This window comes from Bombina bombina, chromosome 5 (assembly GCF_027579735.1).
Source record: "Bombina bombina isolate aBomBom1 chromosome 5, aBomBom1.pri, whole genome shotgun sequence".
Classification (NCBI taxonomy): Eukaryota; Metazoa; Chordata; class Amphibia; order Anura; family Bombinatoridae; genus Bombina; species Bombina bombina.
Genome location: NC_069503.1, coordinates 902813903 through 903102260, shown reverse-complemented (window position 1 = coordinate 903102260; position 288358 = coordinate 902813903). Strand labels below are relative to the sequence as shown.

The following is a 288358-nucleotide window of genomic DNA, read 5'->3' as shown; positions in this document are numbered from 1 at the left end:
TAATTAGTTTAAAAATGTGTAATTATTTTTTTATTTTCTGTAATTTAGTGTTTTTTTTGTGTATTTTATTTTATTTTATTTAATTGTATTTAATTGTATTTAGTTTAGGGATTTAATTTAATTATAGTGTAGTGTTAGGTGTAATTGTAACTTAGGTTAGGTTTTATTTTACAGGTACTTTTGTATTTATTTTAGCTAGGTAGTTATTAAATATTTAATAACTATTTAATAACTATTGTACCTAGTTAAAATAAATACAAAGTAGCCTGTAAAATAAAAATAAACCCTAAGATAGATACAAATGTAACTATTAGTTATATTGTAGCTAGCTTAGGGTTTATTTTATAGCTAAGTATTTGGTTTTAAATAGGATTAATTTATTTAATTGTAGTAATTTTATTAAGATTATTTAAAATTATATTTAATTTGGGGGGGTGTTAAGGTTAGGGTTAGACTTAGGTTTAGGGGTTAATAACTTTATTATAGTGGCAGCGACGTTGGGGGCGGCAGATTAGTGGTTAATAAATGTAGGTAGGTTACGGCGACGTTGGGGGCGGCATAGTAGGGGTTAATAAATATAATGTAGGGTTCAGCGATGTTGGGGTCAGTAGATTATGGGTTCATAAGTATAATGTAGGTGGCGGTGGTGTCCGGAGCGGCAGATTAGGGGTTAATAATATAATGCAGTTGGCGACAATGTCGGGGGCGGCAGATTAGGGGTTAATAAGTGTAAGATTAGGGGTGTTTAGACTCAGGGTTAATGTTAGGGTGTTAGGTGTAGACGTAAAATGTATTTTCCCATAGGAAACAATGGGGCTGCGTTAGGAGCTGAACGCTGCTTTTTTGTAGGTGTTAGTTCTTTTTTTAAGCCGAATCTGCCCCATTGTTTCCTATGGGGAAATTGTGCACAAGCACATTTAGCCAGTTTACCGCTACCGTAAGCAGCGCTGGTATTGAGGTGAGATGTGGAGCTACATTTTGCTCTCCGCTCAATTTTTTGCGGCTAACACCGGGTTTAGAAAAGCCTGTAATACCAGCGTTGTCTTAAGTGAGTGGTGAGAAAAAAATTCTCGTTAGCACCACAAGCCTTACAGACAAAAACTCGTAATCTAGCCGAATGTCTTTCAAAAATATTTAGGCATCCAGAATTCTGCCGCCCAGGTTGAGAGTTATGGATGTACCATAATATACATTTATGGATAGTACCTGTTCTCTTCTGTTATCTGATATAAAGAATAAAATGGAAATCTCTTTTAAAAAAAATAACTTAGAAATAAAGCTAGAAGCTGAATATATTTAGTACTCTTCTCTTACGCAGTGAATGTGAAACACTTTTGCAATTAAACTAGCAAATGATTGCCTAGCAGATAAATAATACTTTTGGCCTTAGGCCAGCTGTAATAATCTCTGTGCAGTGACTTTAACACATTTCGAAGTACAAACCTGGCTTAATCAAATATTTGGGCATGTCAGGATAAAATCAGACAAACCATGCAGTTATTTAGGTTCATACATTAATCAGAATTATAACTTATTTATAGAGTACTAGTCCTAAAGCCCATGTACACAGGCCAATTTTAAGTACCGAGGTTCCAACCCTTGCTCCCTCTCTCCCCCCTCTCTTTTGCACTCTCTCTTTCCCTCCCCTCTTCTGCTCTCTCCCCCTCTTTTGCTCTCTCTCTCCCCCTCTTTTGCTCTCTCTCCCCTATTTTGCTCTCTCTCCCCCTCTTTTGCTCTCTCTCCCCCCTCTTTTGCGCTCTCTTCCCCTCTCTTTTGCCCTCTCTCCCCCTCTCTTTTGCACTCTTTCCCCTCTCTTTTGCTCTCTTTCCCCCCTCTTTTTCTCTCTCTCCCCCCTCTTTTGCGCTCTCTCCCCCCTCTTTTGCGCTCTCTCCTCCTTCTTTTGCGCTCTCTTCCCCCTCTTTTGCGCTCTCTCCCCCCTCTTTTGCTCTCCCCCCCTTTTGCGCTCTCTCCCCCCTCTTTTGCGCTCTCCCCCTCTTTTGCACTCTCCCCCTTCTCTTTTGCTCTCTCTCCCCCTCTCTTTAGCGCTCTCTCCCCCCTCTCTTTTGCGCTCTCTCCCCTTTCTCTTTTGTGCTCTCTCCCCCTTCTCTTTTGCGCTCTCTCCTCCCCCTTCTCTTTTGCGCTCTCTCTCTACCCCTCTCTTTTGAGCTCTATCTTTCCCCCTGTTTGACGCTCTCTCTCCCCCTCTCTTTTGAGCTCTCTCTCCCCCTCTTTTGTGCTCTCTGTCCCCCTCTTTAGTGCTCTCTCTCCCCCTCTTTTGTGCTCTCTCTCTCCCCCTCTTTTGTGCTCTCTCCCCCTCTTCTGCTCTCTCTCCCCTCTCTCTTTTGCTGTCTCTCTTCCTCTCTTTTGCTCTCTCCCCCCTCTCTTTTGCTGTCTCTCCGCCCTCTCTTTGCCCCCCTCTTCTACTCTCTCTATCCCCCTCTTTAAAACTCTCTATCTCTCAGCTCTCATGGCGCATCTGAGCCTGTGCCCCGCCCGGTCACATCCACTCCACACCAGATGCCAGGTGAGGTAGGCCAAGTGTGTTTGTCCTCGCGTGCAGTCTCTACTGCACATGACAGCTTCGGACAAACACACTTGGCCTTTGATATAATAGGATTTATTCTGTAGTTTCTGTAGAATACAGTAACACTGTTGTGTGTAAAACTCTATGGAAGGAATGCAGCTCTCAGGCAAGTGGCAAAATTAATTTATAATTAAAAAATCCTCCACTGGGACAAAAATTGCTGTTATCTTGCTGATCTTATTCCCTAAATCATGAAGGAGCACTATGAAAATAAAAAGTAGAGATATAAAATGTTTTATTATGCGTATTACTAATTTTGCTCCCTTTTTCTGTAAAAAAATAAGTTTTTTTCCAGTTCTGATAACGGAAAGAGCACATGGTAGGCTTCACAAACCTAATATTTTGCTAAAATAATGACCGTGGCTAGCCTTGTCTTCTCCACTAACAAGTCCTGATGGGTTCATCTAAATAAGGCAAGTGGAGAGTAGAGTTTGGCTTTTGTAAGTCAACTGCAACAAACAATGTGTTAATGTATTTAAAACATTTTAAAAGTCACAGAGTATGTTCATTTATTGCAACGCTGCGGAAAAACTAAATTGCAAGGTGTTTAATGTCCCTTTAATAAGGGGCCTAACTAGACCTCATTGGACTGCAGGTCTAGAGCAGTGACAGTGCCTCCCATTTCAACAGTGCCCATTCCAAAGCACTACAAACTCCTAATAGTATAATTCTTCAGCATACCTGAGCAGTCATACTTCTTGGTAAGTCCAGAGAATATGCACCCTTTCTGTAAAATGCAGTGGTGGCCATCTTGGAGATGCTGCCACCATATTTGTAATGGCAAATCCATACACTTTCCTTACACTCAGCTAGATTACGAGTCTTGAGCGCTAAAGCGAAATTAATGAACAAAATGACGTTATTTAATTCCCTATAGCGCTGCCATTACAAGTTTTGAAAAACACGGCTAAGCTCCATACCTCACCCAAAACCAAGCGCTGTGTTTGACGTGCTCGTGCACGCTTTCCCCATAGACATCAATGGGGAGAACCGGCAAAAAAAAAGTCTAACACCTGCGATCGCGGAAACAAAAGCTCCGTAACGCAGCCCCATTGATGTCTATGGGAAAAAAGAAAATACAGTTTAAACACCCTAACATAAACCCCACGTCTAAACACCCTAATCTGCTGCCCCCGACATCGCCGACACCTGCCTACAGTTATTAACCCCTAATCTGCCGCTCCCGATATCGTCGCCACTATACTAAAGTTATTAACCCCTATTCCGCCACACGCCAACATCGCTTACACTATAATAAATCTATTAACCCCTATTCCACCGCTCCCCGACATCACCCCACCTAAATAAAGCTATTGACCCCTAAACCTCTGGCCTCCCACATCACTACCACTAAATAAACCTATTAACCCCTAAACCGCCAGCCCCCCACATCGCAACATCCTAAATTAAACTATTAACCCCTAAACCTCACGTAACCCTAACACCCCCTAACTTTAACATAATTAAAATATAGCTAAATTAAACTTACAATTATTAACTAAATAATACCTATTTAAAACTAAATACAAACTTACATGTGAAATAAAACCTAAGCTAGCTAAAATATACTTAATAGTTATTATCTATTTAATAACTACCTAGTTAAAATACATACAACATTACCTGTCAAATAAAACCTAAGCTACCATACACTAAAACCAAAATTACAAAAAATTAAAAAAAAACTACCATTACAAAAAAAATATGAAATTATCCAAAAAAATTATTTTTTTCCCTATTCTAATACCCTTTAAAAAAAAAAAAAAAAAACACCCCAAAATAAAAAAAGCCTAATCTAAAATAAACTACCAAGGGCCCTTAAAGGGGCCTATTGGGGGTTCTTAAACAGCTCTTTTGTTACAAAAAACAAACACCCCCTAACAGTATACAGACCCCCACCCCCCAAACTACCAAGGGCACTTAAAAGGGCCTTTTGGGGGGCCCTTAAAAGGGCCTTTTGTATGGCATTGCCCTAAGTTAAACAGCTCTTTTCATACAAAAACAAACACCCCCTAACAGTATACAAACCCCCCCCAAACTACCAAGGGCACTTAAAAGGGCCTTTTGTAGGGCATTGCCCTAAGTTAAACAGCTCTTTTGCTACAAAAGAAAAATAAACCCCCCCTAAAAAAATAAATTACACAAAATAGCAAACAAATTATCAAAAATAATAAACAATATTCCTATTCTAATACCCATTATAAAAAACACCCCAAAGTAAAAAACCTAATCTAGAATAAACTACCAATGGCACTTAAAAGGGCCTTTTGTAGGTCATTGCCCCAAAGAAATCCGCTCTCTTTATGAAATAAAAATACAAATACCCACTAACATTACAGACCCCAACCCCCCCAAACCCACAAAATAAAAAAAAATATATCTAAAAAAACCTAAGCTACCAATTGCCCTGAAAAGGGCATTTGGATGGGCATTGCCCTTAAAAGGCCATTTAGCTCTTTTACTGCCCAAACCCTAATCTAAAAATAAAACCCACCCAAAAAACCCTTAAAAAAACCTAACACTAACCCCAAGGCAATCCACTTATACACCAGAAGTCCCGCTTGAACGATCTTCATCCCGGCGGCGAAGTCCTCATCCAAGCAGCGAGAAGTCTTCATCCACACGGCCTCTTCAATCTTCATCCAGGCGGCATCTTCTATCTTGATCCCAGTAGCACATAGCGGATCCATCCTGAAGACATCCGGCACGGAGCATCCTCTTCATAGGATTGCCACTGTACACTGAATCTTTAATGCAAGGTACGCAATCCAAGATGGTGTCCCTTGCATTCCTATTGGCTGAAAATTTTTAATCAGCCAATTGGAATTAGAGCTGCTAAAATCCTATTGGCTGATTTAAACAGCCAATAGGATTTTAGCAGCTCTAATTCCTATTGCATAATAGAAGAATTATGCATAACATTTACATTTAAAATACATGTTTTGAAAGTACATAAAACAGTAATTTTGATTAAAAAAAAGAATTGTTTTAGAAGGGTGGGACACAACCCTTAGCAAACCTTTTGAATGTTGCTTCTTTTGGTGTAGCCAATTAGGGGCATATTTAAACAAGTTTTGTTTTTATTATGCATAATTAAACATTTTAATTATAATGATATTTAGCGTTTTATGCCCCTTTAAGAAGCTATTGCTTTCTAAACTCTGCAGCATCTCAGAGGTGGTGAAATGAAATCCTCCCGGACTGATTAGTCCATGATGATGAAAAGCCGTGCTCTCCTGTGATTGGTTGTGGGACTGCTCCCTCATCCCAAACACAGGTAAACAAGGTCCCTAGCGGCGGATCTTGTCCACTTGGAGCATGATAAAACTCCCCATTAAGAATCTCAGCAATCACCATAGTTTTAATTTAGTGAATGTCTCATGTAGATTGACTGACAAGCAATATGATATAATCATCAAGCTTTGTTAGAAAGCTAAGCTATAAAGAGTAAGTTTTATGGCATTGTAAAACATAAAGATTAAAAGAGCTTAAGTTATTGCTCTACACAGCTAATTAAATGTGTATCTTTGTATATGTCTGTAAATACATATGTACTCATATAAATACATATTCAGGCACATTTAAACATATTACTATACATACATATCCATCTTTTGTATCTCAATGTTAAAGCCACCTGAGATCTCATAAAAGCGTATCATGTCCGCTGCACATCGATAAATGCCGACAGCATACCCTGTCGGCATTTATCATTGCAACAGCAGTTCTTGCGAACTGCTGGCGCAATGCAGCCCCCTGCAGATTCGCGGCCAATCGGCGGCTAGCAGGGGGTGTCAATCAACCTGATCGTATTCGATCAGGTTGATTTCCCTCCGCGACCTCAGAGCAGGCGGACCAGTTATGGAGCAGCGGTCTTTAGACCGCTGCTTCATAACTTCTGAAGGCTTGCGCAGAAACAGGGGCATCAAGATCCATACGGAGCTCGATAAATGTGCAATTTTTTTTTAAAATAATTTTTATTAGAATGTGTTATTATGAGTGTAACTGTAGATTATAATGTATTTTTGATGTGTTTTGTTCAACTTTTATGTTTTGTCAAACAGTTAACCAGAGATCTGAAATTGCAGTAATCATTCTAGCGTAAATAGCGATTGCAATCAAGTGATTGCTTTTACTTTCAACTTGTAATACAAGCAGTTAGCCCGGCGAGTGCAACACCCCGCAATAAACCCCTTATCACTCAGCGCCAACATTTGCGCTCTACTTGCAATCTAGCCCATGCTGTTGTGATCACTCGAGAAACTCGGCTCTTGGAAAACAAAAAGGGTTTTTCAGGAGCAAATTTTCTGATTGTAAACAAACCCCATGGAGTTTCCTTCAAGTTCACCAAATACATACATTTCTTTTCTATTTTTTTTTTAATACTCTAATAAACTCACAACTACACAGATTTAAAGAATGTATTAGAAAGTACAGAATCCTTGACAAGTTTGGAAGTGCACAAATTCTACAGCTATTTGAAACAGGAAGGGATACACCTGAAAGCTCACCAGCTGCACAATTTTTAAAAGTCCTTTGCAGCAGAATCAACTCTTGTAAACTCATAACTTACAAAATGTCTATCCTGATAGACCTGCAACCTCACAGGCCATGCATGGAGCAGAACCAATCACCTTGAAAAAGCAATTGACTAAACCTTTGCCCTTTCATATCTGCTTGTTTTATCTTTTGATTAAAATTGTTGCCTATAGTCTGTAAGACTTTTATCGTAAAGGGACATGAAACCCACATTTGTTCCTTCATCATTCAGACAGAGTATGCAAGTATAAACAACTTTCTAATTTATTTCTCTTATTTAATATATTTTGTGCTCTTTATATCCTTTGTTGAAAAGGATACCTAGGCAGTCTCAGAAGCTGCTAATTGGTGGCTGCAATGTATGCCTCTTGTTATTGACTTTAAGCTAGCTCCCAGTAGTGCCGTACTTCTCCTTCAACAAAGGATACAAAGAGATTGAAGCAAATTAGATAATAGAAGTAAATTGGACATTTGTTTAAAATGGTATGATCTATCTGAATTATGAAAGCCTCATGTGCACTAACATCTGGAAGTCTAATAGGGCAGCCATGCTTAAAGGGACATGAAACCCCCATTTTTTCTTTCATGATTCAGATAGAGTATGCAATTTTAAGCAACTTTCTAATTTACTCATATTTTCTTCAGTTTAGTGCACCTTCAGCCGACATGAGTTATTCAGCTTGCCCCCATAGAAGTCTATTATGTGAGGGATTTAGTGCTGCTATCCAATATCCAGATGTTAGTCTGTAGTAATGGCATCTTTATTTTAAACATAGTCCGTTTGTTAATTTATTTATATTGCAGCGAACGCGACCTGTAGCCTTTCTCTCATACTGCATTTCATTATCATTTTTGGAAATCCGTTCTTACGGCTACTTCAACTATCTTAAACAACTAACTTACAGCTAGATTACAAGTTGTGCGTTCGTCTTTTAACACTGAAAATATGGTAATTTCAGTGTTAAAACAGCAACGCAGCCATTACGAGTCTTGTCGGTATAGGTGTACCACAAGCCTTTTAGCCTGTAACGCAATGTCAGTCCGGCACTCGTAAAAATGACGTTTTTTCATGGGATTCCCATAGCGCTACCATTACGAGTTACTAAACTGCTACAAAGTACACCAAACACCCATAAACTACCAATTAACCCCTAAACCGTGGCCCTCCCGCATCACAAACACTATATTACATTTATCAACCCCTAATCTGCCGCTCCCGATATCGCCGCCACTTTAAAAAATATTAAACCCTATTCCGCTGCTCCCTGACATTGTCACCACTATAATAAACGTATTAACCCCTAAACCGCCACCCTCCCGCATCGCAAACACTATTTAAATATTATTAACCCCTAATCCTTTTGTCTGTTCAAATCAGCCAATAGGATTTAAGCAGCTCTCATTCTTTTGGCTGATTCATCATCCAATAGAATTAGAGCTGCCTAAATCCTATTGGCTGATTCAAATCTTTCAGCCAATAGGAATGCAAGGGACACCATCTTGAATCACGTACCTTGCATTGAAGATTCAGTGTACGGCGGCGACCGAATGAAGAGGATGCTCCGCGCCAAATGTCTTCAGGATGGACCCACTCCGCGCTACTGGGATCAAGATAGAAGATGCCGCCTGGATGAAGATTGAAGAGGCCGTCTGGATGAAGACTTCTCGCTGCTTGGTTGAGGACTTCGCCGCCGGGATGAAGATTGAAGAGGCCGTCTGGATGAAGACTTCTCACCGCCTGGATGAGGACTTCTCCGCTGGGATGAAGATCGTTCAAGCGGGACTTCAAAAACTGGTGTATAAGTGGATTGTCTTGGGGTTAGTGTTAGTTTTTTTTAAGGGTTTTTTGGGTGGGTTTTATTTTTAGATTAGGGTTTGGGCAGTAAAAGAGGTAAATGCCCTTTTAAGGGCAATGCCCATCCAAATGCCCTTTTCAGGGCAATTGGTAGCTTAGGTTTTTTAGATATTTTTTTTTATTTTGTGGGTTTGGGGGGGTGGGGGTTTGTAATGTTAGTGGGTATTTGTAGTTTTGTTTCAGAAAAAGAGCTGATACCTTTTAAGGGCAATTGGTAGTTTATTCTAGATTAGGTTTTTATATTTTGGGGTGTTTTTTTAATGGGTATTAGAATAGGAATAATTTTTATTATTTTTGATAATTTATTATTTTGTGTAATGTATTTTTTTAGGGGAGTGTTTGTTTTTTGTAGCAAAGGAGCTGTTTAACTTAGGGCAATGCCCTACAAAAGGCAGTTTTAAGGGCCTTGGTAGTTTGGGGGGTGGGGGTTTGTATACTATTGGGGGGTGATTTTTTTGTAGCAAAAGAGCTGTTTAACTTAGGGCAATGCTCTACAAAAGGCCCTTTTAAGGACCCCTCAAAAGGACCTTTTAAGGGTCCTTGGTAGTTTTTGGGGGTGGGGGTTTGTATGCTGTTAGGGGGTGTTTGTTATTTTTTGTAGCAAAAGAGCTGTTTCACTAAGGACAATGCCCTACAAAAGGCCCTTTAAAGGGCCCCCAAAAGGCCCTTTTAAGGGCCTTTGGTAGTTTCTTCTAGATTAGGCTTTTTTATGTTGGGGTGGTTGTTTTTTGTTTTTTAAAGGGTATTAGAATAGGAATAATTTTTATTTTTTGGATAATTTTGTTTGTTTTTTGTAATGGAAGTTTTTTTTATTTTTTTGTAATGTTAGTTTTTTTTTATTTTTTGCAAGTTTAGGTTTTAGTGTAAAGTATAAAGACAAAAGGGAACAGGGAGGCACAAACCCCTCTAAGTGCAGACTTATGTACTGGTAAAATATTTATTAAAAGTGACGATAACACACTCACACTCCAAACCCTCAAACATATGAGGTATGTGCAAAACACAGCAATAAAAAGCAGTCAGATGCTTCAAGTGACAATCAGCAACTTGCTTCCTCCCCAGAACGATCCGTATGTACAGAAAGCCACAGGAAAGTAGCAAAGTTCGTTCACAAAGTCACAAGTAAAGGTCTCTAAAAATACACGCCAAAAGCCAATACTGCACCAGACTTGTAAGGTAAAAAGCCGGCTCCCATACAATGCATTTGTCAATTTTTAGGCAGTCCGTTTTTCTTTGTAGGTTGAGACAAACAAAATAATGGTAGCGATTTTTACATGTTTATTCCCTGCTTAGATAACACTTTATAGCGTAGTGTATACATAGGGGTTTTCTTTCCTTAACCAGCTGTTCGCAGATATCCAATGAGGAGTGACATCTTGGAGCAGCAGCATGGACAAATAGACGGTTGAGACAGAGTGTGGGCAGCCTCTGACGAAGTAGGAAGACGTCCTACGAAACGCGTTAGGCCCCGCCCACCGTCTTCACGCCACGCTGCACACACCAGCTGTATGGGAGCCGGCTTTTTACCTTACAAGTCTGGTGCAGTATTGGCTTTTGGCGTGTACTTTTAGAGACCTTTACTTGTGACTTTGTGAACGAACTTTGCTACTTTCCTGTGGCTTTCTGTACATACGGATCGTTCTGGGGAGGAAGCAATTTGCTGATTGTCACTTGAAGCATCTGACTGCTTTTTATTGCTGTGTTTTGCACATACCTCATATGTTTGAGGGTTTGGAGTGTGAGTGTGTTATCGTCACTTTTAATAAATATTTTACCAGTACATAAGTCTGCACTTAGAGGGGTTTGTGCCTCCCTGTTCCCTTTTGTCTTTATTCGTTACTATCCAGCCTCCAGTGCTGTGTTATGGGGGAAGCTGCAACTTCAATCTGATACACTGAATCCTTAGGATCTCTGATGTAATATATCCTTTGGTTGATTGTTATTTATTGTATTTCATTTTAAATTTATCACATGTGTTATTGAATTATTGAATTGGTTCCTCTGCATAGAGGTTCAAGCAATATATTCTATTTACACACACAGGGCGCTCTCATATATACACACCTTTTTAGGTAGGTATTATTTAGTGTAAAGTAGCTTAGGTTTTATTTCACAGGTAATTTTGTATTTATTTTAACTAGGTAGTTAGTAAATAGTTAATAACTATTTACTAACTAGTCTACATAGTTAAAATAAATACAAACTTACCTGTGAAATAAAAATAAAACCTTAGCTAGCTACAATATAACTATTAGTTATATTGTAGCTAGCTTAGGTTTTATTTCACAGGTAAGTATGTATTTTGTTTTAAATAGGTATTATTTAGTTAATAATTGTAAATTTAATTTAGATGTATTTTAATTATGTTAAATTTAGGGGGTGTTAGGGTTAGGGTTACATTAGGGTTAGGTTTAGGGTTAGGGGTTAATTGTTTAATTTAGGTTGTTGCGATGTGGGGTGCTGACGGTTTAGGGGTTAATAGGTTTATTTAGTGGTAGTGATGTGGGAGGCCAGAGGTTTAGGGGTTAATAACTTTATTTAGTTGTGGCGATGTCGTGGAGCGGCGGAATTGGGGTTAATAACTTTAATATAGTGGCGGCGATGTTGGGGTGCGGTGGAATAGGGGTAAATAACTTTAGTATAGTGGCGGTGATATCCGGGGCGGCAGATTAGGGGTTATTGCCTGTATTTAAGTGGCGGCGATATCGGGAGCGGCAGATTAGGGGTTAATAACTGTAGGCAGGCATCGGCGATGTTGGTGGCGGGCAGATTAGGGGTGTTTAGACATAGGGTTTATGTTAGGGTGTTAGGTTTACGTTTTCTTTCCCCATAAACATCAATGGGGCTGCGTTACAGAGCTTTTCTTTCCGCAATCGCAGGTTTTAGACTTTTTTCTGACCCGCTCTCCCCATTGATGGGGAAAGCATGCACGAGCACGTCAAAACGCTTCTTGTTTTTGGTGTGGTATGGAGCTTGAAAACCCCATATCGCACGCACAAGCCGGGTTTTGAAAAACTTGTAATGGCTGCGCTATAGGGGGTTAAATAATACAAATTTAGTTGCGTTCGTTAATTTCCCTCTAGCGCTCAAAACTCGTAATCTAGCTGTTAGTTAAGTAGAGATCAGTCTAAGAATAGGACACTCCTATAATATCTCAAGGAAGGGATGACTTAAGAAATGTCACATTAGAAAGTAAGGAGGAAAGCACCTAACCTTAAACCTACAATAAGGGAAGATATTTATGATACAGGAGACTCTGTGGGTTAAAATAAAGAGTGGGGGGGGGGGAAATCCTAAAAAAATATTACTTGGAACATGCTACAAGCCCCCCAACATTAGTTACCTAGAGGAAACTCAACTACTAATGCAAATAGATAAGGCTGATAATAACAGTGTTGTAATTATGGGAGATTTTAAAGTGAATGTAAATTTTGATGCTAAAGTGCCCGGTGTTTAAAAATTTGATTTAAAACGGGGGCACTTTAATTGATCAAAATTTACATTTCACTCCTGTTGTGAAAAAAAACTTACCTTTTAAACTTGACAGCTGCTCCAGCTTCCTCCGGTCGTTGTCAGAAATGATGGATAGGTCATCCTCCAATTACGGCTTCCCCCCGGGGGAATCAGTGTCTGATTCAACGCTGTGATTGGAGGAAGCCGGATTCCTCATTTTAGACCCAGGAAGAGGTTTGCGACAGGTGGAGGAAGCTGGAGCTGCTGTCAAGAGTAAAAGGTAAGTCTTTTTTTACAGCAGGTGTTAAATGTAAATTCTGATGAATTAAAGTGCCCCCTGTTTTTAATCGAATTTTTAAAAACTGGGCACTTTAGCATCAAAATTTACATTCACTTTAATTATCCTGATATAAACTAGGCCAAAGAAACTGGTAATTCAGCTAAGGGGGAAAGATTTTTAAATGTTCTCAGGGATAACTTCTTGTCACAATTAATAGAGGAATCAACTTGGAGTAAAGCTTTTTTGGATTTAGTGCTATCAAACAATACAGATGTAATATCAAACATAGAAGTCAAAGAACATTTGGGTAACAGTGATCATAACATGATCACATTTAAAATCTCTTTTCATAAGCAGTGCCTTAACGGTTTAACTAAGACTTTTAATTTTAAGAAAGCAAAATTGAACGATTTAAGGAAATCATTAAATAACATAAATTGGGACAAAGTATTCTGTAATAAAAAACAGAGGATAAATGGATAACATTTAAAACTTTGTTAAATAAATATACATATTAACAAATACCATATGGTTATAAACATAAAAATAAAAAAATCCAAGCCAATGTGGCTAAATAAAAATGTGTTAAGAGAAATTAGGAAAAAACGTAGGGCATTTTAATTATTTAGTTAATTTATTTAATTATTACTCAACATACCATATTTATAAGGAATATAACAAAGCATGCAAAAAAGCAATCAAATTAACTAAAATTGAAAATGAAAAAATTAATTGCAAAGGATTCTAAGTCTAACCCTAAAAGGTTCTTTGAGTACATAAATAGCAAAAAAATCTAAGAAGGACAATATAGGTACATTACAATGCATGGAGGGTAGCATGGTTAACAGTGACAGGGAGAAGGCTGAGGTACTAAACCACTTTTTTTCTTCAGTATACACAAGAGAGGAACCAATGGACGATACTTTGGAACAAACTAGAACATGCCAGCCCATACCATTAACTGGGTTATGTATAGTATAACAGGAAAAAACTGGATAATATTAAGGTAAATACAACTCCAGATGGAATACACCCAAGGGTGTTAAGGGAACTTATCACTGTTATAGACAAACCTCTACTCTTAATTTTTCAAGACTCATTATCCTCAGGCATGGTACCCCAGGATTGGCATAAAGCTGATGTGGTGCCACTTTTCAAAAAGGGAAGCAGGGATAATCCAGGAAGCTATAGACCAGTTAGTCTGACATCCATAGTGGGGAAGATATTTGAAAGTTTTATAAGGGATTATATAGATAAGCACAATCGTGTAAACAAAAATTATGAGTTCAAATCAGCATGGTTTTATTAAAAATAGATCATGTCAAACTATTCTAATTAGATTCTATGAGGAAGTAAGTAAAAATATAGATAAAGGGGAATCAGTTGATGTGATATACTTAGATTTTGCAAAGGCATTTGATACAGTGCCACATGAGAGGTTAAGGGACTGGGAATAGCTGAAAATGTTAGCTCATGGATAAATAACTGGATAAAAGATAGGGAGCAACGAGTAGTAGTGAATGGATCATACTCAGATTGGACAAAAGTAATCAGTGGAGTCCCCCAGGGATCAGTACTGGGCCCTGTTCTTTTTAATATTTTTATAAATGACTTGGAGCAATGATTAAATAGCGACATCTCTATTTAGCAGATGATACTAAGTTAGGTAAGGTCATTACGTCAGAGCAGGATGAACTTTCATTACAAAGGGATCTGCAAAACTTAGAAGTATGGGCAGGTAAATGGAAAATGAGATTTAATATGGGAAAATGCAAGGGTCTACATTTAGGAAGTAAAAATAAGCAGGAAACGTATTATTTAAATGGGACAAGACTTAGCCAAACAGAGGAGGAAAGGGATTTGGGAGTAGTAATAGATAACACGCTAAAGATGGGTGCACAATGCAGGGCAGCCGCTACAAAGGGTAATAAGATACTAGCATGTATTAAAAGAGGCATTGATTCAAGGGAGGAAAGCATAATTCTGTCACTATATAAATCCCTGGTAAGACCTCACTTTGAGTATGGCGTGCAGTTCTGGGGACCGATAGCAAAAAAAGATATTACAGAACTAGAAAAAGTTCAAACAAGGGCCACAAAGCTAATAAGGGGATTTGGGAGTAGTAATAGATAACAAGCTAAAGATGGGTGCACAATGCAGAGCAGCAGCTATAGAGGCTAATACGATATTAGCATGTATTAAAATAGACATTGATTTAAGGGAGGAAATCATAATTCTGTCACTATATAAATCCCTGGTAGGACCTCACATTGAGTATGGAGTACAGTTCTGGGGACCAATCGCAAAAAAAGATATTGCAGAACTAGAAAAAGTTCAGAGAAGGGCCACAAGTAATGAGGTAGACTGCAGTTTTGTCAAAAAAGGAGATTTACAAGACAAAATATGAAGTTCTGATGATCTTTTTGTCAAGGAAGATGACAACAATATAATGACAACAGCATGCAGTGGCTGAAAGGAAAGGCCACACAGAGACACCCACAGAAAACACACAAAGAGATACACACACAGAGAGACATCCACAGAAAACACACAAAGACATACATACACACCCTCACTGAGGCATCCACAGAAAACACACAGACATACACACACCCTCAGACACCCACAGAAAATGCACAGACATACACACACAGGCACACCCTCACAGAGACACCCACAGAAACACACAGACATATGCACACACCCTCACAGAGCCACCCACAGAAAATACACAGACATATGCACACACCATCACAGAGACACCCACAGAAAATAGACATACACACACACCCTCACAGAGACACCCACAGGAAATGCACAAAGACATATGCACCCTCACAGAGACATCTACAGAAAACACAGACATACATACACATACATTCTGGTTAACTGTTGGTGCAATCCCGCCCCCTGCAGATTCGCAGCCAATTGGGGGTGTCAATCAACCTGATTGTATTCGATCAGGTTGATTTTTGGTGATGTCTGTCCGCCGCATCAGAGCAGGCCGACAGGTTATGGAGCAGCGGTCTTTAGATACGGAGCTTGATAAATATGCCCCTATAACATTTTATGCAGATGTAAAAATCTTAGATAAAATGCCTCCTGCCATCTGGAAAGTCCTTCCATAAAGAGGCAGTAAACTGAAATGATATATATATATATATATATATATATATATATATATATATATATATATAAATAAAAAACTCATATCTGCCAAAAGGGCACCTAGCATTTGTTTATTGAGGAGGAAACATTTCTACATGGTTTGAAATATAGAATTTCTACAGCATTGTCAAATAATCATAAATACACTGCTGCATATTGCTAAAAAATGTGTTTTATGGACCCCTGGCCCACCATACAACTACTACCACACTGAAGTTACAATCCGAAATTGCACAAAGAAATAAAAAACATGAAAGTGATCTGCCGTCTGACTCAGGCACACACTGTACAAACTGAAGTGCCAAGTCTGTCTCACACTGTGCATAGTGGTTTAGTGCACACTCAGAAATCCTCTCTATTGCTTTACTCCTTCTAATGACATTTCCCACGCTTAATAGCACTCTGCTTTTTTTTTTTTTTAATAATAGTTGTGCTTGCCTCAGTGGGCCCCTGACAGGAGTCACCCCTCTCACCCTCTGATGGCGGCCCTGATTATTCTTGTGATATTTTGTTTGCTACAGGCAAAGATTAACATTTACATATAATTGTCTGAGTGTACCATTCATAGATCTAAGAAAAGGTTTTTTACATTTAATAATTACAAAAATGATTGTTCTTATAATGCAATATTGTTTGCCTCTTATAATTTCAGGGGTTTTCCTATTCACTCATGAAATTTGGCTCATCTTGGCCTCGATCCGATATAAATCGTCGCCCGCAAAAGCCGGCAACACCAATATTTGCGCGGGTTTGGTATCCTATATACGGCGTAACTCAGAAGTTACGCGCGTATATTTCTGTCTTCGCCCATCGTTTTTTGGCCCATAGACTAACATACAAAAACGCACAGTTTGGTATCCAATATACGGCGTAAGTACTTACGCGCGCAGATTTCAGAAAATCTACTCCATTCTGATCTCGCCACCTCATATCATGAATTTCAATGTGTTAAGTAGCATTAAATGGACATTAAACCCATTTTTATTCTTTCATGATTCAGCTAGAGCATGCAATTTTAAACAACTTTGTAATTTACTTCCATTACCTAATCTGCTTCATTCTCTTGATATTCTTAGCTGAAAAGCATATCTAGATAGGCTCAGAAGCTGCTGATTGGTGGCTGCAAATCAATGCCTCATGTGATTGGCTCACCCATGTGCATTGATATTTAAAGGGCCACTGTAAGTAAATATTTTCTATGCCTGTTACTAACTAACTACCCCAAATACGCTTTTTATCAATAGCATTTCATTAACATATCTCTACCGTATATCAGAAATCTTGTCTGCAAATTTAATTGTTTTCCAAACCCACTCCGTGGGTATCCTTTGCTCTGTACCAATCTGTTTACAATACGTAGGTTTCAAAATGGCGCTTTAAACACAAAGTTATTGGTTTAAGTATTTTGAACACTCAGTGCTGAAAATAGTGGGCAGGATAACGTGACATCATCGGCGAATAAAATATATAACTTTTAGAACGTTATGAAACTTCCTTTTGGAGAAATTATAGGTCAGTAGGTTTTAATTAATGTTTATTAACTTCAATATGTTAGTTGTTTAGCTTAAAATTTATAACAAAAAGTAATCCTTTAATAAACAAAGAATAACAAAATAATGAAGCAAATTAGATAATAGAAATAAATTGGGATGTTGTTTAAAACTGTATTCTCTATCTGAAAAATGACATAAAAAGCTTTGGTTTAATGTCCCTTTAATGTGAAATCTAATTGTAGATGTTTTTGTTAGTAGGCCAAATACCATGCTCCTCATTGTGTACATGAATGTGTGACATTAAAGGATGTTATATCTCAAATACATATAATACTGGTGTGTGGGATGTTACTCACCAGCATGCTGTGCTGATGTTGCAGTCCCTGAGTCACGAGCCCCTGGAAGTCCACAAACTGCTGTGATGCTCAGGGACCTGCGAATGAGCTCCTGCCACTCATTATATTCCACCTAATGGTGAGGACCACCACCTGTTCCCCTCTGCTGCATGGCTTCTTGGCCCATTTTCTCCTTGACCCGCCTCTTGCAGTCATTCCACCTTTTCTTGAGCCCATCCACATTCCTCCTCTGCTGGGCCACGCCGTTGACTGCCTCCTCGACCTTCAGCCATGCATCTTTCCGCCTTCGGGCAACTCCTTTGCCCTTCTCTTGGCCAAAGAGGGCAGTGTGGTTCTCCAGGACGGCCTGGACTAGCGCAAGGTTTTCTGCAAAAGAGAAGTTGGGGCACCTCATGCACTCCTCGTCCTGGGCCGCCTGGCTCCCTCCCTGGGATGTCCCTGGTGTGGGTTCCTCCCTATCCTCTCCCTCCTCCCCCTTCTATCCCCATGTGCACCCTCTATCCCTCTTCTGAGTGTGCCTGGCCTTGGGGCAGCCCCACTCCCATCCTCCCTTCTAGCTCTCCCTCTCCCCACTCCACTCACTCCTTGACAGGGACCCTGCTGCTCCTCCTCTCCATAATCCTCTCCCTGCAACTCCCCTTCCCTCCTCCCCCCCGCCCTAGCTTTCCCTGTCATCCTCAAACTACACACACTCACACACTCACACTCACTCCCACTTCAATCACACACAATCACAACCAAACACTGTATCACACTGTAAAAGATAAATAAAATGTGTGAGGTGTTAGAAAAAAAAGTGTTGTGTATTTTGTATATGTGTGTATGCAAAATGTGTGCAATATGTAAAAAAAGTGTAAGTAAATGTACAGGCTTACCAATCCAACAATCCGACCTAACTAACTTAATGAAATGCTCCTCTCTCACTACTCTTACCACTAATCTCTCTACTCACTGTAGTGTGCTGTAGCTCCAAGAACCAACCAAACACATTAAAGAAAATGCCCGCTGCGCATGGGTTTATGTATGAATTTTGAATGGCGTAATTACGTGTCGCATCTTTTAGAATTGGCCATTGTTTTTTATGATTCGTAGGCTCATTTGCATAAAACTACACTTTATTGAGACTTTACGTGAACAAAATACTGGCGTCAGTACTTGCGACGACTAAAATATCTATATGCGCACATTTTAGTTGATCGCAGGTTTTTGCTACTTACGCCAGTTTAGCATCTGACGGCGCAGTATATTGGATAGGTCGAGTTGCGAGGTGAAATTACGGGCGGCGCGGGTTCCCTCGCTTGCGCCGAAAACTACGCCGTATATTGGATCGCGCCCCTTATGTATTAACAATTGTCCTGCTATTTGCAATACTAAATTACGAGACACAGTTTTGTTAATTTATATTGGGAACTATTATTCATGCAGTTTCTAAATTATTAAAAACTGTGATATTATTGGAGTGTTGCCTGAGATTTTTCTATCTGCTAAACTTGCTACTGTTTGCAAACACTATTCATTATGGGAAGGATTCTTTGAATCATTGTTTACAAATTAATTGGCACAATTTCTATCAGCCGCTCCTTACTTTGGGAGGACACTATCACAATGTAGTTCTCATGTTTTTTTTCTTCCACTTAACATGATGTCAGTCCAACTGTTGTGATTGAGGGTTAGAAAATATAAATTTTCAGTGGTCTTTATTAAATGTACATCATTGCAGTTTATTGAAGTCTTGGACAGTGAGGTCTTGGTTACTAAATAAGTGTTTTCCACAGTCCCAGGTAGAATTAATTTTATAAAACATGACATTATAACAGAGCCATGTAAAACAGTAACCTTATTGTACTATTATAATGAAAATGACATGCTCTAATTCGTAAGCGCATGTAATAAGCGGACACAGCCTCTGAGCCAAGCAGCAGCGGGAATCACACAACTGCCCCTTGAGAGTTGGATATTTTTGTCATTAAGTTAAACACTGCTTGAACTACAGGATAGTAAGAGACTGGAATATTGTGATAAATACTAACATATCATGCAGGTAGCCATGGATTAAGACTGTTTATTATTTTTGATCAACTTTGAAGTGCAACTTGAAAATAATAATGTATAACAATGTCATTGAATATAGAAATAGCATAATCAAATACATTTGACCATACAGCTCAACCTTGTTAGATGTTGTTAGGTATAATTTGGACTATTCATGAACTATTTGATAATCTTAAATGAATTGTGGTTTAGGGTCAGAGCACAGCAAAGAATATTATCATTAGACAAATTAGTATTTTAACAGTATTAACAATTATTCTGAGCATGTGAAAAAAAAACTGTATTTTACTGTCTTGGTGCTATTAAAGATTAAAGGCTAGATTACAAATGAAGCGTTAAATAACTAGCCATTAGAAGTGGCTGGTCAATGCTACCACGATTAACCCAAGGTAAGACCTCTGGTTAATTAATAAAATTGCCTCCCCCAAATAAAGTGTATAGTTCCTTTATGAGCATCTTTTAAAAAGAAATAAAAAAAATAACTACAAGAAGCAGTTATAAAAGGTTAAAGTGAGGGGATGTGGGGTGTTTAAAAAAAAAAAAACGGCACTGAAAAGTGCCTTTACATTGCGGTCTATGGGGACTGTGTTTATATTGTTAATATATATGTATATGCTTATATACATATATATATTTATATGTTATTATGTGTATATACACATATAAACACATAAATACATATGTATATATTCATATATATTTTTAATTTGCTGCCCAACGCTGCATGACTTAACCCCTGCGCTAGGTTCTTTGCCGTGTCTCACTGCATCAGAACGAGGCTTCCATTGAAGCCTATGGAAGCGAGCTCTCGTGAGTATTACTGAGTGGAGCGCAAATTTTGTGCTCCATTCGTAATCTAGGCATAATTATATTCTGCTCTTTTGGAATTGTAGTTTATATTTGAATAAATAAATAAAAAAAAGATTGTGATGATTATATCTGATTGTTAGGATGTTTAATAATTAAAGCCATGGAGAAATCACATGATACCATGTTTTCTAATGTTTTGGAATAGTCTTAGGGGACTATTTAACAATGCCTGGCGGACATGATACGCTGCAGCGTATCATGTCCTCCAGACATCGCTGAATGCGGACAGCATACTTTGTTGGCATTCAGCATTGCACAAGCAGTTCTAGTGAACTGCTTATGCAATGCTGCCCCCTGCAGATTCGCAGCCAATCGGCCACTAGAAGGGGGTGTCAATCAGCCGATCGTACACGATCAGGCGGATTGCTGTACGCCACCTTAGAGGTGGCATATGAATTATAAAACAGCGGTCTATAAGACCGCTGCGTCTTAACTCCTGTTTCCGGCGAGCCTGAAGGCTCACGCAGAAACAGGGAGAGTTGGCCCCATTCAGGGCATAGTAAATCGGCCCCTTAAAATTGCAAATCCTCTGAAAAGCCATGAAATGCAGTTCACATAGAACTTCTAATGGATTGGAAAGTCCATCTATATTTTTAAATTTTTTATATTGAGTTTAAAGATATGACTAGTTTTACTTTAGGATTTGGGAAAATACTAACTCTATAGTTATAATATCAACACACAGATCACATATTCTGAAACTGGAGAGCTTTAAGGCCAAGTTTACAGATAATTTGCATGTGTAAAACGGAAAAAAAAGTGATAAAAAACAAAAGTGCTTCTGTTAATCAAACAAACAAATCTTTTAAATGGCAATTCCATAAAAACGTCTTCCCACTCCCTCTGGTCCTCTCCTTTTGATGCTTCAAAAATGCCAACTCAAAAACAAAACAAAAAAACAAACAAACAAAGTTTATGCAATGGTGAAGTATGTCTTCTTTAACCCCTTGAGTGCTAATGACGGCGCTGAGCCGTCGCAGAGTTTCTCACTCAGGTGCTAACGACAGCTCAGAGCCGTCACTAGCACTCTCCCACCTTGAGGGAGATCTGGGGGCTCCCACCCGCACCTACCCTGGCGATCGTGCCTGTAGAGTGACAGGCATCGCCGGGGCTTTCCGTTTTGCGTGGTGACGTCACACGTAATGACGTGATGATGTCACTGCGCAACTTTATTTAAAAAAGACAATGGACAATATAGGGAAAGGGGGCATGCTGCTTAGAAGCCTGGATCTCAGGCATCTAAGCAGCTACAGACCCTCAAGACCCACCATTGGAAAGGTAATCGCCTAATGTAAAACTAAAAAACCCTCAAATGTGCTTAGCACCCAGGTGGGAAAGTGCTTAGCACTCAAAGGGTTAAATATCCAACCACATCAAACAGGGAATGATAACCATACATGCATGAACTGTGACTCAGCTCTTATAATGAATCCCTAGGTAAAATCTGAATACTGTTCTTTATTCTCTTTATTAACACCACTTCACAGAAAAGACTTTATATCAAGCAGATAATTCTGTGCTCAGAAAGGTACTACTACTTTTAACCAAGCTCTAGGAATAAAATAGCTTTGTAACAAATCCTTAACCTCAAAAGGAAACTTTATCTTCAAAGTATTTATTAAAAATGAACGCCTAGATTACGAGTCTTGCGTTAGCCTTAAAAAGCAGCGTTGAGAGGTCCCAGCGCTGCTTTTTAACGCCCGCTGATATTATGAGTCTGGCAGGTACAGGTGTACCGCTCACTTTTTTTCCGCGACTCGAGCATACCGCAAATCCACTTACGTAAATTGCGTATCCTATCTTTTCAATGGGACTTGAATAGCGCCGGTATTACGAGTCTTGGAAGAAGTGAGCGGTACACCCTCTCCTGTCAAGACTCCTACCGCATTTAAAAGCCAGTAGTTAAGAGTTTTATGGGCTAACGCTGTAACATAAAACTCTTAACTAAAGTGCTAAAAAGTACACTAACACCCATAAACTACCTATTAACCCCTAAACCAAGGCCCCTCCCCACATCGCAAACACTTAAATAAATTTTTAAACCCTAATCTGCCAACCGGACATCGCTGCCACTTCAATAAATATATTAACCCCTAAACCGCCGCACTCCCCCCTCGCAAACATTAGTTACATTTTATTAACCCTAATTTGACGTCCCTAACATTGCCGAAACCTACCTACATTTATTAACCCCTAATCTGCCGTCACTAACATGGCCGAAACCTACCTATATTTATTAACCCCTAATCTGCCTCCCCCAACGTCGTCGCAACTATATTAAAGTTATTAACCTCTAAACTTAAGTCTAACCCTAACCTTAACACCCCCCTAACTTAAATATAATTTAAAATAATCTAAATAAAATAACTACAATTAACTAAATGATTCCTATTTAAAACTAAATACAGGTATACCCCGCTCATACAGCGGGTTAGGGACTGGAGCCCCGCTGTAAAGTATAAACCGCCTTAAAGTGAAACAAGGCAGTTTTAGCTTTCTTTACAGTGTTCAAAATCCTGAAAACATGTTTGAACTAACATATATTAGGGGTGCAATAGTGTTATGTTTAGTTTAACACTAGCACAGCAAGTATTCATTAAATACTCTACCTGTAAAATAGTGACAATTACTGTAGTAAAATTTGCCAGACTATAGCACTGAGACACAGATTGCACTGCAATGCTATAAACAGAGTGAACTAAGCATAACAAAATGATGCCATTCACTTTTCTAGCAATCTCACAATGATTATAGCACTGTTTCAAAATCCTTGGAGGTTAAACTTCAGCTCCACAAAGCGCTGTATTAGCGAATCGCTGTAAAGTGAAGCGCTGTAAACTGAGGTATACCTGTACTTACCTATAAAATAAACCCTAAGCTAGCTACAATATAACTAATAGTTACATTGTAGCTATTTTAGGATTTATTTTTATTTTACAGGCAACTTTGTATTTATTTTAACTAGGTACAATAGTTATTAAATAGTTATTAACTATTTAATAACTTCATAGTTAAAATAGATACAAATATACCTGTAAAATAAATCCTAACCTAATTTACAATTACACCTAACACTACACTATCATTAAATAAATTAACTAAATTAACTACAATTAATTACAATTAAATTAAATAAACTAAAGTACGAAACCCCCCACTAAATTACAGAAAATAATAAAATAATTACAAGTTTTTTAAACTAATTACACCTAATCTAATCTCCCTAATAAAATAAAAAAGCCCCCCAAAATAAAAAAAATCCCTACCCTATACTAAATTACAAATAGCCCTTAAAAGTGCCTTTTGCGGGGCATTGCCCCAAAGTAATCATCTCTTTTACATGTAAAAACAAATACAATACCCCCCAACATTAAAACCCACCACCCACACACCCAACCCTACTCTAAAACCCACCCAATCCCCCCATAATAAAACCTAACACTAACCCCTTGAAGATCACCCTATCTTGAGAAGTCTTCCCCCAACCGGGCAGAAGTGGTCCTCCTGACGGTCCGAAGTCTTCATCCTATCCGGGCAGAAGTGGTCCTCCAGACGGGCAGAAGTCTTCATCCAGGCGGCATCTTCTATCTTCATCCATCCGGAGTGGAGCGGGTCCATCTTCAAGACATCCGATGTGGAACATCCTCTTCTTTCCGACGACTAACACTAAATGACGGTACCTTTAAGTGACGTCATCCAAGATGGCGTCCCTTCAATTCCGATTGGCTGATAGAATTCAATCAGCCAATCGGAATTAAGGTAGAAAAAATCCTATTGGCTGATCCAATCAGCCAATAGGACTGAGCTTGCATTATATTGGCTGATTGGAACAGCCAATAGAATGCAAGCTCAATCCTATTGGCTGATTGGATCAGCCAATAGGATTTTTTCTACCTTAATAGAATTCTATCAGCCAATCGGAATTGAAGGGATGCCATCTTGGATGATGTCACTTAAAGGTACCGTCATTTAGTGTTAGTCGTCGGAAAGAAGAGGATGCTGCGCATTGGATGTCTTGAAGATGGACCCGCTCCGGATGGATGAAGACTTCTGCCCGTCTGGAGGACCACTTCTGCCCGGATAGGATGACGACTTCGGACCGTCTGGAGGACCACTTCTGCCCGGTTGGGTGAAGACGTCTCAAGGTCGGGTGATTTTCAAGGGGCTAGTTTTAGATTTTATTAAGAGGGGATTGGGTGGGTTTTAGAGTAGGGTTGGGTGTGTGGGTGGTGGGTTTTAATGTTGGGGGGTATTGTATTTTTTTTTACAGGTAAAAGAGCTGATTAATTTGGGGCAATGCCCCACAAAAGGCCCTTTTAAGGGCTATTTGTAATTTAGTATAGGGTAGGAATTTTTTTATTTTGGTGGTTTTTTTTATTTTATTAGGGGGATTAGATTAGGTGTAATTAGTTTTAAAAAATTGTAATTATTTTATTATTTTCTGTAATTTAGTGGGGTTTTTTCCGTACTTTAGTTTATTTAATTTAATTATAATTAATTGTAGTTAATTTATTTAATGATAGTGTAGTGTTAGGTGTAATTGTAACTTAGGTTAAGTTTTATTTTACAGGTATATTTGTTTTTATTTTAACTAGGAAGTTATTAAATAGTTAACTATTTAATAACTATTGTACCTAGTTAAAATAAATACAAAGTTGCCTGTAAAATAAAAATAAACCCTAAGCTAGCTATAATGTAACTATTAGTTATATTGTAGCTATCTTAGGGTTTATTTTATAGGTAAGTATTTAGTTTTAAATAGGAATAATTTAGTTAATTGTAGTAATTTTATTTAGATTATTTAAAATTATATTTAAGTTAGGGGGTGTTAGGGTTAGGGTTAGACTTAGGTTTAGGGGTTAATATATTTATTATAGTGGCGGCGTCATTGTGGGCAGCAGATTAGGGTTTAATAAATGTAGGTAGGTTGCGGCGACATTGGGGGTGGCAGATTAGGGGTTAATAAATATAATGTAGGATAAATAATAATATATAATATATAAATATAATGTAGGGTTAGGCGATGTTGGGGGCATCAGATTAGGGGTTCATAAGTATATTGTAGGTGGCGGCGGTGTCCGGAGCGGCAGATTAGGGGTTAATAATATTATGCAGGTGGCGGCGATGTCGGGGTGGCAGATTAGGGGTTAAGTGTAAGGTTAGGGGTGTTTAGACTCGGGGTTCATGTTAGGTGTAGGCATAACTTTTATTTCCCCATAGGAAACAATGGGGCTGCGTTAGGAGCTGAACGCTGCTTTTTTGCAGGTGTTAGACTTTTTTTCAGCCGAATCTGCCCCATTGATTCCTATGGGGAAATCATGCACAAGCACGTTTTGCCAGCTACCGTAAGCAGTGCTGGTTTTGAGGTGAGATGTGGAGCTAAATTTTGCTCTACGCTCACTTTTTTGCATCTAAGCCGGGTTTAAAAAAACTTGTAATACCAGCCTTAATGTAGGTGAGCGGTGAGACAAAACTGCGCGTTAGCACCGCACCCCTGTTACCGCAAAACTCGTAATCTAGGTGGAAGTGATTGCCACTCATAGCTTATGAAATAACTTAATATTCACAACAGAGGTGTGACAAAATACAGTGTACTAAGTTAAAAAAAATAGAAGTTTTTAGCAAACAAACACCTAGATTACGAGTTTTGCGTTAGAGGCTGTGCAGTGCTAACGAGCAGTTTTCCCTCACCGCTCACTTACAGACAACGCTGGTATTACGGGTCTTTACAAACCCGGCGTTAGCCGCAAAAAAGTGAGCAAAGAGCAAACTTTTGCTCCACATCTCACCTCAATACCAGCGCTGCTTACATTAGCGTTGAGCTGCTAAAACATGCTCGTGCACGATTTCCCCATAGGAATCAATGGGGGAGAGCCGGCTGAAAAAAACCTAACACCTGCAAAAAAGCAGTGTAAAGCTCCTAACGCAGCCCCATTGATTCCTATGGGGAAATAAAATTTATGTCTACACCTAGCACCCTAACATGAACCCCGAGTCTAAACACCCCTAATCTTACACTTATTAACCCCTAATCTGCCGCCCCCGACATCGCTGCCACCTACATTATATTATTAACTCCTAATCTGCCGCTCCGGACACCGCCGCCACCTACATTATACTTATGAACCCCTAATCTGCTGCCCCCAACATCGCCGACACCTACATTATATTTATTAACCCCTAATCTGCCGCCCCCAATGTCGCCGCAACCTAACTACATTTATTAACCCCTAATCTGCCGCCCACAACGTCGCCACCACTATAATAAAGTTATTAACCCCTAAAGCTAAGTCTAACCCTAACCCCCCTAACTTAAATATAATTACAATAAATCTAAATAAAATTACTACAATTAACTAAATAATTCCTATTTAAAACTAAATACTTACCTGTAAAATAAACCCTACGATAGCTACAATATAACTAATAGTTACATTGTAGCTATCTTAGGGTTTATTATTATTTTACAGGCAACTTTGTATTTATTCTAACTAGGTACAATAGTTATTAAATAGTTATTAACTATTTAATAACTACCTAGTTAAACTAAAGACAATAATTTACCTGTAAAATAAAACCTAACCTATGTTACAATTACACCTAACACTACACTATAATTAAATTAATTCCCTAAACTAAATACAATTAATTACAATTTAAAAAAATTATCTAAAGTATGAAAACCTCCCCACTAAATTACAGAAAATAATAAAATAATTACAAGATTTTTAAACTAATTACACCTACTCTAATCCCCCTAACAAAATAAAAAAGCCTCCCAAAATAAAAAAGCCCTATCCTACACTAAATTACAAATAGCCCTTAAAAGGGCCTTTTGTTCCAATCAGCCAATAGAATGCGAGCTCAATCCTATTGGCTGATTGGATCAGTCAATAGGATTGAACTTCAATCCTATTGGCTGATTGCATCAGCCAATAGGATTTTTTCTACCTTAATTCCGATTGGCTGATAGAATTCTGATGGATGAAGATAGAAGATGCCGTCTGGATGAAGACTTCTGCCCGTCAGGAGGACCTCTTCTGCCCAGCTTGGATGAAGACTTCTGCCTGTCTGGAGGACCACTTCTGCCCGGCTTGGATGAAGACTTCTGCCCATCTGGAGGACCACTTCTGCCAGGTTGAAGAATTCTCATGGTAGGGTGATCTTCAAGGGGTTAGTGCAAGGTTTTTTTAAGGGGGGATTGGGTGGGTTTTAGAGTAGGGTTGGTTGTGTGCTTGGTGGGTTTTAATGTTGGGGGGTATTTGTACTTTTTTTTTCCAGGTAAAAGAGCTGATTACTTTGGGGCAATGCCCCGCAAAAGGCCCTTTTAAGGGCTATTTGTAATTTAGTATAGGGAAGGGATTTTTTTTGGGGGGGGGATTGGGTGGGTTTTAGAGTAGGGTTGGTTGTGTGGGTGATGGGTTTTAATGTTGGGGGGGTATTTGTACTTTTTTTTTTTACAGGTGAAAGAGCTGATTACTTTGAGGCAATGCCCCACAAAAGGCCCTTTTAAGGGCTATTTGTAATTTAGTGTAGGGTAGGGCTTTTTTTTATTTTGGGGGGCTTTTTTATTTTGTTGGGGGATTAGAGTAGGTGTAATTAGTTTAAAAATCTTGTAATTATTTTATTATTTTCTGTAATTTAGTGTTTTTTTTCCGTACTGTATTTAGTTTAGGGAATTAATTTAATTATAGTCTAGTGTTAGGTGTAATTGTAACTTCGGTTAGGTTTTATTTTACAGGTAAGTGTCTTTATTTTAACTAGGTAGTTATTAAATAGTTAATAACTATTTAATAACTATTGTACCTAGTTAAAATAAATACAAAGTTGCCTGTAAAATAAAAATAAACCCTTAGATAGCTACAATGTAACTATTAGTTATATTGTAGCTATCTTAGGCCTAGATTTAGAGTTGGGCGGTAGCCGTCAAAACCAGCGTTAGAGGCTCCTAACGCTGGTTTTAGGCTACCGCCGGTATTTGGAGTCAGTCAGGAAAGGATCTAACGCTCACTTTGCAGCCGCGACTTTTCCATACCGCAGATCCCCTTACGTCAATTGCGTATCCTATCTTTTCAATGGGATCTTTCTAACGCCGGTATTTAGAGTCGTGTCTGAAGTGAGCGTTAGAATTCTAACGACAAAACTCCAGCCGCAGAAAAAAATCAGTAGTTAAGAGCTTTCTGGGCTAACGCCGGTTTATAAAGCTCTTAACTACTGTGCTCTAAAGTACACTAACACCCATAAACTACCTATGTACCCCTAAACCGAGGTCCCCCCACATCGCCGCCACTCTATAAAAATGTTTTAACCCCTAATCTTCCACTCCGTACACTGCCGCCAACTACGTTATCCCTATGTACCCCTAATCTGCTGCCCCTAACACCGCCGACCCCTATATTATATTTATTAACCCCTAATCTGCCCCCCACAACATCGCCTCCACCTGCCTACACTTATTAACCCCTAATCTGCCGTCCGCACGCCGCCGCCAGTTACATTATAGCTATGTACCCCTAATCTGCTGCCCCTAACACCGCCGACCCCTATATTATATTTATTAACCCCTAATCTGCCCCCCACAACGTCGCCTCCACCTGCCTACACTTATTAACCCCTAATCTGCTGAGCGGACCGCACCGCTATTATAATAAAGTTATTAACCCCTAATCTGCCTCACTCCCGCCTCAATAACCCTATAATAAATAGTATTAATAAAAATTAATAAATTTTTTAACCCCTAAAGCTAATTTTAACCCTAACCCTAACACCCCCCTAAGTTAAATATAATTTTATTCTAACGAAATAAATTAACTCTTATTAAATAAATTATTCCTATTTAAATCTACTTACCTGTAAAATAAACCCTAATATAGCTACAATATAAATTATAATTATATTATAGCTATTTTAGGATTAATATTTATTTTATAGGCAACTTTGTATTTATTTTAACCAGGTACAATAGCTATTAAATAGTTAAGAACTATTTAATAGCTAAAATAGTTAAAATAATTACAAAATTACCTGTAAAATAAATCCTAACCTAAGTTACAATTAAACCTAACACTACACTATCAATAAATTAATTAAATACAATACCTACAATTATCTACAATTAAACCTAACACTACACTATCAATAAATTAATTAAATACAATATCTACAATTATCTACAATTAAACCTAACACTACACTATCAATACATTATTTAAATAAAATATCTATAAATAAATACAATGAAATAAACTAACTAAAGTACGAAAAATAAAAAAGAACTAAGTTACAAAAAAAAAAAAATATTTACAAACATTAGAAAAATATTACAACAATTTTAAACTAATTACACCTACTCTAAGCCCCCTAATAAAATAACAAAGCCCCCCAAAATAAAAAATGCCCTACCCTATTCTTAATTAAAAAAGTTCAAAGCTCTTTTACCTTACCAGCCGTGAACAGGGCCCTTTGCGGGTCATGCCCCAAAGAATTCAGCTCTTTTGCCTGTAAAAAAAACACATACAATACCCCCCCAACATTACAACCCACCACCCACATACCCCTAATCTAACCCAAACCCCCCTTAAATAAACCTAACACTAAGCCCCTGAAGATCTACCTACCTTGTCTTAACCTCACCGGGTCCCGATCTGTCCAGAAGAGCCTCCGATGTCTTGATCCAAGCCCAAGCGGGGGGCTGAAGAGTGACGTCCATCCTCGGGCTGAAGTCTGGATCCAAGCGGCGGCTGAAGAAATCCATCATCGGCTGAAGTCGGAAGTCCATCATCGGGATGAAGTCTTCTATCAAGCCGCATCTTCAATCTTCTTTCTTCTGGAGTGGAGCGAAGCCATCTTCTTTCCAACCGACACGGATCCAACCTCTTCAACCGACGCCTACTCGCCGAATGACGGTTCCTTTAAATGACGTCATCCAAGATCAGCCAATAGAATGCAAGCTCAATCTGATTGGCTGATTGGATCAGCCAATCGGATTGAACTTGATTCTGATTGGCTGATTCCATCAGCCAATCAGAATATTCCTACCTTAATTCCGATTGGCTGATAGAATCCTATCAGCCAATCGGAATTCGAGGGACGCCATCTTGGATGACGTCATTTAAAGGAACCGTCATTCGGCGAGTAGGCGTCGGTTGAAGAGGTTGGATCCGCGTCGGTTGGAAAGAAGATGGCTCCGCTCCAGAAGAAAAAAGATTGAAGATGCGGCTTGATAGAAGACTTCATCCCGATGATGGACTTCCGACTTCAGCCGATGATGGATTTCTTCAGCCGCCGCTTGGATCCAGACTTCAGCCCAAGGATGGACGTCATTCTTCAGCCCCCCGCTTGGGCTTGGATCAAGACATCGGAGGACATATCTTTGTATAGTCATTTATGAAGTTTTACATATCTTTGTATAGTCATTTATGAAGTTTTAAAATACATTTATTCATATTATTACATATTATGGTTTGAATATATTTTAGAACTGTATAATCCCCTTTTAGACTTTTCTATTTTCCCATTTAAAGGTTAATAGTCACAGGCGCAACCACGCTTTCTTTATTGTCTCCATAATCAAGACATCGGAGGCTCTTCTGGACAGATCAGGACCCGGTGAGGTGAAGACAAGGTAGGGAGATCTTCAGGGGCTTAGTGTTAGGTTTATTTAAGGGGGGTTTAGGTTAGATTAGGGGTATGTGGGTGGTGGGTTGTAATGTTGGGGGGGTATTGTATGTGTTTTTTTTACAGGGAAAAGAGCTGAATTCTTTGGGGCATGCCCCGCAAAGGGCCCTGTTCAGGGCTGGTAAGGTAAAAGAGCTTTGAACTTTTTTAATTTAGAATAGGGTAGGGCATTTTTTATTTTGGGGGGCTTTGTTATATTATTAGGGGGCTTAGAGTAGGTGTAATTAGTTTAAAATTGTTGTAATATTTTTCTAATGTTTGTAAATATTTTTTTATTTTTTGTAACTTAGTTCTTTTTTATTTTTCGTACTTTAGTTAGTTTATTTCATTGTATTTATTTGTAGATATTTTATTTAAATAATTTATTGATAGTGTAGTGTTAGGTTTAATTGTAGATAATTGTAGATATTGTATTTAATTAATTTATTGATAGTGTAGTGTTAGGTTTAATTGTAGATAATTGTAGGTATTGTATTTAATTAATTTATTGATAGTGTAGTGTTAGGTTTAATTGTAACTTAGGTTAGGATTTATTTTACAGGTAATTTTGTAATTATTTTAACTATTTTAGCTATTAAATAGTTCTTAACTATTTAATAGCTATTGTACCTGGTTAAAATAAATACAAAGTTGCCTGTAAAATAAATATTAATCCTAAAATAGCTATAATATAATTATAATTTATATTGTAGCTATATTACGGTTTATTTTACAGGTAAGTATTTAGCTTTAAATAGGAATAAGTTATTTAATAAGAGTTAATTTATTTCGTTAGATAAAAATTATATTTAACTTAGGGGGGTGTTAGGGTTAGAATTAGCTTTAGGGGTTAATACATTTATTAGAATAGCGGTGATCTCCAGTCGGCAGATTAGGGGTTAATGTTTGAAGTTAGGTGTCGGCGATGTTAGGGAGGGCAGATTAGGGGTTAATACTATTTATTATAGGGTTATTGAGGCGGGAGTGAGGCGGATTAGGGGTTAATAACTTTATTATAATAGCGGCGCGGTCCGGTCGACAGATTAGGGGTTAATAAGTGTAGGCAGGTGGAGGCGACGTTGTGGGGGGAAGATTAGGGGTTAATTAATATAATATAGGGGTCGGCGGTGTTAGGGGCAGCAGATTAGGGGTACATAGGGATAATGTAAGTAGCGGCGGTTTACGGAGCGGCAGATTAGGGGTTAAAATAAATATGCAGGTGTCAGCGATAGCGGGGCAGCAGAATAGGGGTTAATAAGTGTAAGGTTAGGGGTGTTTAGACTCGGGGTACATGTTAGAGTGTTAGGTGCAGACGTAGGAAGTGTTTCCCCATAGAAAACAATTGGGCTGCGTTAGGAGCTGAACGTGACTTTTTTGCAGGTGTTAGGTTTTTTTTCAGCTCAAATGGCCCCATTGTTTTCTATGGGGGAATCGTGCACGAGCACGTTTTTTAAGCTGGCCGCTTCCGTAAGCACCGCTGGTATCTAGAGTTGCAGTGGCGTTAAATTATACTCTACGCTCCCTTTTTGGAGCCTAACGCACTGAAAACCCAGCCATTCTGTGAACTCTAAATACCAGCGGTATTTAAAAGGTGCGTGGGGAAAAAAGCACGCGTAGCTAACGCACCCCTTTGGCCGCAGAACTCTAAATCTAGGCGTTAGGGTTTATTTTATAGGTAAGTATTTAGTTTTAAATAGGAATAATTTAGTGAATTGTAGTTATTTTATGTAGATTTATTGTAATTATATTTAAGTTAGTGGGGGTTAGGGTTAGACTTAGGTTTAGGGGTTAATACATTTAATATAGTGGCGGCAGCGTTGTGGGCGGCAGATTAGGGGTTAATAAATGTAGGTAGGTGTCGGCGATGTTAGGTACGGAAGATTAGGGGTTCATAATATTTAACTAGTGTTTGCTATGCGGGAGTGCAGCGGTTTAGGGGTTAATATGTTTATTATAGTGGCGGCGATGTCCGGTTCGGCAGATTAGGGGTTAAAAAATTTATTTTAGCGTTTGTGATGTGGGGGGGCCTCGGTTTAGGGGTTAATAGGTAGTTTATGGGTGTTAGTGTACTTTTTATCACTTTAGTTAAGAGTTTTATGCTACGGCGTTGTAGTGTAAAACTCTTAACTACTGACTTTTAAATGAGTCTTGACAGGAGAGGGTGTACCGCTCAATTTTGGTCTGACTGGTAATACTGGCGCTATGCAAGTCCCATTGAAAAAAGAGGATACGCAATTGACGTAAGTGGATTTGCAGTATTTTCGAGTCTGGCCAAAAAAGTGAGCGGTACACCTGTACCTTCAAGACTCGTAATACCAGCGGGCGTTAAAAAGCAGTGTTGGGACCTCTCAACGCTGCTTTTTAACCCTGATGCAAAACTCGTAATCTAGGTGAAAATTATGTGATAGTTATCTCAGCTTCCCAGTGACTTCTCAGCTACTAATCGATAAAAACTAAAAAAAATAATGATTACCGGCTGCAGATAATTCATTATCAACAACTATGTAAACAGTTGTTTATAAAAATTGACATTTAACTGCAAATCCCTTACAATTTCATGCATAAAAAAATACTTCAATAAATTCTCTGTTCAACAAAGCAGCATTATTATCTGATTAAAATCAGCAGCAATTACAATATAGAGTCCTTGACATAATCTTTAATTTAGTAGAGAGCAAAGCTCACAATGATTATCTTTGCCGAAGAAAAATGTATACAATATCTATTTTAGCTACAATAAAATTAACATTTTATTATCTGAATTTGTGCAGTAAATTTTATTGAATGTCTTATATTAATTTTTTTAGCCTTTGAAATTATTCTGTAAAAAATTTAAACTACGTTCATATTGTAACAAAGTAGAGGCAAAACAAGTACTGCCGCCACCCAAAGAAAGAAAGGTTGGGACTAATGGACTCTTACCATCATGAAATAAATAATTTATCAGTTAATCATATATTTTGTTTTCTTTCATCAGATGGTAAGAGTTCATGAGTCATTATGTATGAGAATCTATACCCAAGCAGTGAAGTCTGCAAGATCACAATGAAATTAGGGGAATGGGGGGGACACAAGCTCTGGACTGGAAAATCAGAGATGTTTGAAGACCGGCCACAGAAACCCCCTTCCATGCTCTCCATTTAAGTCTATGGGGAGAGAAAGTTAGCATGGTAGTGATATCCGAAGTCCTAAAGTTTGCGAGTGGTGGGTTTGCTCTTGCACGCAAAATTTCTACTTGTAATACACATGATAACCTGGGAGCACAAAAAAAATTACTTCTAGCTATGTTTACACTTGAGTGGGAGCTCTAAAAGCGCACACTTGTAATCTAGCCCATAATGATTAAGGGCTTGGTATAGATAGAAATATCACTTGTTTATAACACCTTAATAAAGGACTATGTGCTCTTTGCAGTTGTTTCTCCATTAAATAATTGCCTGAAGGAGGGGTGAACATTGAACCCATATAAGCTATGCATGCTCTGGAGAGATTGTTTTGCATTCATTTGAGTGCTCTGCTCAAATTGGACATTTTAAAACCCTTATCCAGACCCTCCAGCAGGAACTCAAGAACACTGGGAAATCTGAAAGAATCCCAGCGGTAACCTTTGTGAGCACACTATGCTAAATAGTTTTTTCAGATCCTTATGATAAATGCGCCTTATAACAGGTTACCTAGCCTGAATCAGGGTGTCAATAAACTTGTCAGCACTAAGCGTTCAATTACCATGATGTCAATGTCAGAGATTTGAGATCTTGATAAAAGAAAGAACCTTGAGAGAGAAGATCCATTCTTATAGGAAACCTCCAAGGCAAGCATGAGGACATTTGAACCAAATCCTACAAGACCATTTTGTTACAATCAAAATGGCTGAGGCTTGTTCCTGCTTGATTCTGGCTATCACTCTAGATGGCAGCACAAATGAAAGAAAGATAGAAATTAGGTTGAACGACCAGGGAATCAATAGGGTATCTATCAGACTCACCAGAGGGTCCCAAGACTTGGCACAATACTAGGGCAGTTTGTAAATCAAAGAAGAAGCCATGATATCTATCTCTGACAGACCCCTATATCTCACAATCTGATAAAAAAAAACTTGTGACTCAGAGTCTATTCTGCTGGGTAAGAAAAATGACGACTGAGAAAGTTTCTATAAGTAAAACAAAGAAGAGCACCTCATGGCACAGAAATCTTGATCCATTAGAAAATATGAATAGCAGAATGGATACTCACAAAAGGCTTGCACTGTGAGAAGAGGCGTAACTAGAAACCACAAGGCTCAGGTGCAAGAATCTAAGAAGGCCCCCCTCACCCCCCCAAAAAAGGTGAATTTGATACATATCTTTTTTTTTTACATTTAACACAGAAAAAAAAATGTGAATCAGATTACGTCTGCAAAAGGAGGTACCCTGTGCCCACAGTCTGTGAGATGGTCTGACCCCCTATTATTGTATATAGTGACACTGTTTAACCCACCAGTACTGTATATAGTGAGTTAGTGACACAGTCTGTAATCTGCTGGGGAGATGGCTGGCATGACCCTACCCGCCCCAGTACTTTATAAAGTGACCACAGTAGTCTGTGACATAGTCCAGCCCCCCGTACTGTATATAGTGGTACTGTATAGTGACACTGTTTACCCCCCATGCTGTAGTAACAAGGTCTGTAATGTGCTTGTTCCACAAGCATACAAACACATACATGCAAAAATATACACACCCATAAACACCAATGGGTAAAACAGAAACACTAACCCCTGTAGTCAGAGACACTAGTGAAGCATCATAACACTCACCTGATATCAGTGCAGGCAGTGGCAGGTCAATGTTTTTTATTGAAAGAAAAAAAATTTTTAAGCTGGGCCCCCACCCTCGGGGGCCCGGTTGCAGTTGCAACCTCTGCACCCCCTGTAGTTCTGCTCCTGACTGTGAGGTAGTGCAATCAAAGCAGGCTGGGCCTTTCAGACTCCAGCTGACTGTTATTAAAGCACCCTTCTTGGATATCAAACAGATTCAAAGATAAAGGTCTGGTCTCTTGAAAAGATAAAAAGAGAAAAACGGCCGATGGTGCAGGAAACTGTCCAGATACCAGAATATATAATTTGTGTATTTGTTACTCACATGTTAGTTTGTACTGTTAGATAGTGCAAATAAAGCAGGCTGGATGTTCTAGTCTCCAGCTAACTGTTCCTGTTTGGTCTCCCAGGATAAATGATCGATGCTAGTTTGGAACTTCAACAATGTAAAAAGATAAACTAGAGTGGTAGAAGGTGAATACTACTAAAACTGTTTAATAAATAAAAACAAATAAAAACATGCAACGCGTTTCTCAGCTGTTTAGCTGTTTTTTCTTAAGGCATGCAAGAACAGTTTTTGTTTTTATTTGTATTTTTTTAATCCAATATCACTGTTCTTACATGCCCGAAGAAACAGCTAGACAGCTGAGTATCTAGCAGAGTATATATTCTGCTATTCTTATTTTCTAATGAATCAAGATTTCTGCACCATGAGGCGCACTTCTTTGTTTTACTTATAGAAATTATCATGCAAGCCCAATCCGCCAGAAGAGGAGCAGACTTGTGGACTTTATAAACTTTTTCATTTTTCATTATTCATAATTTTTGTATTATATATTATTTTTAAAGTATTCACAATTTTTAATCATTTTTTATTAACTTTTTTATATTCTAATTTTCATCATTTTTTAATTTATTGTTTATTTTACAACTATTCGTTTTTTATATAAGATTGCATTTTACATTCCGTATATAAGTTATTCATTAGAGCATTTATTATATATAAGCGCCCTCTACTTTTCTTCTCTTTTTTTGAGGAAATTGGCTGTTCTATATATTGACTGAGAAAGTTGGCCTCCAAATTGCTCACACCCAGATTGTGGATGGCAGAAGTCATGCAATGATCATGTTCTGCCCATCTGATGATACGGGACACTTCCCTCAAAGCTAGGTAACTGAAAGTTTCTTCCTAATGATTGACATAGGCCACAGGTGTGACATTTGACTGACTGGAATAACAGAACATATTCCTGTCTGAGCATGAAGTTCAAGCATACTAATCTCCAGAGTAGACCAAACACCCTGCACTCTCAAAGACCCATAGACCTAAAAGGCTGGTATCTGTTGAAATTACTACTCACATTGGGCCACACAAAGAGGCCCCTTGAACCAAGGAATAGTGAGTCTGCCACCAAGTTAGGGACTGTCTTCTCCTGTGATTTAACAGGAGCCTCTGAGAAAGATGCTTATGGTCCCCATGCCATGATGCAGCATTTGCAACTGGAGAGTCTGAAGATGCAATCTGGCAAACTACATTTGAGGCAGCCACCATAAGACCCACAACTTCCATGAGCTGAGCTGCAGAAGGGCACAGGCTTGTTGCAGTTTCAGTTTGTGCTGATCTGTTAGAGAAAAATGCATAGCATAGTTACTAAATTGAGTATGAACCCCAGAAAAGACACACAGGTCTGAGGAGTTAAGATTTACTTTTAAACCATGATTCTGAAGCAAATGAAGCATCATCTGAGTGTGAGACACTCCAATGAAAAGGGGGAATCTAAACCACAAGGTCATTTAGAAGGTGACATGAAACTCAGATGAAACTGATATGACCCCTTAGAAATAGTTTCCCAAATCTCTGTATTAACAAAAGGGAGAGGAAACATAGGTTTAAACTTAGCAGACGGAACAAAATAAATACATGACTTCTGAAATTCCTTAGAAATTAGTTCAGAAACCGAGCCAGGCATGGGGAAAGAGGAAGGCTTTTTGTGAGCTGCCTTAAACAATTTATCAATTCTCTTAACTAGTTGCTTAAAGGGACACTGAACCCAATTTTTTTTCCTTTTTGATTCAGATAGAGCATGCAATTTTAAGCAACTTTCTAATTTACTCCTATTATCAACTTTTCTTCGTTCTCTTGCTTTCTTTATTTGAAAAAGAAGGCATCTAAGCTATTTTTTTAGTTCAGAACCATGGAAAGCACTTGTTTATTGGTGGGTAAATGTATCCACCAATCAGCAAGATCAACTAAGTGTGTTCACCAAAAATGGGCCGGCATCTAAACTTACATTCTTGCATTTCAAAGAAAGATACCAAGAGATTGAAGAGAATTTGATAATAGGAGTAAATGATAAAGTTGCTTAAAATCGCATGCTCTAGCGCTGAATCACGAAAAAAAAAATTGGGTTCAGTGTCTCTTTAACTGTGGAAGGACAATCCTCTACCTCTAAAGCAATTACAATTTCATGCAATAAAGCATGAATATTATCAAGCCTGAAATTAGACACATCCTCTGCCACAGCAGCAGTGTCTGTCCTCAGTCAGAAAAACCCCTATCATCAATGGGTAACTTAAAGTGGCCGCTCCTAATGAAAGACCAAAGGACCATCTTCAAATTCTTGCAAATGTCTGTGATTAACAGCTGGAGGCAAAACAGTTAACCCCTTAATGACCACAGCACTTTTCCATTTTCTGTCCGTTTGGGACCAAGGCTATTTTTACATTTTTGCGGTGTTTGTGTTTAGCTGTAATTTTCTTCTTACTCATTTACTGTACCCACACATATTATATACCGTTTTTCTCGCCACTAAATGGACTTTCTAAAGATACCATTATTTTCATCATATCTTATAATTTACTATAAAAAAAATATAAAATATGAGGAAAAATTGAAAAAAACACACTTTTTCTAACTTTGACCCCCAAAATCTGTTACATATCTACAACCACCAAAAAACACCCATGCTAAATAGTTTCAAAATTTTGTCCTGAGTTTAGAAATACCCAATGTTTACATGTTCTTTGCTTTTTTTGCAAGTTATAGGGCCATAAATACAAGTAGCACTTTGCTATTTCCAAACCACTTTTTTCCAAAATTAGCGCTAGTTACATTAGAACACTAATATCTTTCAGGAATCCCTGAATATCCCTTGACATGTATATATTTTTTTTTAGTAGACATCCCAAAGTATTGATCTAGGACAATTTTGGTATATTTCATACCACCATTTCACCGCCAAATGCGATCAAATACAAAAAATCGTTCACTTTTTCACAAATTTTTTCACAAACTTTTGGTTTCTCACTGAAATTATTTACAAACAACTTGTGCAATTATGGCATAAATGGTTGTAAATTCTTCTCTGGGATCCCCTTTGTTCAGAAATAGCAGACATATATGGCTTTGGCGTTGCTTTTTGGTAATTAGAAGGCCGCTAAATGCCACTGCGCACCACAAGTGTATTATGCCCAGCAGTTAAGGGGTTAATTAGGGAGCTTTTAGGGAGCTTGTAGGGTTAATTTTAGCTTTAGTGTAGTATAGTAGACAACCCCAAGTATTGATCTAGGCACATATTGGTATATTTCATGCCACCATTTCACCGCCAAATGCGATCAAATTGAAAAAAAAGTAAAATTTTTCACAATTTTAGGTTTCTCACTGAAATAATTTACAAACAGCTTGTGCAATTATGGCACAAATGGTTGTAAATACTTGTCTGGGATCCCCTTTGTTCAGAAATAGCAGACATATATGACTTTGGCGTTGCTTTCTGGTAATTAGAAGGCCGCTAAATCCTGCTGCGCCTCACACGTGTATTCTGGCTAGCAGTGAAGGGGTTAATTAGGGAGTTTGTAGGGAGCTTGCAGGATTAATTTTAGCTTTAGTGTAGAGATCAGCCTCCCACCTGACACATCCCACCCCCTGATCCCTCCCAAACAGCTCCCTTCCCTCCCCCACCCCACATTGTCCCCGCCATCTTAAGTACTGGCAGAAAGTCTGCCAGTACTAAAATAAAAGGGTTTTTTTAAAAATGTTTTTTTTTTTAGCATATTTACATATGCTAGGGTGTAGGATCCCCCCCCTTAGCCCCCAACCTCCCTGATCCCCCCCAAAACCGCTCACTGACCATCCCCTCTGCCTCATTGGGGGCCATCTTGGGTACTGGCAGCTGTCTGCCAGTACCCAGTTTGCAAAAAAAAAGTGCTTTTTTTATATTTATTTGGCTTTTTTCTGTAGTGTAGCTTCCCCCCCACACAGACAAACCCCCACCACCTTGCTGATCTTTTTTTTTTTAAAAAATATTAAGGCATTTAAACATTTTTTATTAACAAATTTTCTGTAGTGTAGCGGTTCCCACCCGCTCCCTCCCCGTGCACGCGCCCGCCCCCGCCCTCCCGTGCACGATCCCGCCCCCCCTGCACATAACCAGGGCCATCGATGGCCGCCACCCGCCTCCCGGTCCGGCTCCCACCCACCAACGCAGGGAGCCACCGATCTCCGGTGCAGAGAGGGCCACAGAGTGGCTCTCTCTGCACCGGATGGCTTAAAAAAGTTATTGCAGGATGCCTCCATATCGAGGCATCACTGCAATAACCGGAAAGCAGCTGGAAGCGAGCAGGATAGCTTCCAGCTGCTTTCCAAACCGAGGACGTGCAGGGTACGTTCTCAGACATTAACTGCCTTTTTTTTGAGGACGTACCCTGCACGTCCTCGGTCGTTAAGGGGTTAATACCTTATTAAAGGGACATAACACACTAAATAAATGCTAGATAGAATGATGCATTCAAATAAAAGATTAGTCTGAGGATAACACGTAGATGTATTTTTTAAAGATTCATTAGCTGTTTAAATATTGACAAAACAAGTGCAGTTTTAGTGTCTATAAAACAATCGAAGCTGCCATGTGGTAAACTAGGTTACCTTCTCTGCTATGGCCAATTAGGGCCAGTTATATTTAGGGCACTAGCGTGTGCAGCCAATGATTATGTGGAATATAACATATAACATGTTCTGCACTTCCATTCCTAACAGGAACTGAAAAGCTCACGATTTCCGAATGGCATTACATGAAAAGGGGGCAAAATAAATAATGAACGTATATTGCAGAGTTTTTTTTATATATACGATCATATAATTTTATATTACCATCTCAACGTGTTTAATGTCTCTTTAATAGCAGTTTCATGATAGGTTTTTGTCTAGTGATTTCGGTTCTTGGTACTGTACTGTACCTTTTAGAAGGCCTAGAAGATAAATTAGGCCCTAATTTTAGTAGTCTTGATAAGCAGTTTACTTCTTGGAAATGCTGGTTCACTTCTGGTTCCCTTACTACGCTTTGTATTAACCCCTTGTTTGGGACTGACTTGGTATTTGACTTTGACTTGTGTACACTGCATTTGTTTAATGATTTTGTGCTGCTTTTCCTTGTGAGGTCTGGTCCCATACTTTCTGACTTAGATTTCCTTACTCTGGAAAACAGTGGTTTGCTGTTTGTTACAATCAGAGTGAATTTAGGGATAGAAATACACTTAGCACATGAGGTACATAGCTGAGCATTGTGGGACACACCTGAGTATCTTTACAAACTTGAAGGGGTTAAAATATCAGAGGGTTTCTCTTTTAAAATGCCAGCTGATAGACCAGGGCTTGTGATGAGCTGAGACTCTCAGCCATTGTTTCCAGCTTGTTTCATTATGAAAAACAGCCCTCCACCTGACACTACATAATACACAAGCCAAAAAAAACAAAATTTATGCTATTGATTAATTTATTTCTTTCTTGACACGGTGAGTCCACGGATCATCATCAATTACTGTTGGGAATATCCCTCCTGGCCAGCAGGAGGAGGCAAAAAGCACCACAGCAAAGCTGTTACATATCACTCCCCTACCCACAATCCCCCAGTTATTCGACCAAAGGGAAAGGAGAGAAAAAAAGTAACACAAGGTACAGAGGTGCCTGAGGTTTATATAAAAAGAAACTGTCTGAATACACGGCGTGCCGTGGACTCACCATGTCAAGAAATAAATATATCAGGTAAGCATAAATTTTGTTTTCTTTCTAATGACAAGGTGAGTCCACGGATCATCATCAATTACTGTTGGGAACCAATACCCAAGCCAGAGGACACAGATGATAAGGGAGGGACAAGACAGGAACCTAAACAGAAGGCACCACTGCTTGAAGAACCTTTCTCCCAAAAGAAGCCTCAGCCGAGGCAAAAATATCGAATTTATAGAATTTAGAAAAAGTGTGCAAAGATGACCAAGTTGCAACCTTGCAAATCTGTTCCACAGAAGCTTCATTTTTTAAGGCCCAGGAAGAAGAAACAGCCCTTGTGGAATGAGCTGTGATTTTCTCAGGAGGTTGCTGTCCAGCAGTCTTATATGCCAAGTGAATAACGCTCTTCAGCCAAAGGGAAAATGAAGTAGCCGTAGCTTTCTGACCCTTGCGTTTCCCAGAAAAGCAAACAAACAATGCAGAAGACTAACGAAAGTCCTTAGTTGCTTGCAAATAAAATTTTAGCGCTCGCACAACATCCATATTATGTAACAAGCATTCTTTGTGAAAAGAAGGATTAGGACACAAAGAAGGTACAACAATTTCCTGATTAATATTCTTGACCGTAACAACCTTGGGCAGGAAACCAAACTTAGTACGCAGAACCACCTTATCAGAGTGAAATATAAGATAAGGGGAATCACACTATAAAGCAGAGAGTTCAGAAACTCTCCGAGCAGAGGAAATAGCAACAAGAAACAAAACTTTCCAAGATAACATCTTAATATCTAAAGAATGCATACGCTCAAACAGAGCCTGTTGTAAAACTTTAAGAACAAGGTTAAGACTCTATGGAGGAGTAACAGGTTTAAACACAGGCTAAATTCTAACCAAGGCCTGACAAAACGATTGAACATCTGGCACATCGGCCAAGCTCTTATGTAACAAAATAGACAATGCTGAAATCTAACCCTTTAGAGTACAAACCCTTCTCCAGACCATCCTGGATCCTTTGGATCACACCAATACAAGTATTTACTCCAGATCTTATGGTAAATCCTGCGAGTCACAGGCTTACGAGCCTGAATCAAGGTCTCAATGACCGACTCTGAAAATCCATGCTTAGATAAAACTAAGCGTTTAATCTCCAAGCAGTCAGTTTCAGAGAAACAAGATTTGGATGAAGGAAGGGACCCTGAAGTAGAGGGTCCTTCCTCAGAGGCAGTCTCCATGGTGGAAAGGATGACATTTCCACTAGGTCTGCATACCAAATCCCCAAATCCTGCGAGGCCACGCCGGGGCAATGAGAATTACAGACACCCTCTCCTGATTGATTTGAGCAATGACTCTTGGAAGGAGAGCGAACGGAGGAAACAGGTATGCTAGACTGAAGTTCCAAGGAACTGCCAGAGCAACAATCAGAAATGCTTGCGGATCTCTTGACCTCAAGCCGTATCTCGGAAGTTTGGCATTCTGACAAAAAGCCATGAGATCCAACTCCAGCTGCCCCCACTTGAGGGTCAAGCTGGAAAACACATCTGAATGAAGTTCCCACTCCCCGGGATGAAAAGTCTGTCTGCTCAGAAAATCCGCTTGCCAATTGTCCACTACTGGGATATGGATTGCAGAAAGACAGCAGTTGTGGGTCTCCGTCCACTGAATAATTTGGGCCACCTCTGTCATGGCCAAGCAACTCCAAGTTCCCCCCTGGTGGTTGATGTAGGCCACCAAGGTTATGTTGTCTGACTGGAATATGATAAACAAGGTTAAGGCTAACTGAGGCCAGGCCAGAAGACCATTGAAGATTGCTCTCAGCTCCAAGATGTTTATGGGCAGGACTGACTCCTCCTGGGTCCATAAGCCCTGAGCCTTCAATGAGCCCCATACTGCTCCCCAACCTAGAAGGCTGGCATCCGTGGTCACAATCACCCAGGAGGGTCTGCGGAAGCAAGTACCCTGGGAGAGATGATCCTGAGAAAGCCACTATGGAAGAGAGTCTATTGATGCCCAATCTAGATCTACACGTGGAGACAGGTCCGTATAGTCCCTGTTCCATTGGTTGAGCATGCATAACTGCAGAGGTCTGAGATGGAGCCAAGCAAATGGAATGATGTCCATGGAAGCCACGATCAGACCGATTACCTCCATACATTGAGCCACTGACAGCTGTGGAGAGGACTGAAGGGCAAAACAAGAGTCGAAAATCTTTCTTTTTCTGATCTCCGTCAGAAAAATATTCATTAACAGGGAGTCTATTATGATCCCCAAAAATACTACCCTTGTAGCTGGAACCAGAGAACTTTTTTCCTGATTCACCTTGCATCCGTGGGATTGAAGAAAAGACAACAAGATCTCCGTATGAGATTCTGCTTGTTTAAAAGATGGCACCTGCTTGTTTAAAAGATGGCACCTGAACCAGACTGTCGTCCAGATAAGGTGCCACTGCAATGCCCCGAGATCGAAGCACAGCTAAAAGAGCCCCCAGAACCTTTGAAAAAATTCTGGGAGCTGTGGCAAGGCTGAATGGAAGGGCCACGGACTGGAAATGATTGTCCAAAAATGCGAATCTCAGAAACTTGTGATGGTCCCTGTGAATGGAAACATCAAGGTATGCATCCTTTAGGTCTATGGTTGTCATGAACTGACCCTCTTGTACCAAGGGAAGAATGGAGCGTATACTCTCCATCTTGAAGGATGGCACTCTAAGAAACTTGTTTAAACATTTTAGATCTAGGATTGGTCAAAAAGTTCCCTACTTTTTGGGAACTACAAAGAGATTTGAGTAAAATCCCAGACCCCTTTCCTGAAAGGGAACTGGAACTATTACCCCTAGGGCAACAAGGTCCTTGACACAATGTAAGAACACCTCTCTTTTAATCTGGTCTACAGATAATCTGGAGAGGAGAAACCTGCCTCTGGGAGGAAAAGATTTTAAGTCTATTTTGTATCCCTGGGAGATAATGTCCACCACCCAGGGATCCGGTACATCTCTCATCCAAGCCTGGGAAAAGAGAGAGAGTCTGCCCCTACAAGATCCGCTCCTGGATCGGGGGTCAACCCTTCATGCTGACTTGGAATTGGCTTTTTAGATTGCTTTCCCTTACTCCAGGACTGGTTGGGCTTCCAGGAAGGCTTGGCTTGATCTTGCTTGTAGGAAGGGGAGGAAGACTTGCCTTTAAAGTTACAAAAGGAATTAAAATTAATCTGACGTCCCTTCTGCTTATTCTTTTTATCTTGAGGAAGACAAGAACCCTTCCCTCCAGTAATATCTGAGATAATCTCTGCCAAACCAGGTCCAAACAAGGTCTTACCCTTGTAAGGAATAGCCATGAGCTTGAATTTAAATGAAACATCCGCAGACCAGGACTTCAACCACAAGGCCCTGCGGGCTAGGACCGCAAAACCAAAAATTTTTTCTCCCAGTTTAATAACCTGTAAGGAAGCATCTGTAATGAAGGAATTGGCTTGAGAGCCTTAATCCTGTCCTAGATCTCATCGAAAGGGGTATCGGTCTGAAGAGATTCAGACAACGCATCAAACCAGTAAGCCGCAGTGCTGGTAACAGTGGCGATACACACCGCAGGTTGCCATTGTAAACCCTGGTGGACATACATCTTTTTTAGTAAAGCCTCCAATTTTTTATCCATTGGATCTTTAAAAGAACAACTACCCTCTATGGAAATAGAAGTCCTCTTGGCTAAAGTGGAGATCACTCCTTCTACCTTAGGAACCATCTGCCACGACTCCTTAATAGAATCTGCTATAGGAAACATCTTCTTAAAAATAGGAGATGGAGAAAAGGGAATACCAGGTCTTTCCCATTCTCGAGCATTAATCTCTGCAGCACGGTCAGGAACCGGAAAAACCTCCACCGCGGAGGGAACATCAAAGTATTTGTTCAATTTACTAGACTTTTTAGGATTGACTACGAAAATAAAAAATAAGTGGGTACTGTGTCTTTAACCTCTTAAGGACATATAACGGAATTTTTCCGTCATAAAACAATTGAGCAAACTGAAAGCTGTGTCCTTAAAGGGTTAAATAGAAATGTGTGTTAGTGCAACAAACCAAATAGACCTCAGGCTACCTATACACCTCAGTAGCTTTACTGAGGTGCCTACCTGTCCTGCAGTTCACAGAGTGACTTCCCTCACAGAAGATACAATCCCCTTTTCAAATACAGAGTGGTTACAGAGCCCTAACTGGTGAAAAAAATGGCTTACAACAGTAATCTCCATGACCAAAAGTTAAAGTATAAAAACTACTATAACAGATAGCTCCTGCCATATACGTTACTAAAAGAACTAAAAATCAAGATTATTGTACATAAAATCACCCCAGGTCACCCCTGTAGCTGACATATCAGTCAGACTATGAACCGGGAGTCAGCGGAGTGCAAGATTTATGACGTCTGAAGGATCTTGGTAACACACCAGCATTGGGCCCTTAGGCCGCGACTGCCAGAACGGACGTGATCTACCACCGCAATTGACCCTTCACTATCGGGGGGCAAGTGACATCAGCCTGGTGACACATAGGCCATAAAGGCCATCAACACCTAAGATACAGGCATATTTGCTGCCTGACAGTAACTGACCGCTACGCGGCATCGCACTGCGCTACCATCTGCGCTGCTCAGAGTCCTACAGCCTTTAGGATGGAGGATTTATACAGAGCAGTACAAACTATGCTTGCGGAGCGTGAGTCTGTGATGCTGGCCAGATTTGATCACCTTATATTAAAACTACAGGCTGTTAGTGCCCGGGATCATCCTGCTGAGGATACAGCAGTAAGGGAGATGGGCTCTGCTGAAAAACAAGAGAGTACGCCGTGCTTTGCTGGCCAGAAGTCGAAGCCCGGTGAGATCAGATATACTCACCCCATGCAAACCGGTATTGAGGAACCATACCCCTTGGCCCTGGCTGCTGCGTGGGGGGATACGGCCGCCCCTCCGGTGTGGAGAGCAGAAGCTGAGACTGGCTTTCTTAGCGAGAAGAGACGGCTGAGCATGCCCGCGGCAAAGTCCCTCAGGAGTGCACTACCTAGTAAGGTCAGAATTGCCCGCCCGGTGTCTGATGGGCCCCCTGGTTTTGTAGCTTACATTGTGGAGTCCGTGAGGCCCCATCACAGGATGGGATACAGCGCAGGTCGGCCATTTTGGATCTCACATAGGCCCCTCCATAGGAGACTAACAGTGCTTGCAGACGCTTTTGTGGGCTGTGTAAAGTCTGAGTGTATAGCCTTTTCACTAGCTCGTAGGAAAGGAGAGGGTTGAAGATTGCCACTGGATATGGATCTAAGTCTACTGGACATTGAGACTCTGTTACTGGTGATGTCTGGTGACTTTAATCCCACAACTTACTAGAGATGGGACATTGAATACTATCTAGTGTTTTTTATGAAGCCCCTGGGCTGATTTAGTATTGCAACCCCTGCTCTAGATAATAGGATAAGGCAACACTTTTTAGTAAATATGCTTGTGTTTAAAGCTTTTCCATAACAACACAGACCTGTCAGTTATTTATTCTATGTTTAGATGTTGAAAATGACCCATTATATGCAACAAGTTTTTTCCAGCACCTCTATAGAATGAGCATTGCTTAGCAGGGCCTCTCATATGAATAAATTTGTAAGTCGTTTGTACTATATACTATAATACTAGATGCAGCATGTGGGGTGATCCTGCTCTCATGAGAACACATGTTCTGAAACTACCCAGACCCCACACTTGTAGCATTCTTACTTAAGTTCCTGCACTTAGCTGAATATCTTGGTCTATAAGCCTACCAGAAATCTACATATGATGGTATATCAATATATATATGTGTGTACTTTTCACCATTCCGGATTATGGGGAGGTAGAGATTTTGCAAATGCCCTACTGATGGGATTAGATTTCAGCTCCCTGGGGCTCACTATACAGCTTACCTACCCCTAAACGGTCGGGTAACTTACTGTTAGGGGCACCTTTATAGAGACAAAATTATCTGCTACGCCTGTAGTACATACACAGATACACATAACTCCCCGCACCCCTAAGGAGTCCTTACTCACTGAAAGTTACTAGTAGCCACTAACCCAGAGAGACTTTTGGCACTCCCAGCCATATGTATTTTGTAAGGAGATTGTTACCTTAATACTGTCATTGTTTTAGTTAGAAGCTGGATATCAATTTGATAATAAGAGCATATACAACATATATAGGTCAGGCTGGGTACTATGTCTGATAAAGGGGGGCTATAGCACAAGCATTTTATCCGCCCCCCCCCACCCCCACTGTGTGGTAAGGGATAGATGGTTTATCCTCCACATCTATTTTGTTGGCAGAGTTTTGTAGTCTCTAAAAACTGAATACAGGCTTTGCTCCTGCTTACTGAGACTCATACATGTTTTTCCATATTTGCATATGTAGGGCCTATTGGGCCTTTATTTGCAGTGCTGACTTGATACCTATGCTCTCATTAATTCATGTCCTGTATATATGCGATGCCTACACTACAAATGATCTTATGTCTGTACGCATATTCTTACACCTAGAGTGAAGGTATTAGTATTGTTGCCTACACATTTTGATGACTTAAGCTTTCCAAAAAGTTGTCTAATTAGGCATTCCACATTATAAATGCAGCCTTTTTTTTATTTAAATTTTTATTTTATTGCTTTGGAGCTCTCTCTCCTTTAGTTGGGAAGTTGGAGTACTTAGTCTGCTGAAATGTGGGTCACTTGATAAGAGAGGAAGCTTTATTTGAATGTTAGACTGTTCATATGTTATCTTTAAATTGCTACATTAACCTGCTAATAGTGCCGTGGGTTCACTATATATATTTTTTTTCTTTTCCTCTTATTATTTATAATTATTATTATCATTTTAATATATGCGCTCAGATAATATACTGCCCTATAGTTTATTTATTTCAGCCCTGAATCCGCCCCACCCCCTCACTGTATGGTAAGGGATAACTGGCTTACCCTCCATACTCCCTATATGACAGAGTTATGTAGTCTCTGTCCTGTTCGTAGAGCCTCTGTTATGGTTTGTTCCTGCATGTTTATAAGAAAGGCTCTCCGGATTTTACTATTGAAAGATGTTTTATGACTATTATCATATGCTTCAAAGACTGCAAACTGTTTATCTCTGCAATTTTCTATATCGATGTTAGCCTAGGTATATGCTTACTGTATCTGATTGATTTGCTGGTAGGATGCTTTAGAGTTAAAGGGGTCGGGGTAACCAACCTAAGTGTTTCTCATGTTCTTCACAGAATGAGATCCTGATGAGATATATAAAAATGAAAAGTGGCATTGAGTATTTTAACTAGCATCTAGATGCATATGGTTACCTATGGGTGAAATATTTGCTCCTGTCCTAGCATAATATGATTGAACTTGACTATGATTGATTGTATTCTTTTACCTATTAATACCTAGCCTTATTGGGGTAACAGTTAAAGCAGCCCTATTTTTCTGATACAATATCCAGTATGTGCATTACCAATGTAGTTATGTTTAAGTTTGCCTTCTCCTTCAATTCTACTTCCAGTTTTCCGGACCTATCCATGGTCCTAGCAGACATATGAAGGAGTGAGTAAGTATAGGCCTTTAATGGGCCTGTATCATTTAAAAGCCCTCTGATTAGCGAATTAAATCTATTGGGGTCCAAAAGTGGCCTCAGGTGTCTTTGGGGGAAAAAGAGGGCGCTTGTAGGTTTGCTCCTCAATCCCTATTCATTTGAACTATGTTTCGCCTTGGACATGCAACTCCACCGTTATGATAAGAGATCTTTCCTTTATATGTTCTAGTGTATTTCTTATGTCCATGGTAATTGTTTGTATATTTATTATTTGTCATGAGCTTGATTGAGCAAGCGGTTTGCTGTCTCTGTAAATGTTATTCCCTCAATAAAAAACTTTAAAAAAAAAAAAACACTACTATAACACACTGAGCCACCATAAATCACCTCACAGTCTCAATGCCCAAACTGCCTAAAATAAACCCCAAACATGAATGTTTAATAAAGTTGCATATTAAATAAGACAGCTTTTAGCTGTAACAAGTGCCAGCAATCTCCTTGCAAAAGAAAATTAAAATGGCACTTACCTGAAAGTGCTTTCCGGCAGCAGGACAGCTCACCTGGTTGGAGAGGATGCAGCACCTCACATGGACCTGTGAAGAGAGAAAAACTGAGTAAACCTACTCAGGTTTTCTAGTTAGGGCAGCAGATTCTTTAGAAAACGCAGTGAGGATTGTACCTCACAAGTTCTCAAAAGCCACCACTGCCCTACTGAAGAGAATAATGTGGACTAGGCTAGACCCTAGAAGGGTACAGAGTAAACTTACTCTGCTAAAAAAAGAATAAAATCTTGATTGAAGAAAACTTCTCATCAGACACCTAAACTTCACCTCCTCCTTGCACTACAGGCAAAGAGATTGACTAGGGGATTGTGGGCAGGGGAGTGATATTTAACAGCTTTGCTGTGATGCTCTTTGCCTCCTCCTGCTGGCCAGGAGTGATATTCCCAACAGTAATTGAGTTTATTAAAGGAAACCTCTCTTGAGGGTTTTTCTGTTTCTAGTGAACCTAAGTCTAAAGTTAAATTTTCTATTGAGCCTTTTGAATCAGAATGTGAACCTATGCAAATAGGGTTATTAAAAGGATCATTATCCCTAGAATAATGGCAATGCCGTTTGCTGTCTAAACATTTATCTATTACTATTGTTTTTCGTTGGGCTGATAGACAGGTTAAACTCAGGGCTATCATTGATTCCAGTGATTGTGGTTGTTTTTTAGATTCTTCCTATGCTAAGCAGATGAAGACAAAGAAAGATCCAGCCATGCTGTTTGTGGTAGATGGTAGTCCCCTTAGTTCAGGCCCTATTATGTATGAGACGTACAGCGTTTACATTTGTATTGAAAATATTCACATGGAAATTTGATGTGGTTAAATATCCAAATTGTCCCATAATTTTTAGGTTACCTCGGCTTATGGAAACATAACCCTAGTGTTAATTGAGAGTCAGGGCAAGTCATGTTCTCTTCTTCTTTTTGTCTAAAAAGTGTTCCGAAAAAAGAACGAGCTATTCCGAAACTGAGTCTGTTCTCCCCTCCAATTTCATTGTTTTTATGGATATATTGTGTAGTGCCTCTCCCTCCTACTCACTACCTGACCTACTCAGTCTTAAAGTACAGTCCTTCTCTGCCCCCCACCTTTCACAAATGTAGTCTCCCCACCCATGCCCCTTCTCAACTCGGCTGTTATTGCGGCCTACCTCATGTTCCCATTTGTGTCCACCTTCAATTCCACAGAGCATCCTATGCCCCCCCTTCAGAGACCCTCTCTCGAAAAGGCACAATGTAAAATGTATTAACCCTGAAGATGGATACAGTTAAAATAAAAAAGGTCAAATAAGCTATGAAAAACTGTGCAAAATAGCAAAGACTTTAAATAGAGGGTTAAGTAAAAATGTATACCCAAATTTTGAAGCCAAGCTCTGTTGAACAGAGTATCTTACCGCCTCCACCGATCCTGAGAGCTTTCCTGACATGCTGAATAAGTGCCCAAAAGAGGCAAAAGAAAATGACTGAGGATCATGGGAAATGGGAGGGATTTAAAACACTGGTGTGCAATGTTCCCTTTAATGAGCGCGGCTGCACACCTGCGCAGTAATTTGTGAGGCCCCGAGCACATGTCAATTAAGGCCACGCATCACAGGGGACATTTTCAATCAGCGCACCAAAAAGCAGTACTGTTTGAAGAGGCAAATAAGGATGCACATGTGGCTCATACTGGAGGTGGAAGGAGCATCTCAATAGTAAGTTTGGTGACTTTATTTTAAAATACCCACTCGTTACAAACTGTAGAAGCAGACCGTTCCACACAGACTGCTAACTGCACTGATCACAGTGATTTCATCCTCTGTGTTCCTTCGAGCAATTGTTTGAAGCAACATCGAGGAGGAAACCACTGTGATCAATGCAGTTAGCAGGCTGTGTGGAATGGTCTGCTTCTACAGTTTACAATGAGTCAGGGGAGGACTGGACCTCCATCAGTAAAGGAATCAGGGCTGAAACAGGTCAGGACTCTCTGCTTGTGTCCAGGGCCAGATTAGTATACTGGTAGATTACAGCAATTAGCAGCTGTAAGGGAGCAACCTGCTTGAGAGTCTGCATTCAGAATAAGTGATCAGGAGGGAGCTGGAGGCTTACGTGATGCGAGGCCTGCAAAAAGTAAGTTACCAGCGCTGTTACGGTGGGGGCTGGCAATTTGAAATTGTCCTATAATGCTTGCACTTTTCTTCAACATATTTATAATGGTTTAAACCAAACATTGTGATCTACCTAATAAAAGTATTAACCCCTAAATCCGCCAACCCCAACATCACAAACTACCTATTAAAACGATTAACCCCTAATCCGCCATTAACCAACAACGCAATAAACCTATTAAACTATTAACCCCTAATCCGCCAAACCCACACAACGCAATAATGCTAATAAATCTATTAACCCCTAAATCGCCATACCCCACAATGCAAATAACTAATCACTAAGCCCCCTAACCTAACACCCCCTAAATTAACCCATTAGATAAATTAAAATTAAAATAAAACTAAATTACAATTAAAATAAGAAACCTAACATTACTTTAAAAATAAAAAAACAAAGTTTAAATTAAGCTAAAATTACAGAAAATAAAAAAAGCTAAAATTACAAAAAATAATGTAACTACGAAGTATTAAGGAAATAAAAAAATAACCGCCCACACGAAGTATTAAGAAAAAAACAAAAAACAACTACATAATAAAATTATTAACCCCTATATCCGCCTATCCCAACATTGCAAACTACCTAATACATCTATTAACCCCTAATCCGCTATTCCCCCATTGCAAATTAAATAATTAATTTATTAACCCCTAACCGCCATCCACCACCAACGCATTAAACCTTCCAAAAATGGCAGGGTGGTGAAACAATCCACTGCATTTTCGGAATCCACCGGGATGCAGCGAAGGCAGATGGAGTATTACAAAAAAAAACCTAACCGCCCGCATTAAGTGTTAGAAAAAAACCTAACCACCCGCAATAAGTGTTAAAAAAAAAACTAACCGCCTGCAATAAGTATTAAAAAAAAACAAAAAAAAACGCCCGCAATAAGTATTAAAAGAAAAACCTAACCACCCGTACGAAGTATTAAGAAAAAAAAAACTAACCGCCTGCACAAAATATTAAGAAAAAAAACAAAAAACAACTACATAATAAAATTATTAACCCCTAAATCCGCCAACCCCATCATCGCAAACTACCTTATACATCTATTAACCCCTAATATGCTATTCCCCCACATTGTAAATTAAATAATTAATTTATTAACCCCTAAACCGCCATCCACCACCAACGCATTAAACCTAATTTCCCTAATAACTCCTAAACCGCCAACCCCCACAATGCAAATAACTAATTTAATGACTAAGCCTCCTAACCTAACACCCCCTAAATTAACCCCTTAATTACAAAAATAATAAAATACTACATTACAATTAAAATAAAAAATCCTAACAGTACCTAAAAAGACATTAAATTAATCTAAAATTACACAAAATAAAAAAATCTAACATAAACCACATTATCCAAAATAAAAAAATAAACCTAATCCCTATGAAAATAAAAAGCCCCCCAAAATAAAAACACCCCCTAATCTAAGAATAAACTAACAATAGCCCTTAAAAGGGCCTTTTGTAGGGCATTGCACTAAGTTAAATAGCTCTTTTCCTTAAAAAATACTAAGTCCCCCCTCTAACAGTAAACCCCCCACCCACCAAACCCCTCAAAATAAAAAAAAAACCTAACACTAAAAAAAACTAAACTGTCCATTGCCCCTAAAGGGGCATTTGTATGGGCATTGCCCTTAAAAGGATATTCAGCTCTTTTTCAATTGCCCAAAAAACCCCAATCTAAAAAAAAACAAACCAAAACATAAAAAAGCCTAACACTAATGCCCATACAAATGCCCCTTTAGGTAGTTTAGTTTTTTTAGTGTTAGTTTTTTTTATTTTGGGGAGTTTGGTGGGTGGGGATTTTTTTTTACTGTTAGGAGGGACTTAGTAATTTTTAAAGGTAAAAAAGCTGTTTAACTTAGGGCAATGCCCTACAAAAGGCCCTTTTAAGGGCTATTGGTAGTTTAGTATTAGATTAGAGGGTGTTTTTATTTTGCGGGGGAATTTTTATTTTTATAGGGGTATTAGTTTAGGTTTAAATTTTATTTTTTTCTGTAATTTGTTTTGTAAATTTAGCTTGGGGGTTTGTATTTTTTTAACATAGACTGCCCTCTGGGCAGGCTTATCGCCTAGGGTATTCAATAATTATGAAAAAAAGGATCACAAAAAGGTTAAGCATGTATTCTGAATTAAAGGATTCAATTAGGGGGAACTCCTTTACCTTTTTCAGCTCTCAAAATAGACATAAGGTAGTGGGTGATATATTCTATAAATTTGAAGTAGTTTAAAAGCTGTTAACACAGCGCTCTCTGGGCTGAGGTTGTATTGCTGCAGAATAGCTCTTATGAGGAAGATGCTTATTGAATACATGTATGAGGTCACTGCCCATTATGTTGGCTATCTGCAGATACTGCTCCTTATTTGGGTCACTGATAGCAGACAACTGTCCATCTACAGACTCCTTCCATAGGGTGACCTTGTTATCACCACCTGACAGCAGGCAGAATGTTTGCAGTGATTAACCTGCTCCGTGCCAGACTACATCATTGCACTTGTGGAGTAGGTTTGAGTTTCAGCAGTTGGTGCCTGGAGTATCACAAGTCCATTTGTAAACCCTGCCATCCTGTGAATAATGATACAGATGGGAAGCCCAATAGAGGAAACCCAGACACATGCAACAACTAGTCCCTATAAGCTTCTAGATTCTGGTCCCATTTCTACAAATCTCTTGATGTAATTAGTTTTTTGCCTTATCAACAAGGCTGCCAGGAACCACCAATGGGGCCCAGCTTATGGTGTTGTATCTAATCATATACGCATTACTTATCTTAGTCACTTTCCGGGATTCTCAAGTATAAGTGAGCAAAGCAATTGCCCCATCTGAGCTGCCACACGCAGAATTCACTGAAGAGTCATGTCCTGTGTACTGATATATTTTCTCCCATGTCCCATTTTCTTCTTTCCAGATCAGCCTTTTCCGGTCATATAAACAGGAGGCTAGAATGATCCCATGTAGTATGCCACACAGGGGTCCTCGTCCTTGTTAGTCAGCTTTAAGAATCTGTCCTCCATTTTTCACATTGAAGATCTTCACTGATCTGTCTTAGAATCAGGTAGCAAGGAGTGTGCCATAATAATTAATCTGAGCATCATAAATCATGTCCTCATGGAAAGTATTTACTGTGTTTATTACGGACACCATGATATTGGATCTTGTTCACTCTCTCCACTCTCCCGGCTGTTCCTTGCTGATTCTCAGAAAAAACAAAAACATTTATTAAAGGAACAGTCAAGTCAAAATTAAACCTTCATGATTCAGATAGGGCATGCCATTATAAACAGCTTTCCAACTTGCGTTTATTTACTTTGTTCTCTTGGTAAGCTTTTTTAAAGCTAAACCTAGGTAGGCTCATATGCTAATTTCTAAGCCATTGAAAGCATTTTGACATTTTTTTTACAGTTAGACAGTGCTAGTTCATGTGTTCTATAGATAACATTGTGCTCACTCAAGTAGAGTTATTTATGAGTCAGCACGAGCACGGATTGGCTAAAATGCTGTCAAAAGAACTGATATAAAGGTGTTTACACCCAACACCCTAACATGAAACCTGAGTCTAAACACCCCTAATCTTACACTTTTTAACCCCTAATCTGCCGCTCCAGACATCGCCGACACCTACATTATATTTTTTAACCCCTAATCTACCGCTCCGGACAGCGCCACCACTATAATAAACATATTAACCCCTAAACCGCCACACGCATCACAAACATTAGTTAAATATTATTAACCCCTAATCTGACGCCCCTAACATCGCCACCACTATACTAAATGTATTAACCCCTAAACCTAACCCTAACACCCACTAACTTAAATATAATTTAAATAAATCTAAATAAAACCTACTATTACCACCTAAATAACTCCTATTTAAAACTAAATACTTACCTGTAAAATAAACCCTAAGATAGCTACAATATAACTAATAGTTACATTGCATCTAGCTTAGGGTTTATTTTTATTTTACAGGCAAGTTTGTATTTATTTTAACTAGGTAGAAAAGTTACTAAATAGTTATTAACTATTTAATAACTACCTAGCTAAAATAAATACAAATTTACCTGTAAAATAAAACCTAACCTAAGTTACACTAACACCTAACACTACACTACAATTAAATAAATTACCTAAATTAAATACAATTAAATAAATCAAATACAATTAGCTAAATTACAAAAAACAAACACTAAATTACAGAAAATAAAAAAACAAATTACAAGAAATTAAAACTAATTACACCTAATCTAATAGCCCTATCAAATTAAAAAAAGCCCCCCCCAAAATAAAAAACCCTAGCCTATAATAAACTACCAATGGCCCTTAAAAGGGCCTTTTGCGGGGCATTGCCCCAAAGAAATCAGCTCTTTTACCTGTAATTTTTTTTTTACATAGAACCCCCCAACAGTAAAACCCACCACCCACACAACCAACCCCCCAAATAAAATCCTAACTAAAAAAGCCTAAGCTCTACATTGCCCTGAAAAGGGCATTTGTATGGGCATTGCCCTTAAAAGGGCATTTAGCTCTATTGCAGCCCAAAGCCCTAACCTAAAAATAAAACCCACCCAATACACCCTTAAAAAATCCTAACACTAACCCCCGAAGATCCACTTACCGGTAGAAGTTTTCATCCAAGCGGCAAGATGTCCTCAACGAAGCCGGCAGAAGTGGTCCTCCAGACGGGCAGAAGTGGTCCTCCAGACGGGCAGAAGTCTTCATCCAGATAGCATCTTCTATCTTCATCCTTCCGACGCGGAGTGGGTCCATCTTCAAGACAACCGGCGCGGAGCATCCTCTTCCAACGACGACTACCCGACGAATGAAGGTACCTTTAAGTGACGTCATCCAAGATGGCGTCCCTTAGATTCTGATTGGCTGATAGAATTCTATCAGCAAATCGGAATTAAGGTTGAAAAAATCCTATTGGCTGATGCAATCAGCCAATAGGATTGAGCTCGCATTCTATTGGCTGTTCCAATCAGCCAATTGAATGTGAGCTCAATCTTATTGGCGGATTGGATCAGCCAATAGGATTGAAGTTCAACTATTATTTTATAGGTAAGTATTTCGTTTTAAATAGGAATAATTTAGGTAGACTTAGGTTTAAAGGGTTAATAAATTTAGAATAGTGGCGGTGACATTGGGGACGCAGATTAGGGGTAATAAATGTAGGTAGGTGGCGGCGATGTTGGGGGCAGCAGATTAGGGGTTAATAGGTATAATGTAGGTGGCGGCGATGTCCGGAGCGGCAGATTAAGGGTTAATAAGTATAATGTAGGTGGCAGCGATGTTAGGGGCGGCAGATTAGGGGTTAATAATATTTAACTAGTGTTTGCGAGACGGGAGTGTGGCGGTTCAGGGGTTAATATGTTTATTATAGTGGCGGCGATGTCGGGAGCGGCAGATTAGGGGTTAATCATTTTATTTTAGTGTTTGCAATGTGGGAGGTCCTCGGTTTAGGTGTTAATAGGTAGTTTATGGGTGTTAGTGTACTTTTTAGCACTTTAGTTATGAGTTTTATGCTACAGCTTTGTAGTGTAAAACTCATAACTACTGACTTTAAAATGCGTTAGGAATCTTGGCGGTAGAGGGTGTACTGTTCACTTTTTGGCCTCCCAGGAAAAATTCGTAATACCGGCGCTATGCAAGTCCCATTGAAAAAAGACTTTACGAAATTTACGTAAGTTGATTTGCGTTAAGGCCAAAAAAGTGTGCGGTGCCCCTAAACCTGCAAGACTCGTAAAAGCAGCGGGCGTAAAAAAGCAGCGTTAGGACCTGTTAACGCTGCTTTTTCAGCATACCGCAAAACTCGTAATCTAGCCGTAGGCAAACAGAAAAGTCCATCAGCTAGATGACGAGTTTTGCATTATAAGTGAAAAAGCTTCATAACGCTGCTTTTTCACTACCGCTGCTATTACTAGTCTTGCAGGTATATGTGTACCGCACACTTTTTTGGCCGTCACGCAACGCAACTACCGCACCTTTCAAAAAGTCCTTTTTCAATGGGATTTCCATAGCGCCGTTATTATGAGTTTGCCTGTCCGGCCAAAAAGTGAGCGGTACAGCCTATAACTACAAGATCTGTATCGCCACCTGAAAGTCAGTAGTTATGAGTTTTACGTTACAAAGCTGTAGCATAAAACTCATAACTAAAGTGTTACAAAGTACACTAACACCCATAAACTACCTATTAACCCCTAAACAGAGGCCCTCCTGCATTGCAAACACTAAAATAAAATTATTAACCCCTAATCTGCCGCTCCGGACATCGCCGCCACTATAATAAACATATTAACCCCTAAACCGTCGTACTCCCACATCGCAAACCCTAGTTAAATATTATTAACCCCTAATCTGCTGTCCCTAACATCGCCACAACCTACATAGAAACATAGAAACATAGATATTGACGGCAGATAAGAGCCATAGGCCCAGCAAGTCTGCCCCACCTTACCTAACAGTATAAACTTATCTAGTTCGTAGGATAGCCCTATGCTTGTCCCATGCATTTTTAAAGTCCCCCACAGTGTTTGTTGCTACTACCTCTTGAGGAAGTTTATTCCATAAATCAATCACTCTTTCTGTAAAGAAGTGCTTCCTCAAATTACTCCTGAATCTACTACCCTTTAGCTTGAGCTCATGACCCCTTGTTCTTGAATTTTCCATTTTATGTAAAATACCCACAGCCTCAGTTTTACTAAACCCTTTAATGTACTTGAAAGTTGCTATCATATCACCTCTTTCCCTTCTCTCCTCTAAGCTATACATATTTAGGTCATTGAGCCTATCCTGGTAAGTTTTATTTTTTAGACCATGTACCATTTTGGTAGCCCTCCTTTGCACAGATTCAAGTTTGTTAATATCCTTCTGAAGATATGGCCTCCAGAACTGCACACAATACTCAAGATGAGGCCTAACTAATGATCTATAAAGTGGCATAAGAACCTTACTATTTCTGCTGCAAATACCTCTACCAATACATCCAAGCATTCTGCTAGCCTTACTCGCTGCCTTACTACATTGTTTACTAAGTTTTAAATCATCTGAAATAATAATTCCCAAGTCCTGTTCCTCGTCTGTAACAGTCAGTAAAGTGTCATTGAGTCTGTAATTAACATTTGGATTTTTCTTCCCTAAATGCATTATTTTACACTACTGTTATTAACCCCTAATCTGCTGCCCCCAAAATCTCCGCCACCTAACTACACTTATTGACCATAATCTGCTGCCCCAATGTCGCCGCCACTATACTAAAGCTATTAACCCCTCAACCTAATCCTAAGTCTAACCCTAACCCTAACACCCACTAACTTTAACATAATTAAAATAATTCCAAATAAAAATTACAATTAATACCTAAATTATTCCTATTTAAAAATAAATAAATACTTACCTGTAAAATAAAACCTAAGCTAGCTACAATATAGAAAGTACACTAGTGTGGCGCTTACCGTTCCTGCGGGGGTTATGGTCCGTCACTGAGCAGCGTCGCTTCGGCGTGTCTGTGTGTAGTATCCGTGCTACTCCTCCATGCAGCCAGCAATGTTAGTTCCGGAAGTAGGGAGCCCAGCCTGTCACGCCTCTGTCAAGGGCGCAATAGTGATACAAAGAATGCGAGAGTTTGTTGCGGCTGCAGGGCTACAAACCTACTTAGTCCACGAGTCAAAAATGGGGGACAGTACAAAATAATAAAAGTAAAAAGGCTTTATTCAAAAACACTTAAAAACAAAAAAGAGCCGTAGCTCTAACAAAGGCTTACACTGACAGAAAAGGGGTAACAGTGCAGCACAGCAGACATGTTTCGTGTGTCTTAGCACACTTGTTCACTGCTAACTAATAGTTATATTGTAGCTAGCTAATGTTTTATTTTTATTTCACAGGTAAAGTTTGCATTTATTTTAACTAGGTTGATTAGTTAGTAAATAGATATTAACTATTTAATTTTGTCTGTGGAAAGGAATCACAAAGACAAAGGCGCCTCCTAGTGTAATACAGTTGGAGCAAGTGGAATAATGTGAATGCCAAATGGATACTCACAGATGTAGCAGCACTCCGTTTCTCAGCCTGCTGTCTGTTTCATGAGAAGCCTGATGAAACAGACAGCAGTCTGAGAAACGCGTTGCTTATTGTTCATTTTATATTAGTGTCATTTGTTTGACACTTTGTATTTTACTATACCATTAAATTGTGGTTTTTAACTTTTATTGAGTGTCTGAGCTTAATTGGTCCATATAGGACATTGGAGGGACCAGTAATCTTGTTGTTCCAGTGAGCTGGGACACTGTGAGTTCCCAGCCTGCCTCTATTAGCACAACGGAGTGCTGCTACATCTGTGAGTATCCATTTGGCATTCACATTATTCCACTTGCTCCAACTGTATTACACTAGGAGGCGCCTTTGTCTTTGTGATTCCTTTCCACAGAGAAAATTTGTATCCAGACCATCTATGTGACAAAGAGCAGACTGCAGTATTTGGGTACATAATCGACATCATCTGTATTAGATAGTAGGATCATCTCACACCAAAGAGACTGTGTTTTATTGAGGATATCCCTGAGGACTGAGTCCTATACAGCTAAGATCCAATAGGACTTTTATTTTATCCTTTTATATTCACATATCAATTTTATATGTGATTTATTCATATATATATATATATATTGTGTGTATTTGGCCATTGGTTTTTTTATTTTTATTATATTTTATTTTTTGTTGTATTCATTGTGCTCACTTTTTTACTATTACCAGATATGGGCAAATATCAGCATAGGCCCAGTCCCACAACACATTAGTGCTTAATTCATTCATTTATTCATATATAGTGTTTTAATTTGTGGGCTATACCAGAGATTATTTAATATCTTAGTTTTTTGGCTTTGCGCCCCCTAGAATTACCATCTAGTTTTGTGTAATAGGTTCATCCATTAACTATTTAATAACTACCTAGTTAAAATAAATACAAATTTACCTGTGAAATAAAACCTAACCTGTCTTGCAGTTAAACCTAACATTACACTAAAATTAAATAAATTACATTAATAGATAATGTTGAGGTTAGGGTCAGCACTCCTGGGTCATCCCCTCCATATGTAACACTGCAGGATTTGCAGGAAATAGGTGCTCAAACCTTCACAGACCCCCAACTAAGATCTGAAGGAATATAATAGGACAAAAAGATGAAGGTAGCACTGTTAGCAACAGGAAAACACCTTTAATAGGAGCAACGTTTCGAGGCTACTTGCCTCTTTCTCAAGCTTACACATACTGAAAGGTGAACAAGACTTTATTCACAGGGCAATAAGTGGAGGGCCAATCCCCAGGCTCACAAGGGGCGTTTGCAATATGACATCACACTTGCAAAGAAAAAATATCTTGCCTCTGTGTAATTGTTTTTAATTTATAACTGTATTTAGTTGTTGGATCAATCCTCCAGTTAGTCTCTAATGGGTTAACAATTGATTTTTTCTTTGCAAGTGTGATGTCATATTGCACACGCCCCTTGTGAGCCTGGGGATTGGCCTTCCACTTATTGCCCTGTGAATAAAGTCTTGTTCACCTTTCAGTATGTGTAAGCTTGAGAAAGAGGCAAGTAGCCTCGAAACGTTGCTCCTATTAAAGGTGTTTTCCTGTTGCTAAGAGTGCTACCTTCATCTTTTTGTCCTAATAAATTACATTAATGAAATACAATTAACTAAATTACAAAAAATAATAAACACTAAATTACACAAAATAAAAAAGAAATTATCAAATATTTAAACTAATTACACCTAATCTAATAGCCCTATCAAAATAAAAAAGCCCCCTCAAATAATAAAAACCCTAGCCAACACTAAACTGCCAATAGCGCTTAAAACAGCCTTTTGTGGTGCATTGCCCCAAAGAAATCAGCTCTTTTACCTGTAAAAAAAATATACAAACAATCCCCCAACAGTAAAACCCACCACCCACGCAACCGACCCCGCAAATATAATACTATCTAAATAAACCTAAGCTCCCCATTGCCCTGAAAAGAGCATTTGGAAGGGGATTTCCCTTTAAAGGGCATTTAGCTCTTTTACATTGCCCAAAACCCTAAGCTAAAAATAAAACCCACCCAATAAGCCCTTAAAAAAACCTAACACTAACCCCCAAAGATCCACTTACAGTTTTTGAAGACCGGACATCCATCCTCATCCAGCCGGGAGAAGTCTTCATCCAATCGGCAAGAAGTCCTCAACGAAGCCGGGAGAAGTCTTCATCCAAGTGGCAAGAAGTCGTCCTCCAGGCGGGCAGAAGTCTTCATCCAGACGGGATCTTATATCTTCATCCTTCCGATGCGGAGCGGCTCCATCTTCAAGACATCCAGCGCGGAGCATCCTCTTCATACGGTCCCAGCCATACACTGAAGATTCCCTTTAAGAGACGTCATCGAAGATGACGTCCCTTGAATTCTGATTGGCTGATAGAATTCTATCTATCAGTCAGAATTAAAGGGTAAAAAATCATATTGGCTGATGCAATCAGCCAATAGGATTAAGCTTTAATCCTATTGGCTGATTCAATCAGCCAATGGGATTGAGCTCGCATTCTATTGGCTGATTGGAACAGGCAATAGAATGCAAGTTCAATCCCATTGGTTGATTGTTTTCAGAGTTTTCAACAGGCACCAGTGGCTGTGGCAGTACTAGCTGTGCACAGTATATTGTGTTCACCATAGAAGGCAGTAGTTTTCAGTCTTATTTTAGCAGAAATAAGGAAACTTGATCTACCACCCTTTTTTCTTACATTTGTTTCTTGCTAGCATGTGAGTTTGTAGGGAACTCATTTTTCTGGTAGGTAGACCTTGGCAGCAATCTGCAGCTTTAGTTTTTGGGAACATTTCAGCTCCTACTTTCAGAACTCTCTCTATCTCTCTCTATATATATATAGAAGATAGATAGTTGGAGTCCAGCACCATAAATTTAGGTAATAGCTTTCAACCTGTGTGCCCGTCACTGTGGAGTATCAGTCACACTCCAAAAGATACAGTCCATATATACAAAGTGTGACAGCACCACAGTACAATCTTGCTTCTTAAAGGTGAAAAATTCCATGTAGGTCCGAAACGTCGCCTTTTTATGGTTGTTGTACCTAAATAAAAGAATTTTTCACCTTTAAGAAGCAAAATTGTACTGTGGTGCTGTCACACTTTGTATATATGGACTATATATATATATATATATATTACAAAAAATATACAGATATATATTGAAATATGTATTTTAAAGTAAAGAAACAAAATTTTCTTCTATGTGAAGAACTGTGGCCGGACTGTTAGCCGACGGACATTTGGCCGACGGATAATAGTCTGACAGTGGCTGTCAGATAACAGTCCGGCCATGAGATAGATTAGATAGATAAATAGATTTGATAGATAGATAAATAAATTCGATACATAGATTCGATAGATAGATTCGATAGATAGATAATTCCCAGACAGAGAATTACAAGACATGTGGGCTGCGACCCATGGTTAGGTTCCCAGAGGCAGTTGCGGCGCCCAAGGCTATGATTCAAACAAAGCACTCTGAAGCGTATCTGCCCTCGGCCGAACTCAGAACATGCTTCGTCATTTTGTCCATCGGCCAAATGTCCGTCGGCATTTTGTCAGAACACCGTGAAGAACATAGAAATGCACCTTCAACTTTAGCACGGTTGATCTAGCACATTATCCGGTTAGCGCACAAGCAAAAAGAAAGAGGAATTTCTTCAGCGTGCCCCATAGAAGTATATAGGGAGAAGCATATCCGAAGACCTGAAATTAGCAGGCCTGAGTCTTTTGCTCGTGCAATGCCTTTCTACTTTCAACTTATAATAGGTGCGCTAATGTGACTGCGCTATTTTGTTTTACTTAAAGCTCAGTTTGTGCTTGAGCAAATAACAATCTTATAACTTATAACAACATATTTTAAAGTCTAATATTTTTTTCTACAGATCTCAAAAAGAGCAATTTACTTCAAAGTTTCAGGGTTTGTACTGCTAAAACTATTTTCCGTATTGTTTTATGATCTTATCTCGTGTGTCTTATTATTTTCATAGTGATATTTTAAATTGAACTCTTTATTTTCATTACATAGTTCTTTTTTCACGTGTTTAAAAATTCCAAATCTGGGGGGCGGAGCCGGCCAGCGTCTATGATGGCCGCATAATTTTTTGCTCCGGGTGAAGGAGCACTTTCCATGGCAGTTATCTAAGGATGATTAAGCCACAGTTAGACAAAACAGATGGCGGATCGTCTCTAACCACCTGGGAGCATAATTTGAATGCCATAACAAGTCACGGGAAGAATATTTCCCATACTACACCAACGGATCAACAGGCCGCAAGCCTCAGCACGCATCGCATGAAATACTGACAACGCAGCACATGCGACACAGAAATGAAGCTGGGAGCGTGACATGCTGAGATTACATTCAGACCGGGTAGGCATGTAAAAGACCTGACACGAACATTACCCCTATCATTGCTCAAATAGACCCCTAAACCGGAACGTAACCTGGCCCCCCTGGGCCTAGCAGCCATAAACACTGAGCAGCAATCAGCTTATAATGGTCGCTCACACTAATAAAGACACAGGCAGCACACCTTAAAGCAACGGTATAAGGGCCTCATGTAAATACACAGCAGGCATTCTTTAAGCTAAATGAAGACCTCGCTGTTGTGAAAGAGACTGCAGCCCATATAGCTTAAAAGACACGATCACTTCAAACTCACAACAATGTTAAACTTGTCTACTGATAAATGAACATTTATGGAAAACCTTTACAGCACAAAATAACTAGCAAGATGGTGTTGAACTGAAGCACCACCAGCAATATATCTTTTAAAGCCTTTTACTATCTTTATAACTCTTGTGATTGCACCACTTCATTAAAAGAACTATACAGCTGGTTGAGACATCCTCGCCAATCTACTACACAGAAGTGCCAAGATGGCGTCGAGACGCACTCCTAGGCCTGATAAAGCCAACAAAAGCCTAGTACCTACCACCTCAAAAATGGACAATTTTTTTAAAGTGTTGGAAACTTCTATGTCAAGCACAAATGAGATAGCAGAAACTGAAAAAGATACATCAAGCACAGATATATCTGCCAGCCTCACAGATACACCTGCCCTCCTCACAAAAGCTGATATCCAAAATTTGCCTACCAAAGCAGATTTCGCCTCTTTCTTTACTCAAGTGGGCAAGCTTATCAAAGAGGGACTATCTGAAGTTAAAAGAGATCTCTCTGACTTGGGCGATAGGGTATTACAGATAGAAGAAGATATGGAGCAATGCAACAATGATACAGATATTCAAAACCGTACCCTGCAGATACACGATGACATGCTACATCAACTACAGAACCAAGTTGAGGACTTAGATAACAGAGGGAGACGGCAGAACCTCAGGGTCAGAGGTATCTCCGAAAAAGTAGTGCCCGCTCAACTCCAGCAACACCTCCAACTTTTATTTAAGCACCTCTTGCAAGAAGAAACACCAACCATTCCGCTTGACAGAGCTCACCGAGCCCTACGCCCAAAACCAACGGAAGACAAGCCACCCAGAGACATAATTATCCGATTCCAAAGTTTCAGAGATAAGGAGAGAATTATGCTGGCCTCAAGGAAAACACGCCAAATCCTGTTTGAGGGGGATACAGTTCAGATTTTCGCTGACCTAAGCACCATCACGCTGTCCAAACAGCGAGAGGCAAGGTACCTTACCACTCACTTACAAGATTTGAAGATACCCTACAGATGGGGTTTCCCATTCTGTCTTAAGGTTCTACACAACTCTCAAGTAATCACTTACAGCACGACAGATGACCTTGAACAATTCTGCAAAAGCTTAAATATTCCAGCTCCATCTGCACTCCTAACAAGGCCTTCTTCGCCATCCAGTGCTAATATAACAGCACAGATTCCAAGACAGCAAAGACCTTCCTGGACGAGAGTGTCTAGGAAACCAAATACACAACACCAAAAAGCAGTCTCTCCAAGAGATGAACTAACCTGACTCTTTCACCTCTGATGTTTGGGTTTCTAAGTATTTGTTACCTGGTGCAGTGCACCACCTTAATTATATTTAAGTACCCGTAAAGTCAGGAAAAATGTAACATGCCCCTAGTACTATATAGTCCCCTAGCGGTATCTAGCAAAATCCGCACTTCTTCCCTAGTCCTTAACTCATATTAATATATAAACCCACCCACAGTGGGAATTTGCTCCACCATAGTAACCATCTCTAGTTACTATGACTCCCCCCAATAGATTGAATAACTTGTTATATTCATGTTTGATCTTGTTTTTCTTGATGTTCTGTTATGGTTGTTGTTTATTTGTTATTTACTTTTCCTTTTCGATACTACAGAGCCTATCTCCAGGAGACTCTACTCCTTCTACTACCTCTCCTCTACCCCCCCCTCTCATATTGATGCCAGAGGCAAAGCTGGAATTCCTCGCGGGCGTGCCCTGGATCTCAGGTATGGTCATACACAAACAAAGTTCTCTAGGGACTACACCCTACTATTAAAGTGTACATCGATAGTAATAGTTGACCACTGCGCTAAAGCCCCTAGCGGCAGACCACATATATCGCATTCAGGTTGGCCTAAATACTTTATCCCACACTACACATGGCAGTACCTGAACTATTACTCATTTCCCAGAATGTTAAGGGCCTTAATTCCCCAACAAAAAGGTCAATTGCACTAAATTGGTTCCATAAACACAAAGGAGAAATCATTTTCTTGCAAGAGACCCATTTTTGCACGCAGGCAGAACCAAGATGCTCCTCCAAACACTTCCCAATGGGATTCTTTAACTCAGCCCCCACTAAACGAAATGGCGTAGGCATACTGTTCAGAAATAACATCCCTTTCCAACTCACCAGCAAATATACAGATAGTGAGGGACGATATCTAATACTAACAGGCACCCTGTATAATCACCAGGTCACACTAGTAAACATCTATGCCCCAAACACTGGCCAGGCCCGATTCTTCAAAAAAATAATTGGAGTCCTATTGGGGGTAGTACAGGGATCAGTGATACTCGCAGGAGATAGTAATGTAGCTTTGGAACCAGTTTTAGACTGTTCTACCAAAAAGAGCTCGATACCCAGAAGCTCTCTGGGAGCAATTATAAGAGTATTACGTGAGGCTACACTGCTTGATACTTGGAGAATCCAACACCCGTCACAAAAAACATACACGTTTTACTCCAACCCCCAAAGGTCCTACTCGAGAATAGACCATATATTTATTGACCAGAGGAGTATGCCCATGATGAAGTCCTCGGATATTCTTCCGACCCCATGGTCAGACCACTCGATGATGACACTATCCCTGGCTTTACCAGACAAACCCTTAACTGACCCACACTGGCGTCTTGATGAAACCCTCCTTTTACAGCCCCTAATAAGGGACAAAATCACACGTACACTTAAAGACTATTTCCATCACAACGCAACCCCCAACACATCCCCCACCCTGATATGGGAAGCACATAAAGTGGTAATACGAGGCGAATTTATGAAGCAGAAAGCGATACTCTTAAAAAATTATAATGCAAAATACAAGCAACTGCTCCAACAACTTCAACAGATAGAAACATTACATATGCAAGCACCAAACAATTTACAGCATATAGCACAACTATATAAAACAAGACAGGAGTTGAATGCCCTGCTTAACAAAGAGGCGCAAAGGAAGGCGATCTATTTAAAAAAACTCTACTTTACAGAAGGCAATAAGGCAGGCCCCCTACTGGCAAGAGCCCTCAAGGCTCGATCGAATAATAACTTCATCCGTAAACTAGCGCTTCCTAACACACCAGGAGACTACACTCATGACAGTAAATCGATAGCAAACATCTTCAGCGATTACTACAAAAAATTATATAACATCCCAATAACACCCCACTCCTCAGACCATGAGGCAATAGACCTCTATATCCAAGACTCAAATATTCCAACATTACCCGACCAAATAGCCAAGCAGATGGAGGACCCCATAACTTTGCAGGAAGTTATTACAGCCATAAACAGTTCACCCCTTCGTAAAAGCCCTGGCCCAGATGGGTTCACAGCGGCATACTACAAGCAATTCCAAGCACTACTAGCTCCACACTTAACCAATCTTTTCGCCTCCTTAGACAAAGATGGAATGCTCTCCCCCAACCTCTTAGAAGCACACATCTCAGTCATCCCTAAGCCCAATAAAGCCCCCACAGAACCAGGCAATTACCGCCCTATCTCCCTATTAAATGGGGACATCAAAATTTATGCTAAGATCCTTGCAAGCCGCATTAGTAAGGTACTTTCAACGCTTATACATGTAGACCAAGCTGGCTTCGTTCAGCTCAGGGAGGCCAGGGACAATACGATCCGGATTCTCCACTTGTTGGAATTTGCCAAAACGCAGCAAACCCCGGCTGTCCTGGTCTCCATTGATGCGGAGAAAGCCTTCGATAGGTTAAATTGGCCCTTCCTACGCAGCACACTAAAACATTTTGGCTTTGGGGACCTAATGATTAAGCGCATTTTTCAACTATACAATGGCCCCTCTGCTAAAGTCCGCACTAATGGAGTCCTCTCACAAAGCTTTAACATACACAACGGGACAAGGCAGGGCTGTCCTCTCTCCCCCATTTTATTCGTCCTCACAATGGAGGTCCTAGCTTGCCATGTCAGACAAAACCTAACATTCACGGGATTACCATCGGTCCAGATACCCACAAACTGGCCATGTTCGCCGATGATGTCCTACTCACCCTCACTTCCCCAGCACTCTCCCTACCCAGTCTAACCGCAGAATTTGACAAATTCAGTAGTTACTCACATTTCCTCATCAACTACACTAAATCAGAGCTTTTAAACATTACCATGACCCCCAAGAACTTCGCAAATCTCATTAAGACGTGCCCATTTAAAATTCAAAACTCACACTTGAAGTACTTAGGCATAGTATTAGCCTCTAACCCAGTGAGATGGTTTGCCCTCAACTACCAACCGCTCCTACACTCTATCCAGCACTCATTATCTACCTGGAAAGACAAATCACTATCGTGGTGGGGTAGAATACAATCAATTAAAATGACAATACTCCCCAAAATCCTATACATACTACAAGCTATGCCCATCACAATCCCGAAAGCTTTTATACAACAATTGCAAAAAGCCATCAACAGTTTTGTGTGGGGAAGACTCTGCCCGAGAATACCGAGAGGAACTATGTATAGATCCCTACAGAGTGGGGGGCTAGGTCTTCCAGACCTACGTCTATACTACCAAGCGGTTACCCTACAGAGAATTCTTGACTGGCACTGTAGAAGAGACTCTAAGGCCTGGGTGGCAGTTGACTCACAGCTGCTTAAAGCACCTAACCCCGGCCCCTTGTGCTGGCTCCCTAGGTCCAGACGCACCCCCCTATGCGCGACGTCCCCACTTTATAGGCACATCTTTAACACGTGGGACCAACTACTTAAGACAACCCCAGCTTTATCCACCCCAACATCTCCACTTACCCCGATCTTTCCCAACATAGAACTAATGGGAGGGTACGAACCTAGGAAAAAAGACACTATTGTCCACGAACTGTTAGATTCCATCCCCATCACCCGACTACTCACTCAAGGTAAACTTAAGACTAGAGAAGAGCTCACACAAATATTCCGGGGATTCTTCGCTCCATGGCTTAAATTTGCACAATTACAACATTTTATACAGACAACTCACAATAAGCAAGACCTCCTCAGATTCCCAACCCCATTTGAACAAATCTGCCTAACTGAGAAGATTGCTAAGGGCTCACTGTCGCTAGCCAAAATACTATTACAAAAAGCACAGACCCCTCCACTCCCCCCATATACAGCCCGATGGCAGCAGGAATTGGGCACGACCCTAGATACCACACAATGGTTACAAATCTTTCAGAATACACGCACCTCCTCCACATCCCCCAAAATCATAGAGCTTAACTACAAAGTATTACTAAGATGGTACTTAACGCCTTCCAGGCTGAATAACATTTATCCTACCGCTACGTCATTTTGTTGGAGGGGGTGTGGTGGACAGGGCACAATGTTGCACATGTGGTGGTCTTGTCCAAGATTGGGCCCCCTTTGGCATGGAGTAGAGTATACCTTGAAAAAATTAGTTGAGACAGACTTTTCCCTAAGCCCTAGGCTAGTCCTTTTAAATGAAACCCCGCCAATCAAATGCACAATTAGACAGACACTGATACGCATAGGCCTTAACTGTGCGAAATCCCTCATTGCCCTACACTGGAAGTCACCCTCAATTCCAACACCAGAACAGTGGATCAAAAAAACAAACGAGATGCTCTCATGCGAGGAATATGGCTACTACAAAAGAAACAAGTCTGCATTCTATGCAGATCTTAGGTTTTACTGGGACTCCATCACCCCTAATTAGAATCCCCCCCCCCCCATATTGCAAGACCCAATTGTTATACTGGTGGGCAAAGCTCAGCCAATACCATACACCAACTCCAGGGTTGTCTCTGCATCAATTCTCTTCCCTATCCCCTCTCCTCTTCTTCTCCCCTTTTCCATTCTTCTGTTTCTCTTCTCCTCCCCTCCTTCTCAGTTTATCTCTTTCTGTTATATTACATTCAGGTTTCGCAATGTTAGAAGGTTTTTATTTGTGAAATTGCAGTGCGCAGAGACTGTACACCAGATATCGTGAAAATGGACATATTTATTTATAATTTTTGTAATTTTTTTTTTTTTTCCTCTGAGATATCCCAGCAGAGGTATAGTTTTCTGTCTAGGGGCTTAGTGACCTCCGGAAGGTAAGATTTCTTGAACTGTTCCATAACTAGATCCGCCTACGGAGGTCCACCCACTCAGTCACGCAAAGTGTTGGTTTTACCCTAGTTTATATGTTGTTTATGAAGACCCCTTATCTCTCTGTTAACTACGTATTGATTGTGAAATTTTCACCTATGTAATAATTTACTGTACTATTTTCCATTGCAAAACCAATAAAAAACTATTGTTAAAAAAAAAAAAAAATTCCAAATCTGTCTCTCCCCAAGTTTAGGGAATAAATATCATGGGCTAGATTACAAGTGAAGCACTAATTTATTTGCGGGAGCACGTTAAATAACCAGCCATTACAAGTGGCTGGTTAATGCTACCGCAAGCTCGTGGTAGCACTTTTCGCTATGCGAAATGAACCCCTGGTTAATTAATAAAATGTGCCCCAATTGCCCCCCAAATAAAGTGGATAGTTTCTTTATTTAATTTAAAATATGAGCATCTTTTTTTTTTTTTTTTAAATAAACTGCACAAAGCAACCAACACTGCACGACTTACCTCCTGCTCTGCGCTAGGTTCTTTGCCGTGTCTATCGGCATCAGAAGAGGCTCCCATTGGAGACTATGGAAGTGCGCTAAGCTTCCATGCACTGTGAACACGAGGTCACGTTCGCATTGCGCTTTACATGTAATACCAGTGCACATTTGCGTGCACCGGTATTACTGAGTGGAGTGCAAATATCTCTTGAAAACAAAATTTTGCGCTACACTCGTAATCTAGGCCTACATCTGTTAATGATGCTTGAAAAAAATACTAAAATAGTTTTTAGCAAAGACAGATGTTTCTCTCAATACAGTAATCTTTTACTTTTAGCATTGAAACTATTATAACCCCTCATAAATACACTTAACACGTGTACATTATTGTAAAACATACACACCCGTAGTTAAACCAAGGACATCTGCAGTGTTGTAAAAGTAAACTGTTATGAAGTACAATCCTTGAGAAACAATCCAGTTATTCAAATGGTTATTTTAGTAATAAAATGACATTTGTCTCACACTGACAAAACTTGTATATTCATTGACTTTTCCTAAAACATGTTTACCAATCTACAAAAAGTACAAGGTCTTACAGGATCACTAAAGTCAAAATTAAACTTTCATGATTTTGCTATAGCTTGCAATTTAAAAAAAAAAAAAAAAAAAAAAACTCCCCAATTTACATCCATTACCAAATTGTGCAGTCTTTTTATCTCCACACTTTTGAAGGCGCCAGATCCTACGGCGCATGTGCAAAAGTACACAGTATGGGCCCCATGTACTAAGTGCTCAACCTAATGATCTGTCTGCACGGCTTAGTAGCATACGCGCAGCGGACACTTACCTCAGCTGCCCGTGGCCATGTGACAGAAGGGCTTGTCAATCACCCCGAGCAAGCGTGTTCGGTGTAATTTTTCTCTGCTAACTCAGAGGTGGTGGAGAGTGTAAGAAACAGTAGTCTGATAACGCATATGCAAACCTGCCTCGCAAGGTGACGCCAAAGCAGCTTGCGCTGCATAGTACATGGAGCCCTATATATGCATTTTGTTATTGGCTGATGGCTGTCATAAGATATAGGGGTAGGACATGTAAGCCAATTTTGTCTTGTTATTATGCATTTGTTAATTAGGCAATTTCACTGTATTTAATTATCCCTTACGAGCATAAAGCATTAAAAGTGGTTAATATGCAGCATTAGCACACTGTTGTGTAGGACCCCTCAGCACAAGCCCCTTAATTCCACTTCCTCCTGTATGACCTCACCCTTGCATGGCCCACCCCAGTCCCGATATTCAGTGTGTCCTTAAAGTAAGAATAACACAATGGGGCTGATTCATCAAATCATGTAGCGAATCAGCATTTATCATTGCACAAGCATTTCTGGTGAAATGCTTGTGCAATGCCGCCCCTTGCACCTCAGAGGTGGGGGATGAGTTAAGGAGCAGCGGTCTTAAGACCGCTGCTTCTTAACTCCTGCTTCCGGCAAGCCGCAAGGCTCGTGCGGAATAAGCAGCATTCGCTGCTTTATAAATCGGCCCCTATATATTACAACTCCTGATGCCATAAACAATTCTTCATAAACTAAATAAAGGATGTACACTCACACCTGACAGTACGGGTCCCCCTAATTTTAAATGTTGTTGTATTTTGCACAGAAATCAACTTCACCCAGCAGTGATTCAAACCTTCTCCCAGCTGATGAGTGGCAAACATTACGAAACAGTCTGTCCTGGGATAGTTCTGAATCACTGCACTAACCCTGGCTAAGCTTATAAGCTGTAGAGATAGGTGGAGATATGTATTTTACATGGACAGTATCAGATATATATATACATATATATTTAATAACAAAAAGTACATTTTCTCTTTGTGAAGAACATAGGAATGTAAAATATGCATTTTACGATTTAGATTTTAATGCAGGGTTACCACACATGAAAACTTAGTAATCCATAGGAGTTGATATATAGGTATATATAGAGATATATATAAATATGTATTTACAATAAAAGGACATTATTCTGTAAGTGAAGAACATTGGAATGTAATATATGTACAGTAAATATACAGTAAATCAAATACTTAAATACATTTGTACAAACATCTATACACATACAGTGGATATAAAAGGTCTACACGCCCCTGTTTAAAATGTCAGGTTTCTGTGATGTAAAAAAATGAGGCAAAGATAAATAATTTCAGAACTTTTTCCACCTTTAATGTGACCTATACTGTACATATCAATTGAACTGTACATATCAATTGAAAAACAAACTGAAATCTTTTAGGTGAAGGGAAGTAAATATAATATATTTTATTTTATATAGTTGCATAAGTGTGCACACCCTTACACTAATACTGTGTTGAAGCAACTTTTGATTTTATTACATCACTCAGTCTTCTTGGGTATGAGTCTATCAGCATGGCCCATCTTGACTTGGCAAGATTTGCCCACTTTTCTTTGCAAAAACACTCCAAATCTGTCAGATTGCGAGGGCATCTCCTGTGCACAGCCCTCTTCAGATCACCCCACAGATTTTGAATTGGATTCAGGTCTGGGCTCTGGCTGGGCCATTCCAAAACTTTAATCTTCTTCTGGTGAAGCCATTCCTTTGTTGATTTGGATGTATGCTTTGTGTTGTTGTTATGCTGTAAGATGAAGTTTCTCTTCATGTTCAGCTTTCTAGCAGAAGCCTGAAGGTTTTGTGCCAATATTGACTGGTATTTGGAACTGTTCATAATTCCCTCTACCTTGACTAAGGCCCCAGTTCCAGCTGAAGAAAAACAGCCCCAAAGCATGATGCTGCCACGCTTCACTGTGGGTATGGTGTTCTTTTGGTGATGTGCAGTGTTGTTGTTTTTTTGCGCCAAACATATCTTTTGGATTATGGCCAAAAAGTTCAACCTTGGTTTCATCAAACCATAACACCTTTTCCCACATGCTTTTGGGGGACTTCAGATGTGTTTTTGCTAAATTTAGCTGGGCTTGGATGTTTTTCTTCATAAGAAAAGGCTTCTGTCTTGCCACTCTACCCCATAGCCCAAAAATATGAAGAATACGGGAGATTGTTGTCACATGTACCACACAGCCAGTACTCGCCAGATATTCCTGCAGCTCCTTTAATGTTGCTGTAGGCCTCTTGGCAGCATCCCAGACCAGTTTTCTTCTTGTCTTTTTAACAATTTTGGAGGGACGTCTAGTTCTTGGTAATGTCACTGTTGTTCCATATTTTTTCCACTTGATGATGACCTTCTTCACTATGTTCCATGGTATATCTAATGCCTTGGAAAATCTTTTGTACCTTTCTCCTGACTGATACCTTTTAACAATGAGATCCCTCTGATGCTTTGGAAGGTCTCTGCAGACCATGGCTTTTCTGTAGGATGCGACTAAGAAAATGTCAGGAAAGATCTACTAGAACAGCTGAACTTTATTTGGTTTTAATCAGAGGCACTTTAAATTATGGCAGATGTGTGCTGACTCCTATTTAACATGATTTTGAATGTGATTGCTTCATTTCCGAACACAGCTACATCCCCGGTTATAAGAGGCTGTGCACACTTATGCAACCACATTATTTTAGTTTTTTTGTTTACTTCCCTCCACCTAAAAGATTTCAGTTTGTTTTTCAATTGAGTTGTATAGTTTATAGGTCACATTAAAGGTGGAAAAAGTTCTGAAATGATTTATCTTTGTCTCATATTTTTACATCACAGAAACCTGACATTTTAACAGGGGTGTGTAGACTTTTTATATCCACTGTATATACATACATACAGTACACATATTTAGACATGTGTATGTATCTCTATGTTAAAGCTCTTTGAATGCCTCATATCTGAGCCCTTATAACTTTTAATGCAATTTTTTATTATTAATTTTTATCCGACAGTTTTATTATGAGTGTAACCGTACTTTTAAATGTGTTTTTGATGTGTTTTTTGCAACTTTCTAGTCACTTGTAACAGTTGACCAGAGCACTGAAGTCATGCTAACCCAAAGCGCGCTAAATTTGATTGCGCTCAAGCATACACGTTTACTTTCATCTCGTAATACACGCTACTTCCGACGAGTGCAAGATCTGATAAAAAACACCTTATCTCTTGAACAACAATTAGTGTGCCACTTGTAATCTAGCCTTAAACCTGATGATCATTCAAGCATTTGATAGTAGGAACCTGATTCTCAAAATCACCAGCTTATTTTACTGAGCATTTTAGTATCTCTCTTTACACAAAGCATATCATCGAACTTCCCTTAATGAGATACACAGTTCCCAAAGGTGAAAATTGCCTTTAAAACAATCCCTAATGAGCCTTGTAATACTGACTAGGTATCTTTTTAGAATATCGCAAGACCAGAGAGCTATAGGGAATCTGACCCCAGATGTTAAATGAAATGCTGTGTTAGAGAATTGTCACATATATTTGTTATATTGCTAATGATAGGGATGTTTAACTATGTATGCTTCATATGCATTCAGGTTCCTACCTTATTCATCCTAAAGAGGCCCATTACAATATTTTGTTCATTTTTCCTTCTTTTTTGAGTTTAAAGAAGTTTTTCTTTAAAAAAAGAAAAATAACAACCAAGTATTCTAAGGTGATCATTTGAAAGCCTTTTACACATATGCTGCCTCAGTTTCAGCATTTGGGTAACGTGTCCCTTTAATAACTCAAAATGAAAAGCAGGGATGTCTAAGCTTTTCTGTATGGAGGATCCCTTATAACTGGAATTAGCTAGGGGACACAATTAATTACACTTATGTTTATGCCCAAGATAACACCTTAAAATATATTTAGATTATAATCACATTTTCAGCTACAAATTAGGTTACTATTCATTATATACTATTTCATTACCTAATGAGAAACTACTGTCTGGTTTTTTTTCTCAGTGGTGTTATATTGCACACATAAATCCTTGGAGGGCTGTATGTGGCTTCTTGGCTGCCCAGTGCTCATGTGAAATGAAAAGAAGGTATACAGATATTAAAGGGACATGAAACCCAACATTTTTCTTTCATGATTCAGATAGAGAGGCCTATTTTATCAAGCCGTCAACTATGCTGCATTCGCCGGCACCAACACACTCGCCTAACATCGAGGCCGCGGACCTGAATACGATCTCCATATTTATAAAAAAAAGCCGTCAAAAAGCCAGGCACCAAGTACGGGGCGATGAGCAGCGGACTGTTGTTAACTAGCAGTCATCGATCTCGCTGCTATTCGGCTTTTTACCAACTTTATGTATACCCTGTCAGTAAACACCGCCACTATACTAAAATGTTTAACCCCTATCCCACCGCTCCCGAACCCCGCCGCAACTTTAATAAAGCTATTAACCCATATCCCGCCGCTCCCGGACCCCACTGCAACTGTAATAAAATTATTAACCCCTAAACCCCTGGCCTCCCACATCACTACCACTTACTAAACCTATTAACCCATAAACCGCCAGCCCCCCACATCGCCATAAACTAAATGAATCTATTAACCCCTAAACCTAACAACCCGCTAACTTTACATTAAAATTACCTCATCTCTATCTTATAATTAAAACTTACCTTTAGAATTAAAATAAACTATATTAAACTATTAATTAACCTACCCTAACAATTATACTAAAATTACATTAAACTATATTAAACTATTAATTAACCTACCCTAACTATTATACTAAAATTACATTAAACTATATTAAACTATTAATTAACCCACCCTAACTATTATACTAAAATTACATTAAACTATATTAAACTATGAATTAACCTACCCTAACTATTATACTAAAATTACATTAAACTACCAATTAAATGAACTATATTACATATTTAAAAACTTAACCCTACTCAATTTAAATCTACAATTAAAAATGACTAAATTACAAAAAATAAACGCTGTTACAAAAAATAAAAAACTCCAAGTTACAAAAAAATAAAAAACAATAAGTTACAAAAACAAACAAACAACAGTATCAACAATAAAAAAACAATTACACCCAATCTAATAGCCCTATCAAAATAAAAAAGCCCCTCCAAATAAAAAACCCTAGCCTAAAAGGGCCTTTTGCAGGGCATTGCCCCAAAGAAATCAGCTCTTTTATCTGAACAAAAAAAATGCAAACACCCCCCAACAGTAAATCCCACCACCCACACAACCAACCCTCCCAAATAAAAACCCTATCTAAAACACCTAAGCTCCCCATTGCCCTGAAAAGGGCATTTAGCTCTTTTACTGCCCAAAGTCCCTACTCTAAAAATATAACCCACCAAATAAACCCTTAAAAAAAACCTAACACTAACCCCCGACGATCCACTTACAGTTTTCAAAGACCGGACATCCATCCTCATCCAAGTGGCAGAAGTCCTCATCGAAGCCGGCAGAAGTCTACATCCAAGCGGGCCGAAGTCCTCATCGAAGCCGGCAGAAGTCTTCATTCAGACGGCATCTTCTATCTTCATCCATCCGGCGCGGAGCAGATTCATCTTCAAGACATCCGGCGCGGAGCATCCTCCTCTTCCGATGGTCAACATAGAATGAAGTTTCCCTTTAAGGTATGTAATCCAAGATGGCATCCCTTACATTCCTATTGGCTGATAGAATTCTATCAGCCAATAGGAATTAAAGGGGAAAAAATCCTATTGGCTGTTGCAATCAGCCAATAGGATTGAGCTTTCATTCTATTGACTGATCCAATCAGCTAATAGGATTGAGCTTGCATTCTATTGGCTGATTGGAATAGCCAATAGAATGATGGCTCAATTCAATTTTCAGGGCAATGGGGAGCTTAGGTTTTTTAGATAGGTTTTTTATTTGGGCGGATTGGTTGTGTGGGTGGTGGGTTTTACTGTTGCGGGGTGTTTGTATTTTTTTTTTCAGGTAAAAGAGCTGATTTCTTTAGGGCAATGCCCCGCAAATGGCCTTTTTAAGGGCCATTGGTAGTGTATTGAAGGCTTGGGTTTTTTTTTTTATTGAGGTAAGGGGGGGGGTATTTTGATAGGGCTATTAGATTAGGTGTAATTCTTTTTTTATTTTTGATACTGTGTTTTTTTTTTGTAACTTAGTATTTTATATTTTTTGTAACTTAGTGTTTTTTATTTTTTTGTAACAGCGTTTATTTTTTTGTAATTTTTAATTGTAGATTTAAATAATTTGAGTAGGGTTAGGTTTTTAAATATGTAATATAGTCAATTTAATTGGTAGTTTAATGTAATTTTAGTATAATAGTTAGGGTAGGTTAATTAATAGTTTAATATAGTTTAAATGTAATTTTAGTAATAATTAGGGTAGGTTAATTAATAGTTTAACCCCTTAATGACAGAGGACGTACCAGGTACGTCATTGGAAAAACTCCCCTTAATGACAATTGACGTAACTGGTACGTCCTCTGTTGTTAGAAGTGCTTAAAGCGATCATGATCGCTTCCAGCTGCTTACAAGGGATTGTAGTGATGCCTCAATATTGAGGCTTCACTGCAATCCCCTATTTTACCCACCGATGCACAAAGGGCCACTCTGTTGCCCTCTCTGCATCGGCAATTGTTGTTCACACATTCGTTGGTGGGTGGGAGCAGCTTGTAGGAGGAGGGTATGCTCTAACTTCCTTATCGGTAAAATCCCAATGTCTCAAAGCTTTGTCAGCGGTTGCGGCCGGGGGGGCGGGTGCGCGCGTGTGCACGCAAAAAATGCCCGCAAGTAAAAAAAAAAAAAATACAGAGGCAGATGCAGGGGGATCTCTGTTGTTTAGTAAGGGATCTGGGAGGGGGAGGGAAGTAGATTATTTAGGGGGGCCAGCTACACTACAGAAAACAAATGTTTTATATAAAAAAGTTAATAAAAACTATTTTTGGGGGCAAATTGGGTACTGGCAGACAGCTGCCAGTACCCAAGATGGCGGCAAATAGGTAGAGGGGGAGGGTTAGAGAGATGTATGAGGGGGGATCAGGGAGGTTGTGGGGTAAGGGGGGATCCATCACTGCAGACTATATGAAAAAAAAAAAAACATTTTTATTTCAGTACTGGCAGACTTTATGCCAGTACTTAAGATGGCGGTGACAATTGTGAGGTGGGGGAGGGAAGAGAGCTGTTTGAGGGGGTTCAGGGGGTGGGATGTGTCAGGTGGGAGGCTGATCTCTACACTAAAGCTAAAAATTAACCCTACAAGCTACCTAATTAACCCCTTAACTGCTGGGCATATTACAAGTGTGGTGCGCAGCATTTAACGGCCTTATTATTACCAAAAAGCAACGCCAAAGTCATATATGTCTGCTATTTCTGAACAAAGGGGATCCCAGAGAAGCATTTACAACCATGTGTGCCATAATTGCAAAAGCTGTTTGTAAATTATTTCAGTGAGAAACCTAAAATTTTGAAAAATGTAACAGTTTTTTTTTATTTGATCGTATTTGGCGGTGAAATGGTGGCATGAAATATACCAAAATGGGCCTAGATCAATAATTTGGGTTGTCTACTACACTACACTAAAGCTAAAATTAAACCTAAAACAGTTTTGTGGCATGAAATATACCAAAATGGGCCTAGATCAATACTTTGGGATGTCTTCTAAATAAAAATATATACATGTCAATGGCTATTCAGGGATTCCTGACAGATATCAGTGTTCCAATGTAACTAGCGCTAATTTTGAAAAAAAGTGGTTTGGAAATAACAAAGTGCTACTTGTATTTATTGCCCTATAACTTGCAAAAAAAGCAAAGAACATGTAAACATTGGGTATTTCTAAACTCGGGACAAAATTTAGAAACTATTTAGAATGGGTGTTATTTAGTGGTTGTAGATGTGTAACAGATTTTGGGGGTCAAAGTTAGAAAAAGTGTTTTTTTTCAATTTTTTCCTCATATTTTTTTTTTTTTTTTATAGTAAATTATAAGATATGATGAAAATAATGGTATCTTTAGAAAGTCCATTTAATGGCGAGAAAAAAGGTATATAATATGTGTGGGTACAGTAAATGAGTAAGAGGAACATTACAGCTAAACACAAACACTGCAGAAATGTAAAAATAGCCATTGTCATTAAGGGTAAGAAAATTGAAAAATGGTCCGGTCATTAAGGGGTTAATATAGTTTATTTTTATTTTTTTTATTTTTTTTCCTCCATGTACATTTTTATTTGTGCATATAAAACCATTACTGTACAATGTCCTTCAGTGTGTCTTAAAGGGACAGTCTACACCAAAATTGTTATTGTATAAAGATAGATAAACCCTTTACTACCTATTCCCCAGCTAAATAGGATTATTAGAAACTGTAAGAGACTACTCTTGGGTCCCAATCTGTGAATCTTATTTTTTTACTTATAAGTATGTAGAACTTGCGCATATGTAATTAACTTCAAGTATATCATAACCAACATTGAGTCTAAATATAATATCAAGGAAGTAGTGCAGCAAAATAAAATCCTTTGTATCACATATGTGAGATAAGATGGGGAAAAATAACTAGGAGGCCATGTCAAATTAGGGCATATAATACCTTAGAGGTAACTTTGAAGGATGCTTGTACTCAGCTGTTTTTTTTTAAGGCCTGATGTTCAACTAGTATACGGCAATCAATTCCTTAAGAAAGTATCTAAGAGGGGTGTTAGGTGTCCGCACATTGACATGGTTAGTTAGACAAGGTTTAGGGCAAGGTAAACTCAATAGTATGTAAATACCTCATTAACCTGCAGGATAGCGCACTAATAGGCAATTATACATAAAAACAGAATTTATGTTTACCTGATAAATTACTTTCTCCAACGGTGTGTCCGGTCCACGGCGTCATCCTTACTTGTGGGATATTCTCTTCCCCAACAGGAAATGGCAAAGAGCCCAGCAAAGCTGGTCACATGATCCCTCCTAGGCTCCGCCTTCCCCAGTCATTCGACCGACGTAAAGGAGGAATATTTGCATAGGAGAAATCATATGATACCGTGGTGACTGTAGTTAGAGAAAATAAATCATCAGACCTGATTAAAAAACCAGGGCGGGCCGTGGACCGGACACTCCGTTGGAGAAAGTAATTTATCAGGTAAACATAAATTCTGTTTTCTCCAACATAGGTGTGTCCGGTCCACGGCGTCATCCTTACTTGTGGGAACCAATACCAAAGCTTTAGGACACGGATGATGGGAGGGAGCAAATCAGGTCACCTAGATGGAAGGCACCACGGCTTGCAAAACCTTTCTCCCAAAAATAGCCACAGAAGAAGCAAAAGTATCAAATTTGTAAAATTTGGTAAAAGTGTGCAGTGAAGACCAAGTCGCTGCCTTACATATCTGATCAACAGAAGCCTCGTTCTTGAAGGCCCATGTGGAAGCCACGGCCCTAGTGGAATGAGCTGTGATTCTTTCAGGAGGCTGCCGTCCGGCAGTCTCATAAGCCAATCTGATGATGCTTTTAAGCCAAAAAGAGAGAGAGGTAGAAGTTGCCTTTTGACCTCTCCTTTTACCAGAATAAACAACAAACAAGGAAGATGTTTGTCTGAAATCCTTTGTAGCCTCTAAATAGAATTTTAGAGCACGAACTACATCCAAATTGTGCAACAAACGTTCCTTCTTTGAAACTGGATTCGGACACAAAGAAGGCACGACTATCTCCTGGTTAATATTTTTGTTAGAAACAACTTTCGGAAGAAAACCAGGTTTAGTACGCAAAACCACCTTATCTGCATGGAACACCAGATAAGGAGGAGAACACTGCAGAGCAGATAACTCTGAAACTCTTCTAGCAGAAGAAATTGCAACCAAAAACAAAACTTTCCAAGATAATAACTTGATATCAACGGAATGTAGGGGTTCAAACGGAACCCCCTGAAGAACTGAAAGAACTAAATTGAGACTCCAAGGAAGAGTCAAAGGTTTGTAAAAAGGCTTGATTCTAACCAGAGCCTGAACAAAAGCTTGAACATCTGGCACAGCCGCCAGCTTTTTGTGAAGTAAAACAGATAAAGCAGAAATCTGTCCCTTCAAAGAACTTGCAGATAATCCTTTCTCCAAACCTTCTTGAAGAAAGGATAGAATCTTAGGAATTTTTATCTTGTTCCATGGGAATCCTTTAGATTCACACCAACAGATATATTTTTTCCATATTTTATGGTAGATTTTTCTAGTTACAGGCTTTCTAGCCTGAACAAGAGTATCAATGATAGAATCTGAGAACCCTCGCTTTGATAAAATCAAGCGTTCAATCTCCAAGCAGTCAGTTGGAGTGAGGCCAGATTCGGATGTTCGAACGGACCTTGAACAAGAAGGTCCTGTCTCAAAGGTAGCTTCCACGGTGGAGCCGATGACATATTCACCAGGTCTGCATACCAAGTTCTGCGTGGCCACGCAGGAGCTATCAAGATCACCGATACCCTCTCCTGTTTGATCCTGGCTACCAGCCTGGGAATGAGAGGAAACGGTGGGAACACATAAGCTAGGTTGAAGCTCCAAGGTGCTACTAGTGCATCCACTAGAGTCGCCTTGGGATCCCTGGATCTGGACCCGTAGCAAGGAACCTTGAAGTTCTGACGAGACGCCATCAGATCCATGTCTGGAATGCCCCACAATTGAATTATTTGGGCAAAGATTTCCGGATGGAGTTCCCACTCCCCCGGATGAAATGTCTGACGACTCAGAAAATCCGCTTCCCAATTTTCCACTCCTGGGATGTGGATTGCAGACAAGTGGCAGGAGTGAGTCTCCGCCCATTGAATTATTTTGGTCACTTCTTCCATCGCCAGGGAACTCCTTGTTCCCCCCTGATGGTTGATATACGCAACAGTCGTCATGTTGTCTGATTGAAACCGTATGAATTTGGCCTTTGCTAGCTGAGGCCAAGCCTTGAGAGCATTGAATATCGCTCTCAGTTCCAGAATATTTATCGGGAGAAGAGATTCTTCCCGAGACCAAAGACCCTGAGCTTTCAGGGGTTCCCAGACCGCGCCCCAGCCCACCAGACTGGCGTCGGTCGTGACAATGACCCACTCTGGTCTGCGGAAGCTCATCCCTTGTGACAGGTTGTCCAGGGTCAGCCACCAACGGAGTGAATCTCTGGTCCTCTGATCTACTTGTATCGTCGGAGACAAGTCTGTATAATCCCCATTCCACTGACTGAGCATGCACAGTTGTAATGGTCTTAGATGAATTCGCGCAAAAGGAACTATGTCCATTGCCGCGACCATCAAACCTATTACTTCCATGCACTGCGCTATGGAAGGAAGAAGAACAGAATGAAGTACTTGACAAGAGCTTAGAAGTTTTGATTTTCTGGCCTCTGTCAGAAAAATCCTCATTTCTAAGGAGTCTATAATTGTTCCCAAGAAGGGAACTCTTGTTGACGGAGATAGAGAACTTTTTTCTACTTTCACTTTCCACCCGTGAGATCTGAGAAAGGCCAGGACAATGTCCGTATGAGCCTTTGCTTGTGGTAGAGACGACGCTTGAATCAGTATGTCGTCCAAGTAAGGTACTACTGCAATGCCCCTTGGTCTTAGCACCGCTAGAAGGGACCCTAGTACCTTTGTGAAAATTCTTGGAGCAGTGGCTAATCCGAATGGAAGTGCCACAAACTGGTAATGCTTGTCCAGAAAGGCGAACCTTAGGAACCGATGATGTTCCTTGTGGATAGGAATATGTAGATACGCATCCTTTAAATCCACCGTGGTCATGAATTGACCTTCCTGGATGGTAGGAAGAATTGTCCGAATGGTTTCCATTTTGAACGATGGAACCTTGAGAAATTTGTTTAGGATCTTGAGATCTAAGATTGGTCTGAATGTTCCCTCTTTTTTGGGAACTATGAACAGATTGGAGTAGAATCCCATCCCTTGTTCTCCTAATGGAACAGGATGAATCACTCCCATTTTTAACAGGTCTTCTACACAATGTAAGAATGCCTGTCTTTTTATGTGGTCTGAAGACAATTGAGACCTGTGGAACCTTCCCCTTGGGGGTAGCTCCTTGAATTCCAGAAGATAACCTTGGGAGACTATTTCTAGCGCCCAAGGATCCAGAACATCTCTTGCCCAAGCCTGAGCGAAGAGAGAAAGTCTGCCCCCCACCAGATCCGGTCCCGGATCGGGGGCCAACATCTCATGCTGTCTTGGTAGCAGTGGCAGGTTTCTTGGCCTGCTTACCTTTGTTCCAGCCTTGCATTGGCCTCCAGGCTGGCTTGGTTTGAGAAGTATTACCCTCTTGCTTAGAGGATGTAGAACTTGAGGCTGGTCCGTTTCTGCGAAAGGGACGAAAATTTGGTTTATTTTTAGCCTTAAAAGACCTATCCTGAGGAAGGGCGTGGCCCTTACCCCCAGTGATATCTGAAATAATCTCTTTCAAGTCAGGGCCAAACAGCGTTTTCCCCTTGAAAGGTATGTTAAGCAATTTGTTCTTGGAGGACGCATCCGCTGACCAAGACTTTAGCCAAAGCGCTCTGCGCGCCACAATAGCAAACCCTGAATTTTTCGCCGCTAATCTAGCTAATTGCAAAGTGGCGTCTAAGGTAAAAGAGTTAGCCAACTTAAGTGCTTGAACTCTGCCCATAACCTCCTCATAAGAGGATGCTTGATTGAGCGACTTTTCTAGTTCCTCGAACCAGAAACACGCTGCTGTAGTGACAGGAACAATGCATGAAATTGGTTGTAGAAGGTAACCTTGCTGAACAAACATCTTTTTAAGCAAACCCTCTAATTTTTTGTCCATAGGATCTTTAAAAGCACAACTATCTTCTATAGGGATAGTGGTGCGTTTGTTTAGAGTAGAAACCGCCCCCTCGACCTTGGGGACTGTCTGCCATAAGTCCTTCCTGGGGTCGACCATAGGAAATAATTTCTTAAATATAGGGGGAGGGACAAAAGGTATGCCGGGCCTTTCCCATTCTTTATTTACAATGTCCGCCACCCGCTTGGGTATAGGAAAAGCTTCGGGGGGCACCGGGACCTCTAGGAACCTGTCCATTTTACATAATTTCTCTGGAATGACCAAATTGTCACAATCATCCAGAGTAGATAACACCTCCTTAAGCAGAGCGCGGAGATGTTCCAATTTAAATTTAAATGTAATAACATCAGGTTCAGCTTGTTGAGAAATTTTTCCTGAATCTGAAATTTCTCCCTCAGACAAAACCTCCCTAGCCCCTTCAGACTGGTGTAAGGGCATGTCAGAACCATTATCATCAGCGTCCTCATGCTCTTCAGTATCTAAAACAGAGCAGTTGCGCTTACGCTGATAAGTGGGCATTTTGGCTAAAATGTTTTTAATAGAATTATCCATTACAGCCGTTAATTGTTGCATAGTAAGGAGGATTGGGGCACTAGATGTACTAGGGGCCTCCTGAGTGGGCAAGACTGGTGTAGACATAGAAGGGGATGATGCAGTACCATGCTTACTCCCCTCACTTAAGGAATCGTTTTGGGCAACATTATTATCAGTGGTATCATTGTCCCTACTTTGTTTGTCACATTTATCACATATATTTAAATGGATAGGAACCTTGGCTTCCGAACATACAGAACATCGTCTATCTGATAGTTCAGACATGTTAATAGGCATAAACTTGGTAACAAAGCACAAAAAACGTTTTAAAATAAAACCGTTACTGTCTCTTTAAATTTTAAACTGAACACACTTTTTTACTGAATATACGCAAAAGTATGAAGGAAATGTTCAAAATTCACCAAAATTTCACCACAGTGTCATAAAGCCTTAAAAGTATTGCACACCAAATTTGAAAGCTTTAACTCTTAAAATAACGGAACCGGAGCCGTTTTTACATTTAACCCCTATACAGTCCCTGGTATCTGCTTTGCTGAGACCCAACCAAGCCCAGAGGGGAATACGATACCAAATGACGCCTTCAATAAGCTTTTTCAGTGGATCTGAGCTCCTCACACATGCATCTGCATGCCTTGCTTCTCAAAAACAACTGCGCATTAGTGGCGCGAAAATGAGGCTCTGCCTATGACTAGAAAAGGCCCCCAGTGAAAAAGGTGTCCAATACAGTGCCTGTCCGTTTTTTTAACAATTTGCCAAGATTAAAATAACTCTCCTAAGTTATAAACCATTAAACATGCTTATATAGTAATCGTTTTGGCCCAGAAAAATTTCTACCAGTCTTTAAAGCCCTTGTGAAGCCCTTGTATTCTTATATTGAAAATTAAGAAAATGGCTTACCGGATCCCATAGGGAAAATGACAGCTTCCAGCATTACCAAGTCTTGTTAGAAATGTGTCATATCTCAAGCAGCCAAAGTCTGCTCACTGTTTCCCCCAACTGAAGTTAATTCCTCTCAACAGTCCTGTGTGGAAACAGCCATCGATTTTAGTAACGGTTGCTAAAATCATTTTCCTCTTACAAACAGAAATCTTCATCTCTTTTCTGTTTCAGAGTAAATAGTACATACCAGCACTATTTTAAAATAACAAACTCTTGATAGAAGAATAAAAACTACATTTAAACACCAAAAAACTCTGAGCCATCTCCGTGGAGATGTTGCCTGTGCAACGGCAAAGAGAATGACTGGGGAAGGCGGAGCCTAGGAGGGATCATGTGACCAGCTTTGCTGGGCTCTTTGCCATTTCCTGTTGGGGAAGAGAATATCCCACAAGTAAGGATGACGCCGTGGACCGGACACACCTATGTTGGAGAAACTACTATAGATTAGCAACAAGGGTGATCTCTTTCTGCCCTATCAAAGAAAAATTGCGCTTTATGATACATTATCAATCCAAAGTTCCTATATATACTCCTCTGATTGTGTCTAGTAGGCGGGGTGATCATGGATCTAGTATTGCATGGTCTGGGTGAAGATTAACACAAACCTTTTAACTTACCATCTATAGCTACATAGGTAGAGAAGTTCAATAGTACTATACATTGGGCTGCGCCGTTTCGGCTGCTAGCAGCACAGCCTCAATACTCTATTCCAGTTGACCATCTGAGTAGCAGAGGGAAAAGGGATAAGGACCTAACCCCAATATGAGATCTTCTAAATATGTATATATAAATACCTAGATGTGTTGGCTACAAAATAAAGGTGAACACATACCCATAGTGAGGAGTATTAATAGCTCTTGCTAAATTTAAGGGTAGGTGACCATGTTCAGTGAGTACTAAGTAACTAAAATAAAAACTTCCGCCTGTACATAAAATTTGCTATATACAATGAAATCTTATGGAAGGAATATGCAATTCATTGTACAATACATAAATATTACATAATCCAGAATGGGAACATACAAGACACCCTAGAGAGCTGTCATTAGACGCAGAACAAAATGACTGGTTTATACTAGGGAGTCGCAGCTAAAACTATAATATACATTGTCATGACAGAATTATGTACAGCTTTTTGTCAGATACAATCTCAACATGCATATAATACAACTCAATTAATATAGTTTGGGCCAGAAAGAATAAGCACTAAATATGGGTTGATATTAAGGGCAGTAGTATCCAAAACATTAAACTTGTAGCAATAAGGGACAATAACTGCTAATCCCACAGAGGATGAAAGAGCCAAAGGGCATATTCCTCAATGTCATGCATCAGTCCAAGTAGACATCTAAAGAGTCCGTTTAATCATAGGGGTTATGACACATAGTTACCGGCTCCTGATAAGTGATAGGTAACTGAAAATAGCCCCATGAATGGAAAAATTAGCCCACTCCTACTCTACTGAGAGACATATCTGACCTCTGTAACAAGAGTCTATAGGATAGAACCAGCGTCTTGCAAAGTTCCAGGAGCTTACAGTAACAGGAGTATCCGTTCACCATCTTGAGAGTTCCGTGAGATGAAGAAGTCTGTGACTTCAAAATAGATCATCTGAGTGTCACTAGGACCCCACAACTACGATCAGAGAGCAGCTTACCGCCTTTCCGGTCTCTGTCTTCTGTCACAAACTGCTGAGTGTCAGGGATCTCCGGTATCGCTACTCCTGCAGGAGCCTCACTCTGGTTATCATGTCCTTCCGCTTGTGCCGATCGGGTGTCAAGAGGGAACTTTGTTGGTACTACTGGGGCAGCTGAATCCTCCATCTTTAATTCTGTCAAAATCCGCCTATAGCTATGTGCCCTTAATAGATCGCTCACCAAAGCCTCTTTGTCTGCCCAGTTCCTTTGGTCACACTCCCAGGCTGGTTCTGGCTCTATATGTATTCGCCAGTGACTTCCTTTTAGATTGTTAAGGTTAGAAGCCTTTGTGTTAACCAAGTCTGGAAGGTTTGTTGTCGCAATAATTTTCCCTTGGCGGGGCTGTCGTGATCGCAGGTCTAATAAAGAGCTCACATAAATCTTCCTCTAAGGTCCGAAGGTGATCACGTACAAGCTGCGTCATCTTGGTTTCCCACTTATCTATGGTCTCCATTTACGAAACGTTTTGTATGTAACTCACCTTCGAGCTTAGTCACAAGTAAAGAGTTATATCTTTCCGTAATTAGACTCTCAATCAATTGTTCAGAGAAATTGCAATCCAATAGGGAATGCCTTACCCGGGTGACCGGAGAGGGGGGGAGCTGAGTACTCACGAGAAGGCCACCGCCAGAGGCCCCAGCAGTCTAGATCATCACTCAAGGGTCATTATAACAGCAAATTTGAGATATTACCGTTCAGTAAGTTGCATTGCAGATACATATAATGTTTTCTCTCGAAAATGCTGCAAATATCTGCATATAATCGGCGGATTGTACAGATTCTCTCCTAGAGCTCCTGATAATACGTCCTATCATGGACGCCGCCTAGACACGCCAATATAGTTTATTTTAATTCTAAAGGTAAGTTTTAATTTATTATAAGATAGGGATGAGGTCATTTTAATGTAAAATTAGCGGGTTGTTAGGTTTAGGGGTTAATAGCTTAATTTAGTTTATGGCGATGTGGGGGCTGCTGGTTTAGGGGTTAATAGATTTAGTTAATGGTAGCGATGTGGGAGGCCAGGGGTTAATAATTTTATTACAGTGGGGTCGGGGAGCGGCGGGATAGGGGTTAATAACTTTATGTAGGTGGCGGCAATGTCGGGGCAGCAGATTAGGGGGGTTTAAACTCTGGGCTTATGCTAGGGTGTTAGGTGTAAACGTAATTTGTTTTCTACCATAGAAATCAATGGGATATCGGGCAGCAACGAACATAAGCTTTTGCTGCTTTCAGACTCCTATTGATTCCTATGGCATCCGCGGCCTCCAGGGTGGCGGATTAAAAACCAGGTACGCTGGGCCGGAATAGTGACAAGCATACCTGTTAGAAATTTGTTAACTTGGAAAAGGTGTCAAATAGTGCCAAATTTGTATTCGGAACATCTGTAATGACGTAAGCATCGATCTGTGTCAGATTGAGACTTGCCGATCGTATGTTACGTCAACTTTTGCCAGTCTGTAGGCTTTGATAACTAGGTCGAATCAAGCTCGCCACAATTACGCTGCGGAATTTCTGCGTATTTGCGGTTGATGGCTTGATAAATAGGCCTCAGAGCATACAATTTTAAACAACTTTCTAATTTACTTCTATTATCAACGTATGATTAGGAATCGTCCCATTTCTAGTGCACTATTTGGCAGCAGTTTTAGCAGCACTATTTGCTGCCATGTAGTGCTTCAGATGCCTACCTATGTATCTCTTTAAGGCAGAATATCATGGGAACAAAGAAAATTTGATAATAGAAGTAAATTGGAAACTTTTTTTAAAATGATATGCTCTGTCTGAATCACAAAAGAAAAATATTGTGTTTCATATCTATTCAAATAGAAAATACAAATAAAATCTAGTAACCCCAAATAAAGCATTAATAAGCTATCAAGATTTAGGCATTTAACAATTTATTTAAATATATAAAAAAAATCAACAAATCCCATGTAATGTTTTATTTGGCAGTAACAGTATCCCATCCAATGAAATCATACCACATTTATTTGTTGTCTAAAAATGGTTGTATAGGAAAACACACTTTGAAAGGAAACATTTTTTTTTTATATTTAAAATAAAAAATGGTATTTAGATCAATGTTAACAAATGATACAGTAAGAATACATATTAAACATTTAATACAATTTAATGTACAACATAAGGACAACACAACTGAACCTTAGTGCAATACCTAGACAGAGCATATAAGTCTTAAACTGTCATTATTTCAATATTTTAGGAAAGGTAGTGAGATATAACACTTGGGGGCTAATTTATCATATGTCTGGCGGACATCGATAAATGCCGACAGCATACACTGCTGGCATATATAATTGCACAAACAATCATCGTGCAATGCTACCCCCTGCAGATTTGCAGCCAATCGGCTGCTAGCAGGCGGTATCAATCAACCCGATCATATACGATAATGGTTAGACGGAGACCTGAAGAGGCCTACAAGCCACAGCATCTTGCACCCACTGTGAAATTTGTTGGAGGATCAGTGATGATCTGTGGGTGTTTTGAAGGCTGGAATCAGGCAGATTTATCTTTGTGAAAGAAGGCATGAACACATTTACGTACATGGTTATCCTGGAAGAAAACCTGCTTCCTTCTGCACTGACAATGTTCCCCAACTCTGAGGATTGTTTTTTCTAGCAAGACAATGCTCCATGCTACACAGCCAGGTCAATCAGGATGTGGATGGAAGACCACCAGATCAAGGCTCTGTCATGGCTAACCCAATCTCCAGACATGAACCCGATTGAAAACCTCTGGAATCTGATCAAGAGGAAGATGGATTTTCAGTAGCAATAAAAAAAAAAACAAGCTGGTTTAATTTTTGCACCAGGAGTAACATAAAGTCACCCAACAGCAATGTCAAAGACTGGTGGAGAGCATGCCAAGAAGCATGAAAGCTGTGATTGAAAACTAGGGTTAATCCACCAAATATTGATTTGTGAACTCTTGCTAAGTTAAAACATTAGTATTGTGTTGTTTAGAAATTAATATGAACTTTTCTTTGCATTATTTGAGGTCTGAAAACACTGCATTTTTTTGTTATTTTGACCAGTTGTCATTATCTGAAAATAAGTACTCTAAATGACAATATTTTTTATGTGAAATTTGGGAGAAATGTTCTCAGTAGTTTATAGAATAAAACAAAAATGTTAATTTTACTCAAGCACATACCTTTAAATAGTAAAACCAAAGAAACAGGTAATTTTGCAGTGGCCTCATAATTTGTTTAAGAGCCTAAGTATTCCCACCACACTGTAAAGAGACTTTAAAGTGACAGTACGTGCAAGGGCATGTGCAGCTGGCATGTTATTTTCCTATTCAGTTTAAGGAAATGTATTATGAAATCTCACAAGATTTCAGTGAAATCTCATGAGATCACAGCAAATCAATGCATGACATCAGCACTGTTGAGGCTGATTGGCTATTTTTTTTCCAACTTGCAGCTGGACAGCAGCTGAAGTATAACGGTTCACAGAGCACTTCCCTTTTACATAGAGATGTGTTTGTGACATTTTTATATTAGCTTTTTACACTTATGCAGCATCAAGTGATTTAACATATGAGTATTATGTCCCTTTGAGTACCTATTATACACTTTAACAATCTTTTTTCTGTCTTTTGTAAATTCTATGTTCACAATTGTTTTAAAGTGATATATTAGCCTTAATTTTAATGCATCACTTGCATTTCTACAAATATAATCTCATCTATATTTGCACAAAATTACTTTTTTTGCATACAACCCATAAAAGTCTTGGTTCTCAGATTCAGTCAGTAGGGCAAAGGTAACTTTACATATAAAATCTGCAGAAATGAAAAACAAACATTTAAAAAGTGAGCAAATAGTATATACATACTGGATGGGAAGGAATTCCTTAAATGTGCACGTCCTTTTAACATGTGTTACTTCTTATCAGTTTAACATCTTTCTGTTGTAATACAATAACATAATACTTGTAAAATAATTATGTACTAATCCATCATAAAAAGTCATCTTCACCTAGTTATACAATAACCCTGTGAGCTGTACTGTGTATGTTAAAGAAACAAATGTAGCATTATTAGTAGGAAAAGTCAGAAATAATCAGGGAGAGAGAAAAAATGGTGAGAAAGGGGGAAGGGGTGAAAAATGAAAATGATAAATGCAAAATGAAGAGGGAAAAAACAGAAATAAAAATAAAAGGAAAGTAACAGTCAGAAACTAATGGGGAGAGTAAAAAAACAGAACATAAGACAAATGAAACAGAGAGTGTTCTGGATTTGTCATTTTACAGGCAGACAAGGATTTGTGCAAGGATAGACTGCATTGATTCTCTATATCTGTACGTATATGGGATAACTGAATCCTGAATTCATTCACACAGCTTGGGACATATTTTTCTCTGAACTGATTCAGTCTACCTTGAGCGAACCATGAGGATTCATACTCACAGGAGCCCAAGGCATAAGACCACTTTAGTAACTCACGGCAGTATGATTTATTATTTGAACTGATTATTACATCATATATGTTACCTAATCTACAAACAAGCCATAAGGAATAATTGTAAAGATCTAACTATATCAATATATTATTGTCTATCTACAACATTTTTATAGACAAAAACAAGAGGGGATTGTAAAAACATGTTTGCCATTTAAAGCGGCAGAAAATGGTTAAATTACTAATTTACCTTGAAGAACCCTGTATATCAATTACCTAACAACAATAAATAATAGGTAACAACTCTATAATACAGGGAGTGCAGAATTATTAGGCAAATGAGTATTTTTACCACATCATCCTCTTTATGCATGTTGTCTTACTCCAAGCTGTATAGGCTTGAAAGCCTACTACCAATTAAGCATATTAGGTGATGTGCATCTCTGTAATGAGAAGGGGTGTGGTCTAATGACATCAACACCCTATATCAGGTGTGCATAATTATTAGGCAACTTCCTTTCCTTTGGCAAAATGGGTCAAAAGAAGGACTTGACAGGCTCAGAAAAGTCAAAAATAGTGAGATATCTTGCAGAGGGATGCAGCACTCTTAAAATTGCAAAGCTTCTGAAGCGTGATCATCGAACAATCAAGTGTTTCATTCAAAATAGTCAACAGGGTCGCAAGAAGCGTGTGGAAAAACCAAGGTGCAAAATAACTGACCATGAACTGAGAAAAGTCAAGCGTGCAGCTGCCAAGATGCCACCAGTTTGGCCATATTTCAGAGCTGCAACATCACTGGAGTGCCCAAAAGCACAAGGTGTGCAATACTCAGAGACATGGCCAAGGTAAGAAAGGCTGAAAGACGACCACCACTGAACAAGACACACAAGCTGAAACGTCAAGACTGGGCCAAGAAATATCTCAAGACTGATTTTTCTAAGGTTTTATGGACTGATGAAATGAGAGTGAGTCTTGATGGGCCAGATGGATGGGCCCATGGCTGGATTGGTAAAGGGCAGAGAGCTCCAGTCTGACTCAGACACCAGCAAGGTGGAGGTGGAGTACTGGTTTGGGCTGGTATCATCAAAGATGAGCTTGTGGGGCCTTTTCGGGTTGAGGATGGAGTCAAGCTCAACTCCCAGTCCTACTGCCAGCTTCTGGAAGACACCTTCTTCAAGCAGTGGTACAGGAAGAAGTCTGCATCCTTCAAGAAAAACATGATTTTCATGCAGGACAATGCTCCATCACACGCGTCCAAGTACTCCACAGCGTGGCTGGCAAGAAAGGGTATAAAAGAAGAAAATCTAATGACATGGCCTCCTTGTTCACCTGATCTGAACCCCATTGAGAACCTGTGGTCCATCATCAAATGTGAGATTTACAAGGAGGGAAAACAGTACACCTCTCTGAACAGTGTCTGGGAGGCTGTGGTTGCTGCTGCACGCAATGTTGATGGTGAACAGATCAAAACACTGACAGAATCCATGGATGGCAGGCTTTTGAGTGTCCTTGCAAAGAAAGGTGGCTATATTGGTCACTGATTTGTTTTTGTTTTGTTTTTGAATGTCAGAAATGTATATTTGTGAATGTTGAGATGTTATATTGGTTTCACTGGTAAAAATAAATAATTGAAATGGGTATATATTTGTTTTTTGTTAAGTTGCCTAATAATTATGCACAGTAATAGTCACCTGCACACACAGATATCCCCCTAAAATAGTTATAACTAAAAACAAACTAAAAACTACTTCCAAAACTATTCAGCTATGATATTAATGAGTTTTTTGGGTTCATTGAGAACATGGTTGTTGTTCAATAATAAAATTAATCCTCAAAAATACAACTTTCCTAATAATTCTGCACTCCCTGTATATAACAAAAACACAGTGTTAAAATGGCCAGTGTTTAAATCCGCAAAATTTGTATCTGAAATATGAGAGATTAGGACTTTTTTGCTTTCACAATTTACCAACTTATCCATGATTTAAAGTTTGAAAATTATTTACTTTGTAGAACCAAGAGGCTGATCACAATCTGTCAGCTATTTGCTCCCAAAATGATCAGCGTGTTTTCACTAGAAGAGTTCCCGAACAGGGGTTTTTGTATGTTTAGTTGTTATCAGGATAGAAAATGTGAAGTGACTTGAAACTGACATATACAATGGCCCTTTCACAACTCTTAAGGTTATAGTAAAGTTATTTTGAATTAACCCATTTATTCTGTGTGTTTGGGAAATACTCATTCACATGTGTATGATTAACCTTATGCAATCCAAATCCTGTATCCTGATTAATAATAAGCAATCTGAATCCAATTTGTATCCAGGCATGGTGGGCATTCTGGGCATGTTTTTCTCAATGACTATATTGTCACTTTTATATTTTAACAGTATTGTTTTTAGATTTCCTTTTATTGATTTGAAGGCGCCGTTTTCTCGTTTGTCCTGATCTACTTCTAAAAATAAGAAGACTACGGGTTTCTAATAAAAGGGCTTGTATTATCTTCTAAAACGGGATTTTAACAGTCTTGAAATTGTAAAACATGAAAATACTCCATTCCAACTTTATGAACAGGAGTTTAACAATTTAGGCGCAAAACCTAGAAAACGCACTGCTGTCAAAATGTTTGGACTTTACGCTCACTAAAGCACAATCCCGTTTGAAAGCTCGTTCACCATAGCAAGTTTCCTTTTAAAAATACGTTCACAAAGATACAATCTGGTCTGAAGTTTCAGTACGTATGTATTTACAGACATATATACACATATGTATACATATATATATATATATATATATATATATAAGTGCTTTGGAGCCCTTTGCTGTCAAGTAGATGAAAACATGCAAAAGCATATTTACACAATATTCATATTTGATAAAGGTTTTAACTATGTATTTACTGTAAATATTTCACATTTCAGTGTTCTGCACATAGCAGAATATGTTCTATGTAATTTTAAATAGATATTCCTATGTAAATATCTATACCTATATATAATCATCTAGAAATATATAGGTGTATATATATATTTTACCAAAATACCATCAGATATATGTAAAAATTTGTATTTATGAACACATAGAACATATTCTGCAATGTGAAGAACACTGGAATCTGAAAAATACATATTTTCATGTCGGTTTAGCGCATGTGATCATATAAGTTAGGGTTTGTGTGCGAGTCGGGTGTTTTTTCCCCCCACTTTATTTTGCTCATTTGACTTGAATGGGGGAATACGTTAACGTGCGCAAGATATTCTAACTTCGACTTTTCACGTGTATCGGGTTAGCGCGCAAGTGAAAATGTTTTACTTTCAACTTGTAATACAAAAGCACTACCCAACACGTGCAGAAAACTTACTTCTAGCGGAGTTAGAGCTAGAAGTCCACTTGTAATCTAGCCCAGATTGTGAACTCCCAAAATTTAAATTTCATCATAAAATAATGTATTCTGTTATTCAGTGTAATACCTAAATATAAATAACATTTAATAAATAATACTCTTAAATGAACATCCACATATCATACATTATTTGACAATACACATTTGTAATAACACATTTTGTGTAATAGTATAAAATGGGTTAGAGTTCAATAAAATGTTTTCTGAAACAGTATTTAGCGCACTAGTTTTGTCCTGAGATCTCAATTGACATAATATCGTTTTAAAGTATAGTGAGAATTGAAAACTTTGTGAACCTAAAATCATATTTAACAAATCAATATGAAAGTTTGTACCTATTTATATATAAAAAAGTCTATTCATATTTATTCAAGACGCATTCTTTGGATAAGATGCATTACTTTGTGTTCATATAACCAAAGGTCTTGAATACTGTGCTAAAATGCATGTAACAACACACAAAGAATAAAATAATTAGCATGTGTATAGGACACTATGTGCAAAGTGAAGTATGTTAGCTAACATTTTCAAGTATAATTTACAAGGGCAACATCCTTATCTGCAGCAAGATATTAGTCACATATAGACACTGCACAGTATTTTTACATCATACTTGATTTTCCAGCAAATTAACGAGGAACCACTGGGCCCCATGGTCAAATTTAAGACAGCGGGGGCTATTTATGATGGTGCAAGCGTACATGATCCGATATTGTGGATCATGTCCGCTGCACATCGATAAATGCCGACAGCATACACTCTCAGCATTTATAATTGCACCAGCAGTTCTTGTGAACTGCTGGTGCAATACTGCCCCCTGCAGATTTGCGGCCAATCGGCTGCTAGCAGGGGGTGTCAATCAACCCAATCGTATTGGATTGGGTTGATTTCCAGAGATGTCTGTCCGCCTCCTCAGAGCAGGTGGACAGGTTATGGAGCAGCGATCTCGCCAGAAACACGGGGCATCAAGCTCCATACGGAGCGTGATAAATAGGCCCCAGGGTCTCTCCCTGTACTTAGGTCTTTAGCAAAGTTAAATGTGACTTCATGTAGATACCTGTGTTCTTGCAAAGAAACTGGAGGGTGCAAGTCCAAATAAGCACAGCTAGTTAATAAAGTGTTAAAATAGTGTTAAACAAGGTGTTTAAAGTAAGTCCGTAAATACGTTTGATTGGCACTAGACATGTTTGAAACAGGCCACGTGAAAACAAAATTACTTCAGCCGTTGAAGAATCACAGTGTTCACAATATTAGCTTCTTCCAGTGTTTGGCTTTCATCTGTGATTTCTAGGTTTGGAAATGTAGTTACCAAAACAAAATCAGTCTGGGCAAATTCTGATCTGGATTGGATAATAAACTGCCGCACATCTGCAATCCTAATGGAGGAAAACACATGTAAATAATAAAATATAAATAAATGAATGCATAAATCATTAATTAAACAGTCAATGCATTCAAGCACAAAAGGATTGAGTAATCATTCCCTGTTGTCTCTTTAAATGTCTTCTGCTGTTGTGCTACACTCTGACACAAAACAATCGTAAAGCACAAAACCCAGTATTTTATATCTTATTCTTAATAAAAAAAAGTTACTGTAGGATAAAAATATGTGAATTGCTGTCTTATAAGGAGGTAGAATGTTCTACCAAACACTTCAGGCTAGAGGTTAAGGATGGGTAAGACGGCACAACTACAACAAAGGGACTGGTGCTGGAAAAGAGGAGACGTCTGGAGAAAGCCATCATCGCATCTCTGCTATCCACTGCTAGGCACAACAGAAGTGTATGTGTTTGGTAGACTCTGTAAGAGTGTGCTGCTGATTTCAATGTTAGTCACAAGTTGGCATTATAGAAGGAAGAAACATTAAAAAGCCATGTCATGCACCCATGCATTAATTCAGGCAACTGGACACTGTCATTTCTGTCATTTAGATTTTTTTGCCAAGTAACTTTTTTATTAAAAAAACAAAACACAGACACACAAACCTTGTGTGTTGTGTTTTTGCTTTCTATGGGGACAAATTTTCAAGCTGCATTTGCAATTTCTGACACATTGTGAAGGCTGCAATCACAAATTCACTAACCAATTCCAGATTCTTATCCAGGGCCGCCACTAGAAATTTTGGGGCCCCAGACTTAACCATTGATCAGCCCCCCTTTGAAAAGTGCAATTTTTGAAGAGGTGACTAAAACATATATGCACTTTATTCTTAAGTGTAGTCCAACTTAGAAATGTAGTAAAGGTAGTAACACACAAACACAGAAACACACAGACACACTCATACACTGAAACAGACATTCACACATAAGGATTCACATATAGACACTCTAGCAGACACGCAAAGAAACACACAAACAGACTCAACACTTGTGTACATTGACCTGACAAGTAATGAGGTAGACTACAGTTTTGTCAAAAAACATAAATTATGCTTACCTGATAATTTCCTTTTCTTCTGATGGAAAGAGTCCACAGCTTAATTCATTACTTTTGGGAATTAAGAACCTGGCCACCAGGAGGAGGCAAAGATAACCCAGCCAAAAGCTTAAATACTCCTCCCACTCCATTCATCCCCCAGTCATTCTGCCGAGGAACAAGGAACAGTAGAAGAAATATCAGGGTGAAAAGGTGCCAGAAGAATATAAGGACGCCCACATAAAATTACAGGTGGGGAGCTGTGGATTCTTTCCATCAGAAGAAAAGGAAATTATCAGGTAAGCATAATTTATGTTTTTCTTCTTAAATGGAAAGAGTCCACAGCTGCATTCATTACTTTTGGGTAACAAAACCCAAGCTATAGAGGACACTGAATGCCAAGACGGGAGGGTACAATAGGCGGCCCATACTGAGAGCACCAGTCCTGAGCCTCTACCCAATAAAAAATCCCGCTTCGATCATAGCCGAGAAAAAAATTCAAGGAAAAGCCCCAGTGACACTGACTCCCAGCCAGTCCAGAGCCAAACCAGAGACCGCAAAACGGACTCGACTGAGCCAACAGTCCACCAAGAGTCACCGTCGCCCAACAGACGGTCCCCCACCACTCACCCCTCACAAATGAAGGGTGAACCGGTCGAAATCCCTAAGGGGAACAAGACAAAGGAGGACCAAGGAAACCCTTAATACAAAAAACAGCACCTCCAAGAGTGGGCCCAGCACACAGAGACCCAAATGAACCCAAACAGGGAAAGAGGCCACGCCTATACCAGGCAAACCCGGGATAATACCGGGCACGGAGACCGAAAAGACATCTCACCAACAACCTGCAAGCATAGAACGCAACTAAAGAGGCAAAGTCCTCCCAGCAATTGAAACCAAATTAGAGGTGTTACCTCTAAAAAAAGTACATATGAGTAGCACTCAGATTCCCTTAATTAATGGTATCGACAGAGTATTGAGTGGCGGATAAACTAGGCTATTAAAATATAACTTTTATTGGGACTTTAAAAAGAATGGTAAGACAAAACATTTAAAATTACAGGAACTTAAATCACTTAAATTAGGGACAGTGTTGAAAATACTACTGGAGGTGGAATTATATATGGTAAGAGGTATTAGTATATCTAGTTGGTAACTCTAGGTTCTCCAACTACTGTATGAATCCATATATTAGTGGTGATACGAGGACAATCAAAAAATATAAGATATACTTCTTGTGTGGTGAGTAAATATACTGATTGTTTTATATCAACAAGTTGAAGTGGTTATGGTATATTGTGGTATACCATGTACAAATAAATCACTTAATCTGTGAAATATAAAGAAAGTTGTTAGGGATTCAGTAACTCGGTATAATAGCCTTGAAATTGTAACACTGTTAAGTAAGGATATTTACACTAAGTGCCTAGACTTCTACTAATTAAAGTTTGTCACAAATTTCAGTAACTAGATCTGATATTAATCAAAATGATGTCACTAATAAGTGTTTTTGCACTGGGTGACTAAGATACTGCTAGTCAGACCACTTCAGATGATTAAATATGCATCTGTATGTTGTACCAACTGTATTGTATAAGATGGTATATCATCTGTAATGAGCTGTGATCATTGACTAGTGTGCAGAGTATAGTCTAATAATTAGCAACTTAGTACCTTTGTCAAAAATTGTTTTAAGGTCATTCCAAAAAACATTTGACTATTTAGTGAAGTTTTTACACCAAGTACTAAAAATATTTTTTTTCCGATCAAACCACTCCACATGTATTGGCATTCATATGTATGTTGAACCATCACTATTATATGTTATGGTATAACCGATGTTTTAGACTGTGAGCATTCACATACTGTATAGAGTATAATCTAGTTGATGGCGATTAGGTAATTTAGTTAAAAAATGTATCTTATCACCACTGATTTGGGTTTGGCCACTAAATTAGCTCACTTCTAAAAAGTAAGGCTGTTCATATATATAGTTATGAAAGTCCATATATTGTATTCTCAATATAGAGAGATAGCAATATTATATATATTTGGACCGAATTAAAACGGTACCAATTTTACTAGTATCAATTAGCTATTTCCCCATTATTTGTAACTTAATGTATAATTCAATAACTATAGCCACTTATAATATTCCAAGTATAACAAAATGCACGAATTGTTTGTTTACTTCAGTTCAAAAAATTGGTTTAGCTAGCTGTCCCTGTATTATTAGGTAACATAATAAGTCTTAGCTGTTAGGATAGCGTTAACTATAAATATCCATATTGGCTGCTTATAAGCTGACAAATTAAGTTAAATTATCAAAGATTTGAGTTTAAGTTTCTGCTAGGTTAAAAACACATATAAACGGAGCCCATCAACTCCCAACCTCCCCTGACATGTTTCGCCGACAAACTCGGCTTTCTCAAAGGGTTTACCGAGGTTACGGTCTGGCGGGTATTTATGCCCAGTGGCTCCGCCTAATTAGAAAGATTGACCAATCCACGCGTCCGGGTGTGAATGTTTTGATGGTGACGTTCCAGCAGTCCTCCTCCAATCCTGACATATGGGTGTGAATGTTATGCTGGTAACGTTCCAGCTGACATCCTCGATCTGACAGGTGTAGTGTTTTACCAACAACAGCATGTCATGCCCGATCGCCAAGTCCTCCCAGTGCCTGCCCATAGAATACCCAAGTATTCGACAGTGAAAGAGCGTGTAATAGACCCAGGCAAAACCCCAAGTTCGAGAACACAGAGTCCATAACAGGACAACACAGAGGGAGCTTGCAAGGAAGAAGAAGCAGTCATCAAGAAACGTACCGCACAAAACAGCCCCTGACAGAGGGCACGCTCCAGGCAACCTAAGCCGCCGGATCTACTCACAGGTCCCTAAAAAGAGGAACACAAAGCCTCCATCAAGGCCCCCCGAAAAGGAGAGAATACCCTCAGAACCATCTCCTGTCAAAGCAAGGAGAAAGGAAAAACCATCTCCTAGCAGACTGAGCTAACAGAATAGACTCAGCAAGCTCACACATCCCAAAGGATACTGTGACCCATAGACCGCTCTGGAATCATGACCTGCAGACCTAGCTGGGCCACCAATACAAGGGAACAAAGATCCCAAAAATGGTACAGGAACAAGCGTAAAGATGGCAGAGCCATCCCCCCAGAGTAAAAATACAACCCAACTCTGAAAAACAGACAAGGCCATAGACCTAAGGATCTATCAAAACAAGGCCCCACAGTCTGACATGGAACCAGCAATTCAATCCAGTCCACCTTCCACTTCCCGACCAGGAGAATCCCCTAGTAAGTACTCAGTCTCCCTTGGAAGAGAATATCCCCTAAAGAAAAAGGGAAAGAGGTTGGAAGGGCAATAACCGTCTTCAAGGCCCGAAGCCACCGGCTAAACGGGAAGAATAAAAATCCCCCGTAAATGTCCTCGAAAGGACCCCCTCACAAGTAGTTCGCCCAACAGAGGCACAGCCAACCCATTCGCCTGCAGAGCAGAGAATCCACGGTTACACTGGCAAACTAACAGGGGAATGCCATCCCAAGGCGCACCAGAAACTGGAATCCAGCGCCAGCAGCTGGGTAGAAACCCACCAATCTTGAGGCGCAAGCCGCCCAGCTACCCCCAGATGACATGGGTTACTCTGTGGCAAAAAAATACTCCGATAACCTGGCCAACCATGACCAGGTTAGGTAGATGGAGCAAGGACATAGCCCAAGTTCCCACTACCGTGGAACACCCCGACTAGCCCTGAGATCCAAGATTCCAAAACCACCCAAGACTGGGTCAGGAAAAAAAGGCCAAGCGAAGCTTCAGCAAACCAGAAGTCTCAGGGGGAAAAACAGGTAGGGCACCTAATAGTTCAGGCAAACCTTACCCTAGAACTAAACACCCCAACTGGCCAAAAGGCCAGACACAAGGGTATGGATGCATATCCAGAGAATCCGGATAGCAAGAAGAACTCGAAAGCCCCGACCAAAGGAAGGAACTACCCCTAGCTAAAGTCCAACGCTCCAAAGAGCAAGGCTAGAAGTCATATGAAGATACTTCTCAGAGCCTCAGGACAACCAAGGGATACCTCAAGGTCAAAAAAATCCTACTAGCAGGACTAGTCACCCTATCACCTCCGCCCAAGCAAAGGACACAAGGAAGAGACAGGCACTAAGCCTACCCAGCTCCGGAAAACACTGAGCTAAACAAAGTCCCCGCAGGGAACAACCATCACCCGGAAACACAGATCCCTAAAAGGAGATCCACTCCCCCGGAAACAATGGAAGAAGACCCAAAGGTCTCTTATAACTCATACAGACAGTACACGTCAAAGAGTAAGAGCTGCATCTAGATACACTATAAACAGCTGAGCTGCAACTGGTTTCAAACTGCAAACCTTCTGCATGCTAGACAGCTATCCTGTACAAGCTGTTGGATGAAGCCCAAAAGGAGAAATCCGGAGGCCTAAAAAAAAAGAAGGCCAAACCGCTCAATTGCGGTAAGAGGTATTAAGCCCTCCAACCCTCCACCACATGGGGGGAGGAAAACTCTAACTTCTGATGAAATCAGATGTCAGATAGAGTGACGCAGCAGAAAACTCCCCTGCCCGGCCATCTATGACTGAAGGCTATAAGGACTGAAACAATCCTTTCCTGCCTCGCGACTCCACAGGTCCTCTCGAATGCTTAGTTGAACATAATAAAACAATGATAACTTGAGCACTCAGATGGCTCAGCAGTCCCCTGATTCCCCGAGCACGAGGAACCAGGCACTCTTATATGGCATACGGAACAAAACTGGTCGACGTGTCAATGAGGCCAAACCGGAGTCATCACCGGACACAGAATCTGAAATCAAAATAGTCTCGTTATCAGAATCCTCCGTAACTGAATCTGAAACGAGCACAGTCTCAGCATCAGAATCCTCAATAACTGGATAGAGGAAATATCAATATGGAAGTATGAAAACAAAAAACGGCACCTGACACCCACAATGACTGGGGCACTCACCACCTTGTATGATCAGACCCTTGGGGACTAGAATATCTCCTTCGCCACACGGTCAGGAATGCGGAAATGGGGAACAGAACGTAACCACGCCCGAACAAAAGGTGAACCGTACAGTCCAAAAAAAGCGCGCTCGACCAAAAGGCCGCGTCACTTCCAAAGGCATCAAAGTTCCAACCACGAGCCCATAAACATCACACATAAGCAGGTTGAATCACATAACAAATATGATTATAAACCCCCCTGTTCAATAAGCCCCCTCAGGAGATATTAACCCTTGATTCCAAGATACTAACAGAGTCTTATTGAGACCCTTATGTCATATAGTTATACCTGCAAAGGTGTGGTAGCCTCTCTGGAAAACATTCATATTACAGTACATTGACAATAAAGTAAAATTAAACGATCTTACCAAAATCTATGCTATGGAACAGGAACATGGCCTTTCAAGTGTGACGAATAGTGACATTGCCTCCGCCATGGACTCGAGAGAAGAAAGCAGGCAGCAGAGCGAAGCTCGACAACGCCGATTGCTTGAGGAGCTGTTAATATGAGTCAGGATCGTTTCGCAGAAACACTCTCCCTGCATCTCCGGACTCAAACTTTCATCCAAGCCCTCACTGAGAGACTGACAGGATTACTTAAAACTCCTGTCCCATGCCGAAGAGTACTACCCTCCATAAGAGACAAAAAAATAAATTTTAAAATTCTGATACGTCTCTGCAAACCTCATGGGACGAAAGGCAAAGAATGACTGGGGGATGAGGGGAGTGGGAGGAGTATTTAAGCCTTTGGCTGGGGTGTCTTTGTCTCCTCCTGGTGGCCAGGTTCTTAATTCCCAAAAGTAATGAATGTAGCTGTGGACGCTTTCCATTTAAGAGGAAAAAGAAGATTTATAAAACAAAATATGGAGTTCTGATTATATTTGTGTCAAAAAAGATGCCAACTAAATGATGACAACAGCATGCAGTGGCTGAAAGGAAGGGCCTGAACTGCCTAAACAATAATTTAAAGGTTAAATGGTGGATTGGTGACTTCCGGAAAGGTCTCAGTCTCAAAGACTGTAGAAAGATGTGAATAATCAGTAGTAAGGTCAAAATGTTCTAAAAAGGAACAGACAATGGACACACACACACACACACAAACTCAAACACAAACTTGCACATACACCCAAGGAAACACTGACAGAGACAGTCTCAGAAAACACACAAAGACATACACACACACACACACACAGAGACACCCACAGAAAACATACAAAGACATACACACACAGAGAGACAACCACATAAACACACAAAGACATACATACACACCCTCACTGAGACATCCACAGAAAACATACAAAGACATACACGCACACTCTCACAGAGACACCCACAGAAAACACAGACATACGCACACACCCTCACAGAGACATCCACAGAAAACACAGACATACACACACCCACCCTAAAAGAGACTTCCACAGAAAACACACAAAGACATACACACCCACCCTCACAGAGGCATCCAGAGAAAATACACAAAGACATACATAAACATGCCCTCACAGAGTAAACCCTTAGAAAAAGCACAAAGACATACGCACACACCCTCACAGACATCCACAGAAAATGCACAAAGACATACACACCAACCCTCACAGAAAGACCCACAGAAAAAAATACATACAGACTCATAGAGAAACAAACAAAAGAATAAAGACATACACACAGACACCCACAGAAACACTCACAGGAGGTAAAATTTCTGTGCATTGCATCCCTTAAATCAACAGTGTGTGACATGCATGATAAAAAAATTGCAGAAATTAAGAGATCACTTTTTAAAGAATCATATTAGTAAATGTGCAAACAAAAATAATTCTGTAAATTCAAAATTGTACATTAATGATCTGGGTAGATGGCTAGATGAAGAAAAGTACTATATATAATAAAAAAAACCTCATATCTGCCAAAAGGGCACCTACCATTTGTGTATTGAGGAGGAAACATTGCTGCATGGCTTTAAATATTGAAATTCTACAGCATTGTCAAATAATCATAAATACACTGCTGCATATTGCAAAAAAAAAAAAATGTGTTTTTATGGACCTCTGGCCCCACCATACAACTACTACCACACTCAAGTTACAATCCGAAACTGCACAAAGAAATAAAAAAACATTTACTAAGTAAGTGCTAACTCCTCTGCAAATGAAAGAGATCCGCCGTGTGACTCAGGCACACACTGTACAAACTTAAGTGCCAAGTCTGTCTCACACTGTGCATAGTGGTTTAGTGTACACTCAAAAATCCTCTCAAATGCTATCCTTGTAATAACATTTCCCACGCTCAATAGCACTCTGCTGTAGTAACCTCTGGTGGCTGCCAAAATTAAAAAATAATAGTTGTTCTTGCCTCATGGGGCCCCCTGGCCCATTGGGCCCCTGACAGGAGGCACCCCTGATGGCGGCCCTGTTCTTATCCTCTTAATTTGTTCATTCGGGTTGATTGACAGGCCCTGCTCTTGCAAGAACAGGGGCCAGGGATTTAACAAGAAAGCTTATGTGCAATCTTAAAGGGACAGTCTAGTCCAAAACAAACTTTCATTATTCAGATAGGGCATGTAAATTTAAACAATTTTCCAATTTATTTTTATCACCAATTTTGCTTTGTTCTCTTGGTATTCTTACTTGAAAGCTAAATCTAGGAGGTTCATAAGGTAATTTCTAAGCCCTTGAAGGCCATCTCTTAGGGCATTTTTACAGTTTTTCACCACTAACTAGTGTTAGTTCATGTGTTTCATATTGATAACACTGTGCTCATGCACATGGAGTTTCTAGGAGCCTGCACTGATTGGCTAAAATGCAAGTCTGTCAAAAGAACTAAAATAAGGGGCAGTTTGCAGAGGCTTAGATACAAGATAATCACAGAGGTAAAAAGTGTAATAATAAAACTGTGTTGGTTATGCAAAACTAGGGAATGGGTAATAACAAAATGTATGCTTACCTGATAAATTTCTTTCTTTCCGGGCATGAAAAGTCCACAACGTCATTCCAATTACTAGTGGGATATTCAACTCCTGGCCAGCAGGAGGAGGCAAAGAGCACCACAGCAAAGCTGTTAAGTGTAACTTCCCTTACCCATAATCCCCAGTCATTCAGCCGAAGGAAAATGGAAAAAGAAGAAACACAAGGGTATAGAGGTGCCTGAGGGTTACTAAAAAAAACAAAAAAAAACTGCCGAATCATAATTAAAAAAAGAGGGCGGGGTAGTGGACTCTCCATGCCCGGAAAGAAAGAAATTTATAAGGTAAGTATAAATTTTGTTTTCTTTCCTAAGGCATGGAGAGTCCACAACGTCATTCCAATTACTAGTGGCAACCAATACCCAAGCTAGAGGACACGGAATGAAAAGGGAGGGAGAAAAAGGCAGGAGGACCTAAACCACACAGGCACCACCGCTTGAAGAACCTGTCTCCCAAAAGAGGCCTCTGCCAAGGCAAAAGTATCAACTTTGTAGAATTTGGAAAATGTATACAAAGAGGACCATGTTGCCGCCTTGCAAATCTGTTCCACAGAAGCTTCATTTTTGAAAGCCCAAGAAGAGGAGACAGCCCTAGTGGAATGAGCTGTTATTCTCTCAGGAGGCTGTGAAACAAATCATACTCAACCAGAGGGAAAAGGTAGTAGAAGTGGCCTTCTGACCCTTACGCTTTCCAGAGAAAACAACAAACAGGGCAGAAGATTTTGCGAAAATCTTTAGTAGCTTGAAGGTAGAATTTTAGAGCACGCACAACATCCAGGTTATGCAAAAGACGTTCCTTATGGGAAGAAGGATTAGGACAAAAAGAAGGAACAACAATTTCCTGAATAATCTTTCGGTCCGACACCACCTTAGGGAGAAAACCCAATTTAGAACGAAGGACCGCCTTATCTGCATGAAAAATAAGGTACAGGGAAATCACACTGCAGAGCTGAAAGCTCAGAAACTCTGTGAGCGGAAGAAATAGCAAGGAAAAACAAACTTTCCAGGATAACAATTTTATATCAACAACATGCATCGGCTCAAACGGAGCCTGCTGCAAAACTTTGAGAACTAGGTTAAGGCTCCAAGGAGGTGTAACAGGTTTAAACACAGGTCTGATTCTGACCAGGACCTGAACAAAACTTTAACATCTGGCAAATCTGCTACACATTTGTGCAAAAGAATAGACAATGCAGAAATCTGACCCTTCAGAGTACTGACTGACAGACCTTTCTCCAGGCCATCCTGAAGTAAAACAAAATTTATGCTTACCTGATAAATTTCTTTCTTTTGCAATGTACAGAGTCCACGGTTTCATCCTTACTTGTGGGATATTATTCTTCCTAACAGGAAGTGGCAAAGAGAGCACCACAGCAGAGCTCTCTATATAGCTCCCCCCTTAACTCCACCCCCCAGTCATTCAACCGAAGGCCAAGGAAGAAAAAGGAGAAACTATAAGGTGCAGAGGAGACTGAAGTTTTCAATAAAAAATACTATCTGTCTTGAATAGACAGGGCGGGCCGTGGACTCGGTACATCGCAAAAGAAAGAAATTTATCAAGTAAGCATAAATTTTGTTTTCTTTTGCAAGATGTACTGAGTCCACGGTTTCATCCTTACTTGTGGGATACCAATACCAAAGCTTTAGGACACGGATGAAGGGAGGGACAAGACAGGAGCCTAAACGGAAGGCACCAACCTTTCTCCCAAAAATAGCCTCAGAAGAAGCAAAAGTATCAAATTTGGAAAATTTGGAAAAGGTATGAAGCGAAGACCAAGTCTCAGCCTTACAAATCTGTTCAACAGACGCATCATTTTTAAAAGCCCATGTGGAAGCCACCGCTCTAGTAGAGTGAGCAGTAATTATTTCAGGAGGCTGCGGTCCAGAAGTCTCGTAAGCCAAACGGATGATGCTTTTCAGCCAAAAGGAAAGAGAGGTAGCCGTAGCCTTTTGACCCCTATGTTTTCCAGAATAGACAACAAACAAAGAAGATGTTTGACGAAAATCTTTGGTTGCCTGCAAATAGAACTTCAAAGCACGAACCACGTCCAAGTTGTGCAATAAACGTTCCTTCTTAGAAGAAGGATTAGGACACAGAGAAGGAACAACAATCTCCTGATTGATATTCCTGTTAGTAACAACCTTAGGGAGGAACCCAGGTTTGGTACGCAAAACCACCTTATCAGCATGGAAAACAAGATAAGGCGAGTCGCATTACAATGCAGATAGTTCAGAAAATCTTCGAACCAAAGAGATAGAAACTAAAAACAGAACTTTCCAAGATAGAAGCTTAATATCTATGGAATGCATAGGTTCAAACGGAACCCCTTGAAGAACCTTAAGAACTAAATTCAAAATCCATGGCGGAGCAACAGGTTTAAACACAGGCTTGATTCTAACTAAAGCCTGACAGAACGACTGAACGTCTGGAATATCTGCCAGACGTTTGTGCAGTAGAATTGATAAAGCAGATATCTGTCCCTTTAAGGAACTAGCTGATAGCCCCTTCTCCAATCCTTCTTGGAGAAAGGACAAAATCCTAGGAATCCTTATCTTACTCCATGAGTAGCCTTTGGATTCGCACCAATAAAGATATTTACGCCATATCTTATGATAAATTTTCCTGGTGACAGGCTTTTGAGCCTGAATCAAGGTTTCTATGACCAACTCAGAGAACCCCCACTTGGATAAGATCAAGCGTTCAATCTCCAAGCAGTCAGTCGCAGAGAAGCTAGATTTGGATGCTGGAACGGACCTTGAATCAGAAGGTCCTTTCTCAGTGGCAGAGTCCATGGTGGAAGAGATGACATGTCCACCAGGTCTGCATACCAAGTCCTGTGTGGCCATGCAGGTGCTATCAAAATCACCAAAGCTTTCTCCTGTTTGATTCTGGCAATCAAACGAGGAAGGAGAGGAATGGTGGAAACACATAAGCCAGGTTGATTGACCAGGGTACTGCTAGAGCATCTATCAGTACTGCCTGAGGATCCCTTGACCTGGACCCGTATCGAGGAAGTTTGGCACTCTGACTCCGGATGGAGTTACCACTCCCCCGGATGAAAAGTCTGATGACTTAGAAAATCAGCTTCCCAGTTCTCCACTCCTGGGATATAGATTGCTGATAGATGGCAAGAGTGAGTTTCTGCCCATTGAATTATTTTGGTAACCTCTATCATCGCTAGAGAACTCTTTGTTCCCCCCTGATGATTGATATATGCTACAGTCGTGATATTGTCCGACTGGAACCTTATGAATCTGGCCGATGCCAGCTGAGGCCACGCCTGAAGCGCGTTGAATATCGCTCTCAGTTCTAGAATATTTATCGGGAGGAGAGCCTCCTCCTGAGTCCACAAACCCTGTGCTTTTAGGGAATTCCAGACTGCACCCCAGCCCAATAGGCTGGCGTCCGTCGTCACTATGACCCACGCTGGCCTGCGGAAACACATTCCCTTGGACAGATGATCCTGTGACAACCACCAAAGAAGAGTCTCTGGTCTCTTGGTCCACATTTATCTGAGGAGATAAATCTGCATAATCCCCATTCCACTGTTTGAGCATGCATAGTTGCAGTGGTCTGAGATGCAAGCGAGCAAACAGAACTATGTCCATTGCCGCTACCATTAAGCCGATTACCTCCATACACTGAGCCACTGACAGGCGAGGAATGGAATGAAGAGCTCGGCAGATGGATAAAATTTTTGATTTCCTGACCTCCGTCAGAAAAATTTTCATATCCACCGAATCTATCAGAGTTCCCAGGAAAAGAACTCGTGAGAGGGATAAGTGAACATTTTTGTACGTTCACCTTCCACCCGTGAGATCTTAGAAAAGTCACCATGATGTTCGTGTGAGACTTGGCTAGTTGGAAAGTTGACGCCTGGATTAAGATATCGTCCAGATAAGGCGCCACAGCTATGCCCTGTGTCCTTAGAACCGCCAGAAGGGACCCTAGCACCTTTGTGAAAATTCTGGGAGCTGTGGCAACCCGAAGGGAAGAGCCACAAACTGGTAATTCTTGTCCAGAAAGGCGAACCTGAGGAACTGGTGATGATTTTTGTGGATAGGAATGTGTAGATACGCATCCTTTAAGTCCACGGTGGTCATATATTGACCCTCCTGGATCATTGGCAAAATAGTCCGAATGGTCTCCATCTTGAAGGATGGGACCCTGAGAAATTTGTTTAGGATCTTGTGATCCAAAATTGGTCTGAAGGTTCCCTTATTTTTGGGAACCACAAACAGATTGGAGTAGAACCCCTGCCCCTGTTCTGTTTTTGGAACTGGGCAGATCACTCCCATGGTATATAGGTCTTCTACACAGCGTAATCTTTGAAATCCAGAAGATACCCCTAGGTTACTATTTCTAAAGCCCAGGAGTCCTGAACGTCTCTTGCCCAAGCCTGAGCAAAGAGAGAAGGTCTGCCCCCTACTAGATCTGGTCCTGGATCGGGGGCTACCCCTTCATACTGTCTTGGTGGCAGCAGCGGGCTTCTTGGCCTGTTTACCCTTGTTCCAAGTCTGGTTCGGTCTCCACACTGACTTGGACTGAGCAAAATTCCCCTCTTGCTTTGCGACAGGGGAAGAGGTAGAGGGACCACCTTTGAAGTTCCGAAAGGAACGAAAATTATTTTGTTTGATCCTCATCTTATTCGTCTTATCCTGAGGAAGGGCATGGCTTTTTCCTCCAGTGATGTCTGAAATTATCTCTTTCAGTTCAGGCCCGAATAGGGTCTTACCCTTGAAAGGGATGGCTAAAAGCTTAGCTTTTGATGACACATCAGCAGACCAGGACTTAAGCCATAATGCTCTACGCGCTAAAATGGCAAAACCTGAATTCTTTGCTGCTAATTTAGCCAATTGAAAAGCGGCATCTGTAATGAAATAATTAGCTAGATTGAGAGCCCTAATTCTATCCAGAATATCATCTAATGGGGTCTGAACCTGAAGAGCCTCTTCCAGAGCCTCGAACCAAAAGGACGCTGCAGTAGTTACAGGAACAATGCACGCTATAGTTTGGAGAAGAAAACCTTGGTGAACAAATATTTTCTTCAGAAGACCCTCTAATTTTTTATCCATAGGATCTTTGAAAGCACAACTGTCCTCGATAGGTATAGTTGTACGCTTAGCCAGGGTAGAAATAGCTCCCTCCACCTTAGGGACTGTCTGCCACGAGTCCCGCACGGCATCAGATATGGGAAACATTTTCTTAAAAGTAGGAGGGGGAGCGCAATGGAATACCTGGTCTATCCCACTCCTTAGTAACAATTTCCGAAATCCTCTTAGGGACCGGAAAAACATCAGTGTAGGCAGGAACCTCTAGGAATCTGCCCATTTTACACAATTTCTCTGGAACTACAATAGGGTCACAATCATCCAGAGTCGCTAAAACCTTCCTGAGCAATAAGCGGAGGTGTTCTAATTTAAATTTAAAAGCCGTCATATCTGAATCAGAATGAGGGAACATATTTCCTGAATCAGAAATCTCTCCCTCAGCCAGCAAATCCCTCACTTCAGAACATTGTGAGGGTACATCGGATATGGCTAATAAAGCATCAGAGGGCTCAGCGTTTGTTCTCACACCAGACCTACTGCGCTTCCCCTGCAACCCAGGCAGCTTAGATAAAATCTCTGTGAGGGTAGTATTCATAACTGCGTCCATATCTTGCAGGGTGAAAGAATTAGACGCTTGGCGTCACTTGTGCGGGCATTAACGGTTGTGACACTTGGGGAGAATTAGATGGCAAAACCTGATTCTCTTCTGACTGAGAATTATACTGCGACATACTTTTAGTAGCTAAAATATGTTCTTTACAATTTATTGACCTTTCAGTGCATGAGGGACACATTCTAAGTGGAGGTTCCACAATGGCTTCTAAACATATTGAACATTGACTTTCCTCAATGTCAGACATGTTGAACAGGCTAGTAATGACTATAAACAAGCATGAAAACACTTTATTTAGAGAAAAAAATAACAATCTTAAAAAACGGTACTGCGCCTTTAAGAGAAAAAAAGCATACACGTTCTGCAAAACAGCCTAAACATGCCCCACATTTTTCAAAATGTTTTATGTAGACAAAATATAGGTAGTTAAGATTGCACAGCAAAAAAATTTAACAATTAACTCCTTAATTTGAAAACCCGATCGAAAATAGGCCCAGATCTGGAAAAAAACCCTCTTAGCACCTTTCCACAGCCCTGCTGTGGCCCTACCTGCCCTCAGGGATTGAAAATGTGGGGTAAAAGCTTCGATTTGGCCCAAAACATACACCTGGGCCCTCAGGAGTTAGAGCTTGCTGCTTGCTGATCAAACTAACTGCGCATCTGAGGCGCGAAAATAGGCCCCGCCCATCTCACTCGATGTCTCCATAGCCTTACAGAACCGCACCAGAGCGGTTATAACTAGCCATGTGGGTTCTGAGACCCAAAAGTTAAGCCATGTGTGCCCTTAATAAAGCTGCCCAAAACGTTATTGCCCACAAAAACGTTAAAGCACTCCCAAGTCAAAAAACGTTTGCTCCCAAACAGTTGTAATTCAGTGTCAAACATATTAGTAATTGGCCCCATATGTAAGCTAAGTAATGCCCTTCTTTTAGCTCTAGGATTACTGCTTACCCTTACCCTCCTGGGTATAATGTCAGCCTTTCTGAAATACAAAGTCTCTCCAGAAAAATATGACTGAACATACCTCATTGCTGCATAGCATGAAACTGCTCCTCATACTGAAGTTTCCTGTACTCCTCAGCCACTGTGGGAACAGCAATGGACCTTAGTTACAAATGCTAAGATCATTATCCTCCAGGCAGCAGTCTTCATCCATCTGCTGCCTGAGAGCAAATAGTACACACCGGTACCATTTAAAATAACAAACTCTTGCTTGAAGAAAACAAAAACTAACATTTTATCACCTCTTTCACTTTACCCTTCCTAGTACTTAGAGTAGGCAAAGAGAATGACTGGGGGTGGAGCTAAGGGAGGAGCTATATAGACAGCTCTGCTGTGGTGCTCTTTGCCACTTCCTGTTAGCAGGAGGATAATATCCCACAAGTAAAGGAAGAATCCGTGGACTCGTCTTACCTTTATAGAAGAAATAATTTTAAAAAATGTAAACTAATTACACCTAATCTAATCCCCTTAATAAAATAAAAAGCCCCCCAAAATAATAAAAAGCCCTACCCTATACTAAATTACAAATAGCCCTTAAAAGGGCTTTTTGCGGGCGTTGCCCCAAAGTAATCAGATCTTTTACCTGTAAAACAAAATACAATACCCCCCCCAACATTAAAACCCACCACCCACACACCCAACCCTACTTTAAAACCCACCCAATCCCCCCTTAATAAAACCTAACACTAACCCCTTGAAGATCACCCTACCTTGAGACGTCTTCACCCAACCGGGCCGAAGTCCTCCACGAAGCGAAGTGGTCCTCCAGACAGGCAGAAGTCTTCATCCAAGCCGGGAAGAAGAGGTCCCCCAGACGGGCAGAAGTCTTCATCCAGACGGCATCTTCTATCTTAATCCATCCGGCGCAGAGCGGGTCCATCTTCAAGCCATCTGACGTGGAGCATTCATCTCAGCCAATAGGATTTTTCCTACCTTAATTCCGATTGGCTGATAGAATTCTATCAGCCAATCGGAATTCAAGGGACGCCATTTTTTATGATGTCATTTAAAGGAACCTTCATTCGTCATTAGTCGTCAGCCGAGATGGATGCTCCGCGTCGGATGGCTTGAAGATGGACCCGCTCCGCGCCGGATGGATGAAGATAGAAGATGCCGCCTGGATGAAGACTTCTGCCCGTCTGGAGGACCTCTTCTTCCTAGCTTGGATGAAGACTTCTGCCTGTCTGGAGGACCACTTCGCCCCGGCTTCCTGGAGGACTTTGGCCCAGTTGGGTGAAGACGTCTCAAGGTAGGGTGATCTTCAAGGGGTTAGTGTTAGGTTTTTTTAAGGGGGGATTGGGTGGGTTTTAGAGTAGGGTTGGGTATGTGGGTGGTGGGGTTTAATGTTGGGGGGGTATTGTACTTTTCTTTACAGGTAAAAGAGCTGATTACTTTGGGGCAATGCCCCGCAAAAGGCCCTTTTAAGGGCTATTTGTAATTTAGTGTAGGGTAGGGCTTTTTATTATTTTGGGGGGCTTTTTTATTTTATTAGGGGGATTAGATTAGGTGTAATTAGTTTAAAAAAAACTTGTAATTATTTTATTATTTTCTGTAATTTAGTGGGGTTTTTTTTGTACTTTAGATAATTTTATTTAATGTTATTTAATTGTATTTAGTTTAGGTAATTAATTAATTATAGTGTAGTGTTAGGTGTAATTGTAACTTAGGGTAGGTTTTATTTTACAGGTAAATTTGTATTTATTTTAGCTAGGAAGTTATTAAATAGTTAATAACTATGTATTTAATAACTATTCTACCTAGTTAAAATAAATACAAACTTGCCTGTAAAATAAAAATAAATCCTAAAATAGCTACAATGTAACTATTAGTTATATTGTAGCTATCTTAGGGTTTATTTTATAGGTAAGTATTTAGTTTTAAATAGGTATAATTTATTTAATGTTAGGAATATTTATTTAGATTAATTTAAATTATATTTAAGTTAGGGGGGGTGTTAGGGTTAGACTTAGGTTTAGGGGTTAATAAATGTAATATAGTGGTGGCGACGTTGGGGGCGGCAAATTAGGGGTTAATAAATATAATGTAGGTGGCGGCGGTGTAGGGGGGGCAGATTAGGGGTTAATAAATATAATGTAGGTGGCGGCGGGGGCCGTGAGCGGCAGTTTAGGGGTTAAACACTTTATTTAATTGCAGCGGAGTCTGGGAACGGCGGTTTAGGGGTTAAACACTTTATTTAGTTGTGGCGGGGTCCGGGAGTGGCGGTTTATGGGGTTAATACATATAATGTAGGCAGCAGTGGGCTCCGGGAGCGGCGGTTTAGGGGTTAAACACTTTATTAGTGTTGCGGTGGGCTCCGGGAGCGGCAGTTTAGGGGTAAATTAGAGTTGCGGTGGGCTCCAGGAGCGGAGGTTTAGGGGTTAATAACTTTATTTAGGTGCGGTGGGTTCAAGGAGCGGCAGTATAGGGGGGTAAAACAGTATAGTATAGTGTGGGTGCTTAGTGACAGGGTACCAAGAAAGCTGCGAAAAAACAAAATTTATGCTTACCTGATAAATTCATTTCTCCTGTAGTGTGGTCAGTCCACGGGTCATCATTACTTCTGGGATATTATCTCCTCCCCTACAGGAAGTGCAAGAGGATTCACCCAGCAGAGCTGCTATATAGCTCCTCCCCTCTACGTCACCTCCAGTCATTCGACCAAAGGACCAACGAGAAAGGAGAAGCCCAAGGGTGTAGTGGTGACTGGAGTATAATCCAAAAAATTTTTTAGCCTGCCATAAAAAACAGGGCGGGCCGTGGACTGACCACACTACAGGAGAAATGAATTTATCAGGTAAGCATAAATTTTGTTTTCTCCTGTTAAGTGTGGTCAGTCCACGGGTCATCATTACTTCTGGGATACCAATACCAAAGCAAAAGTACACGGATGACGGGAGGGACAGGCAGGCTCTTTATACGGAGGGAACCACTGCCTGAAGAACCTTTCTCCCAAAAACAGCCTCCGAAGAAGCAAAAGTGTCAAATTTGTAAAATTTGGAAAAAGTATGAAGAGAAGACCAAGTTGCAGCCTTGCAAATCTGTTCAACAGAAGCCTCATTCTTAAAGGCCCAAGTGGAAGCCACAGCTCTAGTAGAATGAGCTGTAATTCTTTCAGGAGGCTGCTGTCCAGCAGTCTCATAGGCTAATCGTATTATGCTACGAAGCCAAAAAGAGAGAGAGGTAGCCGAAGCTTTTTGACCTCTCCTCTGACCAGAATAAACGACAAACAGGGAAGACGTTTGACGAAAATCCTTAGTTGCCTGTAGATAAAATTTCAGGGCACGGACTACATCTAGATTGTGTAGCAGACGTTCCTTCTTCGAGGAAGGATTAGGACACAAAGATGGAACAACAATCTCTTGATTGATATTCCTGTTAGTGACCACCTTAGGTAGGAACCCAGGTTTAGTACGCAGAACTACCTTGTCTGAATGAAAAATCAGATAAGGAGAATCACAATGTAAGGCAGATAACTCAGAGACTCTTCGAGCCGAGGAAATAGCCATTAAAAACAGAACTTTCCAAGATAACAACTTGATATCAATGGAATGAAGGGGTTCAAACGGAACACCCTGTAAAACATTAAGAACTAAGTTCAAACTCCATGGCGGAGCAACAGTTTTAAACACAGGCTTGATCCTAGCTAAAGCCTGACAAAAAGCTTGAACGTCCGGAACTTCTGACAGACATTTGTGTAAAAGAATGGACAGAGCTGAAATCTGTCCCTTTAAAGAACTAGCGGATAACCCCTTTTCTAAACCTTCTTGTAGAAAAGACAATATCCTTGGAATCCTAACCTTACTCCATGAGTAACTCTTGGATTCGCACCAATATAAGTATTTACGCCATATTTTATAGTAAATCCTTCTGGTAACAGGCTTCCTAGCCTGTATTAAGGTATCAATAACTGGCTCAGAAAAACCACGTTTTGATAAAATCAAGCGTTCAATTTCCAAGCAGTCAGCTTCAGAGAAGTTAGATTTTGATGTTTGAATGGACCCTGGATCAGAAGGTCCTGTTTCAGAGGTAGAGACCAAGGCGGACAGGATGACATGTCCACTAGATCTGCATACCAAGTCCTGCGTGGCCATGCAGGTGCTATTAGAATCACTGATGCTCTCTCCTGTTTGATTCTGGCAATCAATCGAGGAAGCATCGGGAAGGGTGGAAACACATAAGCCATCCCGAAGGTCCAAGGTGCTGTCAGAGCATCTATCAGAACCGCTCCCGGATCCCTGGATCTGGACCCGTAGCGAGGAAGCTTGGCGTTCTGACGAGACGCCATGAGATCTATCTCTGGTTTGCCCCAACGTCGAAGTATCTGGGCAAAGACCTCCGGATGAAGTTCCCACTCCCCCGGATGAAAAGTCTGACGACTTAAGAAATCCGCCTCCCAGTTCTCCACTCCCGGGATGTGGATTGCAGACAGGTGGCAAGAGTGAGACTCTGCCCAGCGAATTATCTTTGATACTTCCATCATTGCTAGGGAGCTTCTTGTCCCTCCCTGATGGTTGATGTAAGCTACAGTCGTGATGTTGTCCGACTGAAACCTGATGAACCCCCGAGTTGTTAACTGGGGCCAAGCCAGAAGGGCATTGAGAACTGCTCTCAATTCCAGAATGTTTATTGGAAGGAGACTCTCCTCCTGATTCCATAGTCCCTGAGCCTTCAGAGAATTCCAGACAGCGCCCCAACCTAGTAGGCTGGCGTCTGTTGTTACAATTGTCCAGTCTGGCCTGCTGAATGGCATCCCCCTGGACAGGTGTGGCCGATAAAGCCACCATAGAAGAGAATTTCTGGTCTCTTGATTCAGATTCAGAGTGGGGGACAAATCTGAGTAATCCCCATTCCACTGACTTAGCATGCACAATTGCAGCGGTCTGAGATGTAGGCGTGCAAAAGGTACTATGTCCATTGCCGCTACCATTAAGCCGATCACCTCCATGCATTGAGCTACTGACGGGTGTTGAATGGAATGAAGGACACGGCATGCATTTTGAAGCTTTGTTAACCTGTCTTCTGTCAGGTAAATCTTCATTTCTACAGAATCTATCAGAGTCCCCAAGAAGGGAACCCTTGTGAGTGGAAAGAGAGAACTCTTCTTTTCGTTCACCTTCCATCCATGCGACCTTAGAAATGCCAGTACTAACTCTGTATGAGACTTGGCAGTTTGAAAGAATGTCGTCTAGGTACAGAGCTACCGAAATTCCTCGCGGTCTTAGTACCGCCAGAAGAGTACCCAGAACCTTTGTGAAGATTCTTGGAGCCGTAGCCAATCCGAATGGAAGAGCTACAAACTGGTAATGCCTGTCTAGAAAGGCAAACCTTAGATACCGGTAATGATTTCTGTGAATCGGTATGTGAAGGTAAGCATCCTTTAAATCCACTGTGGTCATGTACTGACCCTCTTGGATCATGGGCAAAATTGTTCGAATAGTTTCCATCTTGAACGATGGAACTCTTAGGAATTTGTTTAGGATCTTTAAATCCAAGATTGGCCTGAAAGTTCCCTCTTTTTTGGGAACTACAAACAGATTTGAGTAAAACCCTTGTCCTTGTTCCGACCGCGGAACTGGATGGATCACTCCCATTAATAAAAGATCTTGTACGCAGCGTAGGAACGCTTCTTTCTTTATTTGGTTTGTTGACAACCTTGACAGATGAAATCTCCCTCTTGGGGGAGAGGATTTGAAGTCCAGAAGGTATCCCTGAGATATGATCTCTAACGCCCAGGGATCCTGAACATCTCTTGCCCAAGCCTGGGGGAAGAGAGAAAGTCTGCCCCCTACTAGATCCGGTCCCGGATCGGGGGCCCTCGATTCATGCTGTCTTAGGGGCAGCAGCAGGTTTCCTGGCCTGCTTGCCCTTGTTCCAGGATTGGTTAGGTTTCCAGCCTTGTCTGTAGCGAGCAACAGCTCCTTCCTGTTTTGGTGCAGAGGAAGTTGATGCTCTTCCTGCTTTGAAATTACGAAAGGAACGAAAATTAGACTGTCTAGCCCTAGGTTTGGCTTTGTCCTGAGGCAGGGCATGGCCTTTACCTCCTGTAATGTCAGCGATAATCTCTTTCAACCCGGGCCCGAATAAGGTCTGCCCTTTGAAAGGTATATTAAGCAATTTAGATTTAGAAGTAACATCAGCTGACCAGGATTTTAGCCACAGTGCTCTGCGTGCCTGAATGGCAAATCCGGAATTCTTAGCCGTAAGTTTAGTTAAATGTACTACGGCATCTGAAATAAATGAGTTAGCTAACTTAAGGGCTTTAAGTTTGTGTGTAATCTCATCTAGTGTAGATGATTCAAGTGTCTCTTCCAGAGACTCAAACCAAAATGCTGCTGCAGCCGTGACAGGCGCAATACATGCAAGAGGTTGCAATATAAAACCTTGTTGAACAAACATTTTCTTAAGGTAACCCTCTAATTTTTTATCCATTGGATCTGAAAAAGCACAGCTATCCTCCACCGGGATAGTGGTACGCTTAGCTAAAGTAGAAACTGCTCCCTCCACCTTAGGGACTGTCTGCCATAAGTCCCGTGTGGTGGCGTCTATTGGAAACATTTTTCTAAATATCGGAGGAGGTGAGAACGGCACACCGGGCCTATCCCACTCCTTAGTAACAATTTCAGTAAGTCTCTTAGGTATAGGAAAAACATCAGTACTCGCCGGTACCGCAAAATATTTATCCAACCTACACATTTTCTCTGGTATTGCAACTGTGTTACAATCATTCAGAGCCGCTAACACCTCCCCTAGTAATACACGGAGGTTTTCCAGCTTAAATTTAAAATTTGAAATATCTGAATCCAGTTTGTTTGGATCAGAACCGTCACCCACAGAATGAAGTTCTCCGTCCTCATGTTCTGCCACCTGTGACGCAGTGTCTGACATGGCCCTAATATTATCAGCGCACTCTGTTCTCACCCCAGAGTGATCACGCTTGCCTCTAAGTTCTGGTAATTTAGCCAAAACTTCAGTCATAACAGTAGCCATATCCTGTAATGTGATTTGAAATGGCCGCCCAGATGTACTCGGCGCTACAATATCACGCACCTCCCGAGCGGGAGATGCAGGTACTGACTCGTGAGGCGAGTTAGTTGGCATAACTCTCCCCTCGTTGTTAGGTGAAATATGTTCAGTTTGTACAGACTTTTATTTAAAGTAACATCAATACAATTAGTACATAAATTTCTATTGGGCTCCACTTTGGCATTAGCACATATAGCACATGTATCTTCCTCTGAATCAGACATGTTTAACACACTAGCAATAAACTAGCAACTTGGAAATGCTTTTCAAGTAATTTACAATAATATGAAAACGAACTGTGCCTATAAGAAGCACAGAAAAAATTATGACAGTTGAAAATAAATAAGTTATAGCATCAAATCTTTGTAAGAAATATACAATTTTAGCAAAGGATTGTTCCCATTAGCAAAGGATAACTAACCCTGATAGCAGAAAAAATACACAAATAAACGTTTTTTATCACAGTCAACTACAATCTTCACAGCTCTGCTGTGAATGATTACCTCCCTCAAAACAAGCTTTGGAGATCCCTGAGTTCTGAAGAGATGAACCGGATCATGCAGGAAGAAAATTAACTTCTGACTGAGTTTTTTGATGCGTAGTAAAAGCGCCAAAAATGGCCCCTCCCCCTCACACATAACAGTGAGAGAGATCAGTAAACTGCTTTAATTTAAACAAAACTATTGCCAAGTGGAAAAAATAGTGCCCAAAACATTTTTTCACCCAGTACCTCAGAGAAATAAACGATTTTACATGCCAGCAAAAAAACGTTTAACCTCAATAAATTAATTATTATTTAAAACCTATTGCAAGTCCCTGCAAATTAGGTTAAGTCTATGCATACAGTATAAATCCAGTGAAGTACCATTCCCCAGAATACTGAAGTGTAAAATATACATACATGACAGCCTGATACCAGCTACATCTACTGCATTTAAGGCTGAGTTTATATTATAACGGTATGGCAGGATTTTCTCATCAATTCCATGTCAGAAAATAATAAACTGCTACATACCTCTTTGCAGATTAATCTGCCCGCTGTCCCCTGATCTGAAGTTTACCTCTCCTCAGATGGCCGAGAAACAGCAATATGATCTTAACTACTCCGGCTAAAATCATAGAAAAAACTCAGATAGATTCTTCTTCAAATTCTACCAGAGAATGAATAACACACTCCGGTGCTATTATAAAATAACAAACTGTTGATTGAAGGTAATAAACTAATTAAAATCACCACAGTCCTCTCACACATCCTATCTATTCGTTGGGTGCAAGAGAATGACTGGAGGTGACGTAGAGGGGAGGAGCTATATAGCAGCTCTGCTGGGTGAATCCTCTTGCACTTCCTGTAGGGGAGGAGATAATATCCCAGAAGTAATGATGACCCGTGGACTGACCACACTTAACAGGAGAAAGCCGAAGAGCAGCGAGATCGATGACTGTTAGTAAACAATAGTCCGCTGCTCATCGCCCCGTACTTGGTGCGCGGCTTTTTGACAGCTTTTTTGATAATTTTGGAGAACGTATTCAGGTCCGCGGCAGCGATGTTAGGCGATCTTAGGCGAGCATATTGGTGCCGGTGAATGCAGGTAAGTTGACAGGTTGATAAATAGAGGTCCAAGCATGTATCATCCTGGGTAATTTCCAGTCTTACAAAGAATAGATTCTTAAAAACTGCCCAGTTATGTGGGTGAATGTGCTCTGCAAAACTTCAAATGAAACGGTACTAGCCTCTAACTACATAAAATCAATGTAAATTTGAATGAATGAGTGCTCTTTTTTTAAATGCAGTGAACTGCTGGTGCAATGCCGCCTCCTGAAGATTTGCGGCTGCTAGCAGGGGGTGTCAATAAACCCGAACGTATTCGATCGAGTTGATTTCTGTCCACCGCCTCAGAGCAGGCGGACAGGTTATGAAGCAGCGGTCTTTAGACTTCTGTTTCCGGCGAGCCTGAAGGCTCGCTGGAAACACGGGGCATCAAGCTCTATACGGAGCTTGATAAATATGCCCCATGGGATTAATTTACTTTTGACATAGAGTGCAATAACACTTATAGTTTTACGATAAAAAATAAAATAAACAGAAGGAATATGTTTATACCTGTGAGTGAGGTTAAACCTTTGTATCAGACGGCTTCCATCACATAGTCTAATCTGTATTTTTGTTGTTGGCTCACATTCATCAAGTTCAACCACCAAATTAGGAAAGGCCTTATGTTCTTCTTCAGGCGATGACGGTGTGCTTATTATTTCAGGAGTAACACTGCTCATATGTAGGAAAGAACAAATAAAAAAAATCTAATTTATTGTCCAAATCAGCTATAAAACAATGAATAAAAAAATGTTCAAGTTATTTACTTTGAATACTATTACATATTTTGAAAGAAAATTAATATAAACTGCATTTCATACCTTCCAAGCTTTTGTCCTTCTCCACTAAAGGCTTTGAATTTTAACCTTGGTTTAACATATTCTTGGTCCTGGTGGTCTTCCATGTCTAAATTCACCTGGCCTCCATGAACTAGCCGCTGAAGTTCCACTGGAATTTCTCTACAGAAAATAAAAATGTACAATGTTAAATATTTTGTCATAACTTAAACATTTTCGAAATCAGGATGGCTGAAACAGAATACATGACACAAAATCACTCTTTTTAAACCTATGAATTAAATTATGACTCCACATTAAACAAAAAAATCACCTTCCAAACCACCAATATTTAAGATTCTACTTTTATGATTTTAGATAAAAAATAATTATTGAAACTTAAAAAGTAACAATTAGCTTGTCTTTCATTTTTCCAACTAGTGTATGCAAAAATAAGAAGGAATATAATACAAAATATATTTCAATCTTGCCACTAATTGTGCCTGATACTTAAACCAGTATTTCAGTCTTTGAATTAGATTAAAGATTCAGCCTGTTGCTAAAAGGAACATTCCTTAAAGGGACAAAATTTCAATGCACATAGATGAATTACATATTTTATTAGAAACATATTTGCAATATACAGGTATTGCCAAAAATGCTTCTAGTAAAAGTTATCACTGTTTTAGTGTTAACATTTTTCTATGCATGTGCAAGTGAATCATAGCTAGAAAGCCTGAGTGCAACAGCATTTTAAATACTGCAGCTGCTCAGAGAGCAAGTGGGGCTTGTAACATGTCAGCAATTAACAAACTGAGGCCTAGATTTGGAGTTCGGCGGTAAAAGGGCTGTTAACGCTCCGCGGGCTTTTTTCTGGCCGCACCATAAAATTAACTCTGGTATCGAGAGTTCAAACAAATGCTGCGTTAGGCTCCAAAAAAGGAGCGTAGAGCATTTTTACCGCAAATGCAACTCTCGATACCAGAGTTGCTTACGGACGCGGCCGGCCTCAAAAACGTGCTCGTGCACGATTCCCCCATAGGAAACAATGGGGCTGTTTGAGCTGAAAAAAAACCTAACACCTGCAAAAAAGCAGCGTTCAGCTCCTAACGCAGCCCCATTGTTTCCTATGGGGAAACACTTCCTACGTCTGCACCTAACACTCTAACATGTACCCCGAGTCTAAACACCCCTAGCCTTACACTTATTAACCCCTAATCTGCCGCCCCCGCTATCGCTGACCCCTGCATATTTTTTTAAACCCCTAATCTGCCGCTCCGTAAACCGCCGCCACCTACGTTATCCCTATGTCCCCCTAATCTGCTACCCCTAACACCGCCGACCCCTATATTATATTTATTAACCCCTAACCTGCCCCCCACAACGTCCCCGACACCTGCCTACACTTATTAACCCCTAATCTGCCGAGCGGACCTGAGCGCTACTATAATAAAGTTATTAACCCCTAATCCGCCTCACTAACCCTATCATAAATAGTATTAACCCCTAATCTGCCCTCCCTAACATCGCCGACACCTAACTTCAATTATTAACCCCTAATCTTCCGATCGGAGCTCACCGCTATTCTAATAAATGGATTAACCCCTAAAGCTAAGTCTAACCCTAACACTAACACCCCCCTAAGTTAAATATAATATTTATCTAACGAAATAAATTAACTCTTATTAAATAACTTATTCCTATTTAAAGCTAAATACTTACCTGTAAAATAAATCCTAATATAGCTACAATATAAATTATAATTATATTATAGCTATTTTAGGATTAATATTTATTTTACAGGCAACTTTGTAATTATTTTAACCAGGTAAAATAGCTATTAAATAGTTAATAACTATTTAATAGTTACCTAGTTAAAATAATAACAAATTTACCTGTAAAATAAATCCTAACCTAAGATATAATTAAACATAACACTACCCTATCAATAAAATAATTAAATAAACTACCTACAATTAACCTAACACTACACTATCAATAAATTAATTAAACACAATTCCTACAAATAAATACAATTAAATAAACTAGCTAAAGTACAAAAAATAAAAAAGAACTAAGTTACAGAAAATAAAAAAATATTTACAAACATAAGAAAAATATTACAACAATTTTAAACTAATTACACCTACTCTAAGCCCCCTAATAAAATAACAAAGCCCCCCAAAATAAAAAATTCCCTACCCTATTCTAAATTAAAAAAGTTACAAGCTCTTTTACCTTACCAGCCCTGAACAGGGCCCTTTGCGGGGCATGCCCCAAGAAGTTCAGCTCTTTTGCCTGTAAAAAAAAACATACAATACCCCCCCCCCCAACATTACAACCCACCACCCACATACCCCTAATCTAACCCAAACCCCCCTTAAATAAACCTAACACTAAGCCCCTGAAGATCTTCCTACCTTGTCTTCACCATCCAGGTATCACCGATCCGTCCTGGCTCCAAGATCTTCATCCAACCCAAGCGGGGGTTGGCGATCCATAATCCGGTCCAGAAGAGGCTCCAAAGTCTTCCTCCTATCCGGCAAGAAGAGGACATCCGGACCGGCAAACATCTTCTCCAAGCGGCATCTTCGATCTTCTTCCATCCGGAGCGAAGCGGCAGGATCCTGAAGACCTCCAGCGCGGAACATCCATCCGGACCGACGACTGAACGACGAATGACTGTTCCTTTAAGGGACGTCATCCAAATTGGCGTCCCTCGAATTCCGATTGGCTGATAGGATTCTATCAGCCAATCGGAATTAAGGTAGGAATTTTCTGATTGGCTGATGGAATCAGCCAATCAGAATCAAGTTCAATCCGATTGGCTGATCCAATCAGCCAATCAGATTGAGCTCGCATTCTATTGGCTGTTCCGATCAGCCAATAGAATGCGAGCTCAATCTGATTGGCTGATTGGATCGGCCAATCGGATTGAACTAGATTCTGATTGGCTGATTCCATCAGCCAATCAGAAAATTCCTACCTTAATTCCGATTGGCTGATAGAATCCTATCAGCCAATCGGAATTCGAGGGACGCCATCTTGGATGACGTCCCTTAAAGGAACAGTCATTCGTCGTTCAGTCGTCGGTCCGGATGGATGTTCCGCGCTGGAGGTCTTCAGGATCCTGCCGCTTCGCTCCGGATGGAAGAAGATCGAAGATGCCGCTTGGAGAAGATGTTTGCCGGTCCGGATGTCCTCTTCTTGCCGGATAGGAGGAAGACTTTGGAGCCTCTTCTGGACCGGATTATGGATCGCCAACCCCCGCTTGGGTTGGATGAAGATCTTGGAGCCAGGACGGATCGGTGATACCTGGATGGTGAAGACAAGGTAGGAAGATCTTCAGGGGCTTAGTGTTAGGTTTATTTAAGGGGGGTTTGGGTTAGATTAGGGGTATGTGGGTGGTGGGTTGTAATGTTGGGGGGGGGGGTATTGTATGTTTTTTTTTACAGGCAAAAGAGCTGAACTTCTTGGGGCATGCCCCGCAAAGGGCCCTGTTCAGGGCTGGTAAGGTAAAAGAGCTTGTAACTTTTTTAATTTAGAATAGGGTAGGGAATTTTTTATTTTGGGGGGCTTTGTTATTTTATTAGGGGGCTTAGAGTAGGTGTAATTAGTTTAAAATTGTTGTAATATTTTTCTTATGTTTGTAAATATTTTTTTATTTTCTGTAACTTAGTTCTTTTTTATTTTTTGTACTTTAGCTAGTTTATTTAATTGTATTTATTTGTAGCAATTGTGTTTAATTAATTTATTGATAGTGTAGTGTTAGGTTAATTGTAGGTAATTGTAGGTAGTTTATTTAATTAATTTATTGATAGGGTAGTGTTATGTTTAATTATATCTTAGGTTAGGATTTATTTTACAGGTAAATTTGTTATTATTTTAACTAGGTAACTATTAAATAGTTCTTAACTATTTAATAGCTATTTTACCTGGTTAAAATAATAACAAAGTTGCCTGTAAAATAAATATTAATCCTAAAATAGCTATAATATAATTATAATTTATATTGTAGCTATATTGGGATTTATTTTACAGGTAAATATTTAGCTTTAAATAGGAATAATTTATTTAATAAGAGTTAATTTATTTCGTTAGATAAAAATTATATTTAACTTAGGGGGGTGTTAGTGTTAGGGTTAGACTTAGCTTTAGGGGTTAATACATTTATTAGAATAGCGGTGAGCTCCGGTCGGCAGATTAGGGGTTAATAATTGAAGTTAGGTGTCGGCGATGTTAGGGAGGGCAGATTAGGGGTTAATACTATTTATGATAGGGTTAGTGAGGCGGATTAGGGGTTAATACATTTATTATAGTAGCGCTCAGGTCCGCTCGGCAGATTAGGGGTTAATAAGTGTAGGCAGGTGTCGGCGACGTTGAGGGGGGCAGATTAGGGGTTAATAAATATAATATAGGGGTCGGCGATGTTAGGGCAGCAGATTAGGGGTACATAGGGATAACGTAGGTGGCGGCGATTTGCGGTCGGAAGATTAGGGGTTAATTATTTTAAGTAGCTGGCGGCGACGTTGTGGGGGGCAAGTTAGGGGTTAATAAATGTAATACAGGGGTCGGCGGGGTTAGGGGCAGCAGATTAGGGGTACATAAGTATAACGTAGGTGGCGGTCGGCAGATTAGGGGTTAAAAATTTTAATCGAGTGGCGGCGGTGTGGGGGGACCTCGGTTTAGGGGTACATAGGTAGTTTATGGGTGTTAGTGTACTGTAGAGCACAGTAGTTAAGAGCTTTATAAACCGGCGTTAGCCAGAAAGCTCTTAACTCCTGCTATTTTCAGGCGGCTGGAATCTTGTCGTTAGAGCTCTAACGCTCACTTCAGAAACGACTCTAAATACCAGCGTTAGAAAGATCCCATTGAAAAGATAGGCTACGCAAATGGCGTAGGGGGATCTGCGGTATGGAAAAGTCGCGGCTGAAAAGTGAGCGTTAGACTCTTTAATCACTGACTCCAAATACCAGCGGGCGGCCAAAACCAGCGTTAGGAGCCTCTAACGCTGGTTTTGACGGCTACCGCCGAACTCCAAATCTAGGCCTGAGTCATTACCAGATGATACAAGCACCTAGGCTCTCTAAGAAAGTGCTGTGTTTAAAAAGCTGTTGCACGGTGCATACTTAAATACACTTTTGAAACATCTATAGCTTTTATTAGAAGCATTTTTGCTAATACATTTATATTACAAAATTCTATTCAAAACTAAAATGCATCCATGTGGATTCCAATTTTGGCTGGAATGTCCCTTTAACCCCTTAACGACCGAGGACGTACAGGGTACATCCTACAAAAAACGGTCGTTAACGACCAAGGACGTACCTTCTACGTCCTCAGGTAATCTAAGCGATGGAAGCGATAGAGATCGCTTTCAGCCACTCTAAGAGTATTGCAGCAATGCCTCAATGTCGAGGCATCCTGCAATACTGTTCCCGACTGCTGGGACCCAGATTGATCACTCCCCAAGAGTGATCACTTCCGTTTTCGCTCCACGTGGAGCCCGACAGTCTATCAGAACATCGGAAGAGATAGGACAGGCTTCCGATGCTCTGCTTGTGTGCTGAGTGCCTTGGTGGGTCAAAGCACTTAGGCCTAGATTTGGAGTTTGGCGGTAGCCGTGAAAACCAGCGTTAGAGGCTCATAACGCTGGTTTTAGGCTACCTCCGGTATTTGGAGTCACTCAAAAAAGGGTCTAACGCTCACTTTTCAGCCGCGACTTTTCCATACCGCAGATCCCCTTACATCAATTGCGTATGCTATCTTTTCAATGGGATTTTTCTAACTCCGGTATTTAGAGTCGTGTCTGAAGTGAGCGTTAGAAATCTAACGACAAAACTCCAGCCGCAGAAAAAAGTCAGTAGTTAAGAGCTTTCTGGGCTAACGCTGGTTCATAAAGCTCTTAACTACTGTACTCTAAAGTACACTAACACCCATAAACTACCTATGTACCCCTAAACCGAGGCCCCCCCCCACATCACCGCCACTCGATTTAATTTTTTTAACCCCTAATCTGCCGACCGCCACCTACGTTATCCTTATGTACCCCTAATCTGCTGCCCCTAACACCGCCGACCCCTATATTATATTTATTAACCCCTAACCTGCCCCCCACAACGTCGCAGCCAGCTACCTACAATAATTAACCCCTAATCTGCCGACCGCAAAGAGCCGCCACCTACATTATAGCTATGTACCCCTAATCTGCTGCCCCTAACACCGCCGACCCCTATATTATATTTATTAACCCCTAATCTGCCCCCCACAACGTCGCCTCCACCTGCCTACACTTATTAACCCCTAATCTGCCGAGCGGACCGCACCGCTATCATAATAAAGTTATTAACCCCTAATCCGCCTCCCTAACCCTATAATAAATAGTATTAACCCCTAATCTGCCCTCCCTAACATCGCCGACACCTAACTTCAAACATTAACCCCTAATCTGCCGACTGGAGCTCACCGCTATTCTAATAAATGTATTAACCCCTAAAGCTAAGTCTAACCCTAACACTAATACCCCCCTAACTTAAATATAATTTAAATCTAATGAAATAAATTAACTCTTATTAAATAAATTATTCCTATTTAAAGCTAAATACTTACCTGTAAAATAAATCCTAATATAGCTACAATATAAATTATAATTATATTATAGCTATTTTAGGATTAATATTTATTTTACAGGTAACTTTGTATTTATTTTAACCAGGTACAATAGCTATTAAATAGTTAAGAACTATTTAATAGCTAAAATAGTTAAAATAATTACAAAATTACCTGTAAAATAAATCCTAACCTAAGTTACAATTAAACCTAACACTATACTATCATTAAATTAATTAAATAAAATACCTACAATTACCTACAATTAAACCTAACACTACACTATCAATACATGAATTAAATACAATACCTACAAATAACTACAATGAAATAAACTAACTAAAGTACAAAAAATAAAAAAGAACTAAGTTACAAAAAATAAAAAATATTTACAAACATAAGAAAAATCTTACAACAATTTTAAACTAATTACACCTACTCTAAGCCCCCTAATAAAATAACAAAGCCCCCCAAAATAAAAAATGCCCTACCCTATTCTAAATTACTAAAGTTCAAAGCTCTTTTACCTTACCAGCCCTGAACAGGGCCCTTTGCGGGGCATGCCCCAAAGAATTCAGCTCTTTTGCCTGTAAAAAAAAACATACAATACCCCCCCCCCAACATTACAACCCACCACCCACATACCCCTAATCTAACCCAAACCCCCCTTAAATAAACCTAACACTAAGCCCCTGAAGATCATCCTACCTTGTCTTCACCATACCAGGTTCACCGATCGGTCCTGGCTCCAAAATCTTCATCCAACCCAAGCGGGGGCTGGCGATCCATCATCCGGCGGCTGAAGAGGCTCCAAAGTCTTCATCCTATCCGGGAAGAAGAGTAGATCCGGACCGGCAACCATCCAATCAGCCCATCAGATTGAGCTCGCATTCTATTGGCTGATCGGAACAGCCAATAGAATGCGAGCTCAATCTGATTGGCTGATTGGATCAGCCAATCGGATTGAACTTGATTCTGATTGGCTGATTCCATCAGCCAATCAGAATATTCCTACCTTAATTCCGATTGGCTGATAGAATCCTATCAGCCAATCGGAATTCGAGGGACGCCATCTTGGATGACGTCCCTTAAAGGAACCGTCATTCTTCAGTTGGACGTCGCCGGATGAAGATGGGTCCGCGGTGGAGGTCTTCAGGATGGAGCCGGTCCTCATCGGATGAAGATAGAAGATGCCGCTTGGAAGATGATGGTTGCCGGTCCGGATCTACTCTTCTTCCCGGATAGGATGAAGACTTTGGAGTCTCTTCTGGACCTCTTCAGCCGCCGGATGATGGATCGCCAGCCCCCGCTTGGGTTGGATGAAGATTTTGGAGCCAGGACCGATCGGTGAACCTGGTATGGTGAAGACAAGGTAGGATGATCTTCAGGGGCTTAGTGTTAGGTTTATTTAAGGGGGGTTTGGGTTAGATTAGGGGTATGTGGGTGGTGGGTTGTAATGTTGGGGGGGGGGTATTGTATGTTTTTTTTTACAGGCAAAAGAGCTGAATTCTTTGGGGCATGCCCCGCAAAGGGCCCTGTTCAGGGCTGGTAAGGTAAAAGAGCTTTGAACTTTAGTAATTTAGAATAGGGTAGGGCATTTTTTATTTTGGGGGGCTTTGTTATTTTATTAGGGGGCTTAGAGTAGGTGTAATTAGTTTAAAATTGTTGTAAGATTTTCCTTATGTTTGTAAATATTTTTTTATTTTTTGTAACTTAGTTCTTTTTTATTTTTTGTACTTTAGTTAGTTTATTTCATTGTAGTTATTTGTAGATATTGTATTTAATTAATGTATTGATAGTGTAGTGTTAGATTTAATTGTAGGTAATTGTAGATATTTTATTTAATTAATTTAATGATAGTGTAGTGTTAGGTTTAATTGTAACTTAGGTTAGGATTTATTTTACAGGTAATTTTGTAATTATTTTAACTAGTCGGCAGATTAGGGGTTAATAATTGAAGTTAGGTGTCGGCGATGTTAGGGAGGGCAGATTAGGGGTTAATACTATTTATTATAGGGTTAGTGAGGCAGATTAGGGGTTAATAACTTTATTATAGTAGCGCTCAGGTCCGCTCGGCAGATTAGGGGTTAATAACTTTATTATAGTAGCGCTCAGGTCCGCTCGGCAGATTAGGGGTTAATAAGTGTAGGCAGGTGGAGGCGACGTTGTGGGGGGGCAGATTAGGGGTTAATAAATATAATATAGGGGTCGGCGGTGTTAGGGGCAGCAGATTAGGGGTACATAGGGATAATGTAAGTAGCAGAGGTTTACGGAGCGGCAGATTAGGGGTTAATAATAATATGCAGGGGTCAGCGATAGCGGGGGCGGCAGATTAGGGGTTAATAAGTATAAGGTTAGGGGTGTTTAGACTCGGGGTTCAAGTTAGAGTGTTAGGTGCAGACGTAGGAAGTGTTTCCCCATAGCAAACAATGGGGCTGCGTTAGGAGCTGAACGCGGCTTTTTTGCAGGTGTTAGGTTTTTTTTCAGCTCAAACAGCCCCATTGTTTCCTATGGGGGAATCGTGCACGAGCACGTTTTTGAGGCTGGCCGCGTCCGTAAGCAACTCTGGTATCGAGAGTTGCAGTGGCGTTAAATATGCTCTACGCTCCTTTTTTGGAGCCTAACGCAGCCATTCTGTGGACTCTCAATACCAGAGTTATTTTAAAGGTGCGGCAAGAAAAAAGCCAGCGTTAGCTACGCGGGTCCTTACCGACAAAACTCTAAATCTAGCCGTTAATAAGTAATAATAATAATAAAAAATATATATTTTATTTAATATAAAAGTCCCATATAGCCCCCCTCCCTACCCCCATGAGGCTTCAAAGATGGTGATGCCCAGTGCATCATGGGGCTTCTGTGGGTGTCCCTAGCCTGCCTCATCATAGGGGCAGGCTAGGGTCATTCAATCTGAGCTTGCCACAATAAAAAAGAAAATGCTAATAAAATATTCCATTTGTCTGATCATATAAATATTTGTAAATATTGACTGACCAGTGTGGATCTCCCTCCCTCTCCTCACTTGCGTTTTTTTTTGTGGGAGAGAGAGAGAGATCTGAGTTTAGGAGAGAGAGATTTATCTAATATATTTGTTAAAAATGGTGAGACCCAAAGGTTCTTTTCAGAGCCATTAACCCCTAGCATGCCAGTGATCACTATAAATTACTGGCAGTAGCATAGCTGAACTTTTTTGATGTCTGTGCATTTTTTTAGGGGTTCATTTTTTTTAGTAATTTTTTTGTGAGACCCAAAGGCTTTTTTTAGAGCCATTTAGTTCATTTAAATTTTGTGTTGATTTTTTTTTTTTTTAGTATTTTTTTTTCTGTGACAGATAAAATAATGTCACAGAGAATATATAGTGCTGAGGAGGCGTATGCCATCCTTGCATCAGAGTCAGACACCTCGATGTCTGACTCAGACCCCAATTTTGACCCTGCCATATAATCAGATACATCATTAGATACAGTCTCAACTGATAGTAATGTATCTGCGGTTGCTAGTCCCCCTGCCAGAAGGAGACGTGTTGTGCCATTGCCACTGAAGAGTGGGTAACGCCTCATCATCAGAGGCCAGATATCCCACCCTTCACAGCAAATCCTGGCATCAATATGGATGTTGGAAGATTTAGCCCCCAACAGTTTCTGGAGGTTCTTCAGGGCGATGATGTATTGAGGAACATTGTCACCCAAACTAATTTATATGCCCATCAGTTCCGTGCGGCAAAGCCGGACTCATATTTGGCAAAGCAGCAATGGGCCCCCATCGATGTGGCAGAATTTTAAAAAAGCCGGGGGATTGACTATGCTGATGGGTATCATAAAGAAATCCTCCATTCGCTCCTACTGGAGCAGTAGCCCCATCTGTTCTACCCCCATTTTCTCCCAGTGTATGTCGAGAAAGAGGTACGAAATGATTCTACATTTCATGCACTTCAGCGACAACAGCCTGTGCCCCCCTAGGGAGCATCCCCAATTTGACAGGCTGTATAAAATTTGCCCCCTAATGACCCACTTTGCTGCCAGTTTTGCAGAGGCTTATACACCTGGAAGGAATATATACGTGGATGAATCCCTGATGAAGTATAAGGGAAGGCTGGGATTCAAGCAGTATATTCCTTCCAAGCGCTCCAGATATGGGGTAAAGGTATATAAGCTCTGTGAGAGCGAGACAGGGTATACTCAGGTCTTCCAGGTGTATGAGGGAAAGGATAGCCACCATGACCCTCCAGGTAGCCCAGAACATATGGAAACCACTGGCAAGATTGTCTGGAACCTGATATTACCCCTGATGAACAAAGGGTACCACTTGTATTTAGATAATTTCTATACAAGTGTCCTTTTGTTCAAGCTACTGTATTGGTTTGATACAGTAGCTTGCGGTACAATTAAAAAGAACCAGGACAACTGTTTCCCAGGACAACTTGCACACACCCAGCTACGAAGGGGGGGGGGGGTTTCAGCTCTGCGCCAAGAGGAGCTGTTGGCAGTTAAGTACAGAGACAAGAAGGATGTATTTTTGGCAGTAACCATTGCATCAAAGGCATTAAAACACCCCATATACAATACCTTGGGGTCAACTTCTGAAATATATGCACGTTCATGGCGAGCAAATAAATTGGAGTGTGTAAAAAGGCCCCTCAAAAGAAGATAGTCAAAGAAGATATCTTAAATTTGAAAAAAATCACAAACACATGTCAGAAGTTTAGCATTGCAAACCCCAAACAACCCAACAAACCTATGCATAGGTGGTATCACTGTACTCAGGAAATCTTGCTAAATAAATATTGGGGTGTTCTTTGGCAGTAACACATAACAGGAACTGAGAATCCATGCCTAAAGTACAATGTGTGTGAAAAATAACACAAAAAAAATGACTACCCAAAAGTTTGACAAAGACTGGTGGTTTAATTAGTGCATGGAAAGTGTTAAAATCCAGCATTTTAAATACCCTAGGGTGTCTACTTTTCAAAAATATATGGTGTGATGGTTGTCCAGCTTCAGAAATGTTCCAAACAGTACATGGGTGCATGACAAATGTGAAAATTCCAAGTTGTAAAACTGGAATGCTCCCAATAAAATTAAGGCCTTTTAACCCCCTGAGAATCCCACAAACCTATTCATGGGTGGTATCACTGTACTCAGGAGATGTTGTTGAACACATATTGAGGTGTTTTTTTGTCAGTAACACATAACAGGAACTGAGAATCCATGCCTAAAATACAATGTGTGTGAAAAATAACAGACAAAAATGACTACCCAAAAGTTTGACAAAGTCTGGTGGTTGAATTAGTGCATGGAAAGTTTTTAAATACCATCATTTCTAATACCCTAGGGTGTCTACTTTTAAAAAATATTTGGTTTGATGAGGTTAAATTACATTGGATGGCTTCAAAAATGTCCCAAATAGGACATGGGTGCATGATGACATGTGAAAATTCCAATTTGTTAAACTTGAATGTGCCAATAAAAATAAGGCCTTTTAGCCTCCTGAGAACCCAACAAACCTATTAATGGGTGGTATCACTGAACTTAGGAGATGTTGTTGAACACATATTGAAGTGTTTTTTTTTTTTTTGCAATAACTCATAACAGGAACTAAGAATCCATGCCTAAAGTACGTGTGTGAAAAATAACACAAAAAAATTACTACCCAAAAGTGACAAAGACTGGTGGTTGAATTAGTGCATGGAAAGTGTTAAAATATCAGCATTTCAAATACCCTAGGGTGTCTACTTTTCAAAAATATATGGTTTGATGGGGGTAAATTACATTGGCTGGCTTCAGAAATGACCCAAATAGGACATTTGTACATGATGACAGATGTGAAAATTCCAAGTTGGAAAACTGGAATGCGCCCACCAAAAAAAAAGGCCTTTTAGCCCCCAGAGAACCCGACACACCTATACATGGGTGGTATCACTGTACTCAGAAGATGTTGCTGAACACATATTGGGGAGTTATTTGGCAGTAACCCTTAACATTCTCAGTAAAACAGAATTTATGCTTACCTGATAAATTACTTTCTCCAACGGTGTGTCCGGTCCACGGCGTCATCCTTACTTGTGGGATATTCTCTTCCCCAACAGGAAATGGCAAAGAGCCCAGCAAAGCTGGTCACATGATCCCTCCTAGGCTCCGCCTACCCCAGTCATTCGACCGACGTACAGGAGGAAATATGCATAGGAGAAACCATATGATACCGTGGTGACTGTAGTTAGAGAAAATAATTCATCAGACCTGATTAAAAAAACCAGGGCGGGCCGTGGACCGGACACACCGTTGGAGAAAGTAATTTATCAGGTAAGCATAAATTCTGTTTTCTCCAACATAGGTGTGTCCGGTCCACGGCGTCATCCTTACTTGTGGGAACCAATACCAAAGCTTTAGGACACGGATGAAGGGAGGGAGCAAATCAGGTCACCTAAATGGAAGGCACCACGTCTTGCAAAACCTTTCTCCCAAAAATAGCCTCCGAAGAAGCGAAAGTATCAAATTTGTAAAATTTGGCAAAAGTGTGCAGTGAAGACCAAGTCGCTGCCTTACATATCTGGTCAACAGAAGCCTCGTTCTTGAAGGCCCATGTGGAAGCCACAGCCCTAGTGGAGTGAGCTGTGATTCTTTCAGGAGGCTGCCGTCCGGCAGTCTCATAAGCCAATCGGATAATGCTTTTAAGCCAAAAAGAAAGAGAAGTAGAAGTTGCTTTTTGACCTCTCCTTTTACCAGAATAAACAACAAACAAAGAAGAAGTTTGTCTGAAATCTTTAGTAGCCTCCAAATAGAATTTTAGAGCACGGACTACGTCCAAATTGTGTAACAAACGTTCCTTCTTTGAAACTGGATTCGGACACAAAGAAGGTACAACTATCTCCTGGTTAATATTTTTGTTGGAAACAAGTTTCGGAAGAAAACCAGGCTTAGTACGCAAAACCACCTTATCTGCATGGAACACCAGATAGGGCGGAGAACACTACAGAGCAGATAACTCTGAAACTCTTCTAGCAGAAGAAATTGCAACCAAAAACAAAACTTTCCAAGATAATAACTTAATATCTACGGAATGTAAGGGTTCAAACGGAACCCCTTGAAGGACTGAAAGAACTAGATTTAGACTCCAGGGAGGAGTCAAAGGTCTGTAAACAGGCTTGATTCTAACCAGAGCCTGAACAAACGCTTGAACGTCTCGCACAGCTGCCAGCCTTTTGTGAAGTAAAACAGATAAAGCAGAGATCTGTCCCTTCAGAGAACTTGCAGATAATCCTTTCTCAAAAAACTCTTAGCCATCTCCGTGGAGATGTTGCCTGTGCAACGGCAAAGAGAATGACTGGGGTAGGCGGAGCCTAGGAGGGATCATGTGACCAGCTTTGCTGGGCTCTTTGCCATTTCCTGTTGGGGAAGAGAATATCCCACAAGTAAGGATGACGCCGTGGATCGGACACACCTATGTCGGAGAAATATATTCTTAAATTGCTAAAATTGTTAAAAAATAACCAATTATCACCAACTTTGGCATAGATTGATGGCAAAATGGTTGCATGAAAAGAGTCAAAATACCCCAAGTTTAATACTTTAGGTTGTTTAAAAAATATATACATGTGAAGGATTATTCAGGAATTCCTGACAGATATCAGTGTTCCAATGTAACTATCGCTAATTTTGAAAAAAAAATAATGGTTTGGAAATAGCAAGGTGCTACTTGTACTTATTGCCCTATAACTTTCAAAAAAGCAAAGAGCCTGTAAACATTGGGTATTTCTAAACTCAGGACAAAATGTAGAAACTATTTAGCATGGGTGTTTTTTGGTGGTTGTAGATGTGTAACAGATTTTGGGGGTCAAAGTTAGAAAAAGTCTGTTTTTTTCAATTTTTTCATCATATTTTATATTTTTTTATAGTAAATTATAAAATATGATAAAAATAATGGTATCTTTAGAAAGTCCATTCAATGGCGAGAAAAATGGTTTATAACATGTGTGGGTACAGTAAATGAGTAAGAAGAAAATTACAGCTAAACACAAACACCACAGAAATGTAAAAATAGCCCTGGTCCCAAACGGTCAGAAAATTGGAAAGTGATGTGGTCAATAAGGGGTTAAACTGTTTTGTAATTACCTAAATGAAATCAAACTCAAAGTTTAGCTCCTCATAAAAGGTTTAATTATGAACAGTGAAAACAATTTGCAGTGCAGCCACATTATTTATTTTGCCAATTCTTCCTATAATATAAATCTGAAAGCTGTACTTTTCCAGCTGCTCCAAGAGGGTCTGGAATAAACTCCATAGAATTTGGAGCCCTGACTCTCATACATGCGGCAGAATGATTGCTTTATATGTGCAGGACCTCCTTTCTGCCCTTCACTGGCTACAGGATCTTCATGGGATATATCCCTGGTTATTGTAATTTTCTTTAAAGTGTTTTTGCTAATTTCTTTACCTACTCCAGTAGTGGATAGAAAACAAAAAGCATACAGTAGCAAAACTATGTGTAAATATGGTGAAAAAGGAAAAATAATACCTTGACAGAAAAAAATAAATTTATGCTTACCTGATAAATTATTTTCATTCGGAATAACGATGGTCCATTGGGCTCCATAACATGTGTGATATAATTTCTGCCACTAGGAGGAGGGCAAGAACCAATACAAGAGCTTAAATTCCCTCCCACCTCTCCCAGGTGGGTCTATAGATAAAAGCAGGGTCTATAAAGATGCAAATTAGAACTGTCGGCCACAAAATTGAAATGGGCAGAGCCTATGTAACATCATCATTCAGAAAAAAAATATATCACATAAGCATACATTTTATTTTCTTTCGTAAAATGATGATGGCCCATAGGGCTCCATAACATGTTGGATTAATGCCCAAGTAGATAGTCCATGGTAAGGAATGGGTGGGACAAAAATTCTTGCAGTTTCTATTTATTAGACACTGCGGCCTGAAGGACTTTCCTGCCAAAAGTTGCTTGCAGAGAAGCAAAAACATAAAATTTGTAAAATTTGGAAAAGGTATGCAGAGAAGACCATGGGGTATATTTATCATAGTGCATACACTGTCGGCATTTATCATTGCACCAGCAGTTCTTGTGAACTGCTGGTGCAATGCCGCCCCCTTGCAGATTCGCTGCCAATCGGCCGCTTGCAGGGGGTGTCAATCAACCCGATCGGTGATCTGAGGCCGCATATGGAGCTTGATAAATCGGCTACAAAGATGCATCATTTTTGAAAGCCCCAGAAGTTGCAACTGATCTAGTAAAATGAGCTGTGATGTGTTTAGGAGGCGACTTTCCTGCCACCAAGTAAGCCTTTTAAATTACATGTTTGAGCCAAGAGGCCAAAGCTACCGAAGTAGCCTTTTGCCTTTACAAATCCAGAGTAATGAACTAACAACCTTGAAGATTGGTAGAAATCCTTAGTAGCTTAAAGATAAAACTTAAAGGCTCTGACTACATCAAGATTATGTAATAGTCGTTCCTTAGAGTTAGTAGGATCTGGAAACAAAGAAGGAACAACTTTCTCCAAGAAAAGTATTTTCTAAGATAAAAGTTTGATATCAATGGAATACATTGGTTAAAATGGAGGACCTTGCAGAACAGAAAGAACTAGAATTAAATTCAAGTACGGAGAAATAGGTCTCACAACTGGTCTAATTCTTTCATGGTTCAGCCTGGAATTTAACCTGGGACCTGTCTCTATTTCTGCTGCTGTTCTTTCCCAGCCTGTTGTTTTACCACTATGCCACCAGATGGCTTGATCACAGGAAAATAATATTGTGTTTTTCTGTTTGCTGCAACTTTGGCTCTCTGGCTCCACCTGCTTGCCAGCTGAAACAAATCATTTAATCAGCAGCCTGCTTTATCTGGGAGGTTTGTTTGCAATTATGTGCCTTGACATTAAGAGTGATACTCTGAAAGACTCTCTGCTCCTGTATCCTGTGTAAAATACAGATGTGTTGGATTTCCTGGTTCCTGATTTCTGCTTCAAATACTGACTACTCTTCTGGATAATCCCTTGGCATTGTGTTTCATTTTTGGACTGATTTCCTGGCAATTGGTCTTGCCTAAAACTCTCTTTCCTAAGGACTGACTCAGGTACTTTTGCTTGCTTGTTTCCTGATACTACAAAGTTCCAATTGCAGTCTATGCAAATATCCTGTTTGTTTCTACAAAGTTCCAAATTGCAGTCCATGCAAATATCCTGTTTGTTTCTACAAAGTTCCAAATTGCAGTCTATGCAAGTATCCTGTTTGTTTCTACAAAGTTCCAATTTGCAGTTTATTCAAGTATCCTCTTTGTTTCTACAAAGTTCCAATTTGCAGTCTATGCAAGTTTCCTGTTTGTTTCTACAAAGTTCCAAATTGCAGTCTATGCAAATATCCTGTTTGTTTCTACAAAGTTCCAAATTGCAGTCTATGCAAATATCCTGTTTGTTTCTACAAAGTTCCAAATTGCAGTCTATGCAAGTATCCTGTTTGTTTCTACAAAGTTCCAATTTGCAGTTTATGCAAGTATCCTCTTTGTTTCTACAAAGTACCAGTTTGCAGTTTATGCAAGTTTCCCTAAAGTACCAGTTCTACAGCATATGCAATTATCCTGTTTGTTATTACAAGGCTTTGCATTCCTGCGTGTTATTACACAGTTCCAGTCTATAGCATATGCAAGTATTCTGTTTGTTATTACAAAGCCCTGCATTCCTGAGTGTTATTACACAGTTCCAGTCTACAGCATATGCAAATATCCTGTTTGTTATTACAAAGCACTGCATTCCTGCGTGTTATTACACAGTTCCAGTCTATAGCATATGCAAGTATTCTGTTTGTTATTACAAAGCACTGCATTCCTGAGTGTTATTACACAGTTCCAGTCTACAGCATATGCAAATATCCTGTGTGTTATTACAAAGCTCTGCATTCCTGCCTGTTATTACACAGTTCCACTTCTACAGCATATGCAAGTATCCTGTTTGTTATTACAAAGCTCTGCATTCCTGCCTGTTATTACAAAGAACTGTATTCCTGCCTAATACTACAACCTATAGACTTTGTCTTATCTAATTGCATATCTCTACATTGCTTTATCCTATAAATAAAACCATCTCCTTTATTTCCTAAAACGTTGTACCTGTTTAATTATGCCTAAAAGGAAAGACTCACGCAGACAAAACACAACATTAACCCCAAAACCTGACACCTCTGCACAACAGCTCCTTACTCCTGAACCTGCTCCCTTGCAGAGTATGACAGAATGTCAAGGCCCTAAATTGGAGCTTGCAGAGGTGATTCACTCTTTGACTGAAGTGTCAGAGAGAATTTTGTCTGTGGACTCTCATCTACTACAACTTAACCAACTTCTAAAATCTTTTCCAGATGCATTGAAGTCACTTATCCAAGATTTCACTGCAGGATTCCAGACTTTACAGGATAGCCTGAAAGACTTTTTCAATAAAACATTTTTTGGGTTTGGCACTCCTACTCCTGTGCCCACTACCCCACAGGCTGTATCCTTATCAATCAAAAGGAGGATTTCAACCCCTCTTACCACTGATGAAATGGCCAGAAGGAAAAATAATGGCTTATGTTTCTATTGTGGAGCTACTGGGCATGTAATTTCCTTTTGTCCAGTGAGACCCCCTAAGAAGTCTGTTCCGCGGTCTCCACCTCTAAATCCTGAGTCATCAAATGGACAGGCTACAGAGAGGAAGTCAAACTGTTATCGCACTTCGGAATCCTCTGGAGATGAGCTCTGCATGGGTTCTATTTTACATCCCCAATTTGATCAGCCTAGGACTGCACCTTCCAAAGACTCTGATTCCTGTGAAGTACTAACATGTCATCCACAGAATCCTAGTACTATGAATCCAGAGATTTTCCTACCAGATCCAGCTACATTCTTATCTTTGTGCTTTCCAGAGGAAATGTCTAACTATTCAACCATTGAAGAAGATACTGATTCTGACACTGGAGGGACAGTGCTTCAAACTGCTGTGCGGTCAAAAGGTCCTTTACCACCTCTACCTCAGACCCATCTCTCCAGAACCTACAAGCCTAGAACTGCACAGAAACCAAAGATCAGTCCTGTTGGGGCCCTCTATACTAAATCCAGTTCCCAGAATGCTCTCCTGAAGAGCCCTTCAAAAAAGAAAATACCCCCTGATTGTACATATGCCTATGATGGCACTCTGGTACGTATTAAAGATCTGGTGTTATACGAGAATGCTGGGTCCGCCTAGAGGTCGTCCTTGAGGAGGGGGTACTGTCATGGTTCAGCCTGGAATTGAACCTGGGACCTGTCTCTATTTCTGCTGCTGTTCTTTCCCAGCCTGTTGTTTTACCACTATGCCACCAGATGGCTTGATCACAAGCTGGCTCCACCTGCTTACCAGCTGAAACAAATCATTTAATCAGCAGCCTGCTTTATCTGGGAGGTTTGTTTGCAATTCTGAGCCTTGACATTAAGAGTGATACTCTGAAAGACTCTCTGCTCCTGTATCCTGTGTAAAATACAGATGTGTTGGATTTCCTGGTTCCTGATTTCTGCTTCAAATACTGACTACTCTTCTGGATAATGCCTTGGCACTGTGTTTCATTTTTGGACTGATTTCCTGGCAATTGATCTTGCCTAAAACTCTCTTTCCTAAGGACTGACTCAGGTACTTTTGCTTGCTAGTTTCCTGATACTACAAAGTTCCAATTGCAGTCTATGCAAATATCCTGTTTGTTTCTACAAAGTTCAAAATTGCAGTCTATGCAAATATCCTGTTTGTTTCTACAAAGTTCCAAATTGCAGTCTATGCAAGTATCCTGTTTGTTTCTACAAAGTTCCAATTTGCAGTTTATGCAAGTATCCTCTTTGTTTCTACAAAGTTCCAATTTGCAGTCTATGCAAGTTTCATGTTTGTTTCTACAAAGTTCCAAATTGCAGTCTATGAAAGTTTCCTGTTTGTTTCTACAAAGTACCTGTTTGCAGTTTATGCAAGTTTCCTTAAAGTACCAGTTCTACAGCATATGCAATTATCCTGTTTGTTATTACAAGGCCCTGCATTCCTGCGTGTTATTACACAGTTCCAGTCTACAGCATATGCAAGTATTCTGTTTGTTATTACAAAGCACTGCATTCCTGAGTGTTATTACACAGTTCCAGTCTACAGCATATGCAAATATCCTGTTTGTTATTACAAAGCACTGCATTCCTGCCTGTTATTACACAGTTCCACTTCTACAGCATATGCAAGTATCCTGTTTGTTATTACAAAGCTCTGCATTCCTGCCTGTTATTACAAAGAACTGTATTCCTGCCTAATACAACAACCAAACCTATAGACTTTGTCTTATCTAATTGCATATCTCTACATTGCTTTATCCTATAAATAAAACCATCTCCTTTATTTCCTAAAATGTTGTACCTGTTAAATTATGCCTAAAAGGAAAGACTCACGCAGACAAAAAACAACATTAACCCCAAAACCTGACACCTCTGCACAACAGCTCCTTACTCCTGAACCTGCTCCCTTGCAGAGTATGACAAATTCTTACTAGCGCCTGAACAAAATTCGGAACATCAGGAAGCTTAGCTAACTTTGTGTGAAAGAGAACAGATAAAGCAGAAATTTGGCGTTTTAGGGATAAACCCTTGTCAAGGCCATCTTGTAAAAACTAAAGAATTCTAGGAATGCTAAAGGAATACCAGGAAACACCATTCAAAGTATGCCCTCCGAATCTTTTGATAAATGTTTTGGGTATTAGATTTTCTGGCTTGTATCAGTGTCAATAACTGAATCAGAGCAACCTCTATGATTTAAAACTAGGCGTTCATTCTTCTACGCCATTAAACTTAGAGATTTGAGATCTTGTTGGAAAAGAGATCCTTGAGACAAAATATCTTGTCTTAGAGGAAGATGCCATGGAGGAGATGAGGACAACTGAAATAAATCTGCATACCATGTTCTGCAGGGCCAGGCTAGAGCAATCAAGATTACCAAAGCTAACTCCTGTTTGATTCAAGCAATTATTCTTGAAACAAGAACAAAGGGTGGAAAAAGTACGCTAGATGAAAATTCCAAAGACACACTAAGGAGTCTATCATTTGAGCCTTTGGATCTCTTGATCTTACACAATACATTGGAAGTTTATGATTTAAATGAGAGGCCATAAAGATCTATGAATGTTTGACTTCATTTGATCAATAATTGATTGAAGATATCATGATGGAGAGACCACTCTCCTGGATTTACCAATTGAGGGCTGAGATAATACGCTTCCCAGTGGTTCACACCTGGTATGTGAAGTGCTGATAGGGAGCAATGATTTCTCTCTGCCCAAGACAAAATCTGAGACACTTCCTGCATAGCCAGTGGACTGCAGGTACTTGATGATTTATGGAGGCCACAGCTAACTGGAATCAAATATACTTTTCCTCTTTTAAAAGGGGCCAGGACTGAAGAGCAAAAAAGAATCACTCCAGAATGTTGATTGGTAACTTCACCTCCAGAAGACACCAAACTCCTTGCACTATTTAAATTCCAGACATTGCCCCAGCCTGAAAGATGCCTGAGATGAGCAAAGAAAGGATGCCCCAAGGGTCAAAAAAGGACCTTGTATCCACCATAGATTGTTTGATGGATAAATCCAGATCAATCTGCTAATCTAATTGCAGATAATTCTTTGTCCACTGATTGAGAATAGATAGTTGAAGGGGACACAAGTGGAGGCGGGCAAAAGGAAACACGTCTAAAGCCGCAACCATAAGACCCACTACCTCCATGCATTCAGTTACTGATGGAAATGAAGCACGTTGTAGGGACAGACACGCCTTCTAAAATGTTATTCTGTGTGATTCCCTCAGAAATAGATGCATTAGAACTGAATCTTTGATGACTCCTAGAAAGGACATACTTGTAGCAGGAGTTAAAGAACTCTTTAGAACATTTATGCTTTAACCGTGGTCTTGAAGAAAAAATAGTAGCCTTTGAGTATGAGCAATAGCTAGAGGCAGTGAAGGGGCCTGCACAATTGATATCCCCGGAGCTCTAATCACTGCCAACAAGGCTCCTAGAACCTTTGTGAAGATGAAAGGAGCTGTGGCCAGACCAAATAGAAGGGTGACAAATTGGTAGTAGTTGTCTAGGTATGCAAACCATAGAAATTGGTGGTGATCCCTGTGAAAAGGGATATGCAGGTATGCATCCTTTAGTTCTATAGTAGACTTGAATTAACCCTGTTGTATCAAGGGTAAAATTGTTCGAATGATTCCATCTTGACAGTTAAAACCCTGACAAACTTGTTTAGAGTTGTCAAATCTAAAATGAGTCTGAAAATCCCTTCCTTCTTTGTGACAATAAACAGATTGGAGTAAAACCCTTGACCCTGTTGAGACACAAGCACTGTGATAATTATTTCCCAAATCCTCTAAATCCTGAACACATTGCAGGAAGGCAGGCACCTTCACAGGTTTTTTGGGGACGTGAGACAAATGGAATCGCCCTCTAGGAGGCCTGGAGCGAAAGCCTATCCTGTAACCTTGAGATATGATGTTTTGAACACAGGGGCTCTGAAATGACTGGAACCAAGCTTCCTGAAAAATACTTATTCTGCCCCCTACCAGAACAGAATCTGTTCTGAGGGCTGCACCTTCATGCAGATTTTGTATTGGCTTTGGACTTTGTAGACTGCTTATTCTTTGCCCATGAAGAACCAGGCTTCTAGGACAGTTTGGAGGGCTTGGGCTTTTGAGAAGTGGAGGACTTCTGATCTCTAGAGGAACGATTGGAACAAAACCTATTATTTGGTCTGTTCTTTCCCTTAGATGTATTATCCTGAGGGAGAAAAGCTCATTTTCCACCAGTAACAGTTTTAATAATTGAGTCCAAATCAGGACCAAATAGAATTTTTCCTTGGAAGGAAAGAAACATTAACCTATTCTTAGAAACCATCAGGTAGATTACGAGTTTTGCGTTTGTGTTTTAACGCTGAAAATGCAGCAACGCAGCTATTACGAGTCTTGTCGTTATAACTGTACCGCAAGCCTTTTAGCTTGTAACGCAACGTCAGTGCCGCACTTGAAAAAATGACGTTTTTTTCATGGGATTCCCATAGCGCTACCATTATGAGTTTTGCGGTGAGGCTAAAAAACTTGCGTTACAGCCTATACCGACACAATCCGTACCGCCATCTGAGAGCAGTAGTTATGAGTTTTACAAAGTGTTACAAAGTAAACTAACACCCATAAACTACCTATTAACCCCTAAATCGAGGCCCTCCCGCATTGCAAACACTAAATTAAACGTATTAACCCCTAATCTGTTGCTCCCGACATCGCTGCCACTAATAAAATGTATTAACCCCTATTCCCCTGCACCCCAACATCGCCCACCCTATAATAAATCTATTAACCCCTATTCCACCGCTCCCCGACATTGCCGGGTAAGTTTGTATTTATTTTAACTAGGTAGACTAGTTAGTAAATGGTTATTAACTATTTACTAACCACCTAGTTAAAATAAATACAAACTTACCTGTGAAATAAAACCTAAGCTGCCTTACACTAAAACCCACAATTACAAAAATAAAAAAAAAACTACCATTACAAAAAAATGGAGACAGGAAAAAAAGAGAGCGCCTAATAATGCAATATTGTACTGTCAAATCCGGAACAAGAACAGCAACAAAATCGTTAGAAAGGTACTCACAAGAGAGTTGGCACTCACAAGTAGTGCATGCAGGCAGGCTGACCTTTTACAGCAGTCAGTACGCTGGGGGATCAATCCCGTACAGGATCCACCTTGGATAGATGTCACAAAAACTCGGGGAGGCAAGTCTCTTTTTACACAGGATGTGTGTAGGGTTGATCCGTCAGCAGTCCCGGTCAGAAGATACGACCAAATAGTCGGTCCCGATCTCGGTCACAAGCTGCGGTGGTAAATATCCTCTGCATACAGCGTGTGTGTATAGTGGGTACGTCTGCAATCTCAGTTAGGCAGTTACACAGGTGTTAGAATTCTCCAAAGCACAACAGGTGTGGAGCAGTGTAACGTTAAAGTCCATCTGACTAAGAGGAAAACACCAATGCTTGTGGTGAGAAAAGTGATGGCTATAACACATTCATTTAACCATTTGAATCACCTGACACCATTTCATGTGCATTACACACAAGTATTTTCTATCGGCACATATCTTTTGTTGATTTTTTTTTTTTTTTTAATAAGTTTTTATTGAGGAATAAAAGCTGTGAACATATCATATAAAGTAAACATTACAATAGTCATTTGATGTACAGAAAAAATGATAATCCTCATTTTCATTTTTCAGCCCCTAAAAATACCAGTACTTTACCAGCTCTTGGGCCTTATCTATTATCTTAATGAGAGTCCTAGGGGTTATATTGAAAATTAAATAAAAAGTAAAAGGAAAAAAAAAAGAAAAGAAAGAGAAAGGATGGTGAAAAGATGAAACATACACACAAAGAGTTAAATATTAAGGAAAAAAGGCATGGACTGAACCTCCAGATATCAATCTAGAAAAGGACATGGGGAGCACAATCAATAATTTGTATTTTACAGAGTGATAACATGGCACTAAGAAAGTCAAGCAAATATTGCCCCCCATATTCCAGCTCCAGCAGTCAAGAGTGTTGATAGCACATAATCACTTAATTACTACAACCAAGATTACTTTATATTAGAGACACATTTGTTCCACAAGAGAAATTTATGAGAATTGCTATCTATATGGTTATCCATATTGTCCAATGTGATTTGTACTAAAACCCACTTCACTTTATAAAGAGTAACATATGTCCTCCTTTGCCCGTAACCTCGGCCGCAGGCCACAGAGCAATTGTATGCTATGCTTTATTGTGGATGCATACAGTGTTTCATGATGTGTGCTTTTATTGCCTAATCTGTTCCCCCAGGGGCCCCCCACATACCCCCAGCAAACACAGACAAACTCGTAAAGTACCATCAGGACAATAGATTACTGTCAATGACACAGTGGCAAATAGTTAAATTAATGCATATCTTGATACGTTCTTGTGGAATCCTATAAAGCTTCACAGTGGTTGATAACCTTATACAGGAGACACAGCCCTATTAAAAGCAAACAACTGAACTCTAAATAACAATACAACTGGCTTAAATTAATGTAGGATGCTTCTGAGTATAGGTAGTGTAGATCACAGATGTCAAGTGTAGCCGCCATTATGGACTGCAGGTGCTGAACCGCCGCGGCTTTCTGGGGGCCCTCCCAGTAACCCCCTCCATCCGCCGCTAATAGATTATGACTTTTCATCCACTGTGACATGATGTTTCTTTCAGACATATCCAAAGTCTCCAATTTTAATGTATTCTTCTGCTCCGGCGGTGTTGTGTGTGAGCCATTTACTGTCTTCCCTGTCGGCATGACCTGTCGCGATTTTTGCAATGGGGTGCACTCAGAGGGCTCCTCTTGTTTGTCGGCTATACCTGAGGAGAATGCTTCAGCGTTACCCTCAGTTGCAGAAGTGAAGCGCTCCATTAAAGTATCAAACGGAGCGTTATCCATTAGCTGCTGGCACAGTTGTTCAAATCTGCGCCAGCGTGCTTGAAAATTATTTTGTGTTTCTATCTCTCCTGTGGTGGCCATCTTGCCCACGCGGTGATAAATCCTGTTTACTGATCAGCTGCAAGTTCTAGAGAGGATGCTGTGTAGGTCCAGATAAAAGTAGTTTCAGATAACTCAGTGTGCTTTTGCAAAGAAAATAAGAAAATCAGTAAGGCAGACACCTGCTGCCAGCACTGTGTACCCGGAGGAGCCGGGGGAGGTCGTTACCTACGAAAAGGCCGCCGCCTTAGGTTTTAAACGTCCGAACTACAGCTCCAGTATCATGAAAACAGCAAACAAGTGAAATGATATAGCCACCGTAGCTTCAGTGACCTTTATATGTTGAAGTATATAAGTAGTTTTGCTGTTAAATACTCCAAATTCGGCGGATTATAGAGAATTCCTTTAGAGCTAATAGTAGATGCGTCCTATTAGGCACGCTGCTCGGACACGCCCCCCTTTTTTTGATTTTTTATGTATCTTATTCACTGATCCCGTTCTTCATGGCATATCACTGACCAAGCTTTAACTTATCACCACAGCACTACCCCTTACACTATTTTTTTTGTGGTGTACTATTATTCAACCGGCGCACCCTATTGTATGCTTTTTGCATACTTATTGTTAAACATTACAAAAAAAACAACAAAAATCTACCATTACAAAAAATAACAAACGAAATTATTCAAAACAATAATTATTCCTATTCTAATACCCTGTTTAAAAAAAAAAAAAAAAAACACCCCAAAATAAAAAACCCTAATCTATAATAAACTACCAAGGGCCCTTAAAAGGGCCTTTTGTAGGTCCTTAAAGGTACAGTCTAGTCCAAAAAAAACTTTCATTATTCAGATAGGGCATGTAATTTTAAACAATTTTCCAATTTACTTTTATCACCAATTTTGCTTTGTTCTCTTGGTATTCTTAGTTGAAATTTATATGTGGGGGTGGGATAAGCGCTCTATAGGGGAGCTCACCAAGATAGATCAAATTTTTTATAGTGTAATATCTTAAAAAGAGAGAAACCAAGTGATATATAAAAGGTTTAATGAAAAATGTATATCAGTAATGTGTGAATATTGTAATATAATGAACACCGTAATATACAATATTACACAATGAAACAATTAAAAATTACATATATATGATGCCGGCATCTGCAAGGTTAAAACGTTACTAAAAGAAATTTTCTTAAAAGAAATGTACCATATACATTAGATCAGTGATAGTGTTTTAAAATAATGCATAATACGATCTAAATGTAATATTATACCAATATCTAAAACAATATTCTAAACTTGACTTAGGCAAAAGAATGCATATAGTAACAATGAATTTTTTTAGCCAAAAAAGGTATTACTGCAAAGAACTTATAAATTCAAACCGCTCTTATGCCTAGAGCAAATGTGAGATGTGTCCAATCTGTTAGCCGTTAGAAGCAGCTATGAAAAAACAAGCCGTGAGCCGTGTACGTCACGTCACCTGACTTGTCGGATTCCTCCAATCCTGAAAGCCAAACTGGATACAAATTTGTAAAAAAGAAAGTCTCAGTTGAAGTAGACACTTTATGTCAATTATAATACTTGCAAGTATCCAATGATTATCTTTGAAGTCAGTGACGATAGGTTTTCAGCTGTTCAAAACAGCGCAATGTAAATCCGTCTTTGTGAATAGTTTTTTATCCAAGTAGGCTCCAGCCAGTATGGTCTAGTGTCCGCTGTGGTTTGCAGAGGATTTTTGCATAAAACAGAAATTTGTTGCTATAGTGCAAACAGAATGTAGCAAGCAGGCACACAGGAATTATTCATATATCTATCTCAATGCTTTCAGGGAGGTAGAAATGAACCTGTTTAGGTGCCGTGAGGAAGAGGCTGTAAATTAACACTGAAACAAGTTACACACAGGAATTATTCATATATCTGTCTCCATATTTATCATAGAGGTCGAAATGAACCTGTGAGCTGCAACGTTTAACAACCAGTGTAAATATATATCGATTATGAAAGTAGAAGTAAGCAAATCTACGCATTTCGGCAGTGTTAGCTGCCTTTATCAAGATCTTGATAAAGGCAGCTAACACTGCCGAAAGAGCGGTTTGAATTTATAAGTTCTTTGCAGTAATACCTTTTTTGGCTAAACAAATTCATTGTTACTATATGCATTCTTCTGCCTAAGTCAAGTTTAGAATATTGTTTTAGATATTGGTATAATATTACATTTAGATCGTATTATGCATTATTTTAAAACACTATCACTGATCTAATGTATATGGTACATTTCTTTTAAGAAAATTTCTTTTAGTAACGTTTTAACCTTGCAGATGCCGGCATCATATATATGTACTTTTTAATTGTTTCATTGTGCAATATTGTATATTACGGTGTTCACTATACTACAATATTCACATATTACTGATATACATTTTTCATTAAACCTTTTATATATCACTTGGTTTCTCTCTTTTTAAGATATTACACTATAATAAATTTGATCTATCTTGGTGAGCTCCCCTATAGAGCGCTTATCCCACCCCCACATATAATTTTTTTACCTATAGTCTGTATATGGAGATTTACTAGACTACCTAGGGATTTAATCTTACACCATTTTTAGCACTCACACCACTTTCCTATTGATTCTTAGTTGAAAGTTAAATCTAGGAAGTTCTTATGCTAATTTCTAAGCCCTTGAAGGCTGCCTCTTAGCTCAGGGCATTTTGACAGTTTTTCACCACTAGAGGGTGTTAGTTCATGTGTTTCATATAGATAACACTGTGCTCACGCACGTGGAGTTCCTAGGAGCCCGCACTGATTGGCTAAAATGCAAGTCTGTCAAAAAAACTGAAAAAAGGGGGCAGTTTGCAGAGGCTTAGATACAAGGTAATCACAGAGGTAAAAGTGTATTAATATAACTGTGTTGGTTATGCTAAACTAGGCAATGGGTAATAAAGGGATTATCTATCTTTTTAAACAATAAATATTCTGGTGTAGACTGTCCCTTTAAAAGGGCCTTTTGTAGGGCAAACCCCCGCCGGGATTAAGTTCGTTCAAGCGGGCCTTCAGCAACTGTGAGTACCCTAAAGAGGGGTTAGTGTTAGGTTTTTTTTAAGTTTTTTTGGGGTGGTTTTTTTTTTTTAGATTAGGGTTTGGGCATTTCTTAAAAGAGCTAAATGCCCCTTTAAGGGCAAGAAAAAGAGCTGAATGCCCATACAAATGCGCTTTTCAGTTTTTTTATTTTGTGGGTTTGGGGGGTGGGGGTTTGTAATGTTAGTGGGTCTTTGTATTTTTTGTTTAGAAAAAGAGCTCATTTCTTTAGGGAAATGCCCTACAAAAGGCCCTTTTAAGGGCTATTGGTAGTTTATTATAGATTAGGTTTCTTTCATTTTGGGGTGTGTTTTTTTTAAATTAGTATTAGAATAGGAATAATTGTTATTATTTTGGATAATTAGTTTGTTAATTTGTGTAATGTTTTGGTTTTTTTTCGTTTTGGGGTGTTTTTTTTTTTTAGAATAGCCATTTTTTATTTTTAATGGACAGCAAAAAAGCTGAATGTCCTTTTAAGGGCTATGCCCATACAAATGGCCTTTTCAGGGCAATGGGTGGATTAGGTTTTACTTTATTTTTATTTTTTGGGTTTGGGGTGGGGGTTTGTTTTTCTTAGGTAGAAAAAGAGCTGATTTATTTAGGGCAATGCCCTATAAAGGGCCCTTTTAAGGGCCTACAAAAGGCCCTTTTAAGGGACCTTGGTAGTTTATTATAGATTAGGGTTTTTCTTTTGGGGAGTTTTTTTTTTTTAAAAAAAAAACAGGGTATTAGAATAGGAAACAAAATTTATGCTTACCTGATAAATTTCTTTCTCTTGTGGTGTATCCAGTCCACGGGTTCATCCATTACTTGTTGGATATTCTCCTTCCCAACAGGAAGCTGCAAGAGGACACCCACAGCAGAGCTGTCTATAAAGCTCCTCCCCTAACTGCCACCCCCAGTCATTCGACCGAAGACAAGCAAGAAAAAAGGAGAAACTATAGGGTGCAGTGGTGACTGTAGTTTAAAAATAAAAAACACCTGCCTTAAAGTGACAAGGCGGGCCGTGGACTGGATACACCACAAGAGAAAGAAATTTATCAGGTAAGCATAAATTTTGTTTTCTCTTGTAAGGTGTATCCAGTCCACGGGTTCATCCATTACTTGTGGGATACCAATACCAAAGCTTTAGGACACGGATGAAGGGAGGGACAAGGCAGGAACTTAAACGTAAGGCACCACTGCCTGCAAGACCTTTCTCCCAAAAATAGCCTCCGAGGAAGCAAAAGTATAAAATTTGTAGAATTTAGAAAAAGTATGAAGCGAAGACCAAGTCGCTGCCTTACAAATCTGTTCAACAGAGGCCTCTTTTTTAAAAGCCCATGTGGAAGCTACCGCTCTAGTGGAATGAGCTGTAATTCTTTCAGGAGGCTGCTGGCCAGCAGTCTCATAAGCTAAACGGATTATGCTTCTCAGCCAAAAAGAAAGAGAAGATGCTGACTCCTCTGTCCAGAGTAGACAACAAACAATGCAGATGTTTGACGAAAATCCTTAGTAGCTTGTATATAAAACGTTAAAGCACGTACCACGTCAAGATTGTGTAATAGACGTTCCTTCTTTGAAGAAGGATTAGGACAAAGTGACGGAACAACAATCTCCTGATTGATATTCTTATTAGATACCACCTTAGGAAGAAACCCAGGTTTGGTACGCAAAACTACCTTATCTGCATGGAAGATCAGATAAGGGGAATCACACTGTAAGGCAGATAACTCTGAAACTCTTCGAGCCGAAGAGATAGCTACCAAAAACAGAACTTTCCAAGATAAAAGCTTTATATCTATGAAATGCCGAGGTTCAAACGGAACCCCTTGAAGAACTTTAAGAACTAAATTTAAACTCCATGGCGGAGCAACAGGTTTAAACACAGGATTAATTCTAACTAAAGCCTGACAAAACGCCTGAACATCTGCCAGACGCTTGTGCAGAAGAATAGACATACCAGAAATCTGTCCCTTTAAGGAACTAGCTGACAATCCCTTCTCCAATCCTTCTTGGAGAAAGGATAATATCCTAGGAATCCTGACCTTACTCCATGAGTAATCCTTGGATTCACACCAATGAAGATATTTACACCATATCTTATGATAGATTTTCCTGGTGACAGGCTTTCGAGCCTGAATCAAGGTATCAATGACCGACTCTGAGAAACCACGTTTTGATAAAATCAAGCGTTCAATCTCCAAGTAGTTAGCCGCAGAGAAATTAGATTTGGATGTTTGAATGGACCTTGGAGTAGAAGGTCCTGCCTCAGCGGCAGAGTCCATGGTGGAAAGGATGACATGTCCACCAGATCTGCATACCAAGTCCTGCATGGCCACGCAGGTGCTATCAAAATCACAGAAGCTCTCTCCTGCTTGATCTTGGCAATCAGACGAGGGAGGAGAGGAAATGGTGGGAACACATAAGCCAGGCTGAAGGACCAGGGCACTGCTAGAGCATCTATCAGCGCTGCCTGGGGATCCCTTGACCTAGAACCGTAACAAGGAAGCTTGGCGTTCTGACGAGACGCCATCAGATCAAGTTCTGGTTTGCCCCATAGTTGAATCAGCTGGGCAAATACCTCCGGATGGAGCTCCCACTCCCCTGGATGAAAAGTCTGCCGACTTAGAAAATCCGCTTCCCAGTTCTCTACTCCTGGGATATGGATAGCTGAGAGATGGCAAGAGTGAACCTCTGCCCATAGAATTATCTTTGAAACCACCAACATTGCCAGGGGGCTTCTTGTTCCCCCCTGATGGTTGATATAGGCTACAGTCGTGATATTGTCCGACTGAAATCAGATGAACCTGACCGCAGCTAGTTGAGGCCAAGCCTGAAGAGCACTGAATATCGCTCTCAGTTCCAGAATGTTTATCGGAAGGAGGGCTTCCTCCTGAGTCCACGAACCCAGAGCCTTCAGGGAGTTCCAGACTGCGCCCCAGCCCAGAAGGCTGGCATCTGTCGTCACTATAGTCCACTCTGGCCTGTGGAAACTCATTCCCCTGGACAGATGGACCCAAGATAACCACCAGAGAAGAGAATCCCTGGTCTCTTGATCCAGATTTAGCAGAGGGGACAAATCTGTGTAATCCCCATTCCACTGATTGAGCATGCAAAGTTGCAGTGGTCTGAGATGTAGGCGGGCAAACGGAACTATGTCCATTGCCGCTACCATTAGGCCGATTACTTCCATACACTGAGCCACTGACGGCCGAGAAGTGGAATGAAGAGCATGGCAGGAGGTTAGAAGCTTTGATAACCTGACCTCTGTTAGAAAACTCTTGTGAGAGGGGAGAGAGAACTCTTTTCTTCGTTCACCTTCCACCCGTGAGACCTCAGAAAGGCCAGAACAATGTCCGTATGGGACTTGGCGATTTGAAAAGTTGACGCCTGTATCAGAATGTCGTCTAGGTAAGGAGCCACCGCTATGCCCCGTGGCCTTAGAACCGCCAGTAGGGACCCTAGAACCTTCATAAAGATTCTTGGTGCCGTGGCTAACCCGAAGGGAAGAGCCACAAACTGGTAATGCCTGTCTAAGAAGGCGAACCTGAGGAACTGATGATGATCTCTGTGAATCGGAATGTGGAGATAAGCATCCTTTAAGTCCACGGTAGTCATATATTGACCCTCCTGGATCATAGGGAGGATGGTTCGGATAGTCTCCATCTTGAAGGATGGGACTCTGAGAAATTTGTTTAGGATCTTGAGATCCAAGATTGGTCTGAAAGTTCCCTCTTTTTTGGGAACTATAAACAGATTTCAATAGAAGCCCTGCCCCTGTTCCTCCCTTGGAACTGGGTGGATCACTCCCATAACCAGTAGGTCTTGAACACAACGTAAGAATGCCTCTCTCTTTATCTGGTTTACAGATAATTGTGAGAGATGAAATCTCCCCTTTGGAGATGAAGCTTTGAAGTCCAGAAGATATCCCTGGGAAACAATCTCTAATGCCCAGGGATCCTGGACGTCTCTTGCCCAAGCCTGGGCGAAGAGAGAAAGTCTGCCCCGTACTAGATCCGGTCCCGGATCGGGGGCTACTCCTTCATGCTGTCTTAGAGGCGGCAGCAGGTTTTTTGGCCTGCTTCCCCTTGTTCCAAGCCTGGTTCGGTCTCCAGACTGGTTTGGACTGGGCGAAATTTCCCTCTTGTTTTGCATTAGAGGAAGCTGAAGCTGCGCCACTCTTGAAGTTTCGAAATGAACGAAAATTATTCTGTTTGGTCCTTAATTTATTGGACCTATCCTGAGGAAGGGCATGACCTTTTCCTCCAGTAATATCAGAAATGATCTCCTTCAGGCCCGGCCCGAATAGGGTCTGTCCTTTGAAGGGGATGTTAAGAAGCTTAGACTTTGAAGTAACGTCTGCTGACCAGGACTTAAGCCATAGCGCCCTGCGCGCCAGAATGGCAAAACCTGAATTCTTAGCCGTTAGTATGGTTAGATGAAAAAATTGAGAGCTTTAATCCTGTCTAAAATATCATCTAACGGGGTCTCCACCTGTAGAGCCTCCTCAAGAAACTCGAACCAAAAAGCCGCTGCAGCAGTAACTGGGGCAATGCATGCAAGAGGCTGGAGAATAAAACCTTGATGGATAAAAATTTTCTTAAGGAGACCCTCCAATTTTTTATCCATAGGATCTAAGAAAGCACAACTGTCCTCGACGGGGATAGTTGTACACTTAGCTAGGGTAGAAACAGCACCCTCCACCTTAGGGACTGTCTGCCACGAGTCCCGTATAGCAACATCTATGGGAAACATCTTTTTAAAAGCAGGAGGGGGAGAGAACGGAACACCTGGTCTATCCCATTCCTTAGTAATAATTTCCGAAAACCTCTTAGGGACTGGAAAAACATCATTGTAAACAGGCACTGCAAAGTATTTGTCCATTTTACACAATTTCTCTGGAACTACAATGGGGTCACAGTCATCCAGAGTCACTAAAACCTCCCTGAGCAATAAGCGGAGGTGTTCAAGCTTAAACTTAAAGGCTGTCATTTCAGAATCGGACTGAAGTAACGTCTTCCCTGAATCTGAAATCTCACCCTCAGATAGCAACTCCCTTGCCACGGCTTCGGAGCATTGTGAGGGTATATCGGACATAGCTACTAAAGCGTCAGAAAGCTCTGTATTTGTTCTAGCCCCAGAGCTGTCTCGCTTTCCTTGTAACCCTGGCAGTTTGGACAATACCTCTGTGAGGGTATTAGTCATAACTGCCGCCATGTCTTGTAAGGTAAACGCATTGGACGCGCTAGATGTACTTGGCGTCACTTGAGCGGGAGTTATAGGTTCTGACACGTGGGGAGAGCTAGATGGCATAACCTCCCTTTTGTCAGTCTGAGAAACCTCTGGTGATAAATCTTTAAATGCCATAATATGGTCTTTATAATTTATAGAAATTTCAGTACATTTGGTACACATTCTAAGAGGGGGTTCCACAATGGCTTCTAAACATATTGAACAATGAGTTTCCTCTATGTCAGACATGTTTAACAGACTAGTAATGAGACCAGCAAGCTTGGAAAACACTTTAATAAATGTGAAACAGCAATAAAATAAAAACGGTACTGTGCCTTTAAGAGAAAAAAACTATCACATAAACTGCAAAACAGTGTTAAAAAGTAGTAAACTCTTCGAAATTTTTACAGTGTGTATAAGGGACTAAAGCAGCATTGCACCCACTTGCAAATGGATGATTAACCCATTAGGCCCCAAACCGGATTTGAAAAAGCTCTGCTGTGGCTCCTACCTGCCCTCAAATACGATTTAGGAAAGAAATAAGCCCTCTATAGTGGTCCTCAGATGCCAGAGGACTCCTTTAGGGAAGCTGGATGTCTCAGTCTGAATATGAACTGCACATCTAGAGCGCGAAAATAGGCCCCTCCCACCATGCACTCGATGTCAGAGGGCCTTAAGAAAATACTCCTAGGAGTATCTGACTAGCCATGTGGAAACTAGGCCCCAAAAAAACAATTTATCACCCTCAGAGAAAAAACGTTCTTTCTATATAACATGTAAACGTTTTGTCACTAAGAAATATGAGTATTAACATGAATATTACCCTTTTTTGTAAGCATGATCCGAGTCGTTGTTAAATCACTGCATCAGGCTTACCTCAATTATACAAGGTTCTGTCAGCATTTTCTAGATCTTATCATCTCTCTAGAAATAAATATACTGAACATACCTCAAAGCAGGTAAACTGCAAACCGTTCCCCCAACTGAAGTCTTTCCCATGCACGAGAATAGCAATGGACCTTAGTTACAAACCGCTAAGATCATCAACCTCCAGGCAGATTCTTCTTCTAATTTCTGCCTGAGAGTAAAACAGTACAACGCCGGTACCGTTTAAAAATAACAAACTTTTGATTGAAGGTAAAAGTACACTAAGTCACCACATATCTCTTGATACTTCCTATCTTGTCGAGAGCTGCAAGAGAATGACTGGGGGTGGCAGTTAGGGGAGGAGCTATATAGACAACTCTGCTGTGGGTGTCCTCTTGCAGCTTCCTGTTGGGAAGGAGAATATCACAAAAGTAATGGATGAACCCATGGACTGGATACACCTTTTTATTGTTTTGGATAATTTCGTTTGTTATTTTTTATAATCGTAGTTTATTTTTTTTGTAATTTTAGTGTTTGTTTTTTTTTTGCAATGGTAGTTTTTTTTATTTTTGTAATGGTAGGTTTTAGTATAAGGCAGCTTAGGTTTTATTTCACAGGTAAGTTTCTATTTATTTTAACTAGGTAGTTAGTAAATAGTTGATAACTATTTACTAACTAGTATACCTAGTTAAAATAAATAGTTATGTTGTAGCTAGCTTAGGTTTTATTTCACAGGTAAGTTTGTATTTAGTTTTAAATAGGTATTATTTAGTTAAAGGATTACTTTCTGTTCTAATTTTTAAGCTAAACAACTAACATATTAAAGTTAATAAACATTAATTAAAACCTACTGACCTATATTTTCTCCAAAACAAAGTTTCATAACGTTCTAAAAGTTATATCTTTTATTCCCCGATGATGTCACATTATCCTGCCCACTATTTTCAGCACTGAGTGTTCAAAATAACCAATAACTTTGTGTTTAAAGCGCCATTTTGAAACCTAGGTATTGTAAAAGGATTGGTACAGAGCAAAGGATACCCACGGAGTGGGTTTGGAAAACAATTACATTTGCAGACAAGATTTCTGATATACGGTAGAGATATGTTAATGAAATGCTATTGATAAAAAGCATATTGGGGTAGTTAGTTAGTAACAGGCATAGAAAATATTTACTTACAGTGGCCCTTTAATAATTGTAACTTTAATTTTGCTCTATTTTAATTATGTTAAAGTTAGGGGGGGTTAGGTTTAGGGTTACGGTTAGGTTTATGGGTTAATATAGTTAAATTTAGGTTGTTGCGATGTAGGGGGCTGGCGGTTTAGGGGTTAATAGGTTTATTTGTGGTAGTGATGTGGGAGGCCAGAGGTTTAAGGCTTAATAACTTTATTTAGTGACAGCGATGTCTGGGAGCGGCGGAATAGGGGTTAATAGATTTATTATAGTGTGGGTGATGTTGGGGTGCAGGGGAAAAGGGGCTAATAACTTTAGTAAAGTGGCTTCAATATCGGGAGCGGCGGATTAGGGGTTAATAGATTTATTACGGTGGTGGCAATGTTGGGCGGCAGATTAGGGGTTAACATTATGTAGGTGTCAGCGATGTCGGGGGCAGCAGATTAGACGTGGGGTTTATGTTAGGGTGTTCTTTTTCCCCATAGACATCAATGGGGCTGCGTTACGGAGCTTTTCATTCCGTGATCGCAGGTGTTAGTTTTTTTTCTAACACTCTCTCCCCATTGATGTCTATGGGGAAAGCGTGCACGAGCATGTCAAAGCAGCGCTTGGATTTTGTGTGGTATGGAGCATATCGCACGCACAAGGCAGTTGTTTCAAAACTCGTAATCGCAGCGATATGGAGGGTGAAATAACGCAACTTTTGTTGCGTTCGTTAACTACCATCTATAGCGCACAACTCGTAATCTACCCGCATGTCTGCTGACCATGATTTTAACCATAAGGCCCTTCTTGCAACAACTGCCAAAGACATGTTCTTGACATCAATCTTAAATATGTACATTATTGCATCACATATAAAGGCGTAAGCCATTTTAAGGGCTTTAATGCATTTCTGGAGATCCTCCGCAGAGGATTTGTCAGAAACCATTCTGGATAGAGAATCACACCAATGGGTTTCTGCGCGGCCACAAAGGTGATAAATTCTGCTGGTTTAAGCAGAAGACCTGTCTGAAGGAAGAGCTTTCTCAAAAAGACTCCATTTTGCAGTCCATTGGATCCCTGAAAGAGGTGCAATCAATCATGGGGATGGTAGTGCGTTTGGCAAGAGTGGAAATAGTTCCATCAACCTTAGGTATGGTTTCCCATAGTTCCATGTTCTGCTCTGGAACCGGGTACATTCTCTTAAACCTGGATGAAGGAGCAAATAGAATACCAGGTTTTTTTCTTTGGCTATATAGTCAGAAACCAAATCTGGAACCTGACATACCTCTGGAATCTAAGGAGGAACTTTGAAAACAACATTTAACTGATTTACAGGCTTGTTTTCAGCAGGTTTTTCCTCAGAAATAGCCAGAGTTTTCAGTACCTTAAGCATTAAAGTGTGGATATGTTCAACTTTAAATTTAAAACACTGTCAAATTAAGGGTCACTTCCACATCTAACCTGGATTATTTTGAGTCCTCAGAGTCCGATATCTGAAGCAGGACAGGAATCTGAGGTTGAGGGGATGCATGTTCACATCAAGAAAGTGAGTTAAATTCCCAGATTTGCGTTTACGCTTACTGGCGATAGCCGCTAAATATTCTACCGGTAAAACGGTAGAGAGTCCTCTACACTAGTCAATTTACACCCCTGACACCTGCAGAGTACTCAAAGGGTAAGGAAATACCTAGGCCCTATAATAGACTGACTGCTAAAACACCCCCAAAGTGACCCACACAGGAGCTCCTGCATGGATACTCACCTCCCTCTCCAGTGACAGGATCACAATTTGTTTCAGATTTGTACAGAAAAAAAGGCAGACAGATGCTTTGAAGGCCTTTGCCTCCCCAACTGTATAACATTACTGGTGCCTCAGAGAGGCTGAAAATAGTAAAAAAACAAAACAAAAACAAATAAAAAATTTTATGTAACAAACCCCCACAAAAACACTTCCAACCTGATGCCCAGACTAGCCAGATGTTCAGTGAGGGAACCGCAGAGTGCACAAGAATGATATGTCCCATGGATAAAGGGTCTTACATTGATCTGAACCCCAAATAGAGCATATACAATATTTAGCTAGGACTGCTGGTCAATCAGAGGAACTCTTAAAGGATACTCAGAGGATCTCTTAAAGGATAAGAGAATCAGTCCGGATATCCAAATTATTTTAACCCCTTAATGACAACTGACGTACCAGGTACGTCATGCATTAACTAACAGTTAATGACAATAGACGTACCTGGTACGTCAGTTGTCTAAGAGAGTGCTGGAAGCGATCGCAATCGCTTCCAGCAGCTCTCAGGGTATTGCAGTGATGCCTCCATATGGAGGCATCCTGCAATACCTTTTCAGAAGACTCCGATGCAGAGAGAGCCACTCTGTGGCCCTCTCTGCACCGGTAGCGATGGTGCCGGTTCGTTGGTGGGTGGGAGCACATCAGGGAGGCGGGTGGGCGGCCCATCGCTACCCGGCATCCGGTTCCTGTAAGTGCTATGTGCACGCCGGGTGCCGGGAGCGTGCGGGGGCGTGCGTGCGCGCCCGATTACATGGCCACTGACACCAATGAGAAAGGAAGGGGGGACAAAAATGAATGTAATATAAATAAATATATAAGGATCTGGGAGGGGGAGGGGGTTGGGGTATTGTGGGGGGCTGCTACACTACAGAAAACATTAAAATGGCAAAAAATTGCAAAAAAAACCACTTGTTTTGGGGGCAAATTGGGTACTGGCAGACAGCTGCCAGTACCCAAGATGGCGGCAATTAGGTAGGGGAGAGGGTTAGAGAGCTGGGGGGGGATCATGGAGGTTGGGGCTAAGGCAGGGGTCCATCACAGCTAAAACATTTTAATTTTTTTTATTAAAAAAAAGAAAAACTCCTTTTATTTAGTACTGGCAGACTTTCTGCCAGTACTTAAGATGGCGGGGACAATTGTGGGGTGGGGGAGGGAAGAGAACTGTTTGGGAGGGATCAGGGGGTGGGATGTGTCAGGTGGGAGGCTGATCTCTACCCTAAAGCTAAAATTAACCCTGCAAGCTCCCTACAACCTACCTAATTAACCCCTTCACTGCTGGGCATAATTTACGTGTGGTGCGCAGCAGCATTTAGTGGCCTTCTAATTACCAAAAAGCAATGCCAAAGCCATATAAGTCTGCTATTTCTGAACAAAGGGGATCCCAAAGAAGCATTTACAACCATTTGTGCCTTAATTGCACAAGCTGTTTGTAAATAATTTCAGTGGGAAACCTAAAGTTTGTGACAAAATTTGTGAAAAAGTGAACTTTTTTTTTTATTTGATGACATTTGGCGGTGAAATGGTGGCATGAAATATACCAAAATGGGCCTAGATCAATACTTTGGGTTGTCTTCTAAAAAAAAATATATACATGTCAAGGGATATTCAGGTATTCCTGACAGATATCAGGGTTCCAATGTAACTAGCGCTAATTTTGAAAAAAAGTTGTTTGGAAATAGCAAAGTGCTACTTGTATTTATGGCCCTATAACTTGCAAAAAAAGTAAAGAACATGTAAACATTGGGTATTTCTAAACTCAGGACAAAATTTAGAAACTATTTAGCATAGGTGTTTTTTGGTGATTGTAGATGTGTAACAGATTTTGGGGGTCAAAGTTAGAAAAAGTGTGTTTTTTTCAATTTTTTCCTCATATTTTATATATTTTTTATAGGAAATTATAAGATATGATGAAAATAATGGTATCTTTAGAAAGTCCATTTAATGGCGAGAAAAACGGTATATAATATGTGTGGGTACAGTAAACGAGTAAGAGGAAAATTACAGCTAAACACAAACACCGCAGAAATGTAAAAATAGCCATTGTCATTAAGGGTAAGAAAATTGAAAAATGGTCCGGTCATTAAGGGGTTAAGGGTAGAACCTGAAATGTAGAAATGTATACATAAGTTTATACAAAGTTTAAAAATCTGTACATAAGTTAAACTTCGGTGTACAGAATCTGCATGATGCAACAGTATAAAAATGCAAACTGGCATAAATATAAACTATATGTTTACATCCCCTGGCAATGATGGCAGTACAATGCTTAATTGACTTATAAATAAGTATTAATAGAGCAGATAGTTAAAATAAATTATGACACCATATGTTATTATGGTTAGTACCATATATAATTGCACATATTCTAATAACTTTGTATACTGCAGATCACATATGAATGTGCTATGGTGTACAGCTGCCTAGGGTTTTATAAAAAAAAAAAACCTTCAGAGAGGATGTTATCAATTTTGAACCTTAGGTTATTAGCAAAAGAAATGTTTTGCACATTTGCAGCAGGGGTAATTATATACAAAAACCAGGCACGATGACAATAGAGGAAAATGAAGATAAAAATCATCAAACATACTTGAGATAATATCCATTAGTAACACAACCTGATGCTAGAATTCATCCATTTCTGATTTTCCAAAATGATGTTCGATCTGCGATGAGATTTTTTTTTTGTGAAAAATTTTCTGCAGGTCATTTTTAAATAAAATTCAATTTTAAAATTAGTTACACTAAGGCACCAGTTCAATTGCAATGTGTTGGTTATCTGAAGAATAAATCTATTTTTAACGTTTTATAATATAGTGCAGTAGTTGAAAATTGCATTGCAAATTAGCTGCATTCAAAAAAATAAAATTTGAATAAATCTGTTTCCTTTTCTCTTGGTCTAACATAGAAATGTAGTAATAAAAAAGATGCAATGCTCATGCTAACGTCTTACATTCAGAATAAACAGCTTTGCAGACTGGGAAAGGCTACGGTGCTGCTATCTGCTGAATCCAATTAGAGATAGATATGTAGTGAGGTTAGCCTTAAAAAGTCAGCAGAGTGTATTCCTTGTTCTAAGAATTACAAAATAGACAATTTTCAGAGCTAAATGACATAAAAAGATGGCAACATAAATAATTTAACGTATACTGCAAAGTTGCTTTATTATGCATAATTAATCATTGTATATTAAAATATCAAGGTGTTTGCTGTTCCTTTAACTGTTGCATGTTTTGTTAAGAAAGGATGGCAGCGTGATATTTATAATAACTCTTCGATAGTCAAGTCCGGCACTTCCTGGAGGATGCACAGTGAGAGACGTTTGGCAGTAGTGATGACGATATATTGATATACATGCAACATGGTATTGCAGGACATATTAATTCAGCTTTAAATAAACTATTTGTGTTACTGATACCAAATAAAAGTCCAGTGTAAACTAGCAGTAAGAATAATTGATTCCAAATCTTCCACTTCAATCACAAGTTTAGTACATGGTATCAAATTAAGTCAGTGCCGTATTTAAAATGGTTTTACCACTTGATAATTGCAGTGTCACAGGGTCACTCAATTTACACACAACTATCAATTTTGATTGCAACATTGGACATATATGTACTTTTTTTCCAAATGCCAGAAGCTGATGATATTTTGGCTCCCCCTAGGGATGTCTGGAAGCTTTTGCTTTTGTTTATATTTTTCCTATTTGGGACATTGCTCCATTTTTCCATCACTGTAAATGTGGGGTAGTTTAGAGGTCATATTTTAGTATGTTTGATAATTTTTTTATTCCTATTTGTATTCAATGTAGTTAAACAAGATAACTTTAGGGATATTGAGACTTCCCTCTTCCAAATGTGGGGTTTATTGGTTAGGGGGTACATCAATTTAAATTAGTGGTTTAATTCTAAATGTTGTGACAGCCAAAACAGTGACTTTACAACCCCTTTAACATGTTTTGTAAACTGATAAGTGCAGTGGCAATACTGATCACATGAAAACTAAAATGGTATTTGATCTATCAACTGAAAATGGTGTTGTTAGACCCCCTCCACATTAAGGCTGTGTGTTTTTTCCTGTCTTTTAAAAAAAAAAATGTTTAGGTAAAACTAGTAGCGTACACCCATCATTGCATTGATATTTATTACCTGGGCCCCAGTGTTGCAATGAGGGAGAGAGATGCATCAGTAAATATTGTAAGGAACAAATTGTGCAGGGTGATTGATTTATGATCTACATAAAAATATCAGGCATGTCCTATATACTAAAATCATTTAAAATGCTGGGCTGGACTAAATCATAGGCTGGTATAATGTGTGGCCCCTACAGCCCCAGTTGCAAGTCCTCCTTTGGTAATTTCTCTTTCAGCAAAATCAAAACAATATTTTTTTAATAAGTAAATAGGGCTTACAATATACAATAACACTCAGCATTAAAGTGAAAGTAAATCCTAGCGTTTTTGAAACAAATAAAGGGGACTTTCATTCATGAAGCATAAGATACTTCATGTCGAAAGCTCCTTTATTTTTTTTATTCGATCACCGTTTTTAGCTGCTACAGCAGCCCACAGCTAAAAAATTTTTTTTGCTGAGATGACGTTTTCACCTCTTAGCCAATAGCCATGCGGTAAATCCGGCTTGGTGCCCATATGAATCATATTGCTGACACTGCATACTGTGACTTGATATTAAGATCACAGCAAAACAATGTGCTTATTATTATTAGTCAGAATAAAAACAGGCAATCACGAAGATGCAACTGCCAGGAGAAACTGCTTTTTGAACAGTGAGAGTGAGGTTTGGAAACAGCGGTTTGTACAGTGGGTTTTTGTAAACTCGGTTTGTAGAGTGATTTCTGCAACTTTGGACTATTTTTAAAAACCTTGTCACTTAGTGGTTTCATGATTTACAGAGTTGGAGTATTGTTAAATTCCCATTGAAGATGAAATGCTGCAGCCACTTTCGTCTTTCAAAAATTAATATCCCACACTATTCTTCATGATTTTAGATTCATAACATAAAACAGTATCAATAAAATTGTATGCTCAGTTGTAAATTGTTTAATGTATAATGAGTTTGTTATTATTTTGCAAAATAGAAAAAAGGATTGAATAATGTTCTCCTTACCCCAGGACTAGATTTTTATATCAGTTAATATTTTTTCCTATGACTCTAATTCTGTTATTTATTATCTGAAATTTTCTTGTGTATTAGCATTAGCATATTAAAGTGTATATACAGGTAAGGCTTATGATTTGATAAGTGAACATTATTCAGTCACAAGGTGAAAACTAGTACATTAATACATTTTCCAATCTTTATTGAAGTACAAGATAAATACAAGTTAGTTAACCTTTTAACGCCGTTATGCCGTTCCATTCCGTCATAATTACACTGGGCTTTAGAGCCGTTATGACGGAATAGAACGGCATAACGGTTTTCAGCTCCTGTGCCCCCTCCGTTATTTTGTTTGTTGTGGATCCGGTTGGGGGATGTGCCTAGCACCTCTGGCACTCCCCCAGGATCCAATCAGCATGGAGGGGGTGTATCGATTGTCCCCTGTAACACTGTAGCAGCCAATGAGTGGAATCATTGGCTGTTACAAGTGTATCCGCTTCCTCTCTGCTCTCAGTGCGATCTGAGAGAGAGAGGAAGACAGTTTAGTGTTGGTGTGTGCTGTAGAAAGCGGAGAGGGAGAAAAAAATATAGTTACAAACAAAATATATATATTTTTTTGCTGCTGATCACAGAGCTGCTACTGTGATCAGCCTAATATAACTTGGTTATCCAGTTAGGGCTTTGATCAGTGTTGATCAAAAGCGTTGGGGGTTTATTTGTGGGGGTTACAAATATATATATATATTGTTTTTGCTGCTGATCACTGAGCTGCTACTGTGATCAGCCTAATATCACAGTGATCAGCCTGTCAGGGCTTTGATCAGTGCCCAAAAGTTTATTTGTGGGGATCTTTAGTTATTATTAACCCCTTCCCTGCTGTTCCCAATCACTACCCTTCCCAGTTCCTTTTTTTTTTAGTTTATAAAAAAAAAAAATATATATATAAAGAAAAAATCATAATTTAAAAAAAAAAAAAATAGGGAATAGGGTGGGTGGGAATAGGTGGGTGGTAATTGGGAGGTGGTAATTGGGGTGGTTTAGTGGGATTTTGGGGAAGGTGAAGTGGTAATTGGTGGTGGTGAAGTGGTAATTTGTACTGAAAAAAATCCCTTATGGCACGCTATTCAGCAGAAGAGGCTTATGCCATTCTTGCCGCAGATTCAGGGAGTGAAACCCTCTCTGCTCTGTCTGACAGCGCAACCCTTACGGCATCAGATATAGAGCCCCTGAGTGATACATCTGATGCTGGTGCTCCCTGCCCGCCACCTAAAAGGAGGCGTCGCACAAATGACCAAAATTGGATACCCCCAAATTTCACTGCCCCAGAAATGCCAGAATTTACTGAGACTCCTGGCATAACAAGTGATGTTCCAGTATGTGAGCCAATAAACTATATGTCACTGATTCTGACAGATGCTATGTTTGAGCATATAGTTGCTCAAACAAATTTATATGCCAGCCAGTATCTGTCCAAAAATCCCCAATCTCTGTATGTCAGAAAAAATACCTGGCATCCCACTGACATACCAGAGATTAAAAAGTTTTGGGCCCTGACATTAATAATGGGGATTGTGAAGAAACCCAGCATTCGTTCATACTGGAGCCAGAACCCCATCCTGGCTACCCCTCTTTTTCCAGGGGTTATGAAGAGGGACAGATATGAACAATTGCTGCGGTTTCTCCATTTTAATGATAATACCAAGTGCCCCCCCAAAAATGACCCCCTGCATGACAGGTTATATAAACTAAGGCCCCTGATAAGCCACCTGTCCCAAAAATTTAAAGAAGTTTACATACCTGAGCAGGACATTTGCATTGATGAGTCCCTCATGAAATTTAAGGGGAGATTGCTTTTCAAGCAATATATACCATCCAAGAGGTCCCGCTATGGGGTAAAATTTTATAAGCTCTGTGAATGCAGTACTGGGTATACCTGGGCATTTCGCATCTACCAGGGAAAGGATAGCCACTTGGATCCACCTGGCTGCCCAGATTCAGTTGGCACAAGTGGGAAAATTGTGTGGGATCTCCTACTACCCCTGCTAAATAAAGGGTACCATTTGTGGCTCGATAATTTTTACACCAGCACAGAGCTATTAAAATTTTTGTTTTATTTTGAAACCGTGGCCTGTGGCACAACAAGAAAAAATCGCAAAGGTTTCCCCCAGAAGCTGACATATGGAAAAAAAAGTAGGGGCACAACGTCAGCTTTACGCCACAATGAGCTACTGGCCCTTCGGTACACTGATAAAAAAGATGTGTACATGCTCTCCACAATGCACGATGAAGCTACAGTGTCAGTGTCTGTGAAGGGAAGATCTGCACAGATCCGAAAGCCAAAGTGCATTGTGGAGTACAACAAAAACATGGGGGGGGTAGATTTAGCTGACCGGTGCCTGCAGCCATATCTAATTCAAAGAAAAACTAGAACTTGGTACAAAAAAGTAGCCTTTTATATTATGCAGATCGCAGTATATAATGCATATGTGCTGTACAAAAAAACAGGCACAGGGAAAACTTATACTTTTTTGGAATTTGTGTTAAATGTAACATCTGATATTTTGTTTAACCAGACCCCTAATCCTCCCACTGTTCAATCTGAAAATGTTGAGCGACTCTGTGGCAGGCATTTTCCCACTAGGATCCCCCCCACTGCCTGCAAATTAACACCCCAGAAAAGATGCAGAGTCTGCTATAAAAAAGGAGGGAGGAGGGATTCTAGTTACCATTGCCCTGACTGCCCCTCTCAACCTGGCCTCTGTATCACTGATTGCTTTCGAATATATCACACAGAGTTAAACTTTTAATTTGAAAGCAATCTGTATGTGTTCCTAATTTATTTTATTTTATTATTCTGTATTCCTAACTTCATAAATCCCCTGACCTTGTCCTGTCCCTTTATATGTTAAGCCCATCCACTCTAAGGCCATTATAAGTTATACAAAACAACTAAAATACTCCTTTTAGAATATCCTGAGTTATCCACTTTTGCAAATGGTATGTCATGAGGGGGGTAATTTTCATTCCTGGGCTGCCATACTGTCTCAAAGGCAACATAGGGCCAGAAAATCAATGTGCCAAATTTCTATGCAGACCCTATATTGGGCCCTGTAACTTCCTAAAACCACATAAAACCTGTGCATAGGGGGTATTGTTGCACTCATGGGAGATCACTGAACACAGATGTGGGTGTATTATAGCAGTAAAAAATATAATGATGTTGATCTAAATAGAAAACATGCAAAGTCTGTGTGAAAAAAGCAAATAAAAAAATATGACCACTAAATTTGACCAGGTTTTGTGACTAAGTGGCTACAAAAAAAGACTAAACATAGTCCTTTTTTAATACCCTGGGTTGTCTACTTTTGCAAATGGTATGCCATGGTGGGGTAATTTTCATTCCTGCGCTGCCATACTGTCTCAAAGGCAACAAAGGTCCATAAAATCAATGTGCCCAATTTCCATGCAAATTGGCAGACCCTATATTGGGCGCTGTAACTTCCTAAAACCACATAAAACCTGTACATAGGGGGTATTGTTGTACTCATGGGACATCGCTGAACACAAAGATGGGTGTATTATAGCAGTAAAACATAAAAGGATGATATAAACAGCAAAAAGGCAGTGTTTTTGTGATAAACTAAAACTGAAATATGAACATTACCTTTGGCCAGATGTTGTGACTAAGTGGCTACAAACAAAGACTAAACATAGTCCTTTTTCAATACCCTGGGTTGTCTACTTTTATAAATGGTATGCCACGATGGGGTAATTTTCATTCCTGGGCTGCTATAATGTCTCAAAGAGGACAAAGGCCCATAAAATGAATGTGCCAATTTTCTATGTAAATGGGCAGACCCCATATTTGGCCCTGTAACTTCTGTAAACCCCATAAAACCTGTACATGGGGGGTACTGTTTTACTCGTAGGACCTTGACAAACACTAATATGTGTGTTTTATAGCAGCAAAACATAAAAGGTTGATGACAGAGACAGCCAAAGTGCAGTGTTTGTGCAAAAAACGCATGCAAAAAAAATGACCATTACATTTGGCCAGGTGTTGTGACTAAGGGTCTTCACAAAAAGATGTGACATGGGCCTTTTGGAATACCCTAGGGTGTCTTCTTTTGAAAATGGTATGCCATGATGGGGTAATTTTCATTCCTGGGCTGCTATAATGTCTCAAAGAGGACATGGCACAGAAAATTAAGGTGCCAAATTTCCATGCATAAAAACTGAAATGGGCAGACCCCATATTTGGCCCTGTAACTTCTGTAAACCCCACAAAACCTGTACATGGGGGGTACTGTTTTACTCGTAGGACCTTGACAAACACTAATATGTGTGTTTTATAGCAGCAAAACATAAAAGGTTGATGACAGAGACAGCCAAAGTGCAGTGTTTGTGCAAAAAACGCATGCAAAAAAAATGACCATTACATTTGGCCAGGTGTTGTGACTAAGGGTCTTCACAAAAAGATGTGACATGGGCCTTTTGGAATACCCTAGGGTGTCTTCTTTTGAAAATGGTATGCCATGATGGGGTAATTTTCATTCCTGGGCTGCTATAATGTCTCAAAGAGGACATGGCACAGAAAATTAAGGTGCCAAATTTCCATGCATAAAAACTGAAATGGGCAGACCCCATATTTGGCCCTGTAACTTCTGTAAACCCCATAAAACCTGTACATGGGGGGTACTGTTTTACTCGTAGGACCTTGACAAACACTAATATGTGTGTTTTATAGCAGCAAAACATAAAAGGTTGATGACAGAGACAGCCAAAGTGCAGTGTTTGTGCAAAAAACGCATGCAAAAAAAATGACCATTACATTTGGCCAGGTGTTGTGACTAAGGGGCTTCACAAAAATATGTGACATGGGCCTTTTGGAATACCCTAGGGTGTCTTCTTTTGAAAATGGTATGCCATGATGGGGTAATTTTCATTCCTGGGCTGCTATAATGTCTCAAAGAGGACATAGGCACAGAAAACTAAGGTGCCAAATTTCCATGCATAAAAACTGAAATGGGCAGACCCCATATTTGGCCCTGTAACTTCTGTAAACCCCATAAAACCTGTACATGGGGGGTACTGTTTTACTCGTAGGACCTTGACAAACACTAATATGTGTGTTTTATAGCAGCAAAACATAAAAGGTTGATGACAGAGACAGCCAAAGTGCAGTGTTTGTGCAAAAAACGCATGCAAAAAAAAAATCACCATTACATTTGGCCAGGTGTTGTGACTAAGGGGCTTCACAAAAATATGTGACATGGGCCTTTTGAAATACCCTAGGGTGTCTTCTTTTGAAAATGGTATGCCATGATGGGGTAATTTTCATTCCTGGGCTGCTATAACGTCTTAAAGAGGACATAGGCACAGAAAATTAAGGTGCCAAATTTCCATGCATAAAAACTGAAATGGGCAGACCCCATATTTGGCCCTGTAACTTCTGTAAACCCCACAAAACCTGTACATGGGGGGTACTGTTTTACTCGTAGGACCTTGACAAACACTAATATGTGTGTTTTATAGCAGCAAAACATAAAAGGTTGATGACAGAGACAGCCAAAGTGCAGTGTTTGTGCAAAAAACGCATGAAAAAAAAATCACCATTACATTTGGCCAGGTGTTGTGACTAAGGGGCTTCACAAAAAGATGTGACATGGGCCTTTTGGAATACCCTAGGGTGTCTTCTTTTGAAAATGGTATGCCATGATGGGGTAATTTTCATTCCTGGGCTGCTATAATGTCTCAAAGTGGACATAGGCACAGAAAATTAAGGTGCCAAATTTCCATGCATAAAAACTGAAATGGGCAGACCCCATATTTGGCCCTGTAACTTCTGTAAACCCCATAAAACCTGTACATGGGGGGTACTGTTTTACTCGTAGGACCTTGACAAACATTAATATGTGTGTTTTATAGCAGTAAAACATAAAAGCTTGATGACAGAAACAGCCACAGTGCAGTGTTTGTGAAAAAAACGCAGTAAAAATAAATGAGCACTACATTTGGCCAGATGTTATGCCTAAGGGGCTTCACAAAAAGATGTGAAATGGCCCTTTTGGAATACCCTAGGGTGTCTTCTTTTGAAAATGGTATGCCATGATGGGGTAATTTTCAATCCTGGGCTGCTATAATGTCTCAAAGAGGACATAGGCACAGAAAATTAAGGTGCCAAATTTCCATGCATAAAGACTGAAATGGGCAGACCCCATATTTGGCCCAGTAACTCCTGTAAACCCCGTGAAACCTGTACATGGGGGGTACTGTTGTACTCGTAGGACATTGACAAACACAAATATGTGTGTTTTATAGCAGTAAAACATAAAAGCTTGATGACAGAAACAGCCAAAGTGCAGTGTTTGTGTAAAAAACGCATACAACAAAAATGACCACTACATTTGGCCAGGTGTTGTGACTAAGGGGCTTCACAAAAAGACGTGACATGGCCCTTTTGGAATACCCTAGGGTGTCTACTTTTGTAAATGGTATGCCATGATGGGGTCATTTTCATTCCTGGGCTGCTATAATGTATGAAAGGCAACTTAAGCCCAGAAAATGAATGTGCCAGATTTCTATGTAAATGGGTAGGCCGTATGTTGGGCCTTGTAAATTCCAGAAAACTCAGAAAACCTGTACATGGGGGGTATCGTTATACTCATGGGACATCGCTTAACACAAGTATGGGTGTTTTATTGCAGTAACATATATCAGGATGATGATATTCACAATAAAATCATTTGGAAAGCTTCAAATTTCTTAATTTCTCACACTTACTTTGATTTTTTTTATATAAAATTATAGTTGAGAAATAAATCTTTTATGCCAAAAGAAAGCCCTATCTGTCCTCTAAAAAACAATATATAATTAGTGTGGGTGCACTTAATGTGAAAGGGGTAAATTATGGTTGAAAAGACATATAGCTGAAATTCAAGGTTTCGTTTACGTTCAGAACTTGAACAATTGCCTATGTCATGAAAGGGTTAAGTTTCCATATTATAGAAAAAACTATGTATGCAAGGAGAGTCTGATTACAAAGAAAGCTATAAAATATTGTGTTGAGATATTCCTTTTGTTTTATGTACTGCAACTGTAAAAACCTGTCATGAGAAACATGATTTATCTATCTATCTAGCTATCTGGTCTGTCTGTCTATCTGTCTGTCTGTCTGTCCACATATCCATCCATCTCTCTTATACTGATAAAAATATTAATAAAATACAATACCCTCTCTTGATGGATTCCAAGAACTGGGCATTTATTGGATCTCTGTAAGATCTCAGCTCTCCATCGTCTAAACTGAACCCATTGCGCCATAGTTTAAGCAAAATCTGTACCTAATGAAAAAGAAAAAGATAACTTAATTAATATACATCATGAACAAAACAATATTCAGGAAAAAAGCACTTAAGTGAACCCCAATATAAAGGTGTATATCCATTACTCTTCTAAAAGCAGTTTAAAGGGACATGAAACCCAAATTATTTCATTCATGCATTAGAAAGAGCATGCAATATTAAACAACTTTCTAATTTACTTCTAATAGCTAATTTGCTTAATTCTCTTGATATTCTTTGTTGAAAAGCATATTTAAATATGCTAAGTAGCTGCTTATTAGTGGCTGCACATAGATGCCTCGTGATTGGCTCACCCAAGTGCTTGGCTACTTCCTCAACAAAGGATATCTAAAGAATGAAGCAAATTAGATAATAGAAGTAAATTGGAATGTTTTATAAAATTGTATTTTCTATCTAAATCATGAAATAAATATTTGGGGTTTCATGTCCCTTTAACTTTAAACTCTCTCTAAGGTCCAGATGATCTAAACTTCTTCACTGATGAGATTATCTGAGATGTCTCCTCAGTACTGTGAGGTACCTCAAATCATTTTTGAAAGGCAATATTTTATCTTGAGAGCTGTTAATCTCATTATGCAGGGCTCTGAATGTGAAGGAGGGAAATAAATTTAAATATTATGCTCCCAAAGATATTGCATGATTGCTCTCCATGCTGGCAAGTTTTTATTCATCGGACCCTAAGTAATCTTTTATACAGTCTATTTACTAAAGTATGTATACAGAAATAGATTTTAGTGAAGCAAATTAACAGGATAACAGAGGAATTGTGGCAACAGCTGAATCTATACAACAGACTTGTGATGGATGGTATTGGAGGGTGTAGATACCTATGGCTCACAAAATTAGACTTCAATACAAATCTACTATGAAAAAACATAATTTATGCTTACCTGATAAATTCCTTTCTTCTGTTGTGTGATCAGTCCACGGGTCATCATTACTTCTGGGATATAACTCCTCCCCAACAGGAAATGCAAGAGGATTTACCCAGCAGAGCTGCATATAGCTCCTCCCCTCTACGTCACTCCCAGTCATTCGACCAAGAATCAACGAGAAAGGAGAAACCAAGGGTGAAGTGGTGACTGGAGTATAATTTAAAAAATATCTACCTGCCTTAAAAAACAGGGCGGGCCGTGGACTGATCACACAACAGAAGAAAGGAATTTATCAGGTAAGCATAAATTATGTTTTCTTCTGTTATGTGTGATCAGTCCACGGGTCATCATTACTTCTGGGATACCAATACCAAAGCAAAAGTACACGGATGACGGGAGGGATAGGCAGGCTCATTATACAGAAGGAACCACTGCCTGAAGAACCTTTCTCCCAAAAATAGCCTCCGAAGAAGCAAAAGTGTCAAATTTGTAAAATTTGGAAAAAGTATGAAGCGAAGACCAAGTTGCAGCCTTGCAAATCTGTTCAACAGAGGCCTCATTCTTAAAGGCCCAAGTGGAAGCCACAGCTCTAGTAGAATGAGCTGTAATTCTTTCAGGAGGCTGCTGTCCAGCAGTCTCATAGGCTAAACGAATTATGCTACGAAGCCAGAAGGAGAGAGAGGTAGCCGAAGCCTTATGACCTCTCCTCTGACCAGAGTACACGACAAACAGGGAAGACGTTTGTCGAAAATCCTTAGTTGCCTGCAAGTAGAACTTGAGGGCACGAACTACATCTAGATTGTGTAGAAGACGTTCCTTCTTTGAAGAAGGATTCGGGCACAGAGAAGGAACCACGATCTCTTGATTGATGTTCCTGTTAGTGACTACCTTAGGTAAGAACCCAGGTTTAGTACGCAGAACTACCTTATCTGAATGAAAAATCAAATAAGGAGAATCACAATGTAAAGCTGATAACTCAGAGACTCTCCGAGCCGAAGAAATAGCCATTAAAAATAACACTTTCCAAGATAACAACTTTATATCAATGGAATGAAGGGGTTCAAACGGAACTCCTTGTAGAACGTTAAGAACAAGGTTTAAACTCCATGGCGAAGCAACAGTTTTAAACACAGGCTTGATTCTAGCTAAAGCCTGACAAAAGGCCTGGACGTCTGGATTTTCTGATAGACGCCTGTGCAACAAAATGGACAGAGCTGAGATCTGTCCCTTTAATGAACTAGCCGATAAACCCTTTTCTAAACCTTCTTGTAGAAAGGACAATATCCTAGGAATCCTAACCTTACTCCAGGAGTAACCTTTGGATTCGCACCAGTATAGGTATTTACGCCATATCTTATGGTAAATTCTTCTGGTAACAGGCTTCCTAGCCTGTATCAGGGTATCAATAACCGACTCAGAAAAACCACGTTTTGATAAAATCAAGCGTTCAATTTCCAAGCAGTCAGCTTCAGAGAAGTTAGATTTTGATGTTTGAATGGACCCTGTATCAGAAGGTCCTGTCTTAGAGTTAGAGACCAAGGCGGACAGGATGACATGTCCACTAGATCTGCATACCAAGTCCTGCGTGGCCACGCAGGCGCTATTAGAATCACTGATGCTCTCTCCTGTTTGATTTTGGCAATCAATCGAGGAAGCAGCGGGAAGGGTGGAAACACATAAGCCATCCCGAAGTTCCAAGGTGCTGTCAAAGCATCTATCAGAACCGCTCCCGGATCCCTGGATCTGGACCCGTAGCGAGGAAGTTTGGCGTTCTGGCGAGACGCCATGAGATCTATCTCTGGTTTGCCCCAACGTCGAAGTATTTGGGCAAAGACCTCCGGATGAAGTTCCCACTCCCCCGGATGAAAAGTCTGGCGACTCAAGAAATCCGCCTCCCAGTTCTCCACTCCCGGGATGTGGATTGCTGACAGGTGGCAAGAGTGAGACTCTGCCCAGCGAATTATCTTTGATACTTCCATCATTGCTAGGGAGCTTCTTGTCCCTCCTTGATGGTTGATGTAAGCTACAGTCGTGATGTTGTCCGACTGAAACCTGATGAACCCCCGAGTTCTTAACTGGGGCCAAGCCAGAAGGGCATTGAGAACTGCTCTCAATTCCAGAATGTTTATTGGTAGGAGACTTTCCTCCTGATTCCATTGTCCCTGAGCCTTCAGAGAATTCCAGACAGCGCCCCAACCTAGTAGGCTGGCGTCTGTTGTTACAATTGTCCAGTCCGGCCTGCTGAATGGCATCCCCCTGGACAGATGTGGCCGAGAAAGCCACCATAGAAGAGAGTTTCTGGTCTCTTGATCCAGATTCAGAGTAGGGGACAAGTCTGAGTAATCCCCATTCCACTGACTCAGCATGCACAATTGCAGCGGTCTGAGATGTAGACGTGCAAAGGGTACTATGTCCATTGCTGCTACCATTAAGCCGATCACCTCCATGCATTGAGCTACTGACGGGAGTTGAATGGAATGAAGGACACGGCATGCATTTAGAAGCTTTGTTAATCTGTCTTCTGTCAGATAAATCTTCATTTCTACAGAATCTATCAGAGTCCCCAAGAATGGAACTCTTGTGAGAGGAAAGAGAGAACTCTTCTTTTCGTTCACTTTCCATCCATGCGACCTTAGAAATGCCAGAACTAACTCTGTATGAGACTTGGCAGTTTGAAAGCTTGAAGCTTGTATCAGAATGTCGTCTAGGTACGGAGCTACCGAAATTCCTCGCGGTCTTAGTACCGCCAGAAGGGCACCCAGAACCTTTGTGAAGATTCTTGGAGCCGTAGCCAATCCGAATGGAAGAGCTACAAACTGGTAATGCCTGTCTAAGAAGGCAAACCTTAGATACCGGTAATGATCTTTGTGAATCGGTATGTGAAGGTAAGCATCCTTTAAATCCACTGTAGTCATGTACTGACCCTTTTGGATCATGGGTAAGATTGTCCGAATAGTTTCCATTTTGAACGATGGAACTCTTAGGAATTTGTTTAGGATCTTTAAATCCAAGATTGGCCTGAAAGTTCCCTCTTTTTTGGGAACCACAAACAGGTTTGAGTAAAACCCTTGTCCTTGTTCCGACCGCGGAACCGGATGGATCACTCCCATTAATAACAGATCTTGTACACAGCGTAGAAACGCTTCTTTCTTTATCTGGTTTGTTGACAACCTTGACAGATGAAATCTCCCTCTTGGGGGAGAGAATTTGAAGTCTAGAAGGTATCCCTGAGATATGATCTCTAACGCCCAGGGATCCTGAACATCTCTTGCCCAAGCCTGGGCGAAGAGAGAGAGTCTGCCCCCCACTAGATCCGGTCCCGGATCGGGGGCCCTCGATTCATGTTGTCTTAGGGGCAGCAGCAGGTTTCCTGGCCTGCTTGCCCTTGTTCCAGGACTGGTTAGGTTTCCAGCCTTGTCTGTAACGAGCAACGGCTCCTTCCTGTTTTGGAGCAGTGGAAGTTGGTGCTGCTCCTGCTTTGAAATTCCGAAAGGGACGAAAATTAGACTGTCTAGCCTTAGCTTTGGCTTTGTCTTGAGGCAGGGCGTGGCCCTTACCTCCTGTAATGTCAGCGATAATTTCTTTCAAACCGGGCCCAAATAAAGTTTGCCCTTTGAAAGGTATATTAAGTAATTTGGACTTAGAAGTTACATCAGCTGACCAGGATTTTAGCCACAGCGCCCTACGTGCCTGAATGGCGAATCCTGAGTTCTTAGCCGTAAGTTTGGTTAAATGTACTACGGCCTCCGAAATGAATGAATTAGCTAGTTTAAGGACTCTAAGCCTGTCCGTAATGTCGTCCAGCGTAGCTGAACTAAGGTTCTCTTCCAGAGACTCCATCCAAAATGCTGCCGCAGCCGTAATCGGCGCGATGCATGCAAGGGGTTGCAATATAAAACCTTGTTGAACAAACATTTTCTTAAGGTAACCCTCTAATTTTTTATCCATTGGATCTGAAAAAGCACAGCTATCCTCCACCGGGATAGTGGTACGCTTAGCTAAAGTAGAAACTGCTCCCTCCACCTTAGGGACCGTTTGCCATAAGTCCCGTGTGGTGGCGTCTATTGGAAACATCTTTCTAAATATTGGAGGGGGTGAGAACGGCACACCGGGTCTATCCCACTCCTTAGTAACAATTTCAGTTAGTCTCTTAGGTATAGGAAAAACGTCAGTACTCGCCGGTACCGCAAAGTATTTATCCAACCTACACAATTTCTCTGGTATTGCAACAGTGTTACAATCATTAAGAGCCGCTAAAACCTCCCCTAGTAATACACGGAGGTTCTCCAATTTAAATTTAAAATTTGAAATATCTGAATCCAATCTGTTTGGATCAGAACCGTCACCCACAGAATGAAGCTCTCCGTCCTCATGCTCTGCAAGCTGTGACGCAGTATCCGACATGGCTCTAGTATTATCAGCGCACTCTGTTCTCACCCCAGAGTGATCACGCTTGCCCCTTAGTTCTGGTAATTTAGCCAAAACTTCAGTCATAACAGTAGCCATATCTTGTAATGTTATCTGTAATGGCCGCCCAGATGTACTAGGCATCACAATATCACGCACCTCCCGGGCGGGAGATGCAGGTACTGACACGTGAGGCGAGTTAGTCGGCATAACTCTCCCCTCGCTGTTTGGTGAAATTTGTTCAATTTGTACAGATTGGCTTTTATTTAAAGTAGCATCAATACAGTTAGTACATAAATTTCTATTGGGCTCCACCTTGGCATTGGAACAAATGACACAGGTATCTTCCTCTGAATCAGACATGTTTAACACACTAGCAAATAAACTTGCAACTTGGTTACAATCTTATTTAACAAAAACGTACTGTGCCTCAAAGAAGCACTAAACGATTAAATGACAGTTGTGTTATAGCATCAATCCTTGAAAACAACACAACTTTTAGCAAAGGTTTGTTCCCATTAGTAAAGTAACAATAATTAAATTTGAAACGTAAAAATTACAGAGCAACGTTTTTAATCACAGTCAATATATAAGTCTCACAGCTCTGCTGAGAGAATCTACCTCCCTTCAAAGAAGTTTGAAGACCCCTGAGTTCTGTTAGATATGAACCGGATCATGCAGGAAATACAAGAGTAACTGACTGGAAATTTTTGATGCGTAGCAAAGAGCGCCAAAAACGGCCCCTCCCCCTCACACACAGCAGTGAGAGAGAAACGAAACTGTCACAATTAAAACAAGCAGCTGCCAAGTGGAAAAATAATGCCCAAACATTTATTCACTCAGTACCTCAGAAAATGCAAACGATTCTACATTCCAGCAAAAACGTTTAACATAATAAATACCTATTAAAAGGTTTAATGTACTTTTTACAGAGTAATTCCAGTGAAGTACCATCCCCAGAATACTGAAGTGTAGAGTATACATACATGTTATTATAACGGTATGGCAGGATTTTCTCATCAATTCCATTCAGAAAATAAAAACTGCTACATACCTCAATGCAGATTCATCTGCCCGCTGTCCCCTGATCTGAAGCTTTTACCTCCCTCAGATGGCCGAGAAACAGCAATATGATCTTAACTACTCCGGTTAAAATCATAGTAAAAAACTCTGGTAGATTCTTCTTCAAACTCTGCCAGAGAGGCAATAACACGCTCCGGTGCTATTGTAAAATAACAAACTTTTGATTGAAGTTATAAAAACTAAGTATAATCACCATAGTCCTCTCACACATCCTATCTAGTCGTTGGGTGCAAGAGAATGACTGGGAGTGACGTAGAGGGGAGGAGCTATATGCAGCTCTGCTGGGTAAATCCTCTTGCATTTCCTGTTGGGGAGGAGTTATATCCCAGAAGTAATGATGACCCGTGGACTGATCACACATAACAGAAGAAAGAGCTTTTAAAGTGAAGGTCAAGTCCGGGGTTGTGTTTATAATTTTTCAGTAAGTTAGCTATAATTAATATGAGGTTCATTCATCAAATCATAGAAAAATGCAATAAAAAGTTTTATTTTTTACGATCTGAATGCGCTCCGTTTCAGCATTACAATCCGCCCGTCACAGTGCCTTTATTGATTGACAGTTTTTCTCTCCAATGTTTGGTTTACCCCCGTGGCGTCCAGCCCCTTTTCTGTTTCGTCATTGAAACAATATGCGCATGCGTGCAATTAAACAGCGCGTCATCATCTGCATGCTCGTTCAGGTTACGCGCATGCGTTCTCCACTGTCATATTTTTTGATGCATTGAATCGGCAGCATCTGTCTCCCGCATCCTAACAAACTAGCAGCGATCTCATCTAACCCACGAATTTGTTGTATTTGTTGTATTGCATACAAAGTTACGGCCGTAAATGAAACGCATGCGCTGTTTAGATGTGGCTACGCATGCGCATTTAGAAACAACACACGGGTGCACGAGCGTAGTCCGCTTGAAAGAAAGAATGCAACTGAATAAGGAAGTGCTGTATGGGCGGAGATTAGAGCGATAACGGAGGTACATTATAATAACTGTTTATTTGCAACGGATGCGTTATTTAGAGATATAAAGTGAGCGACTAAAGTGTTTATACTATAAGCTTCAAAATAATGTATTATGGAACCCAAAAATTGACCTTCACTTTAACTTAGTGAATCAAGTTTACATATCCAAGAGGCTTCCCTTTACGGTAGTCTTTATTTTCAGCAATTAATTTAACTTAAATCATTAGATTCTATTTAAAGGTAAAGAAAGGTCAAAATGGGTGTACTTCAATTTGAAATAGAATTATTTTTACAATATACTTTCTTTAGCTTCCAATAAAACGTATTACTGTTTTTCAGTGACATACGCACATATTCTGTGAAGGCCCGTGCACCAGTATTCAAGCTCAGAGCACTGGTGGTGGTGGGTATTGTGCCTGTGAAGATTTAATTTGTGTCATATAACCCACTATCTGAGAAGGTGTAGTGTTCGAATACTAGTGCAAGGGCCCTCACAGCTAGGGTTGCCACCTCGGCCATGCTTTCCTGGACACTTATGAGTTATACATGCTGCAGGGTGTGCAGAAAGGAATATGTATAGTGATGTTCAGAATCACTATTTGTTTGCTGTTCAGGGTTGAAATTCATGTTCCTATCTGCACACCATGCAGCATTTGTAACGCTTGTGGGATACTTCTCTATCAGACCAAACTCGGCCAGTAGTCTTGTTATCCCGGCGTCGAGCCGGAAAGATATGGAATATCCCAGAACAGAGAAAGTTAGCGAGATGAGGAAGGTGGCACTCACCACAGGCAGGACAGTCCCCAGCGGCAACAGCAGAGCAGTCCAAGGATGAACCACTAGAATGGTCAGGCAGGCAGGGTTTGGCAACAGCAAAGCACTCCAAGGATAAACCACTAGAATGGTCAGACAGGCAGGGTTTGGCAACAGCAAAGCAGTCCAGCAGATTGAGGGTTAAGGCAGGTAGAGTAGTCAGACAGGCAGGTTCAGCAACAGTAATCAATCCAGCAGTTTAAGGGTTAAGGCAGGTAGAGTAGTCAGGCAGGGAGTATTCAGCAACAGTAATCAGGCACTTAGAAAGAATGATCTGTCACACCCAGGAGTACACAAAGTAACACCTATACTTGGGCAGTGACAGATCTTTTGGGGAAGTTTAAAAAGGCACAGGCTAGAGCGGCGTGACAGCATGTATAACTCATAAGTGTCCAGGAAAACATGGCCGAGATGGCAACCCTATTCACGGCAAATATGCATATGCCACTTAAAAACAATAATAACTTTCAATTTCAAAAATGCATCTATTTAAAAAAGGAATGTATCTATGCACATTTCAATTTTGACCTTTACATCCCTTTAAAAGGATTCAAACTCACAAATTGTAAAACATTGAACTAATGGCAATATCTGCAGTTTTACTCATCTTTTATAATATATATATATATATATATATATATATATATGTATAGGGCCAGATAACGAGTGGATCGCTAACAGTTACACGTGAGCCATAAGGGATATATTGCGGGTGTTTGTGCATGTCGGGTTTTTCGCTCGTATTATAAGTTGAAAGTAAACGTGATTGCGCTCCTGCTCAATTTACACTAGCATGATTAACGCATCCTCAGAGCTCTGGTCAACTGTTTCGCAAAACAAAAAAGTTAAAAATTATTAAAAAAAATATTGCACACAAAGATTATAAAGGCTCAAAAATATGAAGTCTCAAGTGTTAGAGGAAAAAAAAGGCAAGCAAAGGGCTTTAACATAGAGATACATACATATACATGTCTAAAGATGTAATTGTATGTATGTATATATCTATACAGTATGTTTATATGTATTTATATGTGTATTTAAGGAGCCCCTTGCAGTTAAGTAGATGAAAACATGTAAAAGCATAGTTATGCAATATTCATATTTAAAAAAGGTGTTGACTGTGTAGTTACTGTAAATAATTCTAAAAAGATATTCCTATATCCTATAAATATATATTATACCAAAATACCCTCAGATATATATATAAATATTTATTTATGAATAAATAGAACATATTTTTCTATGTGAAGAACAATGGAATGTGAAATATTCATATTTTCATGTCGGGTTAGTTCACACAAGAAAATGCAATCGGGTTTGCTATCTATCTATCTATCTATCTATCTATCTATCTATCTATCTATCTATCTATCTATCTATATACATGATTATATATATCATGTATTTTTAAGAGTGATCTGGCCCATAGTCAGTACATGTGATTTTACTTCACATAAAAATAAGAAAAATAAGAGGTAACTATATTTACCCCTCTTGTTTCACTCATAGCTTCTGAAGCAAAATTGAATGCAACATTCTTTTAAATTTGCTAGAATATTTTTCAATACATAAACTAGTTTCTGAACTACTGAAAAGAATAATAATAAAAAAATAATAATAGCAATAATAAACCCAAGTGTATGTATATAAATACTTTGTGCAGCATTAAATCTGAAATGGCTTGGGTAAATGGAGATATTTCTAAACAAAAACATAGATTATTTGCTAACTGACTTTCACTGTTGGTTTCCCCAGATCCATGGACAAGTTCAAGGACATTTAGCAACATTGGCACTACATCTAAACAGGGATTACCAACTCAGTGGCAAAGAGACAGACTAGTGTCCTTGAAATGGCCAATTAGCCTTGACTGTGTATTCAATGACGCAGTAAAGGGATAAGAAACAGAGGGAATGTGTAATCAACAGGTTCACAAGGCTAAAGCATGATGAAACACTGTAGCTGTGCTATATCAAAAATAAATAAGCAAATAGCTATACTAATTGTAATAGTGTAGATGCAAAAACTAGCCATATAGCAATATAAGTTTATTGTACCGTTGAACATTCTATATTAAAATGACGTGAAACCCTTTTTTTCATGATTCAGATAGAGCATGCAATTTTAAACAACTTTACAATTTAATTCTATTATCAAGTTTCCTTCGTTCTCTTGGTATCTTTTGTTGAAAAAAGTATACTTTGTTGATTATTTAAAGGGACAGTCAACACCAGAATTTTTGTTGTTTAAAAAGAGAATCCCTTTATTACCCATTCCCCAGTTTTGCATAACCAACACTGTTATAGAAATACACTTTTTACCTCTGTAATTATCTTGTATCTAATCCCCTGCAGACTGCCCACTTATTTCAGTTCTTTTGACAGATTCGTATTTTAGCCAATCAGTGCTCACTCCAGGGTAACTTCACGTGCTGAACTCAATGTTATCTATATGAAACACATGAACTAATGCCCTCTAGTGGTCGAAATGCATTCAGATTAGAGGCAGTCTTCAAGGTCTGAGAAATTAGCATATGAACCTCCTAGAATTAGCTTTCAACTAAGAATACCAAGAGAACAAAGCAAAATTGGTGATAAAAGTAAATTGGAAAGTTGTTTAAAATTGCATGCCCTATTTATATCATGAAAGGTTTTTTTGGACTTGACTCAAAAATGTCTTTAACAATTGACATAGCACATACAGTTTTAAACAAGTTTCTACATTACTTTTATTATAAAATCTTCATTATTTCGTACCCTTTGTTGAAGAAGCAGCAATGGACTACCTAACTGAACACATCAGGTGAGCCAATGATAGGAGGCATAGATGAGCAGCCACCAATCACCAGCTAGCTTCCAATAGTGCATTGCTGCTCCTGAGCTTACCTAGGTATGCTTTTCAACAATGGATAACAAGAGAAGGAAGACAATTAGATAATATAAGTAAATTGCAAAGTTGTTTAAAATTACATTCACTATCCGAATCTTGGGAGTATAATTTTAACTTTACTGTCCCTCTAATTACAAAGTGGGCAACATAAATAATTAAGTACATTACAAATTATTTTACTTTGCATCTTATGGAGATTTCACATTGAGTTTTGAGATTTTTGCCTACATGATCGACCTATTTGTAAAGAATACATAATACTTTTCATTCTTCACATTTTGATTTTGTTTCATTTGTAATTTGTGAAATGGTAATATCCACAAGGGGGCCAAATTGTAATAAACTGCTCATCTGAAATTTATTTACAGAGAAATATTCTTTTGCTCTCACAAAACCTATATATTCCTATGCTATTAAACTACAATCCATATTTGTCTTATAACATGAAAATGTATTTGCTGGCCCTTAGGCACAACCAAGCTTGGACCCTTCTCAGATGATATCACCCGCTCTATCGAAAAGAAAAGAGGAATCAGTACTTTATTTCATTTTTCCTATACTGCACTAAATCCTCTGTACTGCAAGCTTGGGCGAACACTAGACATCTGCTTTCTGTCGTTTGGAGACATAACAGTGGATTCGGAAGCTGGGGAAGCCTTAAGCTCTGACATCTGCCCCACACACTCTGATGGCCCTTACTACTTCAAGATTGACAAACGGATGCTGGATTTGTTAAAGAGACAGAGCCGCTATGATGTTGGCTAAAACTAAGATATATATCTCTGTGCCGGTATAATTACATGGCTGTATAAAACGGTTTGCTTCTTGTTTCATTCTACTTTATCTGTGTTACTGTTTAGGATGCTTTTATTAAAAAAAATTAGATTTCTTGTTCGTTATTGTTTTTTTTTCTTCATATAGATTAAATGCAGGAGATTTTACAAGTTACTCATATATCTTTATTCGCAATAGCCCCATAATCTGAGCCCTGCAGCTATGACGTAATATACCTAACAATATAAATGCACGTATGTTTGTTAAAAGGTGTAAGGGGCGAATGGTTTACCATCCATTTTGTAATTTTCTCACATGGAGGCTGATTTTCCTTTTATTATAGCCCAGCTCTTGTTCTGTTGAATTAGCATTTATTTAACCCTGATGAAGCCTTATTTAACAGTTAGACTACAAATCCATAGTAATCTGATATAAGAGATAGTAAGGCTATCATGTACATAATCTCATTTACAAATTAGAAGAAGCAAGTCAAACTCCCTATTGAGGCACATAGTGTACATAGTGTTCAACTTTTTTTTTCATTTTCCTACCCAAAAAAAACAAAAAAACTAAATGAAAAAAAACCCCAACAAAAACAGAGTTAATTAAAAAAAAACTGTACTATTAAAAAGGATGGTGGGAAATAAATACTTGTTAGTTTAATAAAACATAATCTTTAATTAATTGCAATAATGGAGAAAAAAGAGCAAAAACTCTACCTTATTGATTAAAAACATAATTTATGTAAGAACTTACCTGATAAATTCATTTCTTTCATATTAGCAAGAATCCATGAGCTAGTGACGTATGGGATATACATTCCTACCAGGAGGGGCAAAGTTTCCCAAACCTTAAAATGCCTATAAATACACCCCTCACCACACCCACAATTCAGTTTAACGAATAGCCAAGAAGTGGGGTGATAAGAAAAAAGTGCGAAAGCATATAAAATAAGGAATTGGAATAATTGTGCTTTATACAAAAAAATCAAAACCACCACAAAAAAGGGCGGGCCTCATGGACTCTTGCTAATATGAAAGAAATGAATTTATCAGGTAAGTTCTTACATAAATTATGTTTTCTTTCATGTAATTAGCAAGAGTCCATGAGCTAGTGACATATGGGATAATGATTACCCAAGATGTGGATCTTTCCACACAAGAGTCACTAGAGAGGGAGGGATAAAATAAAGACAGCCAATTCCTGCTGAAAATAATCCACACCCAGAATAAAATTTTAATGAAAAAACATAAGCAGAAGATTCAAACTGAAACCACTGCCTGAAGTACGTTTCTACCAAAAACTGCTTCAGAAGAAGAAAACACATCAAAATTGTAGAATTTAGAAAAAGTATGCAAAGAGGACCAAGTTGCTGTTTTGCAAATCTGATCAACCGAAGCTTCATTCTTAAACGCCCAGGAAGTAGAAACTGACCTAGTAGAATGAGCTGTAATCCTTTGAGGCGGAGTGTTACCCGACTCAACATAGGCATGATGAAATAAAGATTTCAACCAAGATGCCAAAGAAATGGCAGAAGCTTTCTGGTCTTTTCTAGAACCGGAAAAGATGACAAATAGACTAGAAGTCTTTCGGAAAGACTTAGTAGCTTCAACATAATATTACAAAGCTCTAACAGCATCCAAAGAATGCAATGATTTCTCCTTAGAATTCATAGGATTAGGACATAATGAAGGAACCACAATTTCTCTACTAATGTTGTTAGAATTCACAACCTTAGGTAAAAAATTCAAAAGAAGTTCGCAGCACCGCCTTATCCTGATGCAAAATCAGAAAAGGAGACTCACAAAAAAGAGTAGATAATTCAGAGACTCTTCTGGCAGAAGAGATGGCCAAAAGAAACAAAACTTTCCAAGAAAGTAATATAACGACCAAAGAATGCATGGGTTCAAAAGGAGAAGCTTGAAGAGCCCCCAGAACCAAATTCAAACTCCAAAGAGGAGAAATTGACTTAATGACAGGTTTTATACGAACCAAAGCTTGTACAAAACAATGAATATCAGGAAGATTAGCAATCCTTCTGTGAAAAAGAACAGAAAGAGCAGAGATTTGTCTTTCAAAAAACTTGCGGACAAACCTTTATCTAAACCATCCTGAAGAAATATAATATCTATCTATAATATATCTCTCTAGATACAGATTTACGAGCCTGTCACATAGTATCAATCACAGAGTCAGAGAAACCTCTTTGACCAAGAATCAAGCGTTCAAACTCCACACCTTAAAATTAAGGTTTTGAGATCCTGATGGAAAAAAGAACCTTGAGACAGAAAGACTGGTCTTAACGGAAGAGTCCACAGCTGGCAAGAGGCCATCCGGACAAGATCCACATACCAAAACCTGTGAGGCCATGCTGGAGCTACCAGCAGGATAAACGAGCATTCCTTTAGAATATTAGAGAATACCCTTGGAAGAAGAACTAGAGGCGGAAAGATATAGGCAGGATGACACTTGTAAGGAAGAGATAATGCATCCACTGCCTCCGCCCGAGGATCCCTGGATCCGGACAGATACCAGGGAAGTTTCTTGTTTAGATGAGAAGCCATCAGATCTATTTCTGAGAATTCCCACATTTGAACAATCTGAGGAAATACCTCTGGGTGAAGACCATTCGCCCAGGTGCAACGTTTGGCGACTGAGATAATCCGCTTTCCAATTGTCCATACCTGGGATATGAACCGCAGAGATTAGACAGGAGCTGGATTCCGCCCAAACCAAAATTCGAGATACTTCTTTCATAGCCAGAGGACTGTGAGTCCCTCCTAGATGATTGATGTATGCCACAGTTGTGACATTGTCTATCTGAAAACAAATGAACAACTCTCTCTTCAGAAGAGGCCAAGACTGAAGAGCTCTGAAATTGCACGGAGTTCCAAAATATTGATCGGAAATCTCACCTCCTGAGATTCCCAAACCCCTTGTGCCGTCAGATACCCCCACACAGCTCCCCAACCTGTAAGACTTGCATCTGTTGAGATTATAGTCCAGGTCGGAAGAACAAAGAAGCCCCCTGAACTAAACGATGGTGATCTGCCCACCATGTCAGAGAGTGTCGTATAATCGGTTTAAAGATATTAATTGAGATATCTTTGAGTAATCCCTGCACCATTGGTTCAGCATACAGAGCTGAAGAGGTCGCATGTGAAAACGAGCAAAGGAGATCGCATCTGATGCGGCAGTCCTAAGACCTAAAATTTCCATGCATAAGGCTACCAAAGGGAATGATTGTGACTGAAGGTTTTGACAAGCCGATATCAATGTTAAACTTCTCTTGTCTGACAAGGACAGAGTCATAGACACTGAATCTATTCTAGAAACCTAAAAAGGTTACACTTGTCTGAGGAATCAATGAACTGATTGGTAAATTGATCCTCCAACCATGAACTTGAAGAAACAACACAAGTCGATTCGTATGAGATTCTTCGAAAATGAGAAGACTGAGCAAGTACCCAGATATTGTCCAATAAGGAAATACCAAAAAACCCTGTTCTCTGATTACAGAAAGAAGGGCACCGAGAACCTTTGAAAAAAATTCTTGGAACTGAGGCTAGGCCAAACGGTAGAGCCACAAAACTGGTAATGCTTGTCTAAAAAGAGAATCTCAGACACTAAAAGTGATCTGGATGAATCGGAATATGTAGATACACATCCTGTAAATCTATTGTAGACATATAATGCCCTTGCTAAACAAAAGGCAGGACAGTCCTACAGTAACCATCTTGAATGTTGGTATCCTTACATAACGATTCAATATTGATAGATCCGGAACTGGTCTGAAGGAATTGACCTTCTTTGGTACAATGAAGAGATAAAATAAAACCCCAGCCCCTGTTCCAGAACTGGAACTGGCATAATTACTCCAGCCAACTCTAGATCTGAAACACATTTCAGAAATGCTGAGCCTTTGCTGTGTTAACTGGGACACGGGAAAGAAAAAAATCTCTTAGCAGGAGGCCTTAACTGAAGCCAATTCTGTACCTTTCTGAAACAATGTTCTGAAACCAGAAATTGAGAACGGAATTGATCAAAATTTCTTTGAAGAAAACGTAATCTGCCCCATACCAGCTGAGCTGGAATAAGGTCCGCACCTTCATGGGTACTTAGGAGCTGGCTATAGGTTTTCTAAAAGGCTTGGATATATTCCAAACTGGAAATAGTTTCCAAACTGATACCGCTCCTGAGAATGAAGGATCAGGCTTTTGTTCCTTATTGTGAGGAAAGGAACGAAATGATTATTAGACCTAAATTTACCTTAGATTTTTTATCCTTTGGAAAAAAAGTTCCCTTCCTTCCAGAAACAGTTGAAATAATAATTTATTACCCTGGAAAGAAAGGGAAAGCAAAGTTGACTTAGAAGACATATCAGTATTCCAAGTTTAATCCATAAAGCTTTTCTAGCTAAAATAGCTAGACATATACCTGACATCAACTCTAATGATATCAAAAGATGGTATCACCAATAAAATTATTAGCATGTTATAGAATAATAATAATGCTATAAAATTATGATCTGTTACTTGTTGCGCTAAAGCTTCTAACCAAAAAGTTGAAGCTGCAGCAACATCCGCTAAAAATATAGCAAGTCTAAGAAGATTACCTGAACATAAGTAAGCTTTTCTTAGAAAGGATTCAATTTTCCTATCTAAAGGATCCTTAAATGAATTACTATCTGCCGTAGGAATAGTAGCACATTTAGCAGGAGTAGAGACAGCCCCATAACCTTAGGGATTTTGTCCCAAAAAAACTCTAATCTGTCAGATGGCACAGGATATAATTGCTTAAACGTTTAGAAGGAGTAAAATAATTACCCAAATTATTCCATTCCCTGGAAATTACTTCAGAAATAGCATCAGGGAGATTAAACACTTCTGGAATAACTACAGGAGATTTAAAAATCTTATTTAAACGTTTAGATTTAGAATCAAGAGGACCAGAATCCTCTATTTCTAATGCAATTAATACTTCTTTAAATAAAGAACGAATAAATTCCATCTTGAACAAATACAAAGATTTATCAGCATCAACCTCTGAGACAGAAACCTCTGAACCAGAAGAACCATTATCAGTATCAGAATGATGATGTTCATTTAAAAATTCATCTGAAAAAAGAGAAGTTTTAAAAGACTTTTATGTAAACTAGAAGGAGAAATAACAGACATAGCCTTCTTAATGGATTTAAAAAATAAAATCTCTTATGTTTATCAGGAACACTCTGAAAATTAGATGTTGACGGAACAGCAACAGGTAATGTAACAGTACTAAAGGAAATTTTATCTGCATTAATAAGTTTGTCATGACATGCAATACAAACAACAGCTGGAGAAACAGATACCAAAAATTATAGCAGATACACTTAGCTTGGTAGCTCCAGCAGTAGACAGCGATTTTCCTGTAGTATCTTCTGACTCAGATGCAACGTGAGACATCTTGCAATATGTAAGAGAAAAAACAACATATAAAGCAAAATTGATTAAATTCCTTAAATGACAGTTTCAGGAATGGGAAAAAATGCCAAAGAACAAGCTTCTAGCAACCAGAAGCACTGAAAAAATAAGACTTAAATAATGTGGAGACAAAAGCGACGCCCTTATTTTTTAGCGCCAAATAAGACGCCCACATTATTTGGCGCCTAAATGCTTTTGGCGCCAAAAATGACGCCACATCCGGAACGCCGACATTTTTGGCGCAAAATAACGTCAAAAAATGACGCAACTTCCGGCGACACGTATGACGCCGGAAACGGAAAAGAATTTTTGCGCCAAAAAAGTCCGTGCCAAGAATGACGCAATAAAATGAAGCATTTTCAGCCCCCGCGAGCCTAACAGCCCACAGGAAAAAAAGAGTCAAATTTTTGAAGGTAAGAAAAAATGATTAATTCAAATGCATTATCCCAAATATGAAACTGACTGTCTGAAAAATAAGGAAAGCTGAACATTCTGAGTCAAGGCAAATAAATGTTTGAATACATATATTTAGAACTTTATAAATAAAGTGCCCAACCATAGCTTAGAGTGTCACAGAAAATAAGATTTACTTACCCCAGGACACTCATCTACATGTTTGTAGAAAGCCAAACCAGTACTGAAACGAGAATCAGCAGAGGTAATGGTATATATAAGAGTATATCGTCGATCTGAAAAGGGAGGTAAGAGATGAATCTCTACGACCGATAACAGAGAACCTATGAAATAGACCCCGTAGAAGGAGATCACTGCATTCAAATAGGCAATACTCTCCTCACATCCCTCTGACATTCACTGCACGCTGAGAGGAAAACCGGGCTCCAACTTGCTGCGGAGCGCATATCAACGTAGAATCTAGCACAAACTTACTTCACCACCTCCATCGGAGGCAAAGTTTGTAAAACTGAATTGTGGGTGTGGTGAGGGGTGTATTTATAGGCATTTTAAGGTTTGGGAAACTTTGCCCCTCCTGGTAGGAATGTATATCCCATACGTCACTAGCTCATGGACTCTTGCTAATTACATGAAAGAAATAGGTAACATAGGTACATACATACACAAACACACATAAAAACAGTATATACACTCCCACAAATCACCATTTATCCCCTTCCTTCCTTTCCCTACCGGTTTACTATCTCTGCCCTACCACTACTTTCTATTCCCTCACAACAGATTGCTACCTCTGCCCTACCACCTTTTATATTTTCTCACCTTGATTTCTAAATTCAACAATGTTTTGCTTCTGTTTTGTAACAGCATAGGTATTAGTTTAGGTTTGTACAGGACTTTCTGTTGTTGTTTTTTATACTGGATTTTTTTATAGTATGTTTTAAGGAGAGAATTAGAAAGAAAGGTGGAGAGATGGGGAGGTATGGTGTGTATCTAGTGGAATTAGTGGGTGAATAATAAGTGATAATGCAATCTTCTCCCTGGGACCTTTTTAATAGGCATACCACCAGGATTATTTTACTAACCACCCTGCTAAAAAAATGTAGCCAATGTTAAGATAAAATAATCTCATATTAAAATGTTTGTGCCTTGGATAGTGGAAAATGTTTTAATGTTAGAAAGTTTTATACTGCCCCCACCTGGCTACTTTATAATACCACCTGGCTGGTAAAATTATCTGTGGAGTGTGATGATCTTTATAATGTATTAGCAAACAGCAAGGAGAGAGAACAAGAATACAGACTTTATTCAGCAGCATCCATCTTCAAAATAACTGCCCGCCCCCTCCAATCACATGACTAAAATGTTAACTGTTTGTAGTGCACAGAGTGAACTAAGCATAACTACTGAACTTAAACTATAACATAAAGCATACACATCATTACATCTTCCCCTTCAAATATGAAACACTTAATATGAGACAAATTTTTCCCATATTTTTGGTTTAATAGCTCGACCATAACGAGAGAAAGTAACTGCTGGCTCAATAGCAGTACAATCAGTGTCAGGTTGAAAGTCATTCCCAGCATTATCGCAAGCTGATACACTTATGTTGTCCTCAAAGTCCTCAGTAGACTTTACATCCATGTTAGGGAATTTTGTGCATTTATTGCTTTGCTCTTTATTGTCATTGCTGCTTGGTTCCCCGAGTAAAGTATCAGCTGCAGTGTCTGGTCGAAGATGACGCCTGTTGCGTCTCAGTTTCTGTCCACACTTGGTTTTGATTATATATGACCTTGGTGAATTAGCTTCACTGACAATTCGAGCAGGTTCCCATGTATCCCCAGTGACTCTGTGTCTCACAGCTTGCCCAGCCCTGAGTGGACCAAGTAACTTGGTAGATTTGTCATTATGTTCCTCTGACCTGTTACCTGATCCTGTGGGATAGTCTGAGGCTGCAATTTCTGTGGTGCAATAGGCACTGTGGTCCTCAGTGCTCTACCCATGAGCAGCTGTGCAGGTGAACATAAACCCTCCATGGGTGTTGCACGATAGTTTAACAGGCCTAGGTACACATCCTGCCCTGATGATTGTGCTTTTCGGATAATGGATTTGGCTATGCCAACATACTTCTCAGCTAAACCATTGGCCTGTGAGTGATACGGACTTACTGGTTTGTGCCTGACTCCCCATTCACGCAGAAAGCACTGGAATTCAGCACTTGAGAATTGCGGGCCATTATCAGACACAAGTTCTTCACACACTACATGTCTCGAGAGTATTGTTTTGAAAGCCCATATGATTGCTGATGCTTTTAGATTTCTCTGCTGTACTAACTCAAAGAATTTGCTGTAGTAATCTACTACTATCAGGTAGTGGTTGTCCTCAAAATGAAAAATATCTGTGGCCAGTCTCTGCCATGCCCTTGAAGGAGTGTTCCATGGTGTGAGAGGTTCTTTTGCATTGTTTTTTTGAAATGTCTGGCAGGTTTCACATGTCTTCACAAGTGTCTCAATATCAAGGTCCAAATTAGGCCAGTAAACCACATCCCGTGCTCTGCGCTTACAAAGAGTAATGCCCAAATGTCCCTGGTGAATTTGCTCCAATATTTCTGCCTGCTGTGATTTAGGAATAACAATACAGTCACCCATGAATATTATATCTGTATGAAAGGATAGTTCATTTCTCACAGGCCAGAATCCCTGCAACTCAGGAGAAAGCTTCTTTCGTTTTTCTGGCCAGCCATTGCACATGACACAAATTAGTTTTTCTAGTACTTTATTCTGTTCGGTATCTTGTCTAATTTTTTCCAGCCGTACATCAGCTATTGGAATATTTACTAGTACTGTATGTACCTGTTCTTCCAATTCAGGTTCATCCCGTGCTTCATGTCCTTCTGGAAACACCCTAGACAGCGTATCTGCCATCGGAATTTCCTTTCCTGGTTTATATTTCACTGTGAGATCATACTGTTGTAGTTTCCTAACCATCCTCTGCAGGCGTGGAGGTATAGCAGATAGTGGTTTTTGCATGATGTACTCCAATGGTTTGTGATCAGTTTCCACAACCACTGGGCGACCATAGATATACTGGTGAAATTTCTCACATCCATTTACAATGGCCAACATCTCCTTCTCAATTTGAGCATAATTGGCTTGTGTTGTTGTCAGAGCTCGTGAAGCATATGCAACAGGATGTCCTTGTTGCATTAGAACAGCACCTAACCCAAACTGGGATGCATCCACTTGAAGCACAGAGTCGCAGTTTACGTCAAAATATTTCAGTATTGGCCCCGGATGTTTAGTGATCAGTTTTTTTACTTTCTCAAATGTCTTTTCCATGTTTGCGTCCCAAGACCAAATAGCATCCCTTTGTAGCAATGCACGTAGTGGGGCTGTCAGCTGAGCGAGGCCCTGAGAAAACTTGGATAGATAATTAAAAATGCCTAATGATGTCTGTAGTTCCTTCCTGGAGGATGGGGCCTTCATGCTAATAACTGCTGTTATCTTCTTTGGATCAGGCTTTAAACCCTCTTTGGTTAGGTGTCCAAAATATGTAACCTCTTCTATCCCAATTTGCATTTTGTTTGGATTGAGTTTAAGATTTTTCTCCCGACACCGCTTGAGTAAGGCAATAAGGTTTTCGTCATGTTCTGTACGATCCTTTCCATAAACCAGCAAATCATCAATTATTACTTCAACACCATGTAGACCAGCAATCAACTCATGTGATTTCTTTTGAAATATCTCCTGAGCAGAAGCAATGCCGAAAGGTACCCTTGTGAAACGCCATCGTCCAAAGGGGGAGTTGAAAGTGGTCAGGTGACTGCTGGGTTCATCAAGACACAATTGCCAGTAACCAGATTGTGCATCTAGTACATTAAACACTGTTGCTCCTACTAGCTTGTGAGCTATATCATCTATGGTGGGGAGTTTGTAGTGTTCTCTCATTATTACTTTGTTCAAATCACGTGGGTCAATGCAAATACGAATTGCGTCTGTGTTTTTCTTCTCTACCACAACCATAGAACTGACCCATTCTGATGGTTCTGTGACCTTTTTTACTACCCCCAACTTCTCCATCCTAGTTAGTTCTTGTTTGACTTTAGCCTCAATGGATATAGGTATTTTCCTTGGGGCATGAATGACAGGCTGTGCACCTTCTTTTATACGTATGCGGCTAATCCCCGGGAGGCACCCTAGGCCTTTGAATAGATCACTGTACTCATGCTTAATGTTGTCCTTTGACAGTTCGCTGCACCCACCATCCACAGCCATAATGATCTTTACAAGTCCAATATCTTTACTTGTTTTTAGACCTAATACTGCTGGGGCTTTTGTTTCTATCACAAACAATTGTAAGACCTTTTCAGATCCCTTGTAAAAACATTTTGCATGGCAGCGACCCATCACTTTCAGCTTTTCACCCCCATATCCCAACAGTTTTGGTAGGTCTTGAGTCTCTAAGGGGAATTCATTTCTAAGGAGTTCCAGGTATGTGTGGCTTGGCACACAGTTTACTTGTGCCCCTGTATCTATTTTGAATGTGACTGGAGTTTTGTGAGCCCCTATCTGTAGGGTTACATTTGCTTCATTTGCAGACTTGTGTGATTTCTGTACTGCTGCAAGATATATTGGGGTGCATGCTGAGTCTAACCCTGCATTGTCATCATTGTCCTCTATGGTGTGTACAGCCTGTGTTTGTGTCCTTTCAATATGGGAAAACAGTTTACACACCCTGGCAAAATGTCCTCTTTTCTTGCATTTATTACATATCTGCCACCTTGCAGGACAGGCAGCATTTTTGTTGTGCATGTTTCCACAGTAGCCACAGGTTGCTTGTGTGTTACTTGTCCCAGTGTCCCATTTGCCTTTTATCCCCTTGTGTCCTCTTTCTTGCCAGTATCTGCTGCTTTGATTTTCTATAGCACTGATCTGGTGTTGTGTTCCTTCCAGTACCTGCATGTCCTTTCTTGACATTTCATATGCTCTAGCAATCCTGATGGCTTTCTCAAGATTTAAATCTTCTTCCTGCAGCAGCTTTTCCTGAACTTCTTTAAACTTACTGCCCATCAGAATACGGTCTTTTATCATATCACCTGCATCATAAAAAGCACAGTCTTTGGCAAGCAAGCGCAGCTGTGCCACCCATTCATCCACAGATTCACCTCCACACTGATTCCTCTCATAAAACATTTTCCTCTGCACTGTGATGTTTTTCCTTGGATTGCAGTATGCTTCAAACTTTGCAAACAATACCTCTGTTTTTTTTTTTGTCATCTGCAGTGATATCCCCACTTCCCTGCCAGGCTCTGCATACATCACGTCCCTTTTGTCCCACACATATCAAAAAGTGTGCTGCTTCTGTTGCTCAATCCATCTGTCTGCATCTGGGCCTGCAAACACAAGTTCAATCAGCTCCCTCCACTTTGACCAATTATCAGAAATGTTCCCTGACTCTAAATCCAGAGAAGGAATGTTCTTTGTGTTGCTGTTTGCTGCCATGTCACTTTTCACCCCACTTCTGGTACCATGTGATGATCTTTATAATGTATTAGCAAACAGCAAGGAGACAGAACAAGAATACAGACTTTATTCAGCAGCATCCATCTTAACAATAACTGCCCGCCCCCTCCAATCACATGACTAAAATGTCAACTGTTTGTAGTGCACAGAGTGAACTAAGCATAACTACTGAACTTAAACTATAACATAAAGCATAAAATGTTTGTGCCTTGGATAGTGAAAAATGTTTTAATGTTAGAAAGTTTTATACTGCCCCCACCTGGCTACTTTATAATACCACCTGGCTGGTAAAATTATCTGTGGAGAACACTGTAATGTGGGAGTAAGGCAGAAAGGGAGAGTGATGGGTGACGGTGGCTTTGAGTTGCCTTGGGTGAGAGGTTCTGTGGGAAAAAGCATATATAGAGGGGGAAGTTGGGTTCTGTACACTGTAGAGGAGGGGTTAAAAGGGCCCAGGCTTTAGTAGCAGCAAATGAAGAACGGCCTGGGCCTTTTCTGTGTGTTTTTAACCCTTGGCAGAAAAAGTACATTAGAGTATTTTCTTGTGCCTTTTTATGTCGCTTTAACATGCAAACTTAAGCTTTGACAGCAGGGACCGCACCTGGGGGCAGAAGGCATCTGCCTTCATATTGTAAGGGAGCACTGATCGTGCTCCTGGGAATTTCAAAAGTGTGGTGCTCAGCTGAAATTAGCAGCCATCTAATTACCAACAAAAACAATGGCAAAGCCATGCAAGTCTGCCATTTCTGAATAAAGGGGATCCTTAAAAAGCTTTTATAACCATTTGTCTTATGACTGCAGTAGTTGTGTGTAAATAATTTCAGTGAAAAAGCCAAAGTTTGGTGGCTAAATGAGCGCTTGAAATATACCAAAATGGACCTAGATACCTTGGGTAATCTACTTTAAAAATATATATAGTTTGGGGGTGAATTTGAGAATTTTGGCAGTTCTGCTATACCAAATGAGAGTTACCCTATTGCAAAATTTCAGACATATTGTAACTGCAAATAAAGACCTTAAAGTTATAATATATATATATATATATATATATATATATATATATATAAAACCGAGAAAGTATTCAGCACGCCAGGATAGATGAGTAAAAAGCTCCTTTATTCAGTACAATGCTTAAAAACATAGAAATGGACGGTAGCCCAGATAAAAACAAAACTGCAAGGAAAAACATGGGGAACCAAGATCCCCCTGTGACATCATTTTATATATATATATTATATATATATATATATATTAGTGTTAGCTGAATCGGAGGATGCCAATGAACACATTTTTAAAAATGTTTTTCAACAGTTAGAGAGCTACAGGTTTTTATAGACTGTGATAATTAAAGTTTAGATAAAGACAGTAGAAATATAGATAAATATATAGATATTAAACTGTTTTTTTGGTAATTTTACAGTAATTCCTTCTGTGGATAAATAGCTAGTTTAAACTATAGACAAAATATGATAAGGTAGCACACTCCAGGCAGGGAAAACGTTTTTAAAGATTGAGCAATGTTTCAGGGCTCCTGCCCCTTTATCAAGCTAATACAAAGTAACAAAACACACAAATATACACAATACCTAAAAACAGGGGACCAATCACTAGTGAACAGGCAGCGCAAAATCCATGACATCATGTTCCTATACAACTATAGGACTGCAAAATGTTTAACCTTATCTTGTCTAGAAAGAATTGGAACACCCTATTAAAAACAAATGCACCAAGCAAGACAGCTACAACACAACCTGATTTTTGTAATTTAAGAAGCCGTTACTTAACCTGCAACATGTTAAATTAGAAGCAGAGGGGCGGTACCTACTACCAAAGCAACTAAACATGTTTCTGTGAAGCTCCTGGTTCTCTGATATAATATTATGTATTAATTCATTAATATAAGTTTTGAATTTCTACTACCAAACTAAAGACCTCAAAAACATTCTCAATACACCGAAAGGAACAGGGATACATCACTTTAAGGTTATGCAGCCAACACACGATCTTCAGTAATGCCATGAGGTAAGAACCACCACTTCACAAACTAGATTCATTTTACAATTGTCAGACGTTTAAACCACAGGCCTGGGCTAATTCATTATTCCCTTCCTGGGAATCAGTATTAAAAAAGCAGTCTTTAATATTGCGTAACTAAGAGACAAATTGGGGCTACAACTGCTTCCCTAAAAGCTATATATATTGAAGCTACCTAATCATGACATATAGAAAGAACGGTACCACCAGTATGTAGGCATTAGAAGCTTGGGAACAAAGTACCCAACAGCTTATAGATTGACATTTTCAGAACCTAAAGGAGAACTTTACATCTATACTATTTTTCTTAACACTTCTACCAAAATATTACACCAATAGTATCGAACCTGGGCATGGTGTCGAAACCTGCATTACATCAGTACTCACAGCCCAGTAGAACCCGGACACTCCCTTAACCCTTTGAGTGCTAAGCACTTTCCCACCTGGGTGCTAATATTTTCTATGGGTTTTTTTTTGTTGTTTTTTTTTTTAATTTTGGGGGAAAAAATTAACTTTTTTTTTTTTTACAGACCCACAAGACTTACACTGTTGGGCGATTACCTTTCCAACAGTGGGTCTTGCGGGTCTGTAGCTGCTTAGATGCCTGAGATACAGGCTTCTAAGCAGCATGCCCCCTCCTCCTATACTTAACATTGTTAAGTATAAATAAAGTTGCGCGGTGACATCATCGCGCGTGATGTCACCGCGCATTACGTGAAGCCCCGACGATGCCTTTCACTCTACAGGCACGATCGCCGGGGTAGGAGCTGTTAGGAGCCCCCAGATCTCCCTCAAGGTGGGAGAGTGCTCATGACTCATGACAGAGTGACATAAGTTTTGTCACTCATGACAGAGTGACAAACTCTGTGACGGCTCAGAGCCGTCATTAGCACTCAAAGGGTTAAGCAGACCTGCACTAAATCCTCTGTACTGCAAACATCATCTTTCTGTCGTTTGGAGACATAACAGTGAATTTGGAAGCTCGGGAAGCTTTAAGCTCTGACATCTCCCCCACACACTCTGATGGCCCTTACTACTTCAAGATTGACAAACTGATGCTGGATTTGTTAAAGGGACAGTCAATACGAGAATTTTTGTTATTTTAAAAGATAGATAATCCCTTAATTACTAATTCCCCAGTTTTCAATAACCAACACAGTTATTATTATACACGTTTAACCTCTGTAATTACCTTGTATCTAAGCCTCAGCAGACTGCCCCCTTATTTCAGTTCTATTAACAGACTTGCATTTTAGCCAATCAGAGCTGTCTCCATGGTGAATTCACGTGCATGAGCCCTCTAGTGGTGAAAAACTATAAAAATGCATTTAGATTAGAGGCGGCCTTCAAGGTCTAAGAAATTAGCATATGAACCTCCTATGTTTAGCCTTCAACTAAGAATACCAAGAGAACAAAGCAAAATTGGTGATAAAAGTAAATTGAAAAGTTGTTTAAAATTACATGCCCTATATGAATCATGGAAGTTTTTTTTTTTTACTTGACTGTCCCTTTAAAGAGACAGAGCCGCTATGGTGTTAGCTAAAACTAAGATATATATCTCTGTGCCAGTATAATTACATGGCTGTATAAAATGGTTTGCATCTTGTTTCATTCTGCCTTATCTGTGCTACTGTTTAGGTTGCTTTTACACAAAAGATTTAAGTTTCTTGTTTGTTATTGGGGGGTTTTCATATAGATTAATTGCAGGAGATTTTACAAGTATGGCAAAAGTTACTCATATACCTTTATTCGCAACAGCCCCATAATCTGAGCCCTGCAGCTATGATGTAATATACCTAACAATATAAATGCACGTATGTTTGTTCAAAGGTGTTAGGGGCGAATGGTCTACCAGCCATTTTGTAATTTTCTGAAAAAGGAGGCTGATATTCCTTTTATTATAGCCCAGTTCGTGTTCTGTTGAATTAGCATTTATTTAACCCTGATGAAGCCTTATTAACCAGTTAGACTACAAATCCATAATGATTTGATATAAGAGATAGTAAGGCTCTCATCTACATAATCTCATTTACAAATTAGAAGAAGCAAGTCAAACTCCCTATTGAGGCACTTAGGGTACATAGTGTTCAATTTTTATTTTTTTTTGAGCTATCAATAACCATACGTTTTAGTTGATTGGCCTGATGTCTCTTTTCCAAGATGGGCAGTATTCTCATTTCTAATAGTAGATTTATGTTGACATATACGGTCCTTTATCTTTTGGGTTATCTCACCCACATAGAGGTGCCCACATGAACATTTTAAGACATATCCCAAATACAGTATCTCACAAAAGTGAGTACAGCCCTCACATTTTTGTAAATATTTAATTATATCTTTTCATGTGACAACACTGAAGAAATGACACTTTGCTACAATGTAAAGTAGTGAATGTACAGTCTGTATAACAGTGTAAATTTGCTGTCCCCTCAAAATAACTCAACACACAGCCATTAATGTCTAAACCGTTGGCAACAAAAGTGAGTACATCCCTAAGTTGTAGTGAAGGGGTTAATTTTGTGTGTGCCCCTCACAACTTGCAACAATAGCTTCTTTTGAAGAGAATTCTGAGAGGGAGGACACTGCAAGTGTCAGCAACGTTTTTCATGTCCCATCCAGCGAGTGTTAGTTAATCAACTTTTTGAATGAACAAGAGAGGTTATCTGATCAGTGAAATTGATAACAGGTTGTAGCAGTTAAGACTGGATATCATAAGTGAGAGAATTAATTAATGTAATTATTTTCCGTGGTGACTGACAAAAGGAAAATTCTTACGATCTTTAAATCATCAAAACAATAAGGGAAATTTAAAGATTTATGCTAGAAAGGGAAGCCCCATTATTGCTATGTGTTTGAAATGCATGTCTTTAAAGGGATATTAAAAAGTAAAAAATGCATGATATAATTATTTATTAAAAACCTAGATTAACTTGAGAATAATTTGTAGGTGTATTTTTGTTTAAATATTGAAGAAATAGGTGTAAATGTTTTGTTTCTATAAGGTGCTTTAATTTCTATAAAATAATGGGTACAGTCATGATGGATCCCCATAACTATCTCTTCTGCTGAGGACAATTAGAGACGCATATACAACAGGCAATACAAGAAATTGTTCAAACAAGGCTGTGTATAATTTAGGATTGGTAAAGTAACTATTTAATAGTTTTCTGCTACTGCCTGTTTTATAATTGTCCCTAAGGGCTCAATTCTCTAAAGCTCTCTGGTCTGACAAGATTCTATAAGAAGCGTCAGGGAATGGTTTAAATACTATTTTTTTTTTATTGAGGACAAGCAGGAAAATACATGACATACAGGTGTGATATTAGCACGAATATATAACTAGATTACAGTTTTCTGAGAGTAAAAGATAAACAACGTAAAAAGTTACATTTTTACCCAAAAAACATAGATAAACTTGCAATACAATTGTCCACATTTTTGTCCCTACTTATATCAAACTGGATCATTCTTGGATCCACAACTGAAACAGGTGGAGATTGGTGTAGGGAAGTTTTAGTGTTAGTAAAATTTAGATGATACAATATAAACTTAAAATGTATGTAAATTAGAAAACAAAAGCTAAAACTGAACCATTAAAGGGATACTAAACCCACATTTTTTTATTTTATGGTTCAAATAGAGCATGAAATTTTAAGCAACTTTCTAGTTTACTCCTATTATCAATTTTTCTTTGTTCTCTTTCTATCTTGATTTACAAAGCAGGAATGTAAAGCTTAACAGCCAGTCCATTTTAGGTTCAGCACCATGGATAGCGCTTGCTTATTGGTGGCTGACATTTAGCCACCAATAAGCAAGCATAACCCAGGTTCTTAACCAAAAATGGGCCAGCTCCTATGCATCACATTCCTGCTTTTAAAATAAAGATAGCAAGAGAACGAAAAAAAAAAGTTGCTTAAAAAGAAAATGTATGCTTACCTGATAAATTTGTTTCTTTTTAGACACGATGAGTCCACGGATTTCATCCTTACTTGTGGGATTTCACCTCCTGGTCAGCAGGAGGAGGCAAAGAGCACCACAGCAGAGCTGCTATATATAGCTCCTCCCTTCCCTCCCACTCCAGTCATTCGACCGAAGTTAGGAAGAGAAAGGAAAAGCCAAGGTGCAGAGGTGTCTGAAGTTTACAAAAATAATAACCTGTCTCAGAGAACAGGGCGGGCCGTGGACTCATCGTGTCTAAAAAGAAACAAATTTATCAGGCAAGCATAAATTTTGTTTTCTTTTTAAAGACACGATGAGTCCACGGATTTCATCCTTACTTGTGGGATACAATACCAAAGCTAGAGTACACGGATGATAAGGGAGGGACAAGCCAGGGAACGTAAACGGAAGGCACCACAGCTTGAAGAACCTTTCTCCCAAAAACAGCCTCAGCCGAAGCAAAAGTATCAAATTTGTAAAATTTAGAAAAAGTGTGAAGAGAGGACCAAGTTTCAGCCTTGCAAATCTGTTCTACAGAAGCTTCATTTTTGAATGCCCATGAGGAAGCAACAGCCCTAGTGGAATGAGCCATAATTCTTTCAGGAGGCTGCTGTCCAGCAGTCTCATATGCAAAACGGATGATACTCCTCAGCCAAAAAGAAAGAGAGATAGCCGTAGCTTTCTGACCCTTACGTTTTCCAGAAAAAATGACAAATAAAGAAGACTGACGAAAGTCTTTAGTCGCTTGTAAATAAAATTTCAAAGCACGGACCACGTCCAAATTGTGCAAAAGACGTTCCTTTTAAAAAGAAGGATTAGGATACAAGGAAGGAACAACAATCTCCTGATTAATGTTCCTGTCTGAAACAACCTTAGGAAAGCTCAGACACTCTTCAAGCTGAAGAAATGGCAACAAGAAATAAAACTTTCCAAGATAACAACTTAATATCTAAAGAATGCATAGGTTCAAACGGAACCCCTTGAAGAACCTTAAGAACTAAATTAAGACTCCATGGAGGAGCAATTGGTTTAAACACAGGCCTGATTCTAACCAAAGCATGACAAAAGGATTGAACATCTGGGACCTCCGCCAGACGTTTGTGTAACAAAATAGATAAGGCAGAGATCTGACCCTTTAGGGAACTCGCCGATAAACCCTTCTCCAATCCTTCTTGGAGAAAGGACAAAATTCTGGGAATCCTAACCCTACTCCATGAGCTTTGATTCACACCAATAAAGATATTTACGCCATATCTTATGGTAAATCTTTCTAGTCACAGGTTTATGAGCCTGGATCATGGTCTCTATGACTGAATCAGAAAACCCCCGCTTGGATAGGATTAAGCGTTCAATCTCCAAGCAGTCAGCTTCAGAGAAACTAGATTTGGGTGAAGGAAGGGCCCTTGAATTAGAAGGTCCTTCCTCAACGGAAGTCTCCAAGGTGGCAGAGATGACATGTCCACCAGATCTGCATACCAAATCCTGCGAGGCCACACCGGAGCAATGAGGATCACTGGTGCCCTTTCCTGCTTGATTCGAGCAATGACTCGAGGAACAAGCACAATCGGAGGAAATAGGTATGCAAGATTGAAGGTCCAAGGAACCGCCAGAGCATATATCATTTCCGCCTGGGGGTCCCTGGACCTCGACCCATACCTTGGGAGCTTGGCATTCCGCTGAGATGCCATGAGATCCAATTCCGGCCGACCCCACTTGAGAATCAGGCTGGAGAACACTTCCGGATGGAGTTCCCACTCCATGAAAAAGACTGCCTGCTCAGGAAGTCTGCCTCCCAGTTGTCCACCCCTGGGATGTGGATCACTGAGAGACAACAGGAATGGGCCTCTGCCCACTGAATTATTTTGGTTTCTTCCGTCATCGCTAAGGAACTCCTCATTCCTCCCTTATGATTAATGTAAGCCACAGAAGTTATATTGTCCGACTGGAACCTGATTAACTGAACCGAGGCCAACTGGGGCCAGGCCAGAAGAGCATTGAAAATCGCTCTCAGCTCTAGAATGTTTATAGGCAGAACAGACTCCGACTGAGTCCAAAGACCCTGAGCCTTTAGGGAACCCCAGACTGCACCCCACCCTAGAAGGCTGGCATCTGTTGTTACAATCACCCAAGATGGTCTGTGAAAGCAGGTTCCCTGAGACAGATGATCCAGAGACAACCACCATTGAAGAGAATCCCTTGTCTCCTGCTCCAGTAAGATTCGAGGAGACAAATCCGCATAATCTCCGTTCCATTGACTGAGCATGTTTAACTGCAGAGGTCTGAGATGAAACCGAGCAAACGGGATGATGTCCATTGCAGCCACCATTAGCCCTATTGCCTCCATGCACTGAGCCACTAATGGCTGAGGATTGGACTGAAGGACTCGACAAGTATCGATAATCTTTGATTTCCTGACTTCTGTCAGAAAAATCTTCATTGCTACCGAATCTATTATAGTTCCCAAGAAAGTTACTCTTGTATATGGCACTAAGGAACTCTTTTCTAAATTTACCTTCCACCCGTGAGATCGTAGGAAGGATAACACCAAGTCCATATGGGATCTTGCTTGAGCTAAAGATGGCGCCTGGACGAGGATGTCGTCCAGATATGGTGCCACTGCAACTCCCCTTAACCGAAGCACTGCTAACAGGGATCCCAGAACTTTTGTGAAGATCCTGGGGGCTGTGGCAAGACCGAAAGGAAGGGCCACAAACTGGAAATGCTTGTCTAGAAAAGCAAACCTGAGGAACTTGTGATGTTCCTTGTGAATAGGAACATGCAGGTACGCGTCCTTTAAATCCACCGTTGTTATAAATTGACCCTCTTGGATCAAGGGAAGAATGGAACGAATAGTCTCCATCTTTAAGGACGGTACTCTGAGAAATTTGTTTAGACCCTTGAGGTCCAAAATTGGCCTGAAGGTTCCCTCTTTTTTGGGGACTACAAACAGATTGGAATAGAATCCCAGACCCTGTTCCTGAACTGGGACCGGAACAATCACTCCTAGATTGGAAAGGTCTCTTATGCAACGTAAGAACGCCTCTCTCTTTGTCTGGTCTGCAGAATATCTTGAAAGCAGAAACCTTCCTTTGGGAGGAAGACTCTTGAACTCCAACCTGCATCCCTGGGACACAATTTCTATTGCCCAGGGATCCTGAACGTCTCAAACCCAAGCCTGAGTGAAAAAGGAAAGTCTGCCCCCTACAAGATCCGGTCCTGGATCTGGGGCATGCCCTTCATGCTGTCTTAGATTCAACAGCAGGCTTCTTGGATTGTTTTCCCTTATTCCAGGGTTGATTAGGCCTCCATGCCGGTTTAGCCTGCTCCTGTTTGGAGGCAGTAGAAGAAGAATTTCCTTTGAAATTCTGAAAGGAACGAAAATTGCTTTGTCGTCCCCTTTGTTTGTTTCTCTTATCCTGAAGGAGGAGATGACCCTTACCTCCCGTGATATCCAAGATAATTTCCGACAGGCCAGGTCCAAACAAGGTCTTCCTTTTGTAGGGAATAGCTAGAAGCTTAGACTTAGAGGACACATCCGCAGACCAAGATTTTAACCATAAAGCTCTGCAGGTTAGAATAGAAAAACTAGAAATTTTCGCTCCCAGTTTAATAACTTGAAGGGAAGCGTCCGTGATAAATGAATTCGCTAGCTTAAGAGCCTTTATCCTATCTTGGATCTCGTCTAACGAGGAAGGAACCTCAAAATATCTGTTCAGTTTGCTGTATTTTTTAGGAACAACCACTACAGTGGAGTCACTATCGTCCAAAGTCGCTAAAACCTCCTTGAGTAACAGACGGAGGTGTTCCAGCTTGAGCCTAAAAGATACAACCTCAGTATCTGGAATGGGAATTACACTTTCAGAATCTGAAATTTCACCTTCAGATGCTACAACGGTATCCTCCTCCTCAGGCCCCTGGGAGGGGACCCCTGAAACTGCGTCAGAAACCCCCCTTACTCATCTGATTTTTCTCTTGCGTCTTCCCTGCAACACAGGGAAGGCAGATAAAGCATCAGAAATAGTAGAAGACATGACAGAAGTGATGTCTCCTAGAGTAAATCCAGCAGGAGCTATAGTGAAGACGCAGGGCACTGCTTGTAAGGGCTGTACAATTTGGGACGCTTGAGGAGACAAATACGACAAATCTGCATTAGATTCCTGGACAACATCTGCCTCAGCAAAATCTTGTTCAGATAAAATCTTTTCTCTGTAACTTATAGTCCTCTCGATACACGAGGAACAGAAAGGTACTGGTGGTTCCACATTTGCGTCAAAACACAAGGAGCAAGTGACCTCTTGTAAAGCCCCTTGGTCCATACTGATCACAAAAACACAATTCGGACTAAGACAATTTTATTTGTAATCAAAAAATTTCTTAAAAACAAAAACGTTACTGTGCCTTTAAATTTAAAAGTGTAACTTTTTTCCGCACAGACAATTAACGCTGCAAATCAAAAATAAATGACACCCTGCTGAGGGCTGCTGAGGTGCCTACCTGACTCCAGGACCTGCAAAACCTCTTTCTTAGTGTGCCACGATCCGGATAACACAGGGAAATGTCACTGTTCTAAACGCTCCTAGAAACGCATGTATCTCAGAACCATGCGTTGCTAGAAATAGGCAGAAGTGAACGTTCCGTCGTAGAAATGGCCACTGAAGCGCAGTGAAAAGGCGTGTAACAGGAAGCCCCGTCCATCGTGGGCGTCACTACACGCAGTCTCTCCCTGTTGGCATATTGCATAATTAAGCCACCGTTAAACCACCAGACCCCAAATAAAAAATGTCTCCTAGTCCCAGTGCCTGCTTAAACAGATCCTCAATGAGGATATATGTCCCCAATATCAAGAGACTTCCCTGAGCCCTTAGATATATAACACAAGTGAATAAAGTGCTCTCCTGTTTCTGAGTGTTTTTTTTTTGTTTTTTTTGCACTAAACCCCAGAAAAACAAAGTGGCACTTACCTCACATGTCTGCCGTTTATTTAGTCAGGCAGTGTATCAGGTGTAAGAGGTCCTCTCCCTCCTATGGACCTGAAAAAGAAGAAGTTCCTAAGTAAATATCCCTCAGGTATTCTGGAATCAGAGCAGCATCAATAAGGGAGGCGCAGTGAGAATTATGTCCCACAAGTTCCCATTGCTCTAAAGCCACCAGATGCTCTACTGTAGAGACTGATATGGACTACGGCTACACCCTAGAACAAAGCAGCACTCTCTGGCACTGCTTTAAAAATAATAAACTCTTGATAGAAGAATCTATACTAACACCTCACTTTACCTCTTCCTATCACTAACGTAGGCAAAGAGAATGACTGGGGTGGGAGGAAAGGGAGGAGCTATATATAGCAGCTCTGCTGTGGTGCTCTTTGCCTCCTCCTGCTGACCAGGAGGTGAAATCCCACAAGTAAGGATGAAATCTGTGGACTCATCGTGTCTTTAAAAAGAAATTGCATACTCTATCTGAATCATGGAAGAAACATTTTTTGGTTTAGTGTCTCTTTACGTAATATTCCAAAGTATAAACAGCACCTGGTTAAAGATATATGTATTTTTATTCTTTTTATCTAATAAAAGGGAGATGCCTATGGTATACCATTGGGCTCAAGGAGTTTTTAAAAAAATTAAATCTAAGGAGAGCTTAGATCTGGTAGTTATGCTGGTAGTTAATGATCAAAGTAGGAAACTGACTTCCATGTGGGGGAATACAATACATTTTCTTTACATTAAAGATTAAAAAAAAAAATTAAAGGATAAGGATTTGAGGTGCTGCTAAACAAGTAAAGACATCCCTTTACCAGCAATGTTCTATAAAAAAACAAAACTGTAGATATTTGTTTTTACAGAAAATCATGTGATGGCATTATATATATTGATCGGATTATTTCCCCCTGTGGTCTCGGCCGCTGGCCACAAGGTGTTGGTTAGGGTATAAATTGTATAGATAAGCCATCCTTATTCATAGTGATACCTTGAAAACAATATGAATTTCTCAAACTCTTATATTAATTCTGTTATATAGAACAAAACATATGTAAAATAACGTGAAACATAAAACAGTACAATGCTTGCTAAGTCAGGCATTCTATAGGGATTTCAATAACTACGAGGTGAGGGTAGTGGGTTGAGATATTTTTGTTAGTCCAAAGAGTCTATCTGATGAGTAAATCCTGCAACGACGTGGACTAAGTAATCAGGCCAGATCATTGAATCCAAGAGATCCAATATTGTGTCGTCTGACGGAGCCTTTGAGAGACTCCAGAAACATGGAGTACTATGTGAGTTATTGTGTGTTATTGGGGACTTACGTTTCGGAAGCGTGCGTGTCACTGGTGCCATCTGGAGCTGTGCTATCAGACGGTGCATATTTTAATGCAAAGTTCATGGCCACCTGGGACCCCCCCAAGACCATGTAAGGACGCATCTAGCTTCAAATTCTGTGCCGCCTGAAGAGGCACGTTCAAAGTTTAGTTTATGACCTATGGTAGTGGTATAATGGTGGATGGGTGCTGGCCACTAGTGTTGAGGTATGTAGAAGTGGAGCCTAAGATGTTAGTAGGAGAGGCATATTTTTTTATTATTATTATCGGTTATTTGTAGAGCGCCAACAGATTCCGCAGCGCATATAGATGTAATGGAAGTCCCATTGCACAGTGAGACTCTCTAGGCTGAGAGATGGTATTAGGCCTTCTTTGCTGGTTGCTGTTGTTAACTGTACTGGCGGCCAACAAGGATTTTATGACTGGCATTCCGTCTAAAGAAACTGGTGTTGTGCTTCTTACATGGCAGCAACTTAAAAAAAGTCAAATGGGGCTCTGTACAGTAGTTTTAGCATGGATATCTCCAAGTTCTCAAAATGTTGGTTGAGGCGCTCTATCTAATCGGTTACCCCATGTAGGTAATTTTCAATTGTGGCGTTGTATAGGCTGTGAGTGCTTCCTCCTACCTTCGTGTTTGTCAGAGGAGAGTGATTTCCAAATTTAGTGCTCTGGCGCTGCTGTGTTCAGTTAAGGCGTGTTACCTCGGCAAAGCGAGGGGGGTGCGTTGCCTGGCTTTTAGCCAGCGCAGCAGGCCTCTATTGTCCGATCCTTTTTAACAGTGTCAAAAATATAGCAAAAATCAGGGAATATAAGGTACTATCCAGTAGTACTATGATATAATGGGTTGTTGATGGGTTCTTGCCGTTGAGTGTCACCAAAAATCGGAGGATTAGCGGTTGATCAACTGGAGCTCTAGAGAAGTGTGACCAGTTAGGATCGCTGTTTGGACACGCCCCCTTAAAGGCAATTTTTACTTTTAAAACTGTGTGTCTCATTAATGGGAGTTCCTTAATTTTCTCTATATGAAGGAGATACACTTAGATTACAAAATGGTGCTCAATCTCGGCGAGTTTTTGAGAATCATGAAAGTGCTCTGCTCCTATTTATTAGAGGTAACATCATATAACATAAAAAGTGCAATTTGTCCAAATGGTCAGAAAGTTAAGAGCTGCACAGTGGTGCCCTTTCTTATCTCTTTTAAAAGAGTGGAAAGGGAAAGGGGTCCATGAAGAAAAAAATGCCTGAGGCCCAAGAAAGTCATGACAAGGCCCTAAGCATTATCATCAATACATAAATTCAGCCGTTGTAATTCAACCTACAAAGCTTCATATAGGGAAACATATGTAATTAGCACAGCTTTACAACCGTAACTTTATATTTTCTCCATACATCAGTAGTGAATAGAAATTATGCCTACAAAAGCCCATGTTGGAAAACAATAAATATATTTAAAAAAATTATAAAAGGATAACTTGTAAAAATGCTTTTATATTCTGATTGTCATACTTACTTCTTGACTATTTTCATCACCATAAATATATTCAGATTGCTTCTGAAATGAGTCACCCAGTTTGTATCCACCACCTGCAAATGACTAAAAAACATTCAGAAAATTCATGTTAGTAGGGAAACAGATACATGGTATTCCATCTTGTTTAGACCAGACAGACTTGGATTTGAATACATGGTTATTGTTCATTTAATCTTTGCTATTAAAGGGACAGTAAACTTTTATGAGTCAGATGGAACATGTGATTTTAAGCAACTTTAAAGTTGTATCCTTGAAAATAATACCTAGGTAGACTCAGAAGCGGCAATGCACTTCTTGGAAATAGCTGAACATGTCTGGTAAGCCAAAAGGCATGTATGTGCAGCCACCAACCACCAGCTAGCTCCCAGTAGTGCACTGCTACTGAGCCTACCTAGGTATGCTTTTCAACAAAGGATAACAAGAGAAAAAATTATATCTGTACACCTGCATAATGCTCTCTATGTCCTTTCTGATCTTTCTGTCTGCCATCTTCCTAAAACTCACTGCATGCCCTTATAACATCAATAATCCCCACACTATCCTTATTCTCACTCATCAACAAATATACTCCAGCCCGTCCCCTAAGATCCAACAACGATCTACTCCTTGCCTCTTCTACCATCACCTCCTCTCATGCTAGACTACAGGACTTCACTCGTGCGGCACCAACCCTCTGGAACGCACTTCCTTGTGCTGTCAGACTTTCCCCCAACCTCTCCTCCTTTAAACGCTCCCTAAAGACCTTCTTGTTCAGGGAAGCCTATAACCAAATCAGTAACTAATGAATTCCACTTGCCTAATTGTTGCCCTCATCTAACTTCACACTAACATCATTCCCACCTTTGCAGTCCCCACCTCCTGTTTCTCACCCTCCTACCCATTTAGATTGTAAGTTCCCACAGGAACAGGGCTCCCAATTCCTCCTGTATTTGTTTGTTAAATTTTGTCTGGTATCTCATATTGTACTGTCCTTTTATCTTTGTTACCTATGAACAGCGCTGCGGAATCTGTTGGCGCTTTATAAATAAAGAATAATAATAATAATAATAATAATAATTTGATAATAGATACAAAAAAGAAAGTTGTTTAATCATAATAGTTTCCTTGAACACATAAGTGTTTTAAAATTTATATATTTAGATTCATACTGAAATGCTCTAAAGCTCTAACAAAACATTGTACCCTGCTGGAAAGTTTGTGTGCTCCATTTATAAAGCTGCAGAAGCAGTTTGGAGTTCTTATCAGGCTCAGTCATGCATGTCTGCGAACAACAAGTTAAGATGCTGATTTGTCTGGAATGACTGACAAGCCCTGCTCTTGCATGATTGGTGGCAAAAGAGCAGAGGGTCGGGCTGTACAAGCGTTTGCTTGTGGAATGTTAAAAGCAAGCAGCCAATGTGGATAGTTTGAACCTTGTCCTGAAGGTTGACATCCCAGTATTAAACGTAGCTGCTCAAAGCTTGTTAAAAGAAATTTCAGCTACCACACAAATATACTTTTCACCTATAGTTTTCTATGACAAAAACAATAACATAAACATCACATACTATATCATCAATTGCTTCAAATGATGTTTGACATCACCAAAGACTAGGTCAGACTAATGATAGAAATGCAGCCGTAAACAAAAAACAGCAGTTAAGTAGCACATCCTTTCAAAGCCAATGCTTTTTCACTTGAGGTTTTACTAATAATAAGGCAGGACACATAAAAAGCATGCACTGTTTTACTTGGCTTATTATCACTAGTGATAAAGGAGACAAAACTTTTTTTTTCTTATTGAAGAATATATTATTTAAGTGACACAGAGATTATAAACTCTAACTGCTGTTTTGTAGTTTTTAGATGCTGCTCACATTTTATCCCCACTGTAGGTCATTTTCAGGTGAGTTTCCAGGACTTAAGGAGATTGAGGGGTTTAAATACTCACATCCAGTACCCTTAAGTCCAATAGAGTTGCCTTTTTCACTTTCTGGTTTCTGGGGCTTGGTGACGGTTTCTCCCAGCGATGCCTGTCTACTGGACCAACAGGCATTTGGGGTTAAGTGCGGGAGAGGAGAGATGAGCTCCGAATGTGCTCCCCCCCTGCCCTTGGATGATGACATGTGGATCTCATCCACACTTAACTTCTTATGTGGATGATGACCATGTGTCGTCAAACGCAGTAAATTGAGTTAAAGTAGCATACAAATCTCTATTCAATAATGTTTTTAAGACCTTACACACTTCTAAAAACAAACATATATTTACTACTTCTTATGCCTTTTTTTTAATCTTTTGAAAGTACAGAAGCTTCCTGCTGCCCTCCAAATGCACAGCTCCCTATATTATATCTATGCATCTGTTTTCTTTTAAGATCCAGTGCAATGTTTGGTTTTAGACTGGTGTGCAAAGAGAATTAGGGGCATCCATTTATACTTGGACACAGGAAGCACATTGTCAGTCCAATTCATTCAGTCGGCCCTGCACAATCATTAACCCTTTCGCTGCTGGGCCATTTCACTACCCTGTGCTAGAGGTGTTTTTATTTTTTTGGCCCTCATTATATTTACACATAGATTTTAACTTTTTTCTGTGAGATACCCACTCTAATTATACGGCTTATACCTAAAAAATTTTCATCAGACCAAGCATAAATAACTTTAGTTTGCAGAGATATAATAATATTAGAAAATATTGCTATATTAAATAAGAAAAAACAGAATTTATGTTTACCTGATAAATTACTTTCTCCAACGGTGTGTCCGGTCCACGGCGTCATCCTTACTTGTGGGATATTCTCTTCCCCAACAGGAAATGGCAAAGAGCCCAGCAAAGCTGGTCACATGATCCCTCCTAGGCTCCGCCTACCCCAGTCATTCGACCGACGTTAAGGAGGAATATTTGCATAGGAGAAACCATATGTTACCGTGGTGACTGTAGTTAAAGAAAATAAATGATCAGACCTGATTAAAAAAACCAGGGCGGGCCGTGGACCGGACACACCGTTGGAGAAAGTAATTTATCAGGTAAACATAAATTCTGTTTTCTCCAACATAGGTGTGTCCGGTCCACGGCGTCATCCTTACTTGTGGGAACCAATACCAAAGCTTTAGGACACGGATGAAGGGAGGGAACAAATCAGGTCACCTAAATGGAAGGCACCACGGCTTGCAAAACCTTTCTCCCAAAAATAGCCTCAGAAGAAGCAAAAGTATCAAATTTGTAAAATTTAGAAAAAGTGTGCAGTGAAGACCAAGTCGCTGCCTTACATATCTGATCAACAGAAGCCTCGTTCTTGAAGGCCCATGTGGAAGCCACAGCCCTAGTGGAGTGAGCTGTGATTCTTTCAGGAGGCTGCCGTCCGGCAGTCTCATAAGCCAATCGGATAATGCTTTTAATCCAGAAGGAGAGAGAGGTAGAAGTTGCTTTTTGACCTCTCCGTTTACCAGAATAAACAACAAACAAAGACAAGTTTGTCTGAAATCCTTAGTAGCTGCTAAGTAAAATTTGAGAGCACGAACTACATCCAAGTTGTGCAACAAACGTTCCTTCTGTGAAACTGGATTAGGACACAAAGAAGGCACAACTATCTCCTGGTTAATGTTTTTGTTAGAAACAACTTTTGGAAGAAAACCAGGTTTAGTACGCAAAACCACCTTATCTGCATGGAACACCAGATAAGGAGAAGAACACTGCAGAGCAGATAATTCTGAAACTCTTCTAGCAGAAGAAATTGCAACCAAAAACAAAACTTTCCAAGATAATAACTTAATATCAACGGAATGTAAGGGTTCAAACGGAACCCCCTGAAGAACTGAAAGAACTAGGTTGAGACTCCAAGGAGGAGTCAAAATTTTGTAAACAGGCTTGATTCTAACCAGAGCCTGAACAAAGGCTAGAACATCTGGCACAGCTGCCAGCTTTTTGTGAAGTAACACAGACAAGGCAGAAATCTGTCCCATCAAGGAACTTGCAGATAATCCTTTTTCCAATCCTTCTCGAAGGAAGGATAGACTCTTAGGAATCTTAACCTTGTCCCAAGGGAATCCTGCAGATTCACACCAACAGATATACCAAATTATGTGGTAATTTTTCTGGTTACAGGCTTTCAGGCCTGAACAAGAGTATTAATAACAGAATCTGAGAACCCTCGCTTTGATAAGATCAAGCGTTCAATCTCCAAGCAGTCAGCTGGAGTGGGTCGAACGGACCTAGAACAAGAAGGTCTCTCAAAGGTAGCTTCCATGGTGGAGCCGATGACATATTCACCAGATCTGCATACCAAGTCCTGCGTGGCCACGCAGGAGCTATCAAAATCACCGACGCCCTCTCCTGATTGATCCTGGCTACCAGCCTGGGGATGAGAGGAAACGGCGGGAACACATAAGCTAGTTTGAAGGTCCAAGGTGCTACTAGTGCATCCACTAGAGCCGCCTTGGGATCCCTGGATCTGTACCCGTAGTAAGGAACTCTGAAGTTCTGACGAGAGGCCATCAGATCCATGTCTGGAATGCCCCACGGTTGAGTGACTTGGGCAAAGATTTCCGGATGGAGTTCCCACTCCCCCGGATGCAATGTCTGACGACTCAGAAAATCCGCTTCCCAATTTTCCACTCCTGGGATGTGGATAGCAGACAGGTGGCAGGAGTGAGACTCCGCCCATAGAATGATTTTGGTCACTTCTTCCATCGTTAGGGAACTCCTTGTTCCCCCCTGATGGTTGATGTATGAACTTGGCCCTCGCTAGCTGAGGCCAAGCTTTGAGAGCATTGAATATCGCTCTCAGTTCCAGAATATTTATCGGTAGAAGAGATTCTACCCGAGACCAAAGACCCTGAGCTTTCAGGGATCCCCAGACCGCGCCCCAGCCCATCAGACTGGCGTCGGTCGTGACAATGACCCACTCTGGTCTGCGGAAGGTCATCCCTTGTGACAGGATGTCCAGGGACAGCCACCAACGGAATGAGTCTCTGGTCCTCTGATTTACTTGTATCTTCGGAGACAAGTCTGAATAGTCCCCATTCCACTGACTGAGCATGAACAGTTGTAATGGTCTTAGATGAATGCGCACAAAAGGAACTATGTCCATTGCCGCTACCATCAAACCTATCACTTCCATGCACTGCGCTATGGAAGGAAGAGGAACGGAATGAAGTATCCGACAAGAGTCTAGAAGTTTTGTTTTTCTGGCTTCTGTCAGAAAAATCCTCATTTCTAAGGAGTCTATTATAGTTAAATGAGAAGGAACCTTGGTTTCCCCACAGTCAGAACACAATCTATCTGGTAGTTCAGACATGTTAAACAGGCATAAACTTGATAACAAAGCACAAAAAACGTTTTAAAATAAAACCGTTACTGTCACTTTAAATTTTAAACTAAACACACTTTATTACTGCAATTGCGAAAAAGTATGAAGGAATTGTTCAAAATTCACAAAAAATTTCACCACAGTGTCTTAAAGCCTTAAAAGTATTGCACACCAAATTTGGAAGCTTTAACCCTTAAAATAACGGAACCGGAGCCGTTTTTATATTTAACCCCTTTACAGTCCCTGGAATCTGCTTTGCTGAGACCCAACCAAGCCCAAAGGGGAATACGATACCAAATGATGCCTTCAGAAAGACTTTTCTATGTATCAGAGCTCCACACACATGCAGCTGCATGCCATGCTGTCCTCAAAAACAAGTGCGCCATACCGGCGCGAAAATGAGGCTCTGACTATGATTAGGGAAAGCCCCTAAAGAATAAGGTGTCTAAAACAGTGCCTGCCGATATAATCATATCAAAATACCCAGAATAAATGATTCCTCAAGGCTAAATATGTGTTAATAATGAATCGATTTAGCCCAGAAAAAGTCTACAGTCTTAATAAGCCCTTGTGAAGCCCTTATTTACTATCTTAATAAACATGGCTTACCGGATCCCATAGGGAAAATGACAGCTTCCAGCATTACATCGTCTTGTTAGAATGTGTCATACCTCAAGCAGTAAGAGACTGCACACTGTTCCCCCAACTGAAGTTAATTGCTCTCAACAGTCCTGTGTGGAACAGCCATGGATTTTAGTTACGGTGCTAAAATCATTTTCCTCATACAAACAGAAATCTTCATCTCTTTTCTGTTTCTGAGTAAATAGTACATACCAGCACTATTTTAAAATAACAAACTCTTGATTGAATAATAAAAACTACAGTTAAACACTAAAAAACTCTAAGCCATCTCCGTGGAGATGTTGCCTGTACAACGGCAAAGAGAATGACTGGGGTAGGCGGAGCCTAGGAGGGATCATGTGACCAGCTTTGCTGGGCTCTTTGCCATTTCCTGTTGGGGAAGAGAATATCCCACAAGTAAGGATGACGCCGTGGACCGGACACACCTATGTTGGAGAAATAGTAACAATTTCCTTCATTGCATCAGTTCACCCTCCCAAAACAACAAAATGTATGATTTTATAATTTATGGTTCTATTAAACGTAAAGGGACACTAAAGTCAAAATTCATTCAATGCAACACATCTTATCTTCTTAAATGCAGATCATGTATAGTGGATTATCAGATAGATCACAGACCAAATAAAACTGAAGTTTTAAAACTTGTGCTTTTTTATCAGTGTTATAAAATAAGCTTAAAGGGATAGTCTAATAATAGAGCATGCAATTTTAAGCAACTTTTTAATTTACTTCTATTTTCTATTTTTCTTCCTTCTTTTGGTATATTTATTTGAAAAGTAGTAATGTAATGATACATTTAGCCACCAATAACCAAGCACAACCCAGGTCAGAACCATAAGCATATGGAACAATATCAGGGGGGTGGGGTATCGTATGTTGCCCCCCACAATACATACATAAACATGAGACCCCTTATTTGAAAGCAGCAATTCTGATCTTTCAAATGAGGTGTCCTGTGACTACCCACTGCCAACTGACTGTCACAACAATGACAAGTACCTCTCATCTTTGCTATATTTTTGGGGTTCTGGTGTTTTTAAAGAAGTCTTTATTACCCCCATACCATAACAAGATATCATAATATCCCACATTTGAAATAACATTTGAACAGCCAATAGGATTTTAGCAGCTCTAATTCCTATTGGCAGATTAAAAATTTTCAGCCATTAGGAATGCAAGGGACGCCATCTTGAATCACGTACCTTGCATTGAAGATTCAGTGTACGGCGGCGACCGTATAAAGAGGATGCTCTGCGTCGGATGTCTTCAGGATGGACTCGCACCGCGCCGCCGGGATCAAGATAGAAGATGTTGCCTGGATGAAGATAGAAGAGGCCGCCTGGATGAAGACTTCTCGCCACCTGGATGAAGATCGTTCAAGCGGGACTTCAAAAACTGTAAGTGGATCGTCGGGGGTTAGTGTTAGGTTTTTTTTAAAGGGTTTTTTGGGTGGGTTATTTTTTTTAGACTAGGGTTTGAGCCGCAAAAGAGCTAAATGCCTTTTTTAAGGGCAATGCCCATACAAATGCCCTTTTCAGGGAAATAGGTAGATTACGTTTTTTAGATCGTTTTTTTTTTTTCATTTTGTGGGTTGGGGGGGTGGGGTTTTGTAATGTTAGTGGGTCTTTGTAATTTTTTTTTTCAGGTAAAAAAGCTGTTTAACTTAGGGCAATCCCCTACAAAAGGCCCTTTTAAGGGATATTGGTAGTTTATTCTAAATTAGGTTTTTTATTGTGGGGTGTGTTTTTTTTTTAAAATGAGTATTAGAATAGGAAATTTTTTTATTATTTGTTTGTTATTTTGTGTAATTATTTTTTTTCATTTTGGGGTGGGTTTTTATTTTTAAATTAGGGCCTGGGCAGCAAAAGAGCTAAATGCCCTTTTAAGGGCAATGCCCATACAAATGCCCTTTTCAGGGCAACGGGTAGATTAGGTTTTACTTTATTTTTATTTTGTGGGTTTGGGGGGTGGGGGTTTGTATACTGTTAGGGGGTGTTTTGTTTTTTTGTAGCAAAAGAGTTGTTAACTTTAGGGCAATGCCATACAAAAGGCCCTTGTAAGGGCCCCAAAAGGCCCTTTTATTTATTATAAATTAGGTTTCTTTTATTTTGGGGCGTTTTTTTTTTTTTTTTTTAAAGGGTATTAGAATAGGAATAATTTTTATTGTTTTGTATAATTTTGTTTGTTATTTTTTGTAATGGTAGCTTTTTTTATTTTTTGTAATTTTAGTGTTTTTTATTTTTTGCAGTGTTAGGTTTTAGTGTAAGGCAGGTTAGCCTTTATTTCACAGGTATGTATTTAGTTTTAAATAGATATTATTTAGTTAATAATTGTAACTTTAGTTTATCTCTATTTTAATTATGTTAAAGTTAGGGGGTGTTAGGTTTAGGGTTATGTTAGGGTTAGGTTTAGGGGTTAATATAGTTTAATTTAGGTTGTTGCGATGTGGGGGGGGCTGGCGGTTTAGGGGTTAATAGGTTTATTTAGTGGAAGTGATGTGGGAAGCCAGAGGATTAGGGGTTAATACCTTTATATAGTGGCGGCGATGTCTGGGAGTGGCGGAATAGGGGTTAATAACTTTCATATAGTGGTGGCGATGTTGGGGTGCGGCAGAATAGGGGTTAATAACTTTAATGTAGTGGCGGCGATATTGGGAGTGTCAGATTAGGGGTTAATAACTGTAGGTAGGTGTCGGCGATGTTGGGGGCAGCAGATTAGGGGTGTTTAGACGTTGGGCTGCATTATGGAGCTTTTCATTCCGCAATAGCAGGTGTTAGACTTTTTTCTGACCCGCTCTCCACATTGATGTCTATTGGGAAAACGTGCACGAGCATGTAAAAACAGCGCTTGAAATGTTTGCAGTATGGAGCTTAAAAGCCCCATATTGCATGAACTAGCCGGCTGTTTGAAAACTTGTAATAGCTGCGCTATAGAGGGTTAAATAACGCAACTTTTGTTGCGTTCGTTAATTTCCCTATATTGCGCATAACTCGTAATCTACCTGTTTGTTTCTAGAGGGCAGACAACCACTATTTTTAATGGTGATTACCAGCATCCTAGGGGGACAAGGGACCCCTCATTTGAAAGAGAGGGTATGAGATTTCAAACTGTCCCTCTAGCCCAAAAAGGGGGAGATAGGGGCTCCATTAGAGCCCCTCTCAGTTTTAAATGTATCATCAATGCTGTTGCAGGTACTTGCTGTTTTTACTTACAACTTATAGTGACCCCTCTTTCAAATGAGGGGTCACTTGTTCTTGTAAGTGGCCTTGGAACTGGGATACGGTCTTCCAAAGCCCTCTTCCCCAGCCCCCTGGCCAGCTATCTGTTACTAGCCCCACCCACTTATGATATCACCACGGTTGCAGGTGGTGACCTCACAAGGCTTACAGGGAAGAGACTGCAATGGGGAAAGGAACTGTAGTCTCCTTTCCCTATCTGCATTGCGGGGGTCCACAGGATCCAGATCAGAATAGTTACCCCCTGTATGAACCTGTGTTTGCCATTTGCCCTGCAGGAGAGGATACCTTGTCATGCGCATCTAAGTGGTTAAAGAATAAGAAAAAGTGCTCCTTTAGTAAATAACTAAATATGTTAAATCAAAGTAAACATAAAAAGAAACAGGTTATGTTATGAACAGCAAACAACGTGTTTGCTTGCAAAATAAGCACTTAGAAATCTCAGTGTAGTCACTACCTATAGTGACATAAGGAAGCTGACCTACTGAGAACTTATGATGCATTACGCCTCTTCTGAGCATGGGCAAGCACAGTTTTTTTCTAGCATTCTCTGAACAGTAAGCCAGCTCAAAGTGACCTTGAAGATGTATGTCATCAATCTATATATATATATATATATATATATATATATATATGTCTTCCTGTAAAGACCCTAGCCCCCTTGTGGGGATGTGACAATAAGTAATGGACCTTGCAAAAATTAAGTTAAAATAAATAAACAGTAAAATCTTTTTAAAATGACAAGTAATAAATATTGCAAGGATTTATATTATGTATAACCCAGTGCTTTTAGTGTTTTTTATTACAACAATCAAACAGACTGTTTATACCAATTTAATAATCATTACTTAGTTTTATGTATAACAAAGGACAACAGAAAGCTTTACCCGGGGAGTTACTTGAGGAAAAACAATGAGAGAGTGCCGAGGTACAGGTTGGTATGATAATAACGTCCCATTATGATATACTCTCACACATGCTTTCTCGAGAGTTGTAAATACACATACAACATACTTGATTTATATGTACTACTGCAATCCTTTGCTGATGGAACAGCATTGCACTACTGGCAGCTAGCTGAGCACATATAGTCAGCCTATCACAAGAGACAAATGTGTGCAGGCACCAATCAGCAACTAGCTCTAGTGTAGGATATGTGCGTATTCTCTTTCAACAAGTGATACCAAGAGAACTAAGCACATTTGAAAATAGAAATTAATTTAAGTGTCCTAAAATTACATGCTCTATCTGAATCATGCAAGTTCAATTTTAACTTTTATATCCCTTTAAATGTTCTAATTAATGTCCCTTAAAAAGGATATGAAACACAATTTTTTTTATTTCATGATTCAGATAGAGCATGCGATTTTAAACAACTTTCTAGTTTGCTTCTATTATCAATTTGTTTAGTTATCTTGGTATCTTTTGTTGAAAAGCACCGGCGTATGCTTAGGAGCCTGCCCATTTCTGGACCAGTATATGGCAGCAGTTTTGCAAGAATGTTATCCTTTTGCAATGGATATTTCCTGCCATGTAGTGCTCCAGATGCCTACCTACTAGGTATCTCTTCAACACAGAATATCATGGGAACAAAGCTAATTTGATAACAGAAGTAAATTGGAAACTTTTTTTTTTTAAATGGTATGCATTAAATATCCCTTTAATGTTATTCTTTAAAAAAAATGTATTATGGGTATATATTAATAGAAGTTGCGTTTTACATTTTAATCCATTAATGACCAGCAACGTACCCTAGGGTGTCTTTTTCAATAGTGCAGTCTTGCGCTGGCAGCAAGGCCGTGCTATTGAAAAAGACACCCCACATAGAAATTATTTAAGCAAGAATACAGGAGGGAGGGTCTAATAGCGCTATTATACACAGACAATCCCTTAACGACCAGCACCATACAGGGTATGTTGCGGTCGTTAAGAGGTTAATATGTTTAAAAATAGTCTAGTGTACCTAACTTGTCTTCTAATGTTCTTATTTAAAACATTTAAAAAGCACCAACTAATTTTGTATTAAAGGACCAGTAAATACAAGATATGCATAATTAACAAATGCATGATAAAAAAAGACAATGCAATAGCACTGAACTTGAATGAGTAGATTTTTTCTAAAAATTTCAGTTATGTCTATTTCCACTCCTTCTGTATCATGTGACAACCATCAGCCAATCACAAATGCATATAATGTATATTCTGTCAACTCTTGCACATGCTCAGTAGCAGTTGTTGACTTAAAAAGTGTAAATATAAAAAGACTGTGCACATTTTGTTAATGGAAGTAAATTGGAAAATTGTTTAAAATGGAATACTCTATCTGAATCATAAAAGTATAATTTTGACTTGAATGTCCCTTTAAAGGTATGAAGTGTGGTACATTGTGGCTGTTTTAAGGAAGGGTGTAAGCAGTTTAAAAACACACTTACTTTATATAGATCTTTAGTCACTTTGCTAGCTTCTTCTACTGGCACCGCTCCGTGCTCCTTTGCTTCCTTAAAAAGTTCATGTACAATTCTGCCAGTTGAATCAAGTCTCACATCACCTACATGAAGTCTTTAAACAGTAATGCTTCATTATAATATGTTCCATGTCTTAAAATAACAAATCTAAAAAAAAAAAAACAACAGTATTGATGAAAATAAAACCATAGCATTTTATAAGTGAATTTAAAAGCAAAACTAAAAGTGTGTGTTTGTGGTATTATGGAAGACTTTCAGATCCTCTAAAATCTAAATATTTGATTTACTTATATCTAAATCATATGAATATATGTTAGTATTTATTTTAAATTACTGCTTTATTTAATTGTAAGTTGAAAATTTGTTTAAAAAAGGTAGATACAAGAAAAAAAACTGAGAGCTTATTAACCTTTAAATAGTGATTTCCCATATGTACTTTTGAGATTTAATGTTATTTAAAGGGACAGTTTACACCTTAGTCATCTTAAAGTCTTACCTTAGATTAAGCTGCAAATAGGCTTATGCACCTGTTTATATATCATGTAGCAGGAAAGGTAAAAACACACATGAAAATGTCCACAGCACAATCAGTATAAAAAAATGCCTTTTATTGACAAAAATGAGCAACGTTTCGTGACTGCTGTCACTTAATCATGCTATACAAATTATACTAAGAGGTGCTACTTTTAAACTGTTTGGCTTGGCGCCAATAACTTCTATCCTTTAGCGCCACCTGCTGTACAAAGTATATAACTAACAATCACAACATTTTCTTAACACAATTCATTATACAAAATATTTTAAAAACATGATTTTTTTATATACCATTTTTAACAGCCTACTAACATTACAATTTCATCTGTCACCTAACCACTAGCCCTGCACCTAGTACTACAATTAGAATAATATATCTATACAGTATACACTACCACAGTTACCTTCTAACCAAAATACTGACCATTCAAAGTCCCTATTCATGCCATTTGGGACCAACGTCCCCAATTTATAAATCCAGTACATTTCTTTTTGTTTAAGTAATTTCTCCTGGTCCCCTCCCTTTCTTTGAGGGCCCACATGATCAATGACTTGCCACCTGAGTTGGCTAATACTATGGCCTTTTTCAAAAAAATGGTGGGATACCGGTGCCTCCCTGTCCCCACATCTAATATTGGAGCGATGCTGACTAAGCCTATCCTTCACTTTTCTTACCGTCTCTCCACTATAGATGAGGAAACATGGGCATTTAATTAAATAGACTGCATAAGTTGTATCACAAGTAAAAACATTTCTAATAGTCAGTTTTTTTCCACTTCTAGGGTGGAAAAACTCCTTATTATTGAATTACAACTGATGCATCCCAGACAGGGATAGCACCCTAAATTCTTTTTGCTTAAATAACCTTGCTGCCATTGTTTAGATGGTCCTATATCCGACTTCACAAAATAGTCCCTTACGTTTTTAACCCTTTTATAGGCTATAATAGGTTTCTCTCTAAATTCCATTATTTGGCTGTTACATCTCTGCAATATATGCCAATGTTTATTAATGATTTTGGCTATTTGACTACCATGTGTACTATATTGTGATGCATAAATCATTCTCTTGTTATTGTCTTTATCTTTATTTCTGGCCACTAAATTTTGACTACATTTATCTAAGACACTTTGGGGATAACCTCTATTACGAAACTTTTCTTGCATTTCTTTAGATCTCTTATCATAATTTTCAGGTTCTGTGACTATACGTTGAACCCTCATTAATTGACTTTTAGGGAGTGAATCCACTAAATGTCGTGAGTGGAAACTATGGTACTGTAACAATGTATTCCTATCGGTTTCCTTGGAGTATAGAGCAAACTCTAATACAGAGCCTTTTTGTGTCCAAAAACATAATGCTTTCTTCACTATAATTTAATGTAAACTCCAAATCTCTTACCATAGAATTTAGGTCAGCAACAAATTTAACCAAGGAGTCCACGGTGCCCCACCATACGCCAAATATATCATCTATGAAGCGCCACCAGGCCCCTCCATAGTCTTTAAATAGTTCATTTACATAAACTATTTTTTCTTCTACCATACTCATGAATAAATTGGCGTATGATGGGGCCACGTTGGACCCCATGGCTGTCCCTCTTATCTGAATGAACCAATCATCCTGAAACATAAAGTGATTCCAGTATAGAATAAGCCTTAACAATTCTTCCATAAATGTACATTGTTGTTGAGTGTATCCTCTATCTACATGCAAAACTTTCTTGATATACCTGTCTCATGTTTTATACACGTATAGAGGCTCTTAACATCTAAAGTATACATCAAAAACTTGGTAGATACAATTCTTTTACTTTTTTAAAAAAAAAAATACTTTAATGTATGAACTGCACTTCATAACCTCAGGCTGCAACAATCTATCAATAAAAATAGATACATTAGAGAAGGCTGAGTCTACACTGGAAATAATTGGCCTGCCTGGAGGAGCAGCAAGATTTTTATGAATTTTCGGTATGGCATAAAAAACAGGTTTCCTTGGGGCCTTATTATACAAATAATCTTTTAGTTTTGTGTCTATCACGCCAATCTTAGCTGCTCTCTCCAGGCAGGCCAATAATTCTTTCTGTATTCTATATACCGGATTTTGTGTCAATTTTTTATACGTCTCAGGGTCACTCAGTTGTTGTTTAATCTCTCCTATGTAGTACTTTTTATCTAAAATAACTGGTGCTCCCCCCTTGTCGGTTCCTTTCAGAATCAAACTATCCAATTTATTTTTAAATGTATGTATGGCTTTCTTTTCTGCCTTACTCATATTACTTTTTACCAATATACCATCTTTAGTGCTGCTGTAATTTACTTACATCTAAATTAACAAGTTGTACAAATGTGTTAATGCTATCATTGCAAATTACTGGTTTATAGTTACTCTTTTTCCATAGACCCAGATTTCTCAAAGTCCATTCCCCAGAGTCTTTATGCGGGGCGTTGTAATTACCAGCCTCACCACCGAATTGTACCTTTAATTTGATGTTTCTGTAGAACCTGTTCAGGTCTTTATTGATTTAAAAAAGTCAGTCTGCTTACTCGGGCAAAAGGACAGTCCTCTGTTCAGTGGCGCAAGTTCGCCGTCATCTAATGCAACATGGGAAATGTTGACTAGTGTCGGTTCCTCTGATATCCTCTGCCCCTCCGATTGGATTTCCTGACCGGCATTTTTCTTGCTGTGTTTTCTTCCTGCTCTCCGCTTGTTTCGTCTCCACTCGTACTCGTGGAGCTTGACGTCACATCCGTTGTCTCTCCTTCCGGATCACGTGAGCCTCTCTTGTGCTGCTGGTTGGTTCCTCGTCTACCTTTGGTCTGTTTACCCCGGTTGCCATGGGGACTCTGTCGCCATCTGTAAACCCAGCCTTGTGAGTAATCCTGCTCGTCTCTAATAAACTTGGTCCGCTTTCTTTCTTTTAACTCCTTCTGCAGGCGATCCATCTTTTCATCTGTTTGTTGTATCAGACTGTTGAAATCCTCCACAGATATCTGACTTGATAATTATTCCTTAATGGTTGCTAATTCCACATCTTGCTTAGCAATTTCTTTTGTAAGGGATTCTACCGTGTGCACTATGAGGTCGAAAGAGCACTTGTTAACTATTGCCTCAAACTTATCGCAATATTCTTTATTATTTTTCAACAAAGTGAGGCAAGTGCTCAGCCTTAATCCTCTTGGGATCCTCTTTACATGGTAATATTCCGCAAGTGTCGTTACATGCAGGTCCCAGGCAGTATTTTTGTATCTCAATTTCTCATATTGTTTAGTGAGCCCATCAATTGGGTTAGCTCTTAGGAAGTCCCTGGATCCCCTAGTCAGGGTAGTAATATGGACAGCATCTACCTCTGAGCCCACGCCATTTAGTGGATTCACTCCCTAAAAGTCAATTAATGAGGGTTCAACGTATAGTCACAGAACCTGAAAATTATGATGAGATCTAAAGAAATGCAAGAAAAGTTTTGTAATAGAGGTTATCCCCAAAGTGTCTTAGATAAATGTAGTCAAAATTTAGTAGCCCGAAATAAAGAAAAAGACAATAACAAGAGAATGATTTTTTCATCACAATATAGTACACATGGTAGTCAAATAGTCAAAATCATTAATAAACATTGGCATATATTGCAGAGATGTAACAGCCAACTAATGGAATTTAGAGAGAAACCCATTATAGCCTATAAAAGGGTTAAAAACATAAGGGACTATTTTGTGAAGTCTGATATAGGACCATCTAAACAATGGCAGCAAGGTTATTTAAGCAAAAAGAATTTAGGGTGTTATCCCTGTCTGGGATGCATCAGTTGTAATTCAATAATAAGGGGTAAAGAGTTTTTCCACCCTAGGAGTGGAAAAAAACTGACTATTAGAATTTTTTTTACTTGTGATACAACTTATGCAGTCTATTTAAATATATGCCCATGTCCCCTCATCTATATTGGAGAGACTGTAAGAATGTGAAGGACAGTGAAAAGTGAAGGACAGACTCAGTCAGCATCGCTCCAATATTAGATGTGGGGACAGGGAGGCACCGGTATCCCACCATTATTTTGAAAAAGGCCATAGTATTAGCCAACTCAGGTGGCAAGTCATTGATCATGTGGGCCCTCAAAGAAAGGGTGGGGACCGGGAGAAATTACTTAAACAAAAAGAAATGTACTGGATTTATAAATTGGGGACGTTGGTCCCAAATGGCATGAATAGGGACTTTGAATGGTCAGTATTTTGGTTAGAAGGTAACTAAGGTAGTGTATACTGTATAGAGAAATTATTCTAATTGTAGTACTAGGTGCAGGGCTAGTGGTTAGGTGACAGATGAAATTGTAATGTTAGTAGGCTGTTAAAAATAGTATATAAAAAAATCATGTTTTGAAAATATTTTGTATAATGAATTGTGTTAAGAAAATGTAGTGATTGTTAGTTATATACTTTGTACAGCAGGTGGCGCTAAAGGATAGAAGTTATTGGCGCCAAGCCAAACAGTTTAAAAGTAGCACCTCTTAGTATAATGTGTATAGCATGATTAAGTGACAGCAGTCACGAAACGTTGCTCATTTTTGTCAATAAAAGGCATTTTTTTATACAAGTTGTGCTGTGGACATTTTCATGTGTGCATATACTGAGTGGAATTGGCAGATTTCCATGGTCTTCACGAGCACAATGTCTATCTGACAGCTGTTTCACACTTCATTTGGAGGAAAGGTAAAAAGGTATTTTAAAATGAATAAACACAAAAACTCAATCCATGGATTGATGGTAATGTACGCCTATGTAGCACTCACTTTCCTAATAAGAGGGGCTGTGTTAGAACAATGATTTTTTAACGTATACATAGTGGAGTGAGGTGCTAAAATTGTTTGAAATATAACCTTTATCAGGAAATTTAAAATAAAAAATCCACAAACAGAAACACATTGAAAACACAGGGAGGGAAGGGGTTGGATTATCGTGCACTTGGCAACCTTGAATTCAAAATTCTCTAAGGTGGTGTATCTCATACCTAGGATGTAGATATTAATCCATAGTATGGATAAATACCACCTAATGGTTCTCTTGTGTTAATAGTATCTTTATGTCAATATATCTCCTTTGTAGGATTAGAATATCTAGAGATATTAACCTAGATTAACATTTATTGTGAGAGTATACCTTTAAGGGACGGAGTGAGGTACAACTACCTCTAATATGCTTAGGAGAATTCCAGCCAGTGGTTCTATAGTGGTTACTATTAAATTAGATTTAATTATAAATTATCGCTCTATGGTAGTTACCAACTCCTCTTACAAATACGATTCTAAATCTATATTCGTGCCTGGATTCTATTAAATCCTTGTATGCCTTTGAATTTAATAAGCTTATAGCTAATAGTAAATGACGTACTTTCTGCACTTCTGTTACAGATTGTATAAGTGCAATTTTATTACAACAAGGATCATATACTTAAGTAATGTTCTAATGAAATATCGTATAGATTGCTTATGTTTCCAACTTATTAACGTGCTATTCCCCATACAAGTGGGCCGTTAGATTGAAGTGTTCTGTGACACAGTGTAAAGTATTTGTATTTTCATTTCACTAACACGTTATCATCAGTTACATAAAAGTAATTAGATTGCTTCATCTATACAAATAGATTCCCTCTTGTAACTTCTCTCCTTGTCGGGTATTCTTGGAATTGTTATAAATGTCTTTGTTAGTAATAAAATAATTGCAAATTGCTTATGATTACAATGTGTTTATCTTGACTCCTTAGAGTTGCTTATATTAAGATTTCATGAATTTCATCGGCTCATAGGATTTATAGTTGTCTTAACACACTATTATGACACACTGTTCTGGCAGTATATTTTCATCAATTCCCTTCTATGTATACTTATGGCTAATTAGTAGATTAGTGTGATCTTTAGATTCTAAAGTGTAGTCGTGAAAGGAATACTACCTTTAACGTTAGTAAATTAGTAACCTTCTCACATATAATATCTAATACTAGTCACACTATCACCGAGATTACGAGTTTTGCGGTAACAGGGGTGCGTTGCTAACGAGCCTTTTTTTTCACCACTCCCTTAAGACAACGCTGGTATTACGTTTTTTTTTAAACCTGGCGTTAGTTGCAAAAAGGTGAGCGTAGAGCAAAATTTAGCTCCACATCTCACCTCAATACCAGCGTTGCTTACGGTAGCGGTGAGCTGGCTAAACGTGCTCGTGCACGATTTCCCCATAGGAAACAATGGGGCAGATTCAGCTGGAAAAAAACCTAACACCTGCAAAAAAGCAGCGTTCAGCTTCTAACGCAGCCCCATTGATTCCTATGGGGAAATAAAATGTATGTCTACACCTAACACCCTAACATGAACCCCAAGTCTAAACACCCCTAATATTACACTTTAATGTAATCTGCCGCCCCCGACATCGCCGACACCTGCATTATATTATTAACCCCTAATCTGCCGCTCCGGACACCGCCGCCACCTAAATTATACTTATGAACCCCTAGTCTGCTAACCCCAACATCGCCGCCACCTACATTATATTTATTAACCCCTAATCTGCCCCCCCAACGTTGCCGCAATTTAACTACACTTATTAACCCCTAATCTGACGCCCCTATTGTCGCCGCTACTATATTAAATTTATTAACCCCTAAACCTAAGTCTAAACCTAAGTCTAACACCCCCCTAACTTAAATATGATTTAAAGAAATCAAAATAAAATAACTACAATTAAATAAATTATTCCTATTTAAAACTAAATACTTACCTATAAAATAAACCATAAGATAGCTACAATATAACTAATAGTTACATTTGTATCTATTTTAGGGTTTATATTTATTTTACAGGCAACTTTGTATTTATTTTAACTAGGTAGAATAGTTATTAAATAGTTATTAACTATTTAATAACTTCCTAGTTAAAATAAAGACAAATTTACCTGTAAAATAAATCCTTACCTAAGTTACATTTACACCTAACTAATTACAGAAAATAAAAAAATTATTACAAGAATTTTAAACTAATTACACCTAATCTAATCCACCTAATAAAATAAAAAAGCCCCCCGAAAATAATAAAAATCCCTACCCTATACTAAATTACAAAGAGCCCTTAAAGGGCCTTTTGCGGGGCATTGCCCCAAAGTAATCAGCTCTTTTACCTGTAAGAAAAAAATACAATACTCCCCCAACATTAAAACCCACCACCCACACACCCAACCCTACTCTAAAACCCACCCAATCCTCCCTTAATAAAACTTAACACTACCCCCTTGAAGATCACCCTACCTTGAGACGTCTTCACCCAGCCGGGCACAAGTGGTCCTCCAGAGGGGCAGAAGTCTTCATCCGATCCGGCCAGAAGAGGACCTCCAGACGGGCAGAAATCTTCATCCAGGCGGCATCTTCTATCCTTATCCATCTGGAGCAGGTGCCGACGCGGAGCATCCTCTTCTTCCGACGACTCCCGACGAATGAAGGTTCCTTTAAATGACGTCATCCAAGATGGTGTCCCTTGAATTTCGATTGGCTGATAGGATTCTATCAGCCAATCGGAAATAAGGTAGAAAAAATCCTATTGGCTGATGCAATCAGCCAATAGAATTGAGCTCGCATTCTATTGGCTGATTGGAACAGCCAATAGAATGCAAGCTCAATCCTATTGGCTGATCCAATCAGCCAATAGGATTGAACTTCAATCCTATTGGCTGATCTAATCAGCCAATAGGATTTTTTCTACCTTAATTCCAATTGGCTGATAGAATCCTATCAGCCAATCGGAATTCAAGGGACGCCATCTTGGATGATGTCATTTAAAGGAACCTTCATTCGCCAGGAGTCGTCGCAAGAAGAGGATGCACAGCGTCGGCTGGCTTCAAGATGGACCCACTCCGCTCCAGATGGAGGAAGATAGAAGATGCCGCCTTGATGAAAACTTCTGCTCGTCTGGAGGTTCTCTTCTGGCCGGATCGGATGAAGACTTCTGCCCCTCTGGAGGACCACTTGTGCCCGGCTGGGTGAAGACAGCTCAAGGTAGGGTGATCTTCAAGGGGGTAGTGTTAGTTTTTATTAAGGGGGGATTGAGTGGGTTTTAGAGTAGGGTTGGGTGTGTGGGTGGTGGGTTTTAATGTTGGGGGGGTATTGTATTTTTTTCTTACAGGTAAAAGAGCTGATTACTTTGGGGCAATGCACCGCAAAAGACCCTTTTAAGGGCTATTTGTAATTCAGTATAGGGTAGGGAATTTTATTATTTTGGGGGGCTTTTTTATTTTATTAGGGGGATTAGATTAGGTGTAATTAGTTTAAAATTTTTGTAATTATTTTTTTATTTTCTGTAATTTAGTGGGGGGGGTTTCGCACCCCTTTGGCCGCAGAACTCTAAATCTAGGCGTTAGGGTTTATTTTATATGTAAGTATTTAGTTTTAAATAGGAATAATTTATTTAACTGTAGTAATTTTATTTAATTTTATTTAAATTATATTTAAGTTAGGGGGGGTTAGACTTAGGTTTAGACTTAGGTTTAGGGGTTAATCAATTTAATGTAGTAGCGGCGACATTGGGGGCAGCAGATTAGGGGTTAATAAATGTAGGTAAGTGTCGGCGATGTTAGGGACAGCAGATTAACGGTTAATAAAATTTAACTAGTGTTTGCGAGGCGGGAGTGCAGCGGTGTAGGGGTTAATATATTTGTGGCTGCGATGTCCGGTCGGCAGATTAGGGGTTAAAAACTTTAGTTAACTGTTTGCGATGTGGGGGGGGGGGGCTCAGTTTAGGGGTTACTAGGTAGTTTATGGGTGTTAGTGTACTTTTTAGCACTTTAGTTAAGAGTTTTATGTTACGGCGTTAGCCCATAAAACTCTTAACTACTGACTTTTAAATGCGGTAGGAGACTTGACAGGAGAGGGTCTACCGCTCACTTCTTCCAAGACTCGTAATACCGGCGTTAGGCAAGTCCCATTAAAAAGATAGGATACGCAATTTACGTAAGGGGATTTTCGGTAAGCTCGAGCCGCAGAAGAAAAGTGAGCGGTAGACCCTCTCCTGCCAGACTCGTAATACCAGCGGGCGTTAAAAAGCAGCGTTGGGACCTCTCAACGCTGCTTTTTAACCCTAACGCAAGACTCGTAATCTAGCCGTATGTTTGTTATAAATATTTCTAGGTAGACCAATCTACATATTATAAATTACTGTTAGTTACTAAAGCACATTTGAGATTGCTGTTGTCTGGTTTGCCTATCTGTGCTTACATTATATTATTCAGCAGTTTTGAACGGGATTATGTTTTAACATCCGTTAAATATATTATGATATTATTAAACATGTAGAGCTAAAAGAATAGTAATAGGGGGCGCCCTTAATAAGTGTAAAGGTATTTTGAATGATAATAACAGTGACAAAAAATTGATTACAATAATATGTCAATATACACAATGGTGATGTTATATCAATAAGAACAGTATATATAATTAATTAGAAAATAGCATATTTTCTACAAATAAAAAACTAAAAAATATATAAAAATTAATAAATAATTATTAATAAAGAACAAAAAGTTTTAAAGTGAACTGTAGATGGTTTCAATGTGGATAGATGAATAGGCACAATCAGGCAGCTGTCTGTAGAGGATCAAGGCCACGACCCAGAGTCAGTAATCTGTAGAAAAGGAAAGACAGAAGCGCCACATGGCCCAATATTGTAGAAAATATTTGGAATTATAAGGATGTGATGGTTGCACTCACATGAGATATGACATCCCTAGTGGTGTAGATGAAACAATCTGGGGTCAAAAACAGTCACCCAGAAGACTGACCTCCGGTGGGTATATAGTGATCTGTGGGAGACAATACAAAGCACAAGAGAGTGCCTATATGGCCTAGTATTGCTGATGCAAATAGATTATAATATGAAATATGAAATGCACTCACATTTGGTGGAACACCTCCCTTGGTGCTATAGGAGCAAACTGGGATCAATCTGGTCACCCAGTAGACTTAATCGCTGGCATCCAGGAACTCTCAATGGTCCAAAGGAAGATTTTGGGGTGTAGATGGTATAGCAAAAACAGGCAGCAAGTGGTAAGTAAAATATCTTACTTTATTTAAAAGGTTAAAAATTGTAGCAACGCGTATCTCAGCCACCAGTGGCTGTTTCATCAGGCTTAATCTTCCTTTGGACCATTGAGGTACTGGATGCCAGTGATTAAGTTTACTGGGTGACCAGATTGATCCCTGTTTGCTCCTATAGCACCAAGGGAGGTGCTCCACCAAATGTGAGTGCATTTCATATATCATATTATAATCCATTTGATATATTAACAAACATAGGCCTAGATTTGGAGTTCGGCGGTAAAAGGGCTGTTAACGCTCCGCGGGCTTTTTTCTGGCCGCACCATAAATTTAACTCTGGTATCGAGAGTTAAAACAAATGCTGCGTTAGGCTCCAAAAAAGGAGCGTAGAGCATTTTTACCGCAAAAGCAACTCTCGATACCAGAGTTGCTTACGGACGCGGCCGGCCTCAAAAACGTGCTCGTGCACGATTCTCCCATAGGAAACAATGGGACTGTTTGAGCTGAAAAAAAACCTAACACCTGCAAAAAAGCAGCGTTCAGCTCCTAACGCAGCCCCATTGATTCCTATGGGGAAACACTTCCTACGTCTGCACCTAACACCCTAACATGTACCCCGAGTCTAAACACCCCTAATCTTACACTTATTAACCCCTAATCTGCCGCCCCCGCTATCGCTGACCCCTGCATATTTTTTTTAACCCCTAATCTGCCGCTCCGTAAAACGCCGCCACCTACGTTATCCCTATGTACCCCTAATCTGCTGCCCTAACATCGCCGACCCCTATGTTATATTTATTAACCCCTAATCTGCCCCCCACAACGTCGCCGACACCTACCTACACTTATTAACCCCTAATCTGCCGAGCGGACCTGAGCGCTACTATAATAAAGTTATTAACCCCTAATCCGCCTCACTAACCCTATCATAAATAGTATTAACCCCTAATCTGCCCTCCCTAACATCGCCAACACCTACCTTCAATTATTAACCCCTAAACTTCCGATCGGAGCTCACCGCTATTCTAATAAATGTATTAACCCCTAAAGCTAAGTCTAACCCTAACACTAACACCCCCCTAAGTTAAATATAATTTACATCTAACGAAATTAATTAACTCTTATTAAATAACTTATTCCTATTTAAAGCTAAATACTTACCTGTAAAATAAATCCTAATATAGCTACAATATAAATTATAATTATATTATAGCTATTTTAGGATTAATATTTATTTTACAGGCAACTTTGTAATTATTTTAACCAGGTACAATAGCTATTAAATAGTTATTAACTATTTAATAGTTACCTAGTTAAAATAATAACAAATTTACCTGTAAAATAAATCCTAACCTAAGTTATAATTAAACCTAACACTACCCTATCAATAAAATAATTAAATAAACTACCTACAATTACCTACAATTAACCTAACACTACACTATCAATAAATAAATTAAACACAATTGCTACAAATAAATACAATTAAATAAACTAGCTAAAGTACAAAAAATAAAAAAGAACTAAGTTACAGAAAATAAAAAAATATTTACAAACATAAGAAAAATATTACAACAATTTTAAACTAATTACACCTACTCTAAGCCCCCTAATAAAATAACAAAGCCCCCCAAAATAAAAAATTCCCTACCCTATTCTAAATTAAAAAAGTTACAAGCTCTTTTACCTTACCAGCCCTGAACAGGGCCCTTTGCGGGGCATGCCCCAAGAATTTCAGCTCTTTTGCCTGTAAAAGAATAAATACAATACCCCCCCCCCCCAACATTACAACCCACCACCCACATACCCCTAATCTAACCCAAACCCCCCTTAAATAAACCTAACACTAAGCCCCTGAAGATCTTCCTACCTTGTCTTCACCATCCAGGTATCACCGATCCGTCCTGGCTCCAAGATCTTCATCCAACCCAAGCGGGGGTTGGCGATCCATAATCCGGTGCTCCAAAGTCTTCCTCCTATCCGGCAAGAAGAGGACATCCGGACCGGCAAACATCTTCTCCAAGCGGCATCTTCGATCTTCTTCCATCCGGTGCGGAGCGGGTCCATCTTGAAGCAGGCGACGCGGATCCATCCTCTTCTTCCGATGTCTACCGACTAATGACGGTTCCTTTAAGGGACGTCATCCAAGATGGCGTCCCTCGAATTCCGATTGGCTGATAGGATTCTATCAGCCAATCGGAATTAAGGTAGGAATTTTCTGATTGGCTGATGGAATCAGCCAATCAGAATCAAGTTCAATCCGATTGGCCGATCCCATCAGCCAATCAGATTGAGCTCGCATTCTATTGGCTGATCGGAACAGCCAATAGAATGCGAGCTCAATCTGATTGGCTGATTGGATCAGCCAATCGGATTGAACTTGATTCTGATTGGCTGATTCCATCAGCCAATCAGAAAATTCCTACCTTAATTCCGATTGGCTGATAGAATCCTATCAGCCAATCGGAATTCGAGGGACGCCATCTTGGATGACGTCCCTTAAAGGAACCGTCATTAGTCGGGAGACATCGGAAGAAGAGGATGGATCCGCGTCGCCTGCTTCAAGATGGACCCGCTCCGCACCGGATGGAAGAAGATCGAAGATGCCGCTTGGAGAAGATGTTTGCCGGTCCGGATGTCCTCTTCTTGCCGGATAGGAGGAAGACTTTGGAGCCTCTTCTGGACCGGATTATGGATCGCCAACCCCCGCTTGGGTTGGATGAAGATCTTGGAGCCAGGACGGATCGGTGATACCTGGATGGTGAAGACAAGGTAGGAAGATCTTCAGGGGCTTAGTGTTAGGTTTATTTAAGGGGGGTTTGGGTTAGATTAGGGGTATGTGGGTGGTGGGTTGTAATGTTGGGGGGGGGGGTATTGTATTTATTCTTTTACAGGCAAAAGAGCTGAAATTCTTGGGGCATGCCCCGCAAAGGGCCCTGTTCAGGGCTGGTAAGGTAAAAGAGCTTGTAACTTTTTTAATTTAGAATAGGGTAGGGAATTTTTTATTTTGGGGGGCTTTGTTATTTTATTAGGGGGCTTAGAGTAGGTGTAATTAGTTTAAAATTGTTGTAATATTTTTCTTATGTTTGTAAATATTTTTTTATTTTCTGTAACTTAGTTCTTTTTTATTTTTTGTACTTTAGCTAGTTTATTTAATTGTATTTATTTGTAGCAATTGTGTTTAATTAATGTATTGATAGTGTAGTGTTAGGTTAATTGTAGGTAATTGTAGGTAGTTTATTTAATAATTTTATTGATAGGGTAGTGTTAGGTTTAATTATAACTTAGGTTAGGATTTATTTTACAGGTAAATTTGTTATTATTTTAACTAGGTAACTATTAAATAGTTAATAACTATTTAATAGCTATTGTACCTGGTTAAAATAATTACAAAGTTGCCTGTAAAATAAATATTAATCCTAAAATAGCTATAATATAATTATAATTTATATTGTAGCTATATTAGGATTTATTTTACAGGTAAGTATTTAGATTTAAATAGGAATAATTTATTTAATAAGAGTTAATTAATTTCGTTAGATAAAAATTATATTTAACTTAGGGGGGTGTTAGTGTTAGGGTTAGACTTAGCTTTAGGGGTTAATCCATTTATTAGAATAGCGGTGAGCTCCGATCGGAAGTTTAGGGGTTAATAATTGAAGGTAGGTGTCGGCGATGTTAGGGAGGGCAGATTAGGGGTTAATACTATTTATGATCGGGTTAGTGAGGCGGATTAGGGGTTAATAACTTTATTATAGTAGCGCTCAGGTCCGCTCGGCAGATTAGGGGTTAATAAGTGTAGGCAGGTGTCGGCGACGTTGAGGGGGGCAGATTAGGGGTTAATAAATATAATATAGGGGTCGGCGGTGTTAGGGGCAGCAGATTAGGGGTACATAGGGATAACGTAGGTGGCGGCGATTTGCGGTCGGAAGATTAGGGGTTAATTATTGTAAGTAGCTGGCGGCGACGTTGTGGGGGGCAGGTTAGGGGTGAATAAATATAATACAGGGGTCGGCGGGGTTAGGGGCAGCAGATTAGGGGTACACAAGGATAACGTAGGTGGCGGTCGGCAGATTAGGGGTTAAAAATTTTAATCGAGTGGCGGCGGTGTGGGGGGAGCTCGGTTTAGGGGTACATAGGTAGTTTATGGGTGTTAGTGTACTTTAGGGTACAGTAGTTAAGAGCTTTATAAACCGGCGTTAGCCAGAAAGCTCTTAACTCCTGCTATTTTCAGGCGGCTGGAATTTTGTCGTTAGAGCTCTAACGCTCACTGCAGAAACGACTCTAAATACCAGCGTTAGAAAGATCCCATTGAAAAGATAGGCTACGCAAATGGCGTAGGGGGATCTGCGGTATGGAAAAGTCGCGGCTGAAAAGTGAGCGTTAGACCCTTTAATCACTGACTCCAAATACCAGCGGGCGCCCAAAACCAGCGTTAGGAGCCTCTAACGCTGGTTTTGACGGCTACCGCCGAACTCCAAATCTAGGCCATAGTGTGACTAGTATTAGCTATTATATGTGAGAGGGTTACTTAACCGAAGCATCTACGTGCAGGGAATGTGAGCGCACGGTAGATGCAACTTGCTAACAATTTACTAACGTTAAAGATAGTATTCCTTTCACGGCTAAACTTCATAATCTAAAGATCACACTAATCGACTAACTAGCCATAAGTATACATAGAAGGGAATTGATGAAAATATACTGCCAGAACAGTGTGTCATAATAGTGTGTTAAGACAACTATAAATCCTATGAGCTGATGAAATTCATGAAATCTTAATATAAGCAACTCTAAGGAGTCAAGATAAACAAATTGTAATTATAAGCAATTTGTAATAATTTTATTACTAACAAAGACCTTTATAACAATTCCAAGAATACCCGACAAGGAGAGAAGTTACAAGAGGGAATCTATGTGTGAAGCAATCTAATTACTTTTATGTAACTGATGATAACGTGTTAGTGAATTGAAAATACAAATACTTTACACTGTGTCACAGAACACTTCAATCTAATGGCCCACTTGTATGGGGAATAGCACGTTAATAAATTGGAAACGTAAGCAATCTGTACGATATCTCATTAGTATATAATCCTTGTTGTAATAAATTTGTAATAAAATTGCACTTATACAATCTGTAACAGAAGTGCAGAAAGTACGTAATTTACTACTAGCTATAAGTTTATTAAATTCAAAGGCATACAAGGATTTAATAGAATCCAGGCATGAATATAGATTAAGAATCGAATTTGTAAAAGAAGTTGTTAACTACCATAGAGCTATGATTTATAATTAAATCTAATTTCATAGTAAACACTATAGAACCACTGGCTGGAATTCACCTAAGCATATTAGAGGTAGTTGTACCTCACTCCGTCCCTTAAAGGTATACTCTCACAATAAATGTTAATCTAGGTTAATATATCTAGATATTCTAATCCTACAAAGGAGATATTTTGACATAAAGATATTATTAACACAAGAGAACCATTATGTGGTATTTATCCATACTATGGATTAATATCTACATCCTAGGTATGAGATAAAACACCTTAGACAATTTTGAATTTGAGGTTGCCAAGTGCACGATAATCCAACCCCTTCCCTCCCTGTGTTTTCAATGTGTTTCTGTTTGTTTGTGGATTTTTTATTTTAAATTTCCTAATAAAGGTTATATTGTAAACAATTTCAGCACCTCACTCCACTGTGTATACGTTAAAAAATCATTGTTCTAACACAGCCACCTCTTCCATGGATTGATTTTTTGTGTTTATCTTAAACACAGTACACAGCACCCATGCCCAGTATAATTAGGTTTTATTGTGTATAGCCTAATGACTATATACCAGACCAATATACTAATTGATAGGCTTCCCTAAGCTTGTTACCCCAGTAGTGCCATTAGTATTCCAGTTTTTTCTTTCTTTTTTGTTTCAGGCCACTTTGAAATTGCAGCCAAGCTCCACCCACTGCGGAATCTGTTGGCGCTCTACAAATAACCGATAATAATAATGACATCATGATTCGAGCTGCATCTACGCACTCTGCTGAATAGCATTGACAGTCTGTTGAATCCAACTAGTGTGCCTTTTGTGATTGGACGCCATATGCAGCCCAGATTGTGATGTCATCAGTGGGCAGAGCTTGATAGCCATTTCAAAGTGGCCAGAAACAATATTCATTTTAAAATATTTTTTTTTACCATTCCTGCATGATATAGAAAAGATGCAGGAGGATATTTGTAGCTTAAAGGGACAGTATACAGTAAAAATGTTTTTTCCCTTAATGTATTTCCAATGACTTTTTATACCAGCTGCAGAGTATAGAATGTATGAAAAATTGCATTTTCAGGTTTATTTGTGGATATTAAATTGCTGGTTTTGTGCTTTGAAACCACAGCCTATTGAAATGGGTTGACCTTGCAGGTAAAGTGAGATCTCATTATGTTATGTTATGTATGTGCACTTGCTTCCTTATCTTGTGTCTGTTTGTAAACCAACCCCCAATACTTAGAGAGAACAATGGAAAATTATCATTTTATTAGTTGTCTCTTCTACCCCACCGGGAGCGTAATTTCTTCTGCTGGCTGTGTTTACATAGCCTGTCAATAACTTGGAGCTTCCTGTAAACAATTCAATACACTCCAGCAGGTAAAATAGATCATTTGGAACAAATTAATGGGGAGACATTTTTTGGGTAAACTGTCCCTTTAATCTAAGGTAAAACTTTTTCGAATGCCGAATATGGCTGCAAGCAGCGGCATTCGGTTCTTTTCGGATCTTCAAACATCAGTGTAAAAAAGTTCCACCCGCAATGATCTGTGCAAATCCAGATTTGTTTGCAAAACAAATGCAAAACGAATATTCTCCCATGCCTATATTACACTGTAAAATGGCTATTTCATCTGCTGAAACTGCACCCTATACTGCAAATATGAATACTGCTGTATTCTCTTTAAGGGACACTAAACCGAAATTTTTTCTTTCGTGATTCAGATAGAGCATGAAATTTTAAGCAACTTTCTAATTTATTCCTATTATCAAATTTTCTTCATTCTCTTGGTATCTTTTTTTGAAATGCAAGAATGTAAATTTAGATGCGGGCCCATTTTAGGTGAACAACCTAGGTTGTTCTTGTTGATTGGTGGATAAATTCATCCACCAATAAAAAGGTGCTGTTCAGAGTCTGAACCAAAAAAAGCTTAGATGTCATAATTTTCAAATAAAGATAGAAAGACAACGAAGAAAAAAACATAATAGGAGTAAATTAGAAAGTTGCTTAAAATTGCATGCTCTATCTGAATCACAAAAGAAAAAAGTTGGGTTCAGTGTCCCTTTAAGAAAAATGGATTAAGGTTTAAAAAAAACAGCTATTTTATGTAAAAAAAAACATAAATGGAGCAATTTTCCACACATTTAATACTCTATAACTGGTTTAACAAGTCATTTGGAACACATTAAGAGGAAACCAAATTTACAGTAGACTGTCCCTTTAAGGTTCTGAACTTATTTCCTTTCCTAAATACATTTTAACTAATAGACTAAGATTAGTTATATATATCATCATGCTATTGGTTTTCATATTGTGCCTGTCTTTGTGTGAGTAGGTGAAACTCTGTACTGGGGGCTGACATTCTGGATCTTAGGTAATTTTGTACACTATAACAGATAATGGCACTAGGAAATTTTGTATATATACGATTGAGCCCTTCCCAGTCAAACACCTTGAAATATCCAAAAAAATAATTAAATGCAATTTTTTTGTTTATAGAAATACTTGAAACACCAATGTTCTTATTTTTATACACAGTATCCCACAAAAGTGAGTACACCCCTCACATTTTTGTAAATATTTTATTATACCTTTTCATGTGACAACACTGAAGAAATTACACTTTGCTACAATGTAAAGTAGTGAGTGTACAGCCTGTATAACAGTGTAAATTTGCTGTCCCCTCAAAATAACTCACACAGCCATTAATGTCTAAACCGTTGGCAACAAAAGTGGAAATGTCCAAATTGGGCCCAATTAGCCATTTTCCCTCCCGTGTCATGTGACTCGTAAGTGTTACAAGGTCTCAGGTGTGAATGGGGAGCAGGTGTGTTAAATTTGGTGTTATCGCTCTCACACTCTCTCATACTGGTCACTGGAAGTTTAACATGGCACCTCATGGTAAAGAACTCTCTGAGGATCTGAAAAAAAGAATTGTTGCTCTACATAAAGATGGCCTAGGCTATAAGAAGATTGCCAAGACCCTGAAACTGAGCTGCAGCACAGTGGGCAAGACCATGCAGCGGTTTCACAGGACAGGTTCCACTCAGAACTGACCTCGCCATGGTCGACCAAAGAAGTTGAGGGTACGTGCTCAGAGTCATATCTAGAGGTTGTCTTTGTGAAATAGTAGTATGAGTACTGCCGGCATTGCTGCAGGGGTTGAAGGGGTGGGGGGGTCAGCCTGTCAGTGCTCTGAACATACGCCGCACACTGCATAAAATTGGTCTGCATGGCTGTCGTCCCAGAAGGAAGCCTCTTCAAAAAATGATGCACGAGAAAGTCTGCAAACAGTTTTCTGAAGACAATCAGACTAAGAACATGGATTACTGGAACCATGTCCTGTGGTCCAATGAGACCAAGATAAACTTATTCAGATGGTGTCAAGTGTGTGTGGTGGCAACCAGGTGAGAAGTACAAAGACAAGTGTGTCTTGCCCACAGTCAAGCATGGTGGTGGGAGTGTCATGGTCTGGGCCTGCATGAGTGCTGCTGGCAGTGGGAATCTACAGTTCATTGAGTGAACCATGAATGCCAACATGTACTGTGACATACTGAAGCAGAGCATGATCCCCTCCCTTCGGAGACTGGGCCACAGGGCAGTATTCCAAAATAACGACCCCAAACACACCTCCAAGACGACCATTGCCTTGCTAAAGAAGCTGAGGGTAAAGGTGATGGACTGGCCCAGCATGTATCCAGACTATAACCCTATTGAGCATCTGTGGGATATCCTCAAACGGAAGGTGGGGGAGCGCAAAGTCTCTAACATCCACCAGCTCCATGATGTTGTCATGGAGGAGTGGAAGAGGACTCCAGTGGCAACCTGTGAAGCTCTGGTGAACTCCATGCCAAAAATGATTAAAGGGACAGTATACTGTAAAATAGTTTTTCCCTTAATGTGTTTACAATTGCTTTTTTTACCAACTGCAGAGTAAAAAATGTATGAAAATTAGCTTTTTAAGGCTTATTTGTGTATATTAAAGCTCTAGTTTTGTGTTTTGAGGCCACAACCTAATAAAATGGGTTGAGCTTGTAGGTATAATCAGATCTCATTACTGTATCACATTGTGCACATATACCTGCTTCTTTATCTTATATCTGTCCTTAAAACAATCACCAGTACTTTGAGAGAACAATGGAAAATCAACATTGTATTACCTTATCTCTGCTATATCCAACTGGGAGTGTAATTTCTTCTGCTGGCTGTGTTCAAAAAACTTATCTATAGCTGGTACGCGTGGCCACAAACTTTCAGAATAGGTGGGGATACCACATGCTAAATTAACAATTTCAAATGCCAATATAAGGGTAAAGGAGCTACTTGTAAACAATTTAATACACTCCAGCAGGTAAAGTGGATCATTGGGAACAAATTAAAGGGGAGAAAATTTTTGAGTATGGAAAATAATGGTGGCCACACAAAATATTGACACTTAGGGGCCCAATTTGGACATTTCCACTTAGGGGTGTACTCACTTTTGTTGCCAATGGTTTAGACATTAATGGCTGGGGGACAGCAAATGTACACTGTTATACAGGCTGTACACTCACTACTTTATATTGTAGCAAAGTGTAATTTCTTCAGTGTTGTCACATGAAAAGATATAATTAAATATTTACATAAATGTGAGGGGTGTACTCACTTTTGTGGGATACTGTATATATATATATATACTGTATATATATTCATATAGATATATTGCTATACATATATATTTTACAAAAATATATACAGGTATATATAGAAAAATATATTTAAAAATAAAAATAACTTCTATGTGAAGAACATAAGAATTTTAACACACCTTCGGTTTTAGCACAGTTGTCCTAATGCACCTTCTGTGTTACTACTCAAGCGAAAACCAGAAGATGTTTTTTTAAGTGCTCCCCATAGAAATCTATGTGGAAAGGGAGTTACCGATGTCACATTATCCAACCTCTAGATGTTAGTGCACCTGAATCTCTTTGATCAAGCAATAGTTTGTAACTTTTAACTTGTAATACCAGTGCAAACATAAAAGTGCTATTGATTTACCTTGAGTGGTGTTAGCGCTCAATAGCACTAAAATGTTTGTGCTCCACTTGCAATCTAGTCCATTAATGGCTGTTTGACAGCTGTTTTGTACACTTCCAGTTAGCTTCCATGAAACAGCTTCCATGAGCACAATCTTTATATTTTTGCAGTGACTGCATTTTATGTAGCTTTTATACTGTGAAAAAATAACTGCAAATAAATTAAAGCTCCTGTACAATACAGCTATCAAGAAGCCTGCAACATCACTGGTCTGTGACTGTGCATCACTACAGAGTGTGAGAATATGTAAGCACAAAGATGGTGGTGGTCCCATGTACGAAGATGCAGAGCTTCACAGACTGACAAACGTAATGGGTTAAAAAAAAGAAAATTGTTAGCTGCAAGGACAGGAGGAAAAATAATACCATAGAGTGGTCACTGTTCTGTTGTAGTTGTGTCCTCTAGTTTAATGTCTATTTATAAAACAGTATAAGAGATTTGCCAAACATACAGCACATTGTTAGAACCAACCTAGCATAACAGTTAAAGTCATATCTTCATTTCAGACTGATGCCGGTAAAGGATAATGAGGGATCCGCAAAAGGGTTTTTGTTCTCTATTTTTTTTAGAATAAAACTTGAAAGTACTTATTGGTACACACAGAGCTGACATGCAATTTTTTGGTGTCCGAGCAAACTTTTTTGGGGACAACATTCCATTACTACTTTGTATTAGTTTTATATTTATGAGAACAAAGTTGATACACACTTAAAGTATAACTGGTACTAATTACTTGAATATGTAATAAATGTTACTGTGTTAAGTATCTGTATTCTGTACCTTTCTAGAGGACTGTTTTGGTTAGATTCCAACATCAATCTAGGCGCATCAAACTCTGATGGATCATCACTGAACTCATCCTCACATAGGCGAGCCAGGGCCAACTAAAGAAATAATAATACCAAGAAATTATACTTAGCTATTGACTACATCCAAGTCAAAAAAAAGAAAAAACTTAAAGGGGCATGAAACCCACGTTTTTTTCTTTCATGGTTTAGAAAGAACATGCCATTTTAAACAACTTTCCAATTTACTTTTATTATCTAATTTGCTTCAATCTCTTGATATCTTTTGTTGAAAAGCATATCTAAATAGGCCCAGGAGCTGCTGATTGGTGGCTGCACAAATGCCTTGTGTGATTGGCTCACCGATGTGCACTGCTATTTCTTCAATAAAGGATATCTAAAGAATGAAGCAAATTAGATAATAGAAGTAAATTGTAAAGCTATTTCAAATTGTATTCTCTAACTGAATCATGAAAGAAAAATGTAAGGTTTCATGTCCTTTAAAGGCACATGATTCAAATAGAGCTTATAGTTTTAAACAACTTTCCAATTTACTTCTCTTATGAAATTTGCTTCAATTTCTTTGTATGCTTAGTTGAAGGAGCAGCAATACACTACTAGGAGCTAACTGAGCACATCTAGTGAGCCAATTACAAGAGGCATATGTGTAGCCATATATATGTGTACCCATGAATCAGTAGTTTGCTCCCTGAAGTGCATTGCTGCTACCAGGAAAACAAACAAATAAAATGAAAAGTTGTTTAATACTACATGCTCTATCTGAATCATGAAAGTTTAACCCCTTAGTGACCAGACCAATTTTCAATTTTCTTACCATTAAGGACCAGGGCTATTTTTACATTTCTGCTGTGTTTGTGTTTAGCTGTAATTTTCCTCTTACTCATTTACTGTACCCACACACATTATATACCGTTTATCTCACCATTAAATGGACTTTCTAAATATACCATTATTTTTATCATATCTTATAATTTACTATCAAAAATATAATATATGATGAAAAAATTGAAAAAAACACACTTTTTTTTCTAACTTTGACCCCCAAAATCTGTTACACATCTACAACCACCAAAAAACACCCATGCTAAATAGTTTCTAAATTTTGTCCTAAGTTTAGAAATACCCAATGCTTACATGTTCTTTGATAAAAAAAAAATTTTGCAAGTTATAGGGCAATAAATACAAGTAGCATTTTGCTATTTCCAAACCACTTTTTTTTCCCCAAAATTAACGATAGTTACATTGTAACACTGATATGTAAGGAATCCCTGGACAACCCTTCACATGTATATATTTGTTATTTTGTTTTAGTAGACTACCCAAAGTATTGAACTAGGCCCATTTTGGTATATTTCATGCCACCATTTCACTGCTAAATGCGATCAAATAAAAACAATCGTTAACTTTTTCACAAACTTTAGGTTTCTCATTGAAATTATTTACAAACAGCTTGTGCAATTATGGCACAAATGGTTGTAAATGATTCTCTGGGATCCCCTTTGTTTAGAAATAGCAGACATATATGGCTTTGGCATTGCTTTTTGGTAATTAGAAGGCTGCTAAATGCCGCTGCGCACCACACTTCTGTTATGCCCAGCAGTTAAGGGGTTAATTAGGTATCTTGTAGGATTAATTTTAGCTTTAGTGTAGAAATCAGCCTCCCACCTGACACATCCCACCCCCTGATCCCTCCCTGACCCTCCTCAAACAGCTATCTTCCCTCCCCACCTCACAATTGTCACCGCCATCTTAAGTATTGGCAGAAAGTCTGCCAGTACTAAAATAAAAGGCTTTTTTTTTTTTTTTATATTTATTCTGCAGTGATGGATCCCCACTTAGACCCCAACATCCCTGATCCCCACATACAGCTCTCTAACTCTCCCCCCTCTACCTACTTTCCACCATCTTGGGTACTGGCAGCTGTCTGCCAGTACCTAGTTTGTTAAAAAAAACAATGGCTTTTTTATAATAGAAAAAACAAAAAAAAATATGTAGTTTAGTTGCCCCCCCTCAATACCCTACCCCCTCTCAGATACCTTTACAAACATTTATTTCCCTCTCTTTCCTTTTCCCTCAACCAACTTAATGTAGCGTGCATACGCACACACCTCCCGCGCTTTTCTGGTGATTTGCGCGCACTGCAGGGACAGGATCCGGAAGTCCCTCCAACGATGGGCCACCCACCCGCCTCCCACCAACGATCGGCACCATCACTGGCCGATGCAGAGAGAGCCACAGAGTGGCTCTCTCTGCATCGGAGGCTAAACAAAGGGTATTGCAAGATGCCTCAATATCGAGGCATCACTGCAATACCCTGAAAGCGCCTGGAAGTGATCACGATCGCTTTCAGTGCTTGAAACCCCAGAGGACGTCCTTGGTCATTCAATAAACATAGTGTCCACAGCACTTTCTTCAAAATCCTTAATTATTTGGGGATAATTTCAGGTTATAAAAAACAGCAACGTTTCGGGTTGTACACCCTTAGCCATGCAATGTTCAACCCGAAACGTTGCTGTTTTTTGTACCCTGAAATTATCCCCAAATAAAGAAGGATTTTGAAGCAAGTGCTGTAGACACTATTATTATTGGATGAGCTCTTGTCTGCGATTGCATTTTGCACTATTCTGGTGATACTGCTGTCCTTGGTCATTAACTGACAGTATTTGTAGGACGTTGTTTGTCGTTAAGGGGTTAAAGGGTCATGAAACGCAAAAATGTTATTTCATGATTCAGATAGAGAAAACAATTTTAAACAACTTTCCAATTTATTTCCATTATCTAATTTTCTTCAATCTTTAGATATCCTTTGTTTAAGAAATAGCAATTCGCATGGGTGAGCCAATCACACGAGGCATCTATGTGCAGCCACCAATCAGCAGCTACTAAGTCTATCTAGATATGCTTTTCAACAAAGGATATCAAGAGAATGAAGCAAATTAGATAATAGAAGTATATTGGAAATTTGTTTTAAATTGTATTCTCTACCTGAAACATGAAAGAAAATGTGTGGTTTTCATGTCCCTTTAAGCTTTACTTTCCTGTCCCTTTAAAGTGTCAAAATTAAACTTTCATGATTCAAGAAGAGCTTGCAGTTTTAATAAACTTTCCGAATTACTTCCATTATCATATTTTGCAGTTTTCAAGCACACTTTCTGAGGAACCAGCTCCTACTGAGCATGTGCACAAGTTCACAGTGTATGTATACTAGTCTGTGATTGGATGATAGGTGTCACATGATACAGGGGGCTGGCATATAAAACCTACTGCTTATTTGAAATTAAGAGTAAATGTTATTGCATTGTCTTTTTATTATAAGCTTGATAATGATGCGATTCTACTGTATTTTAGGGTTCCTTAAAGGGACATTAAACCCAAATTTTTTCTTTCATGATTCAGATGGAGAATACCATTTTAAACAATTTTCTAATTTACTTCTATTATCTAATTTGCTTCATTTACTTAAGATTCTTTCCTGAAAAGCATATCTAGATAGGCTCAGTAGCTTCTGATTGGTGGCTGCACATAGATGCCTCATGTGATTGGCTCACCAATGTGTATTGCTATTTCTTTAACAAAAGATATCTAAAGAATGAAGCAAATTAGATAATAGAAGTAAATAGGAATGTTGTTTAAAATTGTATTTTCTATCTGAATCATGAAAGAAAATTTTTGGGTTTAATGTCCCTTTAAGTGAAATTATCATAAAGCACAAAAAAATGGAAAAAAATAATATAGAAACATAGAATTTGACGGTAGATAAGAACCAAAAGGCCCATCAAGGCTACTCATATTATGTTACTTAGTGTTCTCCCCAGGACCTTTTTAATGGGTGCACCACCTAGCTGATTTTACTGATCACCGGCTAAAATTTTAGCCAATATTAAACTAAAATTAGCTTATTATTAAAAATCTTCAATTTTTATTGCACAAATTATCATTAAATACATTTATGTTAAATTATGCAATTAATGTGTGCTTTGGATAGCAGAAAATTATATAATATTAGAAAATATTACAGAACCGCCACCTGTGGGCATCCTAATGCCACCCAGGTACTTCATAATGCCATAATTGTAACATTTTCTGTGGAAAACAGTAACTGTTTTGAATTATTTTACACTCCCTGTGTTTACCATATCCTATCATATTAAGATAATTGAAACCATAAAAATCCCTGCTATTTCATGTTTGAATAAGAAACTAAAGGCACAGTAAATACTTTGAAATTGTAATATAACATATTTAATTATGCATAGTAAATCAGATTTGAAATACACCACTATTATTTATTTTGCTCTTTTTTCAGTAATTTAACTTTGAAAAATTGTGGGTTTTCCAGTTCTGAGAATTTAAAACGTCATATGTCCAATTTTGACTCATTTCTGTCCCCAATAGCCCCAGAAGAGATTTTGCTAACAAACTGACAGTGGTGAGGCCTGCCTTCTTCATTCTTGATAAGTGAACAAAATAAAGTGGCCCTAATTATTTTAATAGATATGATCTCTTGAGTGAAATGCTGTATTTCGAGAAATGGGAGATGAGAGGTTGGTTTATCTCATTTCTTCTCATCCTAGTGAATCCAGAAAACTGTTCCAAACAATTGGCTTTTTTTTTTTTTTTTTTTACATTGGTGCATCAATGGCACTGGTTTTTAATTATAAATGGAATGTTATATTTTTAATTGTATGAACTGTGCACATGAAACATAAAGCAATATGAGACTGTATGTATTTTGTAATGTTTTTTTAACATTCTTGGGTTAATCCTAATTTGCTGGGGTGGGGGGTTAGGTTACTATTCTAGTGCAGGATATACTGTTAGAAAATATATACACTTTTAAAACGGAGGGTATATTAACACCACTGGCTTTGGGGGAAGATGTCAGCTAAAAATCTAGAGATTTACAGGTCTGTTCATAGAGACTTGTAACAGAACATAATCTACATTTTGGTCACACCAGTAATGCGGGAATTGTATGGAACTGCTCTTTGGCGTATGCCCAAGCACTGCTTGCATAACCTACTTGCATAACCTGTTTCTGCCAATGCTAAGTGCCTAAAAAAAGCGTCACCATTTTTATTGTCTGAGCACAATGCTGTGCAGTTCACTCCATGGATTATACAACAAATGACGAGATAGTGACAGGGACAGTGACCCATATAATGACATCTCTAATGTGTGAGGTGACTGAGGGATGCAGCACGCACCTGGATGTCCAGGGCTGATGGTCTCAGTGCATGTTGTCGTTTAACCTTCTCCCCTGTCTCCTCCCCATTCTCTGTTTGCTCTTCGCCTGCCTCCCATACTTGGGACCCTTCTCTCTCCTGTCCGGACTGCACACTTTCGTCTTGCTCAGACTGCCGTCTCTCCTCCTGGTCCCCCTGTCCCCTCTCATTCTCTTCGTCACCTGGCTGCCTTGTATCCTCACTATCTTCACTCTCTGGTTGCTCCTTCTCCTTTTCTTCATCCTCTGACTCCTCAAAGAGCACTGACCTACCCCTCTCCTCACTTTCTTGTTGCACTGGCTTATCCCTGTCACCCTCTGCTTCCTCTGACAGCTCCCTCTTCTCTTCTTCTGACTGCTCCTTCTCCCATGTATGGGTTTCTAATATCCCGCCTTTTTCTTTTTCCCCCGACTGATCCATTTCCTCGTTATCCTCATCCTCTAACTCCCCCTTCTCCTCTTCCCCGGATTCCATCTCTTCTTTCTCCATATTCTGAGTCCTATGAACCGAACCCCTTGACCGTCACTATCTGCAACGTCAATGCAATCTTACTCCTCCCTCCCAGTACGTCCGTGACATTACTGTCACATGGAGGCGCGCGCTTGGCGGTCACTATGGCAACCAAGAGAAGCGCGGTGTAGACTGTGTTTAGACATGTTTAAAGGGACAGTCTACTCCAGAATTGTATTGTTTAAAAAAATATATTACCCCTTAATTACCCATTCCCTAGTTTTGCACAACCAACACTATTATATTAATACACTTTTTACTTCTGTGAACTTGGGTTGACAGGCGTCCTCACTAAAGTTAGCGGATACCCAGCATATATACATATATGTATAATATACATGCATGTGCAAAACATTATATGTGCATATAGGTAATCTCTTATTTTAGCGTATTATATGAGAAGCATCGGCCCAATTTAGTATTTTAGGGTTTTTATTCTCAGTGCTCTCACTGGTAACACAATGTTTATACAATGGTGCAAGTAATCAGACAGCATGAAAAACTGTGAAGCTAACCATTTCATGCCTTCAGTTTTTACTAGTATTATGCACTGTAAAATTAACACCTTATTGCCTACAGTAACTAGTATTATGCACTGTAAAATTAACACCTTATTGCCTACAGTAACTAGTATTATGCACTGTAAAATTAACACCTTATTGCCTACAGTAACTACTATTATGCACTGTAAAATTAGCACCTTATTGCCTACAGTAACTAGTATTATGCACTGTAAAATTAACACCTTATTGCCTACAGTAACTAGTATTATGCACTGTAAAATTAACACCTTATTGCCTACAGTAACTAGTATTATGCACTGTAAAATTAACACCTTATTGCCTACAGTAACTAGTATTATGCACTGTAAAATTAACACCTTATTGCCTATAGTAACTACTATAATGCACTGTAAAATTAACACCTTATTGCCTACAGTAACTAGTATTATGCACTGTAAAATTAACACCTTATTGCCTACAGTAACTAGTATTATGCACTGTAAAATTAGCACCTTATTGCCTACAGTAACTAGTATTATGCACTGTAAAATTAACCCTTTATTGCCTATAGTAACTACTATTATGCACTGTAAAATTAACACCTTATTGCCTACAGTAACTAGTATTATGCACTGTAAAATTAACACCTTATTGCCTACAGTAACTACTATTATGCACTGTAAAATTAACACCTTATTGCCTACAGTAACTAGTATTATGCACTGTAAAATTAACCCTTTATTGCCTATAGTAACTACTATAATGCACTGTAAAATTAAAGGGACATTATACACTCATTTTTTCTTTGCATAAATGTTTTGTAGATAATCTATTTATATAGCCCATAAAGTTTTTTTTTTAAATTAATGTATAGTTTTGCTTATTTTTAAATAACATTGCTCTGATTTTCAGACTTCCTAACCAAGTCCCAAAGTTTTATGTGAATACGCTCGACTACCTACTCCAGCTTGCTCCTGTTTGCGTAAAGGGTCTTTTCATATGCAAAAGAAGGGGGAGGGGGGGGAGTGTCTTATTTGCCACTTGCAGTGGGCTTTCCAGCTACCTTTTCAACAGAGCCAAACTGACAGCTTCTAAGTAAGTTTTTAAACAGTTTTATACTGGATTTTTTATATCAGTATCTGTGCATATTATTCTTTATAGTAGTGTCTATTACATGCAGTTATATGAAAATGAGTGTATACTGTCCCTTTAACACTATATTGCCTACAGTAACTAGTGTCATGCACTGTAAAATTAACCCTTTATTGCCTATAGTAACTACTATAATGCACTGTAAAATTAACACTTTATTGCCTGCAGTAACTAGTATCATGCACTGTAAAATTAACCCTTTATTGCCTATAGTAACTACTATAATGCACTGTAAAATTAACACTATATTGCCTACAGTAACTAGTATCATGCACTGTAAAATTAACCCTTTATTGCCTATAGTAACTACTATAATGCACTGTAAAATTAACACTTTATTGCTTGCAGTAACTAGTATCATGCACTGTAAAATTAACCCTTTATTGCCTATAGTAACTACTATAATGCACTGTAAAATTAACACTATATTGCCTACAGTAACTAGTATCATGCACTGTAAAATTAACCCTTTATTGCCTATAGTAACTACTATAATGCACTGTAAAATTAACACTATATTGCCTACAGTAACTAGTATCATGCACTGTAAAATTAACCCTTTATTGCCTATAGTAACTACTATAATGCACTGTAAAATTAACACTATATTGCCTACAGTAACTAGTATCATGCACTGTAAAATTAACCCTTTATTGCCTATAGTAACTACTATAATGCACTGTAAAATTAACACGTTATTGCCTACAGTAACTAGTATCATGCACTGTAAAATTAACCCTTTATTGCCTATAGTAACTACTATAATGCACTGTAAAATTAACACATTATTGCCTACAGTAACTAGTATCATGCACTGTAAAATTAACCCTTTATTGCCTATAGTAACTACTATAATGCACTGTAAAATTAACACGTTATTACATACAGCAACTAGTATTATGCCCTGTAAAATTAACCCTTTATTGCCTACAGTAACTAGTATTATGCCCTGTAAAATGAACCCTTTATTGCCTAAAGTAACTATTATAATGCACTGTAAAATTAACCCTTTATTGCCTACAGTAACTAGTATTTATGCCCTGTAAAATTAACACTTTATTGCCTACAGTAACTAGTATTATGCACTGTAAAATTAACCCTTTATTGACTACAGTAATGAGGTTAATATTTTATAACTGATGGCATTGCAAGGGTTAATAGAAAAGAGATTGAATTCAGTATGCCAATATGTGCCCTAAGGATAGTGCTGATTCATTTTAGAAGCTCTCTGTGCAGTTTCTTCAAGATGCAACATTGTATTAAGAAATATTGTATAGAAAACATCAACAGTGGCTGGGAATTTAAAATGCTTGTTTCGTCCATAGAGAATAAAATACGCTAAAATAAGAGATTACCGTGTATATATATATATAAATCAATGGAGGATTGCACTCCAAGCAAACAGGTAATCCAGTGCCCTGGGTGCAGCAAAACAGGCAAACAAACATATGGAAAGAAGCACACTCCAAGGGATCCTTAAACAGGCACTTTTATTCAGTGAACGTTTTCGGACATAATATAGTCCGTCCTCAGACCTCTGAGGACGGACTATATTATGTCCGAAAACGTTCACTGAATAAAAGTGCCTGTTTAAAGTGAAGCTAAAGTTACCCTCATCACTATCTAGAATATCATTCAATTTTTAAAAATAATATGACTTTAATTCATCATTTTTTATATAAATAGTTCTAAATAAATATATTGCCTTTATATTCCGATTTATATACATCCCCAAATTCAACCCGTAATTTCTTTTTTTTTTTCCCTTTACATCACATGTATTTAATAGCCAATTGATTTTTAGGCCGTTAGGCGGCCGTCACCCGACGTCATCCGCCCCTTTACTCGGCGCCGCATGCGCACTGTAATTTTTCCCCATCTTCTCAACCAAGCGCGCTCCAGTTTCGCGCATGCGTCCCACACAGACTACTTCATCGTCTTGTTACAGTCTGTACAATTAAAGCCAGGAGCTGCATTTATTGATATTGTTGAAACGTTTCTTAAAAACATTGATCTATTAACTCTGTTTGCCCAATGGTACTATAGATTTTATAGTACAATTGGGCAAACCGAGTTAATAGATCGATGCTTTTAAGAAATGTTTCAACGATAGCAATAAATGCAGCTCCTGTCTCTGATCGTATAGTACTGAATGAATATACCTATTCATTCAATACTATACTACAAGGCAAATTAGCGCAAGCGCATTGTAAAATAATGAAAGTAACGCATGCACAATTTTTATCCTGGGTCGTGCATGCGCATTTGCGAGGCGAGTAGAGACGTCACAAAATGCAGAAGGCAGGAGTCGGCAGACAAATGGTAGGGATTTTGAAATTAGTTTTTAACACAAATATTTGAATATTCATAAAAAAAAAACTTAGCGACTATTATAAGTATATAGTGATAAATGGTAACATTGATTAAACAAACAATAACTTTACCTTCACTTTAAGGATCCCTTGGATGCGCTTTTTTCCATATGTATGTATATATATATATATATATATATATATATATATATATATATACATATATATATACAGGGAGTGCAGAATTATTAGGCAAATGAGTATTTTGACCACATCATCCTCTTTATGCATGTTGTCTTACTCCAAGCTGTATAGGCTCGAAAGCCTACTACCAATTAAGCATATTAGGTGATGTGCATCTCTGTAATGAGAAGGGGTGTGGTCTAATGACATCAACACCCTATATCAGATGTACATAATTATTAAGCAACTTCCTTTCCTTTGGCAAAATGGGTCAAAAGAAGGACTTGACAGGCTCAGAAAAGTCAAAAATAGTGAGATATCTTGCAGAGGGATGCAGCACTCTTAAAATTGCAAAGCTTCTGAAGCGTGATCATCGAACAATCAAGCGTTTCATTCAAAATAGTCAACAGGGTCGCAAGAAGCGTGTGGAAAAACCAAGGCGCAAAATAACTGCCCATGAACTGAGAAAAGTCAAGCGTGCAGCTGCCAAGATGCCACTTGCCACCAGTTTGGCCATATTTCAGAGCTGCAACATCACTGGAGTGCCCAAAAGCACAAGGTGTGCAATACTCAGAGGTAAGAAAGGCTGAAAGGCGACCACCACTGAACAAGACACACAAGCTGAAACATCAAGACTGGGCCAAGAAATATCTCAAGACTGATTTTTCTAAGGTTTTATGGACTGATGAAATGAGAGTGAGTCTTGATGGTCCAGATGGATGGGCCCGTGGCTGGATTGGTAAAGGACAGAGAGCTCCAGTCCGACTCAGACGCCAGCAAGGTGGAGATGGAGTACTGGTTTGGGCTGGTATCATCAAAGATGAGCTTGTGGGGCCTTTTCGGGTTGAGGATGGAGTCAAGCTCAACTCCCAGTCCTACTGCCAGTTTCTGGAAGACACCTTCTTCAAGCAGTGGTACAGGAAGAAGTCTGCATCCTTCAAGAAAAACATGATTTTCATGCAGGACAATGCTCCATCACACGCGTCCAAGTACTCCACAGCGTGGCTGGCAAGAAAGGGTATAAAAGAAGAAAATCTAATGACATGGCCTCCTTGTTCACCTGATCTGAACCCCATTGAGAACCTGTGGTCCATCATCAAATGTGAGATTTACAAGGAGGGAAAACAGTACACCTCTCTGAACAGAGGCTGTGGTTGCTGCTGCACGCAATGTTGATGGTGAACAGATCAAAACACTGACAGAATCCATGGATGGCAGGCTTTTGAGTGTCCTTGCAAAGAAAGGTGGCTATATTGGTCACTGATTTTTTGTTTTTTTGTTTTTGAATGTCAGAAATGTATATTTGTGAATGTTGAGATGTTATATTGGTTTCATTGGTAAAAATAAATAATTGAAATGGGTATATATTTGTTTTTTGTTAAGTTGCCTAATAATTATGCACAGTAATAGTCACCTGCACACACAGATATCCCCCTAAAATAGCTATAACTAAAAACAAACTAAAAACTACTTCCAAAAATATTCAGCTTTGATATTAATGAGTTTTTTGGGTTCATTGAGAACATGGTTGTTGTTCAATAATAAAATTAATCCTCAAAAATACAACTTGCCTAATAATTCTGCACTCCCTGTATATATATAAAAAAAACAGAATATTTGCAATTTTATTGCACATTAAACTGAAAAAATATCATTAAAAACATATAGAAAACACTGTTTAAGCCCCTGAACTACCAGAGATGGTTTAATATCTCCTTCATAAAGCCATCAAGCAGTAAAGGGGTTAAACAGTTTATTTGACCAGACTAAAGAAAAGTGACAGCACAAACTATTTTATGTCTCAAATCTCACACGAGCAGGGCCTGTAAGGGACAGGGCAGTTACATCTCTTCTGTTGGTGAGAAAGTCTGTTGAAAGAAAATAAGCAGACGCTTCACTGCGTTCTCTTCTCTGCTTCTTAAGATGACGCTGCCGGACAACCCTAGTGATTACGTTGTATCTGCCGATTGCCCCCATACCTCAGTTCTTTTAACAGACATGCATATTAGCCAATCAGTGCCGACTCATAACTAACTCCACAGGAGCAAGCACATTGTTATAGATATGACACATATGAACTAGCACTGTCTAACTATGAAAAACTTTCAAAATGCAGAGATAAGAAGTAGCCTTCAACGGCTTAGAAATCAGTTTATGAATTATGAGCCTACCTAGATTTCGCTTTTAACAAAGAATATGAAGAGAACAAAGCAAATTTGATTATAAAAGTAAATTGGAAAGTTTATAAAATCGCATGCCATATCTGATTCATAAAACTTTAATTTTGACTTGACTGCCCCTTTAATAAGCAGGAACTCTGTGACCTTCAGTTGTGTAGCGCAGTAGCAAGGGAGGCTGGAAAAATGTAATCATATTATTTAAAACACAAAAAGAAACAACATTTTTGTGTGATTAATACTTGAATACATTCCTGAGCAATAGACTAATATATTCAGGACAAATGCAGTGCATTGCATGCTGCACTCACTTTACATACCTCATTTTGTGCCTGAGTATGGACACAGGAGGTTGATTGGGGGTGGAGCTGTGTAGGGGGGTTGGATCATGAGTGGTTAGTGGGTGGGATTGTGGGTGTGTCTATGAGTTTGTGGGTGTGTCTGTGTGCTCAGTGGGTGTGGCTAACGGAAATTCTGCAAAAAGACACATATAACTGTCTCAGCGGGACAGAGCTCAGAACCAGGGACTGTACCTCTCAAATAGGGACAGTTGAGAGGTCTGGTTGTGACCAAGTAAAATCTTAAAATCATTTACCTCAGATTAAACCCTTTACTATAGAGACTTTCAGAGAGGAACTTGCCCAAGATATCAGATCATTTTTAGCATTTTTCTACCACTCCATTTAAACAAAAATAGAGCCTTGTTTTTTTTTATTTACCTGTCAAAACTATATATATATATATTTTTTAAGTAGACAACCCAAGGTTCTAGGCCCATTTTGGTATATTTCATGATACCATTTCATCGCGAAATGCAATCATAAAAAAAAGAAAAGAAAAACTATATAAAAAAGTACCTAAGATGGCAGACATCTTAGGTACTTTTTTTTATATAGTTTTTCTTTTCTTTTTTTCTGTAGTGTATTGGTCTCCCCACTCCGGTGATCATTAGTTAGGGAACGCCACCCCACTTTTTTTTCTGTAGTGTGGCTCCCCATCCTTCCCTCTCACATTATTTTTCTTTTTCTCTGGCTTTGTATTTAAAGGATTGCTTTCTGTTATACTTTTTAAGCTAAACAACTAACATATTAAAGTTAATAAACATTAATTTAAACCTACTGACCTATATTTTCTCCAAAACGAAGTTTTTATAACGTTCTAAAAGTTATATCTTTTATTCGCCGATGATGTCACGTTATCCTGCTCACTATTTTCAGCACTGCATGTTCAAAATACTTAAACCAATAACTTTGTGTTTAAAGCGCCATTTTGAAACCTAGGTATTGTAAACGCATTGGTACAGAGCAAAGGATACCTACGGAGTGGGTTTGGAAAACAATTAAATTTGCAGACAAGATTTCTGATATACGGTAGAGATATGTTAATTAAATGCTATTGATAAAAAGCGTATTTGGGGTAGTTAGTTAGTAACAGGCATAGAAAATATTTACTTACAGTGGCCCTTTAAAGAAAAAAGAGAGACTGACCATCTTCCATTGGTTAAAGCACCCCATCCAAGCTCAGTTGTACTCATGACAGTGTAATTGAATTGTGTATATATATATATCTATATATATATAAAGCCAGGGAGTCTCATTCTATTATAAAGAAAAAGAGCAGGAATGATTCAGCCCATAGAGGCAAGGTACTGTAATGTTAAGACCAGTCAACATTGGGACACCTTGGGCACGATCCGATGTAAATCGTCGCCCGCAAAAGCCGGCGCGCCAAATTTTGCGCGGGTTTGGTATCCTATATACGGCGTAACTAAGAAGTTACGCGCGTATATTTCTGCCTTCGCCCGTATTATTTTTACCCTTAGACTGACATAAAAAAAACGTGCAGTTTGGTGTCCAATATACAGCGTAAGGACTTCATTAAGGATTTCAGAAAATCTACTCCATTCTCATCTCGCCACAAATTGCAGGCGCAGGAGCCCTTGTACTGACTAAAAAACCAACGTAACATCCTGGAAACCAAAACCAAACACATACATTTAAGCAGCAGCTCAAGGTTAAAGGGACAGTATACTATGATATTGCTTTTTAAAGGTTTATTTGTGTATTTGAAATAGTCAAATGGATTGAGCTTGTAGGTACTTTATCACATTGGGGACATATACTTGCTTATTTAATGCAAATTGGATTACCTTCATCTTTTTATAACCCACTGGTGTAATTTATTCTAATGCTAACAAAGCTTGGCACTGATGCCAAAATATATAAAGGGACAGTCAACTCCAAAGAAAACCTTCTTTCAAATAGGGCATGTTATTTCTAACTACTTTCATATTTAATTAGAACACTTGCTTTGTTCTTTTGGTATTCTTAGTTGAAAGCAAAACCTAGGATGGTTCATATGATCATAACACCTTCTTATCATTTATAACACCTTCTAATTACGTGGCGCATCTTTTAGAACTTGCGGTTATTTTTTACGATTCGTAGCCTAATTTGCATAAAACTACTCTTTATTGAGTCTTTACATGAACAAAATACTGGCATAAGTACTTGCGATGACTAAAATGTGTATTTTTTCCTACTTACGCCAGTTTAGCATCTGACGGCGCAGTATATTGGATAGCTCGAGTTGCGAGGTGAAATTACGGGCGGCACGGGTTCCCTCGCTTGCGCCAAAAACTACGGCGTATATCGGATTGCGCCCCCCGTAAGTTGGTGACTGGCTAAGCAGAATATGGCCATATTGGGTGACTAAGATCCAAATTTTAATATAAAAGCATAGGTGTTTTCTGCAGACAATTGTTTTTTAGCATTTTTAAAAAATAGTGTTGTTTATTTGCAAGTGGATGTGCGCCAAAGCCCTCTGTTTTGTATAACTATTGGTCTCATTGACAGCACTCCAAAAGATGTATTTAATCTTTTTGTAAGGTGTGCTAAACCAAACTTTCTGGATGTCTGATTTGAGGAAAACTGTCACTGGCATAGCAGACACAGGACACTCAGCAGGATAGCCAGCGGGTACAGTTGGTAAGACTGCCACAGGATACCAGGTAGGTACAGCAGGCACAGGATACTCAGCGAGTACTGTTGGTAAGACTACCGGAAGGATACCAGGTAGGTACAGCAGGCACAGGATACACAGTGGGTACTGTTGGTGAGACTGTCTTGGGATACCAGGTAGGTACAGCAGGCACCGCTGGTTTGAGGAAAACTTTCACTGGTATAGCAGACACAGGTTCAGGAATATGTGAGTATACACAGGTGTCAGGTAAGTATGCTTGGCTTTCTGGAACCAGGTGAGCATATGGAGGTATAAGGTAAGTATGCTTTGTCTCTGGAACAAGGTGAGCATACACAGCTATCAGGTAAGTATGCTTGGTTTCTGGAACAAGATGAGCATACACAGGTATAAGGCAAGTATGCTTGGTCTCTGGGGCAAGGTGAGCATACACCTGGGACGTGCAGACAGGGAAGACAGAGCCCCACTCGTCATGAAAAGAAAAAAGAAAATAATGAGAAAGTAAAGTGAAAATAATAAAAAAAAAAAAACTCACCAAATATTCTGAGCTTCACTGCAAATACAGGGAGAGAAGGCAGACTAGCTCAGCCTCCTTTGATTGCGCAACTGCTTGGATGGTGGTGGATGGAGTGTGGATCCATTGTCTGATAGCTCAGGTGACATATAACATAATTAGGCCAATCATGAATAATCCCCAGGTGAGGAAGCTATCATATCTGCCTCTTAGGGGAGGGGATATGTCTTGAGCCAGTGTTAGTGTAAGAGAAGTACTGTCTCTGACAATCTGTGGATGGGAACTACTTAGAAGAGGGGAACTCTGGGTGGCAGACTCACAAGGGAGCATTGCAGGAACTACTAGCTGGTCAAGCCTGCCCCTCCCACCCCCAGTGCTGCCTAGCTTGCTTACCTCTGGTCTCTCAGGCCCCAGGGGCAAGCTTTAGCACTGCAGGTAAGGGGCTCTGGCTCTTGGGCACTTGTCCCTCTCTGCCTCACTCTCCAGACCATCTCCCCATTTTTTACTCTCTCTCTCTCCCTCAGGATTAGAAAGGCTAACAGTGTCACGGTATTGGGAGTGAGGGCTGATCTTAGATCTCCCTCAACCTTTATTTTGCAGCTGGTTACTGAGTGTCCCTACTCCCAGGGGGATCTTCTTGTCACCAGTCTACCCACTGGATCTCACGTAATTTTTACTTAGGTGGTGTGGCAATTGTTTATGGATTTGTTATGCATTGCAAAATGTGCTTAGCATTAATAAAAACATTGTGCAACATGGTTTAAATGAAAGCTTCCTGCTTTTAATGAATACTGGAATAGGACTGTGCAGGAACAAGCAGGTGGTCTTTGTGGTTGGGGCTATTTGGGGCAAGTATGGACAACTCTGGTCAGAGTTTTGGGGATTCCTGGGCAGGTTTTGGAAGGTCACAGTTTTTTTCATAAAGAAACTAGGGCAGAAATATGCAAGAAAATAAAAAGGAAGGGTAGAATTCAGGCAATAACTCCTATTTTAGGATTTGCCTACACATTTCTTTAATATTGGGAGCTTTTTTGTTGCAAATATCTTACAATTGTCACACAACTTGCATAACCTCTGTCTCCCACTGGCTAACTGGTATTATGTGTGGCTGCTGTCAACCAATAGGAAGATAGCACAGTTAGACCAATCAGGGAAGAGGGGATGCAGTTGCAGCTTGCGGGAGGAAGAGCTTTTTAACATTTATAACTGAGACTCTAATGTGTACTAAGAGGGTGGTGAATTTAAGCTACCTCTATTGGATTTATATGTGTGTTCATCTGGCTCTGGTACTAGCCATTGCCTCAACAGCCACTGTCCTCACTTGATTTCATTGGCATACACATGTATAAGGAAAGAATGCTTGATCTCTGGAACAGGGTGAGCATAAACAGGTATCAGGTTAGTATGCTTGCTCTCTGTAACACGTGAGCATATACAGTTATCAGTTAAGTATGCTTGGCTTTCTGGAATGTGGTGAGCATACGCAGGTACAAGGTAAGTATGCTTCGTCTCTGTAACACGTGCGCATACACAGGTATCAGGTATGTATGCTTGATCTCTGGAACAAGGTGAGCATGCACAGGTAGAAGGTAAGTATGCTTGGTCTCTGGAACCTGGGGCTAGATCACATATGCGGTGTCGCTCGCAAAAGCCAGTGTCTGCTATTTTTAGACGGGTATAGCAATTACATATATACGGCGCCACATACAAATGTGGCGAGTATATTTACTCGTCGGACAATGTTTTTACTCCCATAAACTAACATAAAACCGGTTTTGCAAGTCGGTATATTCATATTCAGCGCAAGGATTTATGTGGCGAAAATTGAGAAATTTTACTCCATATTCACCTCGCCACATGTAGGCAAGCGTAGCAAGCCTTGCGCAAAGTATATGAGCACCGTAACTGCCTAGAAGCCCTAACGAACACCTAACGCCTGTGCAATATGTACCTCTCAACCGTTATCCCCCCACCGCAATAACTAATAAATGTATTAACCCCTTAGATTAAATTAAAATTACAAAATCTAATATTAAAAATATAAACAATCTAAGATTACATAAAAAAAATAAACGAAATTATCCAAAATAAAAAAAAAATTAAACCTAATCTAATACCCCTATAAAAACAAAAATCCCAACCCAAAATAAAAACACCCCCTAATCTAACACTAAACTACAAATAGCCCTCAAAATGGCCTTTTGTAGGACATTGCCCTGAAGAAATCAGCTCTTTTCCATTAAAAAATACAAATTAAACCCTAACAGTAAAACCCTCCACCCACCCAACCCCCCAAGATAAAAAAGAACCTAACTCTAAATCTAATCTACCCATTGCCCCTAAAGTGGTATTTGTATGGGTATTGCCCTTAAAAGGGCAATCAGCTCTTTTGCTGCCCATTAAAAAATAAAAAAGCTCTAATCTACCCCCCCCCCCAAAAAAAATGAAAAAAAATAACACTAATCCAAAAAATTGTACTTATCTTTCCTGAAGTCTGGACATCCATCTTCTTCCAGGCGGAGCAAAGTCAATTTGATTTGAACAGCCAATAGGATTTAAGTAGTCAAAATAGAAAAAAGTGTGGCAGGGGACCAGGTAATGTTTTAAAACATAGCTTTTATTAAAGCATTAAAAGCAGAAATATCACAAGCAAAAAGCCAGAGTAGCAGCGGTCTTACGCGTTTTAGTTCCTGCCTTACTCATAGACCGTGCTACACCTGGCTGAACAGTCCATTTAAATATCAACTATTGCTAGTGACGTGGAAACACTACCTGCTATTAACCCTTTATGTGAACAAGGAAATCACTGTTTAGTTACAAAACAAGGCAAAAGGTATATGCATGCAATATAATATCACTAGTACTAGTAGAGACCATAAAGTATATTAACAACCTAAGGCCGCTGCTACTCTGGTTTTTTGCTTGTGATATTTCTGCTTTTAATGCTTTAATAAAAGCTATGTTTTAAGACTTTACCTGGTCCCCTACCATGCTTTTTTTCTCTTTTGACTGTATTTATCCTGGGCCGAGGGAAGTCCATTGGCGGTTTGCAGGGTGAGACTGAGGTGGAGGAGGAGCTGGGAGACACAGAGTGTCTGAGCAGCGACAGATGCTGGAAGGTGAGTGTATGCAGAGTGTCTGCATCTGAGGATATACACAGTGTATGGGAGCCGTGTGGGATATGAAGTCATCCGGAACGCAAGTTGCAACTTTATATTGAACTGTCTCTCTGGACACTGTTTTCACTGTTACACATAAGTTTCCCTGGTCTGATTGCGGGATTGCACAAGACTCTTACTCTGCTTAGCTTTTTTTAGATTAGGGCTTTTTTCATTTTTTAATGAGCAGAAAAAGAGCTGATTGCCCTTTTAAGGGCAATGCCCATACAAATGCCCCTTTAAGGTCAATGGGTAGATTAGATTTAGAGTTAGGTCTTTTTTATTTTGGGGGTTTGGGTAGGTGGGGGGGTTTATTGTTAGGGGTTAATTTGTATTTTTTAATGGAAAAGAGCTGATTTCTTCAGGGCAATGCCCTACAAAAGGCCCTTTTAAGTGCAATTGGTAGTTTAGTGTTAGATTTAGGGGTGTTTTATTTTGGGGTTGCTTTTTTCTTTATATATTTATTATTTGGATAATTTTGTTTATTTTTTTCTGTAATCTTATTTTTTTTTGTAATATTAAACTTTTTATTTTAATTTGATCTTAGTTTTTTTTAATGTAAACTTAGGTTTTTTTATGTAAAAATAGTGGTGGGGGGGGGTTTGGTAATTTGTATTAATTTTTAAAGTTAATCTCATTTTATTTTATGTAATTGTAGTTAATTGGGGTTAATTTTGGGGGTGTTTGGGGGCTTAGTGATTAGATTAATACTTTGCATTGTGGGGTGATGGTGGTTTAGGGGTTAATAGGTTAATTGGGTAGAGTGCGTTGTGGGGGGTTGGCGGATTAGGGGTTAATAGTTTTAATAGGTAGTTTGCGTTGTGGGGGGATGGCGGTTTAGGTTTTAAAAGGTTAATTAGGTATATTGCGTTGTGAGGGTTGGCGAATTAGGGGTTAATAGTTTTAATAGGTAGTTTGCAATGTGGGGGGTGTCATATTAGGGGTTAATAGGGTAATTAGGTACTTTGCGTTGTGGGGGTGGCGGTTTAGGGGTTAATAGTGTTGATAGGTACTTTGTGTTGTGGGGGATGGCTGATTAGGGGTTAATACGTTTATTAGGTAGTTTGCAATGTGGTGGGATGGCGGATTAGGGGTTAATACATTTATTAGGTACTTTGTGATGTAAGGGGATGGCAGATTAGGGGTTAATACATTTATTAGGTACTTTGCGATGTGGGGGTTGTGCGGATTAGGGGTTAATAGTTTAAATAGGTAGATAGCATTGTGGGGGAAATGGCGGTTTAGGGGTTAATAGTTTTAATAGGTAGTTTACGATGTGGGGGATTGTCAGATTAGGGGTCAATAGGGTAATTAGGTACTTTGCGTTGTGGTGGGTGGCGGTTTAGGGGTTAATAGTGTTGATAGGTACTTTGTGTTGTGGGGGGATGACGGATTAGGGGTTAATACATTTATCAGGTAGTTTGCAATGTGGGGGGATGGCAAATTAGGGGTTAATAAATTTAATAGGTTCTTTGCAATGTTGGAGGATGGCGGTTTAGAGGTTAATACATTTCATTATTAGTTGCGATGTGGACAGATAAAGGGGTTTTGACGTGTTGGGTTAATTTTTTGGGAGGCGGGTTAGACTTTTACGTGCGAATAAACATTTTTTTGTTTTTTACTTAGTCGCCAACAGTCCATAAACTGCTGTAAGTCACTAGCGACTTCAGAAATGACTATTTCCGCACATTTCTGTACCTCGCTGGTTTATCTGACTTACATATATGATCTGCTGGTGCTGTATATGTGATTCACCTGATGTGCAAGGTGAACTTACGGGCGGCATGGGTTTCAGCAGTGGCGCTGAAACCTTCGCCGTATATGTAATCTCGCCCAAGGTAAGTATACACAGGTATCAGGTAAGTTTGCTTGCTCTCTGTAACATGTTGAGCATACACAGGTATCAGGTAAGTATGCTTGGCTTTCTGAAACCAGGTGAGCATACGCAGGTACAAGGTAACGATGCTTGGTCTCTGGAGTAAGGTGAACATACACGGGTATCAGGTTAGTATGCTTGGCTTTCTGGAGCCAGGTGAGCATATGCAGATACAAGGTAAGTATGCTTGTTCTCAGGAACAAGGTGAGCATACAGAGGTATGAGGTAAGTATGCTTGGTATTTGTAACAAGGTGAGCATGCACAGGTATCAGGTAAATATGCTTAGACTCTTGAACAAGGTTGCTTCCACAATAACTTAGCCCAGATTAATGGGCTGAGTGCCTTTTTATAGGAACTCACACTCCTACTGGCTCCAGCAGCTCCTCCACGTGGGACGCAGAGACTAAGGAAATAACCCTTGGCGTTCAAAGAGACCGGGAACGGCGGTGCAAGGTAAGTACCTGACGGTTGAAGAAGAATCACACTGGATGCATTTTGCTTTAACAGTGGGTTCTTGGGGGTGTTTGTGGTTAAATGCATGATTTTTTTCTTGGATTGTGTGTTAGATCTCAGTAGAAATATGTTGCGTGAAATATGTGAACACATTGAACTTCGGAAGCACCATTTTGAGTGACAAACAGATTTCATATTCTAATGTTGAAGATGAAGGTTTTGTTCACAAATCGGTCAAATTTAATTTTGTTTATTCTAATGATCCAAGTGTGCAAACACAAAACATGGAGATGATGTGGCATAGTGTGAGAGTAAGAGTCAAACTGTCAAATATCAACACGTTAGACTCATAGATCACAGAGTTTTTATGGCACGTTTCAATTTGCTAGCAAGGTCCATTTTTTGCCTTGATACAAATTATTGTTGCTTTTTAATGTCAAAATCATGCGGTTTATGAATATAATTGTCACAGAGCTGATCTTCACCGCGCCGAAGTGGCTGCCGGTGTTCTGTAATATTTCCCTACCTTGTTATGTTGTCCTACCTACATAACGCGTACAGCCAAGCCTACATCTAGATCGCCCTTTTTTTTTTTTTAAACCGAGGCTGAAGGTAAAATAGTGATCGTATGGTTATGTTCTGTATAATTTTTCAACCACGTTATATTTGGCTGTTTTCAGTGCAGATCTCACTCACACAAAAATAGTTAAAACATAAACACATGTGATGATAGCGTTAATTTTATAATTGCATTTTGCAGGCTATGCAAAAAAACATAATCAAAACATATCTGTACCCTGAAAAACTACATTTATAAAATGAATGCTATCATCACAAGCACATAACATACATAATAATTTTTTGTTTATGTTTTAAAGTTTTATGTTTGAGCGAAATCTGCGCTCAAAACAGCTAAATATAACCATCCGATCAATATTTTGACATCAGCCTTCGTTTGAAACAAAAATGTTCCGATCAGCCAATAGAATGCAAGCTCAATCTGATTGGCTGATTGGATCAGCCAATCGGATTGAACTTGATTCTGATTGGCTGATTCCATCAGCCAATCAGAATATTCCTACCTTAATTCCGATTGGCTGATAGAATCCTATCAGCCAATCGGAATTCGAGGGACGCCATCTTGGATGACGTCATTTAAAGGAACCGTCATTCGTCGTTCAGTCGTCGGCCAGGATGGATGTTCCGCGGTGGAGGTCTTCAGGATGCTGCCGCTTCGCTCCGGATGGATGCCGCTTGGATGAAGACTTCAATCGGATGGAAGACCTCTTCTGCCCCGCTTGGATGAAGACTTCAGCCGGATCATGGACCTCTTCAGCCCCCCGCTTGGGCTTGGATCAGGACATCGGAGGAGCTCTTCTGGACGGATCGGTGTGATACCCGGTGAGGTGAAGACAAGGTAGGATGATCTTCAGGGGCTTAGTGTTAGGTTTATTTAAGGGGGGTTTGGGTTAGATTAGGGGTATGTGGGTGGTGGGTTGTAATGTTGGGGGGCTTGGGTATTGTATGTTTTTTTTTACAGGCAAAAGAGCTGTATTTCTTGGGGCATGCCCCGCAAAGGGCCCTGTTCAGGGCTGGTAAGGTAAAAGAGCTTTGAACTTTAGTAATTTAGAATAGGGTAGGGCATTTTTTTTATTTTGGGGGTCTTTGTTATTTTATTAGGGGGCTTAGAGTAGGTGTAATTAGTTTAAAATTGCTGTAATATTTTTCTTATGTTTGTAAATATTTTTTTATTTTTTGTAACTTAGTTCTTTTTTATTTTTTGTACTTTAGCTAGTTTATTTAATTGTATTTATTTGTAGCAATTGTATTTAATTAATTTATTGATAGTGTAGTGTTAGGTTAATTGTAGATAATTGTAGGTAGTTTATTTAATTAATTTATTGATAGTCTAGTGTTAGGTTTAATTGTAACTTAGGTTAGGATTTCTTTTACAGGTAAATTTGTAATTATTTTAACTAGTTTAGCTATTAAATAGTTCTTAACTATTTAATAGCTATTGTACCTGGTTAAAATAAATACAAAGTTACCTGTAAAATAAATATAAATCCTAAAATAGCTATAATATAATTATAATTTATATTGTAGCTATATTAGGATTTATTTTACAGGTAAGTATTTAGCTTTAAATAGGAATAATTTATTTAATAAGAGTTAATTAATTTCGTTAGATTTAAATTATATTTAACTTAGGGGGGTGTTAGTGTTAGGGTTAGACTTAGCTTTAGGGGTTAATACATTTATTAGAATAGCGGTGAGCTCCAGTCGGCAGATTAGGGGTTAATGTTTGAAGTTAGGTGTCGGCGATGTTAGGGAGGGCAGATTAGGGGTTAATACTATTTATGATAGGGTTAGTGAGGCGGATTAAGGGTTAATAACTTTATTATAGTAGCGCTCAGGTCCGGTCGGCAGATTAGGGGTTAATAAGTGTAGGCAGGTGGAGGCGACGTTCTGGGGGGCAGATTAGGAGTTAATAAATATAATATAGGGGTCAACGATGTTAGGGCAGCAGATTAGGGGTACATAAGGATAATGTAAGTAGCGGCGGTTTACGGAGCGGCAGATTAGGGGTTAATAATAATATGCAGGGGTCAGCGATAGCGGGGGCGGCAGATTAGGGGTTAATAAGTGTAAGGTTAGGGGTGTTTAGACTCGGGGTACATGTTAGAGTGTTAAGTGCAGACGTAGGAAGGGTTACCGCATAGCAAACAATGGGGCTGCGTTAGGAGCTGAACGCGGCTTTTTTGCAGGTGTTTGTTTTTTTTTCAGCTCAAACAGCCCCATTGTTTCCTATGGGGGAATCGTGCACGAGCACGTTTTTGAGGCTGGCCGCGTCCGTAAGCAACTCTGGTATTGAGAGTTGAAGCTGCGTTAAAAGTGCTCTACGCTCCTTTTTTGGAGCCTAACGCAGCCTTTATGTGGTCTCTCAATACCAGAGTTTTTTTTATGGTGCGGCCAGAAAAAAGCCGGCGTTAGTTTTTTGGGTCATTACCGACAAAACTCCAAATCTAGCCGATAGGGTTTTAATTAATGGAGTACATTCAAATGAGGGTCAGTTACTAGTGTTGTTCCCCAAGGCTCAATTCTTGGGCCTATTTTGTTTAACATGTTTATAAGTATTATTGGAAGTAAGATCCAGGGGAAGCTGTGCTTGTTTGCTGATGATACAAAAATTTGTAACAGAGATTATGTTCCAGGAGGCGTGGATCAAATGAGCAGGGATATTAAAAAAATGGAGGACTGAACAAATAAAATGGATCTAAAATGTAATATTACCAATAGCAAAATTATGCATACAGTATCCAAAAACCCAAAGGTCAATTATAGTCTCAATGGCACATTACTTAGTGTAACTAAAAAGGAATGGGACTTGGGAATTATTATTTCAGATTATTTAAAATTTGGTAGACAATGCAGCAGTGCAGCCAATAAGGCAAGTTGAATACTTGGTTGGGAGAGGTATTAGTAGCAGAAATAGCAAGGTTCTTATGCCACTTTACAGATCTCTAGTTAGGCCTCATTTGGAATATTGTGTACAGTTCTGGAGACCATGGCCTCTAGTTATCAAGCCGTCAACCGCAAATACCCTGGAATTCCGCAGCGTATTTGTGGCGAGGCTGATTCGCCATAGTTATCAAAGGCTAGAGACCGGCAAAAGTAGAATATAGTGACGTAAGCTACGATCCGCCCGTCTCAGTCCGACACAGACCGATTCTTACATCACTCCAGATGTGCCGAACCCAAATTCGGCACAATCTGACTACTTTTGCTAGTTATCAAATAACTAGCACGTACGCTCGGCACTATTCCGGCCCAGCATACCTGGTTTTCAATCCGCCGCCCTGGAGGCGGCGGATCCCATAGGAATCAATGGGAGTCTGACAGCAGCGAAAGCTCATGTTCGCTGCTGCCCGATATCCCATTGATTTCTATGGGAGATGTCTGCACCTAACACCCTAACATGTACCCCGAGTCTAAACCCCCCTAATCTGCCCCCCTACACCGCCGCCACCTATATAATAGTTATTAACCTCTAAACTGCCGCTCCCGGACCCCGCTGCCACCTACATTATACCTATTAACCCCTAATCTTCCACCCCCTATATCGCCGCCACCTATATTAAAGTTATTAACCCCTATCACTAGCACTAACACCCCCTAGCTTAAATATTATTTAAATAAATCTAAATACATATTACAATTAACTAAATTATTCCTATTTAAAACTAAATACTTACTTGTAAAATAAACCCTAAAATAGCTACAATATAACTAATAATTATATTGTAGCTATTTTAGGATTTATTTTTATTTTACAGGCAACTTTGTATTTATTTTAACTATGTACAATAGCTATTAAATAGTAATTAACTATTTAATAGCTACCTAGTTAAAATAACTACAAAATTACCTGTAAAATAAAACCTAACCTAAGTTACAAATACACCTAAAACTACACTACACATATAATTTAAAAAATGAACTACAATTACCTAAAATTAAATACAATTAAATAAACTAAACTATAGTACAAAAAAAACCAAACACTAAATTACAGAAACTAAAAAAAATTTACAAGAACTTTAAACTAATTACACCTAATCTAAGCCCCCTAATAAAATAAAAAAGTCCCCCAAAATAATAAAATGCCCTACCCTATACTAAATTACAAAGTAATCAGCTCTTTTAACATCCCTTAAAAGGGCTTTTTGCGGGGCATTGCCCCAAGGTAATCAGCTCTTTTACCTGTAAAAAAAAACCCCACACACCCCTACTCTAAAACCCACCCAAACCCCCCTTAAAAAAAACCTAACACTAACGTCCTGCAGATCACCCTACCTTGAGCCGTGTTCACCCAGCCGGGCCGAATTCTTCATCCAGGGGCAGAAGAGGTCCTCCATCTGGCCGAAGTCTTCCTCCAAGCGGCGTCTTCTATCTTCAATCATCCGGAGCAGGGCGGAGCCATCTTCCATCCAGCCGACGCGGAGCCATCTTCTTCCGACGTCCTAACACCGAATGCCTGGTCCTTTAAATGATGTCATCCTAGATGGCGTCCCTCGAATTCCGATTGGCTGATAGGATTCTATCAGCCAATCGGAATTAAGGTAGGAAAAATACACCCCCTCCAACATTACAACCCACCACCCACACACCCCTACTCTAAAATCCACCCAAACCCCCTTAAAAAAATTGGATCAGCCAATGGAATGCAAGGTCAATTCTATTGGCTGATCAAAATTTTTTAAGAGGGGTTTGGGTGGGTTTTAGAGTAGGGGTGTGTGGGTGGTGGGTTGTAATGTTGTTGGGGGATGTATTTTTTTTTTACAGGTAAAAGAGCTGATTACTTTGGGGCAATGCCCCGCAAAAAAGCCCTTTTAAGGGCTGGAAAAAGAGCTGATTACTTTGTAATTTAGTATAGGGTAGGGCATTTTATTATTTTGGGGGGCTTTTTTATTTTATTAGGGGGCTTAGATTAGGTGTAATTAGTTTAAAGTTCTTGTAATTTTTTTTATTTTCTGTAATGTAGTGTTTGTTTGTTTTTGTACTATAGTTTAGTTTATTTAATTGAATTGAATTTTAGGTAATTGTAGTTAATTTTTTAAATTAATTTAATGATTGTGTAGTGTTAGGTGTATTTGTAACTAAGGTTAGGTTTTATTTTACAGGTAATTTTGTAGTTATTTTAACTAGGTAGCTATTAAATAGTTAATAACTATTTAATAGCTATTGTACCTAGTTAAAATAAATACAAAGTTGCCTGTAAAATAAAAATAAATACTAAAATAGCTACAATATAATTATTAGTTATATTGTAGCTATTTTAGGGTTTATTTTACAGGTAAGTATTTAGTTTTAAATAGGAATAATTTAGTTAATAATTGTAATATGTATTTAGATTTATTTAAAAATATTTAAGTTAGGGCGGTGTTAGTGTTAGTGTTAGACTAGTGGTTTAGTGGTTAATAAGTTTAATATAGGTGGCGGTGGGTCTGGGAGCGGCGGTTTAGGTTTTAAACATTTAATTTAGTTGTAGCGGGGTCCGGGAGCAGCGGTTTAGGGGTTAAACAATTTTAGTTGCAGCGGGGTCACGTTTTATTTAAGTGTGGGGGGTTCCGGGAGCGGCGGTTTAGGGGTTAATACATATAATGTAGGTGGTGGCGGGGTCCAGGAGCGGCGGTTTAGGGGTAATAACTTTATTTAGGTACGGGGGGCTCCGGGAGCGGCGGTTTAGGGGGTAAAACAGTATAGTTTAGTGTGGGTGCTTAGTGACAGGCTAGCAAGAAAGCTGCAAAGAAGCTGATGAGCAGCGAGATCGATGACTGTCAGTTAACAACAGTCCGCTGCTCATCGCATCGTACTTGGTGCGCGGCTTCTTGACAGCTTTCTTGATAACTTTGTGAACGTATTCAGGTCCGCGGCGGCGATGGTAGGCGAGCTTAGGTGAGTGTATTGGGCCAGCGAATGCAGGTAAGTAGACGGCTTGATACATAGAGGCCCATATCTCCAGAAGGATATAAAAGAAAGACTCTATTATCTAATTATATTTAGTTTAGAGGAGAGACGGGAAAGAGGTGATATGATAGAAAGCTTAAAATAGGCACTTAATAAAGTGGAAGCTGAAAGCATTTTCCACCCAAAAAAAAAGAAATGCCAAAATAAGGGGTCACAATCTTAAAGGGACAGTCAACACCAGAATTTTTGTTGTTTAAAAAGATAGATAATCCCTTTATTACCCATTCCCTAGTTTTATATAACCAACACTGTTATAATAATATACTTTTTACCTCTGTGATTACCTTGTATCTATACTTCTGCAAACTGCCCCCTTAATTCAGTTCTTTTGACAGACTTACATTTTAGCCAATCAGTGCTCACTCAAGGGTAACTTGACGTGCATGAGCTCAATGTTATCTATATGAAACACATTAACTAATGCCCTCTAGTGGTCAAAATGCATTCAGATTAGAGGCAGTCTTCAAGGTCTAAGAAATAAGCATATGAACCTCTTAGGTTTAGATTTCAACTAAGAATACCAAGAGAAAAAAGCAAAATTGGTGATAAAAGTAAATTGGAAAGTTGTTTACATTCCCTATTTAAATCATGAAAGTTTTTTTTTTTTACTACTGTCCCTTTAAGTTATAGGGTAGCAGATTCAGGAGAAATGTAAGAAAGCATTTTTTGTAGAAAGGGTGGTGGATTCATGGAATAAACGTCCAATAGAGGTGGTAAACACAGAGACTGTAAAATAATAAAAAAATGCCTGGGACATACATAAGGCTATCTAAAGAAGACAGTAACATGTAGACTTGATGAGCCTTTAGTTTCTTATCTATCGTCAAATTCTATGTTTCTAGTGCAAAACGCTGTATAGTAAACTGAAAAAGCTGTGTCTACTATTTATATTTAATATTAGTAATATTAATATCCCATACAGAAAATCTTGTTCCTAAAAAGAAAAAAAAAAAACACAGCAAAAGTTAAAAACATTTTTTACAGTATATAATGAACTTACTTAAAAGCATAATATAATATTTTACAGTATAATACATACATATAACGCACCATATGCACATGTACAATATACCCACAATGCCCCAGCTAATAAAGTTTTATTATAAGGGTTTTCTTTTTTTTTTCATTATTAAAGGGACAGCCTAGTCAAAATCAAACTTTCATGATTCAGATGGGGCATTCAATTTTAAACAACTTTCCAATTTAGCGCGGCTGGCATTTCTTTAGCGCAACCTACTTCAATGGATAGTGCAACGTGCTAAACGATGTTCATATTACAAGTTGAAAGTTATGTGCAACTTATAAAATTGCTAAAAAAGTTAGCACTACTTGAGACCTGAAGTAAATTGTTAGGGCTACAATAAAAGTATAATAAAACACGTGAAACATCTTACAGTAATTTATTATACTCATATAAAACATATTAAATATAAAATGTATGTTTATTATAAAATTGTATAAAAAATGTTTAAAAGCTCTATATAAAAGTGTTTGACTGGGAATGGCTATATATTTATATGTGTGTAGGTATACATATGCATATAACCCCTAAAGCTAACAACCCCCTAACTTTTTTTTAAAATTACAATATCCCTATCTTAAAATAAATAAAAACTTACCTGTGAAATTAAAAAAACTAAGTTTAAACTAACAATTAACCTAACCATAACATAACTATTATACTAAACTATTATACTAAAATTAAAATAACTACCAATTAAAAAAACTAAATTACACATTAAAAAAAAACCTAACACTACTAAAAATGACAAAACATAAAAAATACTTAATTACGAAAAATAACAAACACTAAATTACAAAAAATAACAAACTAAATGATCAAAAATAAAAACAATTACACCTAATCTAATAGCCCTATAAAAAATAAAAAAGCCCCCCCAAATAAAAAAACCCATAGCCTACAATAAACTACCAATAGCCCTTAAAAGGGCCTTTTCTAGGACATTGCCCTAAAAAAATTAGTTATTTTACCTGGTAAAAGATACAAAGACCCCACAACAGTAAAACCCACCATCCAACCAACCCCCCAAAGTAAATAACCTAACTCTAACAAAAACCTAAGCTACCCATTGCCCTGAAAGGGGCATTTGTATGGGCATCTCCCTTAAAAGGGCATTCAGCCAGCTCTTTTACATTGCCCTAAAAAGGGCATTCAGCTCTTTTACCTAAAGCCCAAAACCCAAATCTAAAAAAAAAACCCACACAAATTTTTTTTAAAATAACCTAACACTAACCCCGAAGATCCACTCACAATTTCTAAAGTCTGTCACCCATCCTCATCCAGGTGGTGAGAAGTCTTCATCCAGGCGGCGAGAAGTCTTCATCCAGGTGGCGAGAAGTCTTCATCCAGGCGGCGAGAAATCTTCATCCAGGCGGCATCTTCTATCTTCATCCCGGCGGCATGGAGCGGATCCATCTTTGAAGACATCCGGCACAGAGCATCCTCTTCATTCGGTCATCGCCGTACACTGGATCTTCAATGCAAGGGAGCCTTTTCAAAATGGCGTCCCTTGCATTCCTATTGGCTGATTTGATTCTTGAAATTCATATCAGCCAATTGGATGAGAGCTTCTGAAATCCTATTGGCTGTTCAAATCAGCCAATAGGATGAGAGCTACTGAAATTCTATTGGCTGATTTGAATAGCCAATAGAATTTCATTAGCTCTCATCCTATTGGCTGTCTAAAATTGCACACCCTATCTGAATTATGAAAGTTTGATTTGGACTAGACTGTCCCTTTAATAAGTATGTTCGCAAATTATCAATGTAGAGATATTTTGCAGCTAAAAAATTAAAGGGTTGTAATTTAGAACCTATTTTCACGGATGATATGCTTGAGAGGGGGGAACATTGAACATTGTTTTTGAACCTGATCAGTAAATAGATTCCGTATTTGAAGAGGTGGTACATACTGATTTTAAGAAATTCTAGGTTCATAGGCGCTAGTGAAAGCTTAAAATAGTAACTGTGATGTGAATGTGAATTATCTAATAAATGTAAATGTAGTGCAAAAAAAAATGTGATGCAGCAAGTAAAGTGAATATGACAAATAAGGTGAACATGACAACAAAATTAAAAAATCTGCATACATTTAATAACAATATAAAAAGTATATATATAAAATGAATGACGATACAGATATGCAAAAGATATACAAGGTAGCAATTGCGTTGATCAGACGCAGTTAACAGAGTAGTATACAATTTGCAACATTGACTATATCACAAATGCTAGAAGACCAAGTAACAAATAAAAATCCATTAAAAGCAATACGAAGAAACACATTTATCCTGTTGATGGTTGATAGGATAAGCTTGTCACGCCCGAGGTTGAATTTTCAGGTCAAGACCGGAATCTGTGATGAGGCGAGTAGAACCCTTCTCTTTGGCACAATCTCCGACACTGACAACACCCGCTTGGATGCGGCGTCTCAATATGGCGATAGGGTAGGAGTGCAATAATGGTCCAAATCACCTTTGCAGACAGGTAGCCAAAGTCAGTTTCTACGGAGGCCTTGGAGGGACACAATACTTCAAAGAGCAACGCGTTTCAACCCGCTAAGGGTCTTTATAAAGCTCTCCCTATCACCATATTGAGACGCTGCATCCAAGCGGGTGTTGTCAGTGTCAGAGAATGTGACAAAGAGAAGGGATCTACTTGCATTATCACCGATTCCGGTCTTGACCTGAAAATTCAACCTCGGGCGTGACAAGCTTATCCTATCAACCATCAACAGGATAAATTTGTTTATTTGTATTGCTTTTAATGGATTTTTATTTGTTACTTGGTCTTTTAGCATTTGTGATATAGTCAATGTTGCAAATTGTATACTACACTGTTAACTGCGTGTCAGGGTATTCACCTGAATTGCTGAATTTCCTAATTCCTGTAGGAAGAAATATTATCCTTTAGTTGAATCCAACTATAGTAGAATATTAATTAACTAATAAGGATTTCTATGAGTTTTGTTTAATAGGTGTGTAGGAGATTTATTCCTAAATAATAGGTGGCAACATATGAAATCTTGTTCATAATTAGAAATAAACCTTGCATTGATATATGGTGGAAATCTACACAAGTAAATCTATAGTCAGGAGGATGGCAGCTTATGACAGAGATACTAAGTGTAGGACACCAATATAAAAGATACAGACAAATGCAGCACAATATTAGTAAAGATTGTTAACAAGTTATAGTTTAGGTACCAGGTAATTATTAATATTAGAGAGGAGTATTTAGGTAAGAATTCTTACTATTTAGTGGAAGTCCAGATACTCTGTAACAGGAGGAGATCCTTTGGAGTTGAGACAGTCTGTGTGCAGCTCCGGCGTGTGACGTCACACCTGCAGTGTTACCGAAACCGGAAGTGTGAAACTGTCAGCTCTGGGAGAGCAGGAGTTTCAGGGAGACAGATTGATCCTTAGAAATTACTCCAATGAGAAGGTAAGTGAGAGCGGATGCTAAAAAGGTGATAGCTGGTGAGAGAGGTGAGGTCTGCACACAGAGATACCAGAATATGCAGGAGCTGGATAATTCTGAGCTAGTAGAACAAAATAATCAAGCAACTATTAGACTGTGGGAGGAACTTTTATACCTGATGGTAGACACCTCCTATTAAAGGGAAAGCAAGGATAGGTGAAAGCATGACAGTACTCCCCCCCCAAGGATCCACACCGAGGATCAAGGTCCAGGACGATCAGGATGAGAACGATGGAAACGAGAAACCAGACGTCTGGCAGATAAATTAGAGGCAGGCTCCCAAGTATCATCTTCAGCTGGGAAACCTTTCCAATGGACCAGATATTGGAGAGTGCCATTCATCCATCTAGAATCCTTAATAGACCCTACTTCATATTCCTGTTCCGTGGACTGAGGTGAAGGGACTGATACAGAGGGGGTTTCCTGCTCCCTTATAGGTCTAAACGGTTTCAAAAGAGAGACATGAAATGTCGGGTGTATCCTGAAGTTTTCCGGTAAGGAAAGCTTAACAGCATTTGGATTGATTATTGACTCAATTTCGTACGGTCCAATAAACAGAGGAGTCAACTTACGTGATGGGTAAGGAAGTCGAAGATTCCTTGTTGATAACCATACTTTGTCACCTATGGCATAGGAAGGAGAAGGTGAATGTTTGAGGTCATAATAAAACTTTTGAAATTCTTTCGTCTGTCTGATATTATTTTCAATAGAAAGAAAGGTGTCAGCAATGGTGTTGACAAATTGGTTGACTAGAGGACTTGAACCATTCTTGAGAGCGTCATAGTGGAAGTGGGGGTGGAATCCATAGTTGATATAGAAAGGAGAATGTTTAGTTGTGGAATGTACGGAGTTATTGTAAGAGAATTCTGCATATGGAAGTAAAGATGACCAATCATCCTGGTGTTCGTTAGTAAAACAGCGTAGAAATTTTTCTAACCATTGATTGGTTCGTTCCGTCTGTCCGTTCGACTGAGGATGGAATGAGGTACTTAGGCGTTTTTGTATATTAAGTGCTTTACAGAGTTGGTTCCAAAATCTACTAGTGAATTGGGAGCCTCTATCAGAGGTTATACTGAGAGGAACTCCATGAAGTTTTATGACATGTTGAATCAAATGATGAACTGTTTCAGAAGCGGTGGGTAGTTTGGTTGATGGAATAAAATGAGCCATCTTGCTGAACAAATCAACGACAACTATAATAGTAGTATAACTTGATGATTTAGGCAAATCCACTATATAGTCAAGAGCTATATCCGTCCAAGGACGTTTAGGAGTGGGTAGAGGTTGTAACTCACCATCTGGTTTTTGGTGTCTGGGTTTTGACACAGTACAAATTCTACAGGATAGGACGTATTCTTTGATGTCCTTGTTAATATTAGGCCACCAAAAGTATCTGCCTATCATTTCTGAGGTCTTTTTTATTCCTGGGTGTCCAGCCAAGGGGTTGTCATGGTTGGTTTTAAGAATTTGAGACCTTAATGTTTTTGGAACATAAACTAATTGTCCATGATAAAGAAGGCCATCATTGGATAGCGATACCTGAGATGATGGTATTTCATTATCACTTAGTTGGTGTCTTTTAAAGAGTGTTACAGAGTCATCCGTGAGACCTATAATATGTTCAGCTGGTATGATAGTTTGGGGACCTTGAATTTCCATTGGCTTTTCATAAATTCTAGATAAGGCATCTGCCTTTTGATTTTTGAATAAGTGATGACATAATTAAATCTACTAAAGTAAAGATTCCAGCGCACCTGTCTGGATGTTAAGGTGCGATTGGTTTTCAGGAACTCCAAATTCCTGTGATCTGTATAGATCAATATAGGAATTTCAGTTCCCTCCAATAAGTGTCGCCAGTGTTCAAATGCTGATTTTATCGCTAGGAGTTCTTTTTCACCAATTGCATAGTTAAGCTCTGCATTATTCATAACTCTGGAGAAATAGGCAATTGGATGGAGAGGATGCTTTAGGGTTTTACGTTGAGAAAGTACCGCTCCTACAGCATGGTCTGAGGCGTCTACTTCCAAGACAAACTGGAGTGATGGATCAGGGTAGGACAATATGGGAGCTGTTGTGAATTTCTCTTTCAATATATCAAATACCTCCTGAGTTGATTCAGTCCAAAGGAATTTAACGTTATTTTTTGTTAGATTAGTGAGAGGTTTTGCTAACTGAGCAAAGTTCTTGATGAACTTTCTGTAAAAGTTCGCAAAACCCATGAAGCGTTGTATTTGTCTCTTGGTAGTGGGTACGGGCCAGTCAAGGATAGTTTTTATCTTAGAATTTTCCATGTTAATACCTTCTGCTGAAATTACATAACCCAAGAATGTGATGGTTTTAGAATTAAATATACACTTTTCAGGCTTAGCGTATAAGTGATGTTGTCTTAATCTAGAGAGTACTGTTCTTACATGTTTAATATGATCGGTCTGATTTTTTGAATATATAAGGATATCGTCTAGATAGATGACGACAAATACATCTAATAGGTCTTTAAATATGTCGTTAATTAAATATTGAAACGTTGCTGGAGCATTACAGAGGCCGAATGGCATCACGACATACTCATATAAACCATAACGAGTATGGAATGCCGTGAGCCATTCGTCCCCTTTTCTAACTCTAATGAGGTTGTATGCACCTCTCAGATCCAACTTAGTGAAACAAGTAGCTCCCTCTAGACGTTCAATAAGCTCGGGTATAAGTGGAAGGGGGTAGCGATTTTTTACTGTGCGTTTATTTAACTCCCTATAATCCACTATGGGACGGATAGTTCCATCCTTGTTCTTTACAAAGAACATACCAGCCCCCGCAGGAGAGGAGGAGGGTCTGATAAAGCCCTTTCTCAAATTGTCTTCAAGATAACTTTTTAAATAATCAAGTTCAACTTTGGATAAAGGGAAAATGTGCCCACAAGGGATGTCTGCACCTGGAATTAACTCTATCGGGCAGTCATACTTCCTATGTGGGGGAAGATTTTCAGATTCCTTTTTACAGAATACATCCTTGAAATCTGAATACTCTGTGGGTATTCCGTTTTCTTGAGTATGTAATATATGATGGCTAGTGTTACAGGTTGTAGTGCAATAAGGTGATGTGAAATGAATAGTAGAATTAGACCAAGATATTACAGGATCATGCAATTTTAACCAGGAGAATCCCAGAACTACTGGATAAAGCGGGGAGTCGATTACATCATAAGAAACATATTCTATGTGTGAGGATTGTATGGCTAACAACAGTGGAATGGTTTGAAAAAGAATTGGACCAGAGGAAATAGGGTTTCCGTCAATAACACGAGCTAAAACAGGATTCTGCTTTTTGATTAGTGGAATTTTATTTACAGTGACAAAATGTGAATCAATATAATTAGCGCTTGCTCCAGAATCAATAATCGCTTGACTGGTTAGCCGATGGTTCTCCCACTGTAAAACAAGGGGTAAGAGGAAATGAGTGGTTGAAGATTGTTCTGAACTACAACAGTAGGTAATGTCTATGTTCTTACCCTTCCTTTGACGAATCAGAAGAGGACAGTCCTTGACAGTGTGTTGAGCGGCTCCACAGTACAAGCAGAGGTTGTTATTTTTTCTTCTTTGCTTTTCTTGTGGGTTCAAGGGACCTCTTATTACGCCAATGTCCATAGCTTCAGGAGTAGACTGTGGTACTGGTCTATTGTAAGAATGTGAGGCTCCAGATGTGATGGGACGTTTTGTAGTGAATTCAACTGAGCCTCGTTCATGCCTTCGTTCACGAAGACGCCTATCTAAGCTAATACTTAGATTAATTAATGCATCTAATGTGTGGGGTAACTCAACTCTAGCTAACTCTTCTTTGAGTGAGTCTGACAAACCTAACCTAAATTGGTTTCTTAAGGATAACTCGTTCCATCCACTATCCTTGGACCACCTCTTAAACTCAGCTATATAGTCCTCCACAGGTTTTTTATGCTGTCTCAGGGCTCTCATTGAATTCTCAGCAGTTAACTGGAGATAAGGATCATCATATAGCTGAGACATGGTTTGAAAGAAGGTGTCCAAGGACTGTAGAATGGGGTCGTTAGTTTCAAAGAAACTGTTAGCCCAACTGCGGGGTTCACCCTTAAGATATGAGATTGTTGTAAGGACTTTTACCTGCTCTGTAGGATAAGTGTGAGGCTTAAGAGTAAAGAGCAGATAACAGGCATTTCTGAATTCCCTGAATGTTTTTCTATCCCCTGAAAAGACATCAGGTGGGTTTACATTAGGTTCAATGGTATGGGATACCTTTTGTTTTTCAGCAATCTCTTTAATATAATTTTTTAAAGTGGTGTTCTCTTGCTGGAGTGAGTTTAAGGCTTGAGTAATGTTTTCTACCTTATCTGTTAAGGTCTGCACATGAGTAACTAAGTCTACTGGATTCATTATTGGGCTTGATTATTATGTCAGGGTATTCACCTGAATTGCTGAATTTCCTAATTCCTGTAGGAAGAAATATTATCCTTTAGTTGAATCCAACTATAGTAGAATATTAATTAACTAATAAGGATTTCTATGAGTTTTGTTTAATAGTTGTGTAGGAGATTTATTCCTAAATAATAGGTGGCAACATATGAAATCTTGTTCATAATTAGAAATAAACCTTGCATTGATATATGGTGGAAATCTACACAAGTAAATCTATAGTCAGGAGGATGGCAGCTTATGACAGAGATACTAAGTGTAGGACACCAATATAAAAGATACAGACAAATGCAGCACAATATTAGTAAAGATTGTTAACAAGTTATAGTTTAGGTACCAGGTAATTATTAATATTAGAGAGGAGTATTTAGGTAAGAATTCTTACTATTTAGTGGAAGTCCAGATACTCTGTAACAGGAGGAGATCCTTTGGAGTTGAGACAGTCTGTGTGCAGCTCCGGCGTGTGACGTCACACCTGCAGTGTTACCGAAACCGGAAGTGTGAAACTGTCAGCTCTGGGAGAGCAGGAGTTTCAGGGAGACAGATTGATCCTTAGAAATTACTCCAATGAGAAGGTAAGTGAGAGCGGATGCTAAAAAGGTGATAGCTGGTGAGAGAGGTGAGGTCTGCACACAGAGATACCAGAATATGCAGGAGCTGGATAATTCTGAGCTAGTAGAACAAAATAATCAAGCAACTATTAGACTGTGGGAGGAACTTTTATACCTGATGGTAGACACCTCCTATTAAAGGGAAAGCAAGGATAGGTGAAAGCATGACACTGCGTCTGATCAACGCAATTGCTACCTTGTATATCTTTTGCATATCTGTATCGTCATTCATTTTATATATATACTTTTTATATTGTTAATAAATTTATGTAGATTCTGCACAATAATTTTTAATTTTGGTGTCACGTTCACCTTATTTGTCATATTCACTTTACTTGCTGCATCACATTTTTTTTGCACTACATTTACATTTATTAGATAATTCATATTCACATTACAGTTACTATTTTAAGCTTTCACTAGCGCCTATGAACCCAGAATTTTTTGGTTTCTTTTTGTGACCAAATTTTTCTAACCTGTTCACTTTGTATTTTAGAGGTTGGAGAGTCCTCTTATTTTTCATAGGTATAATAGAGTTTCACAGCGCAGTAACCAATATACCTTTTTCACATCCACATACTGATTTTAAACCAATTTATACCAAACTAATAGTCATCTAGATATTTTTAGGAAGCTGGTAATAAATGGCTTAGATAAAACAAATCCCTTTAAATTAGAAAAGGATAATCTTAATATCTTTAAACGTAATGCTTTGTCTAACTTAAAGGACCAGTCAACACTGTAGATTTGCATAATCATCAAATGCAAGATAACAAGACAATGCAATAGCACTTAGTATGAACTTCAAATGAGTAGTAGATTTTTTATTCTGACAATTTTAAAAGTTTTGACTTTTTCCACTCTCCCTGTACCATGTGACAGCCATCAACCAATCACAAATGCATACACGTACCATGTGACTACAATCAGCCATTCACAAATGCATACACACTTATTCTTCCACATGCTCAGTAGGAACTAGTGACTCAAATCTTTATATATAAAAAGACTGTGCACATTTTGTTAATGGAAGAAAATTGGAAAGTTGTTTAAAATTGCAAGCTCTATCTGAATAATGAAAGTTTAATTTTGATTGACTGTCCCTTTAATGGACGACACCAACATTGTCATTAGGCAGGCTGATAAAAACAGTGGAATAATTATCCAGAATAGATTGGATTATGTTAAAGCAGCTGACCGCATACTTAATGATGAATCTTATTACATACTATTGCAGAATAACCCTACGATTCAATTCACTAAGGATTTGATCAAATTGGTGGATGGTGGGCTACTCCAGGGTATACTTACCAAAAAGGAAAGGAATTTTCTCCTTCCGGAGAAACCTGGGGTAGCCTACTATTACCATCTACCTACGATTCATAAAAATTTAGAATCTCCACCTGGGAGACCCATTATTTCTGGGGTAGATTGTCTTACCAGTAATTTGTCTATGTATATTGACTGGTTTCTTAAAAAATATGTAATTCATTTTGAATCCTATATTAAGGACATGAAAGATCTTCTAGAAAAATGAAGTAGAGCCCCGATTGGTAATAATGAGAGATGGTGGATAAGCTGCAATGCTACTGCATTGTATTCGAACATACAACATGAGTTGGGAATACTATTTAAACATTTTCTATAATTAGTTATCTCCTGGCCAAACAATGTCAATTTTTTTGGGATTTGATCAGATTTATTCTGACCCATAATTATTTTGTGTATTTTTATGTGGTTATATTTGTGGAACAGCCTTGGAAACACTTTTTTGCCCCAAGCTTTGCTAACCTATTCATGGGGTACTTTGATCACTTATTTATGTACTCGTCGAGCTTGTCGTCAAACGTTTTCTATATCCCGTTTCATAGATTATTTGTTATTCATTTGGGAAGGATCTTAAGAATCAGCACAGGATTTTGTTTATATCCTTAACTCCAATATGTGGAGGATATGTTTTTCACATCAGTTTGAGAAAGAAACCATTAATTTTCTCGATGTGACCTTAAAATGGGATGATGATGGTAAGATTATTAAACAAACAACAAAAGTGGGCGCAGGGATGAACAGAGTTCCATTTATTCAGAAAGTCATCAGATTAAAAACACCAGCAGTTAAGAGCAATACGTCTTACGCATTTCGGCTGACAAATAGCGTTACTCATAGACGGATACTCTCACAGGTTCTTGCTAGGAAATTTATACCCACATGAAGAGCCTTAATTGCATAAATGTCACTAACAGGCAGAATTTAAAGGTACCAAGGTATTATCAGAAATAATTATGTTACACAAAATAAAAATATTGCCTATAAGTATACAATGTTACAAACATTGTGAAATAATTGGTATCATGATATACATTAGGTTACCTGGTATATATACTAATTAAACCAATAGTATAAACTAGTAAAAAGTATAAGTGCAAACTTGCAAAATTTAAAGGTACAAAAATATAATCAGAAAAATTCTGTTACACATAGAACCTACAAAATAACGCCTAAATTATGAGTTTTTGTCGGTAAGGCTGTGCGGGGCTAACAAGCCTTTTTTTCTTACCGCTCACTAAAGCTAACGCTGGTATTACAGGTTTTCTGCAAGTCGGCGTTAGCCTCAGAAAAGTAAGCGTTGAGCAAAATTTAGCTCTACATCTCACTGTAATACCAGCGTTGCTTACGGTAGCGGTAAGCTGGCAAAACGTGCTCGTGCACGATTTCCCCATAGGAAACAATGGGGCTGAGCTGGCTGAAAAAAACCTAACACCTGCAAAAAAAGCAGCATTTAGCTCCTAACGCAGCCCCATTGTTTCCTATGGGGAAATTAATTTTATGTCTGCACCTAACACCCTAACATGAACTCCGAGTCTAAATACCCCTAATCTTACACTTATTAACCCCATATCTGCCACCCCTGACATTGTCGCCACCTACATTATATTATTAACCCCTAATCTACCGCTCAGGACACCGCCACCACCTACATTATCCCTATGAACCCCTAATCTGCTGCCCTCAACATCGCCGAACCCTACATTATATTTATTAACCCCTAATCTGCCCCCCCAATGTCACCGCAACTATATTAAATTTATTAACCCCTCATCTGCGCCGCCAACTTCGCCGCCACTATAATAAATGTATTAACCCCTAAACCCCTCTAACCCTAACCCTAACACCCCCCTTACTTAAATATAATTTAATTACATCTAAATAAATTTACTACAATTAAATAAATGATTCCTATTTAAAACTAAATACTTACCTATAAAATAAACCCTAAGATAGGTACAATATAATAGTTACATTGCAGCTAGCTTAGGATTTATATTCAAGACATCCGACGCAGAGCATCCTCTTCACCCGACGGCTGACGACTGAATGACTTGTCCTTTAAGTGACGTCATCCAAGATGGCGTTCCTTGAATTCCGATTGGCTGATAGAATCCTATCAGTTAATCATAATTAAGGTAGGAAAAATCCTATTGGCTGATGCAATCAGCCAATAGGTTTCACCTCGCATTCTATTGGATGATTGGAACAGCCAATAGAATGCAAGCTCAATCGTATTGGCTGATTGGATCAGCCAATCAGATTGAACTTCAATCCTATTGGCTGATTGCATCAGCCAATAGGATTTTTCCTACCTTAATTCTGATTGGCTGATAGGATTCTATCAGACAATCGGAATTCAAGGGACGCCATCTTGGATGATGTCACTTAAAGGACCAGTCATTCAGTCTTCGGCCGTCGGATGAAAAGGATGCTCCACGTCAGATGTCTTGAAGATGGACCCGCTCCGCTCCGGAAGGATGAAGATAGAAGATGCCGCCTGGATGAAGACTTCTGCCGGTCTGGAGGTCCTCTTCTGGCCGGATAGGATGAAGACTTCGGACCCTCTGGAGGACCACTTGTGCCCAGTTGGGTGAAGACGTCTCAAGGTAGAGTGATCTTCAACAAGGGGGTAGTGTTTTAAGGGGGTTTGGGTGGGTTTTAGAGTAGGGTTGGGTGTGTGGGTGGTGGGTTTTAATATTGGGGGGGTATTGCATTTTTTTTTTCTTACAGGTGAAAGAGCTGATTACTTTGGGGCAATGCCCCGCAAAAGGCCCTTTTAAGGGCTATTTGTAATATAGTATAGGGTAGGGATTTTTATTATTTTGGGGGGCTTTTTTATTTTATTAGGGGGATTAGATTAGGTGTAATTAGTTTAAAATTATTTTTTTATTTTCTGTAATTTAGTGTTTTTTTCGTAATTTAGTTTATTTAATTTAATTGTAATTAATTGTAGGTAGTTTAGGTAATTAGTTGAATTATAGTGTAGTGTTAGGTGTAATTGTAACTTAGGTTAGGGTTTATTTTACAGGTACTTTTGCACTTATTTTAGCTAGGTAGTAATTAAATAGTTAATAACTATTTAATAACTATTGTACCTAGTTAAAATAAATACAAAGTTGCTTGTAAAATACCAATAAACCCTCAGATGGCTACAATGTAATTATTAATTATATTTTAGCTATCTTAGGGTTTATTTTATAGGTAAGTATTTAGTTTTAAATAGGATTAATTTATTTAATTGTAGTAATTTAATTTCGTTTTATTTAAATTATATTTAAGTTAGGGGGGGTTAGGGTTAGGGTTAGATTTAGATTTAGGGGTTAATAAATTTAATATAGTAGCAGCGACGTTGGGGTCGTCAGATTAGGGGTTAATAAATGTAGGTAGGTGTCGGCGATGTTAGGGATGGCAGATTAGGGGTTAATAAATGTAGGTAGGTGTCGGCGATGTTAGGGATGGCAGATTAGGGGTTAATAAAATTTAACTAGTGTTTGCGAGGTGGGAGTGCGGCGGTTTAGGGGTTAATACATTTATTAAAGTGGCGATGATGTCCGGTCGGCAGATTGGGGATTAAATATTTTAGTTAAGTGTTTCCGATGTGGGGGGGCCTCGGTTTAGGGGTTAATAGGTAGTTTATGGGTGTTAGTGTACTTTTTAGCACTTTAGTTAAGAGTTTTATGTTACGGCGTTAGCCCATAAAACTCTTAACTACTGACTTTTATATGCGGTAGGAGTCTTGACAGGAGACTGTCTACCGCTCACTTCTTTCAAGACTCGTAATACCGGCATTAGGCAAATCCCATTAAAAAAATAGGATACGCAATTGACATAAGGGGATTTGCGGTAAGCTAAAATCGCGGGAAAAAAGTGAGCGGTAGACCCTCTCCTGTCTGACTCGTAATACCAGCGGGCGTTAAAAAGCAGCGTTGGGACCCTATACATTAGAATTTCTGGTATATATATTCTTTAAACCAATAATATAAACTAATGAACAAAGTAGATACAGTTGTCATTAACCACAATAATCAAATATATAAATAGGATCATATAGACATGTATGTTAATAGAGATGTAAGATTATCTCTAAAAGTTATTTTAAGAAGGTTGACGCTAACAGCTATATTAATCGTCAGAGTAAGCATCGACCAAGGTGATTGTATAATATACTATTCAGTCAATTTCATAGAATTAGACGAAATTGTACTAGAGTAGAGGATTATCTTGAAGAATCCAAAATATTAGAAAAGAGATTCCTTGATAAAAATACATCCCCAGATCTATTTGTGCTAGTAAGAATAGGGCACTTACTTTGAAGAGGGATTTTTTTTTTTCAAATCACCTGTGAATAAGTTTACACTCGCTAATAAAGTCGATAATGAGTATGGTGGTTCTACTAGGTTTATTTCTCAGTTTAATAGTAATAACAAACATATTATTAATATTTTAAATAAATACTGGTCTATTTTAACTATGGATCCAATTTTAAAGGATATAATTGGAGATAGACCTATATGTGTTTTTAAGAGAGCTCCTACTCTGAAGAATAATCTAGCACCTAGTAAGGTAGTTTCATCTAAATTAACTAAATGTAGAAATAACCACTCCAGCTCTTTTCCAGGTATAACTAAAATGGTGTTTATATGTGGAAAATCCAGATGTGGGACTTGTACTTTTTTTTTAGAAAATAAGTGTAGTACATTTAAATCTAATGTCACTAATGAAACTTTTCCTATCAAATCCAGGATGAATTGTGGAAGTTGTTGTGTGGTTTACCTGGTGGATTGCATTTGTGGGCTTCAGTATTGTGGCTGTACCAGTAGACCCCTCAGAACACGATGAGATGAAGATTTGAGGAATATTAAGAATAAATTCCTCAAACACAGTGTATCTTTGCATAGTGTATGTAAGCACCAAGGTAAAAAGGGTATTTTTAAAATCAGACCTATTAAATTTATTCCACCTTCCAACCAATACTATAGATTTATGAGGTTGAGACAAAGAGAAACCTTTTGGATCTGGAAATTATGATCATTAACTCCAGAGGGTCTGAATGAGAATATCGATTTAGCAGCTTTCAATTAAATTTGTCAGGGTTATGAATTGATTAGTATTATTTTTATTTTTATTTTTATTTTGTAGGTTGTCTTATACATCGCTATTATATTATTTTGTTTATATTTTTAGTTTATTCATTTTTATTTCTATATATACCTGTATATATATATTATTTATATATATATATATATATATATATATATATGTATATATATATATATATATATATATATATATAAGTGTAATAAGAGTTTTTGCAGAGAACAGTACTTGCAAAGCAAGAGGCTGAACCGGAGGCGCACAGTTGTGTAGGTATACGGGAGAAGCTGCTGGAGTAAACAGTATTCAGTGTATATAGATTACCCTTTAATCTCTAGACACGGGTGGTGAAATATAGAGGGAAGATTTAGTAAACTCCACAGCGCTAATCCCTGATATAATAAGGTACAAAATCAAACCTATGTGGAGCGCACCAAAGTCATTAACCAATACAAGGTGAATGAATTATTTTTTATACAACGGATCCCTTTGAGAGTAGGTGCAATATCTGAATAAATAAATATTAATCCGTCATAGCCCCAATACACAATATCAGATCTGAGATGTGAGGAAGAAAAGATCACCCTGATATATGTATAAAATGATGGTGTGAAATAGAGATTAATAATCAGTTCAACGAAAAATTACAGGCGGCTATAGCATACAGAAAAAGTATGGGAGGGTGTCTGTATACACGCACTAATGATCTCTAGCCTTATTTATATATATATATATTGAAGCGAATATATTCAAAAATCGAATATGGTGAAAGTACTGATCAAAGAACACATATACAGAGTAATATTCGCACAGTCTATACAGTGTTTTGACGATATTCAGACAAGATTGTTTCAGAGGTTCTTCTAGTACTGTATCCTTAAAAGGTCTCACAGTTCACTTACTTCTGTGCCCCCAATCGTATGAGGTAAGTGGTAGGCGTGTAGAAAAGCCAGGTATAGGAGTAGTTTCCTTGGATTCAGCAAATTCCTTCTCCTGTCCTCAGCGTAATTCAGCGTTATCCTGCTTCCTCTCACTTACACAGTATGTTCATCTTTCACTGAGACTCTGGTGTACATAGTTAGGGTTAAAGGAGGAGACCGGACATAGTATAATACCGTAAAAGCAGAGGTATATTTATTGTGGTAAAATGTGGTACTCACAAGTCTGCCCTCAATCTAATATGAGGTATCAAAGCAGCGAATAAAACAAATATTAGTAGTAGCACAGCCGGAAACTTAGTGTCCGCGGGACACCCCAACAGAACCGAGAAGTGCACAGCGTATATGGAACAGCCAGATTCAACACCCGGTAGCCTGACGCGTTTCAAAGTCTATAATGACTCCTTCATCAGAGGTGGTGTTGAATAAGGCATATCGTAAGGTATTTAAATTCTCCCGCCTTTGCTTGGAGAGGGTGTGTGCAGCTGGCTGTTCCCTGATTGGTTACCACAATAGTTCTTGGTGACCAATCAGACTCGTTTGATTACGATTAAAAGAAAGTGTAAATACAAATTTGTTATAATGTTACAGAGTTAAAGTTTAAAAAGGCAGACATACAAAAACAAAATTGTATACATATATACATTTATAAACTACTGCTAAAGTTACTACAATAGAGTCTTTATATTAAAAACAATGATTCGGAAAAACGGAAGGTTCATGGATACTGTTCTAGTGGGGTGCATAAACCTTTAAGCCCACAAATCCATATTAGA

At 39.3% G+C, this 288358-nt stretch overlaps 1 protein-coding gene and 1 pseudogene across 1 annotated transcript; both read right to left on the bottom strand.

The window, feature by feature from the left end:
* Nucleotides 1–54604: 54604 nt before the first annotated feature.
* On the bottom strand, nt 54605–55522 carry LOC128661657 (protein SEC13 homolog; annotated as a pseudogene).
* A 39983-nt stretch (nt 55523–95505) lies between these two features.
* UBXN2B (UBX domain protein 2B) lies at nt 95506–248847 on the bottom strand. Its single transcript, XM_053715061.1, has 8 exons — nt 248304–248847; nt 243071–243174; nt 221315–221441; nt 209694–209777; nt 172570–172679; nt 122975–123112; nt 122664–122825; nt 95506–97807 (listed from the first exon to the last, which is right to left on the bottom strand). The coding sequence occupies exons 1-8, from the start codon at nt 248808–248810 to the stop codon at nt 97645–97647; spliced, it is 1395 nt and encodes a 464-aa protein (XP_053571036.1). The 5' UTR covers nt 248811–248847; the 3' UTR covers nt 95506–97644.
* Between the last annotated feature and the right edge of the window lie 39511 nt (nt 248848–288358).

Excerpts from the sequence above, each read along its gene's own strand:
- UBXN2B (XM_053715061.1), bottom strand. The coding sequence starts at position 248,810 with ATGGAGAAAGAAGAGATGGAATCCGGGGAAGAGGAGAAGGGGGAGTTA. Across the intron at positions 209,778-221,314 it reads TGACTAAAGATCTATATAAA|TCATTTGCAGGTGGTGGATA; the intron begins GTAAGTGTGTTT and ends AATGTTTTTTAG. Across the intron at positions 97,808-122,663 it reads AGGTTTAACCTCACTCACAG|GATTGCAGATGTGCGGCAGT; the intron begins GTATAAACATAT and ends TTCCTCCATTAG.